General features: G+C 45.4%; 1 protein-coding gene across 4 annotated transcripts; it reads left to right on the forward strand.

Annotated features, from left to right (window-relative positions):
* The first annotated feature begins 80117 nt into the window (after positions 1–80117).
* TRIM59 (tripartite motif containing 59) lies at positions 80118–214925 on the forward strand. Of its 4 annotated transcripts, XM_085634716.1 has the most exons (4): positions 80118–80168; positions 115384–115452; positions 212264–212409; positions 213227–214925. In XM_085634716.1, exons 3-4 carry the CDS (start codon positions 212407–212409, stop codon positions 214463–214465), a joined length of 1242 nt encoding a protein of 413 aa, XP_085490842.1. In that variant the 5' UTR covers positions 80118–80168; positions 115384–115452; positions 212264–212406; the 3' UTR covers positions 214466–214925. The 4 variants fall into 4 exon arrangements, with proteins under 4 accessions (XP_085490842.1, XP_085490838.1, XP_085490841.1 ...); XM_085634712.1 differs by lacking the exon at positions 212264–212409; XM_085634715.1 differs by lacking the exons at positions 115384–115452; positions 212264–212409.
* Positions 214926–288358: the final 73433 nt, after the last annotated feature.

Genomic DNA, 288358 nt, shown 5'->3' on the forward strand with positions numbered 1-288358 from the left:
CAGGATGTGATGGACTATGTACTTGGTCTCCGCTCCAGGATGGCAGAGTATATGAGGAAGGCCACTAAAAACCTTGAGGCAAGCCAAGAACTACAAAAAGCTTGGCATGACCAAAAGGCTGTCCTGACTGTTTACCAGCCAGGTCAGAAAGTGTGGGTGTTGGAGCCTGTGGCCCCAGCAGCTCTCCAGGACAAATGGAGTGGCCCCCATACAATTGTTGAGAAAAAGGGAGAGGTCACCTACTTGGTGGATCTTGGCACTCCCAGGAGCCCCCTTAGGGTGCTCCATGTCAACAGACGTAAGGCATACGTGGACTGGGCTGACATGAGCTTGCTCATGGCAACTGATGAGTACCAGGAGGAGGAGAGTGACCCTCTCCCTGACCTGCTCTCACAGAACCCTGATGATGGATCAGTTGATGGTGTTGCTTTGGCAAGCAGCCTCACTGAACATCAACAAACTGAATGTAGACAAGTGCTACATCAGTTTAGACATATGTTTAGCCTGACCCCAAGTCAGACTTCCTGGTGCACCAATGAGGTGGACACTGGAGACAGTCTGCCTGTAAAGAGTAAAATCTACAGGCAACCTAATCATGTCAGTGATTGTATCAGGACTGAAGTCCATAAAATGTTGGAGCTAGGTGTTATTGAGCCCTCAGATAGCCCTTGGGCTAGCCCAGTAGTCCTTGTCCCAAAACCTCACACCCAGGGTGGTAAGAAAGAGATGAGGTTTTGTGTTGACTACAGGGGCCTCAATGCAGTCACCAGGACTGACGCCTACCCAATACCAAGGGCAGATGAACTAATAGATACTTTGGCCCCAGCCAAGTATCTCAGTACATTTGACCTTACAGCAGGCTATTGGCAAATCAAGTTAGCTGATGATGCCAAGGCTAAAACAGCATTTTCGACCCCTGGTGGGCACTATCACTTTGTGGTAATGCCCTTTGGTTTGAAGAATGCACCTGCCACATTTCAGAGGTTGGTGAATAAAGTTCTGACTGGTATGGAAACCTATTTCTCAGCTTATCTTGATGATATTGCTGTCTTTAGTTCCACCTGGCAGGATCACCTGGTCCACCTCAGGAATGTACTGGAGGCCCTGCAGAAAGCAGACCTCACTATCAAGGCCACTAAGTGCCAGATAGGGCAGAGTCAGGTTGTGTACCTGGGCCACCTTGTAGGTGGAGGCCAGGTCCAACCATTGCAGAGCAAGATCCAGACCATAATGGAATGGGTAGCTCCAACCACCCAGACACAGGTGAGAGCCTTCTTGGGCCTGACTGGATATTACAGGAGGTTTGTTAAGGGATATGGATCTATAGTGACCTCCTTAAATGATCTGACCTCCAAGAAAATGCCAAAAAAGGTTCAGTGGACAGCTAGCTGTCAAAAGGCAATTGATGACCTCAAGCAGGCAATGTGCACTGCCCCCATCTTACAGAGTCGAGATTACAAAAAGAAGTTCATTGTTCAAACAGATGCTTCAGAGCTGGGTGTGGGAGCTCTACTGTCTCAACTTAATGATGAAGGTCAAGACCAGCCAGTAGCTTTCATAAGCAGAAGGCTGACCCCTAGAGAGAAACGTTGGTCAGCTATTGAGAGGGAGGCCTTTGCTGTGGTGTGGGCCCTGAAGAAGCTGAGGCCTTACTTGTTTGGCACTCACTTCATAGTTCAGACTGACCATAAGCCCCTCCTATGGCTCAAACAGATGAAAGGTGAAAATCCTAAACTGCTCAGGTGGTCCATTTCCCTACAGGGGATGGACTATACAGTGGAACATAGACCTGGGACCCAACATGCCAATGCAGATGGACTCTCAAGGTATTTCCACTTAGAACATGAAGACTCAACTGGTCAAGGTTAGTTTAATGTCCCTGCGTTTGGGGGGGGGTGTAGGAGAGTAAGATCTGCACTTATGTTGCCCCCACTTTTTTCTGATGTATACACTGGTTTCTGGCTATAGTCTGGCTGGGTCCCTGCTAGGTACCTAGGGCATTGGTACTTCACAGGCCTACCAGGGGCTGCAGCATGTATTATGCCACCCCTGGAAAGCATTCACAATCTGACACCACAGGCCTGCTACTGCAGCCTGTGTGAGGTAGTGTTAGCACTCCTCACTGAGGTATAGGTTCCTATATCTCACCGTACACTCACATATCAACCTATCAGCCACCCCTATTGCAGGCCCTATCAATCCTGAGGGCAGGGTGCTTGGTTTACTATATGAGGGGGTGCTTCTGCATGAGCAGGACCCCTCTGCAGCTGGCAAAGTCTATTCTCTGCTGCTGTTTGTGGATGCGGTTAAACCATATACTCTTAAGTGCATTATAACCTCGCGGTAAATGCTAACTTTGGAATGACTGCATCAAAACATTTCGTGTTTGGTGTCAAACAACTTGGAATCCTACCCCCACACCAGTAACTGGTGTGGGAGTATGATCCCACCCTTCTAGAGGGGATGACATGTACCCACTGTACTAAACGGTAGAAATCTCCTAGAGCCCTGGCATCACAAAATGGATGCCACCAGCACAGACACTGGGCTGCCCTCCTGCTGCTGACCGAAACTCGCTGTGGAGGAAGCCCAACAAAAGGCATCCTGTCAGAGGGAGGTGTCACCACCTCCCAGACAGGATTTAGTGTATTGGAGCTGGGTGAGTGCACTCTTAGAGTGCTTTGAAGTCATGCACTGGGGGAGCAGTAGGCTCCTCTGTGCATATGCCAGCTCAAACCGGTTCAGGGGCTACCTGCCCCTGCTCTGGCGCGAAACTGGACAAAGGGAAGTGGGTGTAACCACCCACTACCCTGACCCTCCTAGAGGAGTGGTCATAGAGCTAGTCCCTCCCCTATCTCCACTATAAGATAGCAAGCATTGCCAATGCATTTCAGATTACCCTGGACGACACTCTACTAAGAAGAATCCTGGCCCTTCGATGTTCCACTATCTCTGGAAGACTGAAGAATCTCCCTTGGAGTCAAGGAGTGACTCCCCTGCTTGGCAGGCACCTGTAACTTCAATCGACGGTTGCAAACGTCACCGCTCCCGCGGGAGTCCGAAGTCCCTGCGTCCCCTGAAGCGGATTTCCTGACCTCTCGACAGCCATTTTGAGCCCCCAACGAAGCTGTGGCATCTGGACCCCACGACTGACGAGGAACAGCAATACCAGGGAACCGTGCACTGATTTCGAGTGAAAACCCTAAACAACGTTCTACGAACTTGTGCTTTGGACCACCTATAGTCCAAGTCCGTAGCAGGTCTGGTTCCAAAAATCAGCAGCCTACCCCATCTCGAGTGACCGTGGGCTCCTGTGAAACTTTTCCTGCAAAGGCGTCTTCGTGGTTACTTGCCCGTTGGCTAGTGACTCACCCGAAGACTTTCTAACCAACTTCAAGCGCTCTCCTGGTTGCTCCGGGCCTGCCCTCACTTACCTTCACTGGGTAATTCCATCAGACCTTGCTGGTCTGCATCACCAACTATCTTCAGTCCACATTAGACTTGCAGATGCCAAGGCTTGTTGGCTCCAATCGGGTTGCCGACACCGTCATCAGCTGCAGACGTCATGGGACACTCCGAATCCAGCTGCTGGTCATCGTCGATCCCTCCTGGACCTCGTGAGCAAAGAGACAAATCCTGAGGGCAGGGTGCTTGGTTTACTATGTGAGGGGGTGCTTCTGCATGAGCAGGACCCCTCTGTGGCTGGCAGAGTCTATTCTCTGCTGCTGTTTGTGGATGCGGTTAAACCATATACTCTTAAGTGCATTATAACCTCGCGGTAAATGCTAACTTTGGAATGACTGCATCAAAACATTTTGTGTTTGGTGTCACAAACAACTGGTGTGGGAGTATGATCCCACCCTTCTAGAGGGGATGACATGTACCCACTGTACTAAACAGTAGAAATCTCCTAGAGCCCTGGCATCACAAAATGGATGCCACCAGCACAGACACTGGGCTGCCCTCCTGCTGCTGACCGAAACTCGCAGTGGAGGAAGCCCAACAAAAGGCATCCTGTCACAGGGAGGTGTCACCACCTCCCAGACAGGATTTAGTGTATTGGAGCTGGGTGGGTGCACTCTTAGAGTGCTTTGAAGTCATGCACTGGGGGAGCAGTAGGCTCCTCTGTGCATATGCCAGCTCAAACCGGTTCAGGGGCTACCTGCCCCTGCTCTAGCGTGAAACTGGACAAAGGGAAGTGGGTGTAACCACCCACTACCCTGACCCTCCTAGAGGAGTGGTCATAGAGCTAGTCCCTCCCCTATCTCCACTATAAGATAGCAAGCATTGCCAATGCATTTCAGATTACCCTGGACGACACTCTACTAAGAAGAATCCTGGCCCTTCGATGTTCCACTATCTCTGGAAGACTGAAGAATCTCCCTTGGAGTCAAGGAGTGACTCCCCTGCTTGGCAGGCACCTGTAACTTCAATCGACGGTTGCAAACGTCACCGCTCCCGCCGGAGTCCGAAGTCCCTGTGTCCCCTGAAGTGGATTTCCTGACCTCTCGACAGCCATTTTGAGCCCCCAACGAAGCTGTGGCATCTGGACCCCACGACTGACGAGGAACAACAATACCAGGGAACCGTGCACTGATTTCGAGTGCAAACCCTAAACAACGTTCTATGAACTTGTGCTTTGGACCACCTATAGTCCAAGTCCGTAGCAGGTCTGGTTCCGAAAATCAGCAGCCTACCCCGTCCCGAGTGACCGTGGGCTCCTGTGAAACTTTTCCTGCAAAGGCGTCTTTGTGGTTACTTGCCTGTTGGCTAGTGACTCACCCGAAGACTTTCTAACCAACTTCAAGGGCTCTCCTGGTTGCTCCGGGCCTGCCCTCACTTACCCTCACTGGGTAAGTCCATCAGACCTTGCTGGTCTGCATCACCAACTATCTTCAGTCCACATTAGACTTGCAGTTGCCAAGGCTTGTTGGCTCCAATCGGGATGCCGACACCGTCATCAGCTGCAGACGTCATGGGACACTCCGAATCCAGCTGCTGGTCATCGTCGATCCCTCCTGGACCTCGTGAGCAAAGAGACAAATCACCATCGACGACCTGAAACGACACAACATCAGTGGTCATCCATCCTGCTGGCCACCGGTCACTGGCAAGTGACTTTGAACACTGTCCCCTCAATTTTCAGGTCCTCTTCATCTTCAATCCACCTTTGGATTCCAGCGGACACCTCTTCAGTCGTCTCAAGCAGCAAGTCTTCATTGGTCTCCATTGAAAACATCATCGCGACTCGACACCAAAAGACACCTATGCACCCGGCTTCCCTGGGTGAGGTAACTCGTGCACTCCGGTGCCCAAGTGTGTGTTGGCCCTCGAAATACTTACCCTGTAAGTGGCTTGCTTGTTGACTTCTTCGAAGTGCCCTAAAACTTTAAAATACAAACCGCAACTTGCTCCATTGTAACCTATAGGAAACCCGCGGCTGTGTTTAGACACTGCACGCGTCTCCCGTGGGCTTGTTACTTACCTGCTAACACTGCAGTAGTGAAGCCCCAGCGATTCCCAAGGCTCTAGGCTTTGTCCTTTTGCAAGTCGACTTTGTTAAACCATTTTCTTAGTATATGGTCTGGTACGCCCCTAGGGCTACAGCCATATTTGTGCTTAATTTATTGAGAACTGTTGACATTTGAATGTGTATCTGGGTTCTAATCTCATAAAGAGACTAGTAGAGTGTATCTAGAAATAAATACATATATATTTGATATATATACCTGTGTGGTGTCCTTTTCATTTGGTAATTCAAGAGATTATCAGGTAAAACAGGCTGCTTTACATTCCTCAGAGACTTTGCCTGAATGCTCCTCTCCATAGCTACCACTAGGATAGCTTTCTTTAAAAGGTTGTCTTAAACCTATCTACCATAAGAGTCGAATTGGACTGGTGCAAGGTGGCCACTATAACTAGTGACCAGCATATGCCAGGCCAAATTCTCACACATGGACAAACATCTAACAACAGAATCTTTGTAGACTACCATATCCATATCAATATGTTAAGGGAGAAAAAGGAAATGCATGCATGATGATGATAAGGAGACCCGGATTACATACAGTTTGTGTTCAGTGTTACCGGGCTTACTTTTACAGATAGCAAAGACATTTTTTAAATATCTGTATGGATGAATTATAGACCGAGAGCAAACCTAATGATAATAATAGTAATAACAACAAGAACACACTGTTGTAATGATTGTAGACAAAAAAATTGATCGAATTATTTAAAAGATGATAAAAGTTGATCCTGTTACTGTGTTATCCTGGTCAAATGGGGAGTTGAATCTCGGCATTCCTCTTGGCCCTCCCTTCCATGGATGCTCCGTCCATCAAATGAAACAAATGAAATCCATGAATCCAATCAATGCCGGCAATAAATGCTGATGTATTAGGTTCCTTTTGTAAAAAAATTACCTCACAAATATACTGCTCATGGGTGGGCAAGCAGAAGAAGATCCCCGTCCTGCCTTGAAATTGAAGTAGTGTTGCTTTGCCACATCCGCCCCAGCAAGCGTGTGATAAATTATTGGTGTACATTTAATGTAGTCATACCTCAATAAGTCACACAGCCCGGGGGAAGAGGGTTAGGGTTTGTTGAATGGTTGGGAAGGGGGGTTTGGGGAAAGGTTTGAGAAAGAAAAACAGTACGCATGGACAAACATCAAACGACAGAATCTTTGTAGACTACCATATCCATATCAATATGTTAAGGGAGAAAAAGGAAATGCATGCATGATGATGATAAGGAGACCCGGATTACATACAGTGTGTGTTCAGTGTTACCGGGCTTACTTTTACAGATAGCAAAGACATTTTTTAAATATCTGTATGGATGAATTATAGACAGCGAGCAAACCTAATGATAATAATAGTAATAACAACAAGAACACACTGTTGTAATGATTGTAGACAAAAAAATTCATCGAATTATTTAAAAGATGATAAAAGTTGATACTGTTACAGTGTTATCCTGGTCAAATGGGGAGTTGAATCTCGGCATTCCTCTTGGTCCTCCCTTCCATGGATGCTCCGTCCATCAAATGAAACAAATGAAATCCATTAATCCAATCAATGCCGGCAATTAATGCTGATGTATTAGGTTCCTTTGGTAAAAATATTACCTCACAAATATACTGCTCATGGGTGGGCAAGCAGAAGAAGATCCCCACCCTGCCTTGAAATTGAAGTACTGTTGCTTTGCCACATCCACCCCAGCAAGCATGTGATAAATTATTGGTGTACATTTAATGTAGTCATACCTCAATAAGTCACACAGCCCGGGGGAAGAGGGTTAGGGTTTGTTGAATGGTTGGGAAGGGGGGTTTGGGGAAAGGTTTGAGAAAGAAAAACAGTACACATGGACAAAATCAAACAACAGAATCTTTGCAGACTACCATATCCATATCAATATGTTAATGGTGAAAAAGGAAATGCATGCATGATGATGATAAGGAGACCCGGATAACATACAGTTTGTGTTCAGTGTTACCGGGCTTACTTTTACAGCTAGCAAAGAATTTTTTTAAATATCTGTATGGATGAATTATAGACAGAGAGCAGACCTAATTATAATAATAGTACTAACAACAAGAACACACTGTTGTAATGATTGTAGACCAAAAAATGAATCAAATTATTTAAAAGATGATAAAAGTTGATACTGTTACTGTGTTATCCTGGTCAAATGGGGAGTTGAATCTCGCCATTCCTCTTGGTCCTCCCTTCTATGGATGGTCCGTCCATCAATCTTGGGTGACACCACTGCCTGCCTTGCAGATGTAGATTCATTGGTAAGGTAAGTGTGCATTGTTTTCCCAAGTATACCCCAGGGTAAGGCCTGGCCTGTAATTGTAGATGCAAAAACAAAAGGGATATTGAGAAAACAAGTTGAAAAAAATGCACAAGTTGTGGTGTAGTGCAACAAGAACACGTTCCGAGGCGGCATGGATGCATCATCTCTACTCTAGTCTGTTTCCAGCATTAACCTACAACACCAACAGGACAGAGCAGGCCCACGGTGACGGCACCCTTTGCACATCTTCCATTTAGCGTACATTTTTTGAAAGAGTTGGACAAACCACATATCCAACAACATAGCATTTTACAATTTAAGTGACTAAATCAATGCACCGCAGTCATACCACCGCTACACTTGACTCCACCGCTACACAGACATTTAGGTCTGCTGTGGTTGTTGTTTACTTGTTTACCTTTTATGCCACTCATGAAACGCCCTGACTTATTCCATCAATCATCTCCGATCCATGTACTGAGTGACTGTGAAGATACCATGTCACTGTGGTCATCATGATGGTGTTGTTCAACTCAGTCTGCAGTGTACCGAGTGAGTCCCCTTCCTATATTCAAAATGCAATGTATCGGCCTAGAGTAGAAGTACAAATTTGTTATTAAAAATACAAGAAGGGAAAAGGGACTTGAGTTACTTTTAGTGTGTAGATTATTACATAAAGTACACAATGAAGTAACTTCATGCACAACAAACTACAACAAAGTCAGCGTCCAATGCATGGCATCATTCATTACCTGTTCCTTCTCATCTTCAGTTAATGGGCAGTCTCTCTCGGATTAGAAAGGAGGATAGCTATAGTAGTCATCATCAATCATGTTCCACCTCTTTTGGAGGGACTAGGAAATATTTTCTTTTTACTTCTATTTTGCATCATCCAATCATCATCTGTCTTCTTGAGGGCAATGGATTTAGGGAGATTCAGGAGGATGGAGGAGCAGGATTCAGAGGAGTGTACTGTGATATGCAGACAGCCGAAATTTGTATATGGCAATAAAACAATTAGAAGATGGTGGTGATGGATTTGTTGTGATTCGAAGTTTCTAACCAGAAAGACAGACACACAAATAAAAGAAAATAAGGGAGGAAGACAGTAAGAACTGGAAGTGCAAGCCTAATTGTCAGGGAAGTATAGCTCGTCCTCAAACTCTGGGGGTTCAACCAGAAGTAGGTAATCATCATCTAACACACCACTTCCGTCACCTGAGCCGCCGTCCTCATCTTCCTCTCTTGATCCATGTATGGTGTAATTAGGTGGTATAAAGTGCTGATTCATTTTGATCATTGTTAACCTCTCCACGTTTTTGGGTGAGAGACAGGTCCTTCTCACTGTTACAATGGAACCAGCAGCACACACGTTCCGAAGAGACACTTGTGACAGGGTAAGCCAGATAGTTAATCGCCAGCCTGCTGAGCAGTGGCCATTGGCCCCTTTTCCCATACCAATACCGCAATGGGTTTTGATCAATGTACACCTCTGTTGGGTCGTCCAGATTGGCCTGGACCATCGGCTCAATGTTCAGGGGTGCTAAATATTTTTCAGGCTCTTTTCACTTTGCATCAGCACTGGACTTACCAATGCCTTGCTGTAAATACCAATCCTGTAACAATTTTACTGGGCCTGAAGATCTAGTTCTTGCTGTTGTCGATAGTGTTGGTGAGTGTTCTGAGCCAAAAGCTCTGCCCTCAGGCTCCGAAGTTGAACTTGCCACCGGATGCCCTGCTGCAGTACTTGGGTTTATCTAGCAGGCTTTTAATTAGCAGCCGTTCATTTTCCAACTTACTCGCTGACTCAGCTATCCAAGTTTTGTACCGGGCAACATCCATTTCTGAAAAAGGAATTAATGTCTTCAGTGCCCATTTTGTCCGTGGATCCAGAATTGTGGCACAAATGTAATGTTTTTGTGTTTTGTGGGCTAAGCTCTCTACCAACTCATATGCTTCTTTTTTTTCCGCTACATCTTTGTATGCTTCAGACACCTCCTTCAGCTGATGCTCTAGCATTTGCAACAATGGGATAGCTTGGCCCATAGTACAGTCCTCCTTGCTGACTTCACGTGTGAAGACCTCGAAAGGAAGAAGCATCTCAGTCAGACATTTAACTAGGCACCATTGGTCCATTTGAAGGGGCATGCCTTTCACAGTAGCAACCCCTCTTCGCATGACATATTCATTGATTGGCCTGTACTGCTCTAACAGACGGTCAAGCATGTAATAAGTTGAGTTCCAACGTGTTGCTACCTCCTGGACGAGTGCTTTGACTGGCTTTCTATAGTCACGTTGAATGATCCTCAGCTACTTCCGAGCTTTAAAAGAATGGCTGAAATGAGTGCATATTCTTCGGCAGGTGGTCAGTAAGTTGCTGACTATGGCTTCTTTTTTCAGAAAGTCTTGAACAATAGTGTTAATTCAGTGCGCCAAACACGGAACCCTGAATTAGGATCCAAGTTCCATGGCCTTAAGTACATTACTGCCATTATCTGTGGAAACAAAACCAATCTTAAGCCCTCCTGGGCGCAGCCATTCAAAAACCTTGCTGTGAAACTCTTCCAATATGTTTACAGCAGTATGAGATTTCTCCATGGCGAACATGGATACAGTTGCATGTTTCCGAGTAGCTTTAAAAATCTCAGCCGTGTCAACAGCACCTACTTCAGATAGCTTATCTCTAACCCCCACAAATGAGTTCAGGTGTGCAGTGATGCACATGTAATCAGTGGCTTGGCAACTGGTCCACATGTCTGTTGTTAGGTGGATATTGTGAACAGCACTCTGCTGCAAAGTTAGTCCAACCAATTCCAGCACATCATGATGTAGTGCTGGAACAGCAACTCTTGCGAAATATGACCGGCTGGGAACCTTCCATTTAGGGCAGATGGTTGACACAAATTTAAGGAAACCTACCCCTTCCACAAACGAAAAAGGGGGAAGGTCGAGCGCTAACATTTTAGCCAGCTTCGCATTGTGCAACCGTGCCGTTGGGTGGTTGCGTTGGTACTGCCCCTCCAACCTAAGCATGCTGTCAATGGTAGGCTGGATTATTTTCCTTTGTGGTGCAGTTGCTTTCTTTAGCCCAGTTAGGCTCAACAACGCACTTTGTTTCATTGCAGTACTACTCTGTCGCCTTGGTGTCTCAGCCTGACTCTGACTCTTACTACGGTGCCACTGAGATGTTGCTGAGGAGGATGTGGGCGGTACCACTACACTACTGGGGACAGGGCTAGAAATGTCTCCCTCTTGTTCAGCTTTCACCGCGATAATATCGTCCCCTGATTCTTCATGCCCAACAACAATGGGTTGAGTTTTACTTTGTTCTAAGCGAAGTAGGTGAGCCTCCCACATGATAGTGTGGTGTATTTTGAGATGACTTGTTTGGCCTCCGGTACCATAGTTTGTACCTAGCTTACCCCGCCTAACAGCATGTCGACAAATTGAGCATATAGCAATGTTCTCCTCCTTACTGCTAACCGAAAATAAGTAACAAACTGGGGAGGAGAACTTTCTGGTGCTGCTGGATGTGCCACTTTCAATACCAGATGAACTGGAGGGTGTGCTTGGAATGTGACTCTGTGTAGCTACACTGCAACTTCTACCACTACCTACTGAGGTGGTGGTTGAGCTGGATGTAGGTCCCTGCCTTTCCTTTGCAAATGAAAATATGGAAGCTGGAGGTCGTGGTGGTGTTACCTGTGTTGGTGGTATCCATGCTACATCCCTTGCAGCCATTTTGGATAGGGTAATAATGTTGGTCTCCATATCCTTAGGGCCGGGAGTGATGTCCGTGATGATTGGCTCGTCATCATCATCATCCCCCTCTTGTACATCTACCTCCATAACTCTAAGGCTTTCTGGAACCTTCCTTTTCACTAGCCTTGTCTTGTGGCGTGTATCACTCTCAGACTGAGCTGGTGGCTTCCAAGTGGCATCAAGATCATCAGAAGCGGGGCTTGAAGAAGATGATGATGGACTAAGTCTCCTTTTCCTTGCTGGGGGTCTGGAAGACAATGGATCTTCTGAAACAGTGGCTTGCCCTTCTTTGTCTGCAGGAAGCTCGATTTCCTGAAATACCCCTACTTCAGGAGGAACAACTACTATTGTGGGCTGTTGTTGTGGCTGTTTTTGCGGCTGCGGCTGATCTTGCGGCTGCGGCTGTTCTTGCGGCTGCGCCTGCTGCTGCAGACTTATCTGCTGAGTTTCCGCCTGCGTTGATTATGTACTACTTTGCGATAATGACATTTCAACATCGCTGCTCGTTAGTAGACTGGCTACCTCTGCGACACTCATGGTCTTGGGCCTAGGTTGGTGGGGTTGGCCCGCTGGTGCGCATGTGCTGCTCCCAGCTTGGTTCCCGCCAGACAACGCTGCTGCAGGCATGTGTTTTTTGGTCCCCAAAAAACACATATGCCTGCACACCAGTCGTGGTTAGTGCCTCTTGCTTTTTCTGTTCCTTCTTCTCACAGGCAACTTTCTTGGTACTGGAGGACCTGGTACCTTTCTTTGTGCCCATTTTATTCAGAGGTCAGACAGGACGCAGGTGCACAAGTTGCAGAGATGTCTGTGGTCACAGTTGAACGTGGTGTGGTGTGCAGCAGGACTTCTGTTTGGCAGTACAACGTATGATGTTGATAGGTACCTCCTCCTCTGTCTTTTTGTGCACCTAAAAGCAAATAAGCCAGGAGAAGAACATCAGTGAAATGTTGCATTTGTTGTTGTGGTTCAATTACTACTAGTACAAACAAAAAAATAGAAGATATAGTGTAGCCATTTGTGAGACTTTAGCAACAAGGGCTACTTACTGTGTACAGTGTGCACACTACACTCTCAGGAAGGATAGGAAAGAATAAGAACAACAACCAGAATACAAATGTAATGGAAGGGAGCTGCTGCTGGCGAAGGGGATGGATGGAAGCCGTAAGCCAATAGGAAAACCATGCAGCCCCATATTAACTCCCACCAGAAAAGGCCACAAGCAACAAGCAGGAGGCCTGGGAAACAATGAACTGCCAAAAGGCTTATAAAAGAAGCCAGGCAAAAGATGCATGCTAAACCACACTGCTGTGCCTTTTTAATGCAATAAAATGCAAAAACAAAAATCCACAGGGCAAAACAAGGTCTGCAGGGTGCACACCAACACACCAGGCACACACAACAAAGGTATTTCTTTAGCACACACCCAAAAACAGAAATACCCCCCAAAAACACATTTTCCAACTCAATCCAATGCCATCCATGCCCTAAATGATGTTTAAATTCAACACAACACACAGATAAACACTTGTTTAATGCACCTGTGGCAACCTGCTCTGAGCCTACAGGATGAAAGCAGGCCCGTGGGCAGACAAGTCCACACAAGCTTGCAGGCCTAGGCTTCAAAACGGCCACCAGCCACATGGCCAGGCCCACCCAACTACAAGAAACAGAAGACAGACAATGCAGGCCTGTTGCAAAAAAACACACTGCCTGCCTTCAAAATGGCCGCCAGCCTCATGGCCAGGCCCACAACAAAAAGCCTAGGCCACAAAGGAATACCATGCAGGCCTATATATGGCAAGAGCAGCACACTAATAACTCCCACCAGAAAAGGCCACCAGCCACATGGACACTCACAAATCACAAGCAACAAGCAGGAGGCCTGGGAAACAATGAACTGACAAAAGGCCTATGAAGAAGCCAAGCAAAGGATGCATGCTAAACCACACTGCTGTGCCTTTTTAATGCAACAAAATGCAAAAACGAGAATCCACAGGGCAAAACAAGGTCTGCAGGTTGCACACCAACACACCAGGCACACACAACAAAGGCATTTCTTTAGCACACACCCAAAAACAGAAATACCCCCCAAAAACACATTTTCCAACTCAATCCAATGCCACCCATGCCCTAAATGATGTTTAAATTCAACAGAACACACAGATAAACACTTGTTTAATGCACCTGTGGCAACCTGCTCTGAGCCTACAGGATGAAAGCAGGCCCGTGGGCAGACAAGGCCACACAAGCTTGCAGGCCTAGGTTTCAAAATGGCCACCAGCCACGTGGCCAGGCCCACCCAACTACAAGAAACAGAAGACAGACAATGCAGGCCTGTTGCAAGAAAACACACTGCCTGCCTTCAAAATGGCCGCCAGCCTCATGGCCAGGCCCACAACAAGAAGCCTAGGCCACAAAGGAATACCATGCAGGCCTATATATTGCAAAAGCAGCACACTAATAACTCCCACCAGAAAAGGCCACCAGCCACATGGACACTCACAAATCACAAGCAACAAGCAGGAGGCCTGGGAAACAATGAACTGCCAAAAGGCCTATAAAGAAGCCAGGCAAAAGATGCATGCTAAACCACACTGCTGTGCCTTTCTAATGCAATAAAATACAAAAACGAAAATCCACAGGGCAAAACAAGGACTGCAGGGTGCACACCAACACACCAGGCACACACAACAAAGGCATTTCTTTAACACACACCTACAAACAGAAATACCCCCCAAAAAACAAATTTTCCAATTCAATCCAATGCCATCCATGCCCTAAATGATGTTTAAATTCAACAGAACACACAGATAAACACTTGTTTAATGCACCTGTGGCTACCTGCTCTGAGCCTACTGGATGAAAGCAGGCCCGTGGGCACACAAGGCCACACAAGCTTGCAGGCCTAGGCTTCAAAATGGCCACCAGCCACATGGCCAGGCCCACCCAACTACAAGAAACAGAAGACAGACAATGCAGGCCTGTTGCAAAAAACACACTTCCTGCCTTCAAAATGGCCACCAGCCTCATGGCCAGGCCCCAACAAGAAGCCTAGGCCACAAAGAAATACCATGCAGGCCTATCTATGGCAAAAACAGCACACTAATAACTCCCACCAGAAAAGGCCACCAGCCACATGGACACTCGCAAATGACAAGCAACAAGCAGGAGGCCTGGGAAACAATGAATTGCCAAAAGGCCTATAAAGAAGCCAGGCAAAAGATGCATGCTAAATCACACTGCTGTGCCTTTTTAATGCAATAAAATGCAAAAACGAAAATCCACAGGGCAAAACAAGGTCTGCAGGGTGCACACCAACATACCAGGCACACACAACAAAGGCATTTCTTTAACACACACCCAAAAACAGAAATACCCCCCAAAAAACACATTTTCCTACTCAATCCAATGCCATACATTCCCTAAATGATGTTTGAAAAACATTCAACACACACCAAAAGAACAGTTACTTCATCATGCATCCACCCTTGACTAGCTCTGGGCCTACTGGCTACCCCCAACAATTTAAAAAAAGAATGATAAGTACCAAAATTGTAGTTGCAGCAACTGCAATGCCCCCAATCAGACACAACACCAACTTACTTATAAAATATCAAATTCAAAAGTCCTCAAATCCAATGATAATGATGCAGCAGACACAAAGAGTGATCCTTCCAGCTGAAATCCAAAGGCAGAATGAACAGGAGATGGACAAAGCACTGGGAGGAGCCTGATAGACAGGAACAGGAAGTTGGAGACTCTGTGGCACTTCCTCCCTCTCCCCCCAAAAAGTTTTTTTTTTTTAAAAAGGACTCCTTGCACAAAAATGGACAGCCAAATGTCAATCTGAGGAGTTTTTTCCATCCAAATCATCATTTAGAGAAGGTGTTATGCAGCTAGAGTTAATATTCTTCTCCAAATCGAAAATTTGGCGTGTTCGCAATCGCGACCTTCACCACACTCCCGCCGGATGTCGATGGCGCGTCCAAAATGACGTGTTCCCGATCTCATGCTCTTTGTCGCGGTGGAGATTGATGTGTTTGCGACCTCACGCTCTCTCTCGCGGTGGAAAATTATATCTTCGCGATCTCAGACTCTCGCGGTGTCTGATGGCGAGGAGAATGACGTGACCGAGATCGCGAACTCTCACGGGATAGCGCGACCGGCTATCAACATCTTGTGGAGCACGCGAATGGATTGGAAAACTCATCGGCGAACGCAGGGATCCCGGTAAGGCGACTGCGCGCGCGAGAACACATTTTCAAAGAGCGAACATGAAAAAAATCTTCTCAATGCGGCAAATAGCGGAAATTTTGGCATTTTCGCGCTCTCCGCGGAACGCGAAAATGTAAAAATATCACAATTCCGCGAGCGGAACGGAATTTGACACCCACTCTTAGTCGCATACCAATCACGCACATTACGTACTATTAAATGTTAATGTTAATGTTAATATTAAGGCGATTTTTAAAGCGCACGATTACCCAAAGGTGTCCTGGCGCTGGTTACTTCTCTATAGGCAAGGCCAGGGCAGGGAGAGTTATTTATCAAAAAGCCAAGTCTTCAAATTCTTTCTAAAACTTAACAAGTTATTGGCATTTCTCAAATGAAAAGGTAGCTTATTCCCGGCCTTTCCAGCACCGAACGTGAAGCTTCGGCCGCCCCAAAGGGCTTTTTTTGTTGACGGGACTGTGGTCAATTTCGCTTCTGACGATCGGAGCGTGCGCATTGGGGTACACCATTGAAATTGCCTTTTAAGATGGTCAGGCCCCTCTCCATGCAGAGCTTTAAATACCATGCATAGTGATTTAAACCGGGAGTCAGTGCAGTTTTTTTATCACGTTGGAGATTGGGGCAAATTTGGGGGTACCTGTAAGGAGTCTAGCCGTGGCATTTTGGAGCATCTGAAGCTTGTGCAACAGTTTTTTCTGTATGTTTAAATATAAACTGTTGCAGTAGTCCAGCCTTGATAAAACCAGGGCCGTTACCACGGTTTTACGACAGTCTAGCGTCAGAAGGTTCAAGATTTTTTTCACTGTTCTTAGGACGTACCCTGTTTTGGAAACTACCGCATTGTAAATGTATATGATGTAAGTGAAAAACACGCAGCCGTCGCACACCGTACGCGGATCCTTCACGACTTTTCGAAAATGGCGGCTAGAATCCGCGCACTCACCGTGATGTGTACGCTTTGAGTGCGCGACTCCGAAAAAAAATTGGAATTTTGTTTTTTGAAGAAAAGAATATAAATATATTAAAATAAAAAATGAAAACAAAAAAAGTAATCAATATTTCAGTTTGATTTTTTATTTATTTTTATTTGCAATTTTCAGAAAAATATATAATGTTATTTAATGAATAAAATATTTATAAATAAACAGTTAAAAAACTGTAGAAAATCAGAACAAAAAATAGGTATAACTACTATCACACTTAGAAATTAGCATTTAAAAAACCTTTGAAATTCACTGAAAAAAACCATAGGTTTCAGAGACGTTATAGTTAGAAATTAGCATTTAAAAAAGCTTTGAAATTCACTGAAAAAAACATAGGTTTCTGAGACGTTATAGTTAGAAATTAGCATTTAAAAAACCTTTGAAATTCACAGAAAAAACCATAGGTTTCAGGGGTGTTATAGTTAGCTGGCCATTTCACTCGCACAAAACCATTATAGTTAGTTCTGCTAACTATAACTCGCGCGCCAGCAATGCACTGCTGATGATGTCACATATTGCATCATTCATGACATGGTCAGTGACATCACTGATGACATCACTGATGACATTTCAAATGACATCACTGATGACATCATTCACGTGACAATCTGATACACCTCATCATACACTAGTATAACCTTTCATCACTCACTGTAAAATGCAGAGTACCATATTTGAAACCATTGACATACCAATACCAGTTACTACATAACCACTCACTGATTCCTAAGTCTACACACACAACTACCCATTCAACAACAGAATCATTTATACATGCAGTCACTAATTAATAGAACACTATCAAATGCACTGATACACATATATAGACATTGACACATCAGCAGTCATCTTAGTCAATTATGCAGTCATCCTGCTCACTCATGAAAAAAATTAATCACACTTACATTTACTCACTTACACAATTATCCAACAACACCTCATTTATTCAAACACATAGTTACTCATAGTTAATATGTTAAGAAATCACCATTACAATGATACACTCATTCATATGGGCTCGAAAAATCCAAAAAATTGTACTAGTCCTGCAGCTCTAGTACCTTCAAAAATCTCCTCAACCTAACTTCACCCTACTTGACCTCCATCTCTGAAAGCGGAGCAAATGTGACAAGTTAACAAGATTTAAAGGCATCTTTATTGCTCATTAGCTTTGTGAGCAATTAAAATGCCTTTAAATCTTGGTAACTTGTCACATTTGCTCCATTTTTAAAGACCGAGGATAAAAGTTAGTTTGTTTTCCTACTCGCCAGAAAGAGCGAGTAGGACCTAAAAATAGCTCGTCCTCATTAATTCTACCTCGCATATGCGAGCGGGCGAGTGGATTTGTCGAGGCCTGATATAGTTACTCTCACAATCACTGACTCTTACACATACTTATTTATATACACCAACTCTCACATACAATGCCTTTTATTTTTTTACTTTGTTGAAGATGTACAACTGAAACATATATTCGCTCACCAACACAAAAATAAATACACTCAGTCACCCAAACAACTGTTTCCACATGCACTCTTAAACCTATACACCTAGTCAATCAACCATTCACACATCTATGCATAGAGTTACACACACCCCATCCAACCACACACAAACTCAGTGTCCCATACAAATACTCACCCAACTAATCAATAACTAATATACACACTCATGTAGTTAGTGACCAACTGATGCAGCATGTTATACTTCAACAGAGACAGTGACGCACACATTCACATAGTTTAGTTACTAATCCATGTATTAAGTGAGACACTTTTAATTACTCACTTAAACAGACAGTCAGACAGCTACTAAATCCTCCATCCAGACAGTTATATATCCACTCAATTTTCAATACAGATTGGTATATATATAATATATATTTAAATTTCAAACTAAACCACATTCACTGGATGATGTCATCAGTGATGTCATCAGTGATGTCATCAGTGATGTCACTGACCATGTCATGAATGATGCAATATGTGACATCATCAGCAGTGCATTGCGGGCGCGCAAGTTATAGTTAGCAGAACTAACTATAATGGAGGAATTTCTATGGTTTTGTACGAGTGAAATGGCCAGCTAACTATAACACCCCTGAAACCTATGGTTTTTTCTGTGAATATATATATATTCACTGAAAAAAACATAGGTTTCAGGGGCGTTATAGTTAGCTGGACTTTTCACTCGTACAAAACCATTGAAATTCCCCAGTTATAGTTAGTTCAGCTAACTATAACTCGCGCGCCCGCAATGCACTGCTGATGACGTCACGTATTACATCACTCATGACATGGGTCAGTGACATCACTGATGACATCTCAAATGACATCACTGATGACATCACTGATGACATCATCCAGTGAATGTGTGTTTTTCTGAAAATGAAATATGTTTAATATATGTATATCTCAAGGTCGATGGAAGAATAAATGGGTATATAAGTGTCTAAATGGATGATTTGTTTTTGAAACATTGATTGTATAACTGACTGATTAAGTGTATCTTAGTGAATACATGGCTTAGTGAGTAATGTTTAAATATGTAAATATCTGTATCAGTCTCTCACTTTGTGTATAAGTGGCTGCATGGGTTGGTGAGTAGCTACATGAGTGTCTATATAGTTATTAGTTGTTTTTTTGAGTATCAGTATGAGTGTCTGAGTGTCTGTATGGTTCGGTGGGGAATATTACGTAGTGCATAGGTGCATGAATGAGTGACTCACTGTTTGTATGTGTTGAAGACAGCATGTGTGCAGGACTGTATGGGTGGATGAGTGTGTGCATGGGTGTGTTAGTGAGTGAATGACTGTCTCAATAGTGTCTTTATGAGTAACTACATATGTTTTAAACTAGTATATGTGACTATTGGTGTATATAAGTGAGTATATGTGAGAGTGAGAGATTGGAAGAGTTCCTGTATGAATAAGTATGTGTTTCTATAAGTGATTGTTTAAAAGACTAAGTATGTGTAAGTTTCTGTAGAAGTAAGTGTGGTGGTGTGTGTATAACTGTATATGCAAGTAAATGGATGTTTGATTCTTTATTAGCATGAGTGACTATGTGTGAGTAACTCTATGGATGAGTGGCGTTGTGTAATAGGATGTATAGGTGTATGAGTACATATGATGAGTGAGTATATGTATGAGTGACTGTATAGGACAGTTGGTGAATGAGTGGATGTGTATATGGATCTTAGAATTACTGAATAGGTTGTTGTAACTGGTATTGGTATGTCCATTGTTTTGAACATTTTAGTTTCTATTTTTGAATGTGTGTATCAAAGGTTATATTAGGGTGAGAGGAGGTCTGCCACACTATCACAAGGATGATGTCATCAGTGATATCATCAGTGATGTCATTTGAGATGTCATCAGTGATGTCATGAGTGATGTCACTGACCATGTCATGAGTGATGTCATCATCATCAGAAAACTTTATTTCGCCCGCAAAGGCCATAAAAGTACAGATAAAATATAACAACATACAATTACACAATAAATAAATTAAATTAAAACACAGCATAATAAAATCAGGATTGGGCATAAGATACATTTAAGCTTATTACTTAATTACAGAGTTTTCTACATTTGATCCACATACCATTTAAAAAACGGGAGACTGCAAAGACAATCGGAGGGTGAGTATCATATTTCAATACTCTTAAAGCATTTTCTCAATCTCTAAATCCCAGATTTTTACAAATAGGTTTTACCCAACGATTACGTAACTGGTGATACACAGGACAAAAGAAAAAAACATGTTTTTCATTTTCCATTCGGAAACCACAGGCAGGGCAATCGGTATTTTTATTTATCTCCCATCTGGAGGTAAAAGACCTAAGTGGTAGACTGCCTATTCTCAGCTGAAAGTACAACTTCCTAGCAACAGCAGGAAAAATCAGGTCAAGAAATTCCTCCCTCCTGTAATTAATTTTGATTTGGAGAAACTGAGCAGTCAGTCTGCCAGCACCAGAATTCACATGGAGGCTCATAAGATTATAGTGCCTGTACTGGTCTACCAAGTTTGCCTTTGGGAGTGCCAAGCATGAGACCTCCGGGGAACCCCATAATTCTGGGAGACCAATCTTGTCGCAGGTATCCCTGATATGGGTTAACCAGGGAATTTTCTTATTTTTAATTAGCGGCCAAACCCCCTTAAATTCTTCTCGAAAAGAGACCAAAGTCTCTTCCAGTATATCACTGGCTGCAACGCCATCACCTGCTCCACAGGTAGCAGCCCTAGGTCGAACCTAATAGGAACCAACGGAGTGCTTGGGGGCAAGCCCAACAGATTTCTCATAAAAACATGTTCAGTCCTAGTTAGGCTTGGAGGCTTACAATGTCCCCATAATTCTGCTCCATAAGTGTACGCTGCTCTAGCTTGTGTCTTATAGATTTCTACCACTGGCACAACAGGCTTAAAGACCGAACCTCGAAAGAGCTTAGACATTCCTCCTACAATTTGAGTCAGCTTTAGTACTGAGTTTGCAGCTTGTACCTCCCACCCAAGATGTTATTGTAGAGTGATCCCAAGATATCCAAAAGTCTTAACTCGCTCCAGCGGAATACCATTCAAAACTGGATTCGGGCGTGTATGCTTAGGGGGATTGAAGATCATAAACTTCGTTTTTGCTAGATTAATCTCCAAATCTCTTTCCCCACAAAAGTCCACAAAGCCGTCTAAAATACGCTGGATGCCGGTAGATGTTCGGGACAACAACAAAGTGTCGTCAGCGAACATCAATGCCGGTACCCTACCCGTGGCGAGTCTTGGGACATCAGTGTCCTTAATGCCTTCAAGATGATTAATAAGCCCAGTGAAATACAAGCAGAAAAGGGTAGGTGCCAACAAGCATCCTTGATGAACTCCTCTGTTCACTGGAAAACGAGCAGACAGCTCTCCATATTTCCCACATCTAACCTGGGCAAAATTTTCTGAATGTAGCCTTCTCAGGACATCCAGAAGATACGGAGGGACTTCAAGTTCCTGGAGAACTCTCCACAATTTTTCTCGAGGCACCAGGTCAAATGCTGACCTCAGGTCAACAAAAATGAGGTAGAGGCTGCCACCCTCCACACTCACAGTTTTCCAGTAAAGGACCTGGAGTCGAAATAACTGATCAAATGTAGAAATGCCCTTTCTAAAACCCGCCTGTAGGTTACTCAAAATATCATTTTCCACCTCCCAAGTCTGGATTATATCCAGGACTATACGTCCAAGCAGCTTTTGAGTAATATCAATCAGACTTATGGGCCTATTGTTCGAAGGTTGTAAAGGGCATCCTTTTTTATATATGGGCACAATCTCTGCTCCACGTCATGTCTCTGGCGGTTCTGCACCTAATAGTATTCTCAACTTTATTACCAGTTTAAGCTGACTTCTACTCTACACAGCACACGGGTGGGTTCATTGACACATTCATTTATATATCAGAAAGACTTTTACAAAATGGAAAGCGTTCTGGACGGAATGGCTCCTGTGTTGGCTAGAAAGCTTTACCTACAGTGGAGGTATGGCTCTCTACCACTGAGGGCCTTTACTAGCTCCTGGTCCAAGACCCCAACAAGTGAGCAATGCCCAGCCTGTCTGAATCATCAGGAAAGTGATTTACATGTGTTATTCTTCTGCAAAGCTTATCAGAGAGCAAGGAAGCGCTGGCTTTTACCCATTTTAAAAAACATTGGTTTTAGGGAATTTTTGCCTGCCTTTAGAACACTAAAATCCAATTTGTCACCCCCAATTGTTTTTGCAGTGGCAAAGTATTTACTGGCTATGTGGCATGTTCGAACCAGCCTCCTAAAAAAGGTCGGCCCAGTATAACTGGTAATCTACTTCAGAATACATTCCGTATCTTTTTAAATGTATTTATCATTCATTTTTATGACAATTAACTGTTCTAATGTTAATATTTGGATACTGATAACTTTGAACTTTTTATACAATTGTAATGTACTATATCTTTGATGATCTAAACGATCGAAATAAAGATTCTAAAAGTAATAGTATAGAGTTAAACAAAACACAGAGATAGGGAGCCCATACTTTAGGTTCTGAGCGAAAAAGATCGCCTGGAACCTTATCTAGGCCTGGCGCTTTATTGGGTAAAAGTTTATAAATGGCAGTTTCCACCTCCCTTATCGTGATCACCGGAACGTCTTCTGCTTGACATTCAAAGTTAGAATGTAAGGCAGTAGAAGCTATTTGATTTGGGCCCATACAAGAGTATAAGCTCGCGAAATGATCTTCCCAAGCTGTTGGGGCTATATTAGAGAATATTGTTGTCTCATGTTCTTTTCTGCCATTACTAACAATAGCCCAAAAGGATTTAAAATCTTTGTGCAGCAGGGCTAATCTTAATTCCTCCCACTTATCATCCTCCCAAGTCTTCCTTGCCCTTTCTATCTTCTGTCTATACTGTGCTCGGAGTGTTTTAATCCTTTCTTTATCCTTGGCCTTGACTGCTTGGATCAGTTCACTTTTCAACTTCCGACACTCAGCATTATACCAAGAATTGGTCTTGACCAATTTGTCCTTAGAGCTCCCAACCGGAAAGAACACCTCCGATAGTTTAGAGGCCAACTGGCTGTGAATTTCAACCGGCCTTGTACCCCACTCAGTGATAGAGCAATTCAGCCCTTCTCCGGCCATTTCACAAAGGTGGGGCAAAACCAGTCTATATATCTCTGCCATCTTGTTCGGGCAGGACAATATACGTTGCCATTTTACTCTCCGTCTGTTATTACACAGAATAAGAGCTTGTGGTTCCACATTGGGCTCGATTTCATAACTGGTCAAACCCCAACTTCCTGGTTTTAAGGTCATGACCAGGGCATTGTGATCGCTGTCATCTCGGTCAACGATCCTAAAATCCAAAACCTTGTCCCAGGATCTTGTTTCGATCATAATATAATCTATGATGGAAGTTTGCCCCACTCTATTAAACGTAGCATGACCTGGTCTGTCAGAGTTGAATCTACCATTACATGACCTCAAGCTCAACGAAAGAGTAAAAGCAGTAATCTGCAAAGCCAATGGAGTCCAAGCTTTAGCCACTGGAATCAAGGGCTCAGGAATATTCCAGTGTGCATTTTCCACAATCGGATCATCTAAATCCAGCATACTAAGTGGTTCATACTGGCAGTTGAAATCACCGCCTATTATCACAGAGTACTCTGGGTCCAGGGACAGAACACAGTCATTCAGCTGTCTAATAACCTTGGACTCCAACCCGCTCGGAAAAGGTCTGGAATTGACGTTCAATAAAGCTAAACGTTTGTTCCCTGGCAAGTCAAGCAAGACACATTGGATGTCATTTGAACTAGCTGGGAGCTGTCTAGCTGTGACTCCCAAATGCAGAGCCACCCAGATACTTAGGCCCCCTGAAGGTCTTCCCCTGCCGCTGGTAATTGCAAGTGTATTATAAGACACGAAGCCAGTCCGCTGGAAATTATCCATGGCCCAAGTCTCTTGCATTAGACAGATATCAAATGTGTCTATAAACTTGCCCCATTCTTCGCAAATCAATTTTTTTTTAATCCAGCCACATTCCAGGAAAGTATATTGATATTCACATTTGGCTCCCCTATAGTAACAGTCAAATTGCTAGCATACCTATTTACATCAGATGGATTAGGTGCCCTACCAGTACTTCCCCGCACACACTCCTTCTCCGGCCCACCCAACACTGGCATTATTAGTGGCTCAGTAGCCCTGCTCCTTGGGCTTTTCCAGAATGGGCACACTGTATCATTCATGTTTGGCAGTACTTCTAGGAGCCCCTGCTTAGGAAAATTATATTTCAACTCCTTAAAACCTTCTTGAATGTTCTGTAGGCCTGTATGGACCCTGGCCATAGAAAATAACTCCATTAGGCTCTGGGTGTCAATCAACTAGGTCCAGGACACTGAATCTATTATTGTGATGGAAGACTTCGAGCGGGGGCGGACAGTATTGGTTAATAATTTGATTGCTATTTCCAGGGTAAGGGATGCGACCCTCCAAATAATTTCCTGGTCGATCCACCCAGCCCCTCAAAGAAGCATCATGCCCATAACTGGAGGCACACGGATAGAAATAGGTGAGTGGAAGGGCTTTTATTACTGATTCAGGGTTGTCTGGCTCCATTGTACAAATATGCCTCACTGTTCTAAGATCCCTCAAATTAATGACAACACAGTCTCCCTGTATATCCTTAGCTCTTGGACCCACCCAATCTACACGTCTTGCAAATAGGATTTCACTTCTACTCTGATTTGGGAGAGGTTTGTTCTAATTCAGCCAGTGAATACACTTATTTTTGAGCTCACTAAATGCCTCCCTTGTTCCGTAATTCAAAATAGGAACTCCCACAAGAACCACTACATAGGGAATAGACTCTGGGGACAGATCCAAACATGGCAGCACAGGCTTCGATACAACCACTGGCTTCGGTTGGGTTTTCTTATGGAGAGTCAAATCAAGACTTCCAGCCTCAAGTGGTGTGATAGCTGCAGCATGGTTCGCCCTTCCCCTTTGATTCCCCGGTAGGATTAATGGAGTTGGCACGTTATTTTCCACTTGGTCAGCAGTGCCGGCTCCATTTCCCTGTGCGTTTAAATGGGCTGTCAAATCTATCACTTTATTTCCTTTTTTTGGGTCAGGGCATTGAAAGCCATCTAATACTTTAGCCAATTAACCTGTGCCCTCAGTTGGGCCCTCCCCAACCCCTATTGCCTTCCCCCCAATCAGTCTAGCATACATTGATTCCAAATTAGAAAGTCTACTTTCAATAGAATCAAGTCTATCATGAATCGGGAGGCAGGTCACTGTAAATAACTGCTCCATTTTAACCCAAAAGTCTCTTCTATGCTCTTGCGGAATCGGGACCTCAATGCCTTGGGCTATAGGATGATCAGTGAACACTCTATGCTGATTACCTAAATTAGGCACAAAGTCGTTATTACCGGCATTTGCCCGTTTTTGAATTTTCGTTTTCTTGTTGGTCAAAGCAGTGCCTCCCCGCTTTCGTCTAACAGCCTTGTCTAACAGCTGACCATTTGCTTCCATACTCGTACCCGGTATCAATCGTATTGGCAACCCGGATCTTGTAGTCCCCACATTATGCAATAATATGGAAGGATCGATTGCTATGGGGTCCCCCCGCTCCGTTAAACTGTGCAGGCTACAATCAACAACTGGAGGTGAGTTGCCTTCCCCTCCATGTTCATCAGAAATGGGATCTAACAGTGATTTGGCCTGACTATTAGTTAAAGGTACAGGGGACTTTACCAAGGCAATTGTACCCAGCGAAGACTGTTTATCCAATTGTTGCTCAATGGAAAGCCTTTTTTCAGTCAACCCAATTTCTCTTTGTAGAACAGACGTAGCTCTAATGAGGAAATTGTCCAGAGTCCCAACCACTCCGACCCCATTAAATGACTTTCGTTCCTTCCCCAGGGCCATTATCTCCAACCAATGAATCGCAAACTATTAATACAGGGTTTCCGTATCCCTTAGGACTAGCACACAATACCTCTAAATAGTAATATCTTGACTCACAAGCTGTAGGCCAGTGGCAATAAAATATTAGCCCCGTCCCGTCCTCTGTCGTACTCGACGGGCTCACCGTGCGTTCCGCGATGCGCGTAGAGGGCGTGATTAAATACAGGCAAGCTGGAACCAATCACCGGGAAGAGGCACCAGCTGAATGGGAAACAGTGGCTCCTGGTCCTCGCAGTCCCGCGGAATGAGCCAGGTAGAGAAGTCCGGTGCTGTGCAAATAAAACTGCTACGAGCGGCACCCGCGAAGCGGGGGCCGCGAGCAGTTATGTAGGCAAGCAGGCAATCTGGAACCAATCACCGGGAAGAGGCACCAGCTGAATGGGAAACAGTGGCTGCTGGTCCTCGCAGTCCCGCGGAATGAGCCAGGTAGAGAAGTCCGTTGCTGTACAAAGAAAACTGCTACAAGCGGCACCCGTGAAGCGGGGGCCGTGAGCAGTTATGTAGGCAAGCAGGCAAGCTGGAACCAATCACCGGGAAGAGGCACCAGCTGAATGGGAAACAGTGGCTGCTGGTCCTCGCAGTCCCGCAGAATGAGCCAGGTAGAGAAGTCTGGTGCTGTGCAAAGAAAACTGCTACGAGCGGCTCCCGCGAAGCGGGGGCCGCAGGCAGTTATGTAGGCAAGCAGGCAAGCTGGAACCAATCACCGGGAAGAGGCACCAGCTGAATGGGAAACAGTGGCTGCTGGTCCTCGCAGTCCCGCGGAATGAGCCAGGTAGAGAAGTCCGGTGCTGTGCAAAGAAAACTGCTACGAGCGGCACGAGTGATGTAATATGTGACGTCATCAGCAGTGCATTGCAGGCGCGCGAGTTATTGTTAGCTGAACTAACTATAACGGGGGAATTTCAATGGTTTTGTACGAGTGAAAAGTCCAGCTAACTATAATGCCCCTTAAACCTACGTTTTTTTCAGTGAATTTCTAAGGTTTTTTAAATGCTAATTCCTAACTATAACGTGCCAGAAACCTATGTTTTTTTCAGTGAATTTCAAAGGTTTTTTAAATGATAATTTCTAACTATGCCTACAGAGATAGGACATGTGAAGAAAGAAGAAAAAACGCACAGAAAGAAAAAAGAGAAATGCAGAAAGAAGCAGCAGAAGTCCTCAAAGACGAAGAAAAGTGCAGGAAGAAGGATAACGTGCAGAAAGAACAAACAGAAGAGCAGAAAGAAGCCTTGTTGCAAAATCACCCTGTACACTCTACTTTTTCAGACGGATACTGGTGGTAACTGAGTCTGACTAACCAGTCCTAGAGCCAGTGCTATGTTAAAAGACACTCAGAATACAGTGAAAACACCTACATACACTAGGGAACACTATGCATTGGGGTCCCCCTGTGATTAGCATGACCTCCTCTGTAAGCCCCTAGTATATAATAGGGCAGGGGGATTAAAACTACCTCTTAAAACGCACCACAGGGCGTGTTTGCACACGTCACCTCAGGCCCGTCACCTCCCTTCACCACTGTGTACACACGCCCTGTGGACGTTTTTAGTTGGGAGATTAAGTTAATTTGAATCCTGAGGGTCCCTAGGGTCCAACTAGATACCTTCAGTAAGCACCACAGAGCTGCGTTGCAGAGAGGTGTAAAAAGTGGCACGGCCTGGACCACCTCTCTACAACGCAGCTCAAAGGCACTTACTGGAAGCACCTAGTGGGCTACTTAGCCCCCAGGGGCCCTCAGGATTGAAGGGGAATTATTTCCCCAACTTAAAACGCGCCATAGGGCGTGTTTGCACACGTCACCTCAGGCCCTGTCCCCTCCCTTCCCCACTGTGTAAACACGCCCAGTGGCCGTTTTAAGTTGGGAGATTAAGTCCCCTTGAATCCTGAGGGTCCCCAGGGGCAAAATAGCCCACTAGGTACGTCCAGTAAGCACCATTGCAGGGAGGTGTAAAAAGGGGCACGGCCTGCACCACCTCTCTGCAACGCAGAGCAGAGGCGCTTACTGGAAGCACCTGGTGGGCTAGTTGGCACCCAGGGGCCCTCAGGATTGAAAGGGAATTATTTCCCCAACTTAAAACGCGCCACAGGGCGTGTTTGCACACGTCACCACAGGCCCCGTCCCCTCCCTTCACCACTGTGTAAACGCACCCTGTGGCCGTTCTAAGTTGGGAGATTAAGTCCCCTTGAATCCTGAGGGTCCCTAGGGTCAAACTAGCCCACTAGGTACCTCCAGTAAGCGCCTCAGAGCTGCGTTGCAGGGAGGTGTAAAAAGGGGCATGGCCTCAGAATACCTGTCTGCAACGCAGCTCCCTGGCGCATACTGGAGATACCTGTTGGGCTAGTTGGCCCTCAGGGACCCTCAGTATTGAAGGGGACTTAATCTCCCAACTTAGAACGGCCACAGGGTGCGTTTACACAGTGGTGAAGGGAGGGGACGGGGCCTGAGGTGACGTGTGCAAACACGCCCTGTGGCGCGTTTTAAGTTGGGGAAATAATTCCCTTTCAATCCTGAGGGCCCCTGGGTGCCAACTAGCCCCCCAGGTGCTTCCAGTAAGCGCCTCTGCTCTGCGTTGCAGAGAGGTGGTGCAGGCCGTGCCCCTTTTTACACCTCCCTGCAATGGTGCTTACTGGACGTACCTAGAGGGCTATTTTGCCCCTGGGGACCCTCAGGATTCAAGGGGACTTAATCTCCCAACTTAAAACGGCCCAGGGGGTGCGTTTGCAGAGTGCTGCAAGGAGGGGGCATGGCCTCCGGCGCGATGCCGGTCTTTTATTTTTTTTATTTTTTTAAGAAGGAGGGCTGTGTGGCCCCCCTTCTTTTTCTAATGTATTGGCCCTGGGGACTCCATCCCCCAGGGCCTGTCCCCTAATTATTTTTTTTGTTCATTTTAATTTGGAAGGGCGCCATTTGGTCCCCCTCCCAAGGCCTTAATCGGCCACGGGGACCCCAACCCCCGGGGCATGGCCTTTTTTTATTTTATTCTGTAGTAGGGGGGCTGCGTTGCCCCCCTCCTCAGGCCACTTATGGCCACTTATCCCCCAGGGCCATCCTTTGTTCTTTATTATTTAAAAAAAATATATATTTATAGAAACACCTAGGATATGCTGGACAAACCGTATGTACCGATCATCATGACAATTTGCGTGATATTCATTAAAAGGCGACTATGCATACAATGAATCCACGTGGAATGTATTTACACTGCTAGTGAAGCTCTGACGTGTCTGACGCCCTACCGTGACTAATCCCGGCGCCCCCGCCGGTGGGTACTCTCCAAGTAGACACCCTTGTCGTTTATTTATACAAACATGGGTAGCTATTGACGGGCACATTTAATACACACGCATACTAAGCCATTCAAAGGGAATTCGACAAATAATCAACCAAAACTATGCAAGAAACCCCCCTCATGGTTAATAAAACACACATCCACTGCCGGATGTGTTTTATTTTACTCTCTGGAAAGGAGACGAACCTCACTTGAAAGTCACAGCGTGGCCGGCTCCCTCCGAGCGTATCGGAGTGCGGAGCTGTTCTGCTATCCCGGGCCCGAATTTAAGGTGCCTCTGCCCTCGCGGGGCTTGTCCCGGAGCCTCATTAGCGGACCGACAGGGGATAGCAGCGGCCCTGGTACTGCGGCGCGGGCGGGCTACCAACTGAGCCCGCGGCGCCCACGAGGGGGTGTAGGCCTGATTCTGCTGGCGGAGAGGAGGAGGCGGTCCCGTGGCCGCCGCGAGCCCCACCGAGGACGAGACAGCAAAGCTCCTGTCTGGTATCCGTCCGTGGGGGCCCTGGAGATGTGAAACTGGCTCCTGGAGGCAGAATACTACAGGGGAGCAGGCGGTGAGTGCGGCGGCGGGGGAGACATCGACGTGGCCTGTCGGGGCTGCTGTGGGGGCCGGGAGAGGTGGGGATACCCCCCCATCGGGCCGGGTGGCGGCGGCCGGGAGCTGGCACCCCTCCCTTCCTCCTCCCGCCTGCGGCACTGGCGCCGGATCCACTCTACTGAGGCCATCTGGGGTGATCCGAGTGGCGAGGAGTCCCCTTCCGGGTTCAGGCCGCAGTCCGGTGGTCAAGGGTTTTTTTGCTTCCTCCCCCCTCCCCCCCCCTCACCGCTCTGAGGTTGACTTTGCTGGGGCGAAGTGATCGGGACCCCTGGGGGGAGCGGTCTGAACTGTACTGGCGCCCCCTTTAGAGCTGGACGCAGACCGTGGTGGTGAGGGGCTCATTGCGAGGGGTCATCAGCGTGCAGACGCGGGAGAGTCGGTGGAGGGTGTCTGGGCCCGGAGCCTTGAATTAAGTTGCGAAGCCTCGCCTTGGTCGTGGATGGTGGCTGGTGAGGATGTGGTGCAGAACTCCCGGAGATAGCTGGCTGTCATAGTGGGAGGCTCGCTGAGGAACGATCTGTGGTTCTGGTGGTGCCTGGCCTTCTACCTACGCGGGGTGCCCTGATCGGGCCTCCTTCCGCCTGCCTTTTGCCTCCTCGATCTTCGTGGACGCACTGGAGGTGCATACCCCGCCCGTCATCTGGCCTCGCTGGCCTCCGCGCCCAGGGTGCCACCACCATGGGTAAAGACAAGACAGCCAAACAGACACCCGCGGCCACCCAAACCAGGATGGACCAATTTACAACCTCCGAGAGGGGAACGGGCCCCACCGGCGAGCCGGCTCTGACCCCCGCCACAGACCTCGCTGTCATCCTGCAAGGCATAAATTTGTCTCGTGCCTCCTTGGAGGGTATGGTGGGAGAAGTCAAGGTGGATGTCGCTCTTCTCCGGCAGGACCTGCGCAACGCCACCGCCCGCATCTCGGAAGCCGAATCAAGAATATCGACCGCTGAGGATTATATCCGCCAACTGCAGGACCAAGTACGAGAACTGACCACCCATTCCATGGAACTGCACCGCCGGGTCGAAGATGCAGAAAAACACGCTCGGCGCAGTAACCTCCGCCTGGTGGGATTCCCGGAGGGGGTCGAATCGGGCCGTGCAGATGACTTTCTGGAGTGCTGGTTTAAATCCTGGATGCCGGCGGACAGCCTGTCTGCCTCATTCGTGGTGGAGAGGGCCCATCGCTCCCTGGCCCCTAGGCCCCCAGGAGTACCCCCCCCGGCCCTTCATCCTCAAGATCCTTAATTTCCGGGACAGGGATGCAATTCTTCGCGAAGCCCGGCGCACGGACACCTTCAAATACCAAAACCACACGATCATGATTTTCCCATACTACACTCGAGAAGTCCAGGAACTGCGACGATCCTATACTGAGGTGAAACAGAAGATGCGCTCCCTGGGCCTCCAGTACCAGCTTCAGTTCCCGGCCCGCCTTCGAGTCATCTTCCAGCATAAGACACTGTTCTTTGACACACCACGGGCGGCCTGGACCTGGTTAACGGAGGAGCACCCCCTGCATCGCTCTGGACGTGGATCACCTGTGGGTGGGCGGGGGATGCCCCGGCCGTCGAGAACCCGCCGGCGGCACCGCAAGCTGCCCCGGGAGCGCTCAGAAGGAGAGGTGGTCATCACACGCTCCATGGGGCGGCCGCGCCGGGGGTCTGGGGCGTCTTCTGCCTCCTCTGCTGCGCCCTCCAGTCCTGCGGCTGCCGGGCGGCGGGCCGCGTAACCCCGGCGGGCGGGTTCCGCGGTCCGGCCTGCCGTGCAAATGGACACCTCGGACCTTTCTCGCAGCCCCACCATTTGACTTCCTTCTGCTGTCTGTGTTTTTATCCGGGGGGGGTTCTGCCCGCCGGGTTGCAGGAGCTCGGATCTGTGCTGGAGTGCTCCATTGTGCTTGTTGCTCTCGGCCAGGGCAGGTGAATCAGGCTTGTTCTGCTATATTAGGGGGTCCAGTAGTGCTCAAGCCCGAGCGTTTTAGCTTGGTGGTTGTTCCATTTCGTTAGGGCGACAGATGCTTCTGTTTTCGAAATATAGGGTGGGGGGTTTGGGCTGGTTTGGGGTTGTCTCTTCCTCCTAGGGAGGGTTTTGTTGGTAGAGGGTGACCTCCTCTCTGTTGTTGTTCCAAGGCATCATGTAACCTTTGACCTGCTCTCCTGTTCGATGTCCCGCTCTCCCTCCTCTCTGGGGACCCGCGCAGCCGCGCCTCCATTGACCCCTTTTTATGTCCACGACCATGGCTGACACGCCCGTTCCTAAGGCCGCCATGCGCATATTGTCCTGGAATGTCAATGGTCTTCTAGATCGTTTTAAACACATGGCTGTCCTTAAATATGCACAGCGTGCGGAGATTGACTTGCTCCTCCTTCAGGAGACCCATCTTCTTGGCAATAAATGTCCCTTTCTCGCCCGCTACGGCTACGATAGGGTGTGGCACTCAGGTTTTGCGAGGGGATCCCGGGGGTGGCTATCTTGCTTCGCAGGTCCTTTCCCTTTGTACTGGCTCAGGTGCATTTGGACCCCCAGGGAATGGCAGTTGCGGTTTGTGGTACTCTTGAGGGGCGACCCCTCACATTGCTGGCCCTTTATGCGGCGCCGTCCCTTTTCTCGACGGCCCTTTCATACACCACGGGGCTCCTCCCGACGCTTCCGGCGGGCTCCCTCGTTCTGGGAGGGGACTTTAATGCTGTCTACGCACCCCATCTGGACTCGACGGGACCGATCTCCCTTGCCCGAGCCGCTCGCGCGAAGCAGCTGTCGACTTGGGCCGAATCCCAGGGCCTGTGTGATGTCTGGAGGATTTGGCACCCACAGGGTCGCCAATACACTCACACTTCGGCGGCGCACCACTCTCACGCCCGGATCGACGCATTCTTCCGAGGGGCCTATCGGACCACTCGCCGGTGCTCCTTGCTCTTGGCCCGCCTCCCCTCTCTGCCCGCCCGATATGGCGTCTGAATGCTTGGTTCCTTCAAGACAAAGCTTTTCGAAACGTGGTGGGCGGTGAGATAGCCGATTTTTACTCTCACAATGCGGGCTCCATCTCCTCCGCTGCCATCCTTTGGGAGGCCGGCAAGGCGACGGTTAGGGGGGCTGCAAAGGGGCATGTGCAACGGCAGAGACGTAGACAAATCCGACAACTCGCGGCTTGCGAAGCTCAGGCCATGGAGCTAGAGCGGAACCAGGGGGCGTTGGGAGACGCCACGCGGGCACGCCGACTGGCCTTTCTGCGGGAGGAGATACGCCTGCACTCTCTGGAGGTGGCGAAGACTCTTTGGCGCTCCTCGGTGGCCCGGGTCTACGGATGGGGGGATAAAAATGGTACACTCCTCCACCGGCTGGCTACTTACCCCCGGGCGGGCAGGATCATTCCTGCCATCACTGACTCTGCAGGCCGGACCCACACGGTCTCGGTGGCAATGGCCCAGACCTTTGCTGACTATTACTCCCAGCTATACCGGACCCGAGCGTTGGAGATCTCCCTTGCGGAGTTGCTGGGGGCGAGTGGGGCGGTTCTTGGGCGGTTGGGACAGGTGTGTGAGACCCTCAACTTGCCCATCACGCTGTAGGAAATTGAGGAGGCGATTAGCCGCCTGGCGTCCGGGAAGACCCCGGGACCGGATGGTTTCCCACACGAATACTATGCTCACTACCGTGAGACCCTGGCCCCGAGGCTTCGGGACCTTTTTGCAGAAGTGGTGGAGGGGATCTCGTTCCCGCAGGACACCGACACAGCCACTATAGTTGTCCTTCCCAAGACGCAGCCCCCATCACAGTCCTGCTCGGATTACCGGCCGATATCCCTCATTAATACCGAGCTCAAGATATATGCCACTGTCCTCGCGCAGCGGTTGCGCCCGTTCCTTGCCTCATTGGTCCACCCGGACCAATGTGGATTTATGCCTAACCGGGGAACCAGACACTGCCTGCGGCGCTTGCATCTTGCCCTGGCACACAGCGAGCGCCTATCCCCCTATCTGGCCCTTCTGCCAGATAGGGGGATAAGCCTTTGACTCAGTGGGGTGGGACTACCTGGGTGATGTCTTGGAGCGAATGGGCTTTGGTCCCCGGTTCCGCGCTATGGTCGGTGTCCTGTACTCGAGCCCGCGAGCCCGTGTGTTGGTCAATGGGGCTCTATCCCGCCCGTTTCCCATAGGACGGGGGATGCGGCAGGGCTGTCCGCTCTCGCCCCTCCTTTTCGCTCTGGCCATGGAGCCCCTGGCCGTGCTGATCCGGTCGGACCCCACTCTCCGTGGGTGGGATTGGCCGGGTATGACCCCTGACAAAATCGCTCTATTCGCGGACGACGTCCTTCTATATCTCTCTGACCCGGCGGTCTCGGAGCCCCGGGTCCGCCGGATTCTTTGCCGGTTTGGCCAGGCATCGGGTCTTCATCTGAACCCCAAGAAATCCGTACTGGTCCCGCTGCACCCGTCGAGGGAGTGTTTCGACTGGCAGTCTGATATTCCCCTCCGGAGGCTCTCCTTTAAATATCTGGGGATCTGGGTCACCCTCCTTCCGGAACTCTGTTGGGCCCTCAATGTGGCCCCTGTGGTCAACAAGACCAGATCAGATATGATCAGGTGGCAGTCGCTCCTGTTGAACCCACTGGGGAGGATCGCCCTCTATAAGATGATGATACTTCCCAAGTTCTTACACATGCTACAGAACACTCCGTGCCCCTTCCCCCGCTCGTGGTTCCGGGATCTGGATAAGATGGCGACTAAATTTCTTTGGGGCGGCGGCATACCCCGTTTGGCGTTGGACCGCTGCCGGGTCCCCTCATATGATGGAGGCCTGAGCATGACAAATCTTTACTTGTACTATTTGGCCACCCAGCTGCTGGTGATTCACGACTGGTTCTCGAACGGGTGGGACGATCCGGCCTATAGACTCGAGGTGCAACTTACCGGGTTCTCATCTATTCAGAATATGCTCTATGGGGCGACGGTTTCCCGGTCGCTTCCAGATGTTGTGCGGGCCCCTTTTCTGGGGTGGCACGCTGCCTTGCGGCATTCCCGTTGGTCGGGAACAGTGACCTTGGTCACACCACTTTGGCACGGGACTTGGCTGCGGGAGGTGGCGGGGCTTGAGGGATTTCGAACGTGGGATCTTCTAGGGATCTCCTGCTTGGGTGATGTCTGGCGGGGGAGCCACATGTGTCCTTCCAGGAGCTTCAGAACCGCTTCTCTTTACAGTCTTCGCAGTTTTATAAATACCTACAGCTACGCCATGCGGTCCAGTCCCATGTCCCTCTAGATTCCAGGCTACTTGACCATAGTCCGCCTGAGGCTCAGGTGATGTTGGGGTGTCTTGGGAGGGGGGGAATATCCCGTATTTATAAATACCTGATCAACAATACCCCGGTAGATTGGAGCGGATTGCAGCAGCGGTGGGAGACCTGGGTGGGTCCCTTGGATGAAGCTGACTGGAGAGACGCCCTTATGGCACCCCGAACGCTTACCACTTCCGCTAGACTGCGGCTCATCCAACTCTACTACCTCCACGCCGCCTATCTGACCCCGGACCGCTTATATAATGCGGGCCTCCGTCAAGACGCTTCATGCGCTCGCTGTGGGGTAGATCCGGCGGACTTCTTCCACATGGTATGGTCTTGTTCACACCTGGGAAGCTATTGGGACGAGATTGAAACTGAGTTAACTGAGGTCCTGGGATGGGAGGTTCCTCATGACCCTAGAATGGCTCTGCTGGGCATCACGGATGGGCTAGATGGGTCCTGTACTGAAAAGTACTTTCTAACTACTGCCCTAGTGGTGGCCAAAAGAGATATCGCGGCCGCATGGAAACAAACCGACCCACCCAGAAGTGCTACTTGGAGAAGAGGGGTGGACTGGTGTGCCGCTCAGGAGCGGACGTTGTACGCTGCCCGGGGCTGCCCCCAAAAATTCCATAAAGTATGGGGGAAATGACTTGGGGGCCTGTTTTAACCCCTTCAGCGCGGCGGGAATTCCCCCGCGGTGCTGAAGGGTTCAAGCGCGGGCGGGGCCATGACGGAACGGTTCCGTCATGAGCACAGCGCAACCGATGTTCATGACGGAACCGTTCCGTCATGGGCATGGAAGGGGTTAAGGGGAGGGGAGTGCGGTGGGGCGGGGGCGGAGGGCTGGGGAGGAGGGGAGGGTCTTGCAATTGATTGTCAATGCTTCCATGATAGGTTTTATTGATGCCGAGTTAATCAAACTGTTGTATGTCATCCTTGTTTTTGCTTTCTATAAAGAATAAAAAATGTGCTTATCAAAAAAAGTCACAGCGTGCTCCTGGCTGAGCCCAATGCTGTGTTACACCCACCAGTGCCCGCTGAGTGCCACACACCTCTGTGTTGTATTCCACCAGCTAGTGCGTATGCTATGACACTCTCTAGCCCATGTGCACTGTAACACCACCCCATGAATATGTCATGCCACACTTGCCTTCGCACAGGTTATATTGCCCCATCTAACGTGCCTTCCTCGATGCATGTGTTATAACGCACAGCGCTATGCCATACATATTACAATCTGGGATCCATATCTTTGTCACAGTGCATATGCAACGTTACACTCCCCATCACATATTTTATATTACAACTTTAGAAACTAGTTAGGTTACACAACACTGCACTGTGAATATTACACTCCAAGGCGCATATCGCGTAGCACGCACTAGTGCCTGTGCTATCTCGCGCTCTCCAATGAATCTGTCATTGCGCACAATGTATTGCATATTATATTTCACGCCCCGGTTCATCTTATATCACACTTTTTGGTGCATAGTTTATACCATACACTATATCTAGTTTTCATTTTCAATCGTGCTCTGAGGACTATGTTCTATATAACACTGCGTTCACCTACCCTTTTCACGGGCATTACATTTTGCGATGGGGGGTGTAGGGTCAGAGGGTGTTTCTGCCGAGTGAGTCCGGAGTCACAGTCACAAACGTCTTCTTCGTCCTGAATAAAAGTGAGATTATGCTGCATACTTGTTCATATTTTAAGTAGCTCGCACAGACACACATTTTAAAAACAATAAAGTTCCTAATACCCACCTTCTCTGAACAGTTAGCTTGCTGCCCCATCCATCTCCTCCCTATCCTCTGTTGTCTGAATCCATGGACTAGCCTCCTCCCTCCTGCCATGCATGGTCTGATGTGCTGCCACTGCCCTCCATTTAGCATGATGTACCAGTCCACTCCTCCTGCCCTCCATTGCCCAATTCTATGCCCCCATCAGTGACCTCCTGCTTAGCCTCTGTGCTTAGCTTGCTGTCCCTATTCTCCTTCCCCCTGCCCTCCGATGTCTTTGTGCATGCCCCTGCTCCATCCTTTTTGCCCACCATGTTCCATGGACCTGCCACTCCAATCTACTCTGAGTGTTCTGTTGAGCTGCCACTCCCCTCCCATCTGCCTAGCATTGTCAGATGACTGTAACTTGTCCCTGCCACCTCCACCCTGCCTGTCCACATGCCATGCCCCTATCCCTTCCTCCTGTCCTCCATGGTCCATTTTACTGCCACACCCTTCTGCCCTCCCTGGTCTGTTGTTCTGCAACTGCTCCAACTGCCTGCCCCGCACGGTCTGTTGTGAGGCCCCTTCCCCTGCCCAGGTCCTGACCAACCCTTCTATCCTCCATGGTCCTTTGTGCATGCCCCTGCACCCTCCTTCTTGCCCATCATAGCCATTGTGCTGCCACTAACCCTCCTGCTTGCCATGCATGATCTTCTGTACTGCCACAGCCCCTCCCACCTTCCCTGTGTGGTCAGCTAGCTGCCCCTGACGCCCTCCCCCCTTCCCTCCATGGTCTGTGTGTATGCCATCATAGTCTCACTGTTGCTCTCCATGGTGTGTCTTATTTCTAGTGCCCATCCTGCCTGACCTCCATGGTCATCTTGCTGTTCCTGCCCTGCCCCCTTGCCCCCAGCCCTCTGTTTCCATGTGCGGACCCCTATTCCCTCCCTCCTGGCTTGTCTGTTCCATTGTAATGCCGCTGATCTGTCCCTCCTGCCCTTTATGGTCTGTTATGCTGCAGCTTTCTCTCCTGTCTGTCCATTATGGTCAGCTAGCTACCATTGCCTCTTTCCCCTCTGTTCTCTGTTGTCCATGGTCCTGTCCCCTCCCTATTGCTTTCTATGGATTGTTGTGCTGCACTCCCGTCCCGCATGCCCTGTGTGGTGTATTGTGCTGCTGCAAACCCTGATGCCTGCCCTGTAGGGTCAGTTTGGTGCACCTTTCAATGTCCCTCCTGTCCTCTGTTATCCGAGTCCATGTCCCTACCCCAATTCCTCCTGCCTACCATGATCCAATGTACCATACTTGCGAACATTTTGAACTTGGTAAGAGGGAGATTTTGAAATAAAACTGGGGTATTGATTTTCCCCTTTGAGTTACAAGAGAAGATTGTAGACAGGAACCAGATCAAGTAAAGCCCATTTGAGCTTAAAAACATTGGACGTTTCCTGGCTGAAACGGGTCTGTTGGCATGTATGGTTGTATGACCACTGCCTCTTCCTTCTGCCCACAATGGTCTATTACATCACCACAGCCTCTCTTGCCAGTCCTGTATTGTTGGTTTGTAGCCCCTGCCCCCCTTTCCACTGCCCTCCATAGTCTGTTGTGCTGCCACTGCCCTTCCTGCCTGCCTAGTGTGGTCAAATTGTTGCCTCTGCACTTTCCTACCTGCCTTCAATTTTCAGAGTCCGTGCCCCTGGCCTCTGCCTCTCAACAGTATCCCAATGAACAACTAGATTGCTAACATTCTATATTTATTACAAAAGTGTGGAACGCCTGACGTCATTTTGATGCAATCAAAACTGTAATGCCTAGAGCATTTCCTTTAGAAATTACATATATGAGATGGTCTTATTTGCATCAAAATTATGGTTAGTGCTTTAAAAAACTAAAATGAGGACATATTTTCTGAGTTTTCAAATAGCGACAAAGAACTTTTAAATTATTTGTAATCTTAGTTTTTTTATCCAGTTGACCACTTGATTAAATGTTGCATCCAAGGGGAGAGGGCGTGGTGTTACTTCCAGAGCTGCAGACTTTGCAACTGGGGAACCAGGTTGGAGTTTCTGCTTCAGCACAACATTCTGTGATTCTGGTAAAATCACTTAATCTCCCCATGTCTACAACCAAAATGAATTTGATCTTGTGTGATGTAACCAATGCTCATGTAAAGCACTCCAATACCTGACAAGTCTGCACTATATAAAACTGCAAATACACAAAAATACACAAAAAATAAGTGTTTTGCACACTTCTGTCATTGGGCTACATTTGGGTGATATTTGGGCTACATTTGGGCTACATTTGGGCTCTTTTGTCTCTGGTGGCCATTTTAGGAGATTTATTTGTTATGAAGTTTCCTAATTTCCTCATTTACTGCAGTCTCCTCAGTAGGAAATGCTTTCAGTTTTTTACTTTGATTCCATCAAGAAGGTATTCAGATATGTCACACATTTGCCATAAATTCTGAATGTTAGCACTCTAGTTGCTCATTAGATCACTGTAGTAAAGCTACTGCTCACCACAGAAGTCTGCTGCTAGTATTAGAAGTGCATGTTTCAGTCTGCATATCAGAATTTTTTAATGAAATAGAAAAGGATTTGAGAAGTCACTCAAAATATGCCCTAATTTTTCTTTCTTCAGCACTAATCATAATTTCTATGGCAAAATGAACCCCCTCATTGTGTTCCTTTTTAAATTAAATATTTTAAGTGTTACCAGTTTATTCCAATCAAGATGGCTTCAGGTATGCCATACTTTTGTCATAAGTAAGACAGTAAGCGCTCTAGTTGATCTTAAGAACACTCTGGGACATTCAGTCATTGGGCTACATTTGGGCTACATCTGGGTGATATTTGGGCTACATTTGGGCTACATTTGAGCTCTTTTGTCTCTGGTGGCCATCTTGGGAGATTTATTTGTTATGAAGTTTCCTAATTTCCTCATTTACTGCAGTCTCTTCAGTAGGAAATACTTTCAGTTTTTTACTTTGATTCCATCAAGAAGGTATTCAGATGTGTCACACATTTTCCATAAATTCTGAATGTTAGCACTCTAGTTGCTCATTAGATCACTGTAGTAAAGCTACTGCTCACCAGGCAAATCTGCTGCTGGTATTGAAAGTGCATGTTTCAGTCTGCATGTCAGAATTTTTTTATGAAATAAAAGAGGATTTCAGAAGTCAAAATGTGTTTTTCTTTCTGCAGCACTAATCATAATTTATATGGCAAAATGAACCCCCTCATTTTGTTCCTTTGTAAATTAAATGTTTTAAGTGTTACCACTTTATTCCAATCAAGATGGCTTCAGGTGTGCCATAATTTTGTCATAAGTAAGACTGTTGGCGCTCTAGTTGTTCTTTAGAACACTCTGGGAAGCTGCAGTAGAACACAAAGGAATCAACTGACAGTCTCTGCCCTTGTTGGATGTACATTTTTTACTGAGAATGTCAGACTTCATTCTCACATGACTGAGAAAGATAATGTGAATTTACAGAAAATATGCTCTCAGTTTAGCTTATAGATCACCTTCCAAACCTCTGTGGGAAAAGCATGAGAAAATAGTTTTCTCTAAAACATGTTATGTTATGTTATGTTAGTGCTATTTGTATTGCGCACGGCTGCTCCAGCGAAGGAGCGTCCCGGCGCACCGACAAGGTGGCGAACACAACACAACTGGGGAACAGAAATAATTATTAAGAAATTGGGGAGTGCAGGATTTAACAAAGCTCAGAAAATAAATGAGTTTTAGCGGCCTTGCGGAAGGAGAGCAGGTCACCAAAGGTCCGGAGTTTCAAAGGGAGAGCGTTCCAGAGTGCGGCTGCCCGCACCTTAAAAGAGCGACCCCCCACCCGACTGAGTTTGAACCGAGGGGCTACCGCTAATTCTTGGTCTAGCGAGCGCAGAGTGCGGCCCGGGATGTAAGGGCGCAAGAGTTGGTGCAGTAAGGGAGGTGATAGGCCCTTCAGAATTTTGAAGGAAAGGCACAAAACTTTAAAGTGGATCCGCTGCCTAACGGGTAACCAATGCAAGGCTCGCAAAGATTGACCGGCCGAGCAAAACCTAGGAAGACCTATGATCGCTCTGGCCGCAGCGTTCTGCACTCTTTGAAGTCGGGTTAACTCAGCCTGGTTTAATCCTATAAAAAGGGAGCTGGCATAGTCCAGCCGTGCCAAAACCGTTGCTTGCACCACCAATTGACGAGTTGCGGCATCGAAGTATTTAAGGGCAGGGCGCAGATTGCGCAGGATGCCGAAGCAGCAAGCCGCCGTCCTTTTGGTGTGGCCAACGAAGTTGAGGGAAGGGTCCAGCCAAACACCAAGGTTTTTGATCTCCGCAACCGGAGTGGGGGTCGGCCCCAACTCAGAGGGCCACCAAGTATCTCCCCATAGGTCCGTCCGCTTCCCAAAGATCATCACCTCCGTTTTTTTGGCGTTTAGTTGGAGACAGTTGGACGTCATCCAACCAGCCACCGCCCTGAGTCCTTCTCTGAATCTTGGGGCATCCACCCCCGAGTCCCCGCTGATCGTGACCGCTAGCTGGGTGTCATCTGCGTACGACACCATGGTCATACCACAGAGCTTCACAACCTCAGCCAGCGGCCTCACGTAGATGTTAAACAACGTGGGGCTCAGTGAGGAACCCTGTGGGACCCCAAGAGACAGACGATGACATTTGGACTGGTAGGGCGGGGACGCCACACAGAAGGAACGATCCCTGAGAAACGAACGGAACCACTGGTGTGCAGTGCCGATCACCCGTATCTCCTCAAGACGTTGCAGGAGATAGGTTCATGATATCACAGCAGAAGGCTTTTTCACATGGTAAAATCACCTTAGAACACAACACAATTCCTTAAATGAGTATGGTACCATCAACAAATGATTTATAATGTAACTAAAGTCTTAAAACCTTCTATTAACTGCAATGCTTTTTAATGAGGTGCTATCATGTATATTGGTACCAAGATGGCTGCCAACACTTCTTGGATGAGATGCTGACAGCCAATCAGATCTCAGGATGAGATGTGTGGTTAGGCTCCGCCCAGATATATATATGACATCCCTGAGCTGAGGACTACCTCTTTGCCAAATTTCAAATAATTCTGTTCAGCCGTTCGGGCTGTACCTTGGACTAAAGGTCCCTATGGAAAATTGCATGGGGAAAACGCGTTTTGGGACCCCCTTTTTTCTCAGCCCCCGCTTGACGAATCCCCCCGAGACTTTCAGGGTAGGAGCGGAGCGGAGCGGAGCGCCCCACCTATTTTGAAAATTTTGCGAGGATTCCTCAACCGGCGCTAAAGTTATTCCAAATAGAATGTTGCGGATTTCCTATGGAAACACGTCCTAACTATAACTATCTACTGGCGACCGCCAGTAGATAATATATATATTATATATCATGTGATCAAGACCGCTGTGTCGGTCGAAACGCGTCAGAACCGAATGAAGTTTGTGAGAGAATAAACTGAGCAATTAATTCTGCACCAGCATACCTGTGTCCGTGTCTTGCTGTAGCACCGGCTGGTGCTACGAAAGGAGGATTTGATATATATATATATATATATATATATATATATTCACTTAAAAAACCATAGGTTTCACACATGTTATAGTTAGCTGGACATTTCACTCGTAAAAAACCAATGAAATTCCACCGTTATAGTTAGTGCAGGCAACTATAACTCACGCGACCGCAATCCTCTGCTGATGACGTCAGATATTACATCACTGTATTTAGACACTTATTTACCTATGTCTTCTTCCATTAATCTTTAGCTATACATATATTACAAATATTTATTTTTCAGAAAGACACATATGTCATCAGTGATGTAATATCTGACGTCATCAGCAGAGGATTGCGGTCGCGTGAGTTATAGTTGCCTGCACTAACTATAACGGGGGAATTTCATTGTTTTCTTACGAGTGAAATGTCCAGCTAACTATAACATGTGTGAAACCTATGGTTTTTTAAGTGAATTTGCAAGGTTTTTTAAATGCTAATTCGTAACTATAACGTGTGTGAAACCTATGGTTTTTTCAGTGAATTTGTTCGGTTTTTTAAATGCTAATTTATTTATATATTATTATTTTTTTTATATATTTATTTTACAATAAACTACGTATTAAAAATTATTATTTTTTTTTTTGGTTTTCACCCTGCGATTTAAAAACAAAAAAAAAAAAAAAATGTTTTGCCTTCGGGGTCCTTCAGGGACCCCCTGACAAAGGCTAGGGGGTCAGGAACTCTCTACCCTGCCCCCTTTTCACGTTCGCCACCTTCCTTTTTCACTCTCGCACTGAAAACAAACAAAATGGCGGCCGACACTTCCTGATTTCGACCGATTCGAACGTTGACTAACATGTAACCACCAATCAGAATTACGCTCGCGCACGTTAGGGTGCTCGCGTATAGATATATATATTGTTTTAAATGCTATTTTCTCTGGAAATACTTTACAGATTTACACCAAACCTGCAAAAGGCACTTCATGGACCTTATGGCTACCTCTCTGCCAAATTTCACATAATTCTGTTCAGCCGTTCGGGCTGTAGCTGCGACTAAAGTCCCTATGGAAAAATCCATGGGGAAAACGTGTTTTGGGACCCCCCCTTTTTCTCAGCCCCCGCTTGACGAATCACCCCAAGACTTTCAGGGTAGGAGCTGAACGGAGCCCCCCATTAGTTTTGAAAATTTCGCGAAGATTCGCCAATCGGCGCCAAAGTTATTCAAAATAGAATTTTGAGATTTCCTATGGAAACTCGGTCCTAACTATAACTACCTACTGGCGACCGCCAGTAGGTAATATATATATATATAGATATATTCACTGAAAAAAACATAGGTTTCAGGGGTGTTAAAGTTAGCTGGACATTTCCCTCGTACAAAACCCTAGAAATTCCCCTGTTATAGTTAGTTCCGCTAACTATAACTCGCGCCCCCGCAATGCACTGCTGATGACATCACATATTACATCACTCATGACATGGTCAGTGACATCACTGATGACATCACTGATGACATCTCAAATGACATCACTGATGACATCACTGATGATATCATCCATTGAGTATGTGTTTCTGAACAGTTTTCTTATGTTTAATATATATATAGGGAAAGGCCTGTTGAAGAATAAGTGGGTGTACAAGTGTGTGAATGGATGATTTTCTAGGTGCGTAACTGACTCTATAAGTGAGTCATTAAATGTATATTACTGCAGACTAGTGACTAAACTGTGTGAATGTCTGTATGTGTCTGTGTGTTGGTGTATAAGTGGCTGCATGGTTTAGTGAATAGCTATATGAGTGTCTATATGGGTTATTGATTGGCTGTCTGAGTATCTGTATGGGTGCCTGAGTGTTTGTGTGGGTAGGGTGTGTGTGACTCTGTGACTAGATGTGTGAGTGGGTGATTCAGTGGGTGCATGGTTTTAAGAGTGCATCTGTGATGGACTGTATGGTTGGGTGAGTGTACGCATGGGTGTGTTAGTGATTGAATGTATATCTCAGTTGTACATGTGTTAGTAACTACATATGTGAAACGCAGTGTATATGTGTGTAAGAGTATATAACTATCTGTATGTGAGAGTGTGTGATTTTGGGAGTGGCTGTATGCGCCATAGTGCAAGGATATCTGTGTCATGTGCTGTTTATTTTTCTGCAGGAAGACACAGAATTTGTTAGTATTTTTATGAGTAAGTGAACTTGAGTGTGTTTAACTGTATAGGTGAGTAAATTGGACTGTGATTAATTATTTGCATGACTGACTAGATGTGTCAGTACCTCAATGGATGATTGGCGGTGTGTGAGTGTCTATATAGGTATATAAATGCACATAGTTACTGTAAGTATGAGTGACTGTACAGGTGAGTGAGTGGACGTGTATGTAGACCTAAAAGTCAATGAGTGGGTGTGTAGTTATTGGTATTGGAGTATCTATTGTTGTCAAAGTGGCCGTTTGAAATTTTGAGTCGGTGTATCAAAGGTTATATTAGGGTGTGAGAAGCTGTACTAATTTATCACATGGATGACGTCATCAGTGATGTCATCAGTGATGTCATTTGAGATGTCATCAGTGATGTCATGAGTGATGTCACTGACCATGTCATGAGTGATGTAATATGTGACGTCATCAGCAGTGCATTGCGGGGGCGCGAGTTATAGTTAGCTGAACTAACTATAACAGGGGAAATTCTAGGGTTTTGTATGAGGGAAATGTCCAGCTAACTATAACGCCCCTGAAACCTTTGGTTTTTTCAGTGAATTTCAAAGGTTTTTTAAATGCCAATTCCTAACTATAACGCCCCTGAAACCTATGGTTTTTTCAGTGAATGTCAAAGGTTTTTTAAATGCTAATTCCTATCTATAACTTATCTCTGAAGATATCATGAAAAGCATTCTTTTTTAAAAGTAGGGTGCACATTAGTTTTGTGGAAAAGCATCTTTGTGATTGGTTAAGAAAAAGCAGTTTCAACGTGGAGTACATATCAAAGGATAAAATTTGCTCAGATCAACCACACCTGCTACTTGCATTTGAAAGGCACTGTTCGAACTTAAAACAATCGTCAACTTTTAACCTGCACGTGTCGTTAAATATTCAAGAAAATGTTACAAAAAAAATCGTTAAGTTTTAAAAAATTGATGAACTTTTAACCTGCACGTGTTCTAGAAAGTGTGTTAATAGAATACGTTGCACTTCTGACTTCTATGTGCTGTTCAATATTAAAAAAACGGTTCATATGGAAAATTAAAAAGAAACCAATAGAGAAGTTTTGAAACCTAAAAGAATCAAGGAACTATTCTAATTTATTCTTTACATGTATTTATCTGTGCAGCAACAAAATTATAGACACAACAGCAGTAGGAAGAGGAAGAAGCAGGGAGTGGGGGGAGGAGGGGAAATGGGCAGAATGGCACACATGCACAATTAAGTACAACACACATATAGACTAACAATGGCCGAAATGAAACACACCAACAAGCAGCACAAGTCACACAACCCGCCAACATCACATCACTGAACGAGCATAGAAGTGAAAACCACGCTGCATTCATACAGGATGTGTACAAAGGCCAGTCGTTGGTGTTGTGGGATGTCTGCGACCGTGGTCATCATGGATGAGATGCCCAGCATGTGGCACATGGTCGAGTTCACTGTGTGTTATGTTGCCAAACGGCTGCTCCTCCCTCCCACAAGCCCCCACACTTTTGTACGGTGCGCTGTTGTATCTCGTGCACTCGTACAGCACACCATTGTAATGCCTATTTGCGCATGTCCTGCTACATTCCAAGTACAACATCACAGTGCCGTTTGGAGGTGGTGCATGCCAGTTTACAACATCAACTGCTGCGGCTCTTGGAGCAGGCCACACCAGAACACAGAGACACACTTACCGCACTTCCTGTACACGGACATGTCCGAGACACCCCATTCCCCTTGCCGGATAGGCACACCCCTGCACTGACCTGTGAACCCCAGACCAGCACACGCCAGTTGTGCATGCAGGAGGATGCGTGCGTAGCTACACATCCAGGCTCACTGCCAACGCTGAGGTGACAGCACACTGTGATGTTGCAGGGCTCGTGCCTATCATGCTAAGACAATGACCACAGGGACACACTTACTAAGATGTGGGTTTGGGGGGCATTGGTGGTCCTGGAGTTGTTGAGATGAGTCTTCTGTCCCTCATGGGTATCCCTGTATCATGCTCATTGACTCTATGGCACCTGTGGGTGTTCTGGTGTGGCTCTTGACTGTGTTCCCTTTCATGGTGCAGGTAGTTGTCCTGCTTAACACCAGCAGAAAGCAGGTGTAAAATCCCTGGTGCTAGCGTGTCTTATCGCCGGAATTTGTTTCGCATTGCAATTGGTGTGAAAGTTGTGATGGGATTTTTTTCGTGTGCAGAACAATATACGAACTGAGCAGTGTATCTCATCAAGATCCAACACCTGACGCACTATTCCCAATCAATATAAATACAATGAGATTTCTTAATAGATTTTGTGTGTACACTGTAACTGCAGCCAATACCTCAGTGCAATTCAATACAGGATTTTAGTATCTAGAATAAATCGGAAAGGTGCACCTCGTGTCTTTTTGCACGGGAACGGCTACTCTGCATTTCATTATCAGCACTTTAACGGAAGTAAAGTTGAGATAAATCTAACACACTATTCAGAAGTTGGTGCAAACTGCAGATATCACCAGTATTCCAGCGATAAGTCCCCCAAAATTTAACACCATGGTGGACTCCTTCAAATAACAGTAATAAGAACAAGAAAGAGTCACACAGCAGTTAAGAGAACAACCAAAAACGTTATTAATATTTTTTTCAAACTTTATTTTTTATAATAATAAATATATAAACGAAAAACTATTTTCAAACTTTATTTTTTTATTAACATATATATGAACAATAAACTAATAAACAAAATGTAACAACAATAATAAAAAACAACAAGGCGGAACACAGTCCCACTCCTGAGTCGCGCCAGAGTCATGCCCGTCTGCGCCCGTCCGCGCCTGGGCCGTGCCGCGTGCCATCCCCCCGGGCCCAGCCTCTCCCCACCATATCTACAGCTCCGTGCAACTGCATGCACTTAGACCCTCTCTATTGCTACCACATACTCCCCCTCAATTCTTCCTTTCAGAACACATTTGTGGACCATCCATCTGTAAACTCTGTATACGCCCCCTCCCAAACAAAAAGTTTCTAAACCACTAAAGGCGGCTCTCATAAATGCACGCTCCCTCTCAAAACACCATCTTGACATTATTTCAGCACATTCTCTGGACATACTGTTTGTCACAGAGACGTGGGGAGATGCGGCAGCTGATCCTGACCTTACGGCGGCTCTTCTATCTGGCTTCTGTGTCAATCGGCTACACAGACCATTAAAAAAGGGAGGCGGCTTGGCCATCATATACAGAGAACACCTCCGTACTATTACCTCCCCCATCCCCAACACGGACTGCGAAGCACTCTTTTTTACGATCACCATCTCTGGCAACCAGTCACTTACAGGGATTTTAGTCTACCGTCCTCCAGGTTCTCGCCCCAAATTCCTAGCTAACATTAACAGCCTCTTAGAGAATGCTGCAGGAAAATCTAATTTCACCATTCTAGGCGACTTTAATTTCCACCTAGAGGCCAAAACTGACAACGACACGACCTCACTCCTGGAAGACATGGCAGCCGCAGGACTTATCCAACTAGTCGCGGCACCTACCCATACGGCAGGGCACACCCTTGACGGGATATTCAGTAACAATACAGACATTACCTACTCCTCACAATTACCCCTCACCTGGACTGACCACTCAGCGGTACTGTTCTATATTAAATTTAAATCACCCATGGTCCCTCCATCCAAACCCGTGGCACCAGTTATGTCCAGGAACTGGAGAAACATCAATATTCCCGAACTAGAGGCTACCCTTGCAACCGCACTAGACTCTTCTGACACCGATCCAGTCACAGCTTCCAGTAATTATCTTACCCACCTTAATATCGCAATAAATCATCAGGCACCACTGAAAATAACCTATCCAAATCGCACCACCCCTTCAGCACCTTGGTTTTCCGAAAACAATTCTGCAGGAATTTAGAAAGAAACTGGCGCAAACATTACAACCTTATTGATCAAATTACATACAAAAACGCGCTTGTTAAATACAAACAGCAGCTAGCTACTGAGAAAAGCAGTTATTACGTTATCCAGATCACCTCAGCAGAAAATTCCACCAGAAAGCTCTTTCAGGTGGTTAACCATTTGGCCAACCCTCCCGCTCCACCTGAAAACACTTCACAAGAATTTTGTAACTCATTGGCAGACTTTTTTACTGATAAAGTTACCTCCATATTTTCTGCATTCGCCCCTCAATCCATACCTAAGGTAAAGATCTCTGTCTCTACCCCTTCATCCATCACCCGATCTTTTCCACTTTTTCAGTCTGTCACACTTGAACAAATCTCACACCTTATCGCTACCATCAAATCAGGCTCACCACTAGACCCATGCCCTCCCTCCATCCTCAACCTCATTCCGGGGGCAATTTCGCCAGCCTTAGCCAACATATGTAACAACATGTTCCAATCAGGTATCTACCCAACAGTGTGGAAAAAAGCAATTATCAGACCTTTGTTAAAAAAACCTTCCCTTGACCCCACTGATCCGGCTAGTTATAGACCTATTGCATGCTTACCCTTCCCAGCTAAAATTTTCGAGAACATCATGAATCAACAACTATCACACTACATTCACACCCACAACCTTCTGGACTATACACAATTTGGCTTCAGGAAAGGCCACGGAACAGAAACGGCACTCATCAAGGCAGCAGATGAGATAAGACACACCATGGACAAGGGAGGAGCGGCAGTCCTGGTGTTGCTGGACTTATCCGCGGCCTTCGACACGGTCGACCATAACATCCTAATCGATCGTGTCGATGCCATGGGTGTTGTACATAAAGCTAAGGATCTCATCGCCTCTTTTCTACACAACCGTTCCCACAATGTCAAACTAGGTTCCTTTCTATCATCTCCCCTTTCCCTTCCCTGTGGTGTTCCACAGGGCTCCTCGCTAAGTCGGACCCTCTTTAACATCTATGTATCGGACTTGGCGAGGGTGATTAAAGAACATGGCATCAGCCTTACTACCTACGCTGATGACACTCAGTTAGTCCTTTCAATACACCAGGAAGGAGACAGGGTGGCTGCCAACTTCCAAGAGGGAATGTTGGCCATCAGTTCCTGGATGGCAGCCAACTGTCTCAAATTGAATTCCAACAAGACTGAGATCATGACCTTCGGTAAACTTGAGCCCTGTTGGTCGCCTCAGTGGTGGCCAAATGATCTCGGCCCTCTTTCTACACCTGTCACTAAAGTGAGAAATCTTGGAGTCATCTTTGATGATCGGCTTCTTTTTAATCATCATGTCAATAATGTTGTCTCAGCCTCTTTCTTCACCCTCAGGAAAATTAAAAAGCTCCTGCCCTACATCCCTATCTCAGCTGCAAAGACCCTGATCACTTCCCTGGTACTTTAAAAAACCGACTATTGTAATTCCTTACTCCTCAACGCCCAGGAAAAGGTGCTCAAAAAACTTCAGTTGGTACAGAATGCTGCAGCCAGGCTTCTGCTTAACATCCCTAAACATAATTCCATCTCCCACGCCATTCGCAAACTCCACTGGCTCCCTGTGAGGTGCCGTATTAAGTTCAAGGCCCTCTGCATAGCATACAAGGCTATCAACAACTCTGGTCCTCTGTTCCTAAAACACGCTTTTAGACCTTTAGAAACATCTAGAACACTTCGTTCTGCATCAGCCCACCTCCTTAATGTTCCACGCACCAACACGGACTGCGAAGCACTCTTTTTTACGATCACCATCTCTGGCAACCAGTCACTTACAGGGATTTTAGTCTACCGTCCTCCAGGTTCTCGCCCCAAATTCCTAGCTAACATTAACAGCCTCTTAGAGAATGCTGCAGGAAAATCTAATTTCACCATTCTAGGCGACTTTAATTTCCACCTAGAGGCCAAAACTGACAACGACACGACCTCACTCCTGGAAGACATGGCAGCCGCAGGACTTATCCAACTAGTCGCGGCACCTACCCATACGGCAGGGCACACCCTTGACGGGATATTCAGTAACAATACAGACATTACCTACTCCTCACAATTACCCCTCACCTGGACTGACCACTCAGCGGTACTGTTCTATATTAAATTTAAATCACCCATGGTCCCTCCATCCAAACCCGTGGCACCAGTTATGTCCAGGAACTGGAGAAACATCAATATTCCCGAACTAGAGGCTACCCTTGCAACCGCACTAGACTCTTCTGACACCGATCCAGTCACAGCTTCCAGTAATTATCTTACCCACCTTAATATCGCAATAAATCATCAGGCACCACTGAAAATAACCTATCCAAATCGCACCACCCCTTCAGCACCTTGGTTTTCCGAAAACAATTCTGCAGGAATTTAGAAAGAAACTTGGTGGCCCAGTCAGATGGGCTCCCCCCCGATTCCAGCTGTCAAGGTTAGGAATTTGGGAGTGATCTTTGATAACAGGCTATCTTTTGGTTATCATGTCAACAAGGTGGTCTCTGCTGCATTCTTCGTGCTGAAGAAAATAAAAAAACTCATGCCATACCTACCCGCTTCGGCAGGGAAAACACTGATTACCACCTTAGTATTTTCGAAGCTGGACTATGGAAACGCCCTCTTCCTTAGCACTCACAAATACATCCTGAACAAACTGCAGTCCGTGCAAAATGTGGCAGCACGAATTCTGCTTAATATTCCTTGGCGACACTCTACTTCAGCAGCCATACGCCATCTACATTGGCTAAGAGTGGAGAGCAGAATTAAATTCAAGGCTCTCTGCATCGCCTACAAGGCCACTCATCAGACTGGACCAAAGTTCTTAAAGGAAGCTTTCCAGGTGTACATACCTGGAAAGAATCTAAGATCAGCAGCAAGCCACCTATTGCATGTTCCCCGAACAAGAACGGCCACATGGGGAGATAGACGCTTCCTGGTAGCGACCCCCATACTGTGGAACACACTCCCCTTGTATATTAAAACAGCACCAACACTCATTGCCTTCCGTAAGGCTCTGAAAACTTGGCTATTTAATCAATAAGTTCCTGTCCTCATTTTTTGTGTATCCTAGAGCATCTCATTGCGCCTAGACACCCTAGGGTATTAGTTGCGCATTAAAAATCCCATAAATAAATAAATAAATAAATAAACTGGCGCAAACATTACAACCTTATTGATCAAATTACATACAAAAACGCGCTTGTTAAATACAAACAGCAGCTAGCTACTGAGAAAAGCAGTTATTACGTTATCCAGATCACCTCAGCAGAAAATTCCACCAGAAAGCTCTTTCAGGTGGTTAACCATTTGGCCAACCCTCCCGCTCCACCTGAAAACACTTCACAAGAATTTTGTAACTCATTGGCAGACTTTTTTACTGATAAAGTTACCTCCATATTTTCTGCATTCGCCCCTCAATCCATACCTAAGGTAAAGATCTCTGTCTCTACCCCTTCATCCATCACCCGATCTTTTCCACTTTTTCAGTCTGTCACACTTGAACAAATCTCACACCTTATCGCTACCATCAAATCAGGCTCACCACTAGACCCATGCCCTCCCTCCATCCTCAACCTCATTCCGGGGGCAATTTCGCCAGCCTTAGCCAACATATGTAACAACATGTTCCAATCAGGTATCTACCCAACAGTGTGGAAAAAAGCAATTATCAGACCTTTGTTAAAAAAACCTTCCCTTGACCCCACTGATCCGGCTAGTTATAGACCTATTGCATGCTTACCCTTCCCAGCTAAAATTTTCGAGAACATCATGAATCAACAACTATCACACTACATTCACACCCACAACCTTCTGGACTATACACAATTTGGCTTCAGGAAAGGCCACGGAACAGAAACGGCACTCATCAAGGCAGCAGATGAGATAAGACACACCATGGACAAGGGAGGAGCGGCAGTCCTGGTGTTGCTGGACTTATCCGCGGCCTTCGACACGGTCGACCATAACATCCTAATCGATCGTGTCGATGCCATGGGTGTTGTACATAAAGCTAAGGATCTCATCGCCTCTTTTCTACACAACCGTTCCCACAATGTCAAACTAGGTTCCTTTCTATCATCTCCCCTTTCCCTTCCCTGTGGTGTTCCACAGGGCTCCTCGCTAAGTCGGACCCTCTTTAACATCTATGTATCGGACTTGGCGAGGGTGATTAAAGAACATGGCATCAGCCTTACTACCTACGCTGATGACACTCAGTTAGTCCTTTCAATACACCAGGAAGGAGACAGGGTGGCTGCCAACTTCCAAGAGGGAATGTTGGCCATCAGTTCCTGGATGGCAGCCAACTGTCTCAAATTGAATTCCAACAAGACTGAGATCATGACCTTCGGTAAACTTGAGCCCTGTTGGTCGCCTCAGTGGTGGCCAAATGATCTCGGCCCTCTTTCTACACCTGTCACTAAAGTGAGAAATCTTGGAGTCATCTTTGATGATCGGCTTCTTTTTAATCATCATGTCAATAATGTTGTCTCAGCCTCTTTCTTCACCCTCAGGAAAATTAAAAAGCTCCTGCCCTACATCCCTATCTCAGCTGCAAAGACCCTGATCACTTCCCTGGTACTTTAAAAAACCGACTATTGTAATTCCTTACTCCTCAACGCCCAGGAAAAGGTGCTCAAAAAACTTCAGTTGGTACAGAATGCTGCAGCCAGGCTTCTGCTTAACATCCCTAAACATAATTCCATCTCCCACGCCATTCGCAAACTCCACTGGCTCCCTGTGAGGTGCCGTATTAAGTTCAAGGCCCTCTGCATAGCATACAAGGCTATCAACAACTCTGGTCCTCTGTTCCTAAAACACGCTTTTAGACCTTTAGAAACATCTAGAACACTTCGTTCTGCATCAGCCCACCTCCTTAATGTTCCACGCACCAAAAAGGTCACTTGGGGTGACAGAAGCTTCACAGTTGCTACTGCTAAACTGTGGAACTCACTCCCCCTCAGGATCAAGACATGCCCTACACTGCTCAGCTTTAGAAAACAGCTCAAAACGTGGATGTTTGCATAAATTACTGCCTTACTTGTTCAGTTTGATCATAAAAGCGCCGAGACACCCTTGGGTATTTGCGCGCTGTAAAAATCGCAAAATAAAATAAATAAAATAAACACTACTGTGGGGACAATGGATGTCGACGACAGACCTGGAAAATAAGAAAGATTGTTAAAAGAAAAACAACATGGTATTCTCAACAAAATACCACAAGAAACAAATCACAGATATATAAAATGCATACAGCTAACAAAATTTTATAAGTTTAACTTACAAAAACTGTAAATGTTGCCGCTTTAAAATATTTACCGAATCTGAAGAAAATGTTTTGCAGAAGGCACCACACAAACAACGTTTTTCTTCAGTGGTGAGGAAATTTTTTACTTTTTCCAAGGAGCAAACAAAGACCAATGCCACCTTCATCACTCGCAAGATTTGCCAAAGAGTTCTGTTACGAGGAGATCCTAACAAAAAATACTCGTGCGGCACAGCAAGTATGATGAAACACCTAAGGACCCTTCATCCAAACAATCTTGCACGAGAAGAGTGCAAACAGATGAGAAACACTCCTGTTCTGTATCTGTAAAAAAGAATCACAAATAAATGTATATTAATAACTTTCAAATATATACTATTCCATTACTGTACAAACACATTTTATATAAAAACTGACTATGAAACTATAGCCCTGAACCACAAGTGTGACGATCATTAAAACACTACATGCATAGTGCATACTACTTTGAAGCAGTTCATGCCCTAAAGCCTACCTCACTAAAACACTACATGCTAAATGACTAAATGATTACAGTAGTATAAGGAGACACACTTGGTGACTCACAGGCTGTTTTCTAGAAGAGTATGAATACTAACTAGGGAATAAAAGGTGTGAAACACAACTGTGTAGGTGATTAGAGGACTGCATCCATACTGCATAGGCATTTAAAGCAGTCCATGTGCTAAGGCCTGGCTCACTGCATGACTACTTAGGTACTGACTGAAAGATTATCGTACAGCAAGGAGAGTGCCTTGGTGAATTTATAAGTGCTAGGCTTTTTGCACAGAGAATAGATTAGTACTTGGTACTGAATGGGTCACTAGAGGAGTGCAAAGGCAGTGACAAGTGCTGGACTCTATGGATACTGACTAGGAAATTGAAAGTGTGAAAGACAAGTGTCTAGGTGGTTAGAAGACTGCATGCATAGTGCATAGGGGTTTGAAGCAGTCCATGTGCTAAGGCCTGGCTCAGTGTATGAATACTTAGGCACTGACTGAATGATTAGAGCACTGCAAAGATAGTATCTTGGTGAATTTATAAGTGTTTGGGTTTTAGCACAGAGAATGGATTAGTACATGGTGCTGAATGGGTCACTAGAGGACTGCAAAGAGAGTCACAGGGTATTTCCTGGAAGTGTATGGATACTGACTAGGGAATTGAAGGTGTGAAAGACAATTGTGTAGGTGGTTAGAGGACTGCATACATAGAGGATAAGGGTTTGAAGCAGTCCATATACTAAGGCCTGGGTCACTGGATGAGTACTTGGGTACTGACTGAATGATTAGAGTACTGCAAGGAGAGTGACTGGGTGAATTTATTAGGATTTGGCGCTGTGAATGGATTAGTACATGATGCTGAATGGGTCACTAGAGGAGTGCAACGGCAGTGACAGGGTGTTTGCCGGAAGTGAACAAATACTGACTGGGGAATTGAAGGTGTGAAAGACAAGTGTGTAGGTGGTTAGAGGACTGCATGCATAGTGGATATGGGTTTGACGTAGTCCATGTGCTAAGAACTGGCTCAGTGCATGAATACTTAGGCAGTGACTGAATCATTAGAGTACTGGAAAGAGAGTGTCTCGGTGAATTTATTAAGTGTTTGAGTTTTGGCACAGTCAATGGATTAGTACATGCTGTTGAATGGGTCTCTAGAGGACTGCAAAGGAAGTGACAGGATGTTTCCTGGAAGTGTATGGATACTGACTAGGGAATTGAAGGTGTAAAAGACAAGTGTATAGTATGTCAGAACACTTTTATTTGAAGCAATCTATTTGGTACTGAGAAACTGACTAAATAATCAGACTAATTCTAGGACAGTGCTTAGGTAAAACTTTTAAATTTTCAGTTCTGCCACAGTGAACAGAATAGTACATGGTACTGCACCTTAGTGTCAAACCCTGACTCATTTTATCAATGCATAAGCAAAGACTAGCTTCTAATGCTACTAAAACTTGACAACATGAGAGGTTTTAAATTAGTTATCTGTCAGCAAATACACGATGTTACCAAATGCTTCTCTCACAGTGGTTCTCAAATGCACACAGACTCACAGTGTAATTCTAGACAACAACCACTATACCTAGGAGTTTAACCTCTTCAGTGCCCATGACGAGATAGTCTCGTCATGGAGCACGGTTGCGCTGTGCCCATGACGAGACTATCTCGTCATGAACCCCGCCCGCTAATGTAACGCCCGGCACAGGGCGGGGAAAGGGCGGGGCACTGAAGGGGTTAACAAAAATAATTCACTACTGTGGAAGTGGTAAGCGAACTGCACACAATCTTCATATTTCATGACTGCACTTTTGTGTCAATGCCTGACTCATATAATGAAATCATAAGCCTTAACTGTCTTCTAATGCTACTAAAACTTGACAACATGACAGGTTTTAAAACAGTTATCTGTCAGCAAATACACGATGTTACCAAATGCTTCTCTCACAATCCTTACCCAAATGTACACAGACTCACAGTGTGATTTTAGACAAGCAACACTATCCTAGGAGTTTACCAAAACTCATTCACTAGTCTGGAAGAGTTAATGGTACAGCACATCAGTGTCAAAGCATGACTCATTTAATCTACATATAAGCAAAGACTGGATTCTAATGCTACTACAACTTCTCAACATGACAGATTTTAAAACAGTTATCTGTCAGCAAATACATGATGTTACCAAATGATTCTCTCACAGTGATCCCAAAAACACACTAACTCACAGTATGATTCTAGACAAGCACCACTATCCCTATGAGCTTACCAAAACTCATTCACTACAGTGCAAGTGGTAAGGGAACTGCACACAATCTACATATTTCACAACTGCAATTTACTGTCAATGCCTGACTCATATAATGAAAGCATAAGCCATAACTGTCTTCTAATGCTACTAAAACTTGACAACATGACATGTTTTACAACACTTATCTGTCAGCAAATACACGATGTTACCAAACACTTCTCTCACAGTGGTTCCCAAGTACACACAGACTCACAGTGTGATTCGAAACAACAACACTATCCCTAGCAGCTTACCAAAACTCATTCACTACAGTGGAAGTGGTAAGGGAACTGCACACAATCTACATATTTCACGACTGCACTTTAGTGTCAATGCCTGACTCATTTAATCAACGCATAAGCAATGACTGGCTTCTAATGCTACTAAAACTTGACAACATGACAAGTTTTAAAACAGTTTTCTGTCAGCAAATACACAATGTTACCAAACGCTTCTTTCACAGTGGTTCCCAAATGCACAAAGACTCACAGTGTGATTCTAGACAAGCACCAGTATCCCTAGGAGTTTACCAAAACTCATTCACAACACTGGAAGTGATAAGGGAACTGCACACAATCTACATATTTCATGACTGCTCTTTAGTGTCAATGCCTGACTCATTTAATCAACACATAAGCAAAGACTGGCTTCTAATGCTACTAAAACTTGACAACATGACAGGTTTTAAAACAGTTTTCTCTCAGCAAATAATCCAATTGGCCGCACTCTGCTCGTCCTACCAGCATGTTACCCCAAGGAACTGTGGTCCATGTAGTGGCGACGGCGATTACGCCTGTGCCGAAAGTATTCGAAGAAAGTAAGTGTCGCATTAGCCATCCCTGGACACGTGTTTCGAGGTAGTTGCCTCTCGTCAGCAGGGAGTAGGTGAGTGTGTGGGGTTGCCGCGTAGACTGCCAAAAAAGTATTATCAGGTAAAGTACCACTCATGGCACGCAGGTGCTGATCCGGGGCTCGTCAGCCCAATGGCTCAAGGGAGCCTTAATACAAAAAATCCAATTGGCCGCACTCTGCTCGTCCTACCAGCATGTTACCCCAAGGAACTGTGGTCCATGTAGTGGCGACGGCGATTACGCCTGTGCCAAAAGTATTCGAAGAAAGTAAGTGTCGCATTAGCCATCCCTGGACACGTGTTTCGAGGTAGTTGCCTCTCGTCAGCAGGGAGTAGGTGAGTGTGTGGGGTTGCCGCGTAGACTGCCAAAAAAGTATTATCAGGTAAAGTACCACTCATGGCGCGCAGGTGCTGATCCGGGACTCGTCAGCCCAATGGCTCAAGTGAGCCTTAATACAAAAAATCCAATTGGCCGCACTCTGCTCGTCCTACCAGCATGTTACCCCAAGGAACTGTGGTCCATGTAGTGGCGACGGCGATTACGCCTGTGCCAAAAGTATTCGAAGAAAGTAAGTGTCGCATTAGCCATCCCTGGACACGTGTTTCGAGGTAGTTGCCTCTCGTCAGCAGGGAGTAGATGAGTGTGTGGAGTTGCCGCGTAGACTGCCAAAAAAGTATTATCAGGTAAAGTACCACTCATGGCGCGCAGGTGCTGATCCGGGGCTCGTCAGCCCAATGGCTCAAGGGAGCCTTAATACAAAAAATCCAATTGGCCGCACTCTGCTCGTCCTACCAGCATGTTGGGGCAACACGCTGGTAGGTAGAGCAGTGTGCGACCAATTGGACTTCTCTCAGCAAATACACGATGTTACCAAACACTTCTCTCACAGTGGTTCCAAATGCACAAAGACTCACAGTGTGATTCTAGACAAGCACCAGTATTCCTAGGAGTTTACCAAAACTCATTCACTACACTGGAAGTGATAAGGGAACTGCACACAATCTACATATTTCACGACTGCACTTTAGTGTCAATGCCTGACTCATTTAATCAACACATAAGCAAAGACTGGCTTCTAATGCTACTAAAACTTGACAACCTGACTGGTTTTAAAACACTTATCTGTCAGCAAATACACGATATTACCAAATGCTTCTCTCACAGTGGTTCCCAAATGCACACAGACTCACTGTGTGATTCTAGACAAACAACACTATCCCTTGCACTATATGAAAACACATTTCTTCATCTAGAAGTAGTACTACATTTTAGTATAGAAACATAACATAACTCATTTCACAAATTCATAAACAATGACTGGTTTCTAATTGTACCAAAATATAAAAACTGCACTCCCTACACTTTAGCAGGAAAAATACATTAGTCTGATTAAAATCAAAATAGTCCACATACATCCCCTCACAATTAAATAATTCATCTTTCAAGTTCTTTTGTAGGCTCCCGGCTCCGTGAACCTCCGCACCCCGCACAGATATCCTGCATGAGATCCTTAGCCTGCGCTAGCTGCCCGTGTTGGTGAACGCGAGCGGCACCCGCCCGTGTGACCCCGAAGTTTCTGGCAGCGGTACCGCCGGAGAAATGTCCGTCTGAAGTTTGCGGCCTGTGCAGCCCTGGAGCCGGGACCTCGAGTGGACGTCGTGGCCGGGCGGCAGTGCAACAACAGCGGCCTTCGGTGACTGGGGGGAGTCGGACTGCCGGAGTGGTGCGAATGTTGGCCTGCGTTTCGCCGTGGTCGTTCCTACCACTAAGCGTAGCGGAACGGGTGCGGGCCTGGGGTGGCGACTCCGGGACTCTCCGGTGATTGCCTCAGCCTTCGCCGGTGAGCTGCCCGGGCGCCGCCCGTGGCTCGCCCCGATTTTCGCGGGCTGCTCCCGGATTTTCGCGGGCACTGGTCCGTGGTGGGGACGACTGTGGCCCGTGACCACACACCGGACACATCATTTCCCTGCCCCCGGAACCCTGTTTCCAGTGACATGGAACCCGAGGCGCTTGGGCCTGAGTCCCGGTCCCGATCTGGGTTGGATCTACCCAGCGGCCATTTGTGTCGGACAGTGTCCACTATCCTGTACACTGGGTTGCAGCAGGATTGGGAGGGTGCGCCTCTGAGGAGCGTAGCGGAGCGAGCGCCGGGAGCTGTACTGGGGTACGGTGACCTTCTCGAGGCCCTCGGTGCCCTTCATTCCACCTTGGTTCACGGCGCCTGGGTGTTGGGGGGCAAGCTCGATGGAGTGACATCAGCGTTGGAACAGTTGCCGCCTGCCTATCCCCAGGTACACTGGGACTTCTTACACCGCGCACGAGGGGACAGTGTCGTGGCCGCCCCTGAGAATAGTGCACGCCTGGACTCTCCGGACAGTATATTAACGTGCGATCAGCTGGCTGTGGATCTGGTCTGTTCCGGAGGTTTCGGACCTGAGCGGGGGGTGGTGGCCTTGCCCGTGCGCGGCCTCCGACGACTCAGGCAACATCCAAGCAACGGTCGCCTACTCTGCCTGATTCCGCCATCCTGGGCCTGGTGTGCAGTGTCAATCCTGGCTCAGCACTGGGAAAGACGACCCTCCATAGAGCTGACTGTGTCGACCTTCAGAGCCCTCTACCCTACTTGTGTGTGTCGCTTCCTGATCTTTATTGGACGCTTTTCTTCCTGGTAACACTGGACATGGCACTGGGACGAAGGGTATGCATGGGTGGGTTTGTAAAGAGTGGCCAAGGATGAGGCTGACCCTTCAGAGACGGTCATCCACTAGGCGGGCGGGCTCGGGCGTTGTGTGCTCTCACGGCATAACTGTTAGTGTACCAAGTGCGTAATGCTCCTTACTTCATTTTGACAGGATCGATTTAGTGTTCTGTATTGTATGCTTTGCGGGAAAACGTATGGTGCGGGAGGGAGAAGCCGGGGGCGTGTTTTACAGGCCCTCCTCCAGTTTATTAATACTCTCTCTACCCCCCGCCTGGTGGGGGCTCTTTTCCTACTCTTTTTCTCTGTTTCTTCTATATTTCGGGTCTGGTTTAGGGGCGACAGGCACACTGCTGGGGGGGGGGGCGTACTCATCTGCAGAGGTGCAGGGTGGGGGGTTGGGGGGGGGGGATTCTTTAGTCTTTAACCCCTTTTTTCTATGGCCTCTTTTTCTTCTCTTATTCTTCTCTGTCTTTTCCTGGGATCAGCATGGTAGAACTCCTTTGTTGTTAATCACTGCTGTTTCTGGAGTGCTATAATTTCCGTGGAGTTTCCTGGGTCTTGGGGCAGGGGGGTTGCAGGCGCAAATGGCCGTGTCAATCCTTCACATCCTGAACTTCCTGTTTCAGCGCCATTGCCTAGATAGACTGCTGTTTATTGTTTACGTTCATCATTCTGCCTGCCATTTTTCGCTGCTGGGAAACTGTTTGGCGCCTGATCCTTTCATCCTCTTCTATTATAAAATGTAAACCTTTATTATCCTTGTCTCCTATTTGGGCCGTTCAGAGACTGAGAGTATGCTAACGTCGAGATTTTGCACCCCTGGGTGCTGACTGTGATAGACTTGCTTTCTGCTATTCTGACTGTTTAGCGGCCGGCCCCGGGGGTTGTAGGCCCATACGTGTAATTGATTGAAATGTCAATAAAGGTTTTCAAAAAAAAAAAAAAAAAGAATGGAAAAGTTTCCCTTTCATTTTCCACACATATACATGTAAACATCAAATCACAATCCTTCACACATAAACTCAAAAGCAAACACACATTTCTATTGGTTAAACGTTTCAACCCTTTCCAACTGAAATACATTTCAACCCTTCCCCCAATCTGCCTTCTGCCTGTTACCATAGAAACAGGTCATGGAACATTGCACTGAGCTCACAGGTCACAAGTTCAGCACACAATGTTCCTACACAAGACAGGAAGTGTGCTTGACTTTTCAACATATCAGCTTATCATATATAATGTTCCTTACAATCTGTTTTTGTTAACCAATAACAATCATACCTTTAAAAAACAAAAATATACACCCTACCTTTCAGTGTAGAAAGTTGTTATACAACCAATGATTTCTTGTCGTTTTTCAAAAAACGTTGCCGTGGATCCGCGCACCCACCGCGAGAGAATCCGTGCATCCAACGCGATAGGAGGCGAGCACCGTGCGCGCATTTCGCCGCTTTTTTTTTTTTAAAAAGGGGGGCCCCAGGGGGTCCTTCTGGGACCCCTAAGCACCTCTAGAGGGTCAGAGTATTCCCACTCTGCCCCCTTTATATGTTTTTACGCACTTATTCCCCTTGCTTCTTCAGCCTCGCTTCTACCGAGGCAGAAAATGGCCGCCAACAGTTCCTGGTTTTGAATGTAGAGAGACGCTCGACAGCCAATTAGCATTCAGCGCACGTTCGGGAGGGTGCGCGCTCGGTTTGGGAAGGGTTCGCGTACGGTGCGGGTAGGGTCCGCGGATCCTCTGCGGCCAGAGATATCACTAACTATTTTACCCTAATTTTCTCCGGAACTACTGAACAGATTCACACCAAATATGCGAAAGGCACGAGTCCGAACTGAGGACTACCTCTTTGCCAAATTTGGTGTCATTCCGTTTAGCGGTTCAGGCTGTAGCTGCGACAACAGATCCTATGGGAAATTGCATGAGGAAAACGCGTTTTGGGACCCCCCTTTTTTCTCGGCCCCTGCTTGACGAATCATCACGAAACTTTCAGGGTAGGAGCGGAGCGGAGCTGGCCAAAAGTTTGGAGAATTTCGCGAAGATTCGTCAATTGGCGCCAAAGAAATTCCCAATAGAATGTTGCGGATTTCCTATGGAAAATAGGTCCTAACTATAACTATCTACTGGCGACCGCCAGTAGATAATATATATATATATATTCACTGAAAAAACCATAGGTTTCAGGCACGTTATAGTTAGGAATTAGCATTTAAAAAACCTTAGAAATTCACTGAAAAGAGAACAAAGACAGCAACGCGTGATCCCTGTTATATTAACGAGCCTATGCCAGACTGCACCGGGGGGTGGCAGAACTCTCAAGCACCGTATGAGTCTTGAACAGTCCGCAGATTTTGAGACTTGAGACTTGAGCTTTTCGAAGTTAAAACTGGTAATACAAGAAAAAACTCAAAAACAAACGCCAACCTGAGCTGTGCAGAGCCGTGGAGAGCTGAGGCGAGCGAAGATAGGAGCGAAGATAGGAGCTGCAGAAGAAGAGCGGCGGAGGTCCGACGACCTGTAGCGGTTTGCAACGGCCTGATCAGCTGCGGCGGTGGTTTGACGAGCTGACAAGTGAAAGGGAGAGGGAGAGGGAAGAAAGAAAGGGAGCAGAAAAAGTCCTATATGCTTTGAGTTGAAAAAATTAAACAGCGATAGCGGCAACTACGAGGGCTAACATGGAGCAACTATGGATACCGTGAATACCGCTGCGTTATCGGCTGAATATGATTGCCGATCTGCGATTGGCGATATTATGACTATGATTGCAGGTTGAGTGTGTTTTCGAGGTGTGTTGGCGAGCTCTGTGATAGAGAGAGCATCCGTCATCCTTGAGCTCATGAGCCCCCAGAAAAGAGCGCTATCGGCGTGGAGTGCGCAAGAAACACAAGAACGCAAGGAGTACTTAAAACCGAAATCCGCGCCAGGAGCATAGCTTAATTAAATAATTAAGAGCCTCGGAGAGCACGGAGATACGGAGACGCTGAGCCGTTAAAAAACTAAAACTAAATCTAAACTTTAAACTAGATCAAGGCTCCCAGCAGAAGCCGAGGACTAATGAATTCTGGTGAATCTTTGAAGGTGTAAGAGCGGGTGGAACGGAGCAAAGCTGAGACAAAGTTGATACGATCTCACATGTACTATTCCCTACTCCCTACTTCCTGCATCACGCATGCTTACAGCCGCAATTTTCAACTCACCCCCGGTGTAGAAGGATTCCAGCTGGCTTTGCAGGCTTGCCTGCCTGTTTGACTGATTGATTGCCATTGGCTGCCATTTCATCGGCGGACTCCGTAGGACACACTTATAGAGACGTACATTGTACGCTATCCGACATATACCGCCTGAAGGTTGTTGTCATTGGTCATGGGTGACCGGCCATTGGTTTAGAGTAAAAGTAAAAGTACTGACAGAACTATTGAATTCTGACGTGCTGGCGAACTGTTGACGAACTGTTGCTACTTGCTAATAAAGATTAAAAGATAAAATAACAATAACAATAACATAAGGCCATTAAGAGGACCAAAGGTACAAGGGAAAGAAGGTAAAGAGGTTAAAGAGGGTAAAGAGGGTAAAAAGGGGGAGTCAAAAAAAAAAAAAAAGAGAGACAAATAAACAGAACATACAAATAGAATTGGGAGAGAACGGTGCTGGAAAGTCTGAAAGTCTGGAGCAGGTGACACGCATGTCATACTCGATATTCATCCAGCAAGATTCCTACCATGCACACCTGAAATGTCTCAAAAGGACGGATCTCTTAGTGAGTAAAAAAAGATTGATAGTCAAAGGAGCTAAAGGAGTATGCCCCAACATTTCAGAAGCTGCCGGAAGTGTGGCACAGATTGTTATAAAATTAGTTACTGAAACAAAACCAGGAATTGGAACTGAAAGTGGGACAGCTAGAGAAAGAGCGAGAGGATATAGCTCTGTGAATACATGTATAGGGGAGAAACCCAATAAGGGTAGACAAAGGACATTAAGATAACCATCATCGAAGCCAAGGCAACTGATTTCACGGATTATATTATTTCCACACATAGTAGTCCCGGGTATGTCCGATAACATGAATTCAAGGAAAGGAAAAGAAGACCCGGCTAATGACATTTTGGCTAAGGAATCTACCCAAGAAAAAGCTATACCAGACATACAGATCCCCTTGAATCTACAACCCCCCCCTAGACACAAGTCATGCGCAACAACTCATATATAATCAAAAACGTACTCAGTCTGAGTATACGGAGGCACAAGAAATCTTTGAGGAGCAGCGGGAGAAGTCGGCGACAGTAGAGAGGACAGAGAGCCAGGGAATTATTAAAGGTGCGAGAAACCTACAATGCCCACAGATGGCGAGAGACTCACAAAGACGACCAGAAACTAGGGGTTCTAGGGCAAAGGAAAACAATGAGGGGAAACATGATGGCAACGTAAAAACTAAAAAACAAGATACAAAAATCAAAAACGGTGATGCAGAAAATAATGCAAATAACGATCAGGGGAAAAGAAAAGGGAAGGAGAAAGCGCTCGGAAATGAAAAAGAAGATGTTGAAAACCTGGCGCTACTAGCGAAAAAGGCAAAAAGGCTGCAAACTATTAAAAACTTGAAGGTTGCGGCCAAATCATCTGGTCAATCAATAGATTCACAGCCCAGGATAGACAATCTATTTAGCCCTCGCATCAAGAACGGGTTATGTATTGGCCCGAATAATGAGAAATCACAGCAACCAAAGCCTCATCAAGACAAGCAAGAAGGTACCTATGACGATATAGACTCGACAGCGTACCTGGAACAGGGAGCTGTAGGGGATAAACTCACTATGGATCAAAACGCAAAAATGAACACATGCCCTGATACTGATGGATATGGAGCAATCAGTAGTAATTTCGATCAAAGCGAGAGTCGCCTTAAACGTAAGGCAGATATGGTGAACTACGCTCATACTCCTTCAGAGATGCAAATACAACCTTTGGGGGAAATCCCCCAATCAGCAAACGACGTAAACTCCGAAGAATCAGACTCGGATTTATATGAAACTGGTGTCTCCATTTCTAGTGAGTCAAGCGAGGAGAGTGAAGTAAGTGAAGATCCTGAATTCAAAAGATCAATTCCGGAGGCCTTGGTCTCTACGGATCTAAAAAGTATGAATGAATCTGGACAAGACTTAACACCCCGTAAAAAGAATGAAAAGAAAAGAACTAGAAACAAGAGGCAATTTAAACTAATTGACGAGGAAACAACAGATCCAGGAAGTAATACGGAGCAAACCTCAAGTAGAGCTAAATCGACTCGCAAGAGCTCCCACTTAAAATCAAAAGCTGAATCTGTATGGAGGCAGAACAGCATGGTCGAACCTGAAGAAGAAGGAGGACAAACGCGAAAGAACAATGGTGACGGAATGGGACCACCTATAGAGCCCTCGTTGAGGGAAGACCTCAACTCAATTAAGATCTTTCACAAAGATGTTAAAAAAGATAGCCATCGGAACCATGTGGCTATTCAAAAACTTGAGGGGGCTATTAATAAAGTGGGGAATACTTGTCTGGAGATTTCTGATAGAATGAGTTGTGCTGAAGCACGTACAGAACATTTAGAAATTGATGTGGGCAAGCTTAAATCCCAGGTAAAGGAAAAAGATGATAGATTAAAAGACTTAATGGCCAAGGTTAAAGACCAAGAAAACCGAGCCAGGAGAAACAATCTACGCTTTCTAGGGATTCCCGAGGGTGTAGAAGGAAGTGATTCAAGGGGCTTCGTGGCCAACCTTCTTAAGTCTGTCTTTCCGGAACTCAGCTCTTGGGATATGGATAGAGAAATTCAACGGGCCCATAGATTTCCTCTCACTTTATCAAAACGCTCGAACAATCCGCCTCAATATCCGAGGGCCATGCTAGTTAGTTTTGGGAATTTTACATTACGTGAAGCTATATACAATCTGGCTAGACCTACTAGTAAAAGAGAATATAAGGGTTTTATGTTTTTCGTTAGACCGGATTTTGCACATGCGACAGTCGAGCGCAGATGGCGAATGAGACAATTTTTTACCCCCTTTGAACAAATCGGAGCTTCAGTCTTTTTGCAAAATCCAGCACGTCTAAAAATTACCTTCAGGGGATCAACCCGAAGCTTCTCAAGTGAAATCCAGGCGGAGGCGTACCTAAAGGAAATATCGGAGAGAGTGAAATAAAATAAGGATAAATAAGGCGGACCAAATTGCCAGAAAAAAAATAAATAAATAAATAAATAAAAAGGGGCTCTAAGACTCTCCACGTAGATTTTGTTAATGTTTGGGGTCACATCAGGGAAAAGGGTGGAGGATGGAATATGAACAACTTGGGAATCAAATATGCTATTAATATTTGGTATATCTGGATTGTTCTTTAATATGTAATGTAACGGGTGAACGGATCAATAATCATATACTGTTTTGCAGTCGATATGTCCAGGGTTCATATGATCAGGCAACGGGGCAAGCGTAGGCGCACCGATTATACCGACGCCCATACCTGGGTACTCCAGGACCCAGGACGCCTCATCGGGTGGTAAGGAGGGGTGCAGGGGTGGACAAGCAGGTGGTAGGGAGGGAAGGGAGGGAAGGGCTGGGATGGGGGAAGACCAAGGGAAGACAATCAATGAAGAAAGTACCTTTAGTATTATAAAAGAAGTAAATATGTTAGCAGGACCTAAAGAAATAATCATGGGCAAGGGAGGAAGAGTATGGTGGATAAACATAAAAACAATGATTGTTATTACACGACGTAAGATCTATAACATAGATAGCTAGACTACGAATCGTATCCTTAAATATTTGTGGACTCAACGATGTAAAAAAGAGACAAACTGTAACAGAAGGTCTCCATGCTATGGAAACCAATATAGTTTGCTTACAAGAGACCCATATAGAAAGAGGCCAACAACATCTATTGAAATCCTTGGGGTTTCAACTAATAGTGGCATCCACTCAGGGCACTCGTAAGAAGGGAGTGGCCATTCTTGCTAAAGGGGGGGGCTTACAATTTAGTCGATCACTTGCAGACAAGCTTGGGAGATGGGCCATTACTGAGTGCCGATATAACAATGGGCAGAAAACGGTGACCTTATGTACAATTTATGGGAATCTGGGGGATGACCCTGATACTCTTCTAAATATTTCTAATGAACTAGTGCATTGGCCTTTGCCTCTTATTGTGTGTGGTGACCTAAACCTTCACCTACCCGGAGATTGGACTGCTGGCCCGGCTTTTAACTATCAAGGGAGAAAACCTAAAGTCTTTAGAGCATTTAAAGACTTGTGTGAACGACATGGCCTGCTGGATGGATGGCAGTTGGGGCACTCCGGGGACCAAGGATTTACTTTTTTTTCCTATCCCCATTCTCGACATGCCCGTCTTGACTATATCCTTCTATCGAAATCTATTAGGGATAGCTGCACTATAAGAAAGCTCCCAAGGGTATTATCCGATCACAACCCTCTAGAACTAAATATTACATGTAGCAGCACTATACGCTCTAGAAACCTTTGGACATTTGAAAGAGCCTTCTTAAGAAATGTGGAGTATCGTATCCATATGAGAGACTGGATACAATCTTTCTTAGAAATAAATTTGGGCAGTGCTCCTGTTGAGGTAGTTTGGGATACAATGAAGGCTGGCATCAGAGGGGAGACATTGCAATTTTCCGTACGCACTAACAGGAAAAGTAAAGAACAACTAGCCTCTTTATATCTGAATCTGAATAAAGCTGAAACAGATTTGATTATAGCTCTGCAGACAGGTCAGGGTACTGAAGGATTATCGCAAGTCGCAATCGCGAGAAATAAGATTTCTGAGATCTTTATGGAAAAAGCGATCACCAAAGCTATGACTTATAAAGAAAAAACCTATGAACTCAGTGAGAAAGTAGGGCACCAGTTGGCTGTTCGTACAAGAGAGGAGACGACAGGAAATATGATAAAAGCTATAAATGATAGGAATGGTGAATTGAGACTAGAAGAACACGAGATTAGAACGGCCTTTCAAATGTTTTATCAGGAACTATACGAGGAACCGTTAGGCGGGCAAGAGGATGCGAGAGAATATTTCGATAAAGAGCTGGTCGAACCCCCAGGACAAGAAGATAAGGATTCATTGGATTCTCCCATTAATTGGGAAGAAATATTATCATCCATGAAATCTCTGACCGCTGGTAAAGCAGCCGGCGCAGATGGAATCCCTACAGAGTTTTTTCTTGAATTTGCAGAACAAATGAAAACATTTATGCTACAACTTTTTAAGTCCATACTTCAGGGAGGAAACCCACCATCGTCTTGGTCACTAGCAAAAATTATGATCTTCCTGAAGAAAAACAAAAATCCGCTGGAAATGGGCTCATATCGCCCAATAACCTTGATTAACGGAGATTCAAAAATTTACTCCAAACTGCTTGCAGGGCGATTAACACCTGTAATTCATAAAATTGTTTCAGTCCGACAACACGGATTTATCCCAGGCAGATCAACAAGTGACCATAAACAAAGAGTTATCTCTTTATTCGACTATGCAGAAACTACAGGAGACCCTATGGCCCTTATCCTTTTGGATGCAGAAAAGGCGTTTGATAGGGTCTCCTGGAAATTTCTATGGGCGGCAATGTTAGACTGGGGATTAACAAATGGATTTATTAAAGCTATCCAAGGACTATATGTCAATCCTAAAGCTAATGTAGTGATAAACAGGAGTATGTCCGAGAATTTCATGATTACGAGGGGAACTAGACAGGGGTGTCCCTGCTCGCCTCTCTTATTTGCGATATACATTGACCAATTTATACGCAAACTCGATAGTCTTCCGTGCGTACCATCTATTAAGATTAATAATTATGAAACTAAAGTCTTAGCTTACGCAGACGATATAGCTTTAGTTACCACCAACCCAAAGGAGGCAATCAAGATGGTTGAGGAGGAGGCAGCGCGATTCGGTAAAACTTCTGGTTATAAACTGAATGCGGGGAAAACTCAAATAGTTATAAATGACAAAGTGGTGATGGAGGACGATAGAGTTGTGGAACACGCTACTTATCTAGGTGTCAATATACGCGCCAAGGTAGACAAAATTGTACAGATAAACCTTGATCCATTAATAGGTTGCACTAGAAAAGATTTAATTAGACTGGATAATTTACACTTAACTATTGGTGGTAGGTGCAATCTGATTAAAATGCTGATCCTACCTAAATTTTTATACCTTTTTAGAACAATTTGTCTTGAGTTTCCCCCGTATTACTTTAAAAACATCGAATCTCTGTTTTCTAGATTCATTTGGGGGTTCCAGAAACCTCGAAGGGCACTAAAATGGATTATGCTACCACCTGAAAGAGGAGGGTTAGCGCTGCCTAACTTTAGGATCTACTATTGGGCAACAGTGACCAAATACTGCACACACTTGTTGGATATTGAGCAGAACAATTGTCCGATCCCGACCCCACAGGAAATGGTTTTAGGGGATAGAAGCAAAGGGTGCTTATGGCGACATATTAATGACAATTTTTTCAAGAAAACTAAACTTAAGACCATTCGGGGAATTTGGAAAGCTTGGAGCAATATCTGTAAACTCCTAGGGTTGGGACGCTTCTCATGCTATACTCCAATTAGTGGCAACTCTGATCTCTCTGTGATCTTTCATGATGGTTATATGTCCAGGTGGGTTAGGGCAGGAATTACCCAACTTGGTTGCTTCTATATCGAAAATCGACTAAAAAGCTTCTCGGAGCTACGTAATGACTATAATATTAGCAACAGGGATTTTTTCAAGTACTTACAGGTTAGGGATTACCTGTTAAAGAAAATGGGGGGGCGCTGTAAGTTCCAAAATATCGTAGTAATAGATAAACTATGCTCGGAAACCACCCTCAGAATCGGGGAAATATATAAGGATCTCATTAGAACCCTCCCGGATGATCTAGATAAATATATTACTAGATGGCAGATCAACCTATCCGTACAGCAAATAACACCTGAGCGAGCAATAGGGTATGCACAAACTCTGCTTATGTCAATTAAACTACAAGCTCAATTCTTCAAAACATTTTTTGCCCTTTATTACACACCGTATAAATTGGGCAAATGGGCCAGCGGCTTGGGAACCGCTTGCCCACGTTGTTCATTGGCGGCTGCTAATGATATACACATGTTTGCCACGTGCTCTTCACTCAGCAACCTTAGGATAGAAGTATCTAATTTCATTTCGGATTTATTCCAGGCAGAAATTACTATCTCTAACGAAGAAATGATCTTAGGAGTGGCTGCAATTGAGCGCCCAATATACCAACAGGGGCTGATTTTCGTAGCTATGGCAACTCTTAGACTGTGTATAGCCACCGCATGGCTTGATCCTCAACCGCCATCTTTTGCACAATGGAGGGCTAGATTACTTGCCATTTGTAGCGTGGAGGAGTCCATATATAAGAACAAGGGATCTAAGAAAAAACAAAGAGGGATGTTGGTTTGGGAACCACTGTTACTCTGGATAGAAGAGCAGAGTCAAGGATAAACAATATATTTAAGGGAATAACCCGTAGGAGAAAATGGATGTGGGAATCCCTTTCTCTTTTTCCTTTCTTTTTTTCTTTTACTATCTTTCTTCTTTTTTTGGTTATTAAACATACACGCTGTGAGACACGAATTGGTTAATGTTTATACTAAAGGGGGTTCAACAGAAAGTGTTTCTTGACCTTGGTCTCCTAGGGGGGAGGGGGGATGTGTATTGTATTGTTTTAAATTGTCAAAATGTGAATGAAAACTATTTTTTTTAAAAAAAGACATTCACTGAAAAAACCATAGGTTTCAGGGGCGTTATAGTTAGCTGGACTTTTCACTCGTACAAAACCATTGAAATTCCCCCGTTATAGTTAGTTCAGCTAACTATAACTCGCGCACCCGCAATGCACTGCTGATGACGTCACATATTACATCACTCATGACATGGTCAGTGACATCACTCATGACATCACTCATGACATCTCAAATGACATCACTGATGACATCATCCAGTGAATGTATGTTTTTCTGAAAATTACATATGTTTTATATATGTATATCTCAAGGTCGATGGAAGAATAAATGAGTATATAAGTGTCTAAATGGATGATTTGTTTTTGAAAAATTGATTGTATAACTGACTGATTAAGTGTATCTTAGTGAATACATGGCTTAGTGAGTAATGTTTAAATGTGTAAATATCTGTATCAGTCTCTCACTTTGTGTATAAGTGGCTGCATGGGTTGGTGAGTAGCTACATGAGTGTCTATATAGGTTATTTGTTGGTTTTTTGAGTATCAGTATGAGTGTCTGAGTGTCTGTATGGTTCGGTGAGGGGTTTTACGTAGTGCATAGGTGCATGAATGAGTGACTCACTGTTTGTATGTGTTGAAGACAGCATGTGTGCAGGACTGTATGGGTAGATGAGTGTGTGCATGGGTGTGTTAGTGAGTGATAGACTGTCTCAATAGTGTCTTTATGAGTAACTACATATGTTTTAAACTAGTATATGTGACTATTGGTGTATATAAGTGAGTATATGTGAGAGTGAGAGATTGAAAGAGTTCCTGTATGAATAAGTATGTGTTTCTATAAGTGATTGTTTAAAAGACTATGTATGTGTAAGTTTCTGTAGAAGTAAGTGTGGTGGTGTGTGTATAACTGTATATGCAAGTAAATGGATGTTTGATTCTTTATTAGCATGAGTGACTATGTGTGTGAGTAACTCTATGGATGAGTGGCGTTGTGTAACAGGATGTATAGGTGTGTGAGTACATATGATGAGTGAGTACATGTATGAGTGACTGTATAGGACTGTTTGTGAATGAGTGGATGTGTATGTGGATCTTAGAATTACTGAATAGGTTGTTGTAACTGGTAGTATGTCCATTGTTTTGAACATTGTAGTTTCTATTTTTGAATGTGTGTATCAAAGGTTATATTAGGGGAAGAGGAGGTCTGCCACTCTATCACAAGGATGATGTCATCAGTGATGTCATTAGTGATGTCATTTGAGATGTCATCAGTGATGTCATCAGTGATGTCACTGACCATGTCATGAGTGATGTAATATGTGACGTCATCAGCAGTGCATTGCGGGCGTGCGAGTTATAGTTAGCTGAACTAACTATAACGGGGGAATTTCAATGGTTTTGTACGAGTGAAAAGTCCAGCTAACTATAACGCCCCTGAAACCTATGGTTTTTTCAGTGAATTTCAAAGGTTTTTTAAATGCTAATTTCTAGCTATGCCTACAGAGATAGGACATGTGAAGAAAGAAGAAAAAACGCACAGCAAGAAAAAAAAGAAATGCAGAAAGAAGCAACAGAAGTCCTCAAAGACGAAGAAAAGTGCAGGAAGAAGGATAACGTGCAGAAAGAACAAACAGAAGAGCAGAAAGAAGCCTTGTTGCAAAATCATCCTGTACCCTCAACTTTTTCAGACGGATACTGGTGGTAACTGAGTCTGACTAACCAGTCCTAGAGCCAGTGCTATGTTAAAATACACTCAGAATACAGTGAAAACATCTACATACACTAGGGAACACTATGCGTTGGGGTCCCCCTGTGATCAGCATGACCTCCTCTGTAAGCCCCTAGTATATAATAGGGCAGGGGATTAAAACTACCTCTTAAAACGCGCCACAGGGCGTGTTTGCACACCTCACCTCAGGCCCTGTCCACTCACTTCCCCACTGTGTAAACACGCCCTGTGGCCGTTTTAAGTTGGGAGATTAAGTCCCCTTGAATCCTGAGGGTCCCTAGGGTCCAATTAGACCACTAGGTACCTCCAGTAAGCGCCACAGAGCTGCGTTGCAGAGAGATGTAAAAAGGGGCATGGCCTAGACCACCTCTCTGCAACGCAGCGGAGTGGGGCTTACTGGAAGCACCTGGTGGGCTAGTTGGCCCCCAGGGTCCCTCCGGATTGAAGGGGAATTATTTCCCCAACCTAAAACGCGCCACAGGGCTTTTTTGCACACGTTAACTCAGGCCCCGTCCCCTCCCTTCACCACTGTGTAAACACGCCCTGTGGCCGTTTTTAGTTGGGAGATTAAGTTCATTTGAATCCTGAGGGTCCCTAGGGTCCAACTAGCCCACTAGGTACCTCCAGTATGCGCCACAGAGCTGCGTTGCAGAGAGGTGTAAAAAGTGGCACGGCCTGGACCACCTCTCTGCAACGCAGCTCAGTGGCGCTTACTGGAAGCAACTGGTGGGCTAGTTAGCCCCCAGGGGCCCTCAGGATTGAAAAGGAATTATTTCCCCAACTTAAAACGCACCACAGGGCATGTTTGCACACGTCACCTCAGGCCCCGTCCTCTCCCTTCACCACTGTGTAAACGCGCCCTGTGGCCGTTCTAAGTTGAGAGATTAAGTCCCCTTGAATCCTAAGGGTCCCTAGGGTCAAAGTAGCCCACTAGGTACCTCCAGTAAGCGCCACAGAGCTGCGTTGCATAGAGGTGTAAAAAGGGGCGTGGCCTCAGAACACCTGTCTGCAACGCAGCTCCCTGGCGCACACTGGAGATACCTGTTGGGCTAGTTGGCCCTCAGGGACCCTCAGTATTGAAGGGGAATTAATTCCCCAACTTACAACTGGCCAGGGGGCGCGTTTGCAGAGTGCTGCAAGGAGGGGGCGTGGCCTCCAGCACGATGCCGGTCTTTTATTTATTTTATTTTTTTAAGAAGGAGGGCTGTGTGGCCCCCCTTCTTTTTCTAATTTACTGGCCCTGGGGACCCCATCCCCCAGGGCCTGCACCCTAATTTTTTTTGTTGAAAAAAATAAATTTGGCCCTCCCAAGGCCTTAATCGGCCCCGGGGACCCCAACCCCCGGGTCATGGCCTTTTTTTTATTTAAATTCTTTAGGAGGGGGCTGCGTTGCCCCCCTCCTCAGGCCACTTATGGCTCCGGGGACCCCATCCCCCGGGGCCGGCCTTTGTTTTTTATTATTTTAAATATATATATATTTCTAGAAACACCTAGGACATGCTGGACAAACCGTATGTACCTATCACCATGACGATGTGCGTAATATTCATTAAAAGGCGACTATGCATAGAATGAATGCACATGGAATGTATTTACACCGCTAGTGAAGCTCTGACGTGTCTGACGCCCTACCGTGCCTAATCCCGGCGACCCTGCCGGTGGGTACTCTCCAAGTAAACACCCTTGTCGTTTATTTAAACAAACATGGGTAGCTATTGACGGGCACATTTAATATACACGCACACCAAGCCATTCAAAGGGGATTCAACAAAAATTCGACCAAACTATGCAAGAAACCCCCCTCACAGTTAATAAAAAACACATCTACCGCCGGATGTGTAATACTTTTTATTTTACTCTCTGGAAAGGAGACGAACCTCACTTCAGAGTCACAGCGTACTCCTGGCTGAGCCCAATGCTGTGTTACACCCACCAGTGCCCGCCGATTGCCTCACACCTCTGTGTTGTATTCCACCAGCTAGTGCGTATGCTATGATACTCTCTAGCCCATGTGCACTGTAACACCACCCCGTGAATATGTCATGCCACACTTGCCTTCGCACGGGTTATATTGCCCCATCTAACGTGCCTTCCTCGATATGAAAGTTATAACGCACAGCGCTATGCCATACATATTACAATCTGGGATCCATATCTTTGTCACAGTGCATATGCAACGTTACACTCCCCAGCACATATTTTATATTACAACTTTAGAGACTAGTTATGTTACACAACACTGCCCTGTGCATATTACACTCCAAGGCGCATATTGCATAGCACGCGCTAGTGCCTGTGCTATCTCGCGCTCTCCAATGAATCTGTCATTGCGCACAATGTATTGCATATTATATTTCACGACCCGGTTCATCTTATATCACACTTTTTGGTGCATAGTTTATACCATATAATACATCTAGTTTTCATTTTCAATCATACTCTCACGACTATGTTCTATATAACACTGCGTCCACCTACCCTTTTCACAGGCATTACATTTTGCGATGGGGGTGGAGGGTCAGGGGGTGTTTCTGCCAAGTGAGCCCGGAGTCAGAGTCACAAACGTCCTCTTCTTCCTGAATAAAAGTGAGATTATGCTGCATACTTGTTCATATTTTAAGTAGTTCGCACAGACACACATTTTAAAAACAATAAAGTTCCTAATACCCACCTTTTCTGAACAGTTAGCTTGCTGCCCCATCCACCTCCTCCCTATCCTCTGTTGTCTGAATCCATGGACTAGCCTCCTCCCTCCTGCCATGCATGGTCTGATGTGCTGCCACTGCCCTCCATTTAGCATGATGTATCAGTCCACTCCTCCTGCCCTCCATTGCCCAATTCTATGGCCCATCATTGACCTCCTGCTTAGCCTCTGTGCTTAGCTTGCTGCCCCTATTCTCCTTCTCCCTGCCCTCCGATGTCTTTGTGCATGCCCCTGCTCCATCCTTTTTGCCCACTATGTTCCATGGACCTGCCACTCCTATCTACTCTGAGTGTTCTGTTGAGCTGCCACTCCCCCCCCACCTGCCTAGCATTGTCAGATGACTGTGACCTGTCCCTGCCACCTCCACCCTGCCTGTCCACATGCCATGCCCCTATCCCCTTCCTCCTGTCTTCCATGGTCCATTTTACTGCCACACCCTTCTGCCCTCCCTGATCTGTTGTGCTGCAACTGCTCCTCCTGCCTGCCCCGCGCGGTCTGTTGTGAGGCCCCTTCCCCTGAACTCTCTTGTCTGTGCCCAGGTCCTGACCCTCCCTTCTATCCTCCATGGTCCTTTGTGCATGCCCCTGCACCCTCCTTCTTGCCCATCATAGCCATTGTGCTGCCACTAACCCTCCCGCTTGCCATGCATGGTCTTCTGTGCTGCCATGGCCCCTCCCACCTTCCCTGTGTGGGCAGCTAGCTGCCCCTGACCCCCTCCCACCTTCCCTCCATGGTCTGTGTGTATGCCACCATAGTCTCATTGTTGCTCTCCATGGTGTGTCTTGTTTCTAGTGCCCATCCTGCCTGACCTCCATGGTCATCTTGCTGCTCCTGCCCTGCCACCTTGCCCCCAGCCCTCTGTTTCCATGTGCAGACCCCCTATTCCCTCCCTCCTGGCTTGTCTGTTCCATTGTAATGCCCCTGATCCGTCCCTCCTGCCCTTTATGGTCTGTTATGCTGCAGCTTTCTCTCCTGTCTATCCATTATGGTCAGCTAGCTACCATTGCCTCTTTCCCATCTGTTCTCTGTTGTCCATGTGCATGGTCCTGTCCCCTCCCTATTGCTTTCTATGGATTGTTGTGCTGCACTCCCGTCCCGCATGCGCTGTGTGGTGTATTGTGCTGCTGCAAACCCTGATGCCTGCCCTGTAGGGTCAGTTTGGTGAACCTCTCCATGTCCCTCCTGTCATCTGTTATCTGAGTCCATGTTCCTACCCCAATTCCTCCTGCCTACCATGATTCAATGTACCATACTTGCGAACATTTTGAACTTGGTAAGAGTAAGATTTTGAAAAAAAACTGGGGTATTGATTTTCCCCTTTGAGTTACATTGAAAAAGAGGAGATTGTAGACAGGAGACAGATCAAATAAAGCCCATTTGAGCTTAAAAACATTGGACGTTTCCTGGCTGAAACGGGTCTGTTGGCATGTATGGTTGTACTACCACTGCCTCTTCCTTCTGCCCACAATAAGTGATTTGACCACAATCACAGAATGTTGAGCTGAAACAGAAACTCCAACCTGGTTCCCCAGTTGCAAAGTCTGCAGCTCTGGAAGTAACACCACATCCTCTCGCCAAGGTGCAACATTTAATCAACTGGTCAACTGGATAAACAAACATAAAGATTACAAATAATTTAAAAGTTCTTTGTCGCTATTTGAAAACTCAGAAAATATGTCCTCATTTTAGTTTTTTAGAGCACTAACCATAATTTTGATGCAAATAAGACCCTCTCATATATGTAATTTCTAAAGGAAATACTCTAGGTATTACAGTTTTAATTACATCAACATGACGTCAGGCGTTCCACACTTTTGTAATAAATATAGAATGTTAGCAATCTAGTTGTTCATTGGGATACTGTTGAGAGGCAGAGGCCAGGGGCACGGACTCTGAAAATTGAAGGCAGGTAGGAGAGTGCAGAGGCAACAATTTGACCACACTGGGCAGGCAGGAAGGGCAGTGGCAGTACAACAGACTATGGAGGACAGTGGAAAGGGGGGCAGGGGCAACAAACCAACAATACAGGACTGGCAAGAGAGTCTGTGGCAATATAATAGACCAATCTCCCCATGTCTACAACCAAAATGAATTTGATCTTGTGTGATGTAACCAATGCTCATGTAAAGCATTCCAATACCTGACAAGTCTGCACTATATAAAACTGCAAATACACAAAAAATAATTGTTTTGCACACTTCTGTCATTGGGCTACATGTGGGCTACATCTGGGTGATATTTTTGCTGCATTTAGGCTCTTTTGTGTCTGGTGGCCATCTTGGGAGATTTATTTGTTATGAAGTTTCCTAATTTCCTCATTTACTGCAGTCTCCTCAGTAGGAAATGCTTTCAGTTTTGTACTTTGATTCCATCAAGAAGGTATTCAGATATGTCGCACATTTGCCATAAATCATAATTTCTATGGCAAAATGAACCCCCTCATTGTGTTCCTTTTTAAATTAAATGTTTTAAGTGTTACCACTTTATTCCAACCAAGATGGTTCAGGTGTGCCATGCGTTTGTCATAAGTAGGACTGTTAGCGCTCTAGTTGTTCTTTAGAACACTCTGGGAAGCTGCAGTAGAACACAAAGGAATCAACTGACAGTCTCTGCCCTTGTTGGATGTACAGGTTTTACTGAGAATGTCAGACTTCATTCTCACATGACTGAGAAAGATAATGTGAATTTACAGAAAATATGCTCTCAGTTAGCTTATAGATCACCTTCCAAACCTCTGTGGGAAAAGCATGAGAAAATAGTTTTTTCTCAAACATGATTCATGCTATCACAGCAGAAGGCTTTTTCACATGGTAAAATCACCTTAGAACACACCACAATTCCTAAAATGAGTATGGTACCATCAACAAATGATTTATAATGTAACTAAAGTCTTAAAACCTTCTATTAACTGCAATGCTTTTTAATGAGGTGCTATCATGTATATTGGTCCCAAGATGGCTGCCAACACTTCTTGGATGAAGTGCCGACAGCCAATCAGATCTCACGATGAGATGTGTGGTTAGGCTCCGCCCAGATATATAGATGATTTTACTTTTGATTTTCTCAGGAACTACTGAACAGATATACACCATTTAAGCAAAATGCACATGCCTGACCTGAGGACTACCTCTTTGCCAAATTTCAAGTAATTCTGTTCAGCCGTTCGGGCTGTACCTTCGACTAAAAGTCCTATGGGAAAATGCATGGGGAAAACGCGTTTTGGGACCCCCCCCTTTTTTATCAGCCCCCGCTTGACGAATCACCCCGAGACTTTCAGGGTAGGAGCTGAGCGGAGCGCCCCATTAGTTTTGAAAATTTCACGAAGATAAGTCAACCGGCGCAAAAGTTATTCAAAATAGAATTTTCAGATTTCCTATGGGAACTCGGTCCTAACTATAACTATCTACTGGCGACCGCCAGTAGATAATATATATATAGAGAGAGAGAGAGACTGTTCTATTTCAGGGGTTTTGCAGCTATTTCAAGCTATTTCTAGATTTTCCCATTGCTCAAAAGAATGTGATTTCCGATATTTATCTCTTTCCATGGACTTCATTGGCTGCCTTTACTTGAAAGAAAGCGTCACTCTAAGTGTCACACATTTGAGAGTTGAATGTCACTCATAAGTGCACTGAAACATAGAAATGTCACACATAGGCAACCTGAAAACGTGTCAGCTATGCAGACACCAATACACTTTTACATCTCCTACGGGGCTGATCAAATGCAACTGCTTGTCTATTAAGAGGGTTAAAAGTAGAGGGAACCAAAATAGGAAGGGCAGTCGAACAGGGGCAACGACTGCAGGATCAACATGCAAATGTAGGACGGTTGGCTGTCCTACATTTGCAGCATTACCACTCCTTGAACAAATCTCACAACCAGAGAAATATCTGCATTTAAACACTTTCAAAATGAACTCTCTCGGAAACGTACAGCTTTCTTGCTAACCCTGTTAAAACTGTTGAGGACACTGACTCTGACACCAAGTTTATGTTTGAAATGAACTTCTGTCATTCGCAGAAGCGTCGGTTCAAAACATGTAGGATCCCGCCCCAATCAGTGGGTGTGTTTAGCCAGCCCAATGGAAGTAGTGAGAAGCATGTGTGAGAGTCTGTCTCGACCGTAAGCTACATGCTCCGCCTTCATGCGATTGCGAAAATACATTTGCGGCTGCGGTGCGATATGGAACTAGCCAGAAAGTAATTACTTTTACTTATTTCTATTTCCGAATAAAAATACGAGGTTGATTTTATGAACATGAGCACATTAATTTTGTTATCGTTTTTAGCAGTAGCAAGTACAAAAAACAACACCTTTCAGATGACTAGTAATAGTAACACGTTTTTGTAAAGACATTCGCAGAAGAATCAATTGTTTTGACAATCGTCTGCTTCAAAGTTGAAAATATACCTTTAGATCAAAAGAAACGCCTCCTTTCAAATATGGCGGCTACTGCTGTGCTCCCAAGAGTGTTGATCCCGCTGAATTAGTAGTACTGTACTTTTCGCTTCAGACCAGACATCAGAAACGCAAAGAGAAGGCGGCGAAGACTGTATGAACTATGCACGTAAGTTAAGAGCATTTAAACCAAATGATTGAAAATAAATAGTAAACAGATGTAATGTGATATATATGTAACCTGCCTTTAAGTGAGCCTAATTATTTTTTTACTGAGATCAATCTTATGGAACGAATCTGTAAATAATTTAGACTGCGCTTTTTAGTCTACTCTAGATCTACAGCTAAAGAATGCGGACCGCTGGTCTTGAATCTAGGCGAAAAGGAGTGACGGTGCAACACAATTATTTGCTTTGTTGCGAGCTCTTCACTATGCACCCTTGTGTTCATCACTCAAATTCGAACTGTAAATGAGTAGCAGAATTTGCGGGTCTATAGCAGGGTAAAAGTATCTGACGTGCGATGGCTATAACAGACCTCTCGCAGGGACTAACAGTGGAAATGCAAACAAATGTAGATTGAATGTTTTATTTAAAAAAAAGTTTATCAGGAATGTGTGGAATGATCAACAGATGGGAATACTGTCTTGGCGTTAAAAGTCGTGCATTGTCTGTTTTCGATATACTTTAGTCTATTATTAGATTACCGGTCAACAAACAAATAGACAATACTTCAGTATCGAATATCCCAAAGGACTGGGATTTGAGGGTTTGAGCGAAAGTTAATGCTTTAACAGAAACCATTGATTATCTAATATGAGACCCATAAAGTTTGTGATCCATTGAAATTTGAAAGGAATGAAGCTGTTCTCTTAAAAAGTAAGACCTATACCCAACAAGGGACTAGGGTAGCCACCTGGCCGATTTTCTTCATGCATGAACGATATTTTAATGTCTGCCGGTCCAAAAATGAGAAAAATCACTCAAAGCCGGTAATTCTTTCCCATAGAAGAAAACATTGGAAAATATGTTCTACAGCTGCACTTATGACCCCTGAGTGATAATTAAAGTAAACAAAGGCACATACTGGTGTGCTTCCTGTCTGGGCAGCACAGGGGCACAAATGTTGCTGCTGATGATTTAAAAACTAACAAATAGTGTAATAAAGGGCAATAATGTCAATGCCAAAGTTGCTAGGAATAATAAAAATTAATAATATTATCATACTATCACAGCAGCTTGTGGCGGAGGAGTTTGTCCCTCGGCCGGGGTGGAGAGGACTCGCCTTGTAAGGAAAGCAGCAAGGTCCAGCGCATTGGTGCTTCTGTCAGGGCGCTTTATAATTAGGGCTCCCGGTTTTATGGCATTTATTTTTTGGCCATTTCCGTCTGTATTTATCCATATTTATATTTTGGGCATTTTATCTGTATTTATCCAGATTTATTTTGTGTTTTGCGTATAAATGAGGTTGTAAAACTGTACATTACCATATCTATTTAACTGATAGACACTCACTCATACTTTGATGTCTGTCGTGTTTTAGCTATTTAAGCTGCCAAATATTACACAACAATACATCCACTGGTAAATACTAGCACTATACCATAAAAGTATTTTGACATATGCCACTATTTAAAGAAATTTCATCCTGTTTTTCAATTTCCCATGCTGTCCTTCTGCTCAGCTGCTGGCCTATAATTCAGGTAGAACAGCACAGAGAGTCACTTAATAGAAGCACAATTTTCTGTATTTATCAATTTTTTAAAATATATGCAGATAGAAAACAGATTGTTTTCTGTCTGTATTTATCTGTCAAAATCCGTAAAAACGGAAAACGGGGAGCCTTATTTATAATCCAGTTTATGGCGGTGGGGTCTGTCCCTCGGCCGGGGTAGAGGGGATGCGCCTTTTAAGAAAAGCTGTGAAGTCCAGTGAGTTCACAAATGCTAACATCGGAAACCTGGGCATCTGTGTGTGAAATTTGTTTATGAAACAGAAAACAAGAGAACCACGTGGGTTTGATGGAGGGGGCACGTGCAGTGGGGTGAAGGAAACACACACCACAGCTGTGCAATAAGGTGAAAGGAAGCACGCACCATGGGGTAAAAGGAGACAAACATCACATATCTGCACTGTGCAGTGTTGTGAAAGGAAGCACGCGCCACTACTGTGCAGTAGGGCGAAAGGAAGCACTCGCCGCAGCTGTGTACTTTGCAATGGGGGGAAAGGAAGCACGCACCACAGCTGTGCACTGTGCAGAGATGTCAAAGGTAGCTCGCACCACAGCTGCGCAGAGATGTGAAAGGAAGGACGCACCATGGTTTTGAAAAAACGTGAATGTTAAAAGGTGCGGTTCATTTTTAAGCTGTGTACCTTGCAATGGGGGGAAAGGAAGCACGCACCACAGCTGTGCAGGGATGTCAAAGGTAGCACGCACCACAGCTGCGCAGGGTTGTGAAAGGAAGCGCGCACCACGGTGCTGAAAAAACACGAATGTTAAAAGGTGCGGTCAATTTTTAAGCTGTGTACTGTGCGATGGGGGGGAAGGAAGCACGCACCACAGCTGTGCACCGTGCAGAGATGTCAAAGGTAGCACGCACCACAGCTGAGCAGAGGTGTGAAAGGAAGCGCGCACCACAATGATGAAAAAATGCTAATGTTAAAAGGTGCGGTTCATTTTTAAGCTGTCTACCTTACAATGGGGGGAAGGAAGCACGCACCACAACTGTGCACTGTGCAGAGATATCAAAGGTAGCACGCACTACAGCTGCGCAGGGTTGTGAAAGGAAGCGCGCACCACAGTGCTGAAAAAACGCGAATGTTAAAAGGTGCGGTCAAGTTTTAAGCTGTGTACTGTGCGATGGGGGGAAAGGAAGTACGCACCACAACTGTACACTATGCAGAGATGTCAAAAGTAGCACGCACCACAGCTGCGCAGAGATGTGAAAGGAAGCGCTCACCACGGTGCTGAAAAAACGCGAATGTTAAAAGGTGCGGTTAATTTTTAAGCTGTGTACTGTGCGATGGGGGGGGGGAGGAAGCACGCACCACAGCTGTACACTGTGCAGAGATGTGAAAGGTCGCATGCACCACAGCTAAGCAGAGGCATTATTTAGCAGTGGGTGCCAGCAAGCACGCACAAAAAGCAAGTGCTAATAATTAAGTGGCCATGTGTGCACCGGCAGACACCGGCTCAAATAAAGCCCCCAGCAAGGGACTGTGTTGCGCCCCTAAATCGAGCGAACACCATAAGCAGTGTGGGGAAAGTAAACACGCACCACAGCTGTGCACTATGCAGGGATGTCAAAGGTAGCACGCACCACAGCTGAGCAGAGGTGTGAAAGGAAGCGCACACCACAATGATGAAAAAACGCTAATGTTAAAAGGTGCAGTCAATTTTTAAGATGTTACCGAAAAAGAGGTGACTATAGAGGCCAACTACAGAGTACAGCAAATGTCTTGACAATAACATACTAATACAAAGATAACGGTGCAGTAAGAGAGTGCTGACATAGATGAAATGTGAGTGCAGGAAAAAGAAGCGCGCACTCTTGTGGCGGTGGGGTCTGTCCTTTGGCCGGGGTGAAGGGGACGCGCCTTGTAAGGAAAGCTGCAAGGTTTTGAAATAAAACATGATCCACAACAGATGGCACGATGCGCGCCGCTGCTCGCTCCCGACAGGTAAACGCTGCGGAAGTAAACATTTTCAGAAAAGGTGGGACATGCACCCGCCTTTGGCCAACTGCCTCTTTTCATTTTTGAAAGCCACATGCAAAGGCCAATAGCATGTGTGGAAAATTGAACACCACACGCATAAGTTTGCAGTAAGTCTGAAGTGATTCCAAGAGGCCCTCTCCTAGATCAGTGCATGCGCACTGCGCTAGGCTCGACCTAAAAAGGGGTGTCCTCATGGGAGGTTACAGGAAAAGACAAGGCGGTACTAAGGAGGGACTACTAAGCCTATTGACCAATGAAAAGCCACCATTTACAAAAAACCACCATTTACAAGGGACAGGAGCCAATTAAAAAGATGGGCGTAAAGTGGGCGGAGCTTTATGTCCATAGCCTGAATACAGCATGTCTCCAAGAGACAGCACAAGCGCTGCCTAGGCGAGACCTAAAAATGAAGACATACGATTTTCTGTAATGTTTTACTCAAGAATCATGCCTGGGCTTTGCAGAATCTTAAAATGTGAACAGATGCCTGGCATTTTTTCTCTAGGAAAAGTGGAAACCATACAGTGAAGGGGCACATGTTTGTGGTATCTGGGAGTAAAAGTTGTATTTCTCCATATAAATAATGAACTATCCACCTCGCAACTCCCTATAATTATCTGTGGGGATTTTAATATTAACTTACCTGCTGATAAAAAACTAAATTCAGAAACCGGCTGGGTATATAATGGCAGGAAACCGAAGGTGTTTCGGGCATTAAGGACATTATGCCTAGAGCACGCGCGCTCCGATCTTTGGAACTGGCAGAACCCTTCTGAGCCTGGCTTTACTTATTTCTCTTATCCCCACAATAAACATGCAAGATTAGATTATATATTAGTATCTCACTCTCTTCTTCATGATTGCTATATTGAAAAAGTGCCACGTATTCTAGCTGATCACAATCCCCTAATGGTAGAGATAAAGGGGAAAGCGCCAAAAGGCGGGGGAGGGGTCACTTGGAGCTTTGAACGAGCTCTACTCGTCAACGAAGATTATTGTGATCATATGAGAGTGTGGATCCCTCAATTTCTTAAGGAGAATTTAGGGAGTGCAGAAATCGAAATTGTATGGGATACGTTAAAAGCAAGAATACGGGGGGAAACCTTTAGATTTTCCTATCACTGAACAAAAAAGTGCGGAAGAAGATCTGATCGCAATGCTCCAATCTGGGGGCGACCACGTAGAAGCACAGGCTAAAGTGACAGCCGCAAAATCAGTGATTATGGAGCTAATAGCAAATACTGCCGCGGAAAAACTTACAGTATGGTGGGAGGAAGTATACGAGTGCAGCGAGCAGGTATGGCACCACCTGGCAATCAGAGCTAGACAAAAAGCGACTCGGAATACAATACAAGAAATAAATGATGCAGAGGAAGGGATGGTCACAGACCCAGATGGAATGCAAAATGTGCTTCATACATACTATCAAGAACTATATCGTGAGGATTCATCTGGGAGAAGTTGCGGCATATCTTAACTCGATTCCAACGGAACAATTTTTGCAGGAAGACCAGCTACAACTGGATGAACTTCCTCAATGGATCGGGATATTATTGTGCATTAACAGTTTCCTTAACGACAAGGCCACCAGTCTAGACAGTATACCTCTCAAATTCTATAAAAACATATAAAAAAAAATTGTCTCAGCTCAAAGACTGTATGATACAGCTATTCATACAAGTATTCAAGGGTGACAGACCACCTGAATTCTGGTCGCATGGCAAAATTGTAGTCTTTGTTAAAAGACATAAAACACCATCCGAACCTGGCTCATACCGCCCTATTACACTAATTAATAGCGATAGCAAGATTTACTCTAAAATCTTGACAACTCGAGTGGCTTCCGTTATTCATAAAGTTATCTCCATCAGGCAACATGGGTTCATACCAGGGTGGGAGACGACGGACTATATAAGAAGGGCTATCTCACTCTTTGATGCTGCAAACATCTCCAGCGACCCAATGGCACTTATTTTGCTAGATGCAGAAAAGGCCTTTGACAGGGTCTCCTGGCTATTCTTATGGGAGACCCTGTCAAGGGTCGGAATTGGAAAAGGATTCCTGCAGGCTTTCAAAATGCTGTACTTTGACCCTACTGCAAGGCTTTTTGTTAACGGAGCACTCACAGATACCATCAAGATAACGAGAGGTACTCGTCAGGGATGCCCTACTTTGCCGCTCCTATTCGCAATATATATAGACCCTTTTTTATATCAATTGGAAAACAATTAAGTTATTAGGCCTATTGTAACCCATGGTTGGGAACAAAAGTTTTGGCATATGCTGATGATATCGCCCTTGTGACCCCTGAACCCGAAACGGCGATTGTCGAAATTGAAGTAGAAGCGACGAGATTTGGGACACTATCTGGGTATTCCGTTAATCGTAGCAAAACGCAAATTGTGTGTAATGAGAACTTAACAATAAATGATATTCGCGCAGTTAAAAATGCAACATATCTAGGCATCTACATCTCTGCCAACATTGACAATATTGTCAAAGATAATATAGAGCCACTAATTGCTAAAATTAAACCAGACTTGGTGAGATTACATAATTTACAGCTGTCTATCATCGGCAGCTGTAGCATCATTAAAATCCTATTGTTTCCTAAATTGTTATATCTTTTGCGTGCAATCCCGCTTGAATTCTCCACCGATTGTCTAAAAAAAATTGAAGATCTATTTTCCCGATTTATCTGGGCATATACCAAGCCAAGAAGGGCATATAAATATCTTTTTGTTTAACAGGGGAGAGGGGATAACTGGCTCTACCAAATATAAGACTTTATTGTTGGGCCACAACATTACTATACAATTTAGTTGTAATACAAGAAAAGCCAAAAGTTAACATGACCAAGGAAGTACCGACTCCCCTTTAATTTATAATGGGGCTGGGCTTGGCGATTTCTGAACGACAGCCACTACAAGGAAGTTCGCTTTGAAACCCTGCAAGGGGGGCATAACATTTGGAAGTCAGTTCGAAAACTGATCGGTATTGGTCGGCTCAGTTACTATACACCACTCTGCAATAATCCCAATGTACCAGAGATTTTTAAAGGCCCAATCATTCAAAGATGGTGTGTGGCAGGGTTGACTAAGCTGGGAGCTTTTTTCTTTCCAATAGGTCTGGCCTCTTTCGATAATCTTAAAGAACAGTTTGCGCTAGATCGGAGGGATTTTTACAAATACCTCCAAATTAGAGATTTTTTAAATAAAAAAGGTGGGGGGCCAATTGGATTCACTAATAACAATATAAACGATACATTGAGAAGGAACAAAGACCTATCTATACGAGTAGTTTAGAATCTTTTCAACTCACTAATGACAGACAACATGGATGTTAAGGCTTTAAAGTGGAAAATGGAAACTGGAGCCTCGGAAAACCTATTTTTTCATTCTATCAAATTAGCAAACAATATTTTAATTCTGGCCCGACTCCAGGCTCAATATTACAAAACATGCTTCTCGCTTTATTATACACCTAAAAGGATTGCTAAATGGGGGACGGGTAGAGGTACCTTCTGCCCCCGGTGTGCATTATTTCAGGCAGATCACATCTTTGCCTCCTATGAGGCCCTTAGTAAACTAAAGCAAGAGATTACCGACTTTTTGAAGGTATCCCTAGGCATTGACTGTGTCCTCTCTCCAACCTTGATAGGTCTTGGGGTAGCCCAGAACACTCAGGGGAAGGTCAGAGAAGAACTGGTCTTTATCGGCATGGCGATCCTTCGCTTATGTCTCACATCCGCATGGCTGGATCCTAACCCCCCTGGGTTTCAGCAATGGCTCTCTCGTCTCTTATAAAACTACAATTTGGAAAAAGCTATATACGCAAGAAGGGGATTACGCTCCCGAACAAAGAGCCTAAAAATCTGGTCTACTTTGACCAGATGGATTGAGGAGAACAGGTAAATTATAAAGAGGAAAACAAGTCCGAATCCAAACTAAAGATAATAGATCAAGGCCAACTCCCTCGGGGGTGGGTAGGGTGTTTGCTGGGTGGGTGGGGGGTGTCACGGCTCAACCGGGAAGGGTTAAAAGGGGAGAAAAAAGAAATGCATAACTCTGATTTTCTTTGTTATTTTTCTTTTTATGCTTTCCTCTGACAATGAATCTTAATTGTTCTGTATATTAACGTTTAAATTGCATTGATAAAAAAAAATAAAAAAGACAGCAGTCCAGCTCAATTCATGTAGCTCTTAATTTGATTAGTAACCTGGTACTTTTACTATTTAACTATATTTACATATTCAAATTTACTTTGAAGGCCTGGACTGAATGAATTATTCTTTTTCCACTTTCTACAAACAAACGCTCATTGTACAGGGTTTTCCAGAGCCCTATATTCCATAAATACTACAACTAATATTACAACACTGTGTTCAATAGCTGTTTTGACACAGAATGTTCTGTATGTTTTGGCTAATATAGCCCATGGCCAAATTCATCCTAACTTGTCAATGCGTCTTCTTCCTGCAGTGCTTTCCATATAGGTCCATCCTATAAACAAATGCATCTTTGATTGATTTGTTAGTCCACAGTTAATCTTATCCATCATAAAACCTGCATAACGTACTTCACAATCTCTGATGAGCCTGAAAAGCACTCTTCTACTTCCTGATTCATGTTACCTCTGTCTTAGCCATGTATTCTTACAGTATGTGGCCAAGGGTAGCGCCGACGGAAAAGTGGAGCCTGGAAATATGTACAATTTGGTTCTCAGATTTTCAGAGCTGTACAATCCAGACACCATCTGAAGAATGTTTAATTGAAAGTGAGGATGGGCTTTAGTGTACTTTGTAGTTCACATTGTAAATCATGGCAAGACAGTCTTTAATGGACCAGATTCACAAATGAATCAATATAGGCAACAAAACAAAAAGGATCTGTTTTCCGTCACAGAATCAGGTTTTGTAGAATCTATGCAATCTCAAATTTGGGTTTATGGTTAGGTTCGTGGGTCTTCCTCTGTATTTCTTCTAGAAAAGGTAGGTTGACAACACAAGGCTTGTAATCTAGTGTGTATTCCTCAACTCTCTACTCAAACCCAAATTTACTCCATCAAGGGAAAGGTTAAATTACTTTGAAAGTCCTCCTTATTGAGTGAGAGTGCAGGGTAAAGAGTTTCACCAATAAGAAATATATTCACCTCCTGGAGAAAGAAAAAGAGTGACATGTGAAAATGAACATCCGCATCATGTTTCTTTGTGCAGAATTTTCCACCTGGTGAAAATTATGATTGAATCAATTTTCGCCATTGGAGTACTCAAGGACATTTATGACCTTAGTAGATTTTCTTACGTGTTACTGGGATCTTAGGCACTAAGCCCTTCATTCCGCCATTTAAAGGCATTTATAGAATAAGCACCAATTCCCTGATGCTCTCTATTTCCTCCCCACTTTGTTTGTCTCTCTAAACTTAGGATAGATAAAATATCTTACTTTCAACCACTTAATTTTAGTCTGTCTGATAATCCACGCCACTTGTTATTTGTCTGCTTCTCCCCATTGCCCCTAATCTTTCTCTTTCCTCCGTAATTAATAACATTGAAGGTGCCTTTCCTTTTAAACTTGCTTTCCCCCTACTCGAACTTATTACTTGATCATCACTCTCTACTACTTTATGCTGTGATGCTTTATCTGCATCATCGCCGTTTCTTGCTGTCAGGTCATCAAGGATAAGATCGTAATTTTCTAGGCTTGAGCCAAATGTATTATTCCCCCCAGTTAATCATGCACATCCCACATAGTGAATTCTCTTCCTAAATCTTCTGTCATATATTTTCATATTTGTTGCTTCGTTGCTTACATCTGGTATTTTTCCTGATACCTTTAAATCTGCATTTGGTCTCCCTTTTAAAACCTACACTTGATGCTTCAGATCTGTCTAATTTCCATCCTGTTTCTCTTCTTTTTTTATTTAGCAAAAAATCCTGAATCATTTTGTTTTATCTCAATTTATCACTTTCTTCAGCCCTTCTACAGTCTGCTGTTTTTAGGTCTCGCCTAGCATTGCAGCGCACGTGCTGCTCGCTCGGCGAGACCTACAGTGAGAGAGGAGATTTCTGAAGGGGACTTGAAGCCCCGCCCCTCTTTTTCATTGGCTGGCGTCCCCGTTTATGCTAAACGGTGGCCTGCCATTGAAATTTATTGTTTTTGGTTGCCGCCCTTTCCCCTTTTCGTCCTGCCCATCCGGACAGGATCGTCTGCTTTGCGGCTGTCGCTGAACAATGTCTTATCTTTATGGGGGCCATCCGTTTTCACTCAGTCCCATGTTTATTTTTGCATCGCACTTTCACTTAAAGTGGCTGCCGAGCGCTTGTTTTTTTTCTCCGAGTGCTTGTTAATCAAGCATAAGAGGTGCTTGTTTAGTACAGTAGGGCTTATTGAAACTGTCAGCCGCAGTAAGTTTGGCGGGGTTTGAGCACATGGCAGGCTGTAATTGTGTGCGTAGTGGAGAATTTTAGTGCGGAGCACATTTTGAATTGGCTAGGAATGATCTCCGGGCTGCTGTGTAAATGGAGCGCGACTGGGGGAATTCTTGCGGTCTCTTTGTCGTTCCGTTAAGCAGACTGTGCTACTGCTCTCCTCTTGCTGCCCACAAAGGGCAGCTTTCCAGTGTGCTTTCTCTCCAGTGTGCGCCTCAGCAGTTCCTGTTTATTCTGCCCTCCATTTACCAGCCCCCGTTTCGCAGAAGCAGGAGCAGCCCCAGCCCTGTGTCTGTGGAGGAAGAAGCCGAGGCACCATGGCGACAACCAGCGCCCGGAGAGAAGCACTCCGTGCGCAGCCGGACACGTCTGTCCTTGTGCCCTCCTCTCTTTCCAAGGCGCGCGCTGTCCTGGCTGAAAAGCACCCCGCCGCGGGGTCACGAGAAGAGCAGGATCTGGTCTGTTTACTCTTTCTTTTTTAGTCCTATTGCTGGGTTTCATTTCAAAGCAGGATTGTGGGCTTTGGGTCTTTTTCAAGTTTCAATGAGTTAGTTTCACAAAGTTTATCTTTTACAGCTAGTTTGGGGGAACCGGCTCTCCTGTGAGAGCATTGTGTCCCACAGATGAGGCACACGTGAAAAGGACTGCTCATCCCTCGCTTACCCTTGCTTGATCGCTTCTTGCACTGAAATCACGCCTTGCTTAAAAAAACACGTTTTGCACGTACTCAGTTGTGTTACTCTCAAGCGCACCCTTTATCTGACTGACATTCACCCCGTGGCTGCGCATTGTTGAACTAATCGGAATTTTTCATAAGCGTTTCTTGTTATCCCATTGATTCATATGACACATGCCACAATGATCCATTTTCCTGAAAGTTCTTTCTGCATAATTATTTTTCATGTGTTTTTAAACATTTAGAAATAAACTAAATCACAGTATAGCCTGTTCTTGCCCTGCAAATATTTAGAACATTGTAGGCATTATGGCTATTAGACATTGTTGATGTTACATTTGTAGGGTTGTGTAATAAACAAGCACGTCTGCTGACCAGGAGCCATGAGCAGTGTTCTGAAGAAATTAAATGACCTTTATTATTATTTTGATAATCTGTCGTACTTGAAACGCGCAGGCACCTAACACGTCTTTCCTTCAATGAGTGAACTGAGAAGGCAGCTTCTGGCAGTACAGAACTCTAACATAACAGAATCAAAATTCGGTGGTATCAGATAAATGTTCAGAAGTTGTGCTGTCACAAAAAAAAATACAAAATCTGATGTTTGCAAATGCCTCCAGAACAAGTTGTTTAACAGTAGGAGTAATTGCAGGGGGAAGTGGAAAGAGTGAGTGCACTTATTTACTCAGATGTCAGTGTAGGTGTGGGGCAGACAGCTCTCTGTGGGAACAGTAAGCTGCTTTTCTTGGTATCCGAGCCTTTCTGATGACCATCAGATTTCCCAGCTCGCTGGTTTTGTTTTTTCTGGATGGCATGTTTGATTATTTATCAGAAGGGGAAGGGAGTTACCTGAAGCAAATAAACCTGTGACCTGGCTTTTGTTTTGTTTTCAACCCAGTAAGCAAGCCCTGCCCTTTAGCAGATATGCAGAAAATAACAATCATATTGTTTCGTGGTAGGAAAGTTTATGACATGTTTTAACAGCCAGAATAGGACCTCCTGGTGTTTACCCTTTAGCGTCCTGCTTCTCACTTTGCTCGAAGGTTCCCGGTTTGTGCAGTCGCAGGTTTTAAAACGTGTGACAAGATTGTCTGTCTGTGTCGCCCTTCTAACTCAAGAGCCTTTCACAGAACCCCTGTACCAGAAAGCACAGCATGTCCTCCCAATCCAAGACGTGAATACGAATATTGAAAAACGATTTCCACATTGTTTAGATGGAAATAAGCCACTATATGAGGCCTACTCTGTCTGGCTTCATATGTCTACGTATTCTTTTTCATCTGCAAAGTGAACAAGCACTTATTGTGCGCAGCTTCCTAAGACAGCAACCCCTCTGATAGTTCTTTTTTAAGCCATATAGACATGTTTGCACATTCTGGAAAACGACTACAGCTATATTTAAGAATTAACAGTTCTATGAATTGGACTGAATACATCACTATTAAATCACTCAACGCCATTTTTTGCACCCTTTGATCAGATTCCTTTTCCAGTGCGCTGTACCTTTCTTTGCTAAACATTCAAGCGCTAAATTACTGGTTAGCTAGGGTTGCCACTTTTTATTATCTTAAAAGATATTCACTTTTTTACCATATGCTTAGACTAATCATATAAGATTGACATATTTACTGATGTGCATTCCTCAAAGCACAAAGAGAGCACCCTGGACACGAGAGATTCCCTCACTTATCCTTGATCCCAACAATCAAATACCCCCAGGTGGGTCCAGTAAAACCCAGTCAAACCCACTTTGGGCATGATGGGAGAGTAGTATTATACATGGCTTATAAAATTGTACCACTCTCCTCCGTTTGTGATCCTCTGACCTACTTCATGTCTTTTCTTTAGGAGGCTCAACAGTTTGCAAAGCCCAATGGGAATGCACTAGCTTTCATAAAAGAGATATTGACAGGAGAGCATAGCACCTCATTAAGGAGGTTCAGTCAACTGTGGAAATATGGATTTTTATGATCAGTTATGTCCCCTATCTTGGACCCCAACGGTTTCATGTATAAATCACAAGTACATGTATGTTCCCTCCAGTTCCAGTTATGAAGACGCAAACACATGTGCGTCCACCGCCAACATGCCCTCTTTCAGATCCGCCATGAATGGGCCGGATATTCTATTCCTAAGTATGAAAGGCCACCGGCTTTATATGGTTCATTTATCCCATTTTACAGTCCAGGCGAGTAGGCCCTGATTCTGCCATTAAGCCTTTTCCTGCCTTCTGCCTCTGAAAGCTCCAGTCTGAGCTCGCATCTGTATCCATGAACTTTGTCCTACTCCCTGCGCGGCTAACGGTGCCTGACTCAACCTGTCTGCCTGGCAAAAACTGTATTTCACCTTCGAGATTATCTGCTCCGCTCCCCATCCAATGCATTCCTGTCTAGTAGTTTAAGTAAACATTCTCCCAGCTACCGAGCAAAAGGCCCGGCTTCTCTGTCTTTATGCAAGTAATTCATAGCCCTGTTACTATGGAAGATTTCTGCCCTCGCATCTAGTGTAGACACTTAGACGCTTGTACACGCACTCACAGTCAGTATAGAATAGATTTTGTTCGAAAGACCTTTCTTTTTGGATAACATAGTTCTTTAAACATAGGATGTTAGATATGATTTGGGATTAGGTTGACTTGACCCCCCCAGACTTCTGTCTCCACATGTAGAGCTAAATGTCAAGTCCCCTTCACCCCCTAGTTGCACGTCAATTGCACGTCATGCTGCTGCGCGCGCATCTCTGCCGAGTATTTCTGCTGACATTGCGAAATTCTTTCATGGTGCCACCTACTTGTGACATCATACCTAATGACGTTCTTTAGTTACGCCTAGTTACACCCACTTTAGTTACGCATGTATGTTTTATCTTTGTTATCAATTGTTACGCCTCCTGCATCTGTTTCACTGTAATGCCTATTGTATAAAAATGATTACCTGTCAATAAAGTGGGTCCTTCACTTCCTGAACCTTTGTGGTGATGGAATATGGAGTCCATCAATTCGAATTGATTTTGGAATAAAGCCCGTTCCGAACCTCTAATACCACGGATTCTGCCTCTTATTTTACTGAGCTATTATTATAGATTTTCCGCATCAAATTAAGTACCGGTAATTAAATTATTTACCACATATATGGCGCCCGAATAGGGACACTTTCTCATCTCACGCGCCGGAGGTGCGTTGCAGGCCCGGTCTCCTGCCACAGCTGGACGGACAACAACGCGTACCCACAGGATTTCCTGTATCTCCCTCCTGCCGAGCGGGGGTAACTGAGGCTGCGATCAACACCCAGACGAGGCGGTGAGAAGTGCGAAGTATCCCAACCAGAGCCTAGCTGAGAGAGCAAGATCCGAGGTATACAGAGGCCCACCAGTTTCCGAAGTTTCGAGTCGAGTCCAGTCCGGTTCAAGTCCAGTTCAGTTCAGTTCCGAGGCTTTCCGTTCCGAGCTACCCGGTGAGTACCATTGTCGGGGAGGCGTTCTGACGTGCACATAGGTTGTGCCGGTCAAGACGGGTTTGGGTACACAAATCCGGTCTGCACTGTTTCAGCAGTGTATCTGTACTGTTTAGCAGTATATCAAGTATGTCTAGTATATAATTCAGAATTATCTAGTTAGTACCGAGTATTATGCTTAGTGACTAGTTCCCTAAATGGCCATCATTGTTTATTCATTAAATGTTAAATGTTAAAATGTTTTAAATACGTTCTGTATATTGTGGTGTGAATGACTGTTCATTATTGTGTCTTGTGGTATTAAACGTGTTCAAAATTAGGTATCAGATCAGTTCTCAATATGCCGCTCTTTTCGAAATTAAGACAGATCAAAACTAGAAAAGGGGTACTCGAAGAAGCTGTTCCCATTCCTCCTAGGGACACTCCAGGGTACTTCATGTATCATAAACATGGCCTAGACGCCATATTATTTCTTGATTTATGGGTAGACTACACCAAGGAATTACCAGAAAGTCAGAGGTGGCCCGCAGCTGGGACCTGGGATGCAGATTGCATCATGAAAGTAGAGGAAGAATTATGGAAAAAGAAAGCTAGACAGTCACAGAAAGATGCCATTGAATTATGGCGTAAAGAATCATATAGACGTACAGAAAAAGCGCTCAGACAGGAAGAGAAAAGTAAGGAGAATTCAAATAAAGGACGAGAAAATCTATTAATTGAAGAAGGTACTCGAGTAAAATCAGAACAAATAGACAGACAAAGAAATGCCCTTATGAATGGTATGTATCCTCTTCTGGCCGAAGGGTTACCTAAGGCTACTCCGGAGATACCAAAAGACTTGCCACCCCCATTGTTTCCGATAAAAGTACATCCCAAAGGGCATCCCAGAACCGCAGAAGATGTTTTTCTTTCCTCTTATTTAGACGACGCAGCTCCCGAGTATGCTAATACTGCGCCACATAGACCGCCTGCCGAGGGGGTTCAACGCCAAGACCCTCCTCCGTCTGTACCTCCGCAACAGCAAACTCCGACACAAGTTCCGGCAAGCACATCTGTTTCTACATCTGTATCCACACCTATGGTTGCTATATCACGTTCAACGAATCCTTTCACATCCAGCACCCCAGGTGGTGCTACAGGAGGTACATCAAACATTTTTTCCACGCCACCCAGAGTAAATAAACTTTCCTTTCAAGAATTAGCCCACCAACGTACGCCCAAACTAGTAACTCCCGACACGCTCAAGGAACTTCTAATAGATTGTAGATATGACCCTGTGCCCGGAAAAGGGGACGAAATGCTGCTGGCATCATTACGTATCCGACGAGCTGCAATATATTTAGGGAGGCTACCAGGAATGACTACACATTTAGAAAATATATATCACTTTGTCCAGTCAGGGCGAGATTCTGAGAGTATTAACAGAGCCATGGAGTACCAGAAAGTGGAAATACAGGGGGAACTGTTACGTTTCCTCATAAACTGTGTGATCAGAAATCAAGACCGACCAGGGGTAAATCCGGAAGAAATGCAAATTCTTACCACATGAAGTCGGAATATATCAGAGGGGAGACATGATAAACGATCATGTATAGTAGCTATGTGCCGCAAGATCCGCAAAGAAGTAGAACGAATACACGAAGAAAGATTAGCAGTAGACCAGCCTGAACAAACCGAGGAGGAGGAAGAATTAGAACTGCCCACAGGACAGTTAGAAACCATGGCCTATGTAGGTAGAGGAAGATCTTGCAATAATACTAGATGCTTTACTGATCCGATACGTCCAGATAATAGCAGAAATTTCCAAACTCCTATAATAAATATAAGGTCCCCCGAACATTCGTTCCAAGCCGCTGACAAATTACTCCGAGAACGAAGGGGTTATCATATACTCGATTCTATGGACGAACAAGAATTAGCCAGGTCAGCCGTTCATTGGGTTGATAGTCCCGGAAAATATAGTGATGATACACTAGCGCACACGTTTTTGAACCTCGCCCCAGATGAACAGCGTTTAGCTGGTATCTATATGATTCAACAACTCCTTATATTATATAAAAGCCAACACTCCGATCCTGGTCCCTTACCTGATATATTGACTGAATTACTCACGAATAAATGGAGAGGTTCAGGTACTGAGTTAATTAGAGAAATACTGGAATCCAGAAAACAGTACATTCTTTTTGTATGCCCCGAACATGTCTCACTGCCCATCAAGGAAAGAACGACGTATTATATGGATAGACAGAATCCCTTACGCGAAGTCCACCCGATAAAAGGTGAGGACAATCAGTTTAAACGTGTGTTTGTATACACACCCATATCTAAAATAGAACTATTAGAAATGAAGAAAGTGGTACCCAGTCATGACAAAGACCCAGCGGGTTTCCACCGTGAAATTTAAGATATGTTACTCATGGGAGAATATACCTACCCCGACATTATGACAATATTGAAGGTATTAATGCCTGCGGGCATTTACGAAAAACTCAAGGAAAAGGATTGGGAGGTGGGAGACCAGAAGATAGATTGGACAGCATTAGAAAACGAAGAAAAAGCTTGAGGTCCAGGTTCAGGGCTTGGGGAAAAGACCAAAACACTACCAGGTTTACTAGTACAGGTACTGCCACGTTTATTAACTACGAAAAAGGAAGACTGGGGTGCAATCTCAGCCTGTAAACAAAAACCAGATGAAGACACTAGTGATTTCTATTCCCGATTTGAAAAATGTTTTGGTATCAATAGTGGAATAAAAGCAAGTAGCGAATCGTATCCACATCTGTTTGTGACAAAATTAGTTGAAAATTCCTTGCCCCAAGTTAAGAATAGAGTATTGAAATTCGAGAGTACATGGCAAGGTAACACTCCGTCACAAATGTTACAAATGCTACAGTACCATCACAATAGAATTAGAGAGGAACAAGAACATGAACAAAGACGCATGAAAGACACGAAAATGAAAATGCTAGTTTCCCAGACAGTTCCAGCTGACGGTCATAAAAAGGGTATGACACAGTCCAGTGTTTCAGCAGGTCCTGTAAAAGGGACATGCAACTATTGTAAACAGCCAGGTCATTATGTACACGATTGTCCAGTTTTAAAACATAATATCGCCATAGGGAATACAAAAGAAAGACCACCGCCACTTAGACAGGATCAGAACCAACAAGGAGCTCCGCAGCATGCACAGTCCATGCCAGCTCCGCAACAGTCTATGTCAGCTCCACCACCGCAGCCTATTGCTGCCACACAAACAACGACACAACAGATGTACCAGACCGCACAGTATGACTATCCTGATTATCAACGATACTCATGAAACAGCCTAGAGAGGGAAGTTGGCTTACCCCTTATCGAGGTCCCTGTAGATCAAGAAGGACCTTATGTACACAGTGAACTATTAGGCCAAGATAGAAAATTTTTACTTGATACAGGGGCAAGCCGAACAACCATAAAACGTAGTGAAGTTCCAGGGGCACCCCTCTCAGGCTCACAGAATATTTCCCTTGGCTTTTCAGGAAAACCTATCATTAACGAAGTATCCCAGCCTCTTCCACTTACGATTGGTCCCTTGACACGAACTACAGATTTATTACTTACTAAATCATGTCCAGAAAACTTGTTGGGTATAAAAACATTGAAAGCCCTAGGAGCTATAATATGTTGTTCTCCGGAAGGAGTAAGATTGTTTTTACGTGATTTCAAAGGGCACTATGTGTCCCGAGACATGGATGACCGACTGCAGACTTTACCCACACATCTATGGGCACAAGGCCCTACAGATGTTGGTTGCATGAACATTACACCATATCGAGTCACACTAAAGGCAGGAGTGGTACTACCACGAATGCGACAATACAAGTTACCCCCAGATGCTGTAGTGGCTTTACTGCAAATCATTGACGAGCTTATTACCCAAGGAGTGGTTGTGGAAACCGACTCCAATGTATGTAATTCACCGATAATTCCGATTCTTAAACGAACTGACCCAAAAGCCCCGCCAGTATATCGATTGGTTATTGATCTGCGCGAATTAAATAAATGTATTGTACCACAATACCCCGTAGTCCCAGACATTTCTTCATTACTGACAGCCATTGATTCCGAAGCAACATTCTTTACTGTAATTGATCTCAAGAATGCCTTTTTCAGCGTCCCAATAGATCCGGAAAGCCAATACTTGTTCGGATTTAGTTTAAATGGACGAAGCTTTAAATTCACACGGGGCACCTCAAGGATTCACAGAAAGCCCCAGCATCTATAGCCAAGCACTGAAACGAGAACTTGACAGTATCCACATGCCAGTCAACACTGCCCTGCTTCAATATGTCGATGATCTGCTGATCACCGCTAGAAGCGAACCTGAATGTGAAAAAGCCTCACTGACGGTTTTACAATTTTTGGCCGAAAAGGGGCACAAGGTGTCCCCTTCTAAGCTGCAATTCTGTGTCCAGCGAGTTGTTTACCTTGGGCACTCGCTGTCCAAGGAGGGAAGGCAGCTTACACCCGATCGCATCCAGTTAATTGCTAACATGCCAACACCCAAGACACAAAAGGAGGTGCGGGCTTTCATAGGCCTCACTTCATATTGTAGGCAGTGGATCCCGCAGTATGCATTTCTAGCAAAACCACTCATTCAGTTGACAACACAGGAGGCAGCCACATCGACTGTCCTCCCTTGGACTCAGGAACATACACAAGCTTTTGAAAGCCTAAAGAAAGCTTTATGTCAAGCACCTGTTTTAGCAACACCATGTTACAATAAACAGTTTACACTCTTTGTTACAGAACGCGAAGGTACTGCCTTGTCAGTACTCACACAGGAACAAGCAGGATCACACAAACCATGTGCTTATTTCTCTAGTACATTAGATCCCGTAGCTCAGGCTCTGCCTGCGTGCCTAAAATCAGTGGCAGCGACAGCTTTAGCAATCAGACAAAGCGATGCCATAGTGTTAGGACACCAATTGACAGTACAAGTACCACATGCAGTAGAGGTTCTCTTGAACCGCACACAAACACAACACTTGACTATAGCACGACTCACCGGTTACGAATTAACATTGTTTCAGCCACACATAGAAATCAGACGTTGTAGTACATTGAATCCTGCCACACTGTTACCAGTAAACGGAACAGACCCACTTGCACATGATTGTATTGAAGTTATCACTATCACGACGAAACCCAGACAAGACTTGACAGACGTCCCATTGTCAGACCCAGACCTGACGTTGTATGTAGATGGTTCATGTATGAGAACAAGTACAGGAGAGCTAGTGGCCGCTTACGCAGTCACAACAGACACTGAAGTCATTGAAACAAATCGCATAAATACCTTGTCCGCTCAAGCAGCAGAGCTCATCGCTCTGACACAAGCCTGTATTCAAGCTACGAATAAAAAAGTCAACATATACACTGATTCACGTTATGCATTCGGAGTTGTACATGACTTCGGCGTGCTGTGGCGAGAGAGAGGTTATTTAACTTCTCACGGTGCTCACATTCAGCACGGACCCCTCATTCATGCCTTATTAGATGCAATACATCTACCCACTGCAATATCAATTATGAAATGTAAAGCTCATACGAAAGTTACTGATATCATTTCCCAAGGCAATGATCTAGCTGACAGAACAGCTAAACAGACTGCTCAAACTCACACATCTGACATGACAAAGACAATAGTCCCGACACCAACACATTGCATGATGGTTAAGGATCCCGCTCTTGACGTAATTGACATACAGACACATGCTACACCAGAGGAAATAAAGAAATGGACTGAATTAGGAGGGATCCAAACGGATCAAGGATGGATGACGAAGGAAAAATCTGTATGGTTCCTTCCTGATTCAATGGTCCAAGTTATCATTAATACTGTACATAGTCCAGCGCACCTAGGAGAAAAAGCTATGCTAGACAGCATTCAACACATTTGGTTCAACAAACATTTACGAGCAGCAGCTAAACAAAAAGTTCGTACCTGTATGATCTGTTGTCAGTTTAACCCAGGTAAAAGCATTCCCGTAGAACAAGGTGGATTTCAGCCTCCTGATCACCCTTTTGAAGTCCTCCAGATGGATTATATCCAGATGGAACGATGTCGAGGATTCAAATATATTCTTGTAGTTGTCTGTGCTCTTTCCCGTTGGACAGAGGCATACCCGGTTTCAGATTACACTGCCCCGACTACTGCAAAACAGTTGGTTCGAGAATTCTTCCCACGGTACGGTTTACCACGTGTTGTCTACTCAGATAACGGCCAGCCGTTCTCATCCGAACTAATGAAACACGTTTCACTTTTGTTAGGCTATCAGTGGAAATTTCACTGTGTCCGACACCCCGAGGCAGCAGGTCTCGTGGAACGACATAATCAAACCCTGAAAATTAGATTGTCCAAAATATGTAGAGAGAAAGGTGTCGACTGGGTAGTAGCCTTACCAGTTGCACTCTTTTACATGAGAATGGTAGCACATTCTCGAACAGGGCTATCCCCTTATGAGGTGGTCTTTGGCAGACCACCAAATATGTGGGGGACGCCTATACCACGCAAAATAACTGATGTTGACTGCAATATGCTGACAGATTACCTGGCTTCCTTGATGTCTGCACTACAATCTTGTTGTTCACAGGTAGCTGCAGCCTTTCCCGACAACACCGAGGTGAAACCCCATGATGTAATTCCCGGGGACCTGGTGTTAGTGAGGAACTTTGACCGGAAGTCTCAGCTGGATCCTAGGTGGAAATCGCCTCAACTCGTACTGCTCACCACGAGGACAGCCGTGAAGATCGAAGGTCGCAAAGGCTGGATACATTCAAGTCATATCAAGAAATTTCATGGACTACCGTCTGAAGTAAACGATACACCTCGCGTGTCTTCACCGATTGACTCAAAGCTTCCTTTGGTTGAACCGAGTAATCAGGAACAATATAAACTAAAACTAAGGTCTAATAAGTCAGACAATTTGATTGTTTAAGTCCTCTCCAAGGTGAATCGGTCGAATTTGTCTCTGACATGTATCCCCTAGACCTGAATAGAGAAAGAAACCGAAAAATGCAATTGAAACAACATGCGTACTGTAAATCACTGCGTAGTCATTGCACAGTGACGTTATTAATTTTGTTTTTCTTAAGTCTTTTAATAATCGCTGCAAGTATATTGTTGCACATATATTATCCTATTTCTAAACATGTTTACAATGTTACTGCTGAACACTCTTTTAGTGAATTACCCCCGCATGAGTTGTCCTATAGATTTGCGCTGCGCAATAACACTTTTATTAGTATGTTACATCATTCCCATCAGGCTAGCAATGCTACAAATTGTTGGATATGTGGCCGACTCCCTCCCTATCAGAACTATAAAGGAATTCTGCCTCTCTTTCCATATCCGTTCACACACAATGGCTCCTGTGGAGCATGGTTTAGTTTAATTAATTCCCTAGATTCGAATTCCGCAGTTTATCAAGACAACTGGGTATGGGGAAACCTGAACTTAGTTTTGCTTAAAGTCTGTTACCCTAACAAGGAGGGACTTCCCAAAAGAACAGGAACTGATCTAGAAAATGAGGTATATGGATTAGGGAATTTCACGCTTAATCTCATGATCCTGAATGTCGAATCCGAAGCTACACCAATTTTGCCCGCTATGTCAGTATTTCCAGTCAAAGGTGAATTATGTGTAAGAAAGAATGGTTCCATACATATGGGCCATAGTAGATGCACCACTGTAATAGAATTCAGTGATCAAGGCAAGTCTACATTTAGAGCTTCTCGCCATTCCTACTTCATATGTGGTCAGACTGCATATATACGTCTGCCTCTAGATTGGGATGGTACCTGCTACATCGGATTCCTTTTGCCACCTGTTTTCCTAGCTCCTCCTGATTATCACAGAAATACTCATTTAGTACACAATAGAGAACGGAGAGATCTCCCAATCGTCGATTACACTGAAACAGCATGGGAAAAATACACAGATTTCAATAAAGGTCTCTTTCCCTATATAGGTACAGTTACCAATAGTAAGCTGATACGTAGATTAACCAGAACCCTTGAAGCAGTAGTGAACGAAACTATTTCCGCCTTAGGCAATTTAACAGAAGAGCAGTCTGCTATGCGGATTGTTGTGCTTCAAAATCGTCTTGTCCTTGACGTCATCCTGGCCGATAGGGGCGGAGCTTGTAGGGTCATCGGATCAAGCTGTTGCATTTTCATACCAGAAAATTCGCCATCTGTATATAAAGCCATAACTCGCCTTCATAAGATTGTAAGCCAGATACACCAGAATCCAGGCACCTGGACTTGGTCCGGTTGGTTTTGGAGTGTATTGTCAACCTTTGGATGGAGGGTCCTATCCTTCCTAGGTATTGGCTTTCTCATACTATTCAGTTGCTGCTTATGCCTACAATGTGGACCAGCGATTTGTGGTCTGTGTGCCACATCATGTATTCCACCACCACGATTTCATTCATCCCAGAAGAAAAAAGAAGAACAAATGATGCTATATGAACAGATCAACGGATTGATGAAGATTGATATCTCCTAAGGGCAAGTAGGGGACAAGGAGGGAATGTGGAAATATGGATTTTTATGATCAGTTATGTCCCCTATCTTGGACCCCAACGGTTTCATGTATAAATCACAAGTACATGTATGTTCCCTCCAGTTCCAGTTATGAAGACGCAAACACATGTGCGTCCACCGCCAACATGCCCTCTTTCAGATCCGCCATGAATGGGCCGGATATTCTATTCCTAAGTATGAAAGGCCACCGGCTTTATATGGTTCATTTATCCCATTTTACAGTCCAGGCGAGTAGGCCCTGATTCTGCTATTAAGCCTTTTCTTGCCTTCTGCCTCTGAAAGCTCCAGTCTGAGCTCGCATCTGTATCCATGAACTTTGTCCTACTCCCTGCGCGGCTAACGGTGCCTGACTCAACCTGTCTGCCTGCCAAAAACTGTATTTCACCTTCGAGATTATCTGCTCCGCTCCCCATCCAATGCATTCCTGTCTAGTAGTTTAAGTAAACATTCTCCCAGCTACCGAGCAAAAGGCCCGGCTTCTCTGTCTTTATGCAAGTAATTCATAGCCCTGTTACTATGGAAGATTTCTGCCCTCGCATCTAGTGTAGACACTTAGACGCTTGTACACGCACTCACAGTCAGTATAGAATAGATTTTGTTCGAAAGACCTTTCTTTTTGGATAACATAGTTCTTTAAACATAGGATGTTAGATATGATTTGGGATTAGGTTGACTTGACCCCCCAGACTTCTGTCTCCACATGTAGAGCTAAATGTCAAGTCCCCTTCACCCCCTAGTTGCACGTCAATTGCACGTCATGCTGCTGCGCGCGCATCTCTGCCGAGTATTTCTGCTGACATTGCGAAATTCTTTCATGGTGCCACCTACTTGTGACATCATACCTAATGACGTTCTTTAGTTACGCCTAGTTACACCCACTTTAGTTACGCATGTATGTTTTATCTTTGTTATCAATTGTTACGCCTCCTGCATCTGTTTCACTGTAATGCCTATTGTATAAAAATGATTACCTGTCAATAAAGTGGGTCCTTCACTTCCTGAACCTTCGTGGTGATGGAATATGGAGTCCATCAATTCGAATTGATTTTGGAATAAAGCCCGTTCCGAACCTCTAATACCACGGATTCTGCCTCTTATTTTACTGAGCTATTATTATAGATTTTCCGCATCAAATTAAGTACCGGTAATTAAATTATTTACCACACAACGTATACCACCAACGTTTTGCCTCATACTATGTTTTAAGCTGAAAGTTAGTTTTAGCAGATGGTTAAATATGAGGGGTACCTGCACCGTTAGTGGCGAAGCTGCCTCCTACCCCAGATGTAAAGTAGAGCCCGATTCGCCATATCTGGGGTACCTGTCTTCTCTTATTTATGTAGTGTTTGGTGCATTTGAGAGAAATATTTATGTCAAAGAACACCTAACAATCAGGTTTTGGTTGAGTTTCAAAAATTAGAAAAGTTGTGAATAAAAGAAAATGTTACAGGGAACGTCCGCATGATTAGCTAAGGAGTCTCCAGAGGTGATGAGCACGTTTACAGCCTGTTGTAGATGTTTACAGAATTGGTCACATATCTGAAAGTTTTTTTTTTTTTTAAAGGCCATCCAACGTGCTGCAGTTTTTATTTTCTAACAAGCAGGTGCAGGGAAAAGCTCTTGAAAAGTATCTATCAAAATATGAACAAAGTATCCACAAGTCCAGCAGCTTTAAAAGAAAGAGAGAGAGATGTTTTTTTTTTTTTTTTGCTGGATTTCCAGGAAGTCCACCATTCACCTGGCAGGGTTTCCTAGGCAACACGGCCCTGTCTTATTTTGGCCCCACACCCCCAGACTGGATCTTTTATTTTTACTTCTCCATGCCTTATTTCCCCATCTCACATGTCTCGACATTTTTTCTTCTCTCTCTGCCCCCCAACACGCTCTTTTTTTTTTTTTACTTTAATAAGCGCAGCGCCGTCTAAACGGACACTGAGCTATGCAATGCAATAGGTGTTGCTTTTAGTATTGTAAATAACAATGCCTTTTACATTTTTGTAAAGGCATTGCCATTTACAATGGCAATAGCTCAAAATAATGTCATTGCGAGACCTATTGCATTGTAAATGGTTGTTTAACTGAAACTACCTTATTATGTATATCAAACTTTCTTTTTCAGGTATACCACATCAAGCTTTCCTATGGTCTCATCTTTCCTCATTTTCTTGAACTACTTAGCACTGACTCTCTCAAATATTGGTATCAGTTTTATCTATCTTGTTGTGCCATTTCAGTTTGCTGGAAGAGTTTAATGACTAGCCCTTTCAATGTTCACTTTGGTGTTACTTAGGGTTCTGTATTTGGACTCTTACTTTTTTCCTGTTATAGCATCATGGTACAGTCAGTTATTGCTTCCTTTAGGTTTCAGTCACATTTTTAATTTGAAATCTTTTTTTATTAAGTTATCAACAAACAAAATGCAGTGAGACAAGGGGCCTAAGTCGTAGGCCGGTAGCTGTCATGTAGCTTCGCAGAGCATCAGCAAAACAGATCAGAGTCACACCCCCTCCAACAAGTGGGAGAGCAATCAGGGTCACACTTGTGAAGTCGGTGAAGTCGGGAGGTTGTAAGGTACCAGTGTGACATGATCTTAGTGGCCGTTTCAATGCTATTTATATTACATGCTGAGTGTCTGGCTCAATAGTGGATATCCGTCCATTCTTTGGGGGTCAGAGTCCGGACTAGCTCTGCCTCCTATTGTCTTTGGCCTGCTGGTTTGGCCAACTGTTCAGGGGGGCGCAGGTTATGGTCGAGTTCCGTGATGATTCGCTTTGTGGACTGTTTGGAGAGCAGCCAGCGCTCATACTTAGTAAGGGACCTCTCTGCTCCCGGGCAGATTTGGGTTTGCATGACCCAATGTCGAATTTGCAAATAATGGTAACGTTCTGTTTCAGGCATATGGAAATCAGACTTAAAATCCTCAAAGGAACGGGGACCATCCATATAAAAAAAATACCCTACGGACCTGCGTCCTGCTGCATCCCAGTGGCTAAACACATCCCAATTAAGGCCCGGGGAGAAATCCTGGTTCTGTGTAATGGGATTCAGGGGCAAGGGGAAAGTCGTCAAGCCATTGCGGGTGGCTGTCGCGTCCCAGGCTTTCAGTGTGGCACGGGCCACAGGAGAGCTATATCGTCCCGGAGGTCTGCTAGCCTTGCGGAGGAAAGGTATCTTCCAAAGAGCCCTCTTCGCAAGCGCTCGCTCCATGAAGAGCCAGCTCTTCTAAGACTCCGGTTGAGCCCACTCTAGGAGAGCCCACAGTTGTGTCGCTTTGTAGTAGCGGGCAAGATCAGATATCCCCAACCACCCCTCCTCATGAGGACTGTAGCTCAGGTCCCTGTTCATTCGCAGTCTCTTATCCGTCCAGGCAAAGGAGACAATTCAGATTGGAGTTGCCTCAAGGTACCCGGGGCGGGGGTTCTACCGGCAGGGTTTGGAAGAGAGGTAGAATTTTGGGGAGTATGCTCATTTTGAGGGTCACTATTCTACCCAGCCATGATAGGTTAAATGGTCGCCACCTTTGGAGTCCTAGTTGAGGGACTTCGTCTCAGCTATGGAGAGGAACAACAGATAGGACATCACCTTTTGGTTCCATTGAATAGGGCACGCCCGAGCCAGGGCTGCGATAGTAGTTTGCTCAACGCTTGAGACTATGCTACATTGACTTTAAAGCCAGAAGCCGCTGCAGATTCCTCCATTTCGGTATGACGCTCTCCTCCAAAGAGGATTCCCTGAATCAGCCGGTTCTCCCGCATCTTCTGAGCTAGGGGCTCCATGTAAAGAGCGAGCAGTAAGTGGGAGAGCATGCAGCCCTGCCGTGTGCCCCTGGTGATGTTAAAGGGTGCAGAGGTGAAACCATTCACTCTGACCGTAGCTGATAGACGTCTGTAGCCACTGAAGACCCACTGGCGAAAGCGGTAACCAAACCCGAACTGCTCCAGGACAGTCTCCAAGAAGGGCCAGCGGACCCTATCAAAAGCCTTCTCAGCGTCTATTGATAAGAAGACATGTTCCTTGGACTGCCGGTGTGACTTGTCTAAGAGGTGTGTAGCCAACTGGTATTGTCGCTACACTGTCTGTTTGCCACAAAGCCGGCCTGATCCGGATCTATTAAGTCCGGCATCAAGGGCCCCAGTCTAGCCACGAGGATCCCAGTAAAAATCTTAAAGTCAATGTGCAAGAGAGATATAGGCCTATACGAGGCGCAATATCTATTGTCTTTACCTGGCTTGGGCAACACCGCCACGGATGCCAGAAGCATGGTAGTTGGTAGTTCCCTGGTGTCATCAATAGAGTAAAAAAGTTGTGGTAATATTGGAGCCACAAGGTGGCAAAAGGTTTTATAAAAAAGGGCGGTGAACCCGTCCGGGGGATTTAAGAAGTTTAAGCCGAGCTATAGCCGAGATAACTTCTTTAGGCCTGATGGGACTATCCAGGGCCGCTACCCGGTCTGCTGTCAGCGTGGAGTGTTATGTCCTGGCAGTACCTAGAGGGGTTTTGATCGGGTAGGGGCTGTGCGGAGTACAGAGTGGCATAGAAGTCGCGAAATGTGTTTGCTATGTCCTCGCCCCGTGTATGGTCGTCGCCTTCGCCAGTCAAAATGAGTGGGACTGTTTCTGTCTGTCTCTGCGCGTGCAATTTATGGGCCAGTAAGTGGCCACATTTGTCCCCCCAGTATAAAATGCATGCTTCAACCAACGCGCAGAATATTCCACCCTATCAAGGTCAAGGCTGGACAGTTGTGCCCCAGCTCCTTTTAATTTCCTCCAAATTTGAGGGGCACCCGTCCTTTTATGGATCCCCTCTAATTCTAGCACTTGTTCGGAAAGCTCGTCCCTCTTCTCTTTACGGGCCTGCGGGGAAAGTAGCTATGAGATCGTCCCGGGCTACTAATTTTAGCGTTTCCCAGAGAGGGACAATGGAAGTATTGTGTGTATCATTTACAGCTAAGAAATCTTCCAACGTTTTTGTGAGGCGTGTGACTACTTCAGAGCGATGTAGGAGTGTATCTCTAAGTTTCCAGGCGTATGGTGGTCTAGTGATGGGGGGAAACAATAGGGTCAGGGCCGCGTGATCCGAAAGCGCCTGAGGATTGCGCTAGTGGGAGGAGAGAGCGGGACGTGAGGAAGTAGTCAAGTCTTGCGTAAGTCCCCCGGGTATATGAGTAAAAGGTGTAGTCGAGCGTGTGGGGGTGCCGCCACAGATCCACTAAACCTAGATCGTGTAGCCATCGGCAGTGAGCTTCAGAGAGGGCACCCGCTGATCCTTGCCTCTGTGCGAAGCGGTCGAGCTGACCATCGAATACGATATTCAAGTCGCCCCCAAGGAAAATTTGACGGTCAGATGTGGAGGTTAAGTCACCTATTGTTTTATGTAAAACAGTCTACGGTCCCTCGTTAGGAGCGTATATAGTTGCCAGTGTTAGGGTGTGCCCTCCTATGATCACCGAGTGTGCCAAGAGCCGGCCCTTAATCTCCATCACCTTGGCCCCTACCCTCCCAGAAAATGTACGTGCAACTAGGATGGCCACTCCGGCCCTTTTGGTTGGAAGGGAAGAGTAGTACTGGTGTGGGAAAGCCTTGGAACGCATTCTGTGAGTGTCACTGGGCTTCAAATAGGTCTCCTGCAATAAGCCAATATGGGCCCAAGAGTTCTCCAGATAAGACAGGATAGCCCTACGTTTAATAGGGTTGTTAAGCCCTTTCACATTTAGCGCAAGAATCTTAACACTCACCTACACTGGATGGGCCGGGCAGCCTGTGGACAGATCAGAGTCAAAACATTCCAAGTGAGGCATTGATGACATGCATTAGTAGACGACCTGCTTGCGCTCAATAAGGATTCAGCAAGGGGGAGGAGACCCCAACTGTGTACGAAACAAAACCCCATTAGAGACAAAAACATAAGAGTGGAAAAAGTCAATGTCCAAAGCGTCCTGCTCTTAGAAAAAGGAGGAAAGGGTACTCGAGGCCCGCAGCTCCCCGCTCCCACCAGAAGGCCCATAATGAGTTATCAACACCATCAGCTAGAGGCGAGGGTGCCCCTTCAAAGGATCATGCGAATGGCAAGAGTCCACCTCATTCTGAAGATGCTCCCACGAGGGATGACAGCACTGCCTGACGCTCCTTGGCCATAGTGTCTGGGTCAGGACGCGCCGTAGAGCTCGGGGGTTTAATTGTGGTCCAGCCATGGCTGCTTCGGCATCTGTGGGGTCCGGAATTCTGGCTCGATTGGTCCGTTGCGGGTTACTTAATGCCCAGGAGTTTGTAGTGTAAAGGCCTAGAGCGGTCCTGGAGGAAAGAATACAAGGAAGTAGAAAAGTTAGCCTATAGAAAGGGCCTAGCAAACTACAAGCAACCTTTGTTCGCCACTAAGCAAAAATTCTTTGTCAATAAAATTGAGCTGGCAAAAGACTCAGCCAAAGAATTATTCAAAACTGTCCTAGATCTCTCCTCCCCACGCCCGGTTTCACTACAGCCTAGTCAGGAACTCTGCAAACAGATTGCCAAATTCTTCCTGGATAAAGTAGAAGTGATCTTTTCGGCACTCAACGGATCAACTGCAGTAGGAAGCAACTGGGAGAAGGATGATCTGGGGCGCATCAATGCTCCTGTCGCAGTCCTCGAGAAATTCGAGAACTTGTCCATAAACCAAACACGTTGTCTTCTTGAAACTGCCAGATCAGGGTCACCATATGACCCCTGTCCAGTGGCTGTTACCAAACTAGCAGTAGAACCCTTCAGCATGGCACCGACACCGGTTTTTAATGCCATGATTGATACCGGGCTCTTTCCTAGGCTCTGGAAGAAGGCATCAATTCTACCCCTTCTAAAAAAGCCTAACTTAGACCCGGCTGATCCCACTAATTTTCGCCCAATATCTAGGCTCCCCCTTCCAGCAAAAATGATAGAAAAGGCACTAAATACACAGTTGGGTGCATTTCTCCATCGAACCCAGGCCCTGGATCCAACCCAATATGGCTTCAGAAGTGGCCACAGTACGGAGTCAGCCCTCATAAAAACTACAGATGAGATCAGGAAAGTTGTTGATCTAGGAGAAAAGGCCGCCCTGATCCTACTAGACTTGTCCGCGGCCTTTGATTTGGTCTATCATGATCTTTTGATGGACCGGCTAAAGTCATGCGGACTTCGGGGCAAGGCCCTGAATCTCATAAAATCTTTCCTCACGGACAGATCTCAAGTGGTATCCATGGGTAAATACCATTCAAGGCCTTTTGTGCTACCCTGCGGGGTTCCGCAGGGGTCGCCATTGAGCCCGACGTTGTTCAATGTTTATGTCTCATCACTGGCCCCTATTATTAAGACCTTGGGATTTGATCTTACATCCTATGCCGATGACACCCAAATTGTGGTGTCTCTTCGGCCAGGACAGGAGGGGGGCATGGACAACCGTTTTCATAAATGCATGGTGGCAGTGAGTGGCTGGATGGCAAAAAACTGCCTGAAGCTCAACTCTAATAAAACAGAGGTGATAATTTTTGGGAATGCTCCTAATTTCTGGAATCTAAATTGGTGGCCCGCTACAATGGGAACACTCCCTGCCCCGGTAAAGAAAGTAAAAAACTTGGGAATAATTGTCGACCAAATCAACTCGGTTTCTTCATCAACTGCCTTTGTTTTAAAGACTGTGAAGAAGATCCTGCCTTTCTTGTCAGCAGGGAGTCAGAAAACAGTGGTCACTGCCCTTGTTTTGTCAAGGCTTGACTATTGTAATGGCCTCTATTTAAACATTCAGGAATGCTACTTAAATAAATTGCAAAGGCTACAAAACGCAGCCGCCAGATTACTTACTGGGGTGCCAAAATTCGCGACCATTTCCAATTAAATTAAAAAGTTACATTGGCTCCCGGTTAAAAAGCGTGTGCTCTTTAAATCTCTGAGTACCATTTTTAAAGCACTTCATGGTATTCGACCAGAATATCTGCAGAAACAATTTAAATGGTACATACCCACAAGAAATTTAGGTTCATCAGGAGCCAAAATGGTGACCGTTCCGACCACAAAAAAAGGTTTCTTGGGGAGGACGGAGCTTTGTCTTCGGAGCTGCCAAGGCGTGGAATGATCTTCCGGCCCAACTCAGAAACTCACCTGATCTGTTGTCTTTCAGAAAGACTCTGAAAACTTGGCTGTTTAATAACTAGAACTCCTTATTGGCGATGGCCGAAAAGATAGGTAACTAGCGCCAGGACACCCCAGGGTAACCGCTGCGCTTTACAAATTAATTAACATAACATAACATAGGCTGCTTGTAGCGAGCAAATTTGTCTTAGCTCTCCCTTGTAGGAAAAGATCAATCAGAATGGGTGCCTCCAGAAATATTTTATGCCAGAGTCACGTAGGTGAAGCGTAATCGGCCGAAAAGACTTGCGTTTGAGCAGCGTGGAAGCAGCCAAGTCCTGGAATAAAGTGGGCGTCTGGCCTTGATGCGTGAGGTTTGGATTCCGTCGAGACTCGCGGAGGATCCTTTCCTTTAGTTGATAACCGTGAACACAGGTCAAGATGTCTGCTGGGGGTGCAAGAGCTGCTCTGCGTGGGCCCACCTTGTGTATGCGGTCCAGCTTGACTGTGAACTCCGGGGGCTCCCCTAGGATAGGATGCCACAAGGGCCTCTATATCGCCATCGCTGTCGTCATGCGCCATACCTCGGATTCGACTGTTGTTCCAACGGGACCTGTTTTCTAAGTCCTCGGTATGGGCCTGTAGGTCCAGGTTCAGCTCCTGCAGCCGGAGGACCTCTTGTTGGAGGTTCTCCAGTTCCTCATCCCTTCCAGCTTCATGCTCTTCCAATGTGTGCACTCGTTCCACAAGTGAGTCCACATCACGGCGTATGTCCCGCAGGTCCGCCTGAAGGTCGCGCTTCATGGTTGCCAGGGCATCTCGGAGGGAGGAAAAGAGGGACTCCAAGAAGGAGGGGCTGACCTGGGCCTCCGGGCCCTCGTTCCCCTCTGTCTCGTCTGCTCTCCCCGGGCTCGTCTGGCGTTCCGGCTGTTGAGTAGACTTGAGCAACAGCTCCTTCACAGATCTGTCCTTTTTGCCTTTGGGGGCAGCCATTACCTCCGCAGACATAGAGCCCAGGACCTGAGTGAGAGTGAAGTGTACAGGGGCCCGCCCACCAAAAAGGCTGTGAACAAACAGTGGGGAGCAGCGCTAGGCCAGAGGGCTACCGCTATACGTCCTCTCGCGCAAGCCCCTCACGTTCGCCCCGCATGCACAGCACAGCGGAAGCTTGGTACTTGCGAGGGCATACCTCTGGGCCTTGTCTCCTCCGCACGGCAAAGATGGTGTCAATCTCGCAGCTAGGGCCCACAAGGCTGCACTCGTGCTTCAAGGCTCCATAGTCAGCAAGGGATGCGAGTGGCAGCAACTGGAATCCGTGGAGTCCCAGCCGGCACGGCAATGCGTGGAGGGGCCCACTGCGTCTCCGGACGGGAAGTAGCCGTACGCCCCAAGACGCGGTGCGCTAACGGTTGAGCTTGTCGGTCTAGTGCCAGATGATGAGTGGTGCCTTAGGAGGGAGAAGGGCTGATTGCGACGTGGTGGGGCCCAACTGTCTTCCCCTGTTGGGCCTGTGGATAGCGCGCCCAGTCAGAAAGCTCCACTTCATGCGCTCACCTCCGAGGCCCGGCAGATGATTAGTCCAGGTTGCAGGTCCTCACGGGTGTGGCACGGCCCCGCGCGCACTCCCCTCTGCCGGCCGGGACCACACCGACTGCAGACACTCCAGGCAAGATACTGTCCATAAGCTACTCCGCTGGCCCTTGAAAGAGGAGGTGGGCGGACAGCCCGAGGATCCCGGGGCGCGTATGGGCTGCAGGTGCAGTAGCCACTCCCTCTTCAAACCCACGATGATGAGGCCTGCATGCTGTTGTGGCGCCGGGGTCTCGCGTGATCGTCGCGACCCGGGTCGACACCTGCTGTTCTGGCTGTGGATCGGCTGCGGTTCCGCTTGGGGGGGAACCGCTGTGGAGATGTGTTACGTCAGCCCCCAAGGCACACGGGGGACTGCCACGGTATGCCGGTTGCTCGCTTCCCCGCCGGAGTCGCTGAGGACCTTCCCAGACTAATGGCTGTCCTGTAGGGTGTTGCCCCTGTGACGGCTCAGCTCTGCACCGTGGCGTCAGTATCAACACAGCACTTTCCCTGGACAGCGGCGCACCTCCGGGGGGGGGGGGGCAGCTAGAATCGGCGCCCCCAGCTAGAATCGGCACCCCGCGATGCCGGAAATGCTATGAGTAGACCGGTGGGAGCGGAGAGCTTCGAAAGTGCGTCTTAGCTAGATGCCATCTTGGCTATGCCCCCCCTTCAGTCACATTTTTATGCAAATTTTCTTCAACTCTTCATTCTCTACTGATCTTCAAGCTGCAATCTCTGCCTCTTTTTAGCTTCTTATTCCTGTATCCCTGCTTCCTATTGTTGTTTTCTATATATTAAAAAAATATGAGGAAAGATCTATGTACACTAGAGAGAGTAGTGCATATTGAGAGAGTGGATATTATTTGGAGGTTTTCTTGTACAAGAGAGTGATAAAAAATGGGATACAAGTGTTGGAAAGAGCTGGGCACGTGAGCGATGATCATGGCGATTAAGTGACTACAGTCCATTTGTCAGACTGGAACAATGGACTCACTCCAGTTTTATTTAAAGGCCAATCTAGAGGGAAAAATTAGGCGGTTTTACAAATATCTAAAATCAAGTGGTCTTCCTTTGACTAAGGGCACAGTCATGGAAGGGACAGGAAGACAAAAATGATTGTGCAGAATCTGAAATACGGTAATCCAGGATGTGTGCGTGTGTGTGTGTCCTACCACTGCCCCCCTAGAATTGTGACTAGCACTTCGGACATACATATGTCTATTACTTCATGAGGAAAGGATAAGGTTCGCAACAATGCTGATGGCCTTTCTCTTTTCATCCCCCATGATAAATGTTTGCAATTGATTATTTTGATTGTGTAATACATTTTAGTATTTTGATTTTAACTTAGATTTTATTATACAGTACTAAATATGGATTGTTTGCCACTAACACAATATGACAGCCCTAAGTGCTTTTTGCTGAGTGCTTGAAAGGGGCTTTGAATGAGATGTAGGACTAGGAGATCATGGTGACTCTCCTGGTGCTCCTTAACTAACATGTCAGTCACGAGGGTCCAGCTAGGCTGGGCCTGCACTATATAATCAGTTATGATTTTGTGCACCTCATTATTGGAGGTGTATTACCTGATGGAGTGCTAGATGGACATATCATCCCAGGCACGTAGACCCTGCATTAAAGTTATCAAAGCAAGTTGACGACCTGCATTCGCACAGTAGTAGATGTAACAGTAATCTTTACGGCGAATGCCCCAAACCCCGGGTGTTCCTCCTCTTAGATAGTTGTACAATCTGTTAATGCTATTACAATCACTGTGCTACCACTATCATTTACCTTACCTGTATTTTGGAACTATTGAAGCCTAGAGTCGAGGGAGCTCAGTGTGGGTGAGTGAATTCTATGTCCAGCTGTTGCAAACATTAAAAATCATCAGTCGCTTTACAGTTGTAGAGATTAGTGAGAATGAGGTGTAATAAATGAGAGTTGATTGTTACTTGCTCTTGTGTTTACCTATTTTAGTTTGACATTGTGTGGAAGATGTAATTAATTGAAATGGTTAGTTCATAATACTTTCCATTCCCTTCACTCCAGAATCCTTCTGGGACATGGTTGCCCCTCGTTATATTTTCTTGGTAGACTGTGTATGTTCAGCCAGACACTCCTTTTATAGTGGATGTCTCAGTGTGGTGTCTTACTTAGTGTACATTTATTGTATTTGAGACATGGCCCTTGTGGGCTTGTCATCCTCTCCCTCCTTGTTTTTCTCAATCCTTCACAGTAAACATTTGCTCTTAAAATTAGCTGAGACGTCTGTTACCTAGATCACCATGCTGATGTTTTCAGCTCTTGTAACATGTCCTGTTAAAAGTTCACATTTCTCTCTCACCTACACATTGCCAAAGCTCTCTCTGCTACCCCTGTCCTCCCTCACTGAAGATTTTGTTAAGTGTGCCTATGTTCATCCCTTCTTTAATTTTCTTTTCCCCTTTTTTTTAAAGTTCGGAATTCAGATTGTTGTTCTTATTTTTTTTGTTCTTTCCACCCTTACCTTTTTTATCACTTTCTTTGTTTTGCTTCCTCTGAAGTTGTTAATCAGCGATCAGTGTGATTGCAGCTTATGTATTGTTTTGCCCATTTCCGTCTTGATTTTAGAGCTCTTAGTTTTCTTTTATTAAATATTTCTTTTTACCAGATTAGTTTTAAGATTTCTTCCATCTTGCAAGTCATGTTGATTTTTTACTGTGCATGTGTTAGACCAAAGATTAAGTGTGATTTGTGGCCTAAACTCGTCCAGAGTCTCCTTTCATTGGTTGTGGGTTTCTCTCGATTTTTCTCAAAATACATTTACAGCTACAAAGTTAGTAGAGTGACTAGTTGCTTGTACCCAACTCTTCCTCATCTTCACAGCTTACCACCACTGCGGACTTCAAATGGCCAGTCAGCCAGTGTTACCCAGGTTTCCTGATCAGTGAGAAGGTAAGCTGCTAGAGACAGCTGCTGAGATAACCTCTGGCTGGTAGGAGAATTGCTTTCAGTACTTCTGACTCAATGTCTATTAGCTCAAAAGCCTGTAAATACCCGCTGTTGTTTTCCCACCATTTTCATAGTTGACCATCCTTGTGTGTAGTAAGAGTCCGTCACAGGCTCTGAAGCACATTTCCACCTTACTATGTTCAAAGAATTGGAGGTGCATCTAAAATATGCTGGGATTTGTCATGGGGCATATCCTACCTTCCCCCACAAGGGCCATATTCGGCTCTATCTATCAAATGGGTGTTGTGGGACTCTTCCTGTCACCTGTGCTATTTATTCTGTGACTTCATCTACAGATCTTGCCAAACCATAAAGGTTTATCAGCAACAGCTTCCCAGGGTCATGACTTATTCGGTCTGCTTTCATATTTTTTTTTTTTACTTCTTCTCTGTTGGAAACTGATTGAGCTGGTGACGGTTGCTTTGGTTTCAAGCTTCCCAGAGTTCAAAGGTAGGGTGAGATCTGATCTCCTAGGCATCAGAAGTGAGTTCTTACCGGCTACTTTTTATACTGAGGTGAAAGCCATTAGTCAAGCATATTTTTTTATGTAAGCCATAACAAAATCCATTGGCAGACCAAATTTTTCAGGTCCATTACTTCTCTGGCAAGTTCTGAATTGTTTTTGTCTCCTAACTCTTTGGCAAGGCTTGCAGCACAAAACTTGGCACAATTGCAATTGTCTTCAGTAATTTCCTGAGACAAGGCTGATTCTGCGTGAGAAGAATTTTTTGGCACGTTTTACCTTTTTAAAGAATAGTCATAGCACACGTATCCATCAGCATATTTACATCCATACTTTCGAATACCTTTATCTGAGGTCATAGAAACTATGTGGCATTTAAATGTGCATGATTGCCGCATCTAAACTTGTACTTCTATTTTAGTTCTGTCTGACCTATTTTTTGCACATTATTCTATGGTTTTTGTACATCTTGACTGTGAGCTTTGTACGAGCACAGGAAACAGGGTTCAGCAGAATAGTTTTTTTTGGACTTTAGGGAAAGTCAAACAAAGATGTATAAGACCAGGTTTGCCCTTCAACATCATCTTCACTACTGTTCTGTTGTTCCGCAACCACCAAGACTTAGTCCTCTTCTTCCCACTCCCTGTTCTTTGCAGCGTTTACAGTAGTAAAATAAAAAATACAGTTAAAGTTAATTACATTATTAGAGCCAAACAAAGATGTATTAAGAACAGTGAAGTATTGGATACAAAAAGTCACAGATTTCTGGGTGGTTTGCAAGGGAATATTCAATGACTCCTACAAATATATATATTTTTCAGTTATTCCGCTTACCAGAATTTAAACTGTCATATTATTTAATTTTATTTATTTGTTTTTGCAAGCATTCAATCATTAAAGTTTTTTTGTGCTAGATGCTGAATGAGAGGGGTAATAAGATAAAACAAGATAACAGAGAATCGAAAATCTGGTAACCCAAGTCAGAAAAGAAGGTTCGCCAGAACAGAAGATCAGTTATTTCTTTCCTGAAGTGGCTATGATAGAGCTAGTGATAGCTCTTTCCAAAATCAGGACCCCAAATGTGAAATTCTCTCCACCTCACATTTAGTCCTCTGCACATGACGTATCTAAAGTACAGCCCAAGAGTTGGACCGCAAGAGCGTAGAGGGCATTCACCACCATTTGCCCTAAAATCTAAATTAGTCCATATTTGAAGAACTTCTGCATGAGGTAATACAATCTTTAATTTTTTTAAAATACAGATGTACATCTCTCAAGACTGAAGGGGCTTTCAGAAATGCAAACTCTATTATGAAGATGAGACGTCAGGCTTTCTTCTTTTTTAGGTTTTCTTCTAGAAGCTTTAGCTGTTTGTCAGATCTTGTAGAACCAGTACTTTAAGGACACACATTTAGGAAGTAGTTCTGAGAGTGGGATTTGGTTCGGGGTTTTCATGATTTATCATTGATTTGTTGAAATGTCCATCAGGGTCAGGGCATTTCGTGGGTTGTTGCATTGTCCCATTTATGTTCCCATAAATGATGGTGTTAGACTGCACAAGCAGCGTGAAGTGTAGCTTGTACTTCAGAGTTAGTCGGTGTTCTTTGATGTACTTACTGACATAGTTACAGTTTAATTCCTCTTTTTTGTGTGTTTCTTTTTGTTAGGAAGCGAGTCTGGTAGTTCTTCATGGCAGGCTCAGGCTATTCACTAATGACCCTTGCAAATTCATTCTAGGTCTGGCAACACACAACTTCAGAGGTTATGCAAGACCTGTATTCATCACTAAACAACTCTGAGCCCACTGGTGGCACACTCTTGCCTGTGGCTGGCTTGTGGCCTCCATACATTCTCTCCAATATATCTCCACACAAGCTTCATCATACAAGACATGCACCATCATAAGTCCCTAGTCCCTGTCATAAGTTAACACAGCCACCATCGCACAACCAGAACCATATGATAACATACCCACCATCATCCATACACACAGCCAGTATCATACACCAACGCATACCATCATACATCAATACATCTACCATCATATGCCCATGCAATCTACATCATACAATAACAGACTCACTGTTGTATACCGACACACAAAAAAGTTAGAAAAAAATACCAAAAAAGCAAATGAAATTCCCTAAAAAGCTAAAGTTGAAACAGCTTAGTTTCACTAATATAGATTTTTGGGCATATGATTGTGGCTGTGTGGTCATGTGATGATGGATGCATAATAGTGGCATTGTGAGCACCTGACAGTGGGTCTGTGGACATATGTTGTTGGTTGAATTTTATTATCCTGGTTGTTTAATCATGGGTGTCTGGGCCTATACTTGTGATTGTGTGAAAATATGATTGAATGCACACAGTTGTATATGATGTTGATTGGGTGTTTGATGGTTGTCGTGTTGTCAGATGAGGGGTTGTGGGTACATGCATGAAGCTGTGTGTGTTAGAGTTTGATGGTGGGGTATCATGATTTATGATGTAATTAATGATACTGTGTACTATGTTGTTTTGTGCTTGAAAAGATGTTTGATGTTGTAAAGTGTGTATGTTGGGAGTGTGAGTTAATGGTGACTTAAAGTAGAGTTTAAGCATATTAGTTAACCACGTCTTCCTTATAACTCTTAGTGTGTGTGTGTGTATCTTTATATGCAAAAAAGAAGCAGAGAACTTTAAGCATAAGATTAGCAAGTGCCATCCACGCAGAGATAGAAAGGGACAAAGTATTTTGCCATTTCCACAGCAAAGTTTTAAAAATAGGACTAGCACAGTGCTATCCATGCCGAGCTGTAAAATGACAAAAGCCTTTTACCACTCCAGGCACAGTATTGCAGCTTTGAATGAGTAAAATACCAACCAAGCCAACCTGAAATTAATGAAAGCAACCACTGACATGTGTTTCGCTCTCATAAGAGCTCTTCAGGGAGCTATAGCTTTGTCCAGACACAAGGGAGCACCCAGTAAAATTCAAAACAATACCCTTTCAGGCATAGAGTGACGTGTACATTATGCAAAAAAGAAGCCAAGACCTCTGGGTAGTTCTCAAGTTTAGTTGGAGCCCTCTCAACACCAGCAGCACTCTAAATTTGCTCATCTCAAATGGCTGCTTTTCTATCAAAGTCTTTAAGCATAGTATTAGCAAGTGCCATCCACGGCGAGATAGAAAGGGACAAAGTCTTTTGCCATTTCCACAGCAAAGGTTTAAGTATGGGACTAGTACAGTGCCTTTCATGTCGAGCTGTAAAATTACAAAGGCCTTTTACCACTCCAGGCACTGTTCACAGGTTTGAATTGGTAAAATACCAAACAAGCCAACCTGAAATTAATAATGGGTTAGTGACTGTCAACACACAACTTCAGAGGAGTTGTGACTAAACTGTGTGAATGTCTGTATCAGTCTGTCTGTTGTTGTGTAAACTGCTGTATGGGTCGGTCAGTAGCTACATGAGTGTCTATATGGGTTATTGATTGGTTGCTTGAGTATTTATATGGGAGACTGAGTGTGTGTGTGGGTGAGTGTGTGTGTTAGGTGTGTGACTGTGCATAGATGTGTGAGTGGTTGATTCACTGGGTGTATGGGTTCAAGAGTGCATGTGGAAACAGCTGTATGGGTGGGTGAGTGTGTGTATGGGTGTGCTGGTGATTGAATGGATGTCTCAGTGGTACATGTCCAAGTAACTACATATGTAAAAGGCAGTGTATGTGAGAGTTGGATTATATAAATGACTATAAGTGAGAGTCAGTGATTGTGAGAGTGGCTGTATGGATGAGTGTGTACCTGTATCAGTGATTATTTAAGAGAGTAAGTATGTGTTAGTGTTAGACCTGGCATCTTTGGCGTGGTTACCCCTGACTTTTTGCCTCTACCTCCTGTATTTTTGATACTATGCTGGATTTCGTTTTTGCTGGTTTAGATGCTTTGGGCACTTTGCCACTGCTGATCAGTGTCAAAGTGCAAGTGCTCCCTTGGTAAATTATTGTGTTGATTGGTTATCCATGATTGGGATATTTGTTTCACCTGTTAGCCCCTAGTAAAGTGCACTGCGTGTGCCAGGGCTGGTGATTCAAATGCTACTAGTGGGCTGCAGCACTGATTGTGCCACCCACAGGAGTAGCGCTAAAATGATGTCTTAGGCCTGCTTGCAGTGCCTATGTGCAGTCCAGGACTGCCAGGTCGACCTGGCCAGTGCACCCACTGACCAGGCCTTATCCTTCCCTTTCTGTACATGTCAGGCATCCCTATGGTGGCCCTAGGTACCCCCCTGGGCTGGGTGCAGTGTATCTGAAAGGTAGGGCATGTACTGAGGTGTGTAACATGCCCTGGTAGTGAATTACAGCCATTTTCGTTTTTCACTGCTGAGAGGCTATCTTGCCCATAGGATAGAATGGGGAAGGCTGTTTACATGCCTATCTTCCCATAAGGGCAAGATAGAAAATCCAAGTTTGGTATCTCTGTGTTCAGAATTTAATTATACATCTTTTTAGCAAGATGGTTTTTAAATTCACTGTGTGAGAATAGCACTTTTTAGAAAGTAGCTATTCTCCTGTTTAACCTTCCTGTGTGCCTGTGTGCTGGTTGGCTGACTGGTGTCAGGTGATGTGCTAGGTGGCTCCAGGAGCCTGGATGAGTCAGCAGCAGGGTGAATAGGGAGATCTGCTTTAGATGGGTGGGAGGAGTAGTCCCTGGGTCTGAATAGGGCTGCCCCTGACAAACACAAAGCTGGCTCCACCCCCTGCTGGCCAGGCTGAGGACTCTGCCTCTGCTGGCACAAAGAAGGCTCCACCTCCTGCTGAGCGTCTAACGACCCTGCCCCTCACTCTGAAAGGAACCAGGTGCTCCAGAGCAGAGCACACCCAGGAACCGGTTTGAGCAGGGGAATCCCCCCACTGAAACACAAGAGACAAAGACTTGGAGGGGTATAAGAAGAGGACCCCAGACACCTAAAACTTTAGATCACTTTGGAACTAAGAAGAATCCTCTGCCAAGGAGAAAGCTGGAAGAAACTGAAGAGGAGAAGACTGCCTGCTTGCTGTTTTGCTTTGCTGCCAAGGAGAGGGGAAGGACTTTGCTGTGTCCCCTTCTTTTGATCCTGATCTCCAAGGGCCTGAGAAGAGCTGGCTCCCTGTTAAGAAGTCCCAGGAACAAAAGGACTTCACCACCAGCTCCCCTGGAACTCTGCTGAGAGAGTTCTGACCTGCCTTGGAGTGCTTGCCCAGTCTTGGGGCTTCAGGAGGTCGTTTTGCTGTGTTGAGGGAGCTGGGAAGCAGAAGCGTGAACAAGAGTGACTGGTACCCAGCGCATCATCCGATTGCGTGTCGCAAGACGAGAGTGCGTGGAAAATTTCATCGCGGCACCATCGCAACACGCAGGGTCTCCGCATCGCCGAGTGCGTCGAGCATCGTCCCGAAGCGTGAAGCTTCCTGCCATTGCGAGGGTTGTCGCAGAACCAGTTTGCGGGCCGCACCACTGCCGGTGCGTGAAAAGTCTCCAATCGCTGCGTGCGTCGACGCAGAGTCCCGTTCCGTGGCGCATCGAGAGTTGCGGCGCCGGAAGGCAACGCTGCGCCACGCATCGCACCACATCGAAGAGTGTCGCATCGAACCTGTGCGTGAAGCTTCCCCCTAAGAAACCTACGCAACGAAAGCCAAAGGTATCGCATCCTCCCCCTACAGATCGGAGCCGGCGCATCCACCTCTGCTGCGTGAAGCAGGGCTGCTGCAAAGCCTCCCCAGGATCTCAGGAGCATCGCATCGCCTTTGCCATCTTCCTTGTGATAGCTTTTGGGAACCTTATCGCAACTACAGGTACTGTTGGGCACGAGAGTGTCGCATTTTGTGCATTGAGAGTCGCATTGTGCAGGACACTGACTTTTACATCCTGGAGTACTTTCTGCAAACTCTTGAACTATCTTTAAAGTAACCTTTTGAATTATATGTTGGTTTGTCTGTAATATTTGGTCTTGTGAAGTTTTTAGTAAAGATACATTATTTTTCTAAAACTGGTGTGGAGTAAATCTGTGGTGTTTTCACTGTGTTACTGTGAGTGTTGGTACAAATACTTTACACATTGCCTTTGATAGCCTAGACTGCTCAGGCCAAGCTACCTAGAGGGTGAGCAGGGGTTATCTTAACAGTGTATCCCCCTTTCCCTGACTAGAAGCAAGGGTCCCTACTTGGACAGTGGTACCTACCCTGCCAACTAGAGACCCCCAGATCTAACATTGGTGGTCAGCGGTGAGGATTGAACTTGTATTTGTACTTGACCCACAGTAATTGGTGTACATCACTAGTTTAAGTGCAGACCAATAGACAACCACATACTATATTTTTTATTCTATTTTTGAGTAACTCTTCAAGAGCATCATGTCTCAGGTGGCAACAAGCGAGAAGGCAGAATTGGAGTTTTCCATTGCGGATTTATATTCATACAAAGTTGAAGATCTCAAGCAATTCTGCAAAGACCGTGGTTGCTCTTTTAAAAGCGGAGCTAGAAAGGATGTGCTACAAAGAGTCCTGAAGGCCTGGTGGGAGGCCCAAGAGGAAAGTGATGCAAATGAAGAGGATGGTTTTGTTCCCCAAGATCTGCCTGTGAGCAGACCAGTCTCAAGGGCTAGCAGCTCCCATTCCAGTAGGGGGCTCACTCCAGAGGAGTTGGAGGAGAATCAAAGGGTGAGAAACCATGAATTGGAAATTATGAAAATGAAGATGAAGCAATCAGAAGTAGACAAGGCGGCGGAGGAGAGCAAGAATGCCCGTGCCTTGGAGGAGAAGAAATTGCTTCTGGCTCATGAAGTGAGCATGAGAGAACTGGACATCAAGGCCAAGCAGGTGGAGTCCGGTTCAAATTGTGGCAGCGCACAGCCAGTGCAGGGGGGTAAAGTATATATCCCCAAAGATTTAGTACAGAATTACAATAGGAGTGAAGATATCTATGCCTGGTTTACATCGTATGAGATAGCATTAAGAATGAACGGTGTGCCTGAACAGCATTGGGGGGCGGGCCTGTGGAAACATTTTGAGGCTTCTGGGAGGAGTGCTCTAGAGCCCTTAGAATTAGCAGGTGCCATGACCTATCCCAATATGAAGGAGGCCCTATGTCTCAGGTATGGACTTACTCCAGAGCAGTATAGACTGCAGTTTAGAAATTCCAAGAAGAAAGAGTCTGAGACTTGGATGGAGTGTGTGAATCTGTACTCGCGGGCACTGGAAGGTTGGATGAAGGGCAGCAAGGTAACTGATTATAAGGGGTTGTTACATTTAATTAGTTGGGAGCACTTGAGTAGTCTATGTGTTCCAGAGCTGCGCCAGCATCTTTTAGATAGCAAGTTGACGGACCCCATTGAGCTTGCTAAGGAGGCGGACCGCTGGACCAGTACCAGGGTCCACAGAGGAATTGTGGGTACCGTTGCCAAAGGTGGGCAGGGTCCCCAGCAGAAGAGTGGGGGGGACAAGGGTAACCAAAAGGAGTTCTCACAAGGGCCCCAAAATAGTTCCCAGGGTAACCAGTCCCAGCCCCCCAAGTCCAAACCCAAACCAACCTGGCCCCCTAAGGGCAGGTCGGATAACAAGGGTCCCATTAAGTGTTATCACTGTCAGGAATTGGGTCACAAGTCTCCTGTGTGTCCCCAGAAATCCCAGGCACCCACTGGTGCTCCAACACCGGGTATAGCTAGTGTAGCTTTTGGGGGGGATTTAATTTCTAGTGATTTGGAGGGTTTAGCAGTTATGTCCCTTGTCTCTTTAGGAGACACAGAGATGGTCCAGGAAACCCCTGTCCCTGATAACACTAAGAAGTACAGGCAGTGGGTGACCATCAATGGGAGGAGGGTGGAGGCTCTCAGGGACACTGGAGCCAGTGTGACTACGGTCAGGTGTCAGTGGGTCCCTGAGGAGCTGATCATTCCAGACGTACTTCACCCAGTAGTGTCAGCTGACAACTCTGTGCGCCTTTGCAAGGTAGCACATGTTCCCTTTGAGTGGGGGGGGGTCTCAGGTCCTCTCAAAGTTGTTCTGAGTCCATCCATGCCAGTTGACTGTCTGCTAGGTAATGACCTGGAGAGTTCCCCGTGGAAGGAGGTGGAACGCCAGGCTCATTTGGAGATGTTGGGTTTGCCTGAGTGGGTCTGTGTGACCACTCGGTCCATGGCAGCCAGACAGGGTTGTGAAGCAGACCTGGAGCCTGAAACAGTGGCCCAGGTCCCTGCCAGAAAGAGGAAGGGCAGGGGGCGTGGTGCGTCTACCCCCGCTGTTCCCACGGTCCAGGAAGGAGCAGAACCTACGGGGGATGCCCTGGAGCCTACAGGGGAACAGGTCGCTGAGCTGGGAGACATACCTGAGCTGACCCATTGGCAGCAAGAGGGTGGTCCCTCCAGAGAGGAGTTCTGCCGTGCGCAGAAGACATGCCCTACTCTTGAAGGTCTGCGGCACCAGGCTGCAGACCAGGCAGCAGGTGCTGATCCGAAGAACTTTTTTCTCTACTGGGAGAATGACTTGTTGTACAGTGAGCCTAGGTTTGCTGAGCCGAGTGGATCACGTACCCTGGTGGTACCCGCAGGGTTCAGAGACTTCCTACTGGGTCTGGCTCACGACGTGCCGCTTGCAGGACATCTCGGGCAGGACAAGACCCGACAAAGGCTTGCCACCCACTTTTACTGGCCCGGGATGAAGACGGACGTCGCTTCCTTTTGTAAATCATGCCAGACTTGCCAGGCAAGTGGCAAGGCTGGAGGAAAATGCAAAGGCCCTCTCCAGCCTTTTCCGGTAGTGAGCACCCCTTTCGAGCGGGTGGGAATAGATATTGTGGGGCCACTGGACCCCAGGACCGCCTTAGGCAACAGGTTCATCCTGGTCCTGGTGGATCATGCCACCCGGTACCCGGAGGCTATCCCTCTCAGGACAACCACAGCCCCGGTGGTGGGCCGTGCGTTGATGGGGATCTTTTCCCGTGTGGGTTTCCCCAAAGAGGTGGTATCTGACCGGGGTACCAACTTCATCTCCAGGTATATGAAGTCTCTGTGGGAGGAGTGTGGGGTAACTTATAAGTTCACCACTCCTTACCACCCTCAAGGAAATGGGTTGGTTGAAAGGTTCAACCGGACCCTGAAAGGCATGATCATGGGGCTGACAGAGCCCATGAGACGGAAGTGGGACGTCTTTTTGCCATGCCTATTATTTGCCTACAGGGAGGTACCACAAAAGTCTCTAGGGTTCAGTCCCTTTGAGCTTTTGTACGGGCACCCTGTTAGAGGACCTCTCAGTCTGGTGAAGGAGGGTTGGGAGAAATCCCCGGGGAAAACCCCTCAGGATGTGTTCAGCTATGTGCTGGCCATCCGCAACCAGACACAGCGCTTCCGGGCCCTCGCTCAGGCGAACCTGGAAGCCAGCCAGGATGAGATGAAGAGGTGGTATGACCAGCATACCACTCTGATGGAATTTCAACCTGGGCAGATGGTGTGGGTGATGGCGCCAGTGGAGCCTTGCGCGCTCCAGGACAAGTGGACTGGGCCATATGAGGTGGTGGAGCGCAAGAGTGAGGTGACCTACCTGGTCAACTTGCGATCTCCCAGGAACCCCATGAGGGTCCTACACGTGAACCGCCTCAAACCCCATTTTGAGAGGTCTGAAATAACAATGCTACTTGCTACAGATGCAGGTATGGAGGAGGATAGCGATCCTCTTCCTGACCTCCTGGCAGCTAAGGAGCAAGATGGGTCAGTGGATGGAGTGGTCCTCTCGCCCACCCTGACCCCAGAACAGCAGAGGGACTGTCGCCATGTGTTGGGTCAGTTTGCATCTCTGTTCTCCCTGACCCCCGGTATCACCAACTGGTGTGTCCATGACGTGGACACGGGAGATAGCATGCCTGTGAAACAGAAGTTTTACCGGGTGGCTGACAAGGTCAGGGCCAGCATCAAGAAGGAGGTTTCTAAGATGTTGGAGCTAGGGGTGATTGAGCCCTCCAGCAGCCCCTGGGCTAGCCCAGTGGTACTTGTACCGAAAGCTGCTGCGCCAGGTGCCACTCCAGAACTTAGGTTTTGTGTGGACTACCGTGGGCTCAATGCTGTCACGAAGACTGACGCACACCCCATCCCCAGAGCTGATGAGCTCGTGGATCGGTTGGGAGCTGCCAACTACCTCAGTACGTTTGACTTAACTTCTGGGTACTGGCAGATTGCCTTAACCGATGGGGCCAAGGAGAGGTCTGCGTTTTCAACTCCAGAGGGGCACTTCCAGTTCCGTGTCATGCCCTTTGGGTTGAAGAACGCCCCTGCCACATTCCAGAGACTGGTCAACCAGGTACTGTCCGGGCTGGAGCAATTCAGCGCCGCATATCTGGATGACATTGCTGTGTTCAGCTCCACTTGGGAAGAACACTTGCAACACCTCTGCGCAGTGTTGAAGGCTCTGCATAGTGCAGGCCTCACTATCAAGGCCAGTAAGTGCCAGATAGGGCAGGGTTCGGTGGTGTATTTGGGACACCAGGTAGGAAGCGGCCAGGTGGCGCCCCTACAAGCCAAGATAGATACCATCCGGGCTTGGGAACCCCCCAAAACCCAGACAGCGGTGAGAGCCTTCTTAGGACTCACCGGGTACTATCGCCGTTTTGTCAAAGGGTATGGCACCATTGTGGCTCCCTTGACAGAACTAACTTCCAAGAAGTTACCGAAGAAAGTGATTTGGACCAGTGCCTGCCAAGAAGCTTTTGATGCCCTGAAGGAGGCCATGTGTACAGCACCTGTACTCAAGGCGCCTGACTTCTCCAAGGAGTTCATAGTGCAGACAGACGCTTCTGAGCATGGAGTGGGAGCGGTGCTCTCACAACTAAATGATGAGGACTTGGACCAACCTGTAGCTTTCATTAGTAGGAGGCTACTTCCCAGGGAACAGAGGTGGAGTGCGATTGAAAGGGAAGCTTTTGCTGTGGTCTGGGCGCTGAAGAAGCTGAGGCCCTACTTGTTTGGGACTCACTTCCGGGTTCAGACGGACCACAGGCCCCTCAGATGGTTGATGCAGATGAGGGGTGAGAATCCTAAGCTGTTGAGGTGGTCCATTTCCCTACAGGGGATGGACTTTACGGTGGAACACCGCCCCGGTACAGAACACGCCAACGCTGATGGTCTGTCCAGGTTTTTCCGCCTTAGCGATGAGAACTCCCAAGAGGGTGGGTAGTTCTCCCCACTTTCAGCTGGAGGGGACACGTGTTAGACCTGGCATCTTTGGCGTGGTTACCCCTGACTTTTTGCCTCTACCTCCTGTATTTTTGATACTATGCTGGATTTCGTTTTTGCTGGTTTAGATGCTTTGGGCACTTTGCCACTGCTGATCAGTGTCAAAGTGCAAGTGCTCCCTTGGTAAATTATTGTGTTGATTGGTTATCCATGATTGGGATATTTGTTTCACCTGTTAGCCCCTAGTAAAGTGCACTGCGTGTGCCAGGGCTGGTGATTCAAATGCTACTAGTGGGCTGCAGCACTGATTGTGCCACCCACAGGAGTAGCGCTAAAATGATGTCTTAGGCCTGCTTGCAGTGCCTATGTGCAGTCCAGGACTGCCAGGTCGACCTGGCCAGTGCACCCACTGACCAGGCCTTATCCTTCCCTTTCTGTACATGTCAGGCATCCCTATGGTGGCCCTAGGTACCCCCCTGGGCTGGGTGCAGTGTATCTGAAAGGTAGGGCATGTACTGAGGTGTGTAACATGCCCTGGTAGTGAATTACAGCCATTTTCGTTTTTCACTGCTGAGAGGCTATCTTGCCCATAGGATAGAATGGGGAAGGCTGTTTACATGCCTATCTTCCCATAAGGGCAAGATAGAAAATCCAAGTTTGGTATCTCTGTGTTCAGAATTTAATTATACATCTTTTTAGCAAGATGGTTTTTAAATTCACTGTGTGAGAATAGCACTTTTTAGAAAGTAGCTATTCTCCTGTTTAACCTTCCTGTGTGCCTGTGTGCTGGTTGGCTGACTGGTGTCAGGTGATGTGCTAGGTGGCTCCAGGAGCCTGGATGAGTCAGCAGCAGGGTGAATAGGGAGATCTGCTTTAGATGGGTGGGAGGAGTAGTCCCTGGGTCTGAATAGGGCTGCCCCTGACAAACACAAAGCTGGCTCCACCCCCTGCTGGCCAGGCTGAGGACTCTGCCTCTGCTGGCACAAAGAAGGCTCCACCTCCTGCTGAGCGTCTAACGACCCTGCCCCTCACTCTGAAAGGAACCAGGTGCTCCAGAGCAGAGCACACCCAGGAACCGGTTTGAGCAGGGGAATCCCCCCACTGAAACACAAGAGACAAAGACTTGGAGGGGTATAAGAAGAGGACCCCAGACACCTAAAACTTTAGATCACTTTGGAACTAAGAAGAATCCTCTGCCAAGGAGAAAGCTGGAAGAAACTGAAGAGGAGAAGACTGCCTGCTTGCTGTTTTGCTTTGCTGCCAAGGAGAGGGGAAGGACTTTGCTGTGTCCCCTTCTTTTGATCCTGATCTCCAAGGGCCTGAGAAGAGCTGGCTCCCTGTTAAGAAGTCCCAGGAACAAAAGGACTTCACCACCAGCTCCCCTGGAACTCTGCTGAGAGAGTTCTGACCTGCCTTGGAGTGCTTGCCCAGTCTTGGGGCTTCAGGAGGTCGTTTTGCTGTGTTGAGGGAGCTGGGAAGCAGAAGCGTGAACAAGAGTGACTGGTACCCAGCGCATCATCCGATTGCGTGTCGCAAGACGAGAGTGCGTGGAAAATTTCATCGCGGCACCATCGCAACACGCAGGGTCTCCGCATCGCCGAGTGCGTCGAGCATCGTCCCGAAGCGTGAAGCTTCCTGCCATTGCGAGGGTTGTCGCAGAACCAGTTTGCGGGCCGCACCACTGCCGGTGCGTGAAAAGTCTCCAATCGCTGCGTGCGTCGACGCAGAGTCCCGTTCCGTGGCGCATCGAGAGTTGCGGCGCCGGAAGGCAACGCTGCGCCACGCATCGCACCACATCGAAGAGTGTCGCATCGAACCTGTGCGTGAAGCTTCCCCCTAAGAAACCTACGCAACGAAAGCCAAAGGTATCGCATCCTCCCCCTACAGATCGGAGCCGGCGCATCCACCTCTGCTGCGTGAAGCAGGGCTGCTGCAAAGCCTCCCCAGGATCTCAGGAGCATCGCATCGCCTTTGCCATCTTCCTTGTGATAGCTTTTGGGAACCTTATCGCAACTACAGGTACTGTTGGGCACGAGAGTGTCGCATTTTGTGCATTGAGAGTCGCATTGTGCAGGACACTGACTTTTACATCCTGGAGTACTTTCTGCAAACTCTTGAACTATCTTTAAAGTAACCTTTTGAATTATATGTTGGTTTGTCTGTAATATTTGGTCTTGTGAAGTTTTTAGTAAAGATACATTATTTTTCTAAAACTGGTGTGGAGTAAATCTGTGGTGTTTTCACTGTGTTACTGTGAGTGTTGGTACAAATACTTTACACATTGCCTTTGATAGCCTAGACTGCTCAGGCCAAGCTACCTAGAGGGTGAGCAGGGGTTATCTTAACAGTGTATCCCCCTTTCCCTGACTAGAAGCAAGGGTCCCTACTTGGACAGTGGTACCTACCCTGCCAACTAGAGACCCCCAGATCTAACAGTTAGTATCTGTATGAATAAGTGAGGTGGTGTGTGTATAACTGTAGAGGTGAGTAAATGGGAGTGTGAGTGATTCTTTGCATGACTGACTAGGTGTGTGAGTAACTCCATGGATGAGTGGCAGTGTGTGAGTGTCTGTATAGGTGTATGAGTGCATATGATAGTGTTGTATTGATGAGTGACTGCACGTATGAGTGATTGTATGGGTGAATGAGTGGATGTGTGTGTAGACCTAGGAATCAGTGAGTGCATATGTAGTAACTGGTATTGTTGTGTCGATGGTTTCAAAAATGGTAGTTGTATTTTACAGTGGGTTTATCAAAGGTTATATCAGAGTGTGAGGAGGTGCATCAGATTTTCACTTGGATGATGTCATCAGTGATGTCATTTGAGATGTCATCAGTGATGTCACTGACCATGTCATGAATGATGTAATATGTGACGTCATCAGCAGTGCATTGCGGGCGCGCGAGTTATAGTTAGCTGAACTAACTATAGCAGGGGAATTTCAATGGTTTTGTACGAGTGAAAAGTCCAGCTAACTATAACGCCCCTGAAACCTATGGTTTTTTCAGTGAATTTCTAAGGTTTTTTAAATGCTAATTCCTAACTATAACATGCCTGAAACCTATGGTTTTTTCAGTGTGTGTATATATATATATATATATATATATATATATATATATATATATATATATATATATATATATATATTCACTTAAAAAACCATAGGTTTCACACAGGTTATAGTTAGGTGGACATTTCACTCGTAAAAAACCAATGAAATTCCCCCGTTATAGTTAGTTCAGATAACTATAACTCGCGCGCCCGCAATCCACTGCTCATGACGTCACATATTACATCACTCATGACATGGTCAGTGGCATCACTCATGACATCACTGATGACATCATCCTTGTGATAGAGTGGCGGTCGCGCGAGTTATAGTTATCTGAACTAACTATAACGGGGGAATTTCATTGGTTTTTTACGAGTGAAATGTCCACCTAACTATAACCTGTGTGAAACCTATGGTTTTTTAAGTGAATTTGCAAGGTTTTTTAAATGCTAATTCCTAACTATAAAGTGTGTGAAACCTATGGTTTTTTAAGTGAATTTGTAAGGTTTTTTAAATGCTAAGTTATGTATTTATTAATATATATATTTTTTTAAAGGTTTTTCACCGTGCGCGCACTGTGCCCTTCGCGCACCGTGCGCGCACCCCGCGATTTTTATAAATAAAAATAAAATGTTTATTTCACCCATGGGGGTCCTTCTGTGACCCTTTGACTAAGGCTAGGGGGTCAGCAACTCTCTTCCCTGCCCCCTTTTCACGTTTTCCACCTTTTTTCCCCCTTTCCTTTTCAGTGCGAGACAAAATGGCGGCCGACACTTCCTGATTTCGACCGATTCGAATGTTGACTGACATCTAACAACCAATCAGAATTTCGCTCGCGCACGGTGCGCGCGTATAGATATTTATATGCTTTTAAATGCTATTTTCTCAGGAAATACTGAACAGATTGACACCAGACCTGCAAAAGGCACTTCCCTGACCTGAGGACTACCTCTCTGCCAAATTTCAAGTAATTCTGTTCAGCCGTTCGGGCTGTACCTTCGACTAAAGGTCCTATGAAAAAATGCATGGGGAAACGCGTTTTGGGACCCCCCTTTTTTCTCGGCCCCCGCTTGCCGAATCACCCCAAGACTTTCAGGGTAGGAGCTGAGCGGAGCGCCCCATTAGTTTTGAAAATTTCGCGAAGATTCGTCAACCGGCGCCAAAGTTATTCAAAATAGAATTTTGAGATTTCCTATGGAAACACGGTCCTAACTATAACTATCTACTGGCGACCGCCAGTAGATTATATATATATATATATATATATATATATATATATATATATATATATTACCTACTGGCGGTCGCCAGTAGGTAGTTATAGTTAGGACCCCTTTTCCATAGGAAATCCGCAACATTCTATTTTGAATAACTTTGGCGCCGGTCGATGAATCCTCGCGAATTTCTCAAAATAGGTGGGGCGCTACGCTCCGCTCCTACCCTGAAAGTCTCGGGGGGATACGTCAAGCGGGGGCTGAGATAAAAGGGGGGTCCCAAAACGCGTTTTTCCCATGCATTTTTCCATAGGACCTTTAGAACGAGCTACAGCCCGAATGGCTGAACAGAATTACTAGAAATTTGGCAGAGAGGTAGTCCCTATGTCAAGGAAGTGCCTTTTGTAGGTTTGGTGTAAATCTGTTCAGTAGATACTGAGAAAATAGCCTTTAAATCAATATATATATCTGAGCCCGCTTACGGTACGCTTACCGTACGCTTACGGTAAGCTTACGGTACGCGTACGGTGGCGTGCGCGAGTGCGATTCTGATTGGCTGTTAGATCTTAGTAAACATTCGAATCGGCCGAAACCAGGAAGCGGCGGCCGCCATTTTGTGTGTTTCACTCAGAAAAAAAAGAGTGAAAACAAGAAAAGGGGGCAATGAGGAGAGTTACAGACCCCCTTACATTTGTGAGGGGGTCAAAGAAGGACAGAAAAGTACAAAGAAAACATTTATGGATTTTAAAAAAAATCACGGGGTACGCGTACGGTAAGCTTACGGTAAGCGTACGGTAGAAAAAAAAATAAAAAAATAAATGAAATTCAGATTTAAGTGTTTAGATATTAGGGGGCTCTAAAAAGAGCCGTTGTGTTTATGAAATGATTTTTATATACACACACACACAAATATATATATATGTATATATATATATATATATATATATATATATATATATATATATTCACTGAAAAAACCATAGGTTTCACACACGTTATAGTTAGGAATTAGCATTTAAAAAACCTTGCAAATTCACTGAAAAAACCATAGGTTTCACACATGTTATAGTTAGCTGGACATTTTACTGATAAAAAACCTATGAAATTCCCCCATTATAGTTAGTGCAGGCAACTATAACTCACGCAACCGCAATCCTCTGCTGATGACATATGTGTCTTTATGAAAAAAAAATATTTGTAATATATGTATAGCTAAAATTTAATGGAAGAAGACATGGGCAAATAAGTGTCTAAATACAGTATTAGCATCAGCAGAGGATTGCGGTTGCGTGAGTTATAGTTGCCTGCACTAACTATAATGGGGGAATTTCATAGGTTTTTTATCAGTAAAATGTCCAGCTAACTATAACATGTGTGAAACCTATGGTTTTTTCAGTGAATATATATATATATATATATATATTCACTGAAAAAACCATAGGTTTCACACATGTTATAGTTAGCTGGACATTTCACTCGTAAAAAACCAATGAAATTCCCCCGTTATAGTTAGTTCAGCTAACTATAACTCGCGCGCCCGCAATCCACTGCTGATGACGTCACATATTACATCACTCATGACATGGTCAGTGACATCACTCATGACATCACTGATGACATCTCAAATGACATCACTGATGACATCACTGATGACGTCATCCATTGAGTATGTATTTCTGATCAATTTTAATATGTTTAAAATATATAGGGAAAGGCCTGTTGAAGAATGAGTGGGCGTACACGTGTGTAAATGGATGATTTTCTGTGGTGTGTAGCTGACTCTATAAGTGAGTCATTAAATGTATCTTACTGCAGATTAGTGACTAAACTGTGTAAATGTTTGTATGTGTCTGTATGTTGGTGTATAAGTGGTGGCATGGTTTTGTGAATACCTATATAAGTGTCTATATGAGTTATTGATTGTATGGGTTCCTGAGTGTTGGTGCGGGTAGGGTTTGTGTGACTCTATGCATAGATGTGTGAGTGGGTGATTCTATGGGTGCATGGTTTTAAGAGTGCATCTGTGATGGACTGTATGGATGAGTGAGTGTATGTATGGGTGTTTTAGGGATTGAATGTATATCTCAGTGGTACATTTGTGACTAACTACATATGTGAAAGGCAGTATATGTGCATGTAAGAGTATATAAGTGGGTAGATGTGAGAGTGTGTGATTGTGAGAGTGACTGTATGGATGAGTGTGTGCTTGTATCAATGATTCTATAAGAGCGTAAGAATGTGGTACTATTTTTATGAGTAAGAGAACTTGAGTGTGTATAACCGCATAGGTGAGTAAATGGGAGTGTGATTATTTGCATGACTGACTAGGTGTGAGAGTACCTCTATGGATGATTGGTAGTGTGTGAGTGTCTATATAGGTATATAAATGCATATGATAGTTTTGTATGTTGTGACTGTAAGTATGAGTGACTGTACAGGTGAATGAGTGGAGGTGTATGTAGACTTAAGAGTTAATAAGTGGGTATGTAGTTATTGGTATTGCAGTATGTATGGTTTTGAGAATGGCACTCTTAAATTTTGATTCGGTGTATCAAAGGTTATATTAGGGTGTGAGAAGATGCGGTAATTTATCACATGGATGACGTCATCAGTGACGTCATCAGTGACGTCATCAGTGATGTCACTGACCATGTCATGAGTGATGTAATATGTGACGTCATCAGCAGTGGATTGCGGGCGCATGAGTTATAGTTAGCTGAACTCACTATAACGGGGGAATTTCATTGGTTTTTTACGAGTGAAATGTCCAGCTAACTATAACGTGTGAAACCTATGGTTTTTTCAGTGAATTTGCAAGGTTTTTTAAATGCTAATTCCTAACTATAACGTGTGAAACCTATGGTTTTTTCAGTGAATTTTAAAGGTTTTTTTAAATGCTCATTTTTGAATTTTTTATTATATTTTTTTATATATTTCTTTCCCAACAAGTTACCTATGTATATATTTATAGATTATCTGTATCCTTTAATTTGGAATGGCTCAGCTTTTTTTTTTAATTTGGATAAAGTTGAACAGCATAGTTAATATCTTCTATTAACTTATATACATTTTAATTCATTCTTTTTTTTCCCTTTTTTTTTTACCGTGCGTGCTCGGTGCGCGCACCCAGTACGCATGCGTACGTTTTTCGTGTACGCATGCATACGTTATCTACGTACGCATGCGTACGTCATAGTGCGCGCTCGGTGCATGCACCAAGTAGCATGCGTACGTTTTTCGTGTACGCATGCGTACAATATCTACTTACGCATGCGTACGTCATAGTGCGTGCTCGGTGCGTGCACTAAGTACGCATGCGTACGTAGATAACGTACGTATGCATACGTTGTCCACGTACGCATGCGTACGTCGTGTGTGCTCTGCGCGGTACGTTCGCGCATGCGCGTGTACAATGCGCGCTGAGTTCGTGCATGCGCGCGTAGTACGTTCGCGCATGCGTGCTTCTTTTACGCGCGCAACGTACCCGCGTAATTCGGACGCGCATGCGCGCTACGTACGTGCGTAATACATACGCGCATGCGCGCGTGCTTTGTATGCGCGCTACGTACGCGCGTAATACTACGTGCATGCGTGCGTACTCGTTCGCGCATCCGTACTTGCTCCGCCATGGGCGCACCGAGCGCGCACCTCAAGTCATGTGATTAAAAAACAACACATTTCATTAGTTCATTCTAGTTTCAGTTCCAGATTCTTCCAACACCACACCCACTCCCCTCATTATTACTTCTGATTCACTAGGAGAAGGAGCTAATCTGTTTTTGAGATACAATGGCAGAGCAGCAGCCATCTTCTGAGATTGAACAGGATACTCTTGTGAGACAGAGTCAGAGGAAGCAGAAAGACTTCTTCATATGGCAGTTTTTCACTTTTCCAGAAGGCCAAAAGAAGGTGAATGCACCAAAAGTCACCTGCATTCTTTGTCAACGGACCTTATCACGTGAATATGCTAATAAGAAATACTCTTTTAGTATTCACACAATGTTAAGGCACGTTGAAAAAGTGCATCCTGCGACTTTTTCTCGAGCTGTTAGTGAAAACCCACCAGCAGCTCATCCGAGCACAACCGCAACAGCTCAGCCGAGCACACCATTGGCAGCTCAGCCAAGCACTTCTTTTGCGGTGGTGCCTTCTCCTACTTCTACACCTCTGGATATACACCCTTCTTTTAGGAGGCTGTATACACGGTGCATGGACTGTCATACTCTCATTTCTCTGGGTGAGACCAGTATTGATCTCATTGAGAGGAAATTAGAGCAGCACTTATGCACCAGGCCATAGTTTTTTCATTTTTTCGTTTTTCTCTTCCTCTGTCCCTACATTAACACAAGGGCTCTTTTTAGAGCCACCTAAAATCTAAACACAAAAACTTGTTTTTTAAATCTATTTCCATGTTCTCCACCTTTGTTTTAAATTTAAACACATTTTTAAATGTTTTTTTTTTATTGCAAGTAAAATGGATTACATTTCCTAAATTTTCTTTCAAGATCTGAAAAAAGGAAAAAAGTATTAATATTCAACAATACATTTTCTTAAGCAGTACATATTTTTTCATATTTATCAAAGCAATTTTTTGCCCTTTTTTTGCTGTTTTCAGAATGTATTGAATTTCACTGAAAATAGTGATATCAATTGTTTTCATCATTTAACAGCGGGCAAAAAAAAACAATTTGAAAGATTGTTTAAAAAAAGCCCTGAATCTCTTCTCACTAAAACAGACCTTGATAGAAATGTCACAAATATATTAAAAATACCTTCTAAGAACAATAACTATTTGCAATAAATAACGTCTGTAAATCTTGCTGCTTAAGCACGTACACCAAAATAATATCTGTCAAACAAGTCCACAATTGTTACCTTTACCTTTCCTTGAGGCCAAATGGTAATTTTAAAATCCTTTGTAAGTGAAATATCCAATGTTAATCCTATAAAATTGAAATAATGGTTTCTTCAGATGCTGAAATTTGTATCTAAAATTTTGGTTTTAGAAAAATTAAGTAACAATTTGGTAAATCATAAGGCAAACGTTGCTTGAAAATCAATTGAGAATCATTACACAGTGTCCATCCTTTTTCACATTTAAGATAAACTGTGTAATGACCAGAAGTTATAGAAGGTCCATCATGAAAAATAATTGCAACTGCAACAAAAGTTTTACCTGATATTGATAATTGATTTCCTACAAACTGCTTTAGTAAAGTTTCCATTTTAGTTCCATCTGCTCTACAACGTTGCATCATTAAAATTACATACTGTCCATATTTATGTAAAAATAACGTTGATAACATGTCTGATTTACATTGAGAACATTCCATGTTGTGATTTGCATCTTTAACTAATTTACTAAAAGTCACTGTTTTACTCTCTGGTGATGTTAAATAGATGAACCTTTCAGAATCAACATTACTGCTGCATGTGTTCATACAGTTTTCGCAACAATGTTCCCATTTATATGAGACACCTAATATATTTTCTATTTCTACACCTTCATCTTCCAGTACCATAAGCATATACATCAAGAATTCCTGTGCATCTTGCTGGACATCTTGTGTAAACTGTGTACATCCAGAACATTCATCTAAAAGATTTCTAACATCAGAAGCACTTTCTATTTTAGTTTTATCATTACTCAGCTTCTCATAAAGGAGACTCAGCAAAGAACAGAATCTTTTTTCATGATTTAGTATTATCTGCTCTTGCAAAATTTGAAGATAAAATACAACATTGAGCACTACATTTGCGTAGCAGTTGACACCAGAGCTATTTTCAAAATGACAACCAACAACCTCTTCAACACTGTCCTTTTTCTTTTTGCTTGCAGTCACATCACTCTCTTTTTGTTTTCTCTTCTGTACATCCTCATTACAGATATTCTCAAATCTCCTTTTCCGACAAACAACACGTTTTTCAAACACAGGATACTGACCTAAATGAGGAGCATAGCTTCTTCTTAATCTATTATACTCCTTTACACAGTTTTCATCAGCACTTACTTTTGACTCATCAAAGTCTATCATGAATAAACCAGATATTTTTTTCACGTGTGACAAAGCAACATGCCATACCTTCTTTAAACACAGTAGATCCAATGTTTACAAATGCACTATCTACAGTTAATCCTTGAGATTTGTGAATAGTTACTGCATATGCTAGAGAAAACGGAAAGTGCTTCCTACGTACATATAAGTCTTTCACAAGCAAGAAACAAACTGAACAACGACAAATGTCTTTAACCTCTTCAATCTGATCAAATTTTATTTTTAAAAATTCAATTCCAACTTTTTTCTGGTAATTAACAAAACCCACAACTTTACCCATAGCTCCGTTCACTAAACCTTTCTCTACATCCAAATTACGTCTTAAAATTACTCAACAGTTCATACATACATAAAGATTCTTTTCTAAACCGGCTGTTTTCGAGATGTTTTTCTCTAGAGAAACCAATTTACTTGTCAATTTGTTTGTCAATGTAATAGTTATTCCTTCATGTTGTATTTTATCCACAGCTTCCAGTTTGACAATCTCTTCATTTTCCAATTTCAAAAGTTCTTGATTGAATATAGAGCATTCATGTAGTGTTGGCATTAAGCAGATTACAGTATTTTTTCCAGCAATGTTCTTGTATATTTTCTCTGGAACTATTAGTTCTGTTGGAAACACATTACATAGCAATCGACTCTGTAAAGCTTTTCTGCCATGTTCTGTGAGTAGTCCAATTCTGATATCTTTGAGAATACTTGCATAATCCTCATCATTGGCTTGCCGCATATTGGTAATGAGTTCTTTATACTCAAAGTATGTCCAAATATTCACATTACCTATACTTCCTAATTACTTTTTCGTGTCTTCATGTGTAAGGGTTTGAAATACTGGTTGTCCTTTAACTGGAGTAAGCTGCAGAAGATCCCCAAAAACTATAACATGTTTTCCTCCAAATAGCACGTCATAGTTTGTCTTTAGAATTTGCTGCATTCTTAAATGCACAAAGGCAAGCATTAAGTTTGATACCATGCTTACCTCATCAATGATGAGAACTTTCATTTTTTTCAATACTCTTGCAACTTCAAAACATGCTTCTCCTGTTAGCTTGTGGTATTGTATTTTGTTCTCGTGCTCTACTGGTAACATTAGCAAACGATGGAGGGTAATTCCTTTTATGTTATATGCTGCTAACCCAGTTGGAGCAGTAACAACACAAGATAAAGTTGAATCTGTTTTTTGCTGTAGGTAGCTTCGAATTACTTTAATCAAGAAACTTTTTCCAGTTCTGGCTTGTCCACTCACATACATTCTGATTGGTTGAAACGATGTGCATGAGCACTCTTTATTTTCATGTAGTAATCTGTGATCAATTTTTTTTCTGATTTCCTCATAAATTTGTTGTTGTTCATCATTCAGTTGTTGTTCCATATTTGGTAAGTTTATTAATCTTCCTTAGCTTGATTCATAGCTGTTTCGACTTCAGTCATGGCTATTGCAGCTTCATTTTCTACGATTGGTTATCCTAGAGGATCTTGACTGAACGTCCCAGAACTTCTGTCTTGAGAACTGTCTCTAGCTACTTCAGCTGCAATTGTTGCTTCTTGTTCAATTTCTTCATTTAACATTTGAACATAAGTTGAGAAAGTACTGCATTCTATGCTATCTTTGCAAGCATTAAAGGAATCTTCATAGCTCTGAAAATCTCCAAGTAGTTCGTCCTCTGAACGCCATGGTTTAAACAGCTGTAAAAGTGCCAAGTAGTAAAATTCATTTTTGTCAGTAGTGTCACAACTCCGCTTCCGGTGATTATTCAAACTTCCTTTTGTTTGTTTTACCAAACATCCTTCCTCACCAGTGACTTTATATTTTCCATTGTTGATGTTTTCTGTGACATTCCGTTTATAAATGTAGTTCTGCAGCACTTCATAGAGACACAAGTTCTCAAGATGATGACTTCTCTTTGGGTAATATGTGTCCAACATGTTTGTTCTTAAAATGTCTGTACTTTCAGTTTCGTACTCTGCTAAATATTCAATTTCTCGAATAGATTTCAGTACCCGATTTCTCATTCCTGCAAGGCCTAAACTTACTCAAATTATTCTTCTGGATTTGGAGTACAGACTTGCAGATGATAACCTATCTGAGCATTCGTAGGATCCAATTTCTCGATGCGATAACATCTTTAAACTGAAACTGTATAGCTTTTTACTGACAGTCTTCTCGTGAGAAATCTCTTCCCACATTTCTTTCAATTCCGTTTTCTCAGATTTAGTGATGTAAGATGTGACATACCGAGCAACAGCAATAGAATTGTCAGCTACATACTGTATATCCATGTTAGCATTCCACATGGATAAAATGACTGGGTTGTAGTCATTTATATATTTTGACTCTTCTTTTCTTCTTAGGTTGTAGGTATTCTTAGGCGATTTTCTTGTAATAGTATGTCGCACAGCTGACATAAAACTGTTTACTCTTCCTTTTGAAAGAACAGGTCCTGGAAATCCAAATCGACATTTTGTGTAGAATTTATCTTTACTCTTGTACTTTCGTCGACAGTATTTTCCACACCGATGTCTTTGGAAACGTAAAACTTGCTCTTTTACGTTTTTTTCTTCTGTGCTTTTAGGTATAGCACATGTTGCATATTCTTCAGTGAATGATAAAACTGCATCATCAGAATCTGTTCCAAATTTTGGGGCATCCTTGATCCACAACAGCATATGAATATGAGGAGCACCTCTTGCCTGGTACTCTTTTCTCCAAAAGAAATCCACAACTTCTTCAAGAGGTGGATTTTTTTAAATTGCAGATGAAGGACATCATAGCCTCAAATCTATGATTGAAATATCTGCAAACATTAACCGGATCCAATGAGCACAATTCTCCTGCTGTCTTGTATTGGATGTTTTCAATATTTGAATTTGCCTCTCGAAGAAAATCCAGTAAATCATCCCAAGCGTACTCAGCACAGCTTAGGGTAAGGAACCATGTAGCAGTTCCTAAATTCCGTAACATACATTTCAATTCTCCATGGCGTTGGTACCAATATTCATTAGTTCCTCGCTGACAAGCCATCAAATTTATCAATTGAGATTCCAAATGATCATCTCGCTGTTGCTCTTTGTTCATAAAATCCTTTGCAGACACATTATGTAGATGTACTCCAGTTTTTATAAATGTGATTTACTGCATAAGACAAGTCACTTTCAAATAAAAGATGGAACAAATATGGAATACTTTGACGAAATCTTGGATCTTCTGCATATAATCTTGTAGTCCGATACTCAGAAGCAGGAATCTGTACTGGACGTTCATCATATCGTCCACCTTTTCCTGTAGGAAACAGCTGAGGAAAACAACGAGCTTCCAAGCTCTCCTCCCATACACTCACGGGAGTTCCTTGTGCTTTTTTCATCTGAAACAGATCAATAGTGTTTCCCATAACTTCTTTAGAATGAAGAGGTTGTATGCTGAAATGTTCATAAATTTCTTCTTCTTTTGACTTATCCACTTTTTCAATTTGCCCAGCTGGTATTCCTGAGTCTGCTAGTAAAACTTCTTCATCTTCATCCATATAAATTGTTTCATACCATTTATTATTTCTTTTCAAATATAAATTTGCTCTTTGTACTTTTCGTACATCTACCAGCTCCTGACAAATTTTCTTATTCTTTGTTGGTACTCCATTAACCAGAATAACTAATGGTTCAGTTTCCAACGTATCTGCATCAATTGTTTCCATATTTTTTTTCAAATCCAATGGCAAATAGACAACTCTTCCTTTTAAACCTCTTTGTAAATCCGAAGGAGGTAATTTACCTGTTTTTGGCTCCATACGCACTATGGTCTGAAACGGATGGACACATTGAATGAGTATAGACTCATACGTATTTAAATTAGAAAGTTCTGCAGGAATATCAACCAATTTTAAATTATTATTCTATTTTCTTCTAACTTGTTATAACAGTATTTACAAATACGCTGATCTTCACCCAAATCAAAACTATTTTCCAGAAATATATATGTTGCAAAATCCTTCCACTTATAATTATCTTCATTTTCACTTTTTTCATACAGATCAACATTCCTTGTTTGAACTTTGTAATGGCTTCTCCGGCAAGAAATACAAGTAATATTTGGTCTTTTCATTAGAGATGATAGCAAATTTTGTCATTTCATCTTCAACATTTTTACTAACAGTGAGTTCTACATTCTCTTCCACATTTTCCTCAATAACTGTGTCATTTCCTGCACTTTCTTGCTCTGGACCAAAGTAACAAAACTGAATATCATCAGTGACCTTCACTACATCTGATACAGATCCACGGAACAGAGCACTATTCAACTCATTTAACTTTAGTGCTGGACTTTTAGCAAAATACAATGTTCTCACAAACTTTCTCATTTCAGTATGATGAACAGCCAGCATCCTAAAATGGTGAAAAACACTTTGGCAACCTTTCCTAGATAGACAAGCAAGAGAATGTCCTTGTAAACCAGTATTCTCTCTCACTCTGCATGGGTCTAGTCTTTGAAGCACCTTAATCTTCTGTTTAACACTCTTTTTACTATATTCTCTCAGGAAGTCACGTAATTTATTAATAGATTCCTGTCGCACAGTGCAAATACTACTACAATTCCAAGTGTACACTGGGGCTTTAGGACGTCTCCCCATAACCTCATCAGCTAACACTTCTTCCTCATTTCTTGGAACCATTTTCTCCTTTTCCATTACACAACCATCTTTAACTTCATAAGCTCGACCATTGGTGTCAACTGCATGCAACAAACTATTACTTTGAAGATAACTCTCTTCATTAAAAAATGGCTCAGTACTTGAACTATGCTTCCATTCTCCTAAGAACACTTTACAAAAGTTATTTTTTTTCACTACTCTTTTCCTTTTGCTTTGTGACTTCATTGCTTTTACTAATTTTTCTAATCTACGCATCCTGTTCAAAATTTAAATGAATAGTTTTCGTTTTATTTCCAATGCCTTAGCAACAATTGTTTCAATATATTTCTTTTTTTTATAAAATTTGGTTTTCTTCTTATATTTTTTCACATCCTTTAGCAAATTTAACATCACTCTTCTCTGAAACATTTTTCTACGAATGTTTTTAAAATCTATTTTTCGTGTTAAGTCACTCTTTCTTACTTCTGATTCAACATTGGCTTTTCGTATTTTCTGTCGACTCTGTTGTTGTTTTGTACTTGAAACACTATTTGCAGTGCATATATTCTTAACATTTTTTCTTTGTTTGAAGACATTTAAAAAAAAAATCCTTAGTCTGCTTACCAGAAAACGTTTTATTTTTTCCAACATGAGGTTCTTCAACTATTTTTTTTGGTCCAGTTTTCTTCAAATATAGATGTTGTTGCTGTTCTTTTCTCTTTCTTGACTTTATAGGCATCTTTAATTAATTTCACTGTTGTTCAGCAATACCTGAAAGAAACTAAAAAAAAAATACCTTTATGTAATTTTAATACATTACGATTTTTTTTCAGAGCTTTTCACATCCTATCACATGACCGGTCCCTTTCCTACAACTGCAAGTCTGACAGAACAAGAGCAACACATATTAAATCTGTAACATCGATTCCTGTGTGCACACAGACTCATGGTGTGATTCTAGGCAAAAAACGATTTTAGTTTGGCAATTTCAAAGCACATTTACTACTGTGGAAGAGTAAGTGATAATTACTATGGCAGCCTGACACATTTTCCTTATATTTTAGAGAGGCAGAAAAGAGTACACGTCCTAACAGCTACTTGAGACCATCAGCATGTGCTACAGGGTGAGTGATTAGAGTAGAGCAAAGGAAATGAGCCTTGGTGACATTGAATGTGTTAGCATTACACACTGCTATCTGAAATACCACACAGAGCTGAATAGTAAGCATGAGAGTGCAGGAGAAGCACCTGTCTGTGTGCTAAGAGCGTGCTTCTGGAGACCGTGTATTGTCAGGTGCAACACAGATCTGCATGGACGCTTGCACAACTGCATGAAGACTGCAGAGATGTATGTAAGAGTACATGTGTGGTAAAGGTTAATTGGAGTTGTGAACATGTAGGATCTACCTCACCCATTGCGGGAGTGGAAGGAAAATATACCATGCTAATTTCAAATGTGTTAGCATTTGCCTCTCATTTGTTAGAAAGTGATTTCTGCTGAATGCTAACCATCACAGTTCTTGAAAACAAGCTGCCCCTTTCCTGCGAGTGCAAGTCTAACAGAGCAAGAGCAACACAAATTAAATCTCTGTGAAAAATTCCTGTGTACAGACAGACTCATGGTGTGATTCTAGGCACAAAACAGTATTTCTGGGTGATACCAGTACACCTTAACTTATGGTGAAGACATACTCCATAATATCTTTCAAGTTCAAGGCACTTAAATATCTTCCTTAACATAAAATGTAAAACATTAAAGTGGTAGGAAAATGTACCATGCTATTTTCAAATGTGTTTGCATTTGCCTCTCCTTTGTGAGAAAGTGATTTCTGCTGAATGCTAACCATCACAGTTCTTGAAAACAAGCTGCCCCTTTCCTGCTAGTGCAAGTCTAACAGAGCAACAGCAACACAAATTAAATCTCTGTGAAAAATTCCTGTGTACAGACAGACTCATGTTGTGATTATAGGCACAAAACAGTATTTATGGGTGATACCAGTACAGCTTAACTTATGGTGAAGACATACTCCATAATATCTGACATGTTCAAGGCAGTTAAATATCTTCCTTAACATAAAATGTAAAAAACAACTTTATAAGAAGAATCACATTTCTATTATGTATATCCAACTACACCACATACATCCCCTCTCAAATTCATAACTCACCTTTAAAAGTAGTTAGTTGAGAAAGAAATGTGCCACTCACACAGCAGATTATCAGAGCCAGAATCTCTGAACTGTACACCTCTCAGCAGAACCAGTAAATGGCAATGTTTCCCTCTCTTTTTTCACACATATACATGTTAACTTTAAATCACAGTGTTTCCCACATTTTTTCAAATGGAATCACACATTTCTATTGGTTGCAAAGTTGAACCCTTTTCCAAATGATCCCTTCCCCCAACATGACTTCTGCCTGCTACCATAGCAACAGGTCATGGAACACTGGTGTGAGCAGAGAGGTCAGAAGTTCAGCACACAATGTTTCAAATCCAAAGAGCAAGAGTGCTTGACTTTTCAAACCTAACAGCAAATCCAAACTAATGTTCTGTGGGAACACATTTTTCTGAACCAATACAAAACATATTTTTAAAAATGTAAACATACAGCCTAGTTTTTAGTGTTGAATGGTCTGAAACAGCCAATGATTTCTTTTTATTTTGAAAAAAGTATGTAAGCCTCCATTTTACATCTATCTTTCTTTTCATATTGCCATTCTACTGAAAGACACCTTCTGAGTGCATCCAGATCTCCTTGGAAGATGTTCACAGTGTGGATTATAGGTCACAGCTATGTCTTCTGGAGTGAAAAGTTTGCAGAAAAAAGAGGTATTGTGAAAGATCTTGCTTTGCCAAATGTAGACATTAAATGGATTGGTCATAGAGGGTTAAAGTGGCACCAATTAATGCCTTTGGTGAAAACCTTTCTACATCTCCCACAGCCTAACCTTATTATTGTGCACTGTGGTGGAAATGACCTAGGCACTTTAACTGGGGTAGGTCTGGAAATGCTTATTAAGGACACCTTTGTGCAATTTATGTCACTTTTTCCACAAACTGCCTTTGTATATTCTAATATATGCCAAAGGCAAAAGTGGAACTGGTCCAACCAACATTGTCCGCAGATTGACAAAGCAAGAAAGCACGTCAATAAGTCTGTTTCTGCTTTCCTCAGAGACTATGGTATGGGTTCTATATACCACAACAACTTGCGTTACAACATGCAAGGCATTTATAGAGGTGACGGTGTACATTTCAATGATGAAGGGAACAGAGTCTTCCTCTTGAACTTTAGACTCTGCATCGGTATTTACTTTTAGGTACCAAAAAACACTCAATAAACACAACGGCTCTTTTTAGAGCCACCTAATATCTAAACACTTAATCTTCTTTTTTACATCTTTTTTGTAAAAAAAATTTTGCCGTGCGCGCTCGGTGCGCGCACCTCGCGAATTAAAAAAAAAAATTACAATCTTTTTTTTTCCCTTCGGGGTCCCACTGTGACCCCCTGACAAACGCTAGGGGGTCAGGAACTCCCTACCCTGCCCCCTTTTCACCTTCTCCACCTTTCCTTTTCAGTGTGACAGACAAAATGGCGGCCGACACTTCCTGATTTCGACCGATTCAAATGTTTACAGACATGTAACAACCAATCAGAATTTCGCTCGGTACGCGCGTATAGATATTTATATGCTTTTAAATGCTATTTTCTCAGGAACTACTGAACAGATTGACACCAGACCTGCAAAAGGCACTTCCCTGACCTGAGGACTTCCTCTCTGCAAAATTTCAAGTAATTCCGTTCAGGCTGTACCTTCGACTAAAGGTCCTATGGAAAAATGCATGGGGAAAACGCGTTTTGGGACCCCCCTTTTTTCTCGGCCCCCGCTTGACAAATCACCCCCAGACTTTCAGGGTAGGAGCTGAGCGGAGCGCCCCATTAGTTTTGACATTTTCGCGAGGATTCGTCAACCGGCGCCAAAGTTATTCAAAATAGAATTTTGAGATTTCCTATGGAAACACGGTCCTAACTATAACTATCTACTGGCGACTGCCAGTAGATTATATATATATATATATATATATATATATATATATATATATATATATATATATATATATATATATATATATATATATATATATATATACGATATCCTTCTTCTTCTGAGAAGGATATCGTTTTTCAGCGCAATTATGAAAGGATTTAATATGAGTATCACTGATAAAATAGGTTGTTTAATCGTGTATATAACTCAATTACGTGATTAGTTGTAAAGTTTGAGACAACTTTATTTTAAAACGTGATCAGTCGCATTAGACTGAATTCCTTCCCTGGCATTGTAATTCGGTGTAACCAAAGCCCACTTGGGCATGAAATTCAAAACGTCAATAATGCTTTATTGACAATTAGTGATTGACATTGAACTCAATTTTCCAAATGCATTATGATTATATTTCCAACATAGAACATGTTGTGATATTGTTTTGCTTTAGTGACTTGGTCTTAATATTTTATTCATGACCCATGTTATGCTTTTGTATCTCTTTGATTGCGCATTATTTTCGCTTTTATTAACAACATGCCAAGATGGCGCCTGTACTTACAACATAGTAACATTGTATTAATTCAGTCCTACTTTTATGTCAGCCTTTTGAGGCAGTATGTAAATAAGGAAAACGAGACTGCCGCCATACCGTGAAAAAGCTATCAAGCGAAACGCGTTGGTGAGGCGTGACACAGCCCAATAAATCCTTTTCTAACGAATCCTGAGAGTCCTGGAATTTCTTTCGGAATTGCGAAGGTGTGCGTGTGGAATATATGGGTAACGGAGCCCGTCCGGGACCGCCACGTGAGAAGCTCCAGACTTCCGTATCTTAGCGTTTGGATATATATATATATATATTACCTACTGGCGGTCGCCAGTAGGTAGTTATAGTTAGGACCCCTTTTCCATAGGAAATCCGCAACATTCTATTTTGAATAACTTTGGCGCCGGTCGATGAATCCTCGCGAATTTCTCAAAATAGGTGGGGCGCTACGCTCCGCTCCTACCCTGAAAGTCTCGGGGGGATTCGTCAAGCGGGGGCTGAGATAAAAGGGGGGTCCCAAAACGCGTTTTTCCCATGCATTTTTCCATAGGACCTTTAGAACGAGCTACAGCCCGAACGGCTGAACAGAATTACTAGAAATTTGGCAGAGAGGTAGCCATAAGGTCAAGGAAGTGCCTTTTGCAGGTCTGGTGTAAATCTGTTCAGTATTTCCTGAGTAAATAGCATTTAAAAGCATATATATATGTGGGCGGAGCCTAACCACACATCTCATCCTGAGATCTGATTGGCTGTCAGCACTTCATCCAAGAAGTGTTGGCAGCCATCTTGGGACAAATATACATGATAGCACCTCATTAAAAAGCATTGCAGTTAATAGAAGGTTTTAAGACTTTAGTTACATTATAAATCATTTGTTGATGGTACCATACTCATTTTAGGAATTGTGGTATGTTCTAAGGTGATTTCACCATGTGAAAAAGCCTTCTGCTGGGATATCATGATTGAGAGAAAAATATTTTCTCATGCTTTTACCACAGAGGTTTGGAAGGTGATCTATAGGCTAAACTGAGAGCTTATTTTCTGTAAATTCACATTATCTTTCTCAGTCATGTGAGAATGAAGTCTGATATTCTCAGTAAAACATGTACATCCAACAAGGGCAGAGACTGTCAGTTGATTCCTTTGTGTTCTACTGCAGCTTCCCAGAGTGTTCCAAAGAACTACTAGAGCGCTAACAGTCCTACTTATGATAAACGTATGGCACACCTGAAGCCATCTTGCTTGGATTAAAGTGGTAACTCTTAAAACATTTAATTTAAAAAGGAACAAAATGAGGGGGTTCATTTTTCCATAAAAAGTATAATCAGTGCTGCAGAAAGAAAAATTAGGGCACATTTTGAGTGACTTCTCAAATCCTCTTCTATTTCATTAAAAAATTCTGACATGCAGACTGAAACATGCCCTTTCAATACCAGCAGCAGTTTTCCCTGGTGAGCAGTAGCTTTACTACAGTGATCTAATGAGCAAAAAGAGTGCTAACATTCTGAATTTATGGCAAATGTGTGACACATCTGAATGCCTTCTTGATGGAATCAAAGTAAAAAACTGAAAGTATTTCCTACTGAGGAGACTGCAGTAAATGAGGAAATTAGGAAACTTCATAACAAATAAGTCTCCCAAGATGGCCACCAGAGACAAAAGAGCCCAAATGTAGCCCAAATATCACCCAGATGTAGCCCAAGTATAGCCCAATGACAGAATGTCCCAGAATGTTCTTAAAAACAACTAGAGCGCTTACTGTCTTCATTATGACAAAAGTATGGCACACCTGAAGCCATCTTGATTGGAATAAACTGGTAACACTTAAAACATTTAATTTAAAAAGGAACACAATGAGGAGGTTCATTTTGCCATAGAAATTATGATTAATACTGAAGAAAGAAAATGAGGGCACATTTTGAGTGACTTCTCAAATCCTCTTCTATTTCATTAAAAAATTCTGACATGCAAACTGAAACATGCACTTTTAATACCAGGAGCAGACTTCCATGGTGGAGTAGTTTTACTACAGTGATCTAATGAGCAACTAGAGTGCTAACATTCAGAATTTATGGCAAATGTGTGACATATCTGAATACCTTCATGATGGAATCAAAGTAAAAAACTGAAAGCATTTCCTACTGAGGAGACTGCAGTACCTGAGGAAATTAGGAAACTTCATAACAAATAAATCTCCCAAGATGGCCACCGGAGACAAAAGAGCCCAAATGTAGCCCAAAATCAACCAGATGTAGCCCAAATATAGCCCAATGACAGAAGTGTGCAAAACACTTATTATTTTGTGTTTTTGCAGTGTTATATAGTGCAGACTTGTCAGGTATTGGAGTGCTTTACATGAGCATTGGTTACATCACACAAGAACAAATTCATTTTGGTTGTAGACATGGGGAGACTAAGTGATTTGACCAGAATCACAGAATGTCGAGCTGAAGCAGAAACTTCAACCTGGTTCCCCAGTTGCAAAGTCTGCAGTTCTGGAAGTAACACCACATCCTCTCCCCTAAGTGCAACATTTAATCAAGTGGTCAACTGGATAAAAAAACATAAAGATAACAAATAATTTAAAAGTGCTTTGTCGCTATTTGAAAACTCAGAAAATATGTCCTTATTTTAGTCTTTTAGAGCACTAACCATAATTTTGATGCCAATAAGACCCTCTCATATATGTAATTTCTAAAGGAAATGCTCTAGGTATTACAGTTTTGATTACATCAAGATGATGTCAGGCGTTCCACACTTTTGTAATAAATATAGAATGTTAGCAATCTAGTTGTTCATTAGGATACTGTTGAGAGGCAGAGGCCAGGGGCACGGACTCTGAAAATTGAAGGCAGGTAGGAGGGTGCAAAGGCAACAATTTAACCACACTGAGCAGGCAGGAAGGGCCGTGGAAGCACAACAGACTATGGAGGGCAGTGGAAAGGGGGGCAGGGGCAACAAACCAACAATACAGGACTTGCAAGAGAGGCTGTTGGAGGGAAGATCTATTACGGGTCAAGGAAGCTAGGGGCGGTCCCCAGATCCCCGGGAGCCACCACAGAACTGAGCAGGAGAGTGAGTCAGGGACAAAAGGGGCACCTTAATTTGAGCCGGGGTGCCTAGGAACGCTTGCTCCAAAAATGAAGAAAACAGACATATGAGACATGGAATTGGAGGCAGAATACAATGGCAGTTTAATGAGAAGATGCAACTTCAAAGAAACCGCAGAATAGAGACATAAAGTACAAAGAACAGAATCCAGATAATCATACAGCTGTCATAATATTCTCTGTATCTCAATTAATGTACTGACAGAGAGAGAGAGAAAACACATCTATAAATGCATCATGAGAAACAAGTTACACCAAGGAAAATGTTACCTAGGAACACTCACGTTTACTCTTAGAGCAAGCATTCCTGCAATTACAATACAAAATCTTTTAAATGCAAAAGTAAAGAGAACAATGGTTAAACATAACATGACATTTCATATAGGTAAAATAGAATAAGATACTTCAAGCAAAGCAGAGCAAGACATTTTAAGCAAAGGAAGACAAGAGCTCCCAGCTCTTGGGGAAAACCTGCACTGCCTGTTAACCTACATACAGACGGCGAGGTAGTCCGTCGATATCTGTGGGTGCTCCCTTTTTATATCATTTTGTGGGCTCCTTTGCATGCTACATCTACCTACGTATGCTACCCAAAAGCTTCGACTGCAGATTTTACCAGACATTTCGTCATTTACCCACTTAATGCTGACAATGGACTGGGTGAAAAGGTCAGTCTCTCAGGCCAATCGCTTATCGTAAGTTCCATAGAGCAAGCAGAAAATAATGGGTATTGTACGGGAATTCAATATATTCATGTATAAAATCTCCTCAGTTCTCCTAACTTGACGCTCTGCGGTTGCCACTTCCTTAAAAGCGGGAAACCTGCCCAGGAAGCAAGTACCAGTCCAGGATGCAGCCTACTGTATGTCGACAGCTTCAGGGGGATGTTGAACTTTGATACCAAGCACGGAGCACTCGGGTAGGGTGGGGGCTACTAGTTTGGATCAGAAGGCCTCGCAGACCTGCCTTCAGACTGCTATACACTAAAATTGCAGAGCTATGGTCAATTTAACAAAGAGGCCTACATATTGAACAGAAGGGCCTACACAGGGGTTTTATGCTGGCTGAGTGGTAAGGATGTCTCAGGATAATTATATAGCAATACAGGACCCGCTGGTCAATTTAATACGGCCTACAAATGCAGCTGGCAGGGCAAGGACAAGGGTCTCATACTTCAGGTGTGGACAGAACGGGCCAGGGGCCCCCTGTGATACAAAATCTACCCTCCTTCAAGGCTGTGGCAATGTAATAGACCATTGTGGGCAGAAGGAAGAGGCAATGGTAGTACAACCATACATGCCAACAGACCCGATTCAGCCAGGAAACGTCCAATGTTTTTAAGCTCAAATGGGCTTTATTTGATCTGTCTCCTGTCTACAATATCCTCTTTTTCAATGTAACTCAAAGGGGAAAATCAATACCCCAGTTTTTTTTCAAAATCTCCCTCTTACCAAGTTCAAAATGTTCGCAAGTATGGTACATTGGATCATGGAAGGAAATGGGATAGGGACATGGACTTGGATAACAGAGGACAGGAGGGACATGGAGAGGTGCACCAAACTGACCCTGCAGGGCAGGCATCAGGGTTTGCAGCAGCACAATACACCACACAGGGCATGCAGGACGGGAGTGCAGCACAACAATCCATAGAAAGCAAGAGGGAGGGGACAGGACCATGCACATGGACAACAGAGAACAGAGGGGCAAGAGGCAATGGTAGCTAGCTGACCATAATGGACAGACAGGAGAGAAAGCTGCAGCATAACAGACCATAAAGGGCAGGAGGGACGGATCAGGGGCATTACAATGGAACAGACAAGCCAGGAGGGAGGGAGTAGGGCTGGGGGCAAGGGGGCAGGGCAGGAGCAGCAAGATAGCCATGGAGGTCAGGCAGGATGGGCACTAGAAGCAAGACACACCATGAAGAGCAACAGTGAGACTGTGATGGCATACACACAGACCATGGAGGGAAGGTGGGAGGGGGTCAGGGGCAGCTAACTGACCACACAGGGAAGGTGGGAGGGGCCATGGCAGCACAGAAGACCATGCATGGCAAGTGGGAGGGTTAGTGGCAGCACAATGGCTATGATGGGCAAGAAGGAGGGTGGAGGGGCATGCACAAAGGACAATGGAGGATAGAAGGGAGGGTCAGGACCTGTGCACAGACAAGAAAGTTCAGGGGAAGGGACCTCACAACAGACCACACGGGGCAGGCAGGAGGAGCAGTTGCAGCACAACAGACCAGGGAGGGCAGAAGGGTGTGGCAGTACAATGGACCATGTAGGACAGGAGGAAGAGGATAGGGGCATGGCATGTGGACAGGCAGGGTGGAGGTGGCAGGGACAGGTTACAGTCATCTGACAATGCTAGGCAGGTGGGAGGGGAGTGGCAGCTCAACAGAACACTCAGAGTAGATAGGAGTGGCAGGTCCATGGGACATGGTGGGCAAAAAGGATGGAGCAGGGGCATGCACAAAGACATCGGAGGGCAGGGGGACGGAGAATAGGGGCAGCAAGCTAAGCACAGAGTTTAAGCAGGTCAATGATGGGGCATAGAATTGGGCAATGGAGGGCAGGAGGACTGGACTGGTACATCATACTAAATTGAGGGCAGTGGCAGCACATCAGACCATGCATGGCAGGAGGGAGGAGGCTAGTCCATGGATTCACACAACAGAGGATAGGGAGGAAGGGGATGGGGCAGCAAGCTAACTGTTCAGAGAAGGCGGGTATTAGGAACTTTATTGTTTTTAAAACATTGTGTCTGTGCGAACTACTTAAAATATGAACAAGTATGCAGCATAATCTCACTTTTATTCAGGAAGAAGAGGACGTTTGTGACTGTGACTCCGGGCTCACTTGGCAGAAACACCCCCTGACCCTCCACCCCCTATCGCAAAATGTAATGTCCGTGAAAAGGGTAGGTGAACACAGTGTTATATAGAACATAGTCCTCAGAGCACGATTGAAAATGAAAACTAGATATAGTGTATGGTATAAACTATGCACCAAAAAGTGTGATATAAGATGAACCGGGCGTGAAATATAATTTGCAATACATTGTGCGCAATGACAGATTCATTGGAGAGCGCGAGATAGCACAGGCACTAGCGCGTGCTATGCGATATGCGCCTTGGAGTGTAATATGCACAGGGCAGTGTTGTGTAACCTAACTAGTCTCTAAAGTTGTAATATAAAATATGTGCTGGGGAGTGTAACGTTGCATATGCACTGTGACAAATATATGGATCCCAGATTGTAATATGTATGGCATAGCACTGTGCGTTATAACATAGGCATCGAGAAAGGCACGTTAGATGGGGCAATATAACCCGTGCGAAGACAAGTGTGGCATGACATATTCACGGGGTGGTGTTACAGTGCACATGGGCTAGAGAGTGTCATAGCATATGCACTAGCTAGTGGAATACAACACAGAGGTGTGTGGCACTCGGCAGGCAATGGTGGGTGTAACACAGCATTGGGCTCTGTCAGGAGCACGCTGTGACTCTCAAGTGATGTTCGTCCGCTTTCCACAGATTAAAATAAAAAGTATTACACATCCGGCAGTGGATGTGTGTTTTATTAACCGTGAGGGGGGTTTCTTGCATAGTTTTGGTCGAATTCTTGTCGAATCCCCTTTGAATGTCTTGGTGTGCATGTGTATTAAATGTGCCCGTCAATAGCTACCCATGTTTGTATAAATAAACGACAAGGGTGTCTACCAGGATTAGGCACGGTAGGGCATCAGACATGTCAGAGCTTCACTAGTGGTGTAAATACATTCCACGTGGATTCATTGCATGCATAGTCGCCTTTTAATGAATATCACGCAAATCGTCATGGTGATAGGTACGTACGGTTTGTCCAGCATGTCCTAGGTGTGTCTATAAATATATATTTTTTAAAAATAATAAAAAACAGTGGCCGGCCCTGGGGATTGGGGTCAAAAAAATATAATTAGGAGACTGGCCCTGGGGGATGGGGTCATCAGGGCCAATAAATTAGAATAAGAAGGGGAACCAAACAGCCCCCCTTCTTAAAAAACTAAAATAAATAAAAGACTGGCATCGTGCCGGAGGCCATGCCCCCTCCGTGCAGCACTCTGCAAACGCGCCCCCAACAGGCATCTCCAGTATGCGCCAGGGAGCTGCGCTGCAGCCAGGTGTTCTGAGGCCAAGCCCCTTTTTACACCTCTCTGCAACGCAGCTCTGTGGCGCTTACTGGAGGTACCTAGTGGTCTAGTTTGACCCTAGGGACCCTTAGGATTCAGGGGGACTCTCAACTTAGAACAGCCACAGGGCGCGTTTACACAGTGGTGAAGGGAGGGGACGGGGCCTGAGGTGACGTGTGCAAACACGCACTATGGCATGTTTTAAATTGGGGATATAATTTCCCTTCAATACTGAGGGCCCCTGGGGGCTAACTAGCCCACCAAGTGCTTCCAGTAAGCGCCACTGAGCTGCATTGCAGAGAGGTGGTCCAGGCCGTGCCACTTTTTACACCTCTCTGCAACGCAGCTCTGTGGCACTTACTGGAGGTACCTAGTGGGCTAGTTGGACCCTAGGGACCCTCAGGATTCAAATGAACTTAATCTCCCAACTAAAAATGGACACAGGGCGTGTTTACACAGTGGTGAAGGGAGGGGACGGGGCCTGAGTTAATGTGTGCAAAAAAGCCCTGTGGCCTGTTTTAAGAGGTAGTTTTAATCCCCATGCCCTATTATACACTAGGGGCTTACAGAGGAGGTCATGCTAATCACAGGGGGACCCCAACGCATAATGTTCCCTAGTGTATGTAGGTGTTTTCACTGTATTCTAAGTGTCTTTTAACATAGCACTGGCTCTAGGACTGGTTAGTCAGACTCAGTTACCACCAGTATCCGTCTGAAAAAGTTGAGGGTACAGGATGATTTTGCAACAAGGCGTCTTTCTGCTCTTCTTTTTGTTCTTTCTGCACGTTATCCTTCTTCCTGCACTTATCTTCGTATTTGAGGACTTCTGTTGCTTCTTTCTGCACTTCTTTTGTTTCTTTCTGTGCATTTTTTCTTCTTTCTTCACATGTCCTATCTCTGTAGGCATAGTTAGAAATTAGCATTTAAAAAACCTTTGAAATTCACTGAAAAAACCATGGGTTTCACACACGTTATAGTTAGGAATTAGCATTTAAAAAACCTTAGAAATTCAATGAAAAAACCAAAGGTTTCACACATGTTATAGTTAGCTGGACATTTCACTCGTAAAAAACCATTGAAATTCCCCCGTTATAGTTAGTTCAGCTAACTATAACTCGCGCGCCCGCAATGCACTACTGATGACGTCACATATTACATCACTCATGACATGGTCACTGACATCACTCATGACATCACTGATGACATCTCAAATGACATCACTGATGACATCACTGATGACATCATCCAGTGATTGTGTGTTTTTATGAAAATTATATATTTTTTATATTTATGTATATCTCAAGGTCAAAGGAAGAATAAATGGGTATATAAGTGTCTAAATGGATACTTTTTTTGGAATTTATTTTGTGTAACTGACTGTTTAAGTGTATCATAGTGAATACATGGCTTACTGAGTAATCTTTAAATATTTAAATATCTGTATCAGTTTCTTACTTTGTGTATAAGTGGCTGCATGGGTTGGTGAGTAGCTACATGAGTGTCTATATAGGTTATTAGTTGGTTTTTTATCACTATGAGTGTCTGAGTTTCTGTATGGTTTGGTGGGGGGTATTACTTAGTGCATAGGTGCATGAATGAGTGACTCACTGTTTGTATGTGTTGAATACAGCATGTGTGCAGGACTGTATGGGTGGATGAGTGTGTGCATGGGTGTGTTAGTGAGTGAATGACTGTCTCAATAGTGTCTTTATGAGTAACTACATATGTTTTAAACTAGTATATGTGACTATTGGTGTATATAAGTGAGTATATGTGAGAGTGAGAGATTGGAAGAGTTCCTGTATGAATAAGTATGTGTTTCTATAAGTGATTGTTTAAAAGAGTAAGTATATGTAAGTTTCTGTAGAAGTAAGTGTGGTGGTGTGTGTATAACTGTATATGCAAGTAAATGGATGATTGATTCTTTATTAGCATGAGTGACTATGTGTGTGAGTTACTCTATGGATGAGTGGCATTGTGTAACGGGATGTACAGGTGTATGAGTACATATGATGAGTGAGTACATGTATGAGTGACTGTAGAGGACTGTTGGTGAATTACTGTATGTGTATGTGGTTCTTAGAATTACTGAATAGGTTGTTGTAACTGATATTGATATGTTCATTATTTTGAACATTTTAGTTTCTATTTTTGAATGTGTGTTTCAATGGTTATATTAGGGGGAGAGGAGGTCTGCCACTCTATCACAAGGATGATGTCATCAGTGATGTCATCAGTGATGTCATTTGAGATGTCATCAGTGATGTCATGAGTGATGTCAGTGACCATGTCATGAGTGATGTAATATGTGACGTCATCAGTAGTGCATTGCGGGCGCGCGAGTTATAGTTAGCTGAACTAACTATAACGGGGGAATTTCAATGGTTTTTTACGAGTGAAATGTCCAGCTAACTATAACATGTGTGAAACCTTTGGTTTTTTCATTGAATTTCTAAGGTTTTTTAAATGCTAATTCCTAACTATAACGTGTGTGAAACCCATGGTTTTTTCAGTGAATATATATATATATATATATATATATATATATATATATATATATATATATATATATATATATATATATATATATTCACTGAAAAAGCCATAGGTTTCAGGGGCGTTATAGTTAGCTGGACTTTTCACTCGTACAAAACCATAGAAATTCCCCCGTTATAGTTAGTTCAGCTAACTATAACTCGCGCGCCCGCAATGCACTGCTGATGACGTCACATATTACATCACTCATGAAAATCATTAGATTCACCTTGAAGTTTCTCCATCCACTTATGTTTATGTTTATCCAGATCATCCACTTTAGTTTGGACTAATAAAGCATACGCTGATCTAATCGTATGTTGTCCACCAGTAGTTAGAATCTCCAGAAATGTAGCCCAATGACAGAAGTGTGCAAAACACTTATTTTTTGTGTATTTGCAGTTTTATATAGTGCAGACTTGTCAGGTATTGGAGTGCTTTACATGAACATTGGTTACATCACACAAGATCAAATTCATTTTGGTTGTAGACATGGGGAGATTAAGTGATTTGACCAGAATCACAGAATGTTGAGCTGAAGCAGAAACTCCAACCTGGTTCCCCAGTTGCAAAGTCTGCAGCTCTGGAAGTAACACCACACCCTCTCCCATTGGATGCAACATTTAATCAAGTGGTCAACTGGATAAAAAAACTAAGATTACAAATAATTTTAAAGTTCTTTGTCGCTATTTGAAAACTCAGAAAATATGTCCTTATTTTAGTCTTTTAGAGCACTAACCATAATTTTGATGCCAAGAAGACCCTCTCATATATGTAATTTCTAAAGGAAATGCTCTAGGTATTACAGTTTTGATTACATCAAGATGACGTCAGGCATTCCACACTTTTGTAATAAATAAAGAATGTTAGCAATCTAGTTGTTCATTAGGATACTGTTGAGAGGCAGAGGCCATGGGCACGGACTCTGAAAATTGAAGGCAGGTAGGAGGGTGCAAAGGCAACAATTTAACCACACTGAGCAGGCAGGAAAGGCCGTGGCAGCACAACACACTATGGAGGGCAGTGGAAAGGGGGGCAGGGGCAACAAACCAACAATACAGGACTTGCAAGAGAGGCTGTGGCAGTGTAATAGACCATTGTGGGCAGAAGGAAGAGGCAATGGTAGTACAACCATACATGCCAACAGACCCGATTCAGCCAGGAAACGTCCAATGTTTATAAGCTCAAATGGGCTTTATTTGATCTGTCTCCTGTCTACAATCTCCTCTTTTTCAATGTAACTCAAAGAGGAAAATCAATACCCCAGTTTTATTTCAAAATCTCCCTCTTACCAAATTCAAAATGTTCGCAAGTATGGTACATTGGATCATGGAAGGAAATGGGGTAGGGACATGGACTTGGATAACAGAGGACAGGAGGGACATGGAGAGGTGCACCAAACTGACACTGCAGGGCAGGCATCCGGATTTGCAGCAGCACAATACACCACACAGGGCATGCAGGACGGGAGTGCAGCACAACAATCCATAGAAAGCAAGAGGGAGGGGACAGGACCATGCACATGGACAACAGAGAACAGAGGGGCAAGAGGCAATGGTAGCTAGCTGACCATAATGGACAGACAGGAGAGAAAGCTGCAGCATAACAGACCATAAAGGGCAGGAGGGACGGATCAGGGGCATTACACTGGAACAGACAAGCCAGGAGGGAGGGAGTAGGGGTCTGCACATGTAAACAGAGGGCTGGGGGCAAGGGGGCAGGGCAGGAGCAGCAAGATAGCCATGGAGGTCAGGCAGGATGGGCACTAGAAGCAAGACACACCATGAAGAGCAACACTGAGACTGTGATGGCATACACACAGACCATGGAGGGAAGGTGGGAGGGGGTCAGGGGCAGCTAACTGACCACACAGGGAAGGTGGGAGGGGCCATGGCAGCACAGAAGACCATGCATGGCAAGTGGGAGGGTTAGTGGCAGCACAATGGCTATGATGGGCAAGAAGGAGGGTGCAGGGGCATGCACAAAGGACGATGGAGGATAGAAGGGAGGGTCAGGACCTGTGCACAGACAAGAAAGTTCAGGGGAAGGGGCCTCACAACAGACCGCACGGGGCAGGCAGGAGGAGCAGTTGCAGCACAACAGACCAGGGAGGGCAGAAGGGTGTGGCAGTACAATGGACCATGTAGGACAGGAGGAAGAGGATAGGGTCATGGCATGTGGACAGGCAGGGTGGAGGTTGCAGGGACAGGTTACAGTCATCTGACAATGCTAGGCAGGTGGGAGGGGAGTGGCAGCTCAACAGAACACTCAGAGTAGATAGGAGTGGCAGGTCCATGGGACATGGTGGGCAAAAAGGATGGAGCAGGGGCATGCACAAAGACATCGGAGGGCAGGGGGAAGGAGAATAGGGGCAGCAAGCTAAGCACGGAGTTTAAGCAGGAGGTCAATGATGGGGCATAGAATTGGGCAATGGAGGGCAGGAGGAGTGGACTGGTACATCATACTAAATTGAGGGCAGTGGCAGCACATCAGACCATGCATGGCAGGAGGGAGGAGGCTAGTCCATGGATTCACACAACAGAGGATAGGGAGGAGGGGGATGGGGCAGCAAGCTAACTGTTCAGAGAAGGCGGGTATTAGGAACTTTATTGTTTTTAAAACGTGTGTCTGTGCAAACTACTTAAAATATGAACAAGTATGCAGCATAATCTCACTTTTATTCAGGAAGAAGAGGACGTTTGTGACTGTGACTCCGGGCTCACTTGGCAGAAACACCCCCTGACCCTCCACCCCCTATCGCAAAATGTAATGCCCGTGAAAAGGGAAGGTGAACACAGTGTTATATAGAACATAGTCCTGAGAGCTTGATTGAAAATGAAAACTAGATATAGTGTATGGTATAAACTATGCACCAAAAAGTGTGATATAAGATGAACCGGGCGTGAAATATAATATGCAATACATTGTGCGCAATTACAGATTCATTGGAGAGCGCGAGATAGCACAGGCACTAGCGCGTGCTATGCGATATGCGCCTTGGAGTGTAATATGCACAGGGCAGTATTGTGTAACCTAATTAGTCTCTAAAGTTGTAATATAAAATATGTGCTGGGGAAAGTAACGTTGCATATGCACTGTGACAAAGATATGGATCCCAGATTGTAATATGTATGGCATAGCACTGTGCGTTATAACATAGGCATCGAGGAAGGCACGTTAGATGGGGCAATATAACCTGTGCGAAGACAAGTGTGGCATGACATATTCACGGGGTGGTGTTACAGTGCGCATGGGCTAGAGAGTGTCATAGCATATCCACTAGCTAGTGGAATACAACACAGAGGTGTGTGGCACTCAGCAGGCAATGGTGGGTGTAACACAGCATTGGGCTCTGCCAGGAGCGCGCTGTGACTCAAGTGATGTTCGTCACCTTTCCAGAGAGTAAAATAAAAAGTATTACACATCCGGCAGTGGATGTGTGTTTTATTAACCGTGAGGGGGGTTTCTTGCATAGTTTTGGTCGAATTTTTGTCGAATCCCCTTTGAATGGCTTGGTGTGCATGTGTATTAAATGTGCCCGTCAATAGCTACCCATGTTTGTATAAATAAACGACAAGGGTGTCTACCGGGATTAGGCACGGTAGGGCATCAGACATGTCAGAGCTTCACTAGTGGTGTAAATACATTCCACGTGGATTCATTGTATGCATAGTCGCCTTTTAATGAATATCACGCAAATCGTCATGGTGATAGGTACGTACGGTTTGTCCAGCATGTCCTAGGTGTGTCTATAAATATATATTTTTAAAAAATAATAAAAAACAGTGGCCGGCCCTGGGGATTGGGGTCAAAAAAATATAATTAGGAGACAGGCCCTGGGGGATGGGGTCATCAGGGCCAATAAATTAGAATAAGAAGGGAAACCACACAGCCCCCCTTCTTAAAAAATGTAAATAAAAGACTGGCATCATGCCGGAGGCCACACCCCCTCCTTGCAGCACTCTGCAAACGCGCCCCCTGGCGAATTGTAAGTTGGGGAATTAATTCCTCTTCAATACTGAGGGTCCCTGAGGGCCAACTAGCCCAACAGGCATCTCCAGTATCCGCCAGGGAGCTGCGCTGCAGACAGGTGTTCTGAGGCCAAGCCCCTTTTTACACCTCTCTGCAACGCAGCTCTGTGGCGCTTACTGGAGGTACCTAGTGGTCTAGTTTGACCGTAGGGACCCTTAGGATTCAAGGGGACTTAATCTCTCAACTTAGAACAGCCACAGGGCGCGTTTACACAGTGGTGAAGGGAGGGGACGCGGCCTGAGGTGACGTGTGCAAACACGCACTATGGCATGTTTTAAATTGGGGATCTAATTTCCCTTCAATACTGAGGGCCCCTGGGGGCTAACTAGCCCACCAAGTGCTTCCAGTAAGCGCCACTGAGCTGCATTGCAGAGAGGTGGTCCAGGCCGTGCCACTTTTTACACCTCTCTGCAACGCAGCTCTGTGGCACTTACTGGAGGTACCTAGTGGGCTAGTTGGACCCTAGGGACCCTCAGGATTCAAATAAACTTAATCTCCCAACTAAAAACGGACACAGGGCGTGTTTACACAGTGGTGAAGGGAGGGGACGGGGCCTGAGTTAACGTGTGCAAAAACGCCCTGTGGCCTGTTTTAAGAGGTAGTTTTAATCCCCCTGCCCTATTATATACTAGGGGCTTACAGAGGAGGTCATGCTAATCACAGGGGGACCCCAACACATAATGTTCCCTAGTGTATGTAGGTGTTTTCACTGTATTCTAAGTGTCTTTTAACATAGCACTGGCTCTAGGACTGGTTAGTCAGACTCAGTTACCACCAGTATCCGTCTGAAAAAGTTGAGGGTACAGGATTATTTTGCATCAAGGCTTCTTTCTGCTCTTCTTTTTGTTCTTTCTGCACGTTATCCTTCTTCCTGCACTTTTCTTCGTCTTTGAGGACTTCTGTTGCTTCTTTCTGCACTTCTTTTTTTTCTTTCTGTGCATTTTTTCTTCTTTCTTCACATGTCCTATCTCTGTAGGCATAGTTAGAAATTAGCATTTAAAAAAACCTTTGAAATTCACAGAAAAAACCATAGGTTTCAGGCACGTTATAGTTAGGAATTAGCATTTAAAAAACCTCAGAAATTCACTGAAAAAACCATAGGTTTCAGGGGTGTTATAGTTAGCTGGACTTTTCACTTGTACAAAACCATTGAAATTCCCCCGTTATAGTTAGTTCAGCTAACTATAACTCGCGCGCCCGCAATGCACTGCTTATGACGTCACATATTACATCACTCATGACATGGTCAGTGACATCACTCATGACATCACTGAGGACATCTCAAATGACATCACTGATGACATCATCCTTGTGATAGAGTGGCAGACCTCCTCTCACCCTAATATAACCTTTGATACACACATTCAAAAATAGAGACTAAAATTTTCAAAACAATGGACATACCAATACCAGTTACATTAACCTCTTCAGTAATTCTAAGATCCACATACACATCCACTCATTCACCAACAGTCCTATACAGTCACTCATACATGTACTCACTCATCATATGTACTCATACACCTATACATCCTGTTACACAATGCCACTCATCCATAGAGTTACTCACACACATAGTCACTCATGCTAATAAAGAATCAAACATACATTTACTTGCATATACAGTTATACACACACCACCACACTTACTTCTACGGAAACTTACACATACTTAGTCTTTTAAACAATCACTTATAGAAACACATACTTATTCATACAGGAACTCTTTCAATCTCTCACTCTCACATATACTCACTTATATACACCAATAGTCACATATACTAGTTTAAAACATATGTAGTTACTCATAAAGACACTATTGAGACAGTCATTCACTCACTAACACACCCATACACACAATCATCCACCCATACAGTCCTGCACACATGCTGTCTTCAACACATACAAAGAGTGAGTCACTCATTCATGCACCTATGCACTACGTAATACCCCCCACCGAACCATGCAGACACTCAGACTGATACTCAAAAAACCAACTAATAACCTATATAGACACCCATGTAGCTACTCACCAACCCATGCAGCCACTTATACACAAAGTGAGAGACTGATACAGATATTTACATATTTAAACATTACTCACTAAGCCATGTATTCACTATGATACACTTAATCAGTCAGTTACACAATCAATTTTTCAAAAACAAATCATCCATTTAGACACTTATATACCCATTTATTCTTCCATCGACCTTGAGATATACATATATAAAACATATTTAAATTTCAGAAAAACACACATTCACTGGATGATGTCATCAGTGATGTCATCAGTGATGTCATTTGAGATGTCATGAGTGATGTCACTGACCATGTCATGAGTGATGTAATATGTGACGTCATCAGCAGTGCATTGCGGGCGCGCGAGTTATAGTTAGCTGAACTAACTATAACGGGGGAATTTCAATGGATTTGTACAAGTGAAAAGTCCAGCTAACTATAACACCCCTGAAACCTATGGTTTTTTCAGTGAATTTCTGAGGTTTTTTAAATGCTAATTCCTAACTATAACGTGCCTGAAACCTATGGTTTTTTCTGTGAATATATATATATATATATATATATATATATATATATATATATATATATATATATATATATATATATATACAGTTCATACACACATGATGTCATTGATGACATCTCATATGACATCATTGATAACATAACTACTTTCCTCGTACTCTCATTCCAGTTTCTCGTTCTCTACCTTTGCTTATTTGCAAACCAGCTGAAGGATATCAGAAACCATTTTTGAGGATCCACACTATCTGGGCCCAAGTTGACTCCAGGAAAGTCCGGGCATTGCCTTTCATGAGTGTGTGTAGCTTCTTAACAGTACTAAACTCTGCTTCCAGAGTGAACAGCCCACTTCATTAAGGTGGTTCAAAGCAGCTATCGGACTGATGGTCTCTTCCATTCTTGAAGTGCAAAACTGTATATAAGACTTCTCTAGCTTGAGCTGTCCCCAGTGCGATAAAGAGCCAGGAATGAAGTCCACGTGCTGGAAATCTTTGACAGGCCCTTCTCACGGGTCAGGTGTTCTCAATCCTTCTAAACGTTTTTAAATTGGATTCTTTGGGACATCACTTGCTTCTTGAAGTACACAATCCTTATAGGAATACAGATCAATCGACCCTGTGTGTTGGCAGGAGGTTGCTGCTCTTCCTCCGAAATTAAGTTCATGAAGGAGAAGCTGTTATTCGTAGTGTCATAAACCAATGAGAGTGGATCTCTATAGAGTTCGGAAATGGTTGTGAGGGGTTGCCTACTACTATCAGATTAATCCGTTGGGTATCTTGATCAATTTAGGCCCTTATGATTCGACATTGTTGGTTATGTGTAAGCCCGCTGTAGCAAGTGGCTGTCGTCAATGTGAGTGATGGCGGTTTGTGCACACCTGTCTAATCCGTAGTCCACTTCAGTGCTAGCGCAGGTCGATCAGTCTTTGTTTTTTACCTACATTCATTCCATTATTTTGAATGTTTTTGTCATGGGTCATTTTGTACTTGTATCGTTTAATTTGTAAACATACTCACAGCGTGTTTAAACTGCAGCACTTTTACTTTTTATTACATTTACATTTTAATGCAGAATGCATATTTTTACGAACAAATGAAAAATATAGCAGGCTTGCTAAGCTCAGACCTTTTGGCTTTTCCAAAGCTTCTTTTTATGTATTGCCTTTATAAATAGCATAGAGCACAGGCCATCTTTGATAAATGTCCCACAGCTAGATCTCTATGATAGTCCATACATTTAGTACTTAAATTTGCCTATTTAAAAATTAGAAAGCCAGCTCAAACAGAGAAACGGAAGTGTTGGGGCTTCTTAACATCCTTCATCTGTAGAAGTCCCAGAAGGGTAACTCTCAAACTTCCTCTAGCTGTAGAAGAACCACTGGAGAGGACTACTGGATAAAATTATACAAACATACACGGGCAGAAAATGGCCAGTATGTCAACTTGCCTAGAGACCTTCACAACAGCAAAAAACCACAGTATTAAAATCACCGAAACAGACCGAATACATTTTTGACTAACCCAGTACATTTGTAATGATGCCTAGTCAGCACCCATCCCACTTTAACAAAGTGCATAGTGAAATATGCCCCACGTCAATAGTGTGCTAAATAGCCATTTGTATTTTCTTTAGTTTGTTTGTTGGCAGATAGCTTAATGTGAAGTTGCCAGGCTGATTACATAACTCATGACACTTTCTTCTAGTAAGCAACATCATTTCTTTGCTCGTTTGCCAGCTTGTAGTAACATGTACTTTGTAGTGATGTATAAGGAAAGCTTTTAAACCTTTTCCAGAAATTCTTTTTGGGTCTTGGCTGAATGCAGCTTTAGGTGTTTGTCACATACCTATTGTTTCCAGGACATAGCATATGTGGGCTGTGGGTCAGGCCTCTGCTATGACTGGATGGGTTTATTGTCTGTCCCTAGTCTGTGCTCATGATTAGATGTCTTTCCTCCCTAGTGTCGGATTACACAGTTTCCATCTGTCATGCTATCCACATTGGAGAAGCAGAATTTGAATGAAGCAGGTAGGGTTGTCGCAACTACTAGAGAGTGAAATTCATCCCGCACTGAATTCCACTCCAGCCACCCAAAATCAGGTGTTGGAGAAGTCTTTTCTAGCAATAGATTTTGGTGTTAATATAAAAATACACTCAAAGGCAAAGCTTTTATAACCAACACGTTTCATTTTAAGAATTATGTGGTACAGAGACTCCAAAACACATAGGTGTCAAATAAACATCGTGACATAGGCATTGATTGCCTCGGGGAGATTTTGAAATGCGATCGCCTCAAAGTTATAACAAGCATTTGCAATGCAATAGGTCTCGCATTTACGCGAGTTTAAGTTATTGGCATTGTAAATGACAAAGACTTTTATTTATGTTTTGGTTTTAAAAACATAAATAAAAGGCATTGTCATTTACAATGCCAATAGCTTAAACTCGCATAAATGCGAGACCTATTGCATTGCAAATGCTTGTTCCAAATAGTGCCCTGTTCCCAAGAAGGAAAATCTTAGTTATCTACTGTTCAGGATATATAAGATTAGAAGACTTCTACCCACACAATAGCACCTTAAAATACATAAATGCCCAAAATAGTGTGTAGATTATACAATATATGTTTTTACTACTATTCGCCATCGAGCCTTTCAGACAACTCTGGAAAGGAGGGAACTTGTTCTCTGAATAAACATGCAAATTATAGAACACCTTCCCCAAGACCGTATGGACAATCAACAACCATCTAGAATCCAGAAGGCAATAAAGTTGAGGTATTTCCAAAGTGAGACTCAACTTCCTAAACCCTTGACCTTGCATAAAGCTAGAAATATTCTCTATGGACCTACAGCACAGGAAAGGAATCCGAGTACTCCCTCTGACTGTAGAACACGGCTTTAAGTGGGCTGGGTTCCTCCAGGTCACAGACCTAGCAGTACTTCAAAACAGACACTGAAACGGGTGCCTTTCGGGCCCTATCCGGGTGTCTTTAACTTTATAAGCAGAAACAATGATCGGGTGAACAATGACTGTAAAAACGTTAAGTTAATCCGCGTCAGCTCTGTAGTTCCTGTTTACATTTTACATATTTTACTTACTCTTGCATTCCCTAAGAAGTTTGCGGTGTTGTATTTTTGCAGTTTTTTGTGTGCAGAATAGTAATCTTGTATAGTGCTTAATGTGAACGGTGTCATATCTAGGTGTCTGTTAGTTCAGGTTGGGGGAGGGTGTTAATAATGGGCCTCAGTTGAGAGCTCTGAAGTTGAAGCTGCTGGAAGTGCCAGTTTCTCACAGTGTTTCTTAGTGGGTTCTTAAGGGGTTCAGAACACATGTTCATCAAATCCTTGGCCCTCTGTGCAGATCGCACACAGCAGTATCCATCTGTGGCAACTGAAATTGTGATTCTAGGCAAAAAACTTGTGAAGGAAGTACACAGCTGTCGAAATAGTGACAGTGCGAAAGTAAAAAAGAAAAAAAAAAGGTGAGTGGGTGCATTGTGTGTTAAGGGGCAGTGAAGTGAAGGAGATGCGAGAAAGTATATGCAGGAGAGAATGGAAAGAGGGTACTGAAGAGGAAAGAGAGGTTTGAGATGTGTAATGGAGGATTTCAGAAAGATGTGTGGGGGAAAGGGACATGGTTGTGTAAGGGAGAGACTACAGGCAAAAGTGCTCGAGACATCAGAAGACTACCGCCCCTTCGACAAACCTTTTAATGTATAATTCACCTATATTTTCAAAATGTAAATATGTTTTCAATTGTAATTATTCAACACAAAATCATTGTTGTTAGGCATGTTATCTGCTATTAACAAGCATCGGCAAGGGCAATAGTTTGCTTGTTTTAGGTGCAAGTCTGTTACTGTATGATATGTCTTTGATGAAAGCTCACAGCCACAAAATACTAGTCGAGTTTTACTATGGGAAACATAATTTTACTTTACATGTTTTGAGCCACACCCTGAATTATATAGGCCACGCATCTTGGAAAGGATTCGTAGCTACGCAACTTAGGCCTCACCCCTTTTAGCCCCACCCTCCACCCTGACCCATTTTTTAATCCCACTTTAAGCCCTGCTGTAGAGATCAAAGTCCTATTGGCTGTACATCAATGTCATAGAGTTATACAAACAACCGCAATGGTTGGACAAAAGCTAGTGAATAGCTTCCCAAGTTCTCCTAGCATGTTCCAACCCAACGCCTTAACCTGGATTCCACCAAACAATTCAAACAAATTCCATATTGAGTAATCACTATACAAAGATGGTTAGTATCCATATGTATGGCTGCATCTTTCTTTACCCTTCTCCACAACATCTAATCCCATATACAATGAGCCCTACAAAACTCCTCTTAAAACCCACATACCTGGTGTGGGTCAAGCTTTGATGCTGCTTCTCCATTGGCTGGCCTCTTGAATGCTGGCCAGCCATGGAAGAAGAGATCCGTCACTCCGAACATGCCCCGTCCTTTTCGGATTCGGGGGCGTGTTTTTTGCAACTTTTCTAATTATCGCAGCCCGGCTCTTTTTTCGCTGGTGGGCGTGTTTTTTGTTTTTTTTTTGCTTTCGAAGGTTCTGCCATTTTGTGCGCCGCGGGACTGGGAATGGAGCATTCGGTGTTCATGGCTCTCTGAAATGGCTTTCAGGTTAAGGCGGACGCAACGACCAGCGTTGTATCTCAACAGCAGGTGGTGCACACCCAACGGCACGTACATCCAAAACGTCTCTCGCATTACAAGAGACCCGCCAGGCCGGTGTTGCCAGGCAGGACCAAGCTTTTACAGCTCCGTCTCAAATTTTCAGTCGCGCGATACCCCCATGACATAGGTCTCGCAAAAGGTCGCCAGTATGGTTCTGCTCACTACTCGTTCCACCATCAACGCTCGTGGCAGATGAGCACGCTTAGGGGGAGGAGGAATCGCATGCCGCTCAAGCTCGCGTTCACCAGCCCTCCTCCGTGGTTTGCTTTCCATGCCTCGACCGTCTCCCAGCACGGGCTCTCCCTTCTATCGCTAGCCTTTCCCCGATCACTTCAGCACTACCTCCCAGCACCCTTTTCCTCCGCTGTGACTGGTTCCCTCTGTCCCTAACCGCCTGTCTCTCACCCTCCCGGGCACCGACCTCAATCTCCCTTTCTCCTCCACCACTAGCCCCCCCCCCCCCCCCCCCCCCAGCACAGGCTATCTAGCCTCATCTTTCTCAGCGGAATGGCTGCCTCTAATGGTTTTTCAAATGAACACGTTCCGTCCTCCCCCGCACCCACCCCAAACAAAATAAATAAATAAATCGGCACCTGCAGGTTTCCGTCTTGGCATGGATGCATATTTCTGAGTAAGTAAAGTCTGGAAACATGAAGCAGGAGGTTTGTACCGCTGTAATAGAGAATTCCATTCTTTCTTGTGAGAATTTACATCTAAAATGTATGTGCATGCAGTAACACCTACAGCAAATGAGTTTAAGTTTTATCTTTTATTTTTCTACTCTGGTAAAAATATTTTGCCGTGCGGAGAAACTGCTCACCACACATTCCCGCTATTTTGTTGGGGGGGAGGGGGGCGTGTTTTTATACCTTTCACACCGTGGAGAGGGATTCGGTCTGATCTTGGCAGGAGTATATGGAGGGCCTGGGCCTGCTGCTGGCCCTGGTACGGGAATTAAGAGGGCTGCCCGACAAGCATGTGAGGAGGGCGGGGGGGGGGCAAAAGTGTTGTTGGGGGTTTAAAAGGGTCGACTTCTAGGGGCAGGTGAGGCAAACAGGACTCCCTCTGGAGGGGTCGGATGAGGAGGACCATCAGGGAGTGTAAGCGGGGGCAGGACGGAATTGTGGGCACCACAGTGCTCTCAGCTGAGGGTTCAAGAAGAGGATGGGGCAAAAACTTGATACAAATGCATAGGCACAGCTATCAATGGCGCAGCATCTGCAGTAGCACTGGGACCCTGGAGTACGGGGGCGTTCCATGCCCCTACCATGCATGGATGCAAGGATGTGGAGTAAGCGCTACAGCGGTCAACCTCGAAGCTGTGGAACAGGGATCGAGTCTCGGTAGGTACGCTCAACAGCCTGTGATTCTGGGCAAATCACTTAATCTGCCTGTGCATAACAAAATGAGTGAGTCCGTGTGTAAAGCAACTGGTGATCATATGTAAAGCGCTCTGATTCCTTCAGGTCGTGTTAGCGCTCTGATTCCTTCAGGTCGTGTTTGCGCTATATAACCCCCCCCCCCCCCCCCCCCCCCCAAAAAAAAAGCTGTGTGAAATTGTGATTTGAGGGGACAATTCTTCTTCACTTAAGCTATAGTTCGTGTCACCCTTGCTATGTGACTGGAAACCTGGGCGCACAAACGGGGTTCTGGAGCGGTGGTCACGTGAGAGTGGGTAGGAGGGTGGGCAGAGGGCTGGTCACGTGAGAGTAGGTAGGAGGGTGGGCAGAGGGCTTTCCACAATCCGCAGGGCTAGTGACAACAAACATGTGGGCATGGGAGGGGCAGGTAGGAACATCTGGCAGCGAGGAGAGCAGCAACTCACAAACAGATAAGGCTCTTGCGGGCACAATCAGGTGAGGTAAAAGAGGAAGAGCAGGAGTAGGAGAGGCGTATGGCGTGGCTATGTGAGTGGCTCTGTGTGTGTCGCTCTGTGTGTGTCGCTCTGTGTGTGGGTGCAAATGCAATATGTCTCGCATTTGAGAGTGATTAAGCTATTGACATTGTAAATAACAATGCAGTTTATTGAAATATTTAAAAAAACAAAAAATGCCGAGACCATTGCATTGTAAATGCTTGTTCCATTATGCTGGTAATTTATTTTTATCTTCAGACAGCATCCTACTCTTGTCTAGTACATAATTTGAATTGAAGCACATCCTGTTGTTTATAGCGAGGCACAGTTATGTTTTGGCTGAAGGCACTGCGAGTTTCTCGCAGTGCCTGTCAGTGGGGGGGATGGGTGGTGGTCAGAATATGTGATCATCCAATCATTGGCCTCTTTTCAGGCACACAGGCCAATAGTCACGAATGCCAGTTGCAGTTGTGATTCTGTGCAAATGTATGGGTATCGTGGAACTCAATGGGAATGTTAGTGTATACTTTAAAGCCACGGCGTTGATTATATAGGCCACCCCTCGCTTCAAAGACCCCACACACACTTTTTCACCCCACATAAAGCCCTGCCTGAAGGTATATACGCAATTGTGAGCAGTCACATAAACCCACTGCACAGACACACTTTAGAGATAAGCTCACTTAAGCCACCCTGTAGACAACATATTTTTTGAGGTTGTGCTTCATTATGCACTTCAGCTCGTTCTAAGCGCTATAGCAGGAGTTACTATACCTAATTTAATGATATTCAATATACTGGCCTTGAAAGGCAACTCGACCTTGCTAGGATTCAAAATTGTGATCTGACAATCACCACATGTCCTGGTTTAATGGAGACCAGAAGGGCTTGATTCACGCCCGATTTTCAGGACAACCTCCTACTAAATGAGTGCCATTTGAATTCAGGACATGGATATTCTGAAAGTCTGGAACGGACTCGGCCCTCTTGGGCTTGCATCGGACATATCTGCTGTAGAGACACAGACCGACCGACACATACACACACTCACGCCTCTCACTCTATCTCTTCTTTCTCTCTTTCCCTGTCTCTCTCCCCCTTCCCCCCTCTCTCTCTCCCGCTTTCCCCCATCTCTCCCCCTTTCCTTCTCTCTTTCTCCCCTTTCTCTCTCTCTCTCTCTCTTTCCCTCTCTCCTCCATTTCTCCCGCTTTCCCCCTCTCTCTCTCTCTCTTTTTCCCTCTCCCTCTCTCCTCCATTTCTCCCGCTTTCCCCCTCTCTCTCTCTCCCTCTCGTTTCCCCCTTTCCCTCTCTCTCTTCCCCTTTCCCTCTCTCTCTTCCCCTTTCCCTCTCCTCAAAAACACACACCTTGTAGAGAGGCACTCCCTGCAGAGGTGCATACAAAAACACTACATACCCTACAAAGACTCCCACATAACCTGCAGTCACCCTAAAGTCAGAAACACTCAGAATAAAAGCAGACAGGCTCATAGACCCTGCAGACATACTAAGACCAACCCTACACACTTTCAGCGTACAGTGCATACCGCCAGCTGGCCTGCTGCCCACCAACCACTCCACTTGATATATCACAATCGGGGTGTGGTTGGATGTGGATGAACCTCGGAAAAAATGGGAGGGGTTCCCCTCACATTCTCCTAGTGCTCTTTGTTCAGGGGCTTGTGGGCATATAGCAAATGTGAGGCCACTCACCTAGCTGTATTCAGGGCTCTGTCGATGGTTTTAGTGGTTTTGGGCTGCTACGACTTTTGTTACAACACTTATCCAATAGCTCAACACACAAAGGGAGGACAGGGCAAAAAGTCCTGCACCACTCAAGGTACCTTATCTAGGCTATATTTCCTATCTTGAGATTGGTGCAAAGAGCCTGGGGCATGGCCTCCATTCTTCTTTCAGAACCCGACAACCTCACAGAAGCACGGGAGATACATTTCCCACATCACTGGTTGCTTGAGGACTGCACATGCTAATCAGGTCTTTTCAAACTTTGGGACATCATGTTGACATACCTAATTGAAAGAACTATATGACATTGACTTACTCTGCAATTTTGACCTGATTGAATTTTTATAAATATTTAATCTCAAGCAATTGTTGACTACAACAAGCCCTGAAGAAGTCCTTATGAGGACGAAACGTGGCGGTGATCATGAATTTTATGAACTTGTATATCAATAAAGAATAAAATAATTTTTGTATCTACAATCAAAATCTACCAGTGCCTTTCTTTGATTGGGAAGATCTTGACGGACTGCGTTTTGTTGCATTGTGAATAAGGTTTATTATCAATCGTCACTCATATTTCACTTATTTGAGTGCTGGGCCAACCTTTGTTTAACTTATCCAATTGACTAAGGTAAAAATATATTTAATTATTTTAAAGGTACTTGTTCTACACACTTGCATTTCAGCATTTGATTCCTATGCACTCCTCAAAGCAAACAGAGGCCCCTCACATGCACTTCTGTGCAGTTCTTATTTTATTTATTATTTGCTGTTTTATATAGCACGTACATGGCTCAAACGCATCAGAGCGCTTTACAACACACAGGATACAGGGTTAGTGTAATAGTAGTTAAACTTGGATGTTTACATCAGTAGATGCATACAAAAGTTACCACTAGAGACAGTTACAACAGTTGGGCAGAGGACATACCCAGTTACACAAAGTCAGATCAGGGCGCAGTGGAGAAAGTACTTATTTCTGGTCGAGGGTGAATTAGCCAAGATGTCTGTCAAATAGGAGGAGCTTGAGGACCTTTTTGAAGGTTGCTAGGCAGGTGGTTAGATGGAGTGAGGGAGTCAGAGTTCCAGATTCCAGTGGCACTACAAGAGAAAGACTGGTTCATGTATTGCTCTTGACTAACAGGGATTGGGCATTTCTGGAACCTCTAGTTGCTCCGCAGATTTTCAGTTTCTCGTTTAGATAGGAAGGTGAGGAAGGGTGCAGTGCACTGTAGGTAATGCAAGGTATTTTGAATTGGGTCCGCTCTTCAGTGGGGATCCATTGGAAGGTTAGCCGGGCAGGGGAAATGTGGTTACATTTCTTGATACCTAAGATGAAGTGTGCTTCAGCATGTAGTGTTGCTCTCAATAGGCCTAGGTGAACTTTGGGAATGCCTGAGATAAGAGCAATTCTGTAGTCTAGTCTAGAGAGAACGAGAGACTGCACCACTGTTTTGATGTCCTGATCCAGAATCAATTGTCTGATACCCCAAAGCTGCCTAAGTTGGTGGCATATGCTGTTGGCCATGGCTGCTGTGTAGCGGTGAAGATTGAGACAATTATCAAGGGTGATGCCGAGTGATGTGAGACAATGGCGGGGCAGCCATCACCTGAATACGAATTAGTGCCTAAGGCTCTGCATATTTCCAATAATGCTGGGATATCTTTCAGCCTGCTTAATCGTCTGTGAGCACCAGAGTGTCACTGCTTATTGTAGTTTATTGTGTATTTGACCATCGGACAAAATAGACAGAACTTCTTGTCCCTTACAAAAATCAATGTCTCGGGAGTCGGGTGGTATGAATTTCTGATGGTCTCTCCCCCACTTACTCCTCCTGACATGCTGATGCCACAGCCTCCCTCATGAGCCATTTGCTGATCCGTTGCACCTCATCACACTCATGGGTCCCCGTGAGTACTGCTGGGTCGTTCACTACATGTTTTACGCTGTTACACATTTTATTTTTCAACTTTAATTTACAGTTCTAAAATGGTTGTGAGCTTGGATGGAATAGTACATAAAAAATGGCTGCTGGTGCATCAAGATGCATGCACACACGTAGCACGAGGTAGAGGCGTGCATGCGTCAAGCCGTTGCTTCTTCCTGTTGTCATTGTGTAAATTGTGGCATAGTTTCACAGGGTGAATGAAGCCCATTGCTTTGGTGTTATTGAAAGGGGCAAGCATAGCTTAACACCTGCTGTTACATTCAGAGAGTTTATGGTGCCAGAATGCTCTCTGGTTCGAGCCTTGCATACTGATCTTTTTTCATGTAAACTGAAAACATTGTCACTCCTACCCCCGACCGAAGGCAAGGAAAAAGGGGCTAATTTGCAAGGGGTGAGAGGTTTGCCCATATTTGCCTTAACGAGTTCCGCTGATGCTTAGATGCCGGCCTGGGAGTTGGCTTGTGAATGCATTTGACGTACCATTGTGCCTAGCAGGGCTTTAAGTGGGCCGAGTCTCACCGGTGCTGAGCACCGGCAGTTTTTCAAAGGAGGCCTCGAAACAGGTCTCTACAGTGGCGTAACGAAAGTTGAGGGGGCCCCCCTTCAAGGTACATAAAGGGGCCCTCACTCTGTATTTACAATGGAGCTCTCAGGACTGAGTACGGTGCGGAGGGGGCCCCCTGCAGCTCGTCTCGTCCCGTCCCCCCCCCCCCCCCCGCACCGCGGGGGCTGCGTGGGGGCCTGTGTTACGCCCCTGGGTCTCTATCGAGCTCTGTTTTGTGTCCTAGCACAGGCGGTCTGTGTTTTTTCCCGGACTGCAGTGACAGAGGCACATCGATGTGCCCTGCTCACACTGCTCCCTTCTCGCTAGTGGAGATATTACGGCAGGACGTCAAGCCAGGTGAGCGTTGTAGGGGAAGGGAAATCCTTTAAAGAGAGTAATTTTCTCTCTGGTTTTCCACTCTCTTCTTGAAACTCAGAAGCAGCAACATTGTCGTGGTGTCACCAGTGCTTTAAGTGGAAGCCTTTTCAATATTATATACAAGCCGTAGTTGCTGCTTATTTATCTTATGCAACTAACAACCATTGACAAAGCCAATAGTCCTGACTTGTTGTAGGTATGGTGTTTACTTGTTGTGTCATATCTCTGGATGCAAGGACAGAAACAGTAAAATACAAGTCGGGCGGCACACTATGCTAAGCACAGATTTTTACCTTATGTGTTTTTAAGCCACGCACTTAATTACATTGGCCACGCCGCTTTGAGAGACCCCCCAGTTTATTCATCCCACTTAAAGCCCTGGTGCCTAGCACTGTGAAGCTCTCGCCAGGAAGCCTATGCTCGGTGCGAGCTGTGGCTCCGCCCTGCAGTTAAACTCTTGGTGCCTTCTGGCGCCAGGAGGGATGAACTTCTTCATCCGTCTCCTTACTGTGGTCTGTGCGTGTCGACACACGCTCGGTTACAGCTACCTGTGCTGGGTCTATGAGGAAAAGTCGTACTTTCCTGCCTGCCATGCAACTTAGCTATGCGAGGCAAACGTGTACTGTTGCTTCTGAGCTAATGATGCTTGAGGTATGTGTATGAACTATGAAGGAAGCTTGGACCGCTGCTGTCTTGCAGTATTCCTGCGTGTAGTGAGTGTGTGAGAGCAGCTTGAAGTGCAGATGCCAATGGGGTGGTATGTAGTTGGGGTTGTGCACAAAGCATACACAGTTACTGTCTCTTCGTAGCTGCCCTGCATGCGTGCGTAAGCTTGCTGCTAGCTAAGTGACATTAGCATGGATTTCCCGGTCTTGGAAAACAAGAACACAAAATAAAAATACTAGAAGTGCCTTCCACTCTACATCACAAAAGCGACACTTGCTTCACTCTGCAACCCCGATTTAGGCTCTTTTGGCATCACAGCTAGGCGTCATACAACTCTGGAAACTACTAAATGATATGCTTTACTGAAAACTGTGTTGCTCCTGTAGTAGCGGTAGACGAGCCAAAAAATTAACACCGTGGGGTCTGGCTAGGCTGTAAGAGTCCAAGCACAAGCCGAGCCCTTCCAATTTTTGGCACTGTAAATTGTGCAACAAACACCATATAAAATTATGGTAAAGACTCTTCAAAACTTAAAACAGTGCATTCCTGTAATATGCAGAAGCGTTTGACTTAGCATAGCAGATATCACTGCTTTGAGAAGCACCTGTTAAAGTGGAAGCTTTTAAACATAAACTTAACAAGCATTGGCATAGCCAATAGGTCTCGCCTTTGGGACCTTGTAAGTGTTTAGCCATGCAACAGTTGTTGTTGCACCAAAGAAATTGTGCTGCATAAATAAATACTTATAAAGTCCCAAAAGCGAGACCTATTGGCTATGCCAATGCTTGTTCTTTGTAAAGAAATAGATGCTTGTTTCTATTTCTTTTGCTATAATCGCGGCACCGGCGCTTTATTTTTAACATTAAAAGTAAAGCGCCGGAGCCGCGTTTATACCAAAGGTAAAGAAATAGAAACAATCATCTATTTCTTTACTTTCATTATAATCGCGGCACCGGCGCTTTATTTTTAACACTAAAAGTAAAGTGCCGGTGCCCGATTATAGCCAAAGCGCCTTCATGAAGTACAGTACCCGTGACGGAGACATATGGCGGCTGCGCGCGTTCACGCGCACATGCACGCAGGCTTTAGGCCAGCGGCTGCAGCACTTTGAAAATCCCCTTACAAAAATTCGAGCAACAGCGCATGCGCTGTTCTAGGCTCGACCTAAAAATATTCATGTCCCCACAACCCCTGCAATGCCGTTAGTCGTGTGCAACCTGTATGTGGCCTAGATTCTTACATAGAGCAGCAGTATATTTAAATAAGACAGAAGAGACGTGCTTGCAGGTGCTCAACGCCCATTGGGCTCAAAGTGCTTCAGCCTCCCCCCCCTTCCTTGTGTGTGGCAGCCCGGCACAGCCACACCATTTACTTCACAGGTCTTTAAAAGATCATTTGCTTGTTAATGAGGATTTGTTGTTTTTTCACGCCTTCTTAGAGCCCCTGCAGCTCCACTCTGCCTATTGCTTGAAGAATTATCCCCCTCCGAATTTTTTTCTCAGACCTCCCCACCCACCCCGAAATTTGGCTCTAGTTGCGCCTCTGGGTGCTTGTGTAGCACACACCGCGTACTCACATTTACAACTTACTCTTACATGCAATACGGAACTAGCATTGGCAAAGCCAATATGTCTCGTCTATGATAGTGCTATTGGCTTTGCCAATGTGTTTAGCCATGTTGTACAACCGCGTGGCTGGTGTTTCGGAGACTAGAGTGGTGTAGACTGGACTAGAGTGGAGTGGCATTGAGTGTCAAGGAGTGGCATGAAGTGGAGTAGAGTTTGAAGAGTGGAGTGGCGCACAGTGGAGTGTCGTAAACTGGAGTAAAGTTGTAGTGTGGAGTACATTGTCATAGAGAGGAGTGGAGAACAGTATGGTGTAGAAGAGTAGAATGTCACCGAGTGGAGTGGTGCAGAGTGGAATGGCGATGAGTGTCAGAGTTGAGTGGCACAGATTGTCTTAGAGTGGAATCAAGTGTCATACAGTGGAATGGCATAGAGTGACATATTGTGGAGTGGTGCAGAGTAAAGTGTTAGTGGAATGGCGTAAAGTCGAGTTTAGTGGAGTAGAGCATCATAGAGTTAAGGGGGTAAAGGGGAGTAGATTGTTGTTGCATAGAGTGTCGTGGAGTGGCGTAAAGTGTCATGGAATGGCATAGATTAGAGTGTTGTGAAGTGGCGTAGCGTGCAGTATCGTGGAGTGCATAGAGTGGAGTGTTGTAGGGCGGGGTAGAGTGGCGAAGAGTGTCTAAGAGTGGAGTGGAGTGTAGCGGTGTGGCATAGATTGGAGTAAAGTTTTGCGGAGTGGTGTGGAGTAGAGTGTCATACAGTGAAGCGGTGTAGAGTAGTGTGTTGTGGAATATCATGACGTGGAGTAGAATGTCGTAGAGGGGAGTGATGTGTTGTAGCATGGAGTGGCATGAACTGGCGTGGCGTAGAGTAGAGGGCAGTGGAGAGGCATAGAGTGGCGTAGCATGAAGTTGAATGTCATGGAGTGGCAGTGAGTAAAGTGGAGTGGCCCAGATTGGAATAGAACGTTGTAGAATGGAGTAGACTGTCATAGAGTGGAGTGGCGCAGAGTAGAGTAAAGTGTAGTGGCCTGGAGTAGAGTTGAGTGTAGTGTTGTGTCGCATAATGGAGTAGAGTTGAGCAAAGTGGAGTGCTGGGGAGTGTCATAGAGTGAGGTGTCAAAGTTGAGTGGCATATTGTGCCATACAGTGTAGTGGCATAAAGTCGCACCGTGGATTGGAGTAGAGTATCGTAGAGTGTCATATAGTGTCATATAGTGGCATGGCGTTGAGTCGAATATCATCGAGTAGAGTATTGTAGAGTGAAGTGGCATAAAGTGGAGTGGTTTCCTGGAGTGGCATAGAGTGGAGTAGCGTGCTGTAGAGTGTTGTGGAGTAGCGTAGAGTATTGTGTTGTGGAGTGCCGTAGATTGGAGTAAAGTTTCTCAAATTGGAGTGGTGTGGAGTAAAGTAGAGTGGCATAAAGTGGAATAGAGTGTCATACAGTGCATTGGAGTGGAGTGGTGTTGTAAAGTGGTGTGGAGTAAAGGAGTATCATAGAGGGGAGTAGAGTGGAGTGGCGTAGATTGGTGTGGAGTGGAACAGAATGGAATTTTGTAGAGTGGGGTAGAGAAGAGTGTTGTTGAGTGGAATAGAAATTCGTGGAGTATATTGGCATAGGGTGGAGTGGCGTAGAACATTGAGGATTAGCGTGGCATAGAGTGGAGTAGAGTTACTAAAGCATTCAAAAAGTGATGAAGGGAATGTCTAAATTTATCTCAGCCGCTGGTAATTATTTGGGGCTGCATCCTATTCTGTTATTATTTTGCACACCATGCCACCTCAGTTTGGACTCAACCATATGCAAATTAGTCTTAACCCTGCTCAACCAAATTATTCCTGGCTGATGGGCCCCAACTAGGATGAAACTGTTCCTGGGTTGCATGCATTACGGTCCAGTGAGGACCTGGCCTTGCAGTTTGGCTGGACTGTTGCCATTGGAGTAGCGTCAAGACTGATTTGCCTATGGCTGGGTTCAAACTGAAGTTTCATGGTGTGTAAATAGAAAAGGACTAGGATGTGGCTCAGAGTACTTAACAGTGGCTGAGATTAATTCAAACATTCCATAAATCATTTAAAAAGAAATATACTTTAGAGTGGAGTAGACTGGCAAGGAGTGTCTTAGAGTGGAGTAGTGTTGTAATGTGGAGTGTCGAAATGTAGAGTAGCATAAGGTGGAGTTTTGTGGAGTGTCATAGAGAGAAGTGGCTTAGAGTGTTGTGGAGTGGAATGTTTCAGAGTTTGTGAAGTGGCATAGAGTGGAGTGTCATAGGGTGGAGTAGAGTGTTGTGGAGTAAAGTGTTGTAGAGTAGTGTGTCGTGGAGTGGCGTAGATTGGAGTAAGGTTTCATGGAGTGACGTGGAGTGGAGTGACATACAGTGGAGTGGAGGGGTGTGCCGTAGAGTGTTGTGGAGTGGCTTGGAGTCAAGTGTTGTGTAGTGAAATAGAATGTCATAGGATGGAGTGGCATAGAGTATTTTGGAGTGGAATAGAGTGGAATGTTGTAGAGTGGAATGTTGTAGAGTGGAATGTTGTAGAGTGGCATGGAGTAGAGTGTCGTGGAGTAGAGTAGCGTATGGTGGAGCTGCATAGGTGTTGTAGAGTAGAGTGGCGTGGAGTAGCCTGGCATAGAGGTGAGTAGAGTAGTTGAAGCATTCAAAAAGTGTTGAATGGAATGTTAGAATTTGTCTCAGTCACTGGCTGTTACTTGGGGCCACATCCCAATCCATCTTTATTCTGCACAGTTTGGACCCAGCAATATGCAAATCAGTCTTAACCCTGCTCAACCAAACTATACCTGGCTGATGGGCCCTAGTTGGAGTGAAAGTGGTCCTGGGTTGCTTGCATTCCGGTTCAGTGGGGACCTGGCCTGGCAGTTCAGCTAGACGGTTCCCATCGAAGTAGGATCAAGACTGATTTCCATATGGCTGCGTCCAAACTGAAGTGGCATGGTGTGCAAAATAACGATGGACTGGGATGCAGCTCTGCGTAATTACCATTGACTGAGCTTAATTCAAGCATTCCATCCATCAACGTTTTGTATAATTTAGTGTGTCATCCTAAGTGGAACGGGTATTCCCAGACACAGGTCTTGTGCACACTGTGTCACTGGAATCAAGCCCTTACTAGGGTAAACCCCGTCCTGGGTTGCTTGTATTCTGGTTGAGTGAGGGCCTGCCTAGCAGTTCGGGCTGGACTGTTCCCATTTGAGCAGGGTCAAGACTGGTATGCATATGTCTGGCTCAAACTAAGGTGGTATGGTGTGCAAAATAATGAAATAAGATGCAGCTCACAGTAATTAACAATGGCTAAGATTAATTCAAGTATTCCATCCATCACTGTTTTTTATACTTTAGAATGGAGTAGACTGGCAGAGAGTGGAGTGGCGTAGAGTGTTGTAGAATAGAGTGGAGTGTCATAGAGTTGAGTAGTGTCGTAGTGTGGGGTGTTGTCGAGTAGAGTTGCATTGGGTGGAGTCTTGTCAAGTGTCTCAAAGTTGAGTGGCATGAAGTATCGTAGAGTGGAGCAGTGTCATGGTGTAGAGTGTCGGTGTAAAGTGGTGTAAAGTTGCAAATATTGGAGTAGCGTAGAGTGGATTATCAAACAGTGTAGTGGCATACAGTAACGTAGAGTGCGGTGGAGTGAAGTGGCACTGTGTGGAGTGGGGTGATTCATGTGATGTGTGACGGCTTGAATCTTCCGTGTGTGTGTGTGTCACTCTAACAAGATGAAACAGAAGTTTGTGTGGGTCTTGGCAAAATTAAATCAGACCAGTTGCCGCTGACCAATGAGAATAAAAGAAGTGAGAGAGTCAAAGACACCAACCCATAGTAAGGAATGGGTGGGCTGTAATCCCTTTTCAGGTTTGTTTAAGATACCAAAAATCTCGTAGAGACATCACATGCCCGATGCCCCAGGCGATCCCTAAAAAGGAAGCACAGTGAAATAAAATATTTGCTTAGGTTCACGCAGTTTTACCAAGAGGGGAAGTTGCAAGAATTCCTAGTTTTTCTGATTTCATATTATACCATTCAGTCTCTATATGGATATCTATTTCCCTGTACTGTTTTACATGAAGGTCATGTTTTGTCTTTAATTCTTAGCCATTTAGCCAGAGCGCGGGTGCCAGGCAGGAGCCACATTAAAGCTCGTTCAAGGCTCGAGGATCCAAGAGGACCTCAAGCTGAGCGAGAGCCAGACATCTGAATCGAGCATGGCTTGAGCTTTCAGTGGCTCACCCACCACTATCATACAAGTATCTCTGAGGAGCCCAAAATTTGGAATAATGCATGCAGTCCAGCTAACTTTAAATTCCTTGCAGAAAGACACATGCATTCTCTGCAGTGCCTTGGCCTCCAAAGTCCCTTTAGATCCCCTGGCCATTGAACTATATTCCAGATTTATGTATTCGCCAGCCTTCACAAAATTAAATACAGGCTTGGAATGAAGACTTTATGACACTAGTAATTAGCATACTTTCTTCAGCATGGCAAATATCATGGCACCATCCCAACAATGATTGGATCACAAATGTCCAATTTCAGATGAATTCTCTCAGGGGAAGTTGACCCATGCAACCTCAAAGTGGGCCGCCGTCTACTTCTCTTAGTCACATCAGCAGACTCGTCTGTACTTGGTTACTGAACCCAAACTGTATAGATTCAGACAGGAACCACCTTTGCTGGTCATCCTTAGGGAAGTGATAGCATTATTACCATAACTTAATAATAAAACTGAATAAAGTGCTCATCACCAGAGTCGACAATTATATTTTGGCCCAAAAGAGTGAGGCTTACCTCAACAGGGCTCATCCTTGCCATTTCGTTCCTCTCCATGAAAACTTTGAACTGGGAAAAGGCCCGCCCCTTTTAGGCTCTGGACATCAGCAGTGCAATAACAAACCAAACAAAATCTGCTAGCTCCGGCTTTCACAGCATATAATGGTGTACCATGTGTAAGCTGTTCTGTGGTACTTTACTGTCCCTTGGACCTGTGCACAGTGCTGGGTACAGATGGAGTCACTCTCATCCAAATGATAAAAATTAAATTGATATTTTTCACAATCTAGACACGGTTCTCCTTTCCAGAGGTCCACAGAGCATGCTTTATTTATTTGAAATCGCATTCATGAAGGGATAATGCATCACATCCTTGTTTACATTTTTGCATCAAAAAGTCCTGAACTCTTCTTCTACATTTATCCAGCAGTGAACATGTCACAGGAAAATTCCGACTTCCACTTGAGTAGGAATTTGACTTCCAAGTCCATTAAATTGTACGTTTTGTTGATGTATGGGTTTTCGGGTTTTTAACAGTTTTATTTTCAAAACTACCGTAGTCAAGGTCGCTTTTAGAAATCATAGAGAGGAAAAGTCACGTAATAGAAAACCCTGCGACTGATGACATGGAATGGCTTAGTCCAGCTGTTCTGTTGTGGTCCACGCTACCACCACCATTGCTCAAGCGTTAGTCCAGGAAGGTGGTGGAGAGGGCGTTGCGTAGACTGAAGGGAATGGAGGGCAAAGGACTCGTAACCTATGAATCTACCATAATTTTTTTTTAAAGTTTGTGACCATCATAAAGTTTTTAAAGAAATAGCAGCCTGTTGTTATAGTTAAAATCTGTTATATGTCTTCCCACCATGGCAACATAGGTCTGCCGGGACCCAAAAGCAAAACAAAACATGATCTCCATTGGAGTGGACAAGCTGATGCTGCCTACCTCTGCAGTGTTGGGCTGCTGGGACTGTACACCCAGTTGTCAGATTGGCCCCTGCACAGTCCCAAAACAATAGCTGCCAACCAGGATGCGAAGCCCAACAGGCAGTATGGGCTCTATAGGGCTAGGCAGCTGATACTGCATACCCGTTATCTACACAATGCTGGTTTGCCAGACCCCAACAGGCAACATGCCCTCCAATCCCAAAACAGCAGTCTGCTGGACACCAAACCCGGCAAGCACTTAAGGTAGGCAGAGGCCTGCTATGACTCTTGAGTCCAGCAGGTACTAAGGGCACAAAGCGGCCTACCTTCAATCCAAGCATGGTAGGCCTTTAAGGTATGGATCTTCTTCTCAGGATCCTGAACCCACCAGGTACTTAGGGGAGGGAGTGGCCTGTCATGATCCCAAACCCAGTAGGTATTTTAGACGGGAAGGCTTAGGTGGTCATGTGAGCAACAAATGCCATTCAGGACCCTGATCCCTGCACGCACTTACACTTAAATAGGCAGGGCACCTCACCTGAGGTCCTTTGGTATGTCTCGTCCCCTCAAGGGATAGACGGAGGTAGCTGCAAAGACAGGCAGCAGAAGTCCTCCTTTTAAGGACTGTAGGCGAGTTACGATCTGTCATTTAGGTTTACGGTTTACACAGCAGAGTTCCCTGCAATGCAACACTAGCACAAGTAGCACTGATGGTGGTGGGGGACAGTGCTTTATTTATTTTTTCTGGGACTCTGTCTAGCGCTGACCATCTGCTATTTTTGGTTTGAAACACCAAAAAAGCTGATTTTCATCCAATGGGTATTTACTGCCAAAAATCTATTGAAACTGAAAACCGAACAGACAGCCTATTTATTTATTTATTTGATGAGTTTTATATAGCGCTGGTTAGACACGGAGGTATCAGAGCGCTTTACATGACAGTTACATATTGTTACACAGAATACATCTTTTACAAGTTAACATCAGTTACTAGGTCGTTACATAGCATAGAAAACGATAAAAAGGGAGCGTAGAGGGTGAAGTGAAAAAGGGGTAGCGAATACAGATCAGATAACAGCCGATAGTCAGTAAGCTGGAACAAGGCACTGATCAAATGAATGAGTCAGTCAGGGGAATGACGAGACCATAAGATGGCGGTTTCAGACTCCTGGACCCAGGTACCTCACAAACGAAAATGGCGGCATTGCGGGCCAACAAAAATCAGGTAAAAAACAATTCCAAAAGGGAAAACCTACCCCACGAGCAGGGCTGAATGGGGGCAGATACCAGATCAGGTATGGAGGAAGTCATGGCATTGTTCTGTTCCACAGTACTTTAAAGAAGAACTTGGGACACCCCCTCCCAAAGGTGTTGGCTGCGTTACATGGGGATAACTGGCATAAAAGGCAACAGAGTGCCATGAAGACCTGTCCTCTGCGGTCAACTAACAGCACAAGGGAGGTGGTGGAAAGGTTAGACCTCTGGAAGAAAATATCCTATGTATTCTGGTCTACCCCAGTTTCCAGACAAATGTGAGGGCTTTCTTGAGCCTCACTGATATTAAAGGAACGCTTTGGTCAGCTTTGGAGCCATAGTTTGCCACTTGACAGTTGCAACCTCCAAAAACTTGTCCAAGAAGCTTATATGGACTGCATAGTGTCAGATGTCCTTTTCTGACCTAAATCTGGCATTAAATCTCGCACTTTACAAAGCACCTTTTCTGAAGATCCCTGACTGTTGTCACCCCTGTGAGAACTGAAAGCAGAGCTCTGGGCTATTTTAAGATGGGGTATGAGGGTGTTTTTATAAACGTGGTGTTGAGTATGAGAAAGCAAGGCTGGTATTTTTATTTTGCTAGGGTGAATGAGTGGAGATTGCTTTTGAGGGTGGCAAGGGAGGGTGACAATCAATCAATCAATCAGTCATTAATTTGTAGAGCATGGCAAATCCTCTGTGAGGATCTCGAGGCGCTTGAGCTGTTCACAGCTGCGTGGATGTAGTTTATTCAAACAGCCAGGTCTTTAGGTCTCTTCTGAATTTGTGGAGTGATGGTGTGGTCCTGAGGTGCAGGGGGAGGTTGTTCTAAGCCTTGACTGGCAGGTGTGAGAAAGAGCACCCTTTGCTGTTGGTTCAGCAGATCCATGGGTTGTCTGCGAAGGAGAGGGATGCTGAGTGGAGGTGTCTGGACGGGTGGTGGAAGGTTAGGCGATTGATGATGTATACTGGTCCTTCGTTGTGCAGGGCCTTGTAGGTGTAGGTCAGCATCTTGAACTAGCATCTCTTCTGGATCGGTAGCCAGTGTTGTTTCTTGAGATGGGATGTGATGTGGGTCCTTCTCGGGAGGTCGAGTATGAGTCTTGCCACTGAGTTCTGTATTGTTAGGACTCTTTTCAGGTGAGTGGTTCTAATTTCTTACACTCCTCTCAATCCGGTTTTAGAGCCAGCTTTTCGACTGAGACGACTCTTCTTGGAGTCACAGAAATGCTGCGACACTGCCTGGAATGTGGGGACATGGTGGCCCTCATATTATTAGATCTGAGCGCCGCATTCAACACAGTGTCGCATAGTGTGTTAATAAAATCCCTACAGTCCCTTGGCATTTCCGGTCCAGCTCTAGCCTGGCTTTTCTCTTTAATCGGACTTTTCAAGTCTTTTCTTCTAAAGCTACATCTGAAATCTATTCATCTCCTTACGGGGTACCCCAGGGCTCTATACTCAGCCCATTACTTTTCAATGTCTATAGTAGACCTTTAGCGACAATTGCTGAGGAGGCCAGGCTGTCCCTCTTTTCTTATGCAGATGACACCCAAATCATCTTCTCCCTTTCTGCTGAGAAGATGTTAGGACCATCAGTTCTTCAGACCGGCTTGAGGAAAATTGCATCTTGGATGCAAGCTAATTTACTCAATTGCAAGAAGACTGAGGTCCTGATTTTGGGGAAAAATAAAGATCTATGGGGCCCTCAGCACTGGCCCAATGAAATGGGTACCATACCCCAGCCTACCCACCAAGTCCGCAATTTGGGATTCATTATTGATGATCAATTATCAATAAGACAGCAAGCAGTGAAGGTGGCAGCCATCTGTTTCACCACTTTGATATGGCTGAAAAGAATCCTCTGGATGCTACCCTGCTCCACCCAAAGGACCGTAGTCCAAGCACTCGTTACTTCAATATTGGACTACGGTAACATCCTCTATTTATGGGCCAACAAGGAAGTGATACGGAAACTACAGGTTATGCAGAATTCTGCTGCCAGATTACTTTGTCATATCCCCAAAACTGCTTCTATCTCTGGCTCCTTGCAAGAGCTTCATTGGCTAAAGGTCGCTAACCACGTCAAATTCAAAGCCTTGACCTACATGTTTAAGATTAAGTCTAGTACTGCCCCACAATATCTGCAAGATCTGGTTCATCCTTATCAACCTCCACGTCTGTTACGCTCCACTACTCAGGGGAAATTCTTGGTTCCCAGGGTGAAACTCTCATGAATGGGTGGTCGCTCATTTGCCTGTCTGGGCCCAACCCTTTGGAACTCTCTCCCCATATCACTCAGGAATTAAACAATATATGTGAACTTCCTTAAATGCCTAAAGACGTGGCTGTTCAATCAGTAATTTTTAGTCCTCTGTTCCTTCAGGCTGGCGCTGGGAAACCCTTTTTGGGTAGCTGTGCGCCTTACATGACAGGACGCCAAGTATATTTTGTATATTAAAGAGAGGGGTGCTTATAACGAGGTCAGTGGTGGTGGGTGGCTGGACAACAGGTTAATGCTTTTTACAAACCACAGTTCGGTCTTAAGGATCTGAGACCTTATTGTGCATGGCTTCATAGTCGCTCCTCTATCCCTGCACAGCTAATTCATAAGACCAGCTGCTCAATGGAAGAGGATTTGGGGCCAAAAATATACCAGAACATGGTGGTCTGCCAGAGGTGGAGCCAACAGGGAGTTCCTGTGCTTTCTCAGCTACTTCTTGGGCAATACCATTTCAATGCCCAAAAGAGTACGGTCACCTCTGGGGTCCCCGAAGTCCTCGCCAATGCCCAGCAGTGCCACACTGGGGGACACCTCCATTGGGTTGGTCAACACGCAAGCAAGGATTGAAAATATCTTTCCTCATTAATGTTAGACCCGCAGGCATTCCCAGCCTAAGTGAAAGAGATGTCGTGCCTCGGCTTGACAACGTATGTACTAGGGGGTTGCCAATCTATTTGCCTGCCACAACCTGACCAGTGCAAAGTAAGTTGTATTCAAGAAATTCAACTATCAACCGCAGCTTTGCGGGAAAAAACACAGTTCTGGGGGACATGCACACATCCTTCCAATCAAAATCATCCAATGGACCTACCCAGATCGCCTGACGGGCTCTGAGGCAACCCTAAAAGGGGCGGGCATGTATTAACTGTGATTTGTAGACCTGTGAAATCCCTTTCTCCTACAAGGGCCCCATGAGGAGTTTGGGGGTTGAAATCGGGTACATTAACCAAGGTTGTGCGGTGGGCAGAAAGCGCAAGCCGAATCTGTAGGATTGCGACTTGTGTAGTGAAAATTCCACCTGGAGTCCCTGAAAGGATTTAATATGGGACCCCCTCCATACATCTCCCAGGACCAAAATACCACTGAGGTGCGCCATACAGCAGAGCTGGACCTAATTTCTCCAGCTCTGCCATATGGCGCGACCATCTTTCTCTCCACAAGGGGGTCTTAAGGGTAATCCTGTGGTCCCAGCCTGTCCATCTTGGAGCATTCTGCCACAACCGCAACACAATTTGAGTAATTTACGGTTCATTCCGGGGAATAAGGTCATCATGTAGGTAACTCATGAGGGTCCCCAGTACCATCCTTCCCAGTTCAAGGCAGTATGCCGGGCCATGCAAACTCACAATCAGCCAGTCATTTATCACTATTAGGTGTGAGGCCCAATAATAAAGTTGGATATTTGCCATACCCAGCACTTCATCGAAGGTCAACAAGGTGCATTTGCCAAATACTACCCGAGATGGACGGTTGGCCCAAAAAAATGCTCTGATTTTAGAGAAAAGTGTTTTTGAACCAGCATCCATTGGGGTAAAGTTTGAGTTATATATTGCATATTTGGAAGTAAAATCATTTTGAATAAGGCAATCCTGCTCATTATGTTAAGTGGGAATTTAGCCCAGGCAGACAGCGACCACATGAGATTAGACTTAAGTATCTGCAAATTTAGGGACCACGTGAGGTGCGGTTCCAAGGCTATATGAACCCTCAGGTACGGGAAGCTGAGTCTCCTAATAGAGAAGTTGGGATTGCCAGTTCTCCACTCTTTCAGATCCCTTCAGGGGAACCAAAAGAGAGACTTATCCAAATTGACCCTTAAGCCCAACACCCCAGTACAAGGTCAGCATATGTAGAAGATGGCAACCTGACACAGAGGGCCTGGAAAGAAAGCAGGGCTTCATCTGCATTTAGTGCAATACGGTCCATAGCCAGCCCCCAGTCAAACTCCCACACCTGGATGTCGCATCTTAGCTAGACCACCAGGGATTCTATGGCCAGAGCAAACAGGAAAGGGGACAGTGGGAAATCTTGCCTGGTGCCCCGTTGAAGAGGGAAGGGGTCCGATAGAGTCCTGTTGGCGCAGACCTGTACCCTTGGTTGTGCCAAGAGCAGTTGAATGTATGATCAAAAGTGGGGTTCAAAACCCATCCTAACCAAGATGTCCCCCAGATAGTCCCAATCAACCGAATCAAATGTTTTTTCTAAGTCTACCAGTAACCAAGCAGTTGGGCCACCCAGTTCAGATAGTCTGGCCAAGATCATCTGAATTCTGTGGGTACAATGAGGTGTGCTTCATTGTGGCATAAAACCACATTTGTCCAGGTCTAGCCAAGGCCATCCGAATTCTGTGGATACAATGACATTGTGTGCTGCGTTGTGGCATAATGCCACGTTGATCCCCAGCTAATCCACCCGTAGTAGTTGTTAGTCTGTTGGGCAATGTTTTGGAATATATTTAAAGTTTAGTGTTGATCAAGGATATCGGGCAATAAGAAGAGCAGTTCTCCGGGGGACACCCACGTTTGTGAAACACCACAATAGTGGCAAGTTCTAGCTCAGGAGAAAAGAGTCCTCTCTCCACTGCCTCTTGGAACATTGCCAAAAGGGGATCAGATAAGGAGCGGAGAGAGTCGGTGATAATATTTTATGGAAACCCATTGTGCCCTAGCGTCTTCCTCAACTGCATCCTCATCATAGCCTCAGCCAGTTCCTCCACTATAAGAGGGTGCTCCAGGAATAGACGAGCAGCAGGGCTCAGCACCAGCAAAGGGAGGTCCCTGATGAGTTGGTTGAAAGTCTCCCTCTTGGGCACCTCCAGGTGGCATACAGAGTCTGGTAGTATGCATTGCAGGTCCTCCCTTTCTCTCTAGCCTTCAACACCTGATTACTGGTGTTGCATGTTATAGAAGTAATTAAGCATGAAGCAAGGTCGTCAACCAGTAAATCAGTTTGCCTGACTTATTGTCCCACTCATAGGTCCTCATCTTTGAGGATAAGTATCTAGGGAGAGCTGTCTATGGGGTCGCTAGCTCAGATTCCAATTGTCTTACTGTCTGCTCATTAGGAAGATTACTGTAGATTGCTCCAGGTGCAGAACAGTCATCTCTAGGGATACTATCTCCAGACGCTTCACCCTCTTCCTCCCTTTAATATATGAACGTGCCTCGCCTCTCATGTTTGCCTTCCCGCCCTCCCAGATCACTTGCGAAGAGGACACTGAGGCCTTGAGATACTTTTGAAATCTATGGGTCAGTATTTTGGCAAATTCCCAGTCAATGAAGTGCCAGGCGCTAAGCCTCCACATTGGTTTGGTTGCTGAGTTGGGAATGCCAAGCTTAATCATCACTGGAGTATGATTTGTGGTCCCACTCTGTAAAATGAAAGCACCACCAGATGACATAGTTGGATTTCTTCTTGTGATCACAGTGTTTGCTACACATGTTTAGACGGCTCGGTTGCATTTTTCTTTCTTATTTGGAGTACTCACTGGTCAGATCATATTTTCCAGCACAGCCTTTTCACGTGGTGTCCTGGTTCTGGAGCCTGTTAAGTCACATTTGGCCTTTCTGAAGCAGCCCAAGTCATGTTGTTCACCAGTTCATGTTAGCCTGGAGCGAACTGCACATTGCCTTGCTGTACAAGACAACATGTTACACATCCTTATCATATTAAAACCTAAGTCTGGTGGTTGTAGAGTGCTCCCAGCCTAATGATCTTTTGCATATCACTGCCTCTGGCAAGAATCTAAGAGAGAAAGGTTTAAATGGCTTCAGTGGCCAATGATAATAGGCACCATGATCTTCCCCAAACCATCCGCCTGCTCACACATGGTGGACTCCTCAACCAAATCCACACAAAGGTATACCCTTTCAATCCATAGACATACAGGTTTCGATGACCACGATTCAACAGAATGTAGTTGTAGAGCCTCAAAAAAGTCCACTAGGAATTGTAGGGCATCCTCATTGTGCCAAGGGCCACAAGCAACATTTCTGTTTTCGTACTGCATAAATGGTGGAATAAGGATAGATGAGGCCCAAGGCTGTTTAGTTTTTTTTTGCAGATGATCTTCTACTTAATTTCCTACTATTTTATACATACAGAGAAGGATCACAATGAGGCAGTAACTTTTGAGGTTTTCTGGTTCCACTGTAGATGACACCCCCAGGATCAGATAAGAAGCATCTAAGCAGGACTAAACTATCCAATGTAAACATTCCTAGAGGTAATGTAGCACTTTTACTCTAGTCTTCAGTCTCTAGCGCTACTGATGAACCTGAGAGCATGCTGCCATGTGTGTTAGTGAGAGTGTGGTCTTTGGGAATGCATGCACTTGTGTGCGCATGAATGAGATATATGTGTATGAGTGACTAAGAGCCTGTGTCATATGTACTTGTGGGACAGGATATACCTTACTCCATATGTGGCACCGTTACATGTATAACACTAGCATAGAACCAATTTTTTTAAATGGGAGAAACTTAAAGTGCAGAAAGATGTTCTGCAAAAATGCTCAAAATATTCAACATTTTGCTGGACTGTAACTTCCTCCCATTTAAATTGCATTTTTCAGTTCTACTTATGGCACAGTGTCTATTGCCCATTAGAAGCAAGAGGCCTGCTGTTTGCAAATGGGAGAAATTAAAATGAAGAGACAACTTAACCAGTAGGTAACTTTTCATTTTAATTTTCTCCCATTTAAAAGCATTCAGTTTCATAATTTTTTTCTCACATTCCAATATTGAGTTAACAAGGTCTTTTATTTAGTTGATCACTTGTCATATGAATGCATGAAGCTCAGAATAAAATGCAAATCATAAAATAGCAGAACAATATATAATGCAACTTAGTGGATAGGTCATAAATCCGAGACCACTCTGACAGAGTGATGCCTGCTAAACATCAGGGGAAAGAGAACCCAACACCCTCTTGGTGAAGCCCATTTTCTAAGGGAAAATACAATAGAATTATACATTTTGATGTGAATGTGCAAAGGTCCATAAACCCCACCCAATCTTATTGGAGAAAGAACGATTTAGTTTGAAATCACATTTGTCAGCACTGTCTCACAGACCTTTACAGAACAGTTCGTTCCCATACTTAGTGCTCCTGTAACTCCTTACAGTTAGTACAAATTATGTTACTAATCAAATCTAAGTTCTCATGAGAATTTTATTACAGTCCCAATAGGTGAGGTCTTGAGAAAGCATTCCCTTTGCTAACCCGCCATGAGAATGAAGTTTGAAAACAAAGCATCATGTTGTACATGAGAGAATGACATAGTGTTTCAAAACATTGCCTACAAAATATCTCTTCTCTCCTGGGTGCGCAGTGTGCAAAGGACAGAAAGATGACTGTGTTCAGGAATAACATGGCGAGAAACAGCAACAAAAAGTTTGAAATCAAGGTCTACATTATTCATGACCTTGCCCCATACTCACCTCAAGTCCAGAAGGTTGGTCCCGTAAGTTGCTGTTAAGTGCCCAAATGCAGCACATTTTCTCCCATAGGATAAAATTACCGCTCCCAAAAATTGCACTGTCAACTTTTGAAACTGTAAAAATTCATACCTCAAAAAGTACTTACCTAATTCCGACGATCTTGGTATCTAAATTCTTATAAAAGTATGTGTAATTTTTATAAAGTGGTGCTGGATTTCTTTATTGAGAGTGTGTCACTTATTACCTTCGTGTGTGCAATAAATGCTTAGCACTACCCTCTGATATGCCTAACTGCTTGCACACATTACCACAAAAGACAGCATTTGGGTTATCCTTTGTACCTCTGTTAACCAACTGGGGTTTGCCTGGTCCCTTTACACAGTGTACCTCTTTTTGGTCCGCTATATAAAGAGCCCGCTTCCTGCAGTGCTGTTTTAGGATGTCAAGCTAATGAGCGTACCGTGTCATAGAGCAGTTGTGACATCAGTGCTTACTCATAATTGGGAATATACTGTGGATTTTCAACCAGCCATTGCCATGACCTTGAAATGTTTCCACTGCTAGGCCTACTGAAATAGCTCCATCATTTCCTTTAGTTGAACACTGAATTACTGAACTGTACCATGACAGCAATCAGAAGATTTTGTGACATTTTTGGTGAACGCTGACTTTCATGGAGCGCATCCATGAAGGACGTGGCTGCTCATGTCAACAGAGTAGAGGCCAAATGGCATCCCTGGAACAATTTCCTAAGGGCAGCAAGGTCGACACTGACGACTGCCCACAGCATCTCATTCTAAGGAGCAGCCTGAAGTTGGTGGCAAAAGGCTGCCACCAATCCCCTGTCTCTCAAGCGCGTAAGAGAAATCTAGTGGATGGTCACATCTGTTCTCAGTCTCGGGAGACTTTGAGAAGACTCTACAGGTTCCCCTCCAAGGGTAGCACGGAGACGGTGATAGTCAGTGGAATTAAGGAACCCATCATTGCTAATAAGAAAAAAAAGATGGTGGTGGGACATCCCTTGGACATTCGAACCCACTGGAAGAGTAAAACAATGGAAATAAATTGCCTTCAGAACTACAACACTGGAAACGGAAAGAAGATAGTAGTAATGTTTCCCACTTGCAAAGTCAACCAGTCTGAGAATGGAAAGAAAACATCAATCATTACTTACAAGGTTAGTGCTACAGTTTTGTAGGATAAAATAGTAAAGTAGTAAAGTTTTGGGAAAGGGTGACCGAGTAGAACAGCCTTCTTTTTAAAGGGAAGAGCCTTTGGCAGGAAAGAAGCAAGGTGTTTGTGCAGAGGGATAACAAGACATTGCATTTGTAAAGATGTCCTTTCAAAACCTGATGGCTACAGGGCCTCTGTGTGACAGCTTGCATATTCAGTTAATAGTGAGGCTCTGTGAAGGAGAAAGTTACGCCATCTTGAAACTTAATTTGACCTTTCTTGGCTAGCACAGAAATGTAATTTTCTGGAGATTTAGAATGAGAAAGCATGTTACTAGGCGGTAAAGATAGCTTTTTAAGTGAAGCAGAAGTACGTGCTTTGATAGGGAGTGTCTGAGATCAAAAAAAGGCAAATGGTGCCTCATGGTAATACTGTTGAATGTAGAGCTCAGAAAGCAAAGGTGGACTGTATTGTAATTATTGACCCTTCTGAAGGCACTTGATTGAAGAGTAAAAAATGCATTGCTTTTCCTTGCCAAAGAACAGATTGAAAGAGATTCCAGTAAGTCAGGTTACAGCCCATCTTTTCTCCAGTAGATCATCAGTTAATGACTTCCACAATCTTTTTATGGACCTGTACACATCCTCACTAATAACTCTGTCTGGCTCTTTAATAAACATGGCATAGTTAGCAAGGTGCTCCCCCACCCTGTCAGACAGTTGTCTTTACCTGGGTTTTTCTTAGTGGTGCATATCCATGTGATGGGAGTTTCAACAATGGTGGTAAAAGTGACATCAGTGAGGGGAGGGGGTGGAGTCCTCAGCAACTCTTTGGAGGCACCATACTCTGTAAAATGGTTGGTGACCACCTGGAAGAACTAATAGCATCACGTTTCATTGAGAAGTAAATTCTCTCTTGGGGTGCCAGTGTCCTGAACGATTGTTTCTCCATGTGCCAGGAAGTGTGGTTTCCATCGTGTGGGTTGAAATATGAGGCACAGGATAAAGTAATTTGTTTGTCCTTTAATGGGAATAATTTATTTTATCCCTTAGTAGTGTCGCACAAGTGTAGTATGGGATGAGTCAGGACCAAATTGGTGAGTGCCATTGAGACACAACAGGCGAGAGCCACATTTCTTCCGAGCCAGCCACTGCTTTCAAGTCCTGAATAGCCGGGAGCCAATCTTGCCCAATACCATCAGTCGGCACTTTCTCTTCATCCGTTTCTCATTTCAGTAGGATGCACTTCAGGGGCAATCAAACCCCCTTCTTCATCCAAGTCCTCGAGGATGACACACTACTCCTCACAGGGAAGATGTACCCTTCTCTACCACCAGTGAACCCAAATCAACGCCCCCTCCTTGGTAGTCTTATGCCTATTATTGTACAACTTCCTCAGTCCTTGTCTTGAGGTTACCTCTGCCCATCACTACAGAACATCTGTCACAGTGGAGATGCTCCTCTGCTAGGGGGCCCTACAGAAATGTCTTCTTTACTACTCTCACTCTTTTTTTTAATCCAGAAAAAGGGCAAAGTAAGATAGTAGAGGTCAATATTCGGCAAAGCCCAATCTCCTCCTTCTCCTTCCAGAAGTACCAGATTTTAACTCAATCTCTGGTGCTTGCAGCTATCCAGCTGCATGACAGATTCTGCACCATGCATATAGATTTCACCCTGCAGGCCCATAGAAAGTTCTTCTGTTCCCTATGAGTAACCAGAACTACCAAGTAAGAATACTGCCTTTCATGTCTTTGTAGCTCTGCAATTCTACCAAGATTCTGGCTCTCCTAACATCTTCAATGTGGCTCCAAAATGCCCACTGCTACCCCAATATATGCAGTACTGCCTAGGAAGGGCATTTTCAAATCCTTAGCTACAGTCAGCTTGCCCTACCTCTGGGGGCTCTCTTCAATCTTCAATTCTCAGTCGTCTCCCCAAAATCCTAGCTTCAATTTAACGGGCCATATGTGTCTCACTGGCTGACAAGAGTGTGCCCCCCTCCAGGAAAAGTACCCTCCATCGAAAAGACGGTAAATGTCCTCAAAGGCAACAACATGATGGGCTGCAGCTTGTGAGGCATTTCACACTGCAGGCGTTCTTGAGGTCCTCCCTATTCCTAGCTGCACACATGGCTCTTGCTGCTTCACTTGACAGAGCAGTGGACCAGCCTCTGGACAGCCAATCCAAATCCATGGTGGCCACCCATCCCTTCTTCCAACCCTGAGGTTGTGGGCCCACAGCTTGTACTTGATGATTGTGTACCTCCCACGGATAAGATGCCATTTGCTCGGCAAGAGAGCACAGTGATGAAGAATTGCGCTTGTATAGCGCTTACTATCCCTGTCGATGTGTGGAACCTGTTTATCAACTCACCCAGTACTCGGCTGGAGATCCTCTGTCATAGGTTCAACGTTTGATATAAGAAGAAGATTGGCCTTAAGCTTTAATAGGAGCAGTTTGTAGGTATACAGCAATCTTACTTTGATATAGGCCGACCATTTCTACTTTTTTTATTTTGTTAATGGTATTTATTTAGCACATCTCTAGCCACATGAGCAGCGGAGGGCTTTAACATTATGAGGAATAAACAACAGAAGGCCCAGCCTTGAACAATGTTAGTTATTTAGCTGCACCTGAAAATGCAGATTTTTTAGTATTTCAAGAAGTTGAGCCTGAGTTCTGCAGGTAGGGGATCCCATATTGGCTCTTAGCTGGGAAAGGTTTGATTAAGAGTTTTTGATTTTTTTCATTTTTGAATTATCCATTTGAAGACAAGAATTGCCTCTTGTGTGTCTTCCTCCTATTGTGCTGCAGTTTTTTAACTAGTGGGGTAGGCTAAAAACCAGAGATTTGTGCCTAGTGCACAAAAGGTGGATTCTACCTACCAGGCGATGTCAGTGAAGATCCCTCAAAATAAAGGTGATGAGTTCTGATTTTTTTTTTTGATGAGGTGTGTAGTTGCATGTCGAATAGTTTTCAGAATGTTTATGATAGGTTTGGGAAGGCTAGCTAGTAGAGTATTTTTACATGACAACTAGGCAGTCTAATTCAGTTAGTGAAAATTAGTAAATGATGACATTCAGTCTTAGTAGTTGAATAGGTAAGTTTATGTCACTTCAGGAAGAGCACCCAGTATGCTCTGCACAGCTGACAGAAACTGTCAAATCTCTGGCTGAAAGGAACACTCCAACATTCTAAATGCCCTCTCAGAATTTTCAAGGGAACATTCCATTAACATTGGTAGGGGGCATATGAATGGTTGTACCAAAAAAAAAAATGATAATTAGCTATAAATTTACTTTGTGCTAAACAGTAGAAAATCTCTAAGAAAATATAAAATTCTAAGGGAGAGTCCGACATTTGGTTTATCCATTTTGAGTTAGGATGTCTAATGTTAGTGGTGTTCTGGGAGTCAGCAGCGTTTTTGTGATGAAAACTATGTGTAGATAGTGGAATATTCTGTAGTCTTACTCAAAAAACAGTGCGCTGTCCCTAAACAGAAAGACCAAGGTAACATCATTTGTGTACCCTAGCAATTGCCAGGTTAGAAGGTGTATATTAATTGTCGGAGCCAGAGCCGTCACCCACCACACAGTAGTGTAACTCGGGCCCCCACCAGCAAGGCCCAGGAGACTCACCAAACACAGGGGAGTTAGGGCAAGCCTGGACCAACCAGGGGAGCCCAAGAAAAGCAAAGTTGACCCTCAAGTGGACTCGCAGGCTGGTGGAGCAGGAGTCGCGAGAGGACCTCGAGCGTTTTCACAAAGCTGCATCCCACGGAGCACTCGGTGCGAGGAGGCCGGAGTTCTTTGTAGGAAATGGTGCCAGAGATTTGGGCTACTCAGAGCCCAGTGCACTTGTTTGGGGACCGCCAACAAGCATATGCACTTGCAAATTAATGCAGTTCACAGGGGTACAGGTATTGCAGCCCCCACGAGGGATTCTGACCTCAAAGTTGGTAAGAGAGCAGCTCGGACCTCGAGGGACGTAGAAACCCACCTCCTGTGTTGCTGGGGCCTTCAGAGTCTGTAGGAGCTCAGGAGCAGCAGACCGGTCAGTCCAGATGTGGTGCCTGCGGTTGCAGGGGAGTGACTCCTTCACTCCACGGGAGATACGTTCAGTTGTCCTTGATGCTCCACAGGTCCTGCATGGAGCCTGTATGGTGCACGGGCACAGACGATGTTTCAGATTTAGAGGGAAACAAAGTCAGGCCCAAACGAAGTCCAGTGAAGTCCAGAGTGAGATGGTCGAAGTTCAGTGGTTTCTTGTTCAGAGTCTTGTCCACATCGAATCTAGCCAGGTAAGCCCTTTTTTACCCACGGGAGAGGGTTGGACAGATTCAGGGGACACGCCCAGGGGAGAGTCTGGACAGTGGGGAGGTTACTCCCATATCCTTTGTCCAGTTTCGCGCCAGAGCAGGAGACATCGATTCCCAGGACTGGTTTGAACTGGACTATGCACAGGGGCGCCAAATGTGCCCCTCATGCAGACTTTCGGTCGCTTGCAAGCACACCCACCCAGCCCTAATACACTAAATCCTGTCTGGGAGGTGGACACACCTCCCTGTGACAGGATGCCTATTGTTCCACCTTCCTCTGCTCGAACTTGGCTCAGCAGCAGGAGGGCAGAACTGTGTCTCTGGTCGGCAGCCACCATTTTGTGCTGCCAGGGACTAGAAGGCTGGTACCAGAAACTCCAGGGACCCAACAAAGCTCACTTCTGAGGGGTAGAATCATACCTTCCACACCGGTTACCGATGTGTGTGTGTGGGGTATGATTCCACAATGTTTGACACCAAACACAATAGGGCTACTTTCAGCCGTTTTAGAGTTGGTCTTCATGCGGTTGCATAATGCCACTCTATATGTCGTAAATGGCTGCTGCACTAACAACCCAAGAGTATGGACTCCGTTGGCTGCAGGTGTGTCCTGCTCATGCAGTGGCACCCTCTCACTTAGAACCAAGCAGCCTGCCTTCAGGATTGTTAAGGCCTGCTATAGGGGTGACTTATAGGTTTTAAGTGTAGTGACCCTTAGACATAGTAAACCTATATCTTAAGTAAGTGGTGCATGCACCAATATATACAGACTGCAATGGCAGACCTGTAGTTCCATTTTGCATGGCCTCTCATGGGTGGCATAATACATGCTTCAAAGCCCATGGGAGGCCTCTGGGGTACCTATGCCCTGGGTACCTGGGTACCATATACTAGGGACTGACAAGAGTACCCCAGTATCCAATCTGGAGTGTACCTAAGTATATAACAGCAAAATACACTGGCTGGAGAGCTCCTGATTGAGTCCGGAGGGGGCCCCTCCACGTACCTTTCAGGGGGGCCCCCTCAAGTTTCGTTACGCCAGTGCCACCACTATGGTGGCATGCTTTATCATCGGGCTACCTCCTTATTAGGCCGGCGCTGCAGTGTCTGGCGGGCCCCTATATAAGGGGCTCTTTGCCGGATATCTTTTTTTTATCTCAATTTTCCGTGCTGAGTTTGAAATGGACTGGATATTCTTCAGAAACTCATTGCTAACTGAATCCGTAGATTGGTGGAAGTGAAATTAAAATTACCTAAATTAGCCCATCCACAGGCACTTTATTTTGGGGTTCCCTGTTCAGGATTAAAAACATAGTGGGAATATATTCGGAAGTAATGTTCCACAATATTCATCTAAATAGTTGACATATTTTAATGCTCCTAATTTCCAATTTCTGTTATATGGTGTGACGGTGGGAGCTCATTTTTATGCTCCTGAAAATTAATTTTATATTATGTTATGCTGCGTGGAGGTGAGAGATCTCTCTTAAAACCCCTAATATTCAGTTTACATTGTATTATAGTGTAGTGTTGTAATAGTAGCTTTCTTGATGTTCAATTTACTGGCTCAGTAAAGGTGACCCTCTAACCAAGTTCTCTATGCTCAGCAGTAAGCATTTACTGCACATCAAATTGTTTTCTTTGCAGAATTTATACAGATCCCTATTCAAACAAGCGTTGGCAAAGGCAATAGTTCACACCTTTATAATGTGAATGCAGAGCTATTGGCTTTGGCAGTTTTTAAAAACGTAAAACATACTGGAGAAAAGCAATCACAAGTCTTAAGGTGTCTCGAAACTCCATTGAATTCAATATTGTGAATCTTTATAAATGGCATGATTTATTGCATTTGAACACTTTTCACGTTATAAACGCTGAACATCAATTAAAAAACAATAAGGAAACGTCAAATTTAAAGTAAAACTCCTGACAAAGCCTAATTTATTTTCCACAGGTTGCATAACTGAAAAAAGTACTGCAGCCATTTTGCAGCACCATAAATGCTGCCTTTGTGCGCCCAGACCTTTTATCCAATATGTGGAAAGCAGAAGATAAATTCAACCCTATAAAGTCTGCTGTGTAGGCAAACATAAAACTTCTGCTGTGCTTTTGCTGATTAGTGGAGAGGTAAGTAACAATGAGAGCTTAGGAATCTGGTGGGGAAGCAGCACATGGACGACAGAGCAAGAAAGCACATGTGCTCTGATGGAGTGGTCAAAGGGAAAAAAGCAAACTAAAGAGTAGTTAATGTGAGACATGGGGGGGTTACAATCATCAAATCAAAAGGATGTCAAAGAAGCTGTGCTCCAGAGGAGTGACAAACAGAAGAAAATGACGGAAAGCTACTAAATAATAATTAAGCAAATGTGATAAACATGAAAACAAATGATACCAGTGGCTGACCTAGTGCCCTCTTTAAGTATTGGTATTGTACACAATAGCTCTTCAACATCACACAGCTAAACACCGTCTGTCAGCAATAGTCCATTTGCGAACGGAAAAAATGCTTTGCAGATGCAGCAAACCCCATTTTGCGATTTGGTAACCTGTTATCGAATTGCAAGATGGGTTTGCGATTCGCTATTAGGAAGGGGCGTGTTTAGGGCGTCCCTTCCTAATAGTGAATCGCATCGGTATGTGGGAATGTTTTGTGACCGAAATGCAGTCTCAAAACAGCTGCATTTTACCACCTTTTTTATGTAGGTGTTAACAAGGGACCCCTTCCCCTTTGTGAATGTTTGTTACTTCGTTTAAGAGCAGGCAGTGATGACATGGACCAGTGCCTACTCTTAAAAAAAAATGGAAAACATTTTAATTTTTGTTTTAGAAATGCATCCTGTTTTCCTTTAAGGAAAACAAGTGGCATTTAAAAAAAAATTCCTTATTTTAAAAGCAATCACAGACATGGTGGTCTACTGACCCCAGCAAGCCACCTTCCCTGTGATTTTTGCGATTCTTAGGCGGTTGCAAATTGCAACCTACCTCATTAATATTTATGAGGTAGGTCATTTGCGATCCCCTCGGAATCACAAAAAGTGTTCAATACACTTTGCATGTCGTTTTGCGATTTCCTCATTGCAAATCGCAAGGATTTGCAAATAGGAAATCGCTAAATGGTTTCTTAATGCATCTGGCCCTATATTACTATACTAAGGAACTCCTCATTATATTGAATAGACTAGCGTGTAATTCTAAACTAATGGAATGCATAAAAGTTCATGAGAACCAAAAATGCACAGTATCTGCTATTGACTGAATAGCACAAAGCAATATAAGCACAAGATTAATATCAACATAAAAATCACGACCCACATATTAGAGCAGATTAGTTGGCACAGATATGCCAAAAATACAATAAGCTTAAAGGAGTAGTTTTTCATAAACATTGCACTGTTTCTTTTGTTTCACGTTGTCTGCAGCACTATGAAGTTGTGCCGATATATATATTCACTGAAAAAACCATAGGTTTCAGGCACGTTATAGTTTGAAATTAGCATTTAAAAAACCTTAGAAATTCACTGGAAAAAACATAGGTTTTAGGGAAAGTTATAGTTAGTTGGACATTTCACTAGCACAAAACCATAGAAATTCCCCCGTTATAGTTAGTTCAGCCACTATAACTCGCGACCCCGCAATGCACTGCTGATGACGTCACATATTACATCACTCATGACATGGTCAGTGACATCACTGATGATATCACTCATGACATCTCAAATGACAACACTGATGACATCATCCAGTGACTGTGTGTTTCTGTAAAGTTTAAATATATTTAATTTATATAGGGAAAAGCGTATTGTAGAATGATTTGGTGTATAAGTGTCTGAATGGTTGATTTAGTAGGTGCGTGATTGACTATAAGTGAGTGATTAAACGTATCTTAGTGAATGCATGGGTTAGTGACTAAACTGTGTGAATGTCTGTATCCGTCTGTCTGTTCGTGTGTAAGCGGCTGCATGGGTTTGTGAATAGCTACATGAGTGTCTATGAGTTATTGATTGGTTGTCTATCTGTATCGGTGCCTGAGTGTTTGTGTGGGTGGGGTGTGTGTGACTGTGCATAGATGTGTGAGTGGGTGATTCACTGGGTGCATGGTTTCAAGAGTGCATCTGTGATGGACTGTATGGGTGGGTGAGTGTGTGTATGGGTGTGTTAGTGAGTCAATGTATATCTCAGTAGTACATGTGTGAGTAACTACATATGTGAAAGGCAATATATATGTGTGTTAGAGTATATAAATGGCTATAAGTGAGAGGGTGTGATTATGAGAGTAGCTGTATGGATGAGTGTGTGCTTGTATCAGTGATTGTATAAGAGCGTAAGAATGTGCTAGTATTTGTATGAGTAAGTGATCTGGTGTGTGTATAACTGTATAGGTGAGTAAATGGGAGTGTGTTTAATTATTTGCATGACTGACTAGGTATGTGAGTACCCCTATGGATGAGTGGCAGTGTGTGAGTGTCTATATAGATGTATGAGTGCATATGATAGTCCTGTACTGAGTGACCATAAGTATGAGTGATTCTACGGGTGAGTGATTGGATATGTGTGTAGACCTAAGAATCAGTGAGTGGGTATGTAGATATTGGTGTTGGAGTGTCATTGGTTTTGAGAATGGCCGTCTGTAATTTAGAGTGGGTGTATCAAAGGTTATATTAGGGTGTGAGAAGATGCATCAATTTATCACATGGATGATGTCATCAGTGATGTCACTGACCATGTCATGAGTGATGTAATATGTGACGTCATCAGCAGTGCATTGCGGGGGCGCGAGTTATAGTTAGCTGAACTAACTATAACGGGGGAATTTTTATGGTTTTGTACAAGTGAAATGTCCAACTAACTATAACTTTCCCTAAAACCTATGTTTTTTTCAGTGAATTTCTACGTTTTTTTAAATGCTAATTTCTAACTATAACGTGCCTGAAACCTATGGTTTTTTCAGTGAATTTCAAAGGTTTTTTAAATGCTAGTTTCTAACTATGCCTACAGAGGTAGGACATGTGATGAAAGAAGAAACAACGCACAGAAAGAAAAAAAAGAAATGCAGAAAGAAGCAATAGGAGTCCACAAAGACGAAGAAAATTGCAGGAAGAAGCAAGACGTGCAGAAAGAACCAACAGAAGAGAAGAAAGAGGCCTTGTTGCAAAATCATCCTGTGCCCACAACTTTTTCAGACGGGTACAGGTGGTAACTGACTCTGACTAACCAGGCCTAGAGCCAGTGCAATGATAAAATACACTTAGAATACAGTGAAAACACCTACATACACTAGCGAACACTATGCGTTGGGGTACCCCTGTGATTAGCATGACCTCCTCTGTAAGACCCTAGTACATACTAGGGCAGGGGAATTAAAACTACTTCTTAAAACGTGCCACGAGGCGCATTTGCACACTGGTGAAGGGAGGGGGGGCCTGAGGTGAAATGTGTGCAAACACGCCCTGTGGCTGTTTTAAGTTGGGGGATAAAGTCCCCTTGAATCCTGAGGGTCCCTGGGGTCCAACTAGCCCACCAGGTACCTCCAGTAAGCGCCACAGTGCTGCGTTGCACAAGGGTGTAAAAAGGGGCATGGCCTGGACCATATCTCTGCAGCGCAGGCCTGTGGCACTTACTGGAGGTACCTGGTGGCCTAGTTGGCCCCCATGGGCCCTCAGGAGTAAAGGGGACTTAATTCCCCAACTTAAAACGCGCCACAGGACGTGTTTGCACACTTCACCTCTGGCCCCGCCCCCTCCCTTTACCACTGTGCAAAGGCGCCCTGTGGCACGTTTTAAGTTGGGGGATTAAATCCCCTTGAATCCTGAGAGTCCCTGGGGTCCAACTAGCCCACGAGGTACCTCCAGTAAACGCCACAGGGCTGTGTTGCAGAGAGGTGTACAAAGGGGCGTGGCCTGGACCACCTCTCTGCAATGCAGCCCTGTGGCGCTTACTGGAGGTACCTGGTGGGCTAGTTGGACCCCAGGGACCCCCAGTATTGAAGGGGAATTAATTCCCCAATTTAAAACGCGCCACAGGGTGCGTTTGCAGAGTGTTGCTCGGAGAGGGCGGGGCCTCTTGCACGATTGCGGTCTTTTTTTTTTTTAGAAGGGCGGCTGTGTGGCCCCCCTTCTTTTCCCTTTTTGTGGGCCTGGGGACCCCATCCCCCAGGGCCTGACCCCTTTTAAAAAAAAAAAAAAAATTAACGGTAAGCGGGCCGCGTGGGCCCCCCTCCCGTGGCTAATTCTGGCCCTGGGGATCCCATCCCCCGGGGCATAGCCACATTTTGTTTAATTTTTCTTTTATGTGGGGGGGCTGCGTGGCCCCCCTCCTGAGGCCTCCATTGGCCCCGGGAACCCCTTCCCCCGGGGCCGTCTTTTTTAATGTATTTTTATTTTTGGGAGGGGGGCCACGTGGCCCCCTCCCTGGCCCCGGAGACCCCATCCCCCGAGGCATGGCCACTCATTGGAGCCCCAATGCCCCCACGGTCCCTGCCGGCTCCCCGCGTCCTGCGGCAGCCAGCATTGCTTTTCCACATGGGAGCTGCTAACATGCAGCTCTCCGTGTGGAAAAGCAATCTGGTTTGGATTTTGGAAGAGAGAGCAGGTTCGAGCCCCCCCACACAGGTATTTTTTTAAAAAATAAGAAGCCCCTGGGGGTGGCGGTCCCCGGGGCGGCAGTATACCCCCCCCCCCCCGCAAATAATTAATCAAAGCCCCAGGGGGTGGAGATCCCCCGGGGCTTTATACATTAAAAAAAAGAAGCCCCGGGGGATGACAGTCCCCAGGGCTGTGGGGGGGGCTGTGTGCCTCCCGCAAATATTTATAGAAAGCACCGGGGCTGTGGGGGTCCCCCTGGGTCACCGCAATTCTTTTTTTGCAGTGCCCCCAGGACTTGGCCCACCCGGGGGCTAATCAATAACGAAGCGCGGGAGACCGCGCTTCGTTTTTTAAAACATTTCGGCCGGATCCGCGCATCCCACGATTTGTTTTTGGCCCTGGGGGTCCTTGTGGGACGCCCTGAGCAGGCCTAGGGGGTCAGGGTTCTACCGAGGCACAAGATGGCTGCCAACACTTCCTGGTTTGGAGTGTTGACAGCCAATTAGCATGAAGCTCGTGATTGGGAGGGTGCGCGGATCAACCGCGGCCATAGATATAACTCTATATTTCTTAATTTCTCAAAAACTACTGAACGGATTTACACCATTTTTAAAAAGGTCGCTTTCTGAGCCAAGCAGTACCTTTTTGCCAAATTTGGTGTAATTCCGTTCAACAGTTCGGGCTGTAGCCTGTTCCAAAATTTCCTATGGGAAATAACATGGAGAAAACACGTTTTGGGACCCCCCTTTTTTCTCGGCAACCGCTTGACGGATCACCCCCAAACTTTCAGGATAGGTGCTGACCGGAGCACCCCACCAGTTTTGAAAATTACACGAAGATTCGTCATCCGGCGCCAAAGTTATTAGGAAAAGAATGTTACGAATTTCCTATGGATAATAGGTCCTAACTATAACTACATACTGGCGAGCGTCAGTAGGTAATTTGTTAACTGGCTTTTAACTTGTAGTCGTAAGAAAGCATGTGTCGATCATGCATAACATGTATGAAATTTGCAAAGTAATACAAGCATAAAATTCTGAATGAATGACCACCAACCACAAAAATAGATTCTCCTACTTTCATAAAAGTCCCGAAAATCTAAGTGCATATTCATCACCGCACCTTATAATGGACTTTATAATGAGAGTGTTGGCCTGGCAAAGGGAGAGGAAGAGAGGAAAGGGTGACATGAAATTGGGAGGGCTAAAGCAGTCTATTTAAGTAGAGTGGACACTGGATTTTTATGAGTCTAGATACATGTCAGTTATGTTGGCGACCATGTATATAGGAGTTTTTAGAGAGATTAGGCACCACTTTTCGTTCTTTGCGCTAACAGTTGCCATGAATGATGTGTGAACATTAGGCATATTGATGGATATCAACATGGAACTGAGACGTGTTGTAGTAAGAGTAGATGCGAATGGGAAGCGCAGTGGTAGGAGGAATTAAAATTGGGTTATGGCGAAGTGTAGAGATAGACTGCCCGTATGGTGCAGGTAGAGAGAAAGGAGGGTGTAGTAGGATGGCGCATTTAAAGGAAGGTGAAATATGAAGGCAGAAGATAAGATGGAAGTAGTTGAGTGTACAGGTGAAAGTCAATTAAACAGGGCTGGATATATGTGATTCAGTGGGGGAAGGTGAAAAAATGGGGTCTGGTATGGCAGTGAAAAGGAGAGGCTAGCTGGAGGATGCTAGCTGAGGTGTACTGGAAAGTAGAATATAGGGGATGAGGTGATGGGAAAGCCTGAGTGTAAGGAAGACAGGAATGAATAACATGGGTTGAGTAGTTGGAATACAGGGGACTTGAGAGAGGTGAGACTGTTGAGGACTAGGGAGAATGTGAGTGGGAGAGAGTGAGGAAAGAAGGGCTTGAGAGAAGCAAAAGGAATGGAAAGAGTAAGGGTTTGAAAGGAGCTTAGAAAAGATGAGAGGTAAGGGATGAGCACAAGTGAAGGGAAGAGAATTGGAAACCAAGTTCAAGACAGTTAAAACCAATTGTAAATTGAAGTGATGGGAAAAGAGAAGAGATTAAACGTAAGCTATGAGGAGTCATTGGTATGGACCTCCCCAAGTATGTGAGCAGATGCCTGAGCATGTGAGCCTAAAAGGGCAGTTTGCAAGTGACCCAAGTCAGGGAAAGCCCAACACTGAACTACCAAGAGGAGCTATATTTGAGCTGTTTTTATCCCACATTACTACCAGTCTCCCTTTTTAGGTCTCGCCGAGTCAGCGCACATGCGCTGCTCTTAGAGACTTTAGTAAGGGCTTTAAAAAATGCTACCGCTGGCTACAGCTTGCAGTGCATGTGCGCGCGCTTCAGCAGATGCGCCATATGGCGTGATTACTGCTGCGCGCGCACCACTCGCGCACATGCACTGTAAGCTGTGGCCGGCGGTAGCATTTTTAGCTTGCTAATCGCGGCACCGGTGCTTTACTTTTAACATTAAAAGTAAAGCGCTGGTGCCGCAATTATAGCAAAAGTAAAGAAATAGAAACAAACATCTATTTCTTTACTTTTGCTATAATCGTGGCACCCGCGCTTTACTTTTAATGTTAAAAGTAAAGCACCGGTGCCGCGATTAGAAAGAAAACAAGCATTGACATAGCCAATAGGTCTCGCCTTTTGGACCTTATAAGTGTTTAGCCATGCAACAGTTGCATAACTAAATACTTATAAGGTCCCAAAAGCGAGACCTATTGGCTATGCCAATGCTTGTTTAGTTGGGGTCTGAGTTGCCTTCAACTATCCTCAGTTTTGTTGATTTCTAATGTGGGGTGGGAGCCTTTGATGTTTTCAAGAAGGGTTTCCTCGCTGGTTGTGTGAAGTGGCTTATCATGTCTCTTGTTAATTATAAAACAGAGACTGAAAGAGGCAACGGACTAGCCAGGTTGCACCTCATTTAGTTTCCAAATATAATGTTTTAGACCTGTGCACTAATCATCCAGCACTTGTCGCCCTTTAGTGCCACTGTAAGACAGATTCCATACTTGATGAAAGCAAGGAGATGCACCAAGAAAGCAGATCCAGTCTATTATAATTCTTGAAGAAAATCTGTATTCCAAATTCATGCACAGTAAATGAACAACAGTCAACGCGTTTAATTCCCAAGATAGATTCATGGAACTTCATCAGGGCTCTATATTAGAGTAGGCTCATACGCCATGAACGATCATCACGATTCAGTAGCAACATTATAATAATTGGGAAATCCCAGGCCCGATGTCTGACACCTTGCTAAGTGTCTTTTCATGTGTCCCGTCGTTCTGTATGTGTAAACATGCAAGGTGTCAGACATCGGGCCTGGGAATTCCCAATTATTATAATGTTGCTACTGAATCATGATGGTCGTTCATAGCGTATTAGCCTACCCTAATATAGGGCCCTGACGAAGTTCCAGGAATGTATCTTGGGAACGAAACGCGATGGCCGGTTGTTCATTTATTGTGAATGAATTTGGAATAAAGATTTTCTTCAAGAATTATACTGGACTGGATCTGTTTTCTTGGTGCACCTCCTTGATTTCCTCATGTCTCTTGTTAATGTCTGTACCCAAGTTGTTCTTCCTTTGACAGGCTTCTCTGTGTATGAGGGGAGTGTGAATTGTCTAATGGTCTGGATAGCCCTTATGTAGAATTTTACTGTTTCTTTGTGGTCTGTAATCTGTTTGGATTGTTGGGAGCATCCAACTCAGGAGTGTCGAGGTGTGAATTGGTTGGAAGTTTTTGGCTGTTATATTCCTCTTACCTCTGTAAATATTTTGCCTTCAAATTCAAAATAAGCTTTATTCGATTATTCAAAAAACAATCATAAAAGCACAAAATAAAGTAAAACTTAGAAAATAAAATAATTTGTCCAACAACATAACAAGAATTATATGGCAAATTAATCGATCATCAAAACAGAATAATTTAAAAAACCATACTTTTTCTAGCAGCAATAGATTTTAGGATGAACGTAGCAGTACAAAAACATATATCTGTCTCATTTAAAGTGCACAACAGGCTCATAGCAGATTTCAGAGTTCGAGTCCCGTACTTTTTAAAAAGAGGTTTGAGATAGATAATGCGCAAATGCATATATAAATCACATGTAAGGAGAAAATGTGTAACACTCTGTTTGGTGACACCATCACATGGACAAGAAATAGTAGGATATTTTCTTATACATGGAAAAGCCACCAAATGGTGAACAATACCTAATCTCAGTCGGGTCAATACGAACCGATGTGAGTTTCTGGTCACCGTTAATAGGTATTGTTGGAACCCTACAGTGTACTCCTGGGAATAATAAAAAGCCACGGTAGCTAGCTGCATAAACTTAGGAAGACGGCGTTGAGCTTTTTCCCTCAGGTAAATAAATTTGAGTTCTGACTTAGAAATATCGGTCGCATAATTCGGATTTTCCAAGATATTTACCTGAAATAGGTCCTTAAATGTAGATACCACATATTTTAACCAGGGGATTTGTAGGCATTTATCCAGACAAAGACAGTCATTTATAATACTTCTATTAAACCCGGTCTCATTCTTCATCCAGATCGATCTCCGTAACATTAGAGGTCTTAACCCTATCAGGTCAGTCAGATAGTTCAACCCCACTTCATTATGAATTAAAACAGTGGGGGCAGACGAAGGTAAACATAATAGCTTCTTTAAAAATACATTTTCCTCCACCTGAAGCTCTCCATGAGGGCAATGGCCCCAAACCCCTGCTCTGTAGAGCGCGACCGAAACACATTTATTTCTGTAAATATGTAGCATATCAGATATACGACGATCCCCCAATTTGATAGCAAATTTAAAAATGCCATAGGCGCTTTTGGACATTTTGGCCTTAACATTTAAAATCTCTTGATGCCACATTCCATTGCTAGAAAACATAATGCCATGGTAACAAAATGTATTCACTAAAAGAATTTTTTGGTTCTCGATATAGAAGGATTTCATATTTCTCATTTTCCGTCCACACGGTAAAATGAAAGTCTTAGAGTTATTAAGTTTTCATTTCCTCCCTTTTATGAAATCAGAGAACCTTTCCATTAATTTTTGTAGACCAATGGGAGTTCTTGAGAGGAGTACAGTATCGTCGGCATAAAGCAACACAGGTATATCCTGTCCCTCAATTTGCGGGGCATCACATTTAACCTTTTTAAGATCAACTTCAATGGCATTAATAAAAAGAGAAAAAAGAAGGGGTGCCAACACACAGCCTTGCCTAATGCCAAGACTCACCGCAATTTGACGTGTGCATTCTCCTGCTTGACCATAGCATATACTTGCAGATAACTTAGTATAAAGTCTTGCCAGAAAGTAGATAATAGCCTGGGGGGCACCTAGATCCAATAGAGTTGTCCATAATAAACGGTGATCCACCAAGTCAAACGCGCTACTAAGATCTGCAAAGCAGAGAAAAAGAGATCCCTGCTTTGCACGCGTGTATTTCCCGATAATAAGATCCAGATTTATACATTGTTCCAGGGTCCCCCGGCCTTTCCTGAACCCATATTGAGATTGAGCCAGGATCTCGTTATCCTCCGCCCACTCTTCTAACCTAAATAATAATACCCGGCTCATAGTTTTTAATGATGAGTCTAAAAGGGATATGGGGCGATAATTTTTAGCTTCAGATCTGTTTCCCTTTTTATATATTGGAATAATAATAGACTCCCCCCCAAGTCGGGGGTATCTTTTCCACTACAGCCGCATTAAAAACATTAGATAAAACAGGGCCCCATATTGTCGTATCCGCCTTATAAAGATCGATTGGCACTCCGTCTGGACCAGGAGCTTTTCCACCTTTACTAAATCTTAAAGCAGTTACTACTTCATGGGGTGTAATATAAAGAGGAATAATAGGCCACACAACTGCAGTAGAACTTGACAAACTAGTAATATCGCTACTATTAAAAATAGATGTGAAATGAAGGACCCAACTTTCCTTGCTGACTTGAGATGTAATGGTGGGTATATCGTCATTCTTTAAAAAAGGGCTATTGACCGTATCCCAGAAGAGCTTGCTATTAGATAGCTCCGCCGCGACGGTCAATTTCTCCCATGCGTCCTCCTGAAGTTCGCGCCTCCTACGCTTTAGCTGCTCCTTATAGGCTATTCTACAGTTAGAGATAATTAATCTAATCCGAGGACTGCACGAAAGGGCTTTCTTTAACTTTTGTAATGCCTCGGTGCAGGCTTTATCAAACCATCCCCTTTCCTGCTTATGTCGATTAACATTGGAGATGGTCAGAACTTTGATAATTTTTTCATTAATTTCACCAAAACATTGTAAAATGCCTATATAACCAGCATTAACGTCCAAACACTTGCTTATCTCAGGTAAACAAGTGGTGACAATTCTGTTCAAGTACATCTCTGAATTGGTAACATTCCACTTAATCCTGTAACCATCAGCTCTACAAGAAATTGGCATTGACTAACCCAATAGCTAAGCATTGTCTGCCAGCCTTGTTTTGTCATGATATTTGGATAACTTTTTTGTTGGAGACATGCTGGGCATTTAATCATATATATATATTTTTATTAAAAGCAATTGACTAAAAGCAAAAATATTATTTTGTTCTTACAAAACACACATTCCCATAGTAGTCACTGCCAAGGATGCAGGACTACTTTGTATATGGATGAGCTCATTGTAAAACAGCAGAATGCCGTCACTCACAGTGAAGTTAGCCAATAGCTTAAATGGACTGACCCAATGCTTTATGCTGTATTGGATGGAAGAAAAACGTGAATGACAGCAGACCATGCTTCATCGGACCTTTTGCTACTTCCCTGAATTGACTCTGGGCTCGGGACTGCGAGGACCAGCAGCCCGAGGGGCGCGCACAGCTGCGGACTCTTCCCGAGGCCCTCCCTTTCCCTGTATATAATCCAGCCTAGGACGCGCATCGCGGGACGCGCATCGCGGGACGCGCGCGGGCAGACGCCGGGCCTTCGGGAAGAGTCCGCAACTGTGCGTGCCCCTCGGGCTGCTGGTCCTCGCAGTCCCGAGCCCGGAGTCAATTTAGGGAAGTAGCAAAAGGTCCGATGAAGCAACATTCACCGCTGCGAGCCCTCATTTTTGCCAAGTGATATACATGGTCTACCAATATTTGTGCATGCAGGGACAAGATGTCGGGTTTGACGTTACCCTTGTCCTTTGATTTTACTAAAATCATGTATATAATATACTGATAGGGACTTTTAGCTAGCCCCGTTCATCCACTGGTCTGCTGTCATTCACGTTTTTCTTCCATCCAATACAGCATAAAGCATTGGGTCAGTCCATTTAAGCTATTGGCTAACTTCACTGTGAGTGACGGCATTCTGCTGTTTTACAATGAGCTCATCCATATACAAAGTAGTCCTGCATCCTTGGCAGTGACTACTATGGGAATGTGTGTTTTGTAAGAACAAAATAATATTTTTGCTTTTAGTCAATTGCTTTTAATAAAAATATATATATATATATATGATTAAATGCCCAGCATGTCTCCAACAAAAAAGTTATACAAATATCATGACAAAACAAGGCTGGCAGACAATGCTTAGCTATTGGGTTAGTCAATGCCAATTCCTTGTAAATCGCAGGAGCACTGTCCTGGGCTAGGGGAGGATTTTCAAAGGGTTTGTTTCTCCATCGTTTCTGTTATAGTCATGAACTGTCATAGAATGTAGGAAATGTCCACTTATTGCTGAATACATAAGTAAAGAGTTGTGTAAAAACAAACATTCTGGTATTAGAGAAAGTCTATGTTTTCAACATGGTTGTACTATGCAGATGTATAGTAAGCTTAGAGGCTATGCAGAAAAACATTTTAGAGTACCTAAAATAGTACTCGTAGTACTTTTACAAACTCTTGCATGCCAATGTGAGTTGGCTCCAAACATCTAAAATGAGAATATCCAGGGAATATTCATGTAAATTCAGTAGAAAGGACTGTGCCCTCTTTGCATTTTCACTGATAGGGAGTTGGACGTTTCAAGGCCAATTCTCAAAGGCATGTAAGAGTAGTTAAGAGGGTACACCAGTAGTACTGCTTCCCATATTCACAACTGCTTTTATAGACAACCAAGGGACCGATTCACCGCATTTATAACAATATATGCTATATATATATATTTTTGCTTACATAAAAAATAGTCTTTCTGTTATGAGTGTACAACAGGTACTTGTTTATTGGGATTATACACTGGGTACAACATGTTTGTGTGAACCATGGGTGTATAACCTATCCTATCTTGGTAATGTATAATTTATCCTTAGATGGATACAGTTTTACATACACAGTGCAGAAATTAAATGAAAAGTACAATGCTATACGCTTTTTCATGGTTCACTAAAAATTACACTTCTGAATATTTTAGATGAATATACTTAATTTACGTCCATTTCCAAATTTTCTGTAATTCTGTTATTAATTTTGACGGACGTCAACTAATATTTGATATTCCACAATAGTTTTCAAAGATACATGTGATACCTAGAACATTTCTTAAATCTGGGTATCATCAACAGAAGGGAAATACTTCTTGGTATTGGCCACTTGTGTGGTCTGTCCGGTGTCATTCCTGGGAAAGTAGCTCTGCCATGTCGAAATGTGGAGCTGTGGTAGAGGAAGCTGCTGAGAGTGGATTGAGAAAAGAATCTGATCTGGTAATAGTGTCAAACTAAAATTGGGGGAATTAGGAAGTGAAGAAAGGGGTTGAGTTGGTAAATAGTAACAAGGAGCAGTGGCAGGATTGAGGAATAGGATACGGTAACGGTCATGCAGGGAATAGACAAAAACAGAATAAGTATGAAATAAACCAAAGTATAAATACTGAGAACTAATTGAAGGATTTAGGTACACACTTGTCCCTGATACTTTGTTACCATGCAACGGATTTCAGTGCTGAATATTTGCTGGTTCTGTTGTGGGAACAGGATAGCCATTTTCACGAATTACTTAATTGCATAGGTTAACAGCAGGAAAGTGCTTCAGGCTAATACATATTTCTTATAGCACTTTTTTGTTTTAATGTTTTCCTAGATCAAATTCTGTTTACTGCATCTTGACTCGGAGCCAGCTGTTGAAACCCCTGTGTGGGAAATTGTGAGAAAACATGGCTTTTTGTAAGAGTCTGAATATAAGGATATGTAAAAGTTTCTGCATTTCTAGGACTACGCAAAATTATGGTATGTATGCAGGTAATTCCAATATTTCCTGCATATACATCATATTTTCTACATGGGGGCAAACCAGAATGTTTTGTGTTTAGAAACTACAGATATTCCCATCCAAAACTAACTTCCCATAATTTATTGTAACTTGAAGAATTTTTGTTTGAAAGAATTCACTCAATCGGGTTGGTAAAGTGCAACTACTCACCTGTGAGGGTCTCAAGGCGCTGGGAGGAGGTGGGGAGCAGATCCGTCTAAGGGCTGGGGTCATTTGAAGAGCCAGGTCCTGAGGCCCTTCCTGAACTGGGTTAGCATGGGAGATAGTCTGAGGTGGAGGAGTAGGGTGTTCCAGTTCTTGGAAGCGAGAAAGGAGAAGGACTTTCCTCCGGTTCTGGTCTTGCAGATCCGTGGGATGGTGGCCAGGGTGATCTGGGCGGAGCGAAGGTGTCTTTTGAGTGTGTGGAAGGAAAGGAGGCTGTTCAGGTATGCTGGCCCGGCGTTGTGGAGGGCCTTGTAAGCATGGGTGAGGAGTTTGAAGGTTATTCATCTGTCTGCCGGGAGCAAGTGGAGTTCGCATAGGTGTTGAGTGATGTGGCTGTGCCGGGGAGGTTGAGGACCAGTCTGGCTGCGGCGTTCTGGACATTCTGGACCTTGCGGAGGTTTTTCTGGGTATTGTATTATATTGTGTTGTATGGCTATATATGGTGCACTTTCCATGCCCCTAACAAGCCTAAATCACATGGTAGATCTATCAGCCAAACAGTAATTTATAGCAAAATGCTAGCTAATAATCCAAAAGTATTTATTAACATTTCTTATTTTTCTCCAACAGCAAATGAATAACTTGGAAGAAGAATTGACATGCTGTATTTGCTATAATTTATATGAAGACCCTCGTGTATTACCGTGCTCTCACACCTTTTGTAGAAGTTGTCTAGAAAGTGTGGTTCAGTCGTCAAGTAACAATTCTATTTGGAGACCAATACGATTACCTCTAAAATGTCCAACCTGCAGAAGTGTTGCAGAACTACCTCCCACAGGTACTGGAGCACTGCCAGCCAACTTTGCATTGCGGTCCATAATTGAAAAATACAGTAAGGAAAACGACCAAGACATTTTGACTTGCCCAGAACATAGCCGACAACCACTAAATGTCTATTGTCTCTTGGACCGAAAGTTAGTTTGTGGGCACTGTCTTACAGTGGGACAACATCAGGGTCACCCTATTGATGACCTCCAGAGTGCCTATATTAAAGAAAAAGACACGCCTCATAAGCTTATGGAATTGTTAAGTGATAAACAGTGGACCAAAATATGCGACTTGATTGATCGTCTGGAAGAACGAAAATCAGAAAGCATGACCATGGTACAAGAGCAAAAGAAAGAAGCTCTACACTATTTTAAAAAGATAAATGAAACGATAGATACCAAAAAGTACGATTTGCTAGCTTCACTGAATGACATTAATACAAGAATGGTTGCAGAATATGACACTCAAATTGAGAAGATGAAGGAAATCCAAGAAGAACAGCTTGAGCTGGTGTCCCTTTGTAGCTCTATTCAAGAAGAGGATTCCCCTCTTATTTTTCTAGAGAGGATTAATGATATTCGTCACCGAGTAAAAAGCTTGAGAAAGCAAAAACTTCTTTCAGTAAATCAGGTCGAACTGTATCCACGTGTAGAACATGTTTTCAATCATCAGTGGTCCAAAACTGAAATTGGGGAAATTGACAAACTTACCATTCCAAAAATTGAAATTTGTTCGAAAGAAGAGGCAGAAAAGAAAAGTACCGTAAAGAAAAAAAGAGTTGCTCTACACATTTTGTCCCTTCTCCTAACAGCAGTTTTTCTTCCCATGTTGATGATATTGATGTTGATTCTGCTTGACACAACTGTTACATTTCCAGTTTTAAGCGAAACCAGTTTAATGTACATCACAGAAATCATGCAGTCAGTGTCTAACTATGCCTTTGTAAAGGTGCAGGCCGCAAGATCTACATTGGACTACATTTTTGAGGTGTTGGTGGAATTTATGCAGAAATTGATTTCCTATTTTTATGGGGATGTTTGAAAACATGTTTATACCTACATCTTTAGAGGCAAGAATGAACTAGAAAATTAAATGTTTATTGTACCTTCATTCAATTATGATTAATAACTGAAAATTAACTTGACTTTGTATGGCTTATTAAGTTTATAGCAAAAAATCTTTGCATTTCTACTATGTTTGAATAATATGTACTCTATAACATTTTACTATGACAAGCCATTTGTTTTTATAAAACATTGCATAGTGTTTATTTACCCTTTTAACCCACATACGGTTTGAAAACGATTTCTTTATTTAGACATATTTTGAATTACTGTGGTAAATTATTGCTGTCACTGATTTACGTTTGTTTTACCTGAACTGCTTTTTAAACTAAAATATTTAATGGGTCTGGAAGCCACTAACAATGATTTCATGATTCCTCTATCATGTTATGTTATTTTGCCTTGATGCACTGAAAATACACTCCTAAATATCTGCACCTGAAGAATGGTGGTGTATGTATGCTAATTGTAGGTAGAATAATTAATCTTTATTATGTTGCTGGAGAATTCCAGTAAAGAGGGAGCATGCACTTTACAATTGCTGCTGCCCCTTAAAAGTGAACATAAGGTTATTAGCTCCTTTCTGTAACTCCACATGAAGTCAGCAGGTGGAGCAGAAGCTCTACCAACTTCTGCTCTGTTACAATACTTTCCAACCTTATTGATTTGGGGTAGGCTATTGATATTTCAGAAGTTCCACCGCTTACTGATTTGAGCCTCTGATCGTACAGCTTTTCAGGAGGTTTAAGCAGGGGAGGAGTAGTTTTAAAGTGATAGATCACTCTTTTCCTTAGGAATGTTTTAAACCGAATTGGATAGTTTGAGCAGGAAAGCAATGTGACAGTGTCTTTAAAGCGCTTTGGATTTAATCTTTGCAACATGCCCTGTCAAGAACTTGCACTTAGTGGTAGGCGTTCCATGGGTGAAGCGTGGTCGTTCTATTTATCCACTCATGCATTTCATGCAATTCCAGATTTACCAAGGTTTGCAAAGCTGGAATTGTGGGAAATTAGTGCGCCTACCACACAGAGGTGTAACAACGAGAAATATGTTTATTTCTCCTCGTTATTTCCCTTCCTGCACACAAACAATCCTGCCCATAATGTAGGCACCTTTTCAGCATGGTGCAAAGGTGCCTGCTTTGGTGCTAGTGCACCCACACTGGGAGAGAGCTGAAGAGAGCCATTTTTTGGGAAATATGGCGCTCTTCAGCTCTCTCCTATTCAAGCAACGCATCACAGCAACTAGCCTTGCTGCACTGATTTGCATGAATTATTCTATAATCTGCCTCTTTGTGTTTGCGACTGTGCTCATTTTTTACTTCATGAACTGAAGCACAGTAAAACATGAAGCCGCTACCCGTCCCACAAATCGCAACATTTTATAGCTGGTTTCAACAGCCCGTGACCTCACTGTCTCTTTCAGGTCTAGAAAATAGAGTTTGATCCTATTTTCTTTTCATTTTTTAAAAACTATTTTACCACAAAACTGTTTTACCACAAAATGTTATTCTCAAACCTGGGGGCCCATACCACCGCCTCCTCTTTTTTCTGTGTGGAGATTTCCACCACAGTTGCAGAGATCACCACATATGAAGCTATACGTTTTAGCAGTAAAAGTTGGACGGACAGGGCAGAGTGGGTAGAAAATTGTGAATGCTTACTAAATGGGAGGAATTTGAGGAAATTTAAGGAGGGGTTTATGGAGGGACATTGTTAGAAATGGGGGTCTCTAGTTGGCAGAGGTACCTACCTTTACCCAAATAGGGACCCTTGCTTGTAGTCAGGTTAAGGGGAATACACACTTTCGATAACCCCTGCTCACCCACTGGGTTTCTTGGCACGAGCAGACAGGCTTATCCCAAAGGCAATGTGTAAAGTATTTGTACTCAATACACACAGTAATACAGTGATAACACCACAAATGATAACCACAACAGTTTAGAAAAATAAAGTATCTTTATCTAAACTTAACAAGACCAAAATGACAAAAGTCCAACATACAGGTAATAAAATTTGACTTTCGAACACTTATTGCAAAAATAAAGCTTGTAGAAAACATATAGCTCCACCTGGGGCTATTGAGACGTCGTGACAGCAATAAATCCAAAGTACGGCGCCGAACGCGAGGAGCGCAGCATTGGCACGGAGTCACAAGGACCCGCAAACAAACAGTACCTTGGAAACAAAGTCTATGATGGTGCACAGCGTTCTGGAAGAGAGGTGTTGTTGCCGCAGTCCAGGCCAGCTCCCTGGCTGCCACAGGGAAGGGCAGGCGTTGTGTCCACGAGAAGGCAACGTGTCGAGTCCAGGACAGGGGAAGACGGTTGCGTCAGTGGTGAGGCATTGCTTCTGGTGACGGTGCAAAGTCAGCAGGTTTCACTTGGAGTCACCCTCGGCGGTTATCTGTGCTGCAATAACAGAATGAAGGTGGTGCGAGTTCTGGCGTCGGGAAAGGCCGATAACTGCAGGCATCAAAGGGCGTTGGAGCTGTGTTGTAGGCCAGGCGGTACATGGTGCACTTCACGAGCGGTGTCCCTGGCCTTGGTACAGGTTGCGGCATCGCTGACGGCGTCGAAGACAGGGTTTCTTACTTCTCTTAGGTTTTCTCCAGCTCCCAAAAGCAGGAACAACCTCCTGAGGCCCAAAACTGAAATAGCCACCTCTTGGCAGGTCAGAACTCACAGCAGTGGAGTTCAGAGCACTGGGGGTGAGGTCTTTGTATCCCTGAAACTTCAAATCAGGAGGCCATCACACCCAGGCCCTTGGAGATTCTTCTTCAAGCAGGTTCACTGCAAAGTTCCAGTCTTGGTCCTTTCCTTGTCAGAAACAGTAACTTTAGGCCAAACCCATACAGCACACAGCAAAGGGGCAGTGCTCCTCCTCACAGCCCTATTCAGGTGCAAGGAAAACGTATCCCACTACTCTAAATGCAACCAAGCCCCATTCAGCTCAGCTCCAAGTCATCCAGGGCCAGGCACACCCCAAACCCCCCCCCCAGTGTCTGTCTACAGTGAATGCAGATCCCAGCCCCTGCCACTCCAAAACCAGACAGTAAATCCACAAATAGACAGAGGCACATAGAATGGTTAAACAAGAAAATGCATACTCTCTAAAAGTGGAATTTCCAAACACATAATTTAAAAACCATCTTTACTAAAAGATGTTTTATTAAATTCTGAGTTAAGAGAGCCTAAACATATTTCTCTATCTTGTCCCAATGGGAAGTTATACTTGAAAGATGTTGCAAAGTATCTCCCATTCTATCCTATGGGGTAGATAGCCTTTCAATAGTGAAAAAACAAAATTGGCACTTTTTCAATATCAGAACAAGTCCCACTCACCAGTACATATCCTACCTTTCTCATACTTCACCCTGCCCAGGGGGGTACCTTGGGCCTACCATAGGGGTGCCTTACATGTACGAAAAGGGAAGGTTAGGGCCTGGCAAGTGGGTGCACTTGCCAGGTCGACATGGCAGTTTAAAACTGCGCACAGACACTGCAGTGAGTGGCCAATAAGTGCTGCAGGTGCATTTGATTTACAGGCCCTGGCACACTGGGTGCACTTTACTAGGGACTTACCAGTAAATCAGATATTCCTATCAGGGAGAACCAATTTACACAGCGAGCACTTGCACTTAGACACTGATCAGCAGTGACAAAGTGCCCAACGCATCAAAGTCAGAAAAAACTAAATCCAGCACAGCATCAAAAATACAGGAGGTAGAGGCAAAATGTCAGGGGAAACCACACCAAAGATGCCAAGTCTAATAGACATGCTTATTTAAACATGCACTCACAAACGTGGGAGATCATTGCTGTTCACAAACTACAGTGTCAATGTAGTATGTGAGGTCATAAGCATTGCAAGGCAGGGTCGCAAGTTATAGTTCTCTCTGCTAATGATAACTGGTGGATTTCTTTTTTTTTTTTGTTGTTTGTTTTTTAGTTCAAAACATTGACATAGTCAATGGCATATTCACCTAACTATAACTTTACTTTAACCTTTTTTCGTGAATTTCTAAGTTTTTTTTATAACAAAAACAGATCTTTTATCATACCTGACTATAGCATTACTTTAACCTTTGTTTTTTTTCAGTAAATTTCTAAGGGGTTGTTTTTAACGTAAAGTAATATTTTATTACCATATGAAAGCCAAACCCCTGCCACAGGGGGTTGCTAGTCTCTGCGGCCAAATCCCTAGCAGACATCCAACCCCACACTGCGCAAGGCATTTGCAGTGTGCAGCATATGGTTTGTCTTCGGGCCCAGAGAAACCCATCTGTGGTCAAATACAAGTAACAAAGGGAGGGGGACCGTGCAGCCCTCCTCCCTGACCCTTATTAGGCCCTGGTGGCATGGACACCCAGTTTACAGAGTCAGTGTTTCACAGAACATATCAGGGGATTGGTCTTTTTGGGTAAGTTTGTGGGGATGCAAAAAGATGGTCCCCAAAGCTTTGAGAGCAAGGGGAAGTCACAAGAGCTAGAATGTAATAGTACTGTAATAAACAAACTTAAATTAAGAATGTTGGTAAAAGTAAACAAGGTTGTCAACTAATCGCTTATAAATAGACTTTGAAAGCACATTGCAACCTTATCTAGAACAATCCTGAAGGTTCCGGAACAGGCCAGAAGGATCAGTAACAAACCAAAAGGTTCTGGAACAAGCCAGTAAATAGAAATTGACAGCAAATTGTAATCCATCTGGAGCAAGCCAGAATATTCTGGAACAATCCAAAAGGTTCTGAAAGCAGCCATGTGAAATGGCAGCCATCTTTGATTTCAGCAGGGTATAAATACCACTCCCTTGGACCACACCCTTTGCTAGGCAATCTGAGTTCCAGTGAAGACAACCTCAATGTTTCTCCTGCCAACCCAGTTTACCTTCGCATACAGGAAATCTTCCCCTGTGAACCTTGTGCTTCGTGGAGAGAGTTCTTGACGATCTGCAAGAGATGAAAGAGGCAAGAGAAAGTTAAGTACATTTAGTGTTTACCTCCTTCATGCACACATGCAAGTCAGGAATTTGAGACAAAGGAATCATGATTTAGCATCAGTAAAAAAACAAAACTTGGTGGGCAGAAATGCAAGATACTTTATTATTTACAAGTTAACTAATTATTATTTGGTGAATCGTGCAAGCTGCCCTAACCAGTTAGACATGAAGGAAACCCTGAAGCGTGTGCCTAATCCAGAGACTAGTGTAATTCTAGTGAAGAAACATCTAGAAGCGAAAGAACTAATGTTTTAAAGGATTCTAATGTGAATTAAAAGGCACTCACACACTGAGAGGCAGATGAGAGACAAGCCTGAAGGGTGATACCAGGAAGCTGTCATATAGTCTGCGGTTGGCTGTATTCTTATTTTGCCCCATTCACCTTAGTATTCCTCCAGAATAAGTGCTGTGTACAAGTTGCTTGTTTGAGCATTAGGGGATGTGGAAGAACTATCATTGTACATCGTTCCTGCCGGGCCGGTTATCACAGGATAGTCACTCTCTGTTCAGCAATTGTGTTACCTGACAGATTGCCTTGCCCACATGATGTTCCCAGCCTGAGCTATGGACACCAAGTGAGTTTTCAGTACTATTTTGGAAACCATCACCAGTTTGCAAAAAGTAGTACAAGTCTATAGGCTGAAAGTCCGGATTTAGGAGAGGAGTTAGGGATAATTTGGAGAGAAGTGGCAGGTTCACCCCATCAGAGTAAAACTGAGACAGGTAGTGGGAGAGCTGGAGTAACTCTAGAACTTTGGACTCTGCCTCCTCCCTTGGTAGATTTTGAAACATAGTCTAATCACACAACTACTTCTCCTTCAAGGGTTGGAATTCAAGGTGTGGTATCTCAATCTGCGTTTCCCTCTCCTGCACAGACTACTACCAGTTCTATTCATGATTTTCAGCTTTCTGCCGTGCCATTAGCCACCCCCAAACATTTTTATGGGGATCCAAAGAAATTTGGGATTTTTATTGATCAATGTAAGCTTAACTTTGTGTAAACCATGGGTGTTCCCTGATGAACAGACCAAAGCAGCTTTTCTGTTATCCTACCTGGGAGGAAATGCATCTAGAATCTGCCTCAGCTTCCATTGAAGTAGATGGTGAAGTAGAATATAAAATCAACGATAAACCTGATTCTAAGAAAATATGAGCTCAAGTATACCACTTAATTGACTGGAAAGAGTTCAGTCCTGAGGAAAGGTCTTGGGAACCAGCTTGTCATCTCCGTACACCACAATTACTTTGCAACTTGCACAGGCAGAATCCCACCAAGCCAAGTCACCTGCCGAGATGGAGATTTTTAAGAGTGAGGAACTGTCATGGCCACCCAGTTTACAGCCTGTTATTTCACAAAACACCCCAGGAGGTTGGTCTTTTTGTGTATGTTCGTGGAGATGTCAAATGATGTTTCCCAAAGCTTTGAGGGCAGAGGGCAGTCACAAGTGTTAAAATTTAATAAAATGGTAACAAACAAACAGATTAAGACTGTTGGTAAAAGGAAACAAGGTTATCAACTAATAGCTTATAAATAGACTTTGAAAGCACATTGCAATCTTATCTGGAACAATCCAGAAGTTTCTGTAACATGCCAGAAGGATCATGAACAAAACAAACCAGAAGATTCTGCAACACGCCAGTAAATAAACATTGACAGCAAATTGCAATCTATCTGGAGCCAGCCTGAATTGTATAAATACCACTCCCTTGGACCACACCCTTTGCTAGACAATCTGAGTTCCAGTTAAGACAACACCCATGTTTCTCCTGCCAACCCAGCTTACAGGAAATCCTCCCCTTTGAACCGTGTGCTTCATGGAGAGAGTTCTCAACGATCTGCAAGAGATAAAAGAGGCAAGAGAAAGCTAAGTACATTTAGGTGGAGATTTACGAAAACTTCACGTAGCACAGGCCCCTGCGAGACTGCCCTGCGTTGTGCGACAGGGAGGGAGCAGGAGAGCGCCATATTTTCAAAAATATGTCTCTCCTCCCATTTCTTTGCGCCGGTGCTGATTACAGCTGCCGTGCGCCACCCACACACCTTAGCGCCATAGTGCTATGGTGTGTGCGTGAGTCCAGCAATGGTTTTGTACGGGAAGGATACCCTTCATGTACAAAATTCTATGCCTAGACACGAGGGAAAACTTTTCCTACTTTGTATGTGTGCTGCACAGTGCAGCATGTATGCAAAGTTGGAAAAGGAAGGAGAAATGAAAGCATTTCTCCTTCCTTGAGCCTAGTTTAAAAGGGCACAGTTTTCTCACGCTAAACCTATACAATGTGTTTAGTAAATTGGGTACAGTGGGAGAAGCCTTGGGTGGTTGCATGGGAACGCCCATGCACCGCCCTTGGCACGCCCCCATGGCGCTTCGCATTACTTTTACGTTATTTCGACGTTACTTTACCTTTACGTTATTTCCAGCGCTAAACAAGTTTAGCGCTCGAAAGTAAATTAGAAAAAAAGCTTAGTAGATCTCCCCCTTAGTGTTTACCTCCTTCGTGCGCACATGCAAGTCAGGAATTTGAGACAAAGGAATCATCATTTAGCATCAGTACAAAAAAACTTGGTGGATAAAAATGCAAGATACTTTATTATTTACAAGGTAACTAATTATTATTCGGTGAATTGGGCAATCTGCCCTAACCAGAGTGGAAACCACTCAGCATGTGCCTAATCCAGAGACTAATGTAATTCTAGTGGAGAAACAACTAGAAGCAAAAGAACAAATGTTTCAAAGGATTCCATTGAAATTTATTCCAACCTCCGAAATTTGCAATTCTCAAAAAAGCCAGCGCCCTTTCTCCTCAGCAACTTTGATGTTTCTTATTTTTCTCGGATTTTGACTTTTTCATAAAATACCATCCAGGTTCTCAGAATGTGAAGGCGGATGCCCTTTCAAGGTCTTGTGTCACTTAAGTAGAAGGCAGACAATATCCAATTTATGAACCACCAATAATTCTCTCAAAGCCAGGAATGGTTTGAAATAAGGTGATGCGCATTGACAACACTCATTAGTTTTTAAACAAACTAAAAGATTCCATATGAAATATTGATAAGGAGACGTGGTTAAAAGCAGACCCAGTCAGAGAAGAGTGCGATGGGCTATTATATCATCAAGGTAATCTCTTTGTCCCAAATCATGATTTGCAATGTCCTGGGTACAAGATTCCGATATAGGGGGGGGGGGGGGGCATGCGGGAATCCAGAAATCTATAGCTACTGCTCAATGATGTTTTTGCTGCCCCACACTCATTTCTGATATTAAGAAATGTTTCACAACTTGTGCAGTTTGCGCTCAAGGTAAGGCAAAGCACAAAACAGCTGGGTTTCTATGCCCCATGCCCATTCCACCTAGCCTGTGGCATACTGTTTGCATTGATGTTATCGTAGAAATGCCTCTTAATCAAGGAAACACACTCATTCTAGTAGTGGTGGATCACCTAACCAAGATGGGGCATTGTATAGCTTCGACTGAATTCCATACTGCTATTGAATAAGCACACACACATGTTCTCACAAAATATTATCTGATTACATGGCATTCCTAGTGTGATCATAACTGATCGAGGCACTCATTCACTTCACATTATTGGCAAAAGTTATGTTCAGTGATGAAAATAGATGCTCGCTTATCTACTGGCTTTCACCCAGAAACTGATTGTAAAACAGTATGCTTAAATCATACATTAAAACAGTATCTTAGGTGTTTAGCAATCAAGTATACTGAAGGTTAGAGCAGGTATTTGTGGATGCTCGAGTTTGTTTATATTAATTCAGAACACATTGCCCCAGGCTATTCACCTTTCTATTGTACAAATGTTTATCATCCCAACATTCTTCCATTTGAATGGCCAGGGACCTTTAATTACCCTTCAGTACAATAACATCACATGAACCTACAGTCTATTCTAAAATCTGCTAAAGAACACCTTGAGTATTCACAATTCAGGAGTAAGCTTGATGTTGATAAAAAGCGTTCCACAGAAACTCAGTATCAAATTGGTAACAGAGTTTGGTTAGCTACTAAACATTTGATATTAAAAGACAATAGAACACTAAAATCAAAATTAATTGGGCCATGCCCTATCAGGAAGATAATTAACCAAATGGCTATTCAATCAGAACTTCCCATAAAAAACTCTGGGTACATCCTGTATGCCACGTTTCATTACTCAAACCCTGCCATCCAGAAATGCGTCTACAATCTCCCTCAGCTCCCATTGAAGTAGATGGCGAAGTGGAATATTAAATCAACCGTAAACTTGATTCTAAGACAATATGAGGTCAAGTCCACTACTTAATTGACTGGAAAGAGTTTGGTCCCGAGGAAAGGTCTTGAGAACCAGCTAGTCATCTCCATGCACCACAATTACTTTGCAACTTGCACAGGCAGAATCCCACCAAGCCACATCACCTGCTGAGATGGTGTTTATTAAGGGGGGGGGGGACTGCTGTGGCACCCAGTTTACAATCAGGTGTTTCACAAAACATCCCAGGAGGTTGGTCTTTTTGCGTATGTTCGTGGATATAGAAAGGTAACACATAAACATAATTTAAGACTTGGTAAAAGGAAACAAGGTTGTCGACTAATCGCTTATAAATAGACTTTGAAAACACATTGCAATCTATCTGGAACAATCCAGAAGGTTCTGGAACAAGCCAGTAAAGAGACATTGACATCACATGGCAATCCATCTGGAACAAGCCAGAAGGTTCTGAAAACAGCCATGTGATGGTGGCAGCCATCTTTGATTTCAGGAGGGTGTAAATACTACTCCCTTGGACCACACGCTTTGATAGTCAATTGGAGCTCCAGTCAAGACATCACCCGTGTTTCTCTTACCACCCAGTATGCTTGTGCATTCAGGAAATCTTCCTCCTCTGTGAACCTAATGCCTCCCAGAGAGAGTACTCGACAATCTTCAAGAGATAAAAGAGAGAAGAGAAAGCTAAGGACATTTAATGTTTACCTCCTTCATGGCCATGCAACTCAGGAATTTGAGAGAAATTAATGATTGAGCATCAGTAAAAGAAATTGGTGGACAAAAATGCAAGATACTATATTATATTATGAGGTACTTAAATTATTATTCGGTAAATTGCGCCATATGCTCTAACCAGAGAGGGACATTAAGGAAACCACGCAGCGTGTTCCAAATACAGAGACTAGTTTAATTCTCGTGAATAAACAACTAGAAGAGAAAGAACTAATGTGTTAAAGTATTCTCATGCAAATGAACAGGCACTCCCACACTGAAAGTAGGATGACAGATGAGCCAGAAGGGTGATACAAGGAAGCCGTCATACAGTCAGCGGTTGGCTATTTTCTAATATTGACCCATTTACCTTGGTATTCCTCCAGAATGAATGCTGTGTGCAACTCGCTTGGTTGAGCATCAGGCGGTGTGGAAGAACAACCACTGTGCATCATTTCGTCATGTCGGTTATCACAGGTTGGTCACTCTCTTCTCAGTAATTGTGTTATCTGACACCTGGGGATCCAGTTTTCCAGAGCGATACCAATGAAAAAGTGAGGAGGGGAAATTTGGCGCCCCACCCCCAGAGCCTCAATACGCCCTTTGGACCTCATACCTTAGTACCTTATTGTTTTTTAAATGGTAAGGGTGCCACGTGGCCCTCCACACCGAGCCTTAATAAGCCCTGGGGACCCCATCCCCGGGGCTGTATTTTTGGGAAAGGAGAGGAAGGCTGTGTGGCCCCCTCCCCGTGCCTTAAAAAGGCCCTGGGGACCCCATCCCTTAGGGCCTATTTTTTTTTCCAGAGGGGTTTCGCATGACCCCCGCCCGAGCTTTCCTTATTGAGATTCCATCTCTCAGGGCCATATACATTATAAAGAGGAGGGGGACACTTGGCCTTCCTCCCTGAGCCTCTCTAGGCTCTGGGGACCCATCCCCCAGGGCAGTATTTGTTTTTTAAAGGAGAGGGGGTTCTCATGGCCCCCCCTCCCCATGCTGTTTATAGGCCCAGGGGACCCTATTTTATATTTATTTAAACGGAAGCCGCATGGCCCTCCTTTCTGGGCCTCTTTTGGCCCTACTGACCCCATCCCCAGAGCCGTTTCTATACTTTAGAGGGAGGAGGCCATGTGGCCCCTCCCTGAACCTATTGTGGTCCTGGAGAGCCCATCCCCCAGATATATATATATATATTACCTACTGGTGGTCACCAGTAGGTAGTTATAGTTAGGACCCAGTTTCCATAGGAAGAGCGCTTTTTTGTTTGCCAATAACATTGGCACTGTTTGAAGAATGTTTGCGGAATTTTCAAAACTAATGGGTCAGTCACGTCAGCTGCTGTTTTAAAATTTTCAGGGTGATGCGTCAAGTGGGGCTGAGAAAAAGGGGGGTCGCAAAATGTTTTTTCTCCATGCTAATTTCCATAGGAAACTTTTGACGCAGCTACAGCTCAAACTGCTGAACAGAACTACACCAAATTTCGAAAATAGTTAGCTCTTGGTCCAGAAAACACTCTTTTTGTTAAATGTTGTAAATCTGTTCAGTAGTTCCTGAGAAATGTAAAGATTTCTCAGATATACAACTGTGGCCACGATGGATCCGCAAACCCTCCTGATCTCGTGCCTGAGATCTGATAGGCTGCCAACACTTCAAACCAGGATGTGTTGGCAGCCATCTTGTGATTTGCTTGACCCAAGTCACAAGCAAAAATGTTTTGTTTTTTTAAAAGGAAGGGGGCAGGGTAAAAACACCCTGACCCCCCCAGGCCTGTTTAGTGGGACACCCAGGGCAAATGAAAAGTATTTTTTTATTTTATTTTTGGCAGGATTCGCGGTCGATCCGCAAATCCGGCAGAACATTTTGGAGGTCTTGTTAGTCCCTAAAGATTCTCAGTAGCTTCATCCCCAAACCTGCAGCACGACAGAAGGTGCACTTGCAAAGTGGTGGGGAAAGGGTACGGGCCTTTGGTGAGCTTCAGGGACCCAATCCCTCAGGGCCTGCCCCTTTTTTAAATTCTTTTATTTAAAAATGGGGAGGGGGGCAGCACAACCTCCCTCCTGGGCCGATTTTGTTCCCAGGGACGTTATCCCCTAGGACCCGGCCTTTGCCTTTTCTTTTTTTTAAATAAAGGAAAGGCGGCCGCATGCCTTCTCTGGACCAGTTTCGCTTGCGGGGACCCCATCCCCCGGGGCCAGCACTTTATTTTAATTTTTTAGTTTCACATGGGAGGGGGGCCGCGCACCCCCTCTCCTCAGGCTGATTGCAGCCCTGGGACCCCCTCCCCCTGTACCAGGCTATAATAATTATTTTTTTTAAAGGGCAGGGGGCCCGTGTGGCCCCACTCCCTGGGCCGATAACGCCTCTGGGACCCAATCCCCTGGGGCCTGACCACTTAGTTGGAGACCGTGGGAGGAGCCTGAAGGCGCCTGCGGTCCCTGATTGCTCTCTGCCTCCTTCGGGTGCCTGCATTACTTTGAGACCCAGGTAGCTGCTGAATATGTTCTTCCCTGGATCCCAAAGCAATGTGTCTGTTTCCCTGATCGCTTCACAGTGGGCAGGGAAACAGACACATGCTCCGCTTTCTGCAGACATGAGCCCTTTTTTCTCTCGCTTGCTGAAAGCAGAGCACTTGTTTGCGTAGCCATAGGGCCTCGCACCGCTTTGTTTTTTTAAAATGTATTAATAAATGTATGTGCCCCGGCAGGTGGCGGTCCCAGGGCAGCGGGGCAGCGGAGCGGCCACCCACATTTATATACAAGAATTGGCCTTGGGAGGTGGCAGGCCCCTCCTCCATTTCCACATTGTCCCCGGGACCTGGCTCACCCAGAGGCCTATATTTAACGTAGCTTTGGAGACTGCACTTAGTTTTTTTAAAACAATTTTGGCTGGAGTCGCAGATCCAACGTGACTCCAGCTGAATTTTATTTTCAAAAAATGCTTTTTTGGCCCGGGGGGAGGAGGGTCCCTTTAGGACCCCCCCCCCCCCGCCCCCCCCCCCCAAAGAGGCCTAGGTGGTCAGTGTGTTTCTACCCTGCCCCCTTTTCTTTCTTTTTTTACATTTTTTGTTGTGATTCGGTTCTACCGAGTCATAAGATGGCTGCCAAAGCTTCCTCATTTGAAGATCTCAGCACGAGATCATGAGGGGTCGCTGTTCCACTGTGTCCCTATATATACAACTTGGAATTTCTATAACATTTCTCAGTAACTACTGAATGGTTTTACACCAAATCACAAAAAGGCACTTCCTTGAACCAACATCTACCTTTCTGCCACCAAATATAGTGTAATTCATTTCAGCGCAGTTCGGGCTGTAGCCATGTCTAAATGTGCTATGGGAATTAACATGGTGAAAACACGCTTTAAAGCACCCCCTGATTCTAGGCCCCTGCTTGACGGATCACCCTGAAACTTTCAAGACAGCAGCTGAAGTGAGCATTGTATTAGTTTAGAAAATGTTGTGAAAATTCGTCAAAGGGCCCCAAAGATATTGGCAAAACAAAAGATGCTTTTCCTATGGAAACTAGGCTGTAACTATAACTTCCTACTGGCGACCAGCAGTAGGTACAATTTCACCAGTCCGGCGAAAGTTACGAACCACTCCAGATTCCAAGTGCAAAAGGTATTTATTTGGCAGAAATCAACACGCGTTTCGACCTCACACTGGGTCTTGGTCAAATGACCATTACTTTTTTGTTGAGTCTTTAAAGGAAATTAGGCATCACGCTGGACGTAACACTAAAATAACATACACAAAAGACTCTACCTTTGTAAGTTCTGTTCGGCAAATAATTTCTTTCTGTTTATATACATCACATAATTAATTTTGTCAATAATATAAGCTAAATCTTTCTATGGGCCATTGGCATTTTAAACAATTGTGGAATTCCATCTAGTATTGTGCAGTCTTGTTGCTGTTAAATATCTATACATCATGACATTCAATTATTTAATTGCTGTGATGTCGGCCTGGGTGTTCCTTTTCACGGTATTTAGCAGTTGGACATTGCATGGATTGAGTTAAAATCAATCAAGGTATAGTACCCCAAGATTGCACATATTATCCATAATGTCTCACTGTTTCAAAGTACCCACAATTATTATCTAAAATGACACGAGACATACAGCTGTAGTAGCTATTCAATTTACATAATCATTAAGACATGCAATCGACCACTTGTCTAGGTATTGCATTATCCTACCACTATAGGCTATTCTTGGTAAGGAGAGATGATTGTTGCACAGAACAGCCACTTTCTCTGGTGCTCTTTAACTCACTGTAGGCGGCTATACTCAAGTTCATGTCACTCTTGTCATTATGGTCCTGTAATCAAACAAAAATATGTAAAATATGACCAGTTGGACATCAATTTTCAGTTCAAAATATCCCACAATAATAATCAAGATGTACCAATACATTGACTTGCCAATAACCGTACATCAACCAATGATTATCAGGACAGACTTTTCCAAAACAAAAAATCTGAATATATACATTGCATTAAATCCAGTTTCTCAAATCAGGGTTGGGAGAAACTAATTCAAATTCATAGGTGTGAATTTAACTCCTCGTCATTATTCATTCCCTGTGGGAAAGTGGAACCAGCCTGTAGGATCAACCGTAATTCTAGTCTGTCTGCGTAAAGCAGACAGGCGGTTACTGCTTCTCAGGTGTTTGGGGGCTGTGTCCAGACTAAAGTAATTCACCAGTGTCCAGTCTCCATTGTGTGTTTCATGGAAATGTTTAGCAGTGCTATAACTGTAGTCTTTGTTTGTAATGGTTCTCCAGTGTTCTAGGATTTGTTTTTTACTGGAAAAGTAGTGAAACCTATGTACTATTTACCATATGGACAGGTTATGGCATGCACAACATATTTGTTTCCGCAGTTGATCAATTCGGGAATCCGCCACTTTTTGTTCATTCTCTAAAGAGTGACTTCTTGGGTATTTTCACTATGTTTACATGCTTTGTATCGTCCAAAACAACGGAAACCTTTTCCCTGTCACAGCCAATTGGTCTCCCATGGTGTGTGATGGCTTTGTAACAACATGTCTGTTAGAGAGAGAGTTTTTTGATAAGTGACGGAGGAAACTATTCCTATTTTATCCTTAAGAATGGGGTCTTGTCTCAGTATTGCCCATCTACGTTTCAGAATTAGTTTCAGTTTCCCAGCTTGAATGTTGTACTTGGTTATGAATCTAATGGGATCTCCCTCCCCTTCCCTGTTCTTCTTGGATTGTGGAGTTGGGAGAGGACATCCTCCCTTTTGATTGTGTCAGCTGTCTGGTTAGCTTGTTGTATCTCTTTGCGGGGATAGTGTCTTGCCTTCAATCTACCGATCATCTCATTTTTTTGTTCTTTGGTATGTCTCCTCTAAGCTACAGTTTCTCTTAGATCGGAGGAATTCAATATATGGAATGCTCCATCTAAAACTAAGTGGGTGACAGCTCACTGCATGTAGTATTGAATTCCCAGCTGGTTTTTTCCTATATAGTTCAGAGGTCAAGGCTCCAATCACTATTGTTAGTTTTAGATCTAGAAATTCTATGTTTTTTGACTATGTTGCATGGTAAATCTTAGATTCATATCATTGTTGTTCAGCTTTGTAATACAAGTTTTAAGGTCAGGTCCACCGCCCTCTCATACAAAGAAAACATCATCAATGCACCTGAGCCAAATATTGACTTTACTGGTCCATTGTTCCATCTCCAAACTCCAGAGCACCTGCTTTTCCCACCAGCCCACCGTTCGATTTGCATAGCTCTGTGCAAAGCAGGTGCCCATGAAAGTCTCCTGTATCTGTTTGAACCACTAATTTTCGAACATAAAAATATTCTCGATAAGACATATCTTGATCTGTGTTAAGAGCATGTATGTATGCTCTAACATGTGTATGCTTCGAAAAAATGTTAGCATGCTTCCAATCCATCTGCATGTCTTATGCTAGTGTACATGCTTTCTACGTCAAGGCACACCATCCAATGTTCTTCCCCCAGTATACGTTTTGTACTTTCTGTAGGAAATCTTTTGTGTCTCTGTCTAAGAGGTTCAGAGAGGGAGGATATAAATATATATGTATTCCTTTAGCTCCTGGGCCTTTTTAATTATTTTTTTATTAAAGGGGAGGGGGCTGCATGGCCCCCCTTCCCGAGCTTTCAAAGGCCCTGGTGACACCATGCTTCAGGGCAGTGTATTTTTTTTGAGGGGCAGGGCTGTGCGACCCCACTCCACAAGCAGTTTCAGCCCCAAGGACTCTATCCCCGGGCCTGTATTTAATTTAGGTGGGTGCCATGGTGCCCACCTAGGGCACCCACCAGTCACTAATTTGGGGCTGCTGGGTGAGCCCCAGGGCGCCCGCGGCCCCAGCCAGATCCCCATATGCAGCGGGAGCTGGCATTGCTCCCACCCACAGTGTGGGCAGAGAAACTGCTCAAAAGTCTGTTCACAGGCAGCAGGAGCATTTTCAAAACAGGAGTGTTAGAAATTCTCCTGCCAGGCCGGAACAAACACAGGATTCCCTGCCCACGCTGTTGCTGGCAGGGAAACCGCTGTGTCTCCAGGAGCCATTAAAGGCTCAGAGAGGAGGCAGTGTGGCCCCTCCCTTTTTTCAAAAGGTAATCAGCCCGAATGGTCGGTTCCCAAGGGCCCATAGAGACTCAGTGAGTGAGGCTGTATGGCTCCCCGAACCCTTTTTTTGAAAAATTTCGTCCCTGGCGGTGGGTCTTCTGGGGGGTGTGATGGCTTGGGTAGGGGGGCTGTCCTGCCTCCTCCCCACGTTTTTTTGGCTAATTTTAGCCCCGGTGTGGGCTCCGCAGGGCTTGTGATGCCAAGCACCCCCTCCTTTTTTCTGAAGGTAGCTCTTGGGGTGTGCTCTGCAGGGCTTATAATGGTTTGGTGAGGGAGGCCACACGCCTCCCTCCCCTTTTTGAAAGCGACCCCAGGGGGTGGGGGCACCACAGGACCTATAAAGGCTCAGACCGGCAGCAGGCCCAGGGGTGGTTACTCTGGGCATGTGATGGCTCATAGAGGAGGGAGGCACTGCCCTCCTCCTTTTATTGAATCATTTTGGGCCTGGGAGGGGGCTCCACAGAGCCTGTGATGGCTCAGGGAGGGGTGCCATGCACTCCACTCCCCTTATTAAATGCGGCCCCATTTGTGGCTCCCTGGGGCCTATAACAGCTCAGGAAGGGGGGGCCTGCGCCTCACCTCCCCTAATTGAATGCGACCCCAGGGAGGGGCTCCACCGACCCTATAAGGGCTAGGGCAGGGGGTGGTCCTGGGGGTGGTATCCCCGGGGTTTATGATGGCTTGGAGAGGGGATCATATGCCCCCCTCCTCTTATTGAATAATTTTGGCCTTTGGGGTGAGCTCAACAGGCCCTGTGATGGCTCGGACGGGGGCCACACGTCTCCCGCTCGGCCCGGGGTGGGCTCCCTGGGTCCTATAATTGAACAATGTGGCTGCCAATTCTTTTTTTTTCTTGATCCCGAAGTAGTTCCAGGGGATCGTTGCAGAAACAAACTTCTTTTTTTTCTTTAAATGGCCTAGTGAACAGGGCATCTCTACTCTGGCTCCTTATATTTTTTTTAATTTACTGCTGCAGATCATCATACTAAGTCCCCAAGTCCTGTGATGGTTGCCAGCAAAATTTTTCTGCTGTTGTTGGCAACCAATCAGAGTGCTCACTCCCGCGGGAGCGAATTGGCCCAAGGGAAAAAAGCTCCCTAGGCCAAATGGAAAACCCCATTTTTAAATTGGCGCTCCCGCAAAAGTGTCTTGAGCCTTACGCGGACCCTACAGTCCAGATATACAAATGTTTTTGACCCTTAATTTCTAAGCAAAAACCTACAGAATGGATTTACTCAAAATCACAAAAAACACAATCTGCGGACCGAAATCTAGCTTCCTGCCAAATTTGGTGTAATTCCATTCAGCTGTTTTTGCTGTAGCCCTTTTTACAGAAGTCTTTGGCAAAATTGATGGGGATTTGGTGTTTTGGAACCCCCATTTTTTTCAGCCCTTGCTTGGCAAATGACACCATTTTCTATGCTCAAACTAGTCAAAATTAAGCAGCTTTTTGGAAAGTTTTGTGACGATTTGCCAAACAGATCCACAGTTATTAGCAACACAAAAAGCAGTCTTCCTATGGAACAGCTGACCTTATAAATACCCGGTGGCAACCGCCACTGGGAAATACATACTGAAAAACCAAAGGTTAAAGTGACGTTATAGTTGGGAGAAAATGTCAGTTTAAACGTAACATTTTAAACAAAAAAAACACTGAAATTCACCCGGTGTTATTACAAGTAGCTATAACTTTCGCCCCTGCCAAGCACAGTGTTGTCATCAGTGATATAACGTGCAGTCATGTGCAGGGCGAGGGCATACGTAAGCTGTAGTGCTGTTAAAAATGATCAGTGCCAGACCGTTGCTCAACAAGCAAACGTCTGAATTCACTTGACTTCAGTGACTCTTTCAGGGGGCCTCAAGGCAAGAAGATGATGATGCACTAGCCAAAAGATCCTAAACAAAAGAGTTGTTGCAGTGGCGTAGGTAGGCGGCCCCTGCCTTTGTACGTCCACGGCAGCCGAATGTAAGGGGGGTGCTGGCGATTCCTGTGGCTGACACCCCGCGACGACCGCAGGTAAGAGCAGGGGGGAGGCTGCCACCTCAAAACTCGTGCCGCCCGGGGCGGCCAGCCCCACTTTCCCCCCCCACCCACCCCTTGCTATGCCACTAAGTTGTTGGAACAATAATCTTATTCTATGTACCATAGCGTACAGAATGAATTGTTGGAACAATAAACTTATGATTGCAGTCAAGTGCAAGTTAACAAAGTACTTTTGAAACAAGTCTTGAGAATGTTCTTAGTTCAAGACAACGTAGAAGAGTGCTTTTGGAAACTGTTTTAGGAATTGCTAAGTGCAAGCATGATTATGCCAAACCTAAACTCTGTCTTACTAATGGGTGTTCAACATTGATACTAGATATGTTTTGCCAAATATCCACAACTTGAGTGACAACTGGGACCAGCTCATATGTGTGTTTATGTTTCAGGATTCAATAGGCAATCATTGCTCCTATGTGCAGAAATAGTCCAGCATCAGTCAATTAGGTCACATCTGTATTGATGAATATTGGGGGTTGTTTACTATTGTTTTGAGAGGGCGCTCATGTGGCCCCACACGACAGAAAGCATTGCGTGAGTTTACTTACCATTAACAAGCATTTACAATGCAATGGTCTCAGCATTGTTAAAGTTAGAGCTATTGGCATTGCTCATGACATTATTTTTGTTTATGTTTTTGTTGTTAAAACATTTAACCCCTTCGCTGCTGCGGACATTCCGCTGCAGCGCTGGGGGGGGCAGGGGGGCAGCGCGGTGGGCCTGTGCTCATGACGGAGCCGCTCCGTCATGAGCCACAGTTGAGCTGTGCTCATGACGGAACGGTTCCGTCATGACTCCGCCCATTTGCGTTGTCCCCCCGCACAGGCGGGGAAACAGCGCCGCGCAGGCGGAGCGGCCGCCAACAGGATTGTCATGACGGAACCGTTCCGTCATGAGCACACGGCAACCGTGGCTCATGACGGAACGGTTCCGTCATGAGCGGGGAAGGGGTTAAAGAAACAGCATTGTTATTTACAATGTCAATAGCTTAATCTCTCTCAAATGCTAGACCTATTGCATTTGCACCCACACACACACAAATACTACTAAATAATAGATGACTGCTGTTCATCAGATCCTACAACAAACACACAGCCTCCGCAGTAAACAGAACTGGTAAATAGACAACCTAAAAGGGGCAGCAGACGGTTCAACTGCACATGCCCGGTAAATGAGGTAACTAACCACGAAATGCTCCTTGCGCAAGAGCAGAGAAGCAGAGACACTGATCGCCGAGGAACTCTCACGAAAGCTGGCAGAATCCCTACCAACAGAACACATCGCATTAGGATTTTTGTCTGACGTTTTACCTTTCACGCGTCTTGGAAGTTGGTTAAAACACGGGCATCTGAAGGGCCCCTGGAGGGACCGTGTTTAGACCGACGAGCAAGCAGGAAAGGGCATAATCACATAAAATGAACAAGATATAAGCAAACCGAGTGGGCAAGGCTCCACTGTACCTGCACGTGGGCCGCTGATGACCTCCTCGCACCTTCACCCCTGATGCACCCGTGCCATACCCGGACAATTCCCGAGCCTCTCTCACCTCCCCCTGTCTGCCCCCGGCCTCAAAGCACCTCCTTGAGCACCCATTGCGTCACCCCAGGACCAAATGTTCCCTCCCGTGGTACTCCGACGAGTTCCCCCAATCTGCCCAGGATCACACCATGTCGATCTATACCGAGATCCAAAACCAATCCCCCCGCTCCAAGTCGGCCGCTCTGAGCACACGATCCCCCCCCCCCCTATCTTGCTAGATTAGTGCCGCTGTTGTCTGCCTGTGCCGAGGACCGGAGGCGCACTTAAAACCAATATTCGTGGGGCCTAAGGAAATAAATAAACAATTAAATGAATAAAAATAATAATTTCGGGGTGGGGGGGCTGCATCTTTAAGCAATAGGCAGAGTGGAGCTTCAGGGGCTCTTAGAAAAGGTGAAACAGCCAGGCCTCATTAACATGCAAACGGTCTTTTAAAGACCTGTGAAGTGCCCTGTTGCGGCTGTGTGTGTCCCACAGCCCGGTGTTGACATACACGGTGGGGGACGGGGCTGAAGCCCTTTAGTACAATGGGTGTTGCGCGCCTGCCAATGACTCCTGCTACCAAACTATTAGCGCCAACCACTAACTCTGGAGACACGCCCCGTGCAGTGTCCGGCATTGCTTTCATCCACCCGATGGTAACGCCCCATTGGATCCATGGCATGGCCCACTCCTGACTGAGCATCCCGCCTCCCCGCCCCCCTCCTCTTCACGAGCGCCATTCCTTGCACCCAAGTGTGGGAAATAAATTAGACCCAAGCCTTCCTGGGTGCACCCCGCCCCTACCCTTCTAAAACTTGTACCCAGATGCCCCCAACCACCTCTGTATGCCCCTCCTCATCCCTCTGCCGCACTTCATCCCTCACGTGTAGCACGCTAACTGTGCTCAAAAACTAAAACAGTTCAAAATATGAGGGTTCAAGGGACAAATTTTAAAGACCACTACGAATTATATCCCCTAACAAACTCGTTATATACCAAAAAATCCTAGGATTTTTTGGTATATAGCACGCTAACTGTGGCCTGATGGGCTCGAAACCCCACCCTGCCATCTGCCCGCACTTGTGAGCCCCATTGAACCGCTAACTTCGCCACCCGTCAACAGCAAACCCTTAGTGCCTCCCCTCGTAGCCCACCTCACTGTGCCTATTCCAATCCCCCTGTCCCCCCCCCCAAGTCTGGGTCTGTGGCAAGCACCACCACTCTCGCCCTCCACTACTCCTGGGTGCACGCTTCCCCGTATGACACCCCCCCCACGCAGGGGACAGAGCCACCCCCCGTGCGCGCCGTCGCAAGGTTCACCAGGTGGCATCCCGGGCAAGCCGTGTGTGGAGCAACACCCCTGGTCCTCTCAGCGCCACTACTTCCCCCTGATCCCGCAAGGATGGAAGCCTAAGTTAATCCCGACCAGGGCTCGAACCGCCAAATCGGGCCTCCGACAAACAAGCCATCATCTAGTGCCTGCAACTCCTTCAAAACTCCACAACCTCTGCAGATGCCAAAGAGCCCCCCCAACATCAAAAGTAACCTTTAATAACCACCTCCGAACTCGTATCCTTCCCCCAACCAGGAATCGAGCTATCATCCCAATGTCGCCAAACCTCCGGTCACGGGTGTCGCTCCATAAGTGCCTGGTAGAGGAGCCCCTCCACCAGCCCAGACCCGATTTCTGCCCAATTGCTCATCCCCCGCCTGCCGTTGCCTTGCAGCCGTCTGCAAATCTATGCCACCCTACACAAAGGCAACCTCCCCCGACCCCCTGTATGGAGCCAAACACCGTGTGAGGTTGCCAGCTACAATTTGGCGAGATGCATTTTGGTGAATGCAGTGCATAACACACCAGTAGAAAGCCTTTAGTACTCAATTGTGCGTCTGGGCTAATTGTGTGCTGGTATGTGCGGTAGTGTGCTTCCTCCTCCTGTAGCAATAACTGTCATTCAGAATTTTTACCCACCGGCCTCAAGTTGCTTTGAAGATGCCGGCCATGGTCTGGAGCGCCATGCTTTCCGTTGCCAAAGCCGAAGGCGACCTTCTGGGTAGGGTGGGGGACGGGGTAAGTTGCACAGGACTCTTGCTGCAGTGTTTGGTAAGACTGCCCACGTGGTGCTGCCTTTTGTGCTGCCGGGCTTGTTTCAAGGTGAGGTACGCTGCCCTAACAGACCTCAAGGCCCAACCTTCCCTACGGCTGAACGCCCCCCAGAGCTGGCAGCGGGTCCTGCGGAACGGAGAACCCTCATCACCCCACTGTCAGATCTGTAATAACCCCTCCCAGCATATGTGCGAGCCGAGGCCCAGGAGGAGAACCAATGCCCCAAGACCCTCCGAGCTCAGGGGGGCAACCTGCGGTGTCGGGGTCCTGCCATGAAAGTGCTTAAGGCCGGGCCCCACGCTCTCTCCCCTCGCTTGACAAGGGGACGCCACGCACCCAGCCCCACGCCCCTCACTCGGGCAGACATTGCACTGAACCCTTGAGATACACCCGCAGACGGGCTCCTGCCCCTGTGGGATGCCCGCCCCAGCCCTATTTCCCCCCCCCCCAGTGCCATCCACTGCCACAGGGCACTGCCCTGCTGCCTAGCAGATTATCCATCCTACGGCCTCACGGCTCCCCTAGCCCTCCCCAACCCCTCACCTCACACTCTGCAGCAGCAGCGCCTCTCTTCCCCGTAACCTACCCAGGAGAAAGAGGAATCTTCCATCTCAAACGTCATGGCGCGGATATCTGCTTACACCCTCGGCAGGGAGACCTGTGCCCGGAGCTGCCCCCACAGCCGCTGGAGTGATCCGCGCGCACACACCGGCACCCCCACGCCCCGCAGCAGGTTGAGTGAGTGCGTCTGTGCGCCTTGGACTGGACTCCCTCTCCCGCACAGACTTGGATTTGTACTTTGTGAGCTGAGAAGGTGTGACCCTGGGGACCGTCTCTGGAGGCCTGCAAGGAGGAGAAGGTAAGGGGCCTGGGAAGAGTTGAGAGGGGTGGACGGAGGGGCTGCAGGGAGGGGTGTCGGGGGGGCATTCGTGGGGTTCATTCCACTTCAGAACTCTCTCCGGATCAATGAGTGTCTGGGCTCGGGAGGACAGAGGCGCTGCGCCAGGTTCAGGGCTGAAATGGAGGCGGGAGGGGGAAAGGCGGACCAGCTACTGAGCTGCGAACTATTGGGAAGAAGTCCTGGAATGTACCCCTCGGTTGTATTTCATCAAAATATCGTACGTTTCCGTTTCCCCGTCGGTCAAAGTTGCGAACACGGGGCATGCATACCAGGCCACCGCCTTTCTCCGAGGTCAAGCAGAAATGCCTCGGAGAAACGCAGCGGCGTTTTCGGATTCGGGGGCGTGTTTTCTTTCTCTCCTCTTGCCATTGGCTGGAATGTTTACATTCCAGAGGAGAGAAAGAAAGTAAAAAACACGCCCCCGAATCCGAAAAAGAGGGGGCTTGTTTGGAGAGACAATGCTCTTCTCCAATGGCTGACCAGTATTTCAGAGGCCAGCCAATGGAGAAGAGGTAAAAAAAAAAGGGGCGGGTTAAAGCCCCACTCCTAACATTAAATCTCGGTGCGAGACTGCGCATGCGCAGCCTTCGAGCCGAGACCTAAAAAGGCCTGCAGGCACAGTGCAAAATTTACAGTTCTTCAGCATCTGTGCAACCGTTTATAAATCCATACTGGCGTTTGTAGTAATTCTTTGAATTCTTCCTTCTAGTCTCTGCAGTGAGGAACAATCAAGCAGAGGAGAGAACCAGCGAGAGCTGCCACTTTATATTGTCAGGTTTGAGTTGGCAGATACAACAACCAGCCCCATAAGAAGAAATACTATTCTGTTTCCCACCACCACATGGCTCATCTTGTGTTTCTTGGAATGTGGTGATTCTTAATTTGAAGGGGAAAAGTGCCTGAGCCCTAAATCTTTCTTCGGTGGGGCTTTTCACTGCCCACCTTTAACTGTCTAATTGCAATTGATCGTTTAAATGTTTGTATATCGAGCAAGCATTAAATCACCCTGTGATTTAAATTGCTTATCATGTATTAAGGGCATACTAACCCGGGCATAATATTAACTTATCTCAAGAAATTCATAAATTTCCTAATGCTCAAAATTGATGAAATTTGAATGAGATGATTTTATTCACTGTCTGTTGCGAGACATATTGTTAGCTTGCAGTGGGCTTAAAGCCCACCCACTGTTCACCATTAGTTGACTTTATCACTCTCATTTGATTGCTTCATATAGGTCAGCTTCCATGGGCTTTACTCTCTCTTGTGGTATTTGTCCCTCCCCAGGAGAATGGACCCTTTACTTGTGTCCTTCCGCTGCTCACTTTTCTGGTGCTACTTTCTTCTTCTTGGTTAAGCACTCAGAGTGTGTTTTTTTCCAGCTAGTTCCCTCGTGTACTTCTCCATCCTCATGTTCCTCCCACGTGTTTTCAAGCCGTCTTCCTCGTGTTCTTTCCTTCTTGTCCATGTGTTTACACCTGTGCCCACCCTCATTTGCTGTTGTTTCCCCATCCCCAGCTATCCACCCCCATTTGCTTTCACAGCCCGACCACCCACACTCCATTGTCTAATTGATCCCCGCAGCCCACCTTTCATTGTTGTATGCTTCCCCACCCCTGCCTGTCCATGCTCTGTTGTCCGTATGCTTCCCCACCTACCCACCCTCCATTGTCGGTGTGCGTCCCCACCTCCGACCCTCCGTTGTCCATGTGCTTTCCGATCTGCCCCAACCATTATCTTTCTGCTTCCACACTGTTGTCTTTTTTCCTCTCCACACCTGTATCCTTACTTCCCTCCTCCCCTCAGTGTTTCCTTGTCTCCACCCTCTCCTCACCCCAACTGACTAATTTTTTTTTTGTTAAAAAAAAAGCACATTAGTGCTACATCAAAAAAGGGCATTAGTGCAATATCAAAAAGCACAATTTTAACAACTTTTAATTTACTAATCCATCTCTGATTGGTTAATAAAAAGACAAAACTTCCCACCTCATTTTTTAGGTGCATGCCTCTGTGTTTGTGAGCCAAAGAAATGATGTGACAGCCACGTCATAACGCTTTTTAAAAACATTATTTCCAGCTTTGCTTCTGTACAGCATGGCGAAAAATCATTGCCAAAGACAAAACGTCTCGCAAGGGAGACCTAATGGCTTTGCCAATGCTTGTTTGCGACTGGTTTGAGGAGAAAATGTGTCACCAAGAGACTCTTGCTGGTATCTCCCAAGATTTATTTCTTTTTACATAAGTTTTGTCCTTGCCTGAAATTATCACATATGATACTGGTGGCAAACCACATTTCGGGCAATTCACTTAATTTTCACATAAAACAAAAATATATAATTTCACACTTCACTGATATCTCAGGATTAGTACTGTTGAGAGCCTGATGCAGCGGTAATTTCACGGTAATTTCTGAATGCAAAACCTCATTAGTTCTAATTTACCGCTGTAAAGGTACTGGACCCTTGCCACTGTATATTACCTTCAGGAGACTTTACATAAACATGAAAAATCAAAAATGCATTTAATATTTAAGCCAATAAAGAGAGTTGTGAGTATTTTTAAAGGGTTTTATTTTCTTAGTGAAAAGTTTTTCTGACCCTTTATTCATTAGTCAAATATCAATCAGGTTACAGAATTTGGAAATTAGAAAAAATAGCATTAATACAGAACATATTACAGTCTGCATATAAGCATCACATGTAGAAAAGAAAATGTGGCGCAAAATGTCAGTGAAAACTCTTAAAGAGTTTTTTTTTTAAAAGAGTGAGTCTTGCAGGGCTAATCAATAATTAATAAATGGCAAAAATCTCCCATAAAGAGAAATAAATGCATAGGACAAATAAATATTTTCAAAACTAATTAGTCAAAGCATAAACTTAAAGTTTTAGCATCTAAATCCCAACCTTCTATCAGCTGCATTTCTCTGCCCTAGTCTGTTCAAGTCTGCATCTCTGTGCTTCACAAAGAGGCGCTGCTCCTAAAAAGGCCCCTCCTTTACAGACCACAAAGGAATGTGATCTGACTTGCCAAAAATATGACGTGCAAGGACGCTCTGGAAAAATATGAGCAAAAGGCCCCCCCACCTCCCTATGTTTCTCCTCGGACGCAATCTCCACCCAGGCTGCACCCGCGACGATCTCGTACCTAACCCATATGATGTCTGGCCTCATCTGCTGCCTCTCCTCTCTCCTAAAGCTAAGGCTTAAGTCTGACACGCCCCCATGGGGTCATTATTTATACTCTAATTGTTGGCAGACTACACTAATAATTGTTGCAGTTTTCAGTAAAGCTTGCACTGATTGGTTACCATAGATGACATGAGGGTCTCACCATCCTGTTCTCATTGCAAATACGGTTTTAACAAAAGAAGCATTAATGATAAATATAATCATATATTTCAGCAACATTTACTAGGAAAAATGTTTCAGTCCAGTTTCCTGCATCCTGTGACATCGCACGCAGGATAAGCACATTCCACAAACACTGGTACATTGGCAGAATAGCAAGAATTTACAGTTCACAGTGGCCTTGACCAGGTCTTCACTCGAGGCACTTGGCAGTACGTAGCTGTTTTCTGCGCATGCTCTATAATTCACAGCCTTGCTGGATTCACAGGCAGCCATTTTATCTTAGGCCCAAAAAATAAAACAATAACAAAAATAGTATTAATTTACGAAATAGAACACATTCTGTTTACCTCCCCCATACGAATACCTTGTATTATTTTATATTTATATTATTTATTATTTAAAGCAGCTTTTCTATTATTTGTGCACAACATGCAAACATGTGCAATGTACAGCATAGCATAAAACATGCACCAGTGCAAATTTTCAAAGCACAAGCAGTTAATACATACTTATAGCAACATGCTCTAATGTTTTAAATAGCTAGCTTTTCATGCAAAATGCTTTAGCCCCACGTGTAGTGATGGTGCATGGTTAATTTAATACACATTATAAGGAGATGTGTTATGAACTGAATATGCATTGTTTTAATATGCAACAAAGCCAAAGTCTCTTAAGACAGGACTAGGGAGTGTAGATTACAAGGAAAATGAGCTGGGAAGAGAGAACACAGTCAATGATTATCTTCACAGCCAAAGAGGCCACTAAAATCACACTGCAAAAACACATGTTAATTCAGCACAAGCATTTCAGACTGACTAGGCCTCATTTCATGTTTCATGTGCCATGTGTTTTCCACTTGCACCAAAATCTGCATCATTTTAAATATAGTCTCTCTAAAGCACAAAAATAAAGCAATGCCTAATCTTGATGAAATCAAGCTCTATCAATCCTCCCTTTTGATGATATCAAATCATGATAGCTCAAATGATTTTTAAATCATCACATTCATTTAATTTCACAAGTGACATGTTTATTGCAAAAACTGAGCATATAACTGTTAGACCTGGCACCATTGGCGTGAGTCTCCCTTCCATTTTTCCGCTGTGTCTCCTCTGTTTTTGCTGGTTATAGATGCTCTGGGCGCTGTGCCACTGCCATTCAGTGCCACAGCGCGAATGCTCCCTTTGTAAAGATGACATATGAATTGGTACATCCATGATTGGCTTATTTGGTTTACCTGTTAGTCCCTAGTAGCGTGGCCTGTGTGTGCCCAGGGCTGGTAAACCGAATGCTGCTGGTGGGCCTGCAGCACGGGATTCTGCCACCCACAGAAGCAGCTTGTAAAGTGTGTCTCAGACCTGCCACTGCAGTGTCTGCGTGCAGTCCAGAACTGCCATCTTGGCTGTGAAGTGCACCCACTTCCAAGCCCCTAAACCTTCCCTTGGCATCCTGTAAGCCCCCCTTATGATAGGGCGCATTGTATGTGTAAGGTAGGACATGCCCTGACGTATGTAGCATGTCCTAGTAGTGAATTACACCCCATTTTGTTTTTCACTACTGTAAGGCTACCTGTTCTCCATTGGCCAGAATGGGAGGTCGGGGCTATTACACTCTATAGTCCTAACTGACCCACAGAACATGGTAGAAAAACGAATCTAGTATGCCTGAGCTCAGAATATTAAAATACATCTTTTAGTGAAGGTTATTTTTATATTCTGTGTTTGAAACTACCACTTTTAGAGTATAGGTACTTTCTTGCCTGAGCCTTCCAGTTTGCTCTGCTATGATGTGTATTGGCTGTCTGGTTTTGGAGGGACAGGGCAGGCTGAGTCAGACCTGGGTTGAATAGAGCGACCTGCCTTGGTGTGAGGGGAGGGGTAGCTCCTGCACTTGAATAGGACCGTGCCTGGCAAGGTGAATGCTGGCTCCACCTCCCACTGTGCGTCTGAGGCAGACCCCCTCTTTCTGAAAGGAAGGATGCAGCCTGATCAACAAAGTGCTCCAGGGCTGGGCAGAACTGGTTCTGGCTGGGTTCAGAGACTTGGGACCCCTAAGAACAAAGACTTTGGGGGTATAAATATTTGTGCAAGAACCCCTACAATTGGTATTGCTCCTGGATAACAAGAAGAACCTCTGTCCGTGTGGCTACCAGAATCTGCAGGAGAAGGACTGTCCTTGTGCCCTGTGTGCTGTTCTTGGGACTGGCCTGCAGCTGCTACTACTGGACTTCAAGAAGAGGAAAAGAACTTTGATTGGACTTTTTTTATTTCTTTTGCTACAGCAACTACCCAAGGGCTAGGAGAGAGCTAGCCTCCTGCTGGAGTCTCAGGCACATCAGACTCCACCATCAGCCTCCTGTTTCCTCCCAGCGAGGATTACTATCCGCAGGTGAGGCTCCTGTGTGTTCCAGGGCCTCTAGTTCTACTGCTGAGAAGAGAGCGCTAAAAATCATTGCTAACCTCCGTTAGCGAGCCACTGCAGCTGGTGAGCGTGAGAAAGAAATTGCCGCTCCGCTGTCGCCGAGTGCTCGCTAACCCCGAAGATCGTCGCAGCACCTGACGGCGGGCCTGAAAACGCCCGCTATCCGAAGATCGTCGCAGCACCTGTCTGCGGGCCTGAAAACGCCCGCTATCTGGAAATCATCGCAACAGGATCATCGCAGCGCGGGCGCCGAGAGTTCGCCATTTCCCCCGCATCGAATCCGGATCGTCGCTTCCTCGCGGAGCGCCACCGTTGTCAACGCAGCAAGATCGCACACGCAACAGGCCCGGTGCATCATCCTCCCTTCGCGGCAAGGATTTTATCGCATCACCGGATCAGCGTGAAGAAGTTTGTCGCTTTGTCCTGCCCGCAACCCAGCGCATCATCCTCCCTTGCGGTAAGGATTCGACGCATCGCTGGCTAGCGTGAGGAAATCTATCGCCACAACTCCTTAGCGACATTTTTGTTGCTTTGCTCCAGGAACCAGATACTTTGTGAGTAAAAGGGTCGCAGAGACCCCTGCCTTGAACTAAACATCATTTTGCGCATCCTGAACTATTTTTCCTTGCAGCATTTCTAAAGTAATTATATTTTTATAGTATTGTGGATTTTTACTGTTATTGGTCTTGTGATTAAGTCTATATAAAAATACCTATTTTTCATAACTACTTGAGTGGTGTCCATTTGTAGTGTTCCTCATTATATTACTGTGTATGGTCATAAATGCTTCACACACTGCCTCTGAGATAAGCCTAGCTGGTCGTGCTACGTTACCACAGGGTTGAGCAGGGGTTGTCAAAGGGTGTAGGCTGCTTACTCTGACTTAGGAAGAAGGGTCCCTACTTGGACAGTGGCCAGCCATTGCCAACTAGAGACCCCCATTTCTAACAATAACAATTTTACTTCTAAGGCAAACACAAGTCTGGTCTGTAATCATATCATATATAGCCAAGCTCAAATGTTTAGTGCAGAGTTCTGTAAGTAGCTTCTTGGGACTGTTAGTCTTCTCTAAAATAAGTAACTAAAATATTAAAAGGAGAATTCAACAGGACAGTTTCAGCATTTCTTTGCTCTTTGTCATCAGCTTGCCATCAGTATGGCTCATACCGTGTGGTATTCTATACTTTTCCCATGCAAATTTGACCACTTAGGTGCTGAGAGACTCGGACAGAACACCATCAATTCATTGCACTTTTTCAACTTAAGCCTTTCACTTTTATTTTCACTTTGATCAGATTCAGATGTTTCACCACAGCATCTCTCAGATCAAAGTCGTTGCACCATCCATTATGCAGATCTTGTGTAGCAGCTGCAATCTGGTGAGAAACTGCACGCTCTACATCAACCAGACCTACACAGCAATGGCTAGTGTTTTCATCAGTGTTTTTCACAAGTGCATTTGCATGTAAAAACTCAAGCTACTTTGGTGATGCTGAAACACCGTCTTTTGCAAAGTGTAACTCTGTACTGTCTTTGTGTTGCTTTATTATGCTTGAAACTTCAGGCAGATAGCTACAATCCAATCCTTGTTCAATCTGTGGTTCTGCACACATCATCCTTGAGACCGCATTAGGATCTGATTTCAGAGAAACTGGCAATCTATACCTGGGCATCAGTTTCTGCAATAACACATTTGCTAATATGCAGTTGTCACATTTCTCTGAAACAATTCTGATACAACCCTGTTGTTCTGCTTCTAAAACATTTTCTTGAGCCTCTTTTAATTCACCTGTGAAGATTCCATTGAATGTATATGCTAACAGAACACAATTTTGTGCAACCGAATTAGCATTTCTCTCTCCCATGACAACAGTGACTCCCATTTGAGCAGCTATACTGCATGTTATGGTATGGGCAATCAATTTCGAATTTTGGGCTGAGGTAACTACTAAAAGCCATGAAGCCTTGACAACATAATGTATAGGAAGCACAGCATGTGCTGCTCTTAATGTGTCATTGTTACCTTTCAAATATGGGCCATCTACCAAATCGTTAGGCTGAATCAGACGTTCATCCTTAAAGTCTGATATTGGCTTTATGCATATTTCCATGACATCTAGACACTCATATTCAGTTTCATTGTTGTTGGGGTCAAAGGTCATTGGGAAATACATCACAGACCTTTGAACACATTCATGTGTTTGAACAGGCACAGAGAGCGCAGCCATCCCTCTCACTGTAAATTGGTGTATTTTCTTTTAAATAAACTTTCATTCCTAGTGCTGGGGCGTGACACTTTTTCTCTTTCAACTCTAGGAATGCTTTTGTGCATTTGTTGTCCAATGGAAGCGGATCAGACACATCCTTGTGTGTCAGCCTCAGTAAAGGCTTAGCCACTAGGGGAAGGTTTGGTAACCACTCACTATAGCAACCGACCATTCCCAAAAACATCCTGACTTCTTTCTGAATTTGAGGTGGATTCATCTGGTGAATTATTTCCACTCTCTCTGGGGACACCTTTCTAGCTCCCTTTCCAATTATGTGTCCCAGACATTCATTTTCTATTTGACAGTACTCCTGACTATTCTCATGCAATGGCACTGTGGCATGAACTTGGCAAAAAACAGTAAGCCATTCTTCAGCACATGGAATGTGAAAAAATATATTGACTGGATTCTGTACCACAGGACAACATGGAAAAGTTATGCTATTAATCTCCTGCACTAATCTGTTCTTTTCATTTAGTTTCTGTGAACCTGTGATCAGAAAGTTACATAAACTCTCAATCAATTCCATCAAAAATACTTTACTCAGTTTATCTCCAATTATGAGTAAAAGTTCTGCAACTCATGCTGTTCTTGAATACATGTAATCTGATTCTTATTTGAATAAGACATGTTCTGCACGTTTTATTAATCTAACATCTTTCTATGTGAACTCCCTTACTTCTGTGTTTATTATTTCTTTCAAATCAGAAGGTAATTTTTCAACTGTCTTTTCTACAGCTGTCTCTTGTTGAGCCATTTTAAAACGTACATCCTCATCAGGAATCTGAAAATTTACATTATCTGGTGTACAGTAATATGTGCTGTTTAATTTGCAAAACAATTGTTTTCTTGCCAGGCCTGAGTCACAAACAACAAATTGGTGACTTTCCTGAAATGGGCCTATTTTTGGTGCAAATTCTTCTAAAACTGGGTTTGTAATTTCTTTGTTTAAAATTCCTACAAATAAGTCTCGACCTTCCACTGCTTTCACAATGGACTTGGAAAATTCAGAATTGTTAGGGTTAAAACTCTCATTTTCAAATATAGCAACCTGTTGAACTGGGTTCTGATTTTGTTTCTGGAAATAATTCACATTTGCTCTGGACAACGTATTTAAATTAATTTTAGCATTTTCCATATTTTGTGGGGCCATTTGGGCTTGAAAAACTCCTGCCATTGGTATCTGTTTCTGAACTGACATTTGCATTTGCTTGGCTGACGCATCTTGCACCTGCATTTCTCTCTGTATTTGCATATTTCCAACTGCTGCATCATATTTAAATTTAAATTTCTTCTTTCAATGCCCAAATCTGTTATAAAGATGGCAAAAGAATACTTTTTCCAGCAGTGCAACATCCATACCCGAATTTGCACAAAGCAAAACACCTTTTCTTCCATCCTGTGTTCTTTTAATCTGTACCCAATCAACATCCTTTGCTGGCACTCTGCCCTTCAGGAAAGTATTCAATGCTACGTTTTTCTCCATAACAACAGAAAATGATGATGCATTCATGCAAACCCTTTTCATTGTCTCCTCACCTGGCCTTTACACAACAACTTTAGATTCAAACCACAATTCAGTCTGCATGGCAATGTCAAAGAACATTTCCAAATTAATGCATAACTCCTTTAAAATGTCAACAAATCCACCAATTTGTGGGTACCACAGCACACGTTTGTCTCTAAAATGTGGGAATGTGTTCAGAAATGCTGCAAGTTCACCTTTGTTCTGTGGCACATGCACTTCTCCCACCTTTTCTCTCAATGAGTAAGCAAAAGCTTCTCCCTCATTCTGCTTATTTTCCTCAACTAGATCTGGTGGTTTCTTTTTCTAATCCAGTTTCCTTGCTAGATCTGGTGGTTTCTTTTTCTTCTCATGTTTTCTTGCCCAATTGTCTCCTAATTTCTCAAACCCATTGCATTAAAAAATATATTTCATTTCTGCAATATGCAATTCCATTCCTGAAGAACACATTGTCTTATTTGCCTCATCATTCATATGTACCCTAAAACTTTTCTGAAATGGAAAGCTTCCTGAAACATCAATTTCATATTTTTGAGCCAAATCAGTCAGTATATCATGTGTAGTTACTGCACATGTAGCTGTTTCTTTACTCAGGGAAATTAATTATTTCTCCTGACACTGGTTCACATTTTCATGATTTAAACAGCAGGGACTGTTTATTTGTTCATGTTCAAATGTTAAATTTAAAACATTAAGCGTTCTCTCTTTTTCAGGGTCTGGGTTAATTTGTTCCCCCATGCTCTCTATCTTTTTAATCTCTGCTGCTTCCTCAAAGCAGGTTTGAAAAATCCCATCTCCCAATATATGCATTTTATCCTGCACTATGGGTGTTGTAAAAACCATTTTTGCCCCACCTTTCAATGCTTGGACTGTCTGGGGTAGTTTCTGTTCAATAATCTGTGAATTCTGAGTTTCTGAAATAAACCCTGACATAATTACTCCTTCTGCAGCTGTTTGAACCTTTTGAGTAGGGACCATATTAATTGGGACAGTCATAATTTTTCTAGGCATTGCCTGTTCATCTGTAGTTTGTGATATCTGGACTGAATCAGTGACATTTGAAGCAGTAACACCTGGAGGTATCACTATCAGTGCTGAATCAATAGGTAGGGGGTCGATCTGAAATGTCTGCACAGTTCTCCCAATCTGTGTTTCTCTCTGTTGAACAGAAGCAGTTGCCACTGTAGTACTTACTGGTACACTATTTTCAGTATTTTTAATGGGAACCACATAAAGTGGCGGACACTCAGTTAATAATGCATCCATTATTTCATCCCCTAAATCATTATTTATTTGAATCTTTTTATCATTATTAATTCCCTTCTCCTGCATCTGGTGCTTTACCTTTTTATCCTCACTTGCTTTGTCTCTTGCTGTCTTTTCCCACATGCTTAAAGCCTCAAATTGTGCAGCTGTAGATGGTGCCCTTATTTCATATAATACTTCCCTTAATTTGTCAATAATTTGCAATTCAAAAGTACCATCTTTTGGAAACCTCAAAGGACCTTCTTTTTCAGTAATCTTGAACCGTTGGTGAACCCACATACATGAATTTTGTCCAAAATTGGTAGACATAAAATGCACAGGTGTTCCTTCAGGAGCATCACCAATTAAAAACTAATTTTTCACTTTACCTCCCAACAGTTTCTTTAAACCTTCAAACATTTTCAGTTCTGCAATAGTTCAATGCAATTTCTTTTCTCCAATGCTGTCAGTTTCAATTTCAGTCAGTTTAACTCCTACTACTGACCCTCTCAACTGCAATATTTTTCAGAGTTTTTCTTAATCAAAATTCTGTTATTAACAACATAAAAACATTCGCTACTCTGTCTGTTCCACTAAACAAAGGATAGATTTCTTTTCAATGCGAGTAACACATTCCGCTTACTTCTGTTTACTCTTCAAACACTGCGAGTAAATCCCTTCCGCTTACCCTTCACTCAAGCTCAGAAGAACCTGCTACTCCTTTGGTGTTGCCTTTTCACCGAACACCAAGTATCACCAGCAAACTCTTTGCTATCAATCACTCTCACTTTTACACAGAAAATAGTCCCTAATTTAACACTGCCAGCCCTACCTAGCTTCTCAGTGTTATTCCAACAGACGAGTAACCTCCCTGCAGTGTGGCTTCCAGTTACCACCCGCTATTCCTTCCCGGGATTCCACAGGTGTACATACCTGTTTTTCCAGACAACATAGAACAAGACACTAACTTACTTAACATGAAGAGTTAAAACATGTAATCAATAACCAGTAGATCCTGTCCTATGAAATTACCAATATACCATCAATTCAAATGAGCAAAATTTTCATTAACAGTCAACACCCTTACTATATTCAACACTTCAAAGATACATCCTAGCACATTAACAACATTTCACAACCCTATTGATACTCACACCACTCCAGCAATCACCTTCTTGCATCACCTTCCGGTACTGCTTTGCCAGTCTTCAGGTTCTGAGCATTAGAATCAGGAATCAGGACTTGGACATTTATCTAACTTGGGCAAATATTTTACTTCCCTCCTAAGGTCAATGATCCATTAGTTGAATAGTTGATGGTGATATTAATAATCTCTAATCACCAAAGTATGAGTTACTTACCTTCGGTAACAATGTATCTGGTAGAGACGATTCTAGACGCAGATTTCTTCATGTAGAATCATCCCCAGGCGTGAGACTGGATCCGGAAACTTTTTGCCACAGCATCCCTGCGCGCCGGGGGCGGGGCAACATCACGCGACTCTGCCCAGGCATTGTATGTGCCCACGTCAGTTTTCTTCAGAGAACTTTTCCGCACCACAACGTGGAACCACCAGATAAAAAACTTGGGAGCATGGAAACAGTGTGCGAAGAGCAGAACAATTGGAAAGAAACAGTGACTAACAACACCACCAGGGTAGTGCCAACACCGCAGACCCCAAGGGCAGGGAAAGAAGAAAGAAGAAGATCAAGCTGAAACCTGCGCAGCCACCCTGCCCGCACATAGACAACCTCCCATCCCTGTACCCCCTAAGGGAAGAACAGGCATAAAAGTCATGGGACACGTAGGAAGCCCACCCCCCTCATCCTGAGCAAGGAATGGGACCAGTCCCAAGACAGACAGGGACAACAAATCACCAAGCCACCCCAACATAGAGGGTAACCACCCACAAGGGCAAGACATGGCCAGAGGACCCTCAAACCAGAGGATAGCAATGGCAGGAAGGTAGGGGAGGGAGGACAAGGATAGAAGCAATCCCCCCCAAACCTGAAGTAATAAGGGCAGCAGGGCACCGGCGCACCAAAACCCCATCCTCCAAAGAACCAAGGAAGGAATGAACCGCCCCAGATGGAGCCACCCGCCAAGAACAAGGAAGGCACTCACAGGAGACACAGCCCCCCCCCGGGAGGCGAGTACCGAAGACTAACCCAAGGGTCCTCGCAGAATAGGGGAGAAAGGGTGGGCCGTGAAGGAATCTGTGGCTAGAATCGTCTCTACCAGATAGATCGTTACCGAAGGTAAGTAACTCGTACATCTGATAGAGACTACTAGCCGCAGATTCCTTAACGTAGAATAGATACCCTAGCAATACCCCCTGGGAAGGAGGGTCTGCGAAAGGAGCCCACCAGCCAAAGCAGAACAGAGGGCTCCACAGGGGACCAGATCTGTGGACCAGGTAGATCCTTGGCCCTGCCAGGCCAAGTGAACCCCCACAAGCAGAACCCCACTGACCCCAAGGGGACGTAGGAGGGAAAGAAGGCTGAAGAGGCTCGTACACTCACAGCAGAGGAACCAAGGGCAAGGACGGAGAGGCAGAAGCACCCCACTCCCCCACAAGGCAACATAGCTTCCGCCGAATGCCAAAACAGGAATACGGAAGAAGAAGAAGCCTAGAGGGCCCAAGGAGAAGAAGGTGAGCCCATTCCAGATGGAGAGCAGCCTGCCAGCCAGAACAATGCCGGCAGTCAAGGCCAGAAGCAAGAAGAACAGCCCGAGGCCCCAGGAAGACCATGTAGGCAACGCCTGGCAAGGGAGAACACAGGGACATCCCAGACCGCAGAACGGGAGCAGGGAGAGGAGGAAAGGCCCAGGCCACCACCACGAGTGGCCACGCACACGACCTCAGGAAGCAAAAGCAACCTACGTAAACAGCATGGAGAACAGGTACCCGAAGGCGACCAGAACCCTCCAGCAGAGCGCAAGCCATATGACTACTACCATAACCCCACATAGGGCATGTGAAGTCCCAATATATGGGAACCCTCTTTGGAAGAACTTCCGCAGCAGAGGAAGAAACAAAAGAACAACAGGGAAGAAAAGCACCCCCGCTACAGGCTTGACAGCAGCCCAAGCAAAGCAGAATGCCCAATCTCAGGGCCAAGTCTGCGCAACAACTCCTGCAGAACTCATACACAACAACAAAGGGGCGTCCAGCAGCCAACAATGCCAAAGTCCCAAGGAAGGACGTAAACGGACAGAAAAACATACTCCACAACCATAACCGCCGGCCTAAGAAGGCCCAGAAGCAACCCTAACGCAGAAGTCACTGAGGAGGAGACGGAGGAGGAGGAGGACGAGCCCTGCCAAGAGCCTCTGGATGGCGGAGTCGGCTGGGACATGAAACAACAGACTGCCATCAAATGGGAGATCAATGAGCCTCTCCCGAATATTTTCGGGGAAGACGCCGTCCCGAAGCCAAGCATGGCGACGGAGAGCAACTGAGGAAGCCATGGCCCGGCCCAGCACCTCAGAGACATCCAGAGCGTAGCAGAGAATAAACGCTGCAAGCTCCCGGCCATCCAATGCATGGTGCCGTACTCCTGGGACGCTGCAGACCCCAGAGACTCAGCCAAGTCCCACAAACAGGAGGAGGCCCTAGCCAGCACACACAAGATGTTAAGGGCCCGCAGGGCCGCACTGGTCGAGGCGAAAATGTTGCGTCCCTAAGTGTCCAGCCAGCAGGCCTCTCTGGACGGCGGAGCCAACAGGGGCGGCAGAGAGGGAAAAGCAGTCCGCAGAAGGGGACTGGCGGCTGAGGGGTGAATGGGCAGGCACACCGGGTCACGCGGCGTCGGAAGGTGCCGATGCAGAAGATGCGGAGGCACCAGGTCCCCGGAGGCAGGACGCCTCCAAGCCCCCGTCAAGGCAGAAAGGAGCGAACCTTCAAAGGGAAGCAAGATTTCCCTCCCACCAGAGCCCTGGTGGAGGACCTCCAACAGATGGTCCGCCAGAAAGTGAGCCACCGGGTCACCCATGCATAGGATGCCCACAGCCGTGGACACTGCATGAGCGAAAGCCGCACCCGCATCCGTAGGGCCCCGCGGTGGAGAAAGCAGCTCCTCTGTGGGCGACGGCTGCAAACTAAGGCAGCCGTCCCCAAGGCCAAGTGGGGCGGGCAAGGGCCAGACCTAGAAGGCAGGAGGAGCTGAAGAATGAGGGAATTGCCGCTCTTCCGACGAACACCTCTGCCTCAGGAAGGGCAGGGAGCCACCCTTCGACGCCGGTGAAAAGGACACCACACGGCGACGGGTCTCCGGGGAGGACGATACCAATATGCAGCCTGCCTCCGGAGAAGAAGGAGCATCCAAAGACGAATCCGCGGTACGACCACTGCGCCGAGCCGTAGAGTCCACTGCTTGAGGCAGGACACCGGCGCCATCCGGCGTCGCTGGGCAAGGGACCATCAAGTCACCCCGCACTGGAGACTGGAGCGGGGACCGGAGTAGGGCTAGAGCCGCCCCGGAGCGGCGCCGGCCCAATCCCCGCCGAGGCAACCACCTGCGTGGGGGAACGGGATGGGCCCAGGGAGGGGCCCAAAGCCATCCGTGGCCCAGAAGGAGGCGAAGGTTGCCCGGCAACCCCTGTGGTGGCGCCAGCGACGATGCAACTCTGACTCGCCCTCCAACGAGGCAGCCGCCTGTGAGGCAGTACGAGAGGGGCCTGGAGAGGGACGAAGGGTCCGCCCTCGACCTCGACCCGGATCGGGATGAGAGAGTCCACCGACCCCTGTGGCTCCGCATGGTCCAGCTGCTGCCGGCGCCGTAGCGGCATCACCTCGACCTTAGACAGGACCACCCTGCCAAGGGACCGAGAGGGGCTCGGGGATGCGACCCGAGCCCCTGCGACACCACAGGGACCCCCGCGGGGGTTTGAGACGGCAAGAGACGCCGTGTCCTGAAGGAGGTAACCCAGAGGAGCCGCACCCCAACAGCACTACATTCTCCAAGCCTGGATCCGACCCAGTCGGCGACGGAGCCACCAGCGGCGCCGCGGAGGGCCCTGCGCAAGGCGAGGGATCCATCGACGCACCAGGAGGGAAAGGAGGAGGAGACGCCAGCGAGGCCTGCAAAGCCACCTCGTAAGTCTCCATCTGGACTCTCGATGCCCCAACACCGGGAAACTGTGGATAGGATGACACGCGGGGCCGCATCACCCGCGGAGAGTCCACGCCCCCGGTAGGCCAGAAACCAGCCCCAGGGACAAACTGCGATACTTACCCACCGGGGAGCGATGCTCACGTGACATCGGAGAAAGGCGAGGACGACGACCACTGCCGGACCTGAAGCCGTCCGCCGAAGCAGACAGAGGGGAGGACTTCGACCTGGAGAGACGCGCTGAGAGAAGTTTCATTCGGCGCTCCCGCCGCGACTTCAGCTTCAACTTTTGGCACGTCACACAATCTGAGGTGCCGTGATCCTCCTCCAAACACCACATGCAAATGAGGTGAAGGTCCGTCTCCAACATAAGATGCCCACAAAACGTCCAAGTTTTAAAGCTCGAAGGCATTCGCACACTGTTCCTACCAAAAAAGAATGGAAGAAAGAGGGCCTTAAACAGGCTCGCAGCAAGGAACGGATCCGCATTGCACGCAGAAAAGGAGAAAACTGGCACCGGGGCGGGTCTTATGTGACCTCGCTGACGTCACGTACGCCGACGACGCCTGGGCGAAGTCGCGTGTTGTCGCCCCGCCCCCGGCGCGCAGGTTTGCTGTGGCAAAAAGTTTCCAGATCCAGTCTCACGCCTGGGGATGATTCTACGTGAAGGAATCTGCGGCTAGTAGTCTCTATCAGATCTAATCAATAATGACAATCCTCTTGCTACCAGAAACTGATGCAGCGGTAATTTCACGGTAATTTCTGAATGCAAAACCTCATTACCTCTAATTTACCGCTGTAAAGGTACTGGACCCTTGCCACTGTATATTTCCTTCAGGAGACTTTACATAAACATGAAAAATCAAAAATGCATTTAATATTTAAGCCAATAAAGAGAGTTGTCAGTATTATTAAAGGGTTTTATTTTCTTAGTTAAAAGTGAAGTTTTTCTGACCCTTTATTCATTAGTCAAATATTAATCAGGTTACAGAATTTGGAAATTAGGATAAATAGCATTAATACAGAACATATTAGTCTGCATATAAGCATCACATGTAGAAAAGAAAATGTGGTGCAAAATGTCAGTGAAAACTCTCAAAGAGTTTAAAAAAAAAAAAGTGACTTGCAAAGCTAATCAATAATTAATAAATGGAAAAAATCTCCCATAAAGAGAAATAAATGCATAGGACAAATAAATCTTTTCAAAACTAATTAATTAGTTAAAGCATAAACTTAAAGTTTTAGCATCTAAATCCCAACCTTCTATCAGCTGCATTTCTCGGCCCTGGTCTGTTCAAGTCTGCATCTCTGTGCTTCAAAAAGAGGCGCTGCTCCTAAAAAGGCCCCTCCTTTACAGACCGCAAAGGAATGTGATCTGACTTGTCAAAAATATGACGTGCAAGTACTTTCAGAAAAAATATGAGCAAAAGGCCCCCCACCTCCCTCTGTTTCTCCTCGGACGCATTCTTCACCCAGGCTGCACCCGCGACAATCACGTACCTAACCCATATGATGTCTGGCCTCATCTGCTGCCTCTCCTCTCTCCCAAATCTAAGGTTTAAGGCTGACACATCCACTATGGGGTCACTGTTTATACTCTAATTCTTGGCAGACTACACTAATAATTGTTTCAGTTTTCAGTAAAGCTTGCACTGATTGGTTACCATAGATGACAAGAGGGTCTCACCATCCTGTTCTCATTGCAAATCCGGTTTTAACAAAAGAAGCATTAATGATAAATATAATCGTATATTTCAGCAACATTTACTAGGAAAAATGTTTCAGTCCAGTTTCCTGCATCCTGTGACATCGCACGCAGGATAAGCACATTCCACAAACACTGGTACATTGGCAGAATAGCAAGAATTTACAGTTCACAGTGGCCTTGATCAGGTCTTCACTCGAGGCACTTGGCAGTATGTAGCTGTTTTCTTCGCATGCTCTATAATTCACAGCCTTGCTGGATTCACAGGCAGCCATTTTATCTTAGGTAGGCCCAAAAAATAAAACAAACACAATAATAGTATTAATTTACGAAATAGAACCCATTCTGTTTACCTCCCCCATACTAATACCTTGTATTATTTTTCCTAGCAAAAACTATTAGTTAAAGCAGCTTTTCTATTATTTGTGCACAACATGCAAAAATGTGCAATGTACAACATACCATAAAACATGCACCAGTTTCACATTTTCAAAGCACAAGCAGTTAATACATACTTAATGTTTTAGATAGCTTTTCATGCAAAATGCTTTAGCCCCACGTGTAGTGATGGTGCATAGTTAATTTAATACACATTATAAGGAGATGTGTTATGAACTGAAAATGCATTGTGTTAGTATGCAACAAAGCCAAAGTCTCTTAAAACAGGAATAGGGAGTGTAGATTACAAGGAAAATGAGCTGGGAAGAGAGAATACATTCAATGATTATCTTTACAGCCAAAGAGGCCACTAAAATCACGAGTTTTCTCTACACTGCAAAAACACATGTTAATTCAGCACAAGCATTTCAGACTGACTAGGATTCATTTCATGTGCCATGTGTTTTCCACTTGCACCAAAATCTGCATCATTTTAAATGCAGTCTGTCTAAAGCACAAAAATAAAGCAATGCCTAATCTTTTTTTTTTTTTTTAATTCTTTTATTGCTTTTTAACACCAACAAAGGACCGGTACATACAAAGCAAAGTCACTGTATGAAAGCAAACCCCCCCCAATATGTAAAGTGCATATTACATAATGCCATTCACCCCATGTTGAAGTGGAGGTCCACCCAGAGCAACACTCCCTTCACAGTTCCCATGCAGTAATGAGGGACCACATTATACCTGAGATACAAACAGATAACAACAGGGATCGGGAGATGGAGAGATCAAGAGTGCCACCCTTAAGAGGGAGAGGCCAGCATTTCCGCCGTCAACTGGCCCTCAGCATCCATCTTTCTCTTGGGAGTTCCACTGTTGGGGAGATACAGATGTCCCATCTGTACTTATTCCATTTACCCCTACTTCCAGTCCCATTTCTTGGGGCAGCCTCGTCCTTTAAATGCTGGCTTTTCAGCCACCATGGCAGCATCCATGTCCTTTGCCCAATCAAGCAGGCGAGGGACCGTTCCCACCCCCCGGTGACGTGCAGTATTTTGGTTTGCTATAATGAAGCCCATAGAGGCCCATGTCTGTTCAGCTTGTGTGAAATCGGACGCCCCCCAAATGTTAAATAAGCATAGGTGAGGAGATAACTCAAGGGATTTATCTCCTGCCCACTCTAGTTGTCAGGTGATTTTCGTCCAGTAGTCCTGGATATGTAGGCAGCCGCATATAATGTGGTAAAAAGTACCCTCCAGATTGCAATGTCGGAGACAGAGTGGGTCAGGGCGACTGCCTAGCCGGAATAGGAGTTTGCAATGGAAATATGCTCGGTGGAGGATCTTGAATTGGAGCAGTCGCATGGGGATGGCTATTTCTCGGGGTGAAGCTAGAGCGTGTCGCCACATGTCATCCTCCATCTCCCCCAAATCTTTCTCCCACCCCTCTCTAAGTTTCAACATCGGGTCGGGGCGATTGTTGACCAGCTTCTTGTAGGTGAGAGAGATAGCTTTACGGTCCATGAAATCTAACAACAGGCGGTCCTCCAGAGGGGATGAGTCGGGGAGAGGACTATCTCTCGGCAGGGTGGAGGGCACCGCATTGGTGATCTGCAGGTATCTGAACGTCTCTGATGGAGCCAGTTGATATTTGGCGTGGAGCTCCGGAAACGACGCCCCCCACAGCGTCACTGCCGAGTCGACTGAGCCAAGGTTTTCTGCAAAATAATACTCGGTGTCCTTGCGGAGTGCATCCCTAATGTGTGGAATTTTCAATGCCCACGGGTGTATGGAGATAGAGCCAGGGCAGTCCCCACTGCGAGTGCCCAGAGTAGCCAGAACGGGGGAGTGGTCGGAGATCCCGCGGGCCAGGCAATCGGACCTAGTGAAAAGCTGAACATCTTGGGTTTGAGTGAATAGATAATCTATCCTCTACTGGCTACCATGCACCCCGGATTGGAACGTAAAACGGGTGTACGATGGGTTAAACCACCGCCAGGCATCCACCACCCCCAAAGCATTAGCGAACTTGGACAGTTGTGATCCTCTAGATGAGTCCCCTTGGGGAGGAAGGCGGTCCAGAGAGCCATCCATCGTGAGATTGAAGTCCCCACCCAGCACCAACACCCCGAGTGGCAGGTCAAGCAATAGGGTCCCTAAGTCATGTAACGTCAGGCGCTGCAGTCCGGGGGGGGGGGGGCATAGACAGAGACGACGTTAACAACACACCCTTCCCATGTGCCTGAAACGACAGCGTATCTACCCTGGGCGTCAGTCCAGGAGTCATGAACAATGTAGGGACAACCCTTCCGAAGCAACACCCCCACCCCCCTGGAGCCCGAGGTAAAGCCAGAGTGGACCACCATTGTGTACCCTTTCCTGTTCAGAGCGCCACAGGAGTTCCCTATCAGGTGTGTCTCCTGCAATAACACTAAGTCAAGCTCACTGCACTTCACGTATTGTAACACAATGCCCCTCTTGATTTTGTCACCTAATACATTAACATTCCAAGTGGACAAAGTAAGTGTCTGACCAAGTGGCATCACTCCAATCTAGAGAGAGTCAGGTGGTGACGGATAGTCAAGCATGGGTGTGAACAGCCTAGGCGGATATCCCCAAGGCTAGTGACGAGTGAATGGAGTTGGGGGTAGAGAGATAGACAATATCATGTACCGGTACAGAATAAAACCACAACAGAACCAAATAACCTATCTGAGGCAATAGCAGTACAGAAAAACCTATGGACAACGGGGGTGAGCCAACCACCCCATCCGGCACCGTTTGCATTCGAGACCATTCAAGAAAGACATGCCTAGACAAAAGCAATGCTAAAAAGAACACCCCAAAACGAAACCCCCACTCTCTCCACATTCCCAACGTGCATTCCCTCAACTCCCCCACCCTGCCTCCCTGCTTGGCGGTAACACAACCTCCTGCCCCCAAACTAGCAGAGTGCCTATCGCCCACCCTTCCAAGAACTTACGGGGCAGTAAGGCCAAACCAAGCACACATCCCCAAGGAATCTATATCTATCCCCAATACTGAGCCAGAACGGCCAAACATAGTTCGATTAAGAGCAATGTCGAGGGCAAAGCACACACCCCACCACCCCACATACAGTCAGTGGGGGAACAGGCAGGAATTAGGTCCAAAAAGACAGGTTGGACAGTCCATCTGCGGTGACGCATAGCAGACGCAACATGGGTGGTTGTATCAGACCCCAATGATCCCTGTCCACCTATAGTCAAGACGCCCCCCAAAGGAAAGGCATACAGACCAGTTAATCGGCACCACCTGCGGCCTCCATCCGGCCTGTTTGCGGCGAACCACCACCAGAAGCCCGGGTATCATCGTCCATCCTCGCCCCCCGGGCATGGTGATTGCGGCGGCCTGCCATTCACCATCCCTCCAGCCAGTCCCAGGACTCCTCCGCAGTGGTGAAGAACCAGGATTTCCCTTCCGACTCCACCCTCAACTTGGCCAGGAACATCATTGCGTACTTCACGTCCTTGTCTCTGAGCACCTTCGTGACCTCCAGGAAGCTTTGTTGTTGCCGTTGCACCTTGAGGGTGAAGTCTGGAAAAAAGGTGATGCGACTATTCTGGAATTCCACTGGCGGAGCGGAACGGGCACATTGCAGGATAACATCTCTGTCTCGGAAGTTAAAGATTTGTGCGAGAAGCGGCTGCGGGTGGGCCCCAGGCCTCGGTCGACCACCGGGCACCCGGTGTGCCCGCTCCACCGAGAAGTTGGAGAGTCCGCGTGGTTTGAGGTGGGTAGTGATCAAATCTTCCACAAAGAGGTCCGCAGACGGCCCCTCCGCACGCTCCGGCACAGCGATTATATGGACGTTGTTGCGTCTGGAGCGCCCTTCTAGTCGTCCAGCTGTGCCTCCAGTTTTGTGGCGTGCGTTTGGAGGTCCTCCACCGTCCTTTGCAGCTCGGATGTATCTTCCACCAGGGCGGTCGCCTTGATTTCGAGATCTTTTAAGAGGGAGCTCATGTTGCGCATATCTTCTCTGATGAGAGACACCTTAGTGGAGACCGTGTCAATCCGTGACTCCAAGGACGTCCGGACAGTAGTGATGGCATCAAGAATGTCCTGCAGTCCTTTAGGGCTCGAGCTGGGACCCCCGCCCCAGGCGAATTTCGTCAGTTTGGCCTGGAGGGCCGCTTTTGAGCCCCGACCCCCCGCCATGGTGAATATAGATCTCACCTGTCGAACTCCCTTATGCTGGACGCACAGGCCGATAAGCAGTGGTTGGGACTGGCGTCGCCGGCACCTTCCTCGTGTACCAGACCATCAGTGAGGGACCAGGGTGTTATAGCTAGTGCCTCAGTGACCCTCCAGCCCCAGAGCGTGTTCAGGCCAACGTCAGGCCGCTCGCAATGTGCGCCACAGTCGAGCACCAGAAGCAGAGTCAGAAGGAAAAAGTTTCACATCACAGGCAGCGTCAGTTGATAGGTGCTGGTGCGGTGGCAGCAGCAATTAGCTGCGCAAAATCACAGCGCGAGTTCACAGGGCAGGCCCGGGGGGTCTCTATAGTACCGCTATGCAGGAGTCATCAGCACCAGATATCTTAGGCCAAATAGTGTCCTCAAGTGTCGACCGCAGCCCAACCAGCCCGAGCCCAGACACGGATTCATGTTGCCGGTCACCGCTGTTGCAGCGTCGCGGTGCCGGTGCAGCACAGATCCGGTTGTGCGGGCCGCGCGGGATCCCCACAGAGATAAAGGGCGTAGTCCGTTGCCGCGCCACCCTCCCAGCAGCGCGGGGCAAGGGCACCAACCTCACTGCACTCGCTCCCCGGCCACGTCCGGCAATAATGGAGGCCTCCACCGGCGCCTCCGCCTATGTTTAGAGGACGCACCTTCAGGCCTTTTCGATCTTTGGCCCGCTGCAGTGCCTGGCCCCCAGCAGGGCACACCTCACCCCGCGAGGATCACGGCAGACAGCCGTCATAGTCTGGGGTCTTAGACTCGCGGCAGCAGGGTGTCTGTAGATCTATCCTGGCTCTTCAGTCACGCCGAGAGTATCAGGCACCGATCATACTCCCAGCCGCCAGGCCGCGCGGTACCTGCGCTCCGCCTTCCCGCCGAGGTCTCAACTGGCATTAATCGGCGGCTCGGCCCTTAGGGAATTAGGGGACTGATAGACGGATATTATAGCGGATTTGAAGCTTGGTCGCCGGAGCCGAAAGATTAGGCAGCCATCTTCGTGCTCGGCTTGGCCACGCCCCCCAGCAATGCCTAATCTTGATGAAATCTAGCTCTATGAAGACCAAATGTGGATTTTCTGGCTCTTCAGTCACGCCGAGAGTATCAGGCACCGATCATACTCCCAGCCGCCAGGCCGCGCGGTACCTGCGCTCCGCCTTCCCGCCGAGGTCTCTACTGGCATTAATCGGCGGCTCGGCCCTTAGGGAATTAGGGGACTGATAGACGGATATTATAGCAGATTTGAAGCTTGGTCGCCGGAGCCGAAAGATTAGGCAGCCATCTTCGTGCTCGGCTTGGCCACGCCCCCCAGCAATGCCTAATCTTGATGAAATCTAGCTCTATGAAGACCAAATGTGGATTTTCTCTACAGTCTACCTGAAAATATTTTAAATAATTAATGGGATATTTTGACACTGAATTACAAGTTCAGACAAGAGACTGTGTTTCACCTCTCCAAGACCAACGTACACCAAGATCCGACAAAGTAGCATACACCGCACAATCAAAAGAAAGTAGTGCCAGGCAATATATGAAACATAGGGGTAGAAATACTAACATTTGCTCAGGTGCTCACATGGTGCAATGCCATTTTTCCTGTGGGCCCTTATAATGTTTAGAAAATAGGCAATATATTTTGTGGCGTCCCATGTGAATGCCTGCCTATGCAAAACTGTAAGTAAATGTACCATAAAACTTTTGTTTCTGGATGCAAACAGTTAGTGAAATTATATGGTATGTTAATTTTTAATATTGAGCGCACACAGCAATGGTTTCTTTGCACAACGGGATGAATTGCTGACCATCGAGCAGGGAAAAAGATAACTTGAATTATTTGAAAAAATGCAGTTTTAGTTGTTTCGGAAAGGAAACACAATTAGTCTGTAACTGAAGAGAGAGAGGGAAATGATTCTAGATAGATGGAGCCATATAGGAAAAACTGTAGCCAATCGTTCCCACTTTCTTGAATTTAGGGATAGCCAGCCGAGATGTGGATGAAGAGTAGAGTTCCGGTACCTGGCAGTACTTCTTTAAATCTTGCCCTTAAAAACTGAGATCCCTCGCTTACTAAAGCTTTAAAGAAAAGGCAGCAGATCTTAAATGTGATCCTATATTCCTCAGGCAATCAATGAAGTTCCCTGAGCTTGGGAGAGTTGTCCGAGTACCTGGGTGCCTTATAGATCAATCTAGCTGCTTGATTTTGAACCACTTGTAGTCTGTCGACCAATTTGTTGGGGGAGGCCCGAATAGAGGACTTTTTCACAGTCTAGTTTGGATGCTACTATAGTTAGCATGACCGTTTTTAATTTTTCACCAGAGTGTCACATAGCAATTTAAAAAAATCTTTCTCAATATTAGTATGCAAGAAGAGCTCACTGCATCCACTTTTGGTTTTAAGGACAAGTCACCATCAATGAGGACTCCAAGGCTTTTAGCTTGGTGCTTAAGAGTGGGCGTCTGGGCCAGCTCAGGAGCATTGGCTCTGTAAGTTGTCTTTATTGTGTAAAATTCCTATTTCAGACTTATCAGCATTGAGTTTCAGTTGGTTATGACCATCAACTCCCACAGGTACTGCATCGTGGCTTGAAAATGTTCCTGGGAGGCTGTAGAATCTTCTGGCTGAAAGAGGACCCGGAGTCATGCACACAATTGTACAAAATGCAATTTATATTCCTAAGTTTTTTGATGTGAAGCCTCACATAGAAGTTAAAGCGATGGGAATGGGGGGGGGGGGGGGGTGAGGGCGACGGCAAAAGAAGATACCTGAGGCACCCCAAATTTGACCTGGACGACCTTGGCCATAAATGAGCCAAGAAAAACAGCTTGGGTGCAGTTGTCAAGAAAACATTTAATCTGTTCTGAAGCAAAGCCTTTTATGAGGTCCAACAGGACCAAGGCTATTGTTTGTCCGATGTCACCTGCCCCACGCAGATTATCATGAATGGAGAGCATACAGACTCTATATTATGGGGGGAAGCGCAAAAGTCTGTGTTTTTTATAAGTGGAGACAGTTTGTGTGTTTCATGCGCTTCAAAAACATTTGAAGGAATTGGTACTAAAGACGGGGCAATATGTTTTTTAAGGACAGGGGATCTTAGTCTAACTTTTTTTTGCAGAGAAATAACAATGGCCTCTTTAAAGGAACTGGGAACCGTTCCCTGGGTGAGGAAATCATTTAGGAGGGATAGTAATGGACCAGCAATATCCAATTGAAAAAGTTTTAAAATGCAAAGACATGGACCAGAATTCACCTTAGACATGAGAAAAGCCAAACGATCTTTGTCAGTATGAGAGAACCTATGAACCTATGCATGGTAGTAGGATTCCTGACCAAGATGGGACATGACATCACAGACTCCATAAGAATTTTAGGGATGCTATCCTTCATTTTATTTTCTCTATTAACTACCCATTCAGTTAATTACATAACTCTTGAGTGGGTGTGATCGGCTTGGCTATTCTTTTAGAGCCTGAGAGTTCTTTTACCGTTTTAAATACATCATTCTTTCTATTAGTAGATGCCATGATTTCATTGGTAAAGAAGGAAACTTTAGTTGAATTAATAAAGTTTTATAATCAGCGATTCCTTCCTTAAACCTCGCCAAAGATTCCATGCTATAATCTTCCCGACAACGGCGTTCAATTGGCTTAGCTAAAGCTTTGTCTCCTTTAGTTCCTGAGAGAACCACAGAACAGATCTGGTCTGTAGTTTATTTTTGATCTTTACTAATGAGGCATGTAGTGTTCCAGCAGCATTCAGCCAGCAAATTAAAATAATCAGCAGCTATGTAGAATTCCTGCGGGCTGGGAGTGGAATTAAGTAGTATGTTGCTAATACTCCCAGTATTTACTAAGTACCACTTCCTTCAAGTGATAGATATTGTGCTTCTTGTAGGGCATTGCAGAGAGATAGGCCGCTTAAAATGTAATCATGTAATGGTCAGACCAGATGCACAGAGTTATTTCAAGTTTTGCACCTGGAGGTTAAGGCGCATATTAAAGAGAGCTTTGCATCATGCTTTCACCACGCAACGTGGTACATGCGTGACGCAAACATCCAAGTAGGATTCATGAAGCCATGGAATGCCATTTTGCATGGCTTTGAATGACTTAAAAAATCTGGAGTAAGGCAACACAGCGTGAGTGAGGCATTCCATGGGCAGTGGATGTTCCCAGGCAACTCCCATGTTTTTTGATGCATTCCCGGATTTATAAGGACTTGTAAACCTGGGAATATGTCAAAACCTAAGCCTCCCAGTAACGGGAAACAGCCTTTACAAGGTTTTTACCTTGAGTCTTTACCACGCATTTCTTATCACGCATATTTTTACTGTGAACATGCATTTACAACACATGCCAATACCATGCATTTAAGGTAGGTTGGGGGGGGTCGCCCCCCACAAATACATTGTTTTTAAATCTAAAAACAATGCGTGGTAGTGGCATGCGTTCTAAATGCATATTTGCAGTAAAAACATGATGCAGCACACATAAAAAGAGGAAGAGCCTCTCAGGATTGTTTTTGTGCTGGAAGTGGCACCTTCCTGCACAAAAACAATCCCGCTTACAGCAGAGGCAACCTTGCACCATGGTGCAAGGGTGCCTGCATTGGCGCTAGGCTGTCTAAACGGCATCAGCACATGGGGAAAGGATAGGAATGCACCGTATTAAATAAATACGGCCCATTTCTGCCCTTCCCGTGTGATGCAGGGCAGTGGAGCAAGGTGACTTGTTGCACTGCCCTGTGCCACATATGTCATACAAATGGCCCTAAATGTCCACAATAGATCTAATGAGTTGCCATTAATATGGGTAAGATCAGTTATATGCAAGCTATCCCTTATTTCCAGCAATTTCTTGCCTTTAGGGTCTCTTAGTTCGTTCATCATTGGCCAGGTAGTTGAAGATCCAAATTGCACAAGTTACTACTTGTGTAATGATTCTTGTGCATCTGTAAGAGACATTAGTTAGTGATAGATTCCTTACCTTAGAATATCCCCAGGCATCAGAGTGGATCCGGAAAAGTTTTTCGTCAGGAGTACCCCTGCGCGTCGGTAGGTGGCGTTGTGCAGCTCTGCGTCCGTTGCTAGCGTCGTAAGCGCCGAGATGACGTCACGGAGACTACGTAGGCGCCTCCCATGCGCACTGACGTCAGTTCTGTACACAACTTTCTGCGCCAGGAACGCAGAGCCATGCAAGAAACTGATCACTGGTGCAATTAAACTAGGGCCCTGAAAGGGATGACCTTAACCCTAGAATCAGTTCGCAGAATGGGGAGGATGGGTGGGGCGGTAAGGAATCTATCACTAACTAATGTCTCTTACAGATATATGATTATACAAGTAGTAACTTGTGCGTCTGAAAGAGATACATAAAAGATAGATTCCTTACCTTAGAATAGATACCCCAGCAATACCAACCCCGGTGGTGGGTCTGCAAATAGATTAAACCAGAAAGTCACGGAGAACAGAACGGCCAAAGAAGCCGTCTCTCCGGACTTGACTGTCAAGGCAGTAATGCTTGGTAAATGTGTGCAGCGAGGCCCACGTAGCTGCCTGACAGATGTCTTGTAAGGGGACACCACATCCCAATGCAGTAGTGGCTGCCGTTGCCCTAGTAGAATGGGCACGCAGCCCCACAGGAGGTTCCTTCCTAGCCAACGAGTAATATGCTTTGATGCACAGAACGACCCACCGAGAGGAGATTCGTTTGTGCACGGGCAGACATTTTTTTGGCGCTCACTTAGCCAACAAAGAGCTGTCATCCACCCGGAACTGCTGTGTGCGCTGCAGATAGAACGAGAATGCACATTTTGTGTCCAGACGGTGGAGCCTCTCTTCCTCTTTTGAAGGATGCGGAAGCGGAAAGATGGTGGGCAAAGTGATGGTCTGCCCGATGTGGAAGGGCGTGACAACGTTTGGCAAAAAAGAAGGACGGGTCCTTAAAACCACCTTGTCCGGATGAACAGAAAGGAAGGGAGGTTTAGAAGAAAGAGCCTGGAGCTCACTCACTCTTCTGGCAGAGGTGATAGCTACCTGGAAAGCAGTCTTGAGAGTGAGAAGACGTAAAGGACAGTTATGAAGGGGCTCAAAAGGAGCGCACATCAGATAGGTCAAGACAAGATTTAAGTCCCATCGAGGCATTATGAAAGGCACGGGAGGAAACGTGTGCGTAATGCCTTTCAGGAAACGGTTAACAACCGGGGACTTAAAGAGAGACGGCTGATCTGGAAGCCTTAGAAAGGTAGAGATGGCCGAAAGATAACCTTTGATAGTGCCCAGAGCAGAGCCCTGCTGGGCCAAGGATAGTAAGAACAGAAGGACCTCAGAAAGAGGGGCAGAAAGGGGATCCACAGACTTTGCTGTGCACCATGCCACAAACTTGTTCCACCGGCAGGCGTATACCTTCTTAGTGGAGGGACGCCTGGCTGCCAGAATGGTACAAAAGGGGGTGGTGATGGACGGAGCATCAGAACCAATCAAACACTCACACCCAGTCAACAGATCTGGGTTTGATCCATCACCGTTCTTTAGCCCACTCTGCCACCCCAGTTCAGACATGGCCATATGCAAATCAGTCTGACCCTGTGCCTCATGGGAACAGTCCAGCCCGAACTGCCAAGCCATGCCTTCCCTGGACTGGAAACAAGCTTCCTAGGACCGGTTTCTGGCATTTCAGCCGTCTTCAGCCAGGCTTGCTTGAATCCAGTGGCAAAGTGAGCAAGGGACTCACGTCTGAGCATACCCTGCCAACTTATGGCGAACAAAGCGGTACAAAAGGGGGTGGTGATGGACGGAGCATCAGAACCAATCAAACACTCACACCCAGTCAACAGATCTGGGTTTGATCCATCACCGTTCTTTAGCCCACTCTGCCACCCCAGTTCAGACATGGCCATATGCAAATCAGTCTGACCCTGTGCCTCATGGGAACAGTCCAGCCCGAACTGCCAAGCCGTGCCTTCCCTGGACCGGAAACAAGCTTCCTAGGACCGGTTTCTGGCATTTCAGCCGTCATCAGCCAGGCTTGCTTGAATCCAGTGGCAAAGTGAGCAAGGGACTCACGTCTGAGCATACCCTGCCAACTTATGGCGAACAAAGCGTTTGTTCGCCATAAGTTGGCAGGGTATGCTCAGACGTGAGTCCCTTGCTCACTTTGCCACTGGATTCAAGCAAGCCTGGCTGATGACGGCTGAAATGCCAGAAACCGGTCCTAGGAAGCTTGTTTCCGGTCCAGGGAAGGCACGGCTTGGCAGTTCGGGCTGGACTGTTCCCATGAGGCACAGGGTCAGACTGATTTGCATATGGCCATGTCTGAACTGGGGTGGCAGAGTGGGCTAAAGAACGGTGATGGATCAAACCCAGATCTGTTGACTGGGTGTGAGTGTTTGATTGGTTCTGATGCTCCGTCCATCACCACCCCCTTTTGTACCGCTTTGTTCGCCATAAGTTGGCAGGGTATGCTCAGACGTGAGTCCCTTGCTCACTTTGCCACTGGATTCAAGCAAGCCTGGCTGAAGACGGCTGAAATGCCAGAAACCGGTCCTAGGAAGCTTGTTTCCAGTCCAGGGAAGGCATGGCTTGGCAGTTCGGGCTGGACTGTTCCCATGAGGCACAGGGTCAGACTGATTTGCATATGGCCATGTCTGAACTGGGGTGGCAGAGTGGGCTAAAGAACGGTGATGGATCAAACCCAGATCTGTTGACTGGGTGTGAGTGTTTGATTGGTTCTGATGCTCCGTCCATCACCACCCCCTTTTGTACCATTCTGGCAGCCAGGCGTCCCTCCACTAAGAAGGTATACGCCTGCCGGTGGAACAAGTTTGTGGCATGGTGCACAGCAAAGTCTGTGGATCCCCTTTCTGCCCCTCTTTCTGAGGTCCTTCTGTTCTTACTATCCTTGGCCCAGCAGGGCTCTGCTCTGGGCACTATCAAAGGTTATCTTTCGGCCATCTCTACCTTTCTAAGGCTTCCAGATCAGCCGTCTCTCTAAGTCCCCGGTTGTTAACCGTTTCCTGAAAGGCATTACGCACACGTTTCCTCCCGTGCCTTTCATAATGCCTCAATGGGACTTAAATCTTGTCTTGACCTATCTGATGTGCGCTCCTTTTGAGCCCCTTCATAACTGTCCTTTACGTCTTCTCACTCTCAAGACTGCTTTCCAGGTAGCTATCACCTCTGCCAGAAGAGTGAGTGAGCTCCAGGCCCTGCCAACTTATGGCGAACAAAGCGGTACAAAAGGGCATGTACTGCTTTGTTCGCCATAAGTTGGCAGGGTATGCTCAGACGTGAGTCCCTTGCTCACTTTGCCACTGGATTCAAGCAAGCCTGGCTGATGATGGCTGAAATGCCAGAAACCGGTCCTAGGAAGCTTGTTTCCGGTCCAGGGAAGGCACGGCTTGGCAGTTCGGGCTGGACTGTTCCCATGAGGCACAGGGTCAGACTGATTTGCATATGGCCATGTCTGAACTGGGGTGGCAGAGTGGGCTAAAGAACGGTGATGGATCAAACCCGGATCTGTTGACTGGGTGTGAGTGTTTGATTTGTTCTGATGCTCCGTCCATCACCACCCTCTTTTGTACCGCTTGGCTGCCAGAATGACATCACAGACTTCGGGAAGAAGATCAAAAGCTGTCAAGTGTCGCCGCTCAATCTCCACGCATGGAGGTGGAGACTGGACAGGTTTGGGTGGAGGACCGTCCCCTGCTGCTGCGACAGAAGATCCTCCCGAAGAGGCAGACGGATTTGGGGATCGATCGCCATGCTGAGTAGCTCGGGATGCCAGTATCTTCGTGCCCAATCCGGAGCCACAAGGATGACTTGGGCCCGGTCACGCCAAATCTTCTTCAGCAATCTGGGCAAAAGTGGTATAGGTGGAAAGGCGTACAACAGACCGCAACTCCACTTGCCATGAAAAGCGTCACCGAGCGAGTGCCTCCTTGGAAATTCGAACACGCAGAACTGATGACATTGCGCGTTCTCTTCGGTGGCGAATAGATCTAATCAAGGATCTCCCCACTGCAGAAAGAGATCTTGCACCACCTCCGAGTGAAGATGCCATTCGTGATCCATCATGCACCGGCGGCTGAGTTTGTCCGCCCTGGCGTTCAGAGAACCTGCCAGGTGTTGAACCACCTAGGTAATGCCTTGATGTTCCAGCCATGTCCAGAGGAGCAGAGCCTCCTGACATAGGGTCCACAACCCCACCCTGCCCTGCTTGTTGCAATACCACATGGCGGTGGTGTTGTCCGTGAACACCTGCACCACACTTCCCCAGACAAAGGGAAGGAATGCCTTCAGTGCAAGTCGGATCGCCCGAAGCTCCAAAAGGTTGATATGGAGCCGGGACTCCGCCGGAGACCAGAGTCTTCTGATCTCCACCTCTTCCAAGTGGCCACCCCATCCCAGGAGGAACGCATCCATCACCACTGTGTGCTCCAGTTGGGGAAGGGAGAGGGATCTGCCATTGACCCAAATGCGATTTGTGAGCCACCATTGCAATTGTCGTGCAGTGCCCTCTGAGATCTGAACATGATCGGACAGGTTGCCCTGATGCTGCGCCCACTGGAACTTCAGGTCCCACTGCAGAGCCCGTATATGCCATCTGGCATGTTGCACTAGCAGGATGCAGGAGGCCATCAGGCCCAGGAGCCGGAGGGTCATCTTGACTGAAACCCGGGATAGAGGCTGACAGTTCGGAATCATAGCCTGAATATTCCAGACTCGCTGCTTGGGAGGATAAACCCGAAACCGTGTCGAATCCAGCACCACTCCGATGAAGGGGAGCTGCTGAGAGGGACTCAGGTGCGACTTCGGCACGTTGATGGAGAACCCCAGCAAATGCAGGAGGTCGGCCGTAGTCTGAAGGTGGGAGACGACTGCCTGGGGCGAACCCGCCTTCAACAACCAGTCGTCAAGGTAGGGGAAGACTGACACCCCTGACCTGCGCAGATGAGCTGCGACCACCGCCATCACTTTCGTGAACACCCGAGGGGCGCTGGTAAGGCCGAAGGGGAGCACGACAAACTGAAAATGCCCCAGGCCTACCGTGAACCGCAGGTAACGCTGGTGGGCCGGCAGGAAGAGGATGTGAAAATATGTGTCCTGCAAGTCCAAATCTACCATCCAGTCTCCAGGGTCGAGGGCAGCCAACACCTGAGCCAGAGTCAGCATTTCGAACTTCTCCTTCCAGAGGAAGCGGTTGACGTTCCGGAGGTCCAAGATGGGACGCAGACCCCCTTTGTCTTTCTTGAGGACCAGAAAGTAGTGGGGATAACAGCCACTCCCTACTTCCAGCCCAGGAAGGCACTCAATGGCCCCCTTGGCCAAGAGGGTCGTAACTTCCTGCTGGAGAGTTGCCAAGTGTTCCCCCGACATGCGGTGGTACTGAGGTGGCATGGCTGGAGGGGTGGACTGAAAGGGAAGGGAGTAACCCTTGCAGATGATCAGCAACACCCCCTTGTCCAATGTGACAACGTGCCAGTGGGGGAGGTGATGGCGGATCCTGCCACCCACCGGCGTGGGGTGCTCCATAAAGCTCGGATTAGGAAGGTTTGGAGGTAGAAGCAGAGGGGGCGGAGGTGGACTGACCCCCACGCTGATTCCCAGACCCGCCCCTGGGGAAGCCGCAGCCGCGGATGCTCTGAGGCTGGTTCTGCACAGGCTTGCAGAAGAAACGTGCCTGGGCGCCCCTGCCGTGGCCACGAAAGGAACGAAAACCAGGAGTGGCTGGGCTTTTCGTGGAAAGACCTAAGGACTTTGCCGTAGCCCGCGAGTCCTTAAAACGCTCCAGCCAGCCAAACAGGCGGGTGCCATCAAATGGCATGTCCATGAGTGAGCTTTGTACATCTGGCGAGAACACGGTAGATCTCAACCAGGTGTGGCGACAAAGTGCCACAGTCGTAGTAATTGCTCTACCTAGGGAGTCCGCGGTGTCCAAACCACACCGAATGGCGAACTTAGCCGCATCTTTACCCTCGGCAACAGCTTGAGACAGCACAGCTTGGGCCTCTTCAGGACACTGAGGCAACACCTGTGCAATGGCATCCCATACCGCGTGGGAATAGCGGCCCAAGAGGCAGGCGGTGTTCACCGACCGCAGCCCTAAGCTGGCCGAAGAGAACAACCGCTTGCCGAACTGCTCCAGCTTCTTACAGTCCTTATCCGGCGGAGCTGTGGGAAAGGCACTCTGGGACGTTGAAGCTTGGATGACTAGGCTCTCGGGCGTAGGATGAGTGGTCAGAAATGCAGGGTCACCCGGCGCCGGGCGATGACGCCTGGCGACATTCTTATCCACCGGGGCCCATGTGGCCAGCCGCGACCAAGTGCCCAGTAAGACGTCAGTGAGGGCGTCGTTAAACGACAACAGGGGCTCCGACGAAGTGGACGCCATCTGGAGCACCTCAGTAAGGAGATTAGTCTTTAGGGCCACCGTAGGGAGATGAAGGTGGAGGAGCTCAGTGGCCCGATGGAGCACCATTGTGTACGAAGCGCCCTCCTCCATGGTAGGCAGAGGAAAGGCAAACCCCGGGTCAGAGGAGTGATCAAGGCCGCCGGCCTCCTCTAACTCGTCTACCCAGTCCTGCTCGGAGTCACACTGAAGAGCAAGAGGGTCCTCGGAGCCCTCCCAGTCATCCTCCACCTCCGCCGTATGTGGGACAGACTGCGGCAGCAGGGCAGGGACCGGGAAAGGAACAAACAGCGCCGGGAACGACGTCGTACGGGGACAAACTGGCGGCATATCCCAATGCAGATCCCAGGTAGGGACAAAAGTGTCCGAGAACCTGCGCAGGGGCAGAACAAATGGCATCCACTGTGGCGCCAGAGGCGGTGCAGAGGTTAGCGCTTGGGCCAGAGCCGGCAGCGCGGGACCTTGTGGCGCCGTGGCCAGAGCCAGCGGCGCAGGATCCTGCGGCACCAAGGCTGGAGCCACCGGCGGTGCCGACGGGCCAACAGGCCAACAGGATCCTGACACGGGACCGAGGGGCCCAAGGGTGCACCGACGGGAGCCTGAGGCCTAAACAGGCGGATCATGGTAGCAAGAAATTCTTGCACCTGTGCGGGAGTCGCCAACGGACCCAGGTAAGGTGGGTAGGCTGCGGAACTCCCGGGCTCCGAAGGAGCTGCAGGGGCAGAGCCCCTGCCCCCCTCGTCCGCATCTGGGTCCCGACAGGGGGACGTCGGCGAGCGACAAGCATCTTCGACCTCTTTTTGTGTTGTCTACTACCCGAATCTGACGGGGAAGACTTGGAGCCCGAGGAGCGATGATGGTGGTCCCGCGAGCATCCTATGGAACGGCCCCTGGACCGTGACTGGTGCGGGGACGAATGCCGGACATCGAAAAGCTTCCGGCGCCGCTCCTTCAAGGTCTTCGGGGCCATGGCCAAACAGTCCATACAGGCCCAGGAGTCGTGGTCGCTCTCCAGGCAGTAGAGACAGACGTCTTGGGGGTCCGCCACCGACATATTGTGAGGGCAGGGCCCACAAGACTTAAAACCAGGCATCCCTATGTGCACCAGAGTAGACACAAACTTACAGGAGACAAAAAGTCTCGTATCTGCGCTTACTGGCACAGAGAAAGAAAGAACTGACGTCAGCACGCATGGGTGGCGCCTAAGTATTCTCCGTAACGTCATCTCGGTGCTTACGACGCCAGCGACGGAAGCGGTGCAGCACGACGCCACCTACGGATGCGCAGGGTTACTGCTGACGAAAAACTTTTTTGGATCCAGTCGGACGCCTGGGGATATTCTAAGGTAAGGAATCTATCACTAACGTGTCTCTTTCAGATAAGAGTAACAGTGCAGTCAACCAACAGGGGACATTTATTATAAAACTGTTGGGGAAAATCAGTCATGTAGCTGGGGAGGTCAGTAGGTTAAAACACAGACAAGGGATTGATGATGTAACTCAATTTTTAATATTAACAGATCCACATCAGGAACGGCCTCACATTTTATTAAGGAAGATTTAAGTTTTTGGTGAACAATTGCAGCCACCTCTCCCCCTTTCTTACTGCCCTTATTGTTAACATGAAGGCCACCGTAGTCAGTAACTGATGTTACCAGTAATTCTTAAGTGGATTCCTCAGTTAGCCATGTTTCTGAAAGCAGTTCAATAACAATTGATGAGCATTTAATTTGTTTGTGTCCTAGTTGATTGAACATGAGGAAGAAATACCTGAAAAATGCATTTAACTAATTGTAGATCTGTCAAAGAAGCTGTTGCCTATTGTTTATCTACAACAAATTGAAAATTCGTTGGGCAATTAACCAAATGTTTTGATTATGTTTAATGTAGTCTTAAGGATGTGTGAATGAAATGTAGATTTTATGAAATATTTTTTGATATACTTGTGATTTTCAGGTATTGATTTTTGTGATGAATATTTTAATATCTTTTTTGTACAATGAAGACCTTCATTCAATCAACAGGGCTTTCTTCACTTATCTAATCAAATATCTCTACTCTGAGGCTGCCAAGTGATCGAGTGCTCAAATATATCACTGAGAAGCTGCTCAAGATTATAATTTGTGGTACATCCACGGGTCTGGTAATCCCAACACATGAGTGGGGGTCTGAGGGAGGAGGATTAGCAAGTACGTTATAGGCTTTCAGGTAGGCTGTTTAAAATGTAAGTTTACATACATGACAACATTTTAGAACAAGAAAGTTGGAGATTTTGAGAAATACATCAGGGTAATATGTTTTCCCCATTGACTTCTATAGAAGCAGAGGCACCTGAATCGGGTATATTGGTATGTATGAGATCAATATGGTGACTTACCGAGTAGAGGGCCTGTTGTTCCGATGAGGAATAGTGCAAAAAAAATTAGCATAGTGGCTTGCCCTAGGACCGGCACAGAAAGGCTTGTCTTTGGTGTGTCAGCAGTGCATATGTGCCATGAGCGTAGTAAATAGGATCGACCAGTGGCAAAAACCAGGAAGTACAGCGCACCTTCAAAAGGATGCCTTGTAGGGCCAGATTCACATAGGGAGAGAGGTACAAGTTACTTACCTCCGGACCTGGAAAATGTTCTTGCCCCAGCAACTCTGCGCGCCAGGGGCGGCACCACGCGACTCCGCCCCAGTGTCCTCCGCGGGCGTGACGTCAGCGAAGTCACATAAGCCCCACCCCAGCGCACTGACGTCAGTTTGCTTCCAAGAACTTTTCCGCGCCACAACACGGAGCCATCACAACAAAACTGAGGAGAGAATGGGAACAGTGTGCGAAAAAGCAGAGAAACAAAACAGAGAGAAACAAAGGGTGAGGAACAGCACCAGTTGGCACCAAGGCACCAGAAGGCTATAGCAGCGAAGCCATAGCAGGGAAAGAGCGGAGCACCACTGTGCAAGCCAAGGCGATAGCACCAGTAGGCACTAAAGTACCAGAAGGCAATAGTAGCAAAGCCATAGCAGGGACAGAGCAGGGAAAGAGCAGAGCACCACTCCGAGGAACAACCGAGCAAGCCAAGGCGATAGCCATCCTGGAGGCACAAGTATGTGAAAGCGCCGGAACAGAAAGAGAGAGAGGCTGCAACCACAAACCACACAGTGAAGGGCCACAAGCCCGGAACAGAGGAGCAACAGCAATCCACCCCCAGACTACACTGTCAAGGAGGGCCATATCCCCTAAAAGGAGCAGGAGGCCAAAGGATAGGCAAAAGAATCCTCAAAGCAGAAGACCGCAAGGGGATCAGAAACTCCAAACAGAGGGGAAAAAGAGCAAAAGAAGGCCTCTACACTGGAGAGAAAACAGCTGCAGGGAAGCAAAGGCACGCAGAAACTAACCATCCCTGTATCAAAAGAAAAAAGAAGGATGGAATAATCAAGCAGAACCGGACAGCCCAGGCTGTCAACCAGAACACAGAAAGCCAAGGAAAGCCAGACCCTCTGAAACACCAGACCGAAATGCCAGACAGAAGGGCGGAATCGCCACAACACAATGCCACAGACAGCAGGCCAGACTGGTCTAGTGACGTAGCGAACATGGAGAAGGACAGACCTGGGCTCAACGCAAGCTGCGCCAAGACAATTGTCAAAGAGACCGCACCTGCGATATACCGTGATGCCAAGCAGAGCAACAAACCCGAAAAGGGTGACCACACCTCCCCAGCACATGACAGAGCTATGTAATAGCTACAAATACCCACATAGGGTATGCTATGTCCCAAGAAAACATGGGATCACCTCTTAGGAAAAAATTCCGCCGCAGAGGGCAAACAGAAAGGCATGCGGGTAGAACCGCAGACGGCTTGCCAAGCAGCCAATAAGAAGACACAAAAGGCTCAATCTCAGGACCGACACGGGCTTACCAACAGCCAAAACCACAAGGCAAAAAAGGGGGGCAGAACCAGCAGCACCAAAGGGCCAATCGAAGGACCCTGAAGGCACACCAACCACACAACCAGGGCTACCGAACACTAGACCCCAGAAAACAATGGGAGAGCACCTCCCAGACCACAGCAGAGGACCGACATCCAGGTTTACTGAGGGGGAGGAGGAGGAGGAAGAGGAGGAGGACGAAGCCCCGCAAGGAACCGCTGAAAGGCAGAATCCGCAGGGGCGTGAAACAAAAGAGTGCCACCGAAAGGGTGTTCAACCAGACGCTCCCTAACATTCTCAGGGAAAACACTATCCCTCAGCCAAGCATGGCGACAGAGGGCCACCGAAGAAGCCATAGAGCGACCAAGAGCCTCAGAGACATCTAGAGCCAAGCGAAGAATAAACGCGGCCAGCTCCCGGCCATCCAACACATGGTGCCGCAGATCAGCGCAGGCATCCTCCTGAGAAGCACAAGACAGAAGGGACTCCGCAGAATCCCACAAGCTGGAAGTGGCTTTAGCCAACACACAAAGTGTGTTGAGTGCCCGCAAGGCAGCACTGGAGGAAGCGAAGATGTTACGCCCTCATGAATCTAACCACCGGGCCTCCTGTGACAGAGGAGACAACACCGATGGCAAGGAAGAAAAGGCAGTCTGCAGAAGAGGGACCCTGGTAGAAGGGTGGAATGAAAAGCAGACAGGATCATGCGGAGCAAGACGGTGGCGGTGCAGGAGCGGCTGGGGCACCGGGTCCCCCATGGCAGGACGCCCCCTGAGAGAGAATTATGGAGCGAAGCTCCAAAGGGAAGAAGCAGCTCCTATCCACCAGAGCCCTGATGGAGAACCTCAAGCAAATGATGCGCGGGGAAATGGGCAGCCGGGTCGCCCATGCGCAAAATCCACACGGCTGTGGAGACAGCCAGGGTAAAGGCAGCACTCGCCTCCGTAGGGCAACGCGGTGAGGAGAGCAATTCCTCTGTGGGCGACGGCTGTAAGCTAAGCCAGCCGTCCCCCAGCCCAAACGGAGGAAGAAAAGTCCAAGCTCAGAATGGGGGAAGGTTGACAGACGAGTGGGGAACCTGAGGCACCTCTGGGGAAGACAGTGGGCGTGGGGACGGCGAATAGCCCTCCTTGGAAGACGCCGGGGAAAAAGCCACGAAGCGGCGTTCCATCTCCGGGGAAGAAGAGACAAAAAGTTGCTGAACCTCTGGAGAAGAGGGGGCATCCGAAGACGAATCGATGACCAGACGCCGGCATGGTGCCGTGGAGTCCGCCACTGGCACCAGCGCGACATCGACCGGCGCCGAAGGGGACGCCGAGATGACCTCCACCACCACCTGCGCAGTGGGAGAACGGGGCGGGGTCGGAGCCGGGGTGGCGAAAGAACGGTGCCGAAAAGGCGCCGACTCGACCTCCGACGAGGCAGCCGCTTGCGTGGAGAGACGAGGGGGACCCGGGGTTGCGCCCCGGCCCCTAGCCAGTCCCTGCGGCGGCGCCAGGGCCGACAGCCGCCGGCACCTTAGCGGCATCAGCTCGGCCTCGGACAAGGCTGCCGCCTGCCCAGAGGACCGAGGGGGACTCGAGGACGAGCCACGAGTCCCGGCAACCTCCCGCGACACCACAGAGACCCCCACAGGGGTTTGCGGCGAGGCAGAGGTGCCGTGGGCCGAAGGGGGGAACCCCGTAGGGCCGCACCCCGACGACACCACATCTCCAAGACCTAAAGCCAAACCTGTCGGCGCTGGGGCCGGAGCCGCCGGCAACTCCGCAGAAGGCCCCTCACATGGCAAGAGATCTGCGGACATCCCAGGAAGAGGAGGAGGAGCAAAGGAGGCCTGCAGGGCCGCAGCATAGGCCTCCATTTGGACTCTGGTCGCCCCCACACTAGGAAACGGCGGGTAGGTTGGTGACGTGCAAGGCCGCACGACCCGCGGAGAACCCGCGCCCCCCCACAGGGCGGGGACCGGGCCTCGGGGACAAGCTGCGACACTTACCAATGGACAAGCAACACCCTTGCGGCCTCGGAGATGGACGATGTCGGAGACGGAAGCGCCGGTTCTTGAACCCTTCCGCAGGGGACGGACGCGGTGACGACGCCAATCTGGACATGCGAGCCGAAAGGAGTTTCATCCGGCGCTCCCGCCGGGACTTCGGCTTCATCTGCTGACAAGCCTCGCAGTCCGTGAAGTCATGGTGCTCACCCAAACACCACATACAAATGGGGTGAGGGTCCATCGCCAACAGCTGGCGTGCGCAAGACGAGAACATCTTGAAGCCCGAAGGCATTCGCACACTGTTCCCAAAAGGAAACGCAAAGCGTGAAAAGAAGGCCTGAAAACAGGCCAGGGGCACGATCCGGATCCACGTGGCACGCGGAAAAGAAGGAAACTGACGTCTGCATGCCAGGGTGGGGCTTATGTGACCTCGCTGACGTCACGCCCGCGGAGGACGTCAACGCGGAGTCGCGTGGTGCCGCCCCCGGTGCGCAGAGATGCTGGGGCAAGAAAACTTTCCGGGTCCAGTCTCACGCCTGGGGATAATTCTACGTTAAGGAATCTGCGGCTAGTAGTCTATCAGATCACTATATCTACAGAGATGGCACTCTCCTCCCCTCCACCTACCCCCGGCGCTGATTTGTGCGGCTGGGCAGCACGCACACACTTTAGCGCCATAGTGATAGGGTGCATGCCTGAGTCTAGCATAGGTTTTGTACTGGAATGGGTACTCTCCCTGCACAAAGTACTATGCCTACACAAGTGTCAAAGCTTTTTCTACTTTGTATGTGTACTGTACAGTGCGGCACACATGCAAAGTCGGAAAAGCAAGGAGAAATGAAAATATATCCCCATTTAACGCCTGCTTTCCATCAGCGTTATTATTTGGCACAAAACCCTGTCTACTAATGCTAGTAGATAGGGTTTTGTGTCAAAAAGCATGGGTAGTTGTATGGGAACTCCCATGTACCACCCCCTGACCCGAAGGAAGGAAAGCAGCGTTTCACGCTGGTTTGCGTTACTTTTCGATACAAACCAACGCAAATACCAATTTTGGTGGTTTATTAATCCCCATAAAGGTTTTGTGTTTGGTTTGCGTTACAAAAAGGAGCACAAAACCTTTGTGCATCTTGGACATAGTGTGCTCTTAGCAGAAAAAAAGGCTGTTGCTGCTCCCTGAACTTTTGAACTAAGCTGTCAGAGAGATTCCCCCAATGCTGTTCCCACTGGAATGTCAGGTCCCACTGCAGAGCCCGCACACATGCCATCTGGTATGCATTACCAGCATGATGCAAGAGACCATAAGGCACAGCAGCCTCAGAGTCAGTCTCACTGAAACCTAGGATAGAGGCTGAAATATCAGTATCATAACCTGAATATCCTGGACTCATCACTCAGGAGGATAAGCTTGAAACTGGACCATGTCCACAACAGCTCCGATGAAAGGGAGCATCTGAGAGGGATTCAGCTGTGAATTCTGCCCATCCATAGTGAACCTAAGTGAATTCAGATGGTTCACCATAGTCTGGAGGTGGGAAATGGCAGCCTGGGACAAGCCCGCCTTTAACAACTAGTCATCGAGAGAGGGGAAGGAAGACTAGAAGTCCTAATCTACCCAGATGAGCTGCTATCACCTTGGTGAACACCCGAGGGGAGCTGGTAAGGCCAAAGGGGAGCACGGTGAACTGAAAGTACTCGTGGTCTACAGTAAACTGCAGGCAGGATGGGAAAATGAAAATAAGTGTCCTGCTAATCCAACGCTACCATCCAGTCTCCTAAATTCATGGCAGACAGGACCTGAGCCATTGTGAGAATTTTTAATTTCTCCTTCTTGATGAAGAGATTGAGAGTTCGGAGATCGAGCATAGGCTGAAGGTCCTTGTTGTTTTTGGGAACCGGAAAGTATTGGGAGTAACAACCACAGCCTACTTCTGGCAGCAGAACCCTCTCTGTGGCTCCCATAGCCAAGAGAGCCATGACCTCCTTTCGGAGAAGTGACAGATGATCCTTCATCAGCTGGTCGTGAGATGGTGGCATGGGGAGGGAAAGGTAATCTCAAAGGGAAGGAGAGTAGCCCCTTCAGACAATCTATAAAACCCACTGGTTGGATGATATGGACTGCCAGTGGGGCTGGTGATGGCGAATCCTGCTGCCAACTGGGTGCCCATGGTGGTAGAGGGGCAAACTAGGTGGGTTTGGAGACTGTTGCAGTGAGAGGGGGTGGTGGACTGACCAGTTCACTGCCCCCCTGACCCACAAGGTCTGTGGGTATCGTGCCCTTGGCCACGCAAAGACTGGAGAACCTGCACAGCGTGGTAGCTGGGTGGGAATCGGCACAGATGGAAGACACTTTTGCAGCCACAAACTGAACGAAGGGCAGATTGAGGTCAACGTAGGGCTGCAGAGAGGCCAAAGGACCTGGCGGTAGCACAAGAATCCTTAAAGCGCTCGAGCACCAAATCAGCCTAGTCTCCGAAGAGACAGGTGCCATTTAAAGGCATGTCCTTAAGGGAAGCTTGGACATCCCCCGAAAAACAAGTCATCCTCAGCCAGTCATGGTACCTAAAGGACCCTGATGTGGAAACCGCTTTGCCTAGGGAGTCAACCGTGTCAAGTCTGCAACAAATTGTGAACTGCATTTCTCCTTTCAGGGACAGCTTGGGAGAGGACAGCTTTGGCCTCCTCTGAAACCTGTGACCACACTTGCACAACTGTATCCCACAAAGTATGGGAATAATGACCCAAAAGGCATGAGGAATTCACGGACCACAATGCCAGGCTGGTGGAAGAAAACATTTTCTCCCAAATGAATCCAGCCTCTTGGATTCCCATTCCGGGGGGCGGTAGGGAAAACGCTGTAGGAGATGGAGGCTTGGACCATCAAGCTCTCAAGGGTAGTGGGTTGCGTGAGAAAGTTTGGGTCCCAAGGTGAGCGGTGATAGCGGTGGGAAAATGTCCTATTCACAGGAGCACCTGTGTTGGGTTTGGACCAGGTCGTCAGCAGGATGTCATTGAATGGGAGTAGGGGTTTTGATGTAGAGACTCCTGGTCGTAGCACCTCTGTCAAGAGATTAGGCTTGATTGCCACTGAAGGTAGCTGAAGGGCAAGGACCTCACCCACCCTCAGCAGGGCCACCATGTAAGCAGATCCCTCCTCCATAGTCATGGTAGGGGGGGAAAAGTAGACCAGTATATGGAGAAGTATCTCAGCTATTGGCCTCACCAAGGTCCTCATACCAGTCCACACTGTTCCTCATAGGGCTGGTATTATAGAGTCCAGTTCCCCTCCCGAGAAGCCCACAAAAATAACGCTCCGATCTAGGATGCAAGGAATCTGCAAGCGTCAGAGGTGGGCATTGCCCATCCGGCTCCATGTTGGAGTCGAGGATGACAATGGGGATGGTGCCGCCTGCACTGCGAGCACTGCAATCAGGACCAGCTCCAGGGAAGGTCGAGATGGTACAATCTATGTCAGTCCAGATCCAGGAATAGATCACTGGAGCCCCATTGAAGCCGGGGACGGAGCCACTGGCATGGAACCAGATGGGGCCCGTTGACCTGGTGAGGCACAATGACGTGTTGACGGGGTCGGGCCACCCTAATATGAGGCGCATGCCCTTATGGAAATTCCTTTAGTTGGGCAGGAGTTGCTCCAGCCTTTAGAAATTCAGGGAGGCGTGGAGTTGGCCCAGGCACGCAGGTCCCAGGGAATGAGGCCTAGAATGCAGAGGCGCGCTCGTCTTGTTGGCCGACGGACAAGGAGAAGTTGAAGAGCACTTCGACTACTTGCTCTTCTTTTTGTGCCTCCTACATGAGTGTCCCAAGGACTTCGAATGCAACGAAGAGGACTTTGGGCTCTGCGAACAATCATGGGACTTTTCCCTCAGCCAGGACCTCGACTTCAACAGAGTTGCTTGCCAGGCCGCTAGTAGCTTCAGATACTGCTGCCTCAAAGCCTTTGGGGCCATGGCCTGGCAATCAGCACACAACTTGGTGCTGTGGTTGCGTTCCAGGCACCACAGACAGACAACGTGCAGATCCACCACTGACATAGGCCGGTGACAGACCCCAAAGGGCTTGAAACCCGACTTGTTTGAAGACATCTTGACACACCAGAAGGTAAACCCCAAAAACAGTCAACAAAGCGTGGAAGAAAGGCTGTCAAAATATAACAGCTCTTCTCCGGATCAGCGCTGGCTGGTGTGGAAAGAAAAGAACTGAGATCAGTACCCCTCGATGGTGCCTATATAGGTACCGCAATGACGCTTCGGGCGTGGATGCTGAAGGAAGCAGAACCGATTGATGCCACCTACCTGCGCACAAGGGTACTGCTCATGAAAAATCTTCTATATCCAGCCTGACAAGATTGGCACAAATTTCAGAACTCGCCCAGTGGCAGCTTGTGAACTTTGGAAAAGATATTGCATACATCATAGATGTAGCTGCACAATGAACAAGCAAAGTAGGGTTCTGCATTCATGTGGTGAAATGTTAGGCCAAATGGTGCCTTTCACAGCACAATTCTGCAAAGACATTGACTAAAAACAGACAGTTATGAACAAAAAATTAATGAACAATCCAGTAATACATTGCCTGACAATTTTACCCCCTAGAAAGGTTTAAACAAAAATAAGGCCTAAGTGAGACGACAATATATTTTACAGCATAATTCCTTGAAGAAATTGGGTAAAAGCAGAATTTTAAATATTCTGGGCGTATGAATGGGGGAAGGTAATAAAGTCAGTCAAGGCAGAAGAGGTAATGAGTTTGTAAGAAGATCATGTGATTCCATGGAGAGGAGAATAAAGTCTTGCCTTTTTATCCTCTAATGCCAAGAGTTATTAACCTCAGTCCTACACCAAAGGGCTATGGCACATTGGAGAAGGTTACACAGTGACCTTAACCCACAATATGCTTCTGATTAAGCAAGTACAGTCATTTTAGAAAAAACACAATTTTACATGCTTGAAATAAAAGCACTACTGTGACTTGTTCGCTATTCCAATCCTTGTCTTAAGTTTGGTTTTGTGAAACAGCTGTAAGACATGAAAATAATATTGTAGGTATCCACAGAGCTCTTAGGACGCTCTCAATTCTGACTTTTGCCATGCAAAACTTTCTCATTGCTGAGACAGCCACTGGGCTCTCAGAATGAACCTCTATCCTAATTTCCATCATGCACTTGTATGACTGAACTAGAACATCTCACAGCAGAGGTCTCTCAATGGTCTCTGTTCTGCCTTAAATATTAAATTAGAGTGCATGCATTACATTTTTTAATGAGCTCCCTTGATGTATCTCTGCAGAGACATCCATAGTGTTTCCATAATGTCCTTTTATTCATATCTGCATCATGCACTATATCATAACTGAGATCATGCCTCATACCATAACAGACATCTGCTGAGTGCTCACACTGCACCTTCCATGAGACAGCTGCAAAGCTGTCTCTTGTATCTCTCTCCTGATGGGCAAGGTGATGGTATATTTAGTATCACTAAAAAAACGAAAACCGTTCTAAAACCTACTTGTTCTCAAGGGGTTGTGCTCCTCTCGATCCATATTGGACTTTGAAAAGGTGCCCATGTGCTCTTTGGTGCCTTTTTCTGTACGTCCTCTCCAACTTTGAGCTGACCTAGGAGTGAAGCAGGTGTTGGAGTCGTTTGATCATCTTAGTTTTCCAGTTCGCTCTTCTGGTGTGGTCATGTCTTTTGTTTAGTGGTTTTTACTCCCCACCTACACCCACATGTTCTTCTTGTTGGGACTTGACCTCTGGAGGTGCAACACTTTGATCTTGTTGTGGGTGTTCCCTTTTTTCCCTGGTATACTGGCTGGTCCTGTGTTCTTGATGTTTGTATTCTTGGATGTCCCCACACACAGCCCAGAAGGGGTTCGAGACTCGTCTGCATAAGCCCTTCAGCCTTACTAGGTGCTTTAAGAGTCTAGAGTATGTAGTTTATGGTTAATCTCTCTCTCTCTCTCTCTCTCTCTCTCTCTCTCTCTCTCTCTCTCTCTCTCTTTGGTCTCTGTGGGCCTGAGGCTTGTTGACCCTGATCTTGGGATTAGAAGCTTCTGTCTTGTATGTTTATTCATTTACAAAGGTTTCTATGGCATTGCTTCACCAGACTCTATAACAGCGCTTTACATAGAACTGAAACTACATGTGTAGGATATGTTTACAAAAGAATACAGTCAAGAGAAATCTTGAAAGGGGTCAGGGTAAGGAAGGGAAAGGTCAGGGGGAATAAAGGGTTTATCCATGGTTTAAGTAGCATAACATCGTATTCATGGGAATCATGCCTAGAAATAAAGACCCAGAGGAGTAGTGGAACAGAAAAGGTTTGTCTTTGGACTCGTGGTATTCTGAATTTTGGGTCTTGTGACTAAGAGAGACCTTGCTGCAGGATTTTCTCAATCCACCTGAGATTTTCAGGTCGTCTGCTAAGAGGCACGGACTGCCTGTAAAAAGAGCTTTTTATGTGAGGCAAGTTTCCCACACCCTATCATCCACAGTGCAATGGGCTAGTTGAAAGGTTCAACAAGACCCTCAAGGATATGATCATGGGACTCCCAAAAGAACAAGTTACTTACCCTTGGGAACGCATTATCTGGTGGAGACTATCTAGCTGCAGATTCCTTACCTTTGAGTTCCCCAGGCGTAAGGCTGGATCTGCAAACATTTGCGGAGTAATACCCATTGCATGCACTGTCGGGTGGCTCCGTGTGGCGTCGTCGGCAGTGTTGGTTATGATGTCGCGGTACCTATATAGGCACCACCCAGGTGCATGGATGTCAGTACTTTGAGTTTTTTCCATGCCAGAAGCACAGATCCACGAAGTAACTGATGCAGTTGTGTGCACCACTAGGGCCCTAAAAGGGGGAGTAACCCTGGCCCTACAATATTAGTCTGCAAAGCAGGGAGGCATGGGAGGGGCAGTAAGGAATCTGCAGCTAGATAGAGTCTCTACCAGATAATGCGTTACCAAAGGTAAGGGGAAGAGGAGTGGCTCTAACGGCTAGGGCGGTCAACCTCGAATCTGGGGAACTGGGTTCGAGTCTCGGCAATGACGCTGAACATCCTGTGATTTTGGGCAATTCACAATCTCTCCGTACCTAACAAAACAAGCATTGGCATAGCCAATAGGTCTCGCTTTTGGGACCTTATAAGTGATTAGCCATGCAACACTTGAAGTTGTTTAATGAAGGATATTGTGCTGGATAACTAAACACTTATAATGTCCCAAAAGCGAGACCTATTGGCTATGCATTGTAGGAGCCTTATAAGTGTTTAGGTAGAGCTATTGACTTTGCCAACTGCCATGCAGTGGCGAAGTTACTGGCAACAATAAATACAGTTTTATTAAACCAATCTTCGTGAACAGAAACTGTACCCCTAGAAAATTACGTAACGCTTTTATAAACAATTGAATGCATTTTGCATACAAATCTAGAGCTGACATTTTTAAAAATTAAAACAAAAACGATTTTTTATTTGCAGATGTGGTGAGACAGCAAACTGGATAGGATAGTTTGGTGGGTTAAAGGACATGCTGCAAACAGCAGTCTGTGCGACTGGTTGAACACAGGTTGTAAACCGAACGGTTCAACTCAGTATGTTATCTTTCAGAGGAAGATAAAATGAGTTCCCTGGAGATGAGTAGTAGTCGCCTCTGATATCGCAGTACCTTGGTATGCCTGGAGCGTTGTAAGGCCACAGAAGACGTTGTTATAAAATGCAACACTTTGAACCATCGAACTGCGTTCTGTGGTTACTACATTACGTAAATGAGGCAGCGGAACCTCTGACCTCACAGTTTCTACTGCTAGTAGACAGATTGCTCAGCTGTGAGCACTGCACTGCTGCTGAATACACAGATCTTACTGCTAGGAAGGTCTATAGTACGAGTTTTACTTCCTTGCAGTGTTTTTTTCTGGTGTTTGACAGGAATCCTGACGGGTGACAGCTCCTCCCAGGAGTCTTCAGCATGCAGGCACTTTAATATCACAGACAGGAGCAGTGGGAGAGAGTACCTGAGATGTCAGATGAGGGCGTCACAACGCAGACAGAAAACATACCGGAGGTGGATTGAAACAGGGAAGGAACTGGAGAGAGAGGCAGAGAGGAAGGAGGTGGTCTCCGGAGGGGTACAGGGAGCGAAGGGAAAAGCGAGGAAGACCGAGCAAGGTACAGAGGCGAGATGGAAAAAAGGACGCGAGTGGTGCGCGTGACTGCAAAAGTGAAAGCAGGCTGGCAAGTGGTGTGCGATGATCGCGCACCATGACGAGAGAGGAAAGCCAGATGGTACCTCTGCTTGTGATCGTGCGCGTAACCGCACGCTCTATGCCAGCCAAAAAGCTGTGGTCGGGTTTTTTTAAAGCCCACTCACTAAATGTCTTGCCAGAGCAGCGCAAGTGCTGGCTCAGGCGAGACCTAAAAATGAATGTGTCCACATGTAATGCAACTGGTGCTATGTAAAGAGCTCTGATACACGATTCGGGTCAAGTTCGCGCTATATAAAACTTCGAAAAATAAAATAAAAAAATAAGTAACTTGTTCATCTGAGAGACTTCTACCTGCAGATTCCTTACCTTTGAATTAGATACCCAAGCCATACCATCCAAGCGGTGGGCTGCAGACCAATACCTTAAACTAGACAGTCATGCAGGACCAAGCAGGCAAAGTGCCCGTCTCTGTGGACTGGACCATCCAGGCAGTAGTGTTTTGCAAACGTGTGCAATGATGCCCACGTTGCTGCCTGACAGATGTCTTCGACTGGGACACCCAGAGTCAAGGCCGTATTCGCAGCCTTTCCACTTTTAGAATGGGCCCTTAATCCCACAGGGGGCTGCTTCTTTTCCAGGGCATAGCAGATCTTAATGCAGCGAACAACTCAGAGAGAAATGGTCCTTTTCTGCACTGCCCACTCCCTCTTGGCTCCCACGTACCCCACAAAGAGTTGGTCGTCCACCCAGAACTTTTTTGTGCGGTCAAGGTAGAACGACGACGCTCTTTTGGGGTCCAGTCAGTGGAGACGCTGCTCTTCCTAAAAAAGGGATGCGGGGAGCAAAGAAGGTGGACAACATGATGGATTGACCCAGATGGAATGGGGTCACAACTTTTGGCAAAAAGGAAGCCGGGGTGCGAAGCACCACTTTGTCCGGAAAAGACATTAAATAGGGAGGAGAGCAAGATACCACCTGCAACTCACTCACCCTCCATGCCGATGTAATCGCACTAAGAATGTTTTGATGATCAACAGGTGGAGGGGACAATTGTGTAGAGGCTCAAATGGAGCACACATCAGGTAGGCTGTGTCATAAGAAAGGGTGTGGGTGAAAACAAGTGAGCCAGCCCTTTTAGAAATCTATGTACAATAGTAGACTTGAAGAGAGAGGGTTGGTTTGGCAGTCGCAAAAAAGCAGACAGAGCAGAGAGGTGACCCTTGAGAGTTGCCAAAGCAGAGCACTGTTGGGCAAGGGTTAGAAGGACAGTAGAAAGAGAAGCAGAAAGAAGGTCAATAGACCTTTCTGTACAGTATGATACAAATTTCTGCCAACAGCAGGTGTATACCGTCTTAGTGAAGGGACACCTGGCTGCCAGAGTAACATTACAAACTTCGGGAGGAAGGTCAAAAGCCAACCACTGCCGCCACTCAATCTGCACGCATGAAGGTTCAGAGTTGACAGATTCGGGTGGAGAACTCTCCCCTGCTGCTGCGACAGAAGATACTCCTGAAGAGGCAACATGATCGGAGGATTGATTCTCACTCAGCAGCTTTGGATACCTGACTCTCATCGCCCAGTCAGGAGCCACAAGGATGACTTGGGTCCAGTCACTCCTGATCATCTTTATAACCCTGGGCAGGAGTTGTATGGGCAGAAATGCGTACAGCAGGCCTAAGTTCCACTCACGACGAAAGGTGTTGCTGAGGGATAGCCGCCTTGGAAACTCCAGCGCGCAGTATTACTGACACTGCTCGTTCTCTTCAGAGGCAAAAAAATCCAACCAATGTTGTCCCAACTGTAGAAAGAGACCTTGCGTACCTCTGACTGGAGACGCCATTTGTGATCCGCTAGTCATCGACGGCTGAGTTTGTCTGCCTTAGTGTTCGGAGATCCTGTCAGGTGTTGAATCACCAGGGTTATGCCCTGCTGTTCCAGCCATGTCCAGAGATGCAGGGCCTCTCGACAAAGGGTCCACGACCCCACCTCGCTTTTTACATTAGCATATGGCGGTGGTGTGGTCTGTGAACACTTGCTCCAACTTCCCCTTGACAGACGGAAGAAATGCTTTCAATGCCAATCGAATTGCTCTGAGCTCCAAAAGATTTATGTGGAGCCCTGACTGAGCCAGAGACGAGTGTCCCCTGATCACCTTTCCTAGATGGCAGCCCCATCTCAAAAGTGATGCATCTGTCACCACTGGGAATTCCGGTTGGAGAAGAGATAGCGATCTGCCATTGACCCAATCGCCATTCGTCAACCACCACTGCAGATCTCTTGCAGTTCCTTCCTGAGATCTGGACCATGTTGGTGAGATTTCCTTGATGCTGTGCCCATTGGAACTTCAGGTTCCACTGCAGAGCCCGCATACGCCACCTGGCATGCTTTACCAACAGGATGCAAGAGGCCATGAGGCCCAAGAACCTCAGAGTCAGTCTCAGTCTCACTGAAATCCAGGATAGAGGCCAAAACATAAGCATCATGACCTGAATATCCTGGACTTGCTGCTTGGGAGGATAGGCCCGAAACTGCACTGTGTCCAGAACTGCTCCGATGAAAGGGAATGTCTGAGAAGAAGTCAGGTGTGACTTCAGCTTGTTTATAGAGCACCCCAGCGAATGCAGGAGGTCCACTGTAGTCTGAAGGTGGGCGCCTAGGGCGAGCATGCCTTCAATAGCCAGTCGTTGACGTAGGGGAAGACCGACAAAACTGATCTGCGCAGATGAGCTGCAGCCACCGCCATCACCTTAGAGGACACCCGAAGGGCACTGGTAAGGCTGAAAGAGGAGCACAATAAACTGATAGTGCTTGCGGCCTACCTTAAACCACAATGAACGCCAGTGGTCTGGCAGGATGGGGATGTTAAAATACAAATCCTGCAGGTCCAATGCTACCATCCAGCATTCTTGGTCTAGGGCAGACAAAACCTGAGCGAC

The sequence above is a fragment of the Triturus cristatus genome, chromosome 11 (genome assembly GCF_964204655.1).
Source record: "Triturus cristatus chromosome 11, aTriCri1.1, whole genome shotgun sequence".
In the NCBI taxonomy this organism is placed as follows: Eukaryota; Metazoa; Chordata; class Amphibia; order Caudata; family Salamandridae; genus Triturus; species Triturus cristatus.

What these genes read in the sequence shown, in the direction of transcription:
- TRIM59 (XM_085634712.1), top strand. An exon ending in GTTTCCTGATCAGTGAGAAG is followed by an intron (nt 115,453 to 213,226) that starts GTAAGCTGCTAG and finishes TTTCTCCAACAG; the next exon opens with CAAATGAATAACTTGGAAGA.